General features: G+C 41.3%; 1 protein-coding gene across 1 annotated transcript; it reads right to left on the bottom strand.

Annotated features, from left to right (window-relative positions):
* Window positions 1-129,909: 129,909 nt before the first annotated feature.
* On the bottom strand, window positions 129,910-239,864 carry LOC124623016. Its single transcript, XM_047148807.1, has 10 exons — window positions 239,843-239,864; window positions 239,519-239,719; window positions 218,555-218,746; window positions 203,728-203,862; window positions 166,974-167,108; window positions 162,684-162,818; window positions 161,479-161,604; window positions 131,470-131,658; window positions 130,423-130,608; window positions 129,910-130,329 (listed from the first exon to the last, which is right to left on the bottom strand). Exons 1-10 carry the CDS (start codon window positions 239,862-239,864, stop codon window positions 129,992-129,994), a joined length of 1,659 nt encoding a protein of 552 aa, XP_047004763.1. The 3' UTR covers window positions 129,910-129,991.
* Window positions 239,865-288,358: the final 48,494 nt, after the last annotated feature.

Genomic DNA, 288,358 nt, shown 5'->3' with positions numbered 1-288,358 from the left:
GATCGGCAAAGCCTCAAGAAGACAACAAGTGTCAGGCGCAGTTGTTAGAACAGTTACTGCTGCTAGAATGGCAGGTTATCAAGATTTAAATGAACGTGGTGTTATAGTCGGTGAACGAACGATGGAACACAGCATCTCCAAGGTAGCGATGAAGTGGAGATTTTCCTGTACGACCATTTCACGAGTGTACCGTGAATATCAGCAATCCGGTAAAACGTTAAATCCCTGACATCGTTGCGGCCGCAAAAAGTTCCTGCAAGAATGAGACAAATGACGACTTGAGAGAATCCTTCAACGTGACAGAATTGCAACCCTTCAGCAAATTGCTGCAGATCTCAGTGCTGGGCCATCACTTAGTGACAGCGTGCGAACCATTCGACATCATCCATGTTGGTTTTTGGAGTTGAGGGTCCACTCATGTACCCTAGATGACTGCACGACATACAGCATTAAGCCTCGCTTGGGCCCATTAACACCGACGTTGCCCGCATCTCGTGGTCGTGCGGTAGCGTTCTCGCTTCCCACGCCCGGGTTCCCGGGTTCGATTCCCGGCGGAGTCAGGGATTTTCTCTGCCTCGTGATGGCTGGGTGTTGTGTGCTGTCCTTAGGTTAGTTAGGTTTAAGTAGTTCTAAGTTCTAGGGGACTTATGACCACAGCAGTTGAGTCCCATAGTGCTCAGAGCCATTTGAACCATTTGAACACCGACGTTGGAGTGTTGATGTTTGGAATCATGTTGCCTGGTCGGTCTGGTCTCGTTTCAAATTGTAACGAGCGGATGGACGTGTACGGGTGCGGAGACAACCTCTTGAATACATGGACCCTGCATGGTGTCAGCAGGAGACTGTTTAAGCTGGTGCAGGTCCTGTAATGGTACGGGACGTGTGCAGTTGGAGTGATATGGGAGCCGTAATACGTCTACATACGACTCTGAGAGGTGACAAATACGTTAGCATACGGTCTGATCACCTGCATCCATCGACGTCCATTGGGCTTTCCGACGGGCTTGGGCAGTTAAAGCAGGATAAGGCGACACTGCACACGTGCAGAATTGCTACAGAGTGGCTCCAGGAACACTCTTCTAAGTTTGAACACTTCCACCGACCACCAAACTTCCCAGACATGAACATTATTAAGCGTATCTCGGATGCCTTGTAACGTGCTGTTCAAAAGAGATCTCCATTCCCTCGCATTCTTATGGATTTATTGATAGCGCTGCACGATTCATAGAGTCAGTTGCCTCCATCACTACTTCAGGTATTAGTCAAGCCCATGCCAGGTTGTGTCCAGGCACTTCTGTGGGGTCGCGGGGGCCCTACACGATGTGAGGCAGGTGTGCCAATGTCTTTGGCAGTAACGAAAGAGCTCATTTATCTACAATAGAAACTAGCGACCACTGTAAAAATTTGATTTATTCCTATAAAGTTTATATTTTAAATCTTCCAACAATGATAAATATATGAGCATTTAGAAAATATACAGGGGATAGTAATTGTAAAATATAATCTTCTCAGAGAAGGGCGAATAGAAATTAAAGCGTATTCATGAACATGCCCCGTGACTGAACCAACCGTTAATGGTTAAAGAAAGGAAATGTAAAGATAAGTATGAACACCAGCTGAACCGCCAAAGTAGTCACTGGAAGTATTGAATATTGTCAGCAGTTAAGATGTAGCGCAAAAGGATCGATTACATTGACCGTGCCGTTGTGCATATAACACAGTCTTTACTTCATACAAGGTTGTGAGGTAATGGGAGACATGTGGCGCCCTGAAAATTTCTAAGTTCCGAGTTGGCGGCCACCGCTCGGGACGCTCGGCAAGGCGCGGCTCGTTAGCAAGCGCGTGGTGCAGCACAACGGCTGGAGCACGTGGTCCATCGAGCGCGTGGCTGGGAATTCCATGGTGACGCTGTGTCACTGAAGGAGACACGCTGGGGGTACAAAATATGGCGGACTTCGTGGAACCATCATAGCAGACATTTCACAGTTCGTATCGAAATTAATAGTAGCCAGAAGGATTATACCTCAAAAAGAATCATGTACATTACTATTATTTGCACGACGATTCTGATGGTGTAATCAGATTTTCAATATCAATTATCAGTTTAAAGTTTAGTATCTGACGCTAAATTATACAAGTAACACCCAGCAACGAATTTCCAAGATATAAACGCTTCATCCGATTCTGTCGATTGCCGTGTCTGTAGAAAGCTATTAGTGTAAACCTAAAATGGTGTGAATTAGAGGGATGTAACTCAAATAGTACATGAGTTATTGGAAGTCAAAGTGGCCGATTACTGTCGATCGCGACAGGCCGTTAGTATTCCACAGTTACACAAGAAAACGGCAGCAGCATGCTTTTAAATATATTTATTCATCTATGTCTTTATTTATATCCGATATATGCTATTCATCAAAATATTGGTCAATTATTTACTGTGTTTTAGAAAGCCTAGAGCCATTAGGCTACTGACCCACCTATTGCTGCTATTCGTTTGATGTAGTTGTTGTGGTCTTCCGTCCAGAGACTGGTTTGATGCAGCTGTCCATGCTACTCTATCCTGTGCAAGCTCCTTCATCTCCCAGTACCTACTGCAACCTACATCCACCTGTATCTGTTTAGTGTATTCATCTCTTCGTTTCCCTCTATGATTTTCACCCTCCACGCTGCCCTCCAATAGTAAATTGATGATCCATGGATGCCTCAGAAGGTGTCCTACCAACCGATCCCTTCTTCTAGTCAAGTTGTGCCGCAAACTCCTCTTCTCCACAATCCTATTGAGTACCTCCTCATTAGTTATGTGATATACCCATCTAATCTTCAGCATTCTTCTGTAGCACCACATTTCGAAAACTTCTATTCTCTTCTTGTCCAAACTAGTTCTCCTCAATGTTTCACATCCATACATGGCTACACTCCATACAAATACTTTCAGAAACGACTTCCTCACACTTAAATCTATACTCGATGTTAACAAATATCTCTTCTTCAGAAACGCTTTCCTTGCCATTGCCAGTCTACATTTTATATCCTCTCTACTTCGACCATCATCAGTTATTTTGCTCCCCAAATAGCAAAACTCCGTTAATACTTTAAGTGTCTCATTTCCTAATTTGATTCCCTCAGCATCACCCGGCTTAATTCGACTATATTCCATTATCCTCGTTTTGCTTTTGTTGATGTTCATCTTATATCCTCCTTTCAAGACACTATAAATTCCGTTCAACTGCTCTTCTAAGTCCTTTGCTGTCTCTGACAGAATTACAATGTAATCGACGAACCTCAAAATTTTTATTTCCTCTACATGGATTTTAAAACCTACTCCGAATTTTTCTCTTGTTTCCTTCACTGCTTTCTCAATATACAGATTGAATAACATCGGGGGTAGGCTACAACCCAGTCTCACTCCCTTCCGAACCACTGCTTCCCTTTCATGTCCCACGACTCTTATAACTGACATCTGGTATCTGTAGATAGCCTTTCGCTCCCTGTATTTAACCCAGACACCTTCAGAATTTGAAAGAGAGTATTCCAGTCAACATTGTCAAAAGCTTTCTCTAAGTCTACAAATGCTAGAAACGTAGGTTTGCCTTTCCTTAATCATTCCTCTAAGATAAGTCGTAAGGTCAGTATTGCCTCACGTGTTCCAATATTTCTACGGAATCCTAACTGATCTTCCTTGAGGTCGGCTTCTACTAGTTTTTCCATTCGTCTGTAAAGAATTCGTGTTAGTATTTTGCAGCTGCGACTTATTAAACTGATAGTTCAGTTATTTACCCATCTGTCAACATCTGCTTTTTTTGGGATTGGAATTATTATATTCTTCTTGAAGTCTGAGGGTATTTCGCCTGTCTCATACATCTTGCTCACCAGATAGTAGAGGTAGCCAGATGAATTATGATACCTCAAAAACAGACATGTACATTACTCTTATTCGCACGACGATTCTGATGGTGTAATCAGATTTTCAATATCAATTATCAGTTTAAAGTTTAGTATCAGACGGTAAATTATACAAGTAACACCCAGCAACGAATTTACAAAATATAAACGCTTCATCCGATTCTGTCGATTGCCGTGTCTGTAGAAAGCTATTAGTGTAAACCAAAATTGGTGTGACTTACAGGCAATTAAACAGTACATGTGTTACTGGAAGTCAGAGTGGCCCATTACTATCGATCGCGTCAGGCCATAAGTACTCCATAGTTACACGAAAAAACGGCAGCAGCATGCTTATAAATATATTTATTCATCTATGTCTTTATTTATATCCGGTATATGCTACTCATGAAGAAATTGGCCAATTATTTACTGTGCCTTAGAAAGCATAGGCTATTGGCCTACCTATTGTTGCTATTCCTTTGATATATGTTTATTTAATTTGTTTATGTATTTAATAATAGGTGTTAGAGCGTGTATATGGTCCAGCTGTAGTAATATTTATTTAATTTCATGTTATTTAAATGTAAATCCAGTATTAGGTATTTGTTCCAATATGATTGTGAGTGCACGTTGGCTTGGAGACACGGAGGGAGCGCTCTAGCCAATCACAGCCCTCGTTACTAAGAGAGATGTATGGAGATTGAGGAGGAGCATCGTTTCCAGAGAGGACACGAGGGAGTTCTGGACAGTACGGGACAGGACACGGGAAGGTGCTGGACGCAGAGTCGCGGAGAGACTTGGAGTGTGTGTAGCGGTTTGCGCGTGGTCGTGAGAGATAGAAATACTTCTGAGTGCGGACTTGTGAACGTGTGAGCTTTCCGAGGTTTCTACAGTGAAGACGTTGTGTGCGTTTAGAAGTGAATATCTCGCGAGCTGTGTTGTTGTTCATAACTAATTACGTGCAGTAGAAATCTATTGTTTCCCTGTTATTCAACTTACATTTTATTAATTGCTGGTCCATCGATACCAATAAGTGTTTTGCAGAAATAGCAGAAATATACCACATTCTCAAAAGTACTTCTACTATCGTACCCATCATTTAAAGTCGTTAAGGTAATAACTGCATATTTTATTTAATTGCAATCTTTCATTTATAAATTTATAATTCATCAGCCTTTCCCGGCGATCTAATGACATCTTGGGTTGTCGGGTGTTCTGCAGGATATCAGCGTCGTACTTGCAAGTACGACGCTGATATCCGGCAGAACACCAGACAACCAATGATGTTATAAATTTATACGTTACATTCATAATTCGCAATTGCTGAGTCACTGAAACCTTACTATACACATTATGGTATTACAATGACCCCATACTTCTCCCAGTATAAAGATCTACATCATTTTTTTCTCTTAAATGATTGTTCTTTTTTGTTTTTTCATGTCTGAGCCTTTTAACACAAAACTGATGGTACTTCTATGTTCGACCTTCAGATGCACTCCTACAGTTACGATTGCAGAAACAATTTGCACTCTAAATTGTCACTTTGCTGAGACCTTTATTCTAAGAAATATTTTTGACTCGGTCTACTTGAACCTTAGAAGGCAGCCTTGTTGCTGCCTTCGTAACATAGATAATATGTACTACACATTTTGTGGTAATCGGGTACATACTCCTATTTATGTGACAATTACTCTGTCATGCATACCTATACAGTGTTCTATGCTGTAGTAGAACTTAGTTCACAACTCTGCACTCACAGCCCAACATAGCATAGTATGACTTGCACCAATGCGTAGCGTGCTTTATGAGGTAAGACTCGGTCCATCTAAGGAACAGCACTTTACTTGTCAGGCTTGAACAGCAGTTGTGTCTCAAGAAGCTCACTATAGAATATTCGCATTCTACAGTACATATCAGCTTATGAATAATTATTCCTCAAAGAATGCTTTGTAGTTTTCTAGTGTCGGAATCTATGAACTACAAGTTCTACATTGTAATTTTCCAGGTTACACATTCCCAGTCACTCCCTACCGACCCCTCGTCCTAATCCTACTCCTATTTATCTTCATCCATGCTGCAGTGGGCCTGTGCACTTGAGCACCTGTCACAATTGCAGCATGCACAAGTCACAATGTGCAGAGTAAATACCTTAACTTTTCTATCATGCATGTGGTAATAAGATTGTGTGAAGGGGATTATGAGAATTAGAAACGTGTTTCAGATGTAAATAAAGCACAGCTTTGTAATCATTACTATTCTTAAAGGCCACTCACTAAAGCAGTCAATTTTAAACTTGAGACTTATTTACCTTCTATTACTCGGTAACGATGTAGGAGCTATAACACGCCCTAAAAGTGCTATTTTTTCTTTGCAATGCTACCAGTGAGTCGTACCTTGTACATAATTTAAAGTGGAATTTCAGTGTTTAGAATACGTCCAACGTGCTTTTGCCAGTGGCCTGTGCAATGTCCCAGGTATCTCATTGTGTCCACTGGGTGTCTTCCTGTGAGAGTTTTTCAGCCTATATGGGAGGGGCATTGCCATCATAAAATTCTGGTTCCCTCAGAACCGTGTCTCGTAGCTTGGGCCTGGGAAATTACTTGGGTGCAGTTGCTAGTGTGAGTGTTTGTGGTTTATATTCATGAAGTGCTGGCATGTTTATTTGCTTTGTCTATTAATAATTCGTACATTTTCACGTAACTATGTCGTGTGACGTACCGATTTAACCAGAATTGTTTCAGGAATTCAATGTGGGGTGTGTTATTTGTTTGACCATTTACAATATATATATATGGTCATGACCATTTGCACAATGTGCTTTCTGTTTTGAAATATTTTAGTTACAACAAACCTTTTACAATATGCTGGTTTATATCCGCATGAAAACTTGGCATGAGATCCAACTTTAAATGAACATGTTTAATGACAAAAGGATGTATTAACAGTTTCATACATGTTTTTTATAACGCCAAAAACCAAAACTTTCATCTCATATATTACACCTTATCTCTTGTTATGAGACTCAATTCATTTATATGCTCTCTGTTAGAGACCAGAATATGATAGTAAACTCTGTTGAAACCAGTTGTTTAAAATAAAGAAAAATTAATGCGAGCTTGACTGCTGATTATAATTTTAGCAAATACAGGTATCTCATTCATTGCTGCTGCAACTCTATGTCAATGTTCAGCGACCACTGTGGATAGCTGTTGGTGGTATACCAGTCTGCTGACAACTAATGAGCTGTTGTTTCCAATGGGAGAGTGATCAGAAGAACGGGCTGCACAGAGCAACATGTGATGTCCCTGTGAATGGAAGTAGCTCACGACAACACACACATCATGTGGTCTTCTATTTGTGTTGAAAGTTAGTATCACATGAAGTGTGAAGATAAATCATGGCCACCAGCCCTAACATGTCAGAAAGGTAACAACTATTGTTCAAATTAGTGGCCATCAGTATGTCATCGTGTTATGGACTCAAATGCTCCCTACAAGGTCATGCCAGATGCTGGACCAGTATGATTATTACAGGGCCAATCTGGCAACGTTCGTTCTCTTCTGACACTCTGTACATGGAGTCGTCCATCATCGTGCCGTACGCAATACCTCACGTGGAAAACCCATGTGGTGATAGTCCAGCACACACAGGGTCAGATGTACACATCAAGGAAACTTCCACTGCCTAGTCATTGGATTAAATGAACTCTTTCGGACGTGGAGTGCCCCCACGCGTCTGTGAATCACAGTGTCGGACTATCACAGCAGGTAGCATTGAAGCGCCACTACGGAACGTGTCTTCTAACAGCGGTCTTCACACACCACCGGTGGTGCTGCTAATAGACCTACGAGCGATTGACGCCGCATTTGGACAGCCGGCAGTCTCGTTTTGGGATCGCTATTCATTATTTCGTAGTATAGTCGTTTCGTTTTCAGCAGTCGCAGGAGGGCGCAGCCATCGCCTCAGCCTGACTGAGGAGCAGAAAGTGAAAATATGTCGACAGCATTGCGCCACCTGGAACGGAATCACCATGAAGAACATCGATTCCTGTCCTGTACTGTCGCGGGAGGTCAGCAATGTTGACAGATGGAATCAATCTGTGGCAGTATAATACCTCCCCACATGCTGTGTAGATAACGCTGCAGAAGTTTCACTGGGACACCCTTACACATCATCCACACAGTCCTCAACCATGGCCATGGGATTTCCATATACTTAAAACCCATAAGGAATATAACTGCGAGAAGACGAAGGGGCAGGATGATAGGATTTCTGCTAGGACATCAAGGAACAAAAACTGATAATAATGGTGTGGTGTAACGCTCAGAATATACTGCAAAGTCGCTTAAACAAAAATGACGAAAGTCGTGGGATCGTGAAATGATGGCGGTTCGTACACAAGGTAAAAAGGGCAGTCCATTGACGATGCTGTCATTTGTAATCAGGTGATTCGTGTGAAAAGTTTTCCGCACACACTTAGAACGCGGAATGGTAGTTGCAGCTAGATGCATGGGACATTAAAGAATTCAATGTTCTGAGACACACCGTACCAAGAGTGTAGTGAGAACACAAGGCGTTACCTCTCACCACAGACAACACAGTGGTCGACGGCCTTCACTTAACGACCGAGAGCATCAGAAAATTCCTAGAGTTGTCAGTTCTAACAGAAAGGAGCACTGCTTGAAATAACCGCAAAAATCAATGTGGGACGTACAATGAACGTATCCGTTAGGACAGCGTGGCGAAATTTGGCATCACTGGGTTATGACAGACGACGACCTATGCAAGTCTCTTTGTTTGATGCACGACATCTCCTGCTGCGCCTCTCTTGGGCTCGTGACCATATCGGTTGCACCCAAGACAACATGGGAAACCGTGGCCTGAGTCCCGATTTCAGTTGGTAAGAGCTGATGGTAAGGTTCGAGTGTGAGTCAGACCCCACGAAGCCATTGACCCAAGTTGTCCACAAGTTACTCTGCAATCTGATGGTGTTCCATAATGGTGCGGCCTGTGTTAACATGGAGTGGACTGGACCTTCAGGTCCAGCTGAATCGATCACTGACTGGAAATGGTTGTGGTCGATTTCTTGGACACCACTTGCAGCCATTCATTGACTTTGTGTTCCAAAACAACAATGGAATTTCTATGAATGACAATGGGCAAAGTCACCTGGCCACCACTGTTCGTGATTGGTTTGTAAAATGTTCTGGACAATGCGAGCGAATTGTTGGGCCATCTAGATCGTCCGACATGAATCCCATTCAAAATTCGTGGAACAAAATCGAGAAGTCAGCCCGTGCACAAATACTGCACTGGCAACACTTTCGCAGTTATGGATGGATATAGACTCAACATTGCCCAGCATAGCTGCAGGGGAATCCCACCGTTGTTGTGTCCGGGAAAAAGGAGGTTCCACACTATATTAGGACGTAGCACATGACGTTTGTCACATTACTGTATTGGTGAAGCAATATTTGGGGTGTGCTTGATGCAACTAGATGACAGTAAACTATATTTACTTATTGCTTGTTTAGTCTGACTAGATCGCGCCAGGAACAACAAAAATCCTTCCCAATAATAATAATAATAATAATAATAATAATAATAATAATAATGATAATGTAATAATAATTGTGAATCAAATAATAATAATAATAATAATAATAATTGTATACGGCATGTACACTGGTCTAGATTAGCTTAGAACATTTGAAGCTATGTTTAGTATTATGAGAAGCAGATTGGATAAAGAAGATTAGAAGACTGAAATAAAACTTACAGGCGGCCGGAGTGGCCGTGCGGTTCTAGGCGCTACAGTCTGGAGCCGAGCGACCGCTGCCGTCGCAGGTTCGAATCCTGCCTCGGGCATGGATTTGTGTGATGTCCTTAGGTTAGTTAGGTTTAAGTAGTTTCTAAGTCTAGGGGACTGATGACCCCAGAAGTTAAGTCGCATAGTGCTCAGAGCCATTGGAACCATAAAACTTACAGTGGCCGCTAGGACAGTACAGAATATAAACAGAGAACTTTGGGCACAAGGTGTAGATAAACGTTGTGGCGGAGGGCGACTGACGAGAGTGAGACTTACAGAATATTGGAGGGATTCGTATTGTGACAGGAGGAGGACCGTTAGCTGTTTTTTGAAGTTTGGAAGACATTGCATTTCTCCGATTTTTTTTGCGAAAGATTGTTTCAAGCTCGGATTACTGATAGAGAACGATTTAGCTGACAGGGTAGTGTTTGCGATGGTACAGACAGAATTCTGCATTGATAAGAACGATTATTTCTGCTGTGCTACTCAAATAAGAGGATTAGAGTTGAAGACAAATGTGAGGGAGTCCTGTGATTGAGAAGATGATAGAACAGACGTGGAGTATGATAGTCTCTGGGCTTATCGTGTTTAGCGATGATAAATAATTGTTCGTAGACTGGTATGATATCGTCGAAAAATCGTACGCCACAAATGTATCGTACTGAAGTATTCATCGCCCTTTGTAGATATGTAATGTTTCGTAAGAAAGCCCTTGAATAATGGAATTACCATAGTCAAGTGTGGGGAGTATTAACGTCTCCACAGGCTTCTTTTTAAGGAGATATTTTTTTGTATTTGTGTGGTGAATTAAGTGACCCTGACACCTTTTTACAGACTGCAGTTGTGTGTTCAGTCCAGAATTATCCCCAAGTTCTTTGCAGAAGGAGAACTGTTTATTTCTATGGTGTATAGGTTCAAATGGCTCTGAGCACTATGGGACTTAAATTCTGAGGTCATCAGTCCCCTAAGAACCTAGAACTACTTAAACCTAACTAACATAAGGACATCACACACATCCATGCCCGAGGCAGGATTCAAACCTGCGACCGTAGCGGTCGCGCGGTTCCAGACTGTAGCGCCTAGAAACGCTCGGCCACTCCGGCCGGCTGGTGTTAGGGGTTTATGACGGAAGATATTCTCTGAAGACGGGGGGGGGGGGGGTTTAATGTATTTACTGTGTATGAACAAGACAGCTTACATTTTAGGTGGATCAAGTTGGAAACCTATGCTCTGCGCCGAAACTGATAGGGTAAATAAATCGGCACTTACATGCTCGATTCCTGTGCATAGGTTTTTTGGACTTGCTCTTAGATACAACTGAATACTGTCAGAGTATTGGTGATATCTACAGTGAGAAAGAAGAGTTGACACATCATTTAACATAGAGTGGCCCAATACTGATTCTTGAGGTACCCGTGATGCTACAGTGAGAGATAACAGTTGACACATCATTTAACATAGAGTGGCCCAATACTGATTCTTGAGGTACCCCTGATGCTACATCCTTCCACTGCAACGTTTTGTGCCAGTCACTACACGATTTTGACGAGGTGTAAGATATGAATGAAACCACTGTACTGTACGGGAAGGTTAAGTCTTGGTGCCTCTCGAGAATCTCTACTGAAAGGTAAAACATAAAAATGTAAATATGAACGTGTTATGGAATAAGTATGGAAGGACAGATTTCTACAAATTTTACTGATGTAACGATCCCTAACGTTGTTCACGATATAACATTCTGTATCAGAGATATTTTATAGATGTAGGCCAGTGTACAGAACATTCTGATGTAGTAATAAGTCTAATATCAGGTAGCTAAAAAGGAATAGGCACACTGCATCATTGTGAATGATAACTGATTGTATTAAAACCTACAGGGCCTCACACGTTTATTCATGTCACTCTCCTCCCTATAATAATATTCTGGAGAAAGTTGCAACTGTTAATGTCCTAGTGTTTCTTGTATTCAGAACACATAATTCTGTGTATGAGGGACACTGGGTACATGTCTCTCATCTTACGAGCAGGGTGGAAGTGCATAATTCGCACCTAGAGTGTATCAAAGTGTAAAACGAATCAGTTATGGAAGTTTAATTCACCAGTGTTGCGTTTGCGCTTACCTCCAGTCCGTAAACGGTGGACACCACATGGAAGGAATCTTCCTGGCCTCTGAAGAGATAGTTGAAAAATGTATTTACTTCAATTGCAAGATAAACCAAATTGATCCATCGAATCCAAAGGCCATTGTGCAAACGTGTCGCGTTTTGATCCACGTCCTTCCAATCCAAGAAGGCCGACGTCTGTGGGTCACTGGAATTCCGGTAGTACCCAGCAGCTTTTGGTAATTTTTTTCTTGTAGAGTTTTCTTCGAAAAGGGCTGCATGTACCATCTCTGAAATAATTTGCATTGGCTCAATCTTCATTCACAATTTCTTCACAATCGACATTATTAATTTGAAATGCGTAACAATTCTTATAGCAAGCTGGCTGTGGGCACCACACTTGTCAGCGTTGTAAAAAACCTGGTATGTCACGTAACTCCCAGAAATTGTTTTATCGGGGTTTATTTCTGCGCTTGTAGTAGATGTCCATAGGCCTCTGTGGCGTGTGTGTTAGTGGAACTCTGCGAATGACACAGTTGGGAAGTGCTGTAAAGTTTCCAGCTTTCAACTGTGTTTCTTGCAGAGACCGCTCCTTCAAATTATCCTTTAGCAGTGATTTCATTTCAGACATTGACTGCAGTAATGACTTCCAGAGAGACCAGTGGTAAGACGAGCCCACTGTAGAAGCATCTCTGTTAAGCTCATTAAAATATGACGCCTCGCTGAAGGCAGACCGATCATTACGTCCTTACGCTGTGTGCCCTGCGTCAGGAGTTTCAAACATCTCGGTGTCAACTTAATGGTTGATATTCTTCAGGGGAATAGTATAATAATTCTCGATTATTTTCTGCCGTTTGTCTACTTCTAACAGCTTGGATGCATTGACAATCTTAAGGGGGCTGTAAGCTGACTGTAAATGGTTGTTGAACGGGCAGACCGGCGTACTACTTCGTTCGCGGGATATAGAGTGCAGTGCGATGTTATACCTGTTGCTAGCAGTCGACGCCTGGAGAGCGCCTTCCGTAGCATGAATGCCAACGACAATGACGTATGCCAATATAGTGATCACGGTATCCAGCCGAAAAATAACAGAACATGAATTAACTTGCTTTGTTTTGAACGCAGATGGATACGAAGACTGAAGTAACTGCAAGTTGTTTCATGCTATTAAGACTCATCTGACATGAATTTTCGTTTGAATTCACCTGGAGCGAAGCAAAATGGGAAACAAAATATGCATGACAGAAATTTGCAATAGTTAAAGTGGGTTTACCGGAAGTAACTCATACGGAAGAATAATACAGCCTAGAAGGAATGTTGAAATTGCTCTCTGTCTAAAATTTGTACTATTTCATTCAACTTTTTATTATGTGCTCAATCCAATATTGCGTATCTTCCTGGAAAATGATTATATGTAAAGGAGTATCTGAATCAGAATGGCTTCAGTAGCCTTTGATACACACTGAATGTCACTTTTTCAAAATACTGGCTTGAAGAAGTGTAGTAAACTCTTCAGTGTTACTGTTACCTGTAACTAGACTTATAGATGCAGTTTGTGTAGTTCGAACAACTCTTAAGGAGACCCTGCCCAGAGCCAATGACGCACAGTTCCCTTTTCAGCCTAAGTTAAGGGTTATATACGTGCTGTAGGGACACAGCTTATTCCAGAACTAGAGCTTAAATTTTCTTCTAATGTTGACTGATAGTCCGTTTGGTCACTTTCTTCTGACAACTGAACAATGATGCGAATTCCTATAACAGTGCAAGATAAACATATCTTCCCGAAATTACAGAAACATATTTCTAGTAAAATATGCTAGATCCAGCTGTGCGGTTTGTTGCAAATGGTAGCTTAACTCATTTAATTTTTATGAACACACTTCAGTATGTGGTATGACAGCATCCGGTTTTCTTCGCTCTCTGTTGTTTCGGAGTGCTGGTGTCACGTTGGCGTCTATGCAGGAGAAAAGGGCGAAATCCGCCAGATGTGAAGGGCATCAGAAGATTGTATAAAAAGTTTATACAGATTAATAGTGTTGGTAAAAAGAGAAGAAACGGTAGACCTGAAGTGAGTGAGAACACTGTTGATACAATATGTACAGTGTGTCCAGAGAAACGAACACACCTCAAAGGTTTGTGGTGAAGCCATTACTAGAATTTTGACCAATTTCCACACATAGAAAGAGCAACTCCTTGCCAACTTTGCAGCTAAGTAATAACCCAAGAAATGCGATGTTTGCTAGGAACACACCTGAAAGAATCGATGCCGACAATGACTTCCTTAATATAGTTAGTATTTTGCGACTTCTCCTGTCTCCAAGAGAGTAAACAGGCATAATTTCAGGATCTGGATGTCGGAGAGCCCGCATATCGTGGTACGGAATAGGAGCGTCAACCCGAAAGTGAACTTATGATGTGGATTAAAGACTACACATTCTTTTTGTAGTTCCTTTTCACTAAGCCTAACATTACGGCAGCAGTTTACTTGGAAGTGCTGGAACTCAGTGATGCACACCGCTTACCGAAATTTCAAGCATACATAGTGTCTCGACAAGACGGTGCAACGCCACACTGTGGTTTATCTGTTGGCCTATTCTTGGAAGGAGCCTTGCCGGACACATATATAATCAGGGAAATATTTTATGCTCGGCCGTATATCCTCTTTCAGACCTTCATTATATTGCATGTAAAACCCCTGCCTTGCTATCAGTGTTTTCTCCCAGGGTATGACAGTGCCTGTTATTTGTTAGACAAATATGTATCCCGTTGAAGAAATTTTGGAATTTACTGATGTGACTGTAGTACAGAATACCCTGTCTGCTACTAAAAATTAGTGACATATATCTGAGCCCCACGAACACGTGTGTAACCTTCAAATGTTAATGTGATGCTACCGTAAGCAGATTTGGCTGTGATAAATACTATACCAAAACATTAAAGGAAATCAACATCTGCCGTTATTATGACCAACATTTACTCTTGGAGAATCATCTAGTTAATGTTTGTTTCCTTATCAGTGTTGTGTTGCAAGATGAAATATAGGTGTCCGAATAGTGCCGTAAAACAGTGATTTTTACAAACGAGCGTAAGTTCATTATTCGTTCCTAACGTACGCCCAACTTCAGTATTACAGCATTGCAGTACTGAGGACTCATAAGAGACTGGTTTATCTAACACATTTTTTCCATTTCTAACAACTAGTAAGTAGATGGATAAAAGTGAAAAAGGTTCCTTCAATAAAAAAAGATATACTGTTATGGAATATTAATATCAGACCGAAAAATGTAGTACCTGAGAGTGCGTATGTGGAGCACAGTATTATGTGGAAGTTAATTACACGCCGTCGGAAATCCAGAGAAGGGAAATACAGGCTCTAAGGGAAGTTTTAAAAATTGAATGGGAAATAACATCCGAAATTAAGACATAGCGAACAGCATGGGAAAGGCCTTTGCCAACAGAACAGATGCTACAGGACTGGGTGCTCTACAATTCATCTGTGATTTGTACAGGGGAGTGAGTAGACAAATTTTTAATTGGGGCCCAAGTCCGGAAACGTACCGTTTTTTTGCTACAGTCGTTCGAAAACATATTTACTAGGGAGGTACGCTTCAGTGTAGTCATGGTGCGGTGTGCTTACGTAGTATCGGCTGTTGTCATTTGCCGTCCATCGTACTTCTCTGACCTGGTTCGATCCACATTAACGTGTCTGTGAATGTTAGAGCAACATAGTTGAATACAAATTTGCAGAATGCAGCTACATGACGGTGTAACTCTAACTGTCAACAATAGTGTTTATGAAAGCTGATTAAGACTTCTTTTTGTTTCTTTGGTTATTAGTGACTGGAATGTATAAAAAATGGCTCTGAGCACTATGGGACTCAACATCTTAGGTCATAAGTCCCCTAGAACTTAGAACTACACTCCTGGAAATTGAAAGAAGAACACCGTGAATTCATTGTCCCAGGAAGGGGAAACTTTATTGACACATTTCTGGGGTCAGATACATCACATGACCACACTGACAGAACCACAGGCACATAGACACAGGCAACAGAGCATGCACAATGTCGGCACTAGTACAGTGTATATCCACCTTTCGCAGCAATGCAGGCTGCTATTCTCCCATGGAGACGATCGTAGAGATGCTGGATGTAGTCCTGTGGAACGGCTTGCCATGCCATTTCCACCTGGCGCCACAGTTGGACCAGCGTTCGTGCTGGACGTGCAGACCGCGTGAGACGACGCTTCATCCAGTCCCAAACATGCTCAATGGGGGACAGATCCGGAGATCTTGCTGGCCAGGGTAGTTGACTTACACCTTCTAGAGCACGTTGGGTGGCACGGGATACATGCGGACGTGCATTGTCCTGTTGGAACAGCAAGTTCCCTTGCCGGTCTAGGAATGGTGGAACGATGGGTTCGATGACGGTTTGGATGTACCGTGCACTGTTCAGTGTCCCCTCGACGATCACCAGTGGTGTACGGCCAGTGTAGGAGATCGCTCCCCACACCACGATGCCGGGTGTTGGCCCTGTGTGCCTAGGTCGTATGCAGTCCTGATTGTGGCGCTCACCTGCACGGCGCCAAACACGCATACGACCATCATTGGCACCAAGGCAGAAGCGACTCTCATCGCTGAAGACGACACGTCTCCATTCGTCCCTCCATTCACGCCTGTCGCGACACCACTGGAGACGGGCTGCACGATGTTGGGGCGTGAGCGGAAGACGGCCTAACGGTGTGCGGGACCGTAGCCCAGCTTCATGGAGACGGTTGCGAATGGTCCTCGCCAATACCCCAGAAGCAACAGTGTCCCTGATTTGCTGGGAAGTGGCGGTGCGGTCCCCTACGGCACTGCGTAGGATCCTACGGTCTTGGCGTGCATCCGTGCGTCGCTGTGGTCCGGTCCCAGGTCGACGGGCACGTGCACCTTCCGCCGACCACTGGCGACAACATCGATGTACTATGGAGACCTCACGCCCCACGTGTTGAGCAATTCGGCGGTACGTCCACCCGGCCTCCCGCATGCCCACTATACGCCCTCGCTCAAAGTCCGTCAACTGCACATACGGTTCACGTCCACGCTGTCGCGGCATGCTACCAGTGTTAAAGACTGCGCTGGAGCTCCGTATGCCACGGCAAACTGGCTGACACTGACGGCGGCGGTGCACAAATGCTGCGCAGCTAGCGCCATTCGACGGCCAACACCGCGGTTCCTGGTGTGTCCGCTGTGCCGTGCGTGTGATCATTGCTTGTACAGCCCTCTCGCAGTGTCCGGAGCAAGTATGGTGGGTCTGACACACCGGTGTCAATGTGTTCTTTTTTCCATTTCCAGGAGTGTACTTAAATCTAACTAACCTAAGGACATCACACACACCCATGCCCGAGGCAGGATTCGAACCTGCGACCGTAGCAGTCCCGTGGTTCCGGACTGCAGCGCCAGAACCGCACGGCTATCGCGGCAGGCTGGAGTGTAAAATAAGTGATGTACTTGGTCACACCTAATAAGGTACTAGTAAAAATGGTTACATCACCAACTTGTTTTCAAAGGGTTGTAGCACGAAAACGGTGCGTTGCCGAGATTGGTTTCCAGTTCTGAATATTGTCATTGAAGTTTGTTAGGGGAATTTTAGAACACACTGTACAGTTAGGCTTAACTCGTTCTTGAGCTTCGAGCAGTAGAGGACATAGTAATAAAAAGACACGAGTGTGTATAACATAATACACAGGATTTTGTGTGTACTATTTATATAGAGGCGATGACGTTGTCATGGAATAGAGAAGTACTGAACACAATATGAAACCAGACAGCAGACGTATGGTTACAGAAAAAATGCACCCGAGGATGAGGGTCAGCTTCTACACGATCCGTGGTGGAAAATGAAGCTATAAGACAGAATAGGATTCCTCTTATACTTTGTTAATAGAAAGGTAAATACTTAACATCCCTGGGACTACGTCGAAAGGTAGGTTCGTTGCAGATAAAACTACTATTGGACATTGTTGTACAGTAGATTCAAGTAAATCTCATTCATGTTACACAATATTTTCCTGCACATAAGAACAGTGACATCTACTTATACATCTACATGTACTCGACGACTCTAGTTCACACTCAAGTGTGAGGTCCATCGACACTTAATTGTTTTCGTGCGAGCTCTGATTTTTCTTATTTAAGTAAAATGATCATATCTCCCTATGTTTGTGGACGTCAACAAAATATTTTGCTTGGAGGAGAACGTTGGTGGTGACTGTAATTTTGTAAAAAGATTTCGCAGCAATGTAAAACACCTTTATTTTAAAGACTGACACCCCAACTTGCGTATCTTACCCGTGGCTCCCTATACCCTGTTTCGCGCTAATACGAAACGAGCTGCCCTTCTTCGAAATCTTTTGATGTCCTCCGTAATTCCTATCTGAAGTGTACCCTATTCCGCGCCGCAGTATTCCAGAAGAGGACAGACAAGCGTTGTGTAGGCAGCATCTTTAGTAGATATGTTGTGGTTTAGAAGCATTCTGCCAATAAAACGCAAATTGTGATTCGCGCTCCACAGAACATTTGCCATGAAATGGTTCCATTTTAAGTTTTCCGTAATAGTGATCCTTAGGTATTTAGTTGAATCGGTTGGCTTTGGATTTGTGTGATTAATCGTGTAACTGAAATTTTGCGGGATCCTTGCACTACTCGTATTGATGACGGCTCACTTTGCATTACTAGGCCCCAAGTAGCACATTTTGCACCAGCAGATATCTTGTCTAAATGATTTTGCTATTTGTTTTCATCTTCTGGTGACCTTACTAGACTATAAACGACAGCCAAATGATTGCTTTATCTCAGAATAACCTAAGAGATCTGCTAAGACGGCCTCCTAAATAGATTTTATTGGGAACCGGAGAGGGCCTACGTCACTTTGCTGGGGAATGAGAGATATCACTTCATTTTTACTTGATGACTTGTCGTCAGTTACAACGAACTTGGAGCCTATTGAACGGAAATCACGATTCGGAGTCGCACAACTGAAACGATACTTCGTAAGCGCGCATTTTGTTTGAAAGCATCTTATTAGGAACGGTATCGAGGAGTTCTGGAAATCTAGAAACGTGGAACCAGTTTTAGGTTCCTTGTCGTTAACACTTATAATTTGGTATGAATTACTAGCTAGTTGTCATTGTTTAGAAACCAGTTGCAAATTATTCTGACAAAAATTTGATGCAAAAAAGGGTATTTTCTGTACGCGTGATGACAATGTTTCAATAGATCGTTTTCTTCGACCTTATTCATAATATTCGAACACAGAATACGTATAGAATCAAACCGCAAACTGACGTCAGTGATTTGGGGCTGTAATTCAACGAATTACTTTTCTTACTTTCTTATGTATTGATGTCACCTGTGCAACTTTCGAATCTTTCGGGACGGGGCGAGCTGTTGTGTATGGAGCTATTGCATCATATTCTGAAAGAAACCTAATTGGTTTAGAAACTGTACTGGGAGACTTAAATTTATTAAATGATTTAATTTGCTTCACTATAAGTGGCGTGTCGACTTCTAAATTACTCATGTTTTCAGCTGATTTTGATACGAATTGTGGAATATCTACTTCGTACTCTTCGGTGACAGTGTCATCCCTTAAACCACCATTGCAATTGGGCAGTGAGGGTAGGGACTGTGTTTTTCCGCAGCTGTAGTTTCCATGAGACCAGAGTCTCTTTGGATTATCTGCCATATTTGAGACGTTGTTTCATTATGGAAGCGCTTAAAAGCATCTCACACAGAAGTGCCCGCTTAATTTCAAGATTCCTCAAAACATTGATAATTTTGGAGATTTTGCATTCTTTTAAATCTGACATGCTCCTTTTCTGACCTCTACCGCAAACCATAGAGGATTAATTTCATCTCTTCTTAATTTGTTTGGTACTGATCTCTCAGTTGCCATCGATAGTATTTCTTTGAATTTGAACCGTATCCGTCTAACCCTACATGTGTAGATGAGGATACTGTGTTATATGAATATGTCAAGCGAATTTATATCAGATTTTTTAAAGACATATACGTTTTGTTTATTTCTGATGGATTTGAATGTCACCTCATGCAGTTTCGTTGCTTGCAACGACGTTGTAGTAACTAATCCATATATTCATCATGATACACGCTGCTTGCTCAGTATTATTTTTGCTAAGAGATCAAGAATGTTTTCGCAGTTATTTATACTTAGAGTGGGCTACTGAACTAATTGCTGAATATAATTTCTGGGAAAAGCATTTAATACGATTTCGGGCGATGTTTTGCGCCTACACCGACTTTAAACGTGTGTGAGCAACGTAACTCGAACACCACAGCCACTAAAGTGGTGACTATGCTTTCGCAATATACAGTGCACCTAGTTATTGTATGGGTTCTATGATACATGAGCCAATGACCGGAAGCACGCATTTGATTAATATTAGGAACTGAAGATGTCGCAAATGTAGTGTTGAAAATAGTCTTCTGAATAATAAATAATTGGAAAATACGACTGTGGTCTACCAGTTTTATTACTTGCATTGTGATGAACCGTCCTATGTCCGCAAGAAGGATGGACTTTCACAAGTTAAACATGTGTTGTCGCCAACATGTCCAGGGTAGATAAAGTCACCACCAACTGTAATTGTATGAGATGTTCATCTATTTAAAATGAGATTCGGGGTTTCTTTGAACTGTTCAGCAAAATTATCATCTGGGTCGAGGACGGGGTGGGAGGGCGCTAAAAGGGACCATTCATTAATTATTCCGGTTGTGGACTTCTACATATACTAACTCGAAGGAACTACCTGCTTCAATTTCAATAAAGGATAAGCTGCTACTGACAGAAACTAACTTTCCATCACCAACTGTATTTAATCTATGTTTTCAGAACTCTATTAGGTCCTTCGTAAAACTTTCGGCTCCGATTTGAGCACCAGTGATTTTACTTACCGCTTCGTGCTGTGGTTCTTTCCCCAAAAGAGCTATGGAAGTTTATGACTAAAGAACCGATTGTTCCTAGGTTTGCTATAGCCCTGTGTTCGTCTTGCACCTTTTGAAGTTGATGCTCTTTCTGCATTTTCCCAAGACCCTGTAACCTAAAACCCATCCAGTCAACTCTACACAGACCCCGTGATTTCTTGTAGCCACCTCGTGTATGTAATGGACCATTGGTCTATTAAGTAGAATCAGTTGGCCTACACGCTATGTCAAAAAATCTGTAGCCTACACGGTCGCAGAACCGCCTGTGCCTGTGATTCACACACTCCATTCGGCTCTATACCAAAGGTCGCAGTCGGTCCTTACGAAGATGCTACAGCTCTGCCTACATTTCGCAAGCAATACTGGCCATCTGTAGCACTTCAGACAACCACAAGAAACCAAAGGGAACCTCTTTCGTTCCAAAGCCATCCATCATGTGCAGCTAGCTGCACAATGTTTTTTCCACGGCATCCGGAAGGAGCCCACCATATGGACACGGATACACATAGAACTTCTGCCTCCCTTTGGTAGCCATGTCCATAAAGCGCCTTATTACGCAACTAAAATTGAAGCTCCCATTTGCCAATAATCCCACACTGTGTGATTGCTCGGATCTTGCAGGCTGAGAGATTTCAAATGAAAACCGAAGGTGATTGCAACTGGTACGGGATCTCTACCAGCCACATATTGTGCCTGAGCCCTGTTCGTCAGACGAACCGGAAGAGGTTTCGATCAGCCTCCCGAAGAATCTTACGCAGTCTGCCACTTATAAAAGGACTTCCCACCCGATCTCGGGTCACGGGTACACGTCGACGAGGCCAGTTACTGAGTCCACCAATGTTCTGGGGCATGCTGGGTGTTCCTTGAAACTCCTTGACGTATTCTCCTCCCTCTACACACATTGACGCTGATTGTCAACAACCTCTAGCAGTGTGATCGAAGTCAACACCGCCTGTACATGTGCGCGCAGCGTCGTCAACTCACTATATATCCAAGCACAGCAATTACATTTCCTGTCCATAACAAAGACGACGGAACCCTACATCACACAGTGTGGAAGTGTTCCTAGTAAATACTCAAACATGCAAGAAATTTAAGAATTTGTCTCCAAAGAACAGAATAAAATCAAAATAAGCAGCTTCTAGTTATAGTCTCGTAAAGTAATACGCATATGAACGCTCTGAACTTCTCTGATCCAGCTACAGTGGAAGTTGGCACTTAACTAAACTATCTTGTACAAACAGAACAACCGACTGTGGTGATACACTCCATTTGTATTAAAACATGGCACTGTCCTTAGTAAATCCGCAAACACTAAATACCTTAAATTTGAACTACAAAGTGCACAGATAAATCAAAATGAGTCACTACAAGTTAGAAACTTCTGAAGTCTCCTTTGGTGCTGCTGCGATGGCAGCTGGCATGTAACTGAAACCGATGAACCAGAGGATCTTAGGTTGAGATAAATACTCACTATAGGAATTACAAGTACTTAGAAGTTTAGTATGGTGAGTTTAGTGAGTGAAAAGAACAGGTAGGATGGATAGTGACATTTGGGATAATTGTAAGGCTTCAATATTCCAAAAAGCTGGCACTTATGCTTTTAAACCGTGAAGTCAGCTAATTTACATTTTCATTGCCTCATACGAAAACCGTAGGACTTCTTGCATTTTAAACCTGAAGTATATTTTACTGATTAAGTTTAAGTCTCTTTATCAGACAAAGCGGGAAGAACCTCCGAACAGCCCACTTTAAATGAAAGAAAAAGCCGGAATGCAGATCAAATTGTAGCTGGCAGTGAAAGACAGGCAATCGCTGCACGGCCCTATTGGTTGCTGCTCACGAAGATTTTTTTGTAGGAAACGTACTGCACACACAGGTTTGTACATTGTTATGTCACTATTATTGTTCAACTACAAAATCCACTCTTAGTGTCACCGGAAGTCTGCGAATGAGTATGTCTTCTTGGTTTTGGGACGAAAGGTTCCGGCCTGGTGAATCTCAATCCAGTCGTTACTGCAGCCATCGCACAAAAACTAGAAGTTAGCTCGGATACACTCTGAATCAGTTTATATACCAAATGTGGCAGTTATCCTATGTTTTATCTGAATATTCTAGTATAGGAGGTACATGCCTTAACAGAATGAGAGACAGCGTTTGCCACAGTATAACAGTGACTGGAACAACGATAAGGAGCCACAAGGAAGTGCAGAAAATTTTTACGGACAAAATGTGACAATGGTAAAAGCAAAGAGTAATGCTGAACCAACTGTAGCAGTAATAATTTTCTATGTTCCATTAATAAAATATTCCTACTTGCAACTTAAATTACTTTGTTTCTCTTTTACTCGGCATTACTCCATGTTATTTCACATCTTTCCACTTCTAACAGCGCTATTTTTTTCCACGCTGCGATCAGTCGCAAAATTAAATTCAAAATGTTTTACTTGCAACATTCAGCTACACCTTCTAGTTACTTCCTCTATTCAGTTGGACCAGAGTACCGAATCTACTCCACGTAAAGGGAGCCTACACCATTTTGGTGCTTTGTTGACACCTTGGGTCCATGGCTTCGCGAGGTCAGCCCCACAGTCGAAACCTAGCGTCACCTCTATACAACTGAAGTAGAGACTCATCTAACAAGGCCACAGTTCAAGCGATGTTGTGCTGTTAGCAAACGCACTCGTAACTGTCTTTCGCTGCCGTATCCTTTTTTTCTTTTTTTTTGTTATCTTCTGTCTGGTGTCTGGTGATGCGGCACTCGATGAATTCCTCTCCTGTGCAACCTCATCATCCCAGAGTATCACTTGCATCCTACGTCCTCAGTTATTTGTTGGATGTATTCCAACCTCTGTCTTTCTCTACAGTTTTGTCCTCTACAGCTCCCTCTAGTGCCATGGAAGTCAGTCCCTGATGTTTTAACAGATGTCCTGTCATCATGTGCCTTCTCCTTAGCAGTGTTTTCCACATATTCCTCTCGTTTCCGATACTGCGCAGAACCTTATCATTTCTTACCTTATTAGTCCACCTACTTTTCAACATTCGCACCACATCTCAAATGCTTCGATTCTCTTCTGTTCCTGGTTTCACGCAGTCCATGTTTCACTACCATTCAATGCTGTGCACCAAACGTACATTCCCAGAAATTTCTTCCTCAAATTAAGGCCTATGTTTGATACAAGCAGACTTCTCTTAGCCAGGAAAGCCCTTTTTTCCAGAGCTAGTGTGCTTTTGGTATCCTCCTTGCTCCGTCCGTCATTGGTTATTTTGCTGCCTAGGTGGTAGACTTTCTTAACTTCATGAAAGGCGTGACTGTAAATCCTGATGTTAACTTTCTCGCTGTTCGCATTTCTGCTACTTCTCATTACTTTCGTCTTTCTACGATTTACTCAGAATCCATATTATTTACTCATTCCATTCAGCAGATCATGTAGTTCTCGTTCACTTTCACTATGAACAGCAATGTCATGAGCGAATCGTATCATTAATACCCTTTCACCTTGAATTTAAATTCCACTCCTGAAACTTACGTTTATTTACATAATTGCTTCTTCGATGTACAGATTGGTCAGTAGGGGCGAAAGACAACATCCCTGTCTTACAACCTTTTTAATGCCAGCAGTTTGTTCTTGATCTTCCACTCTTAATATTATCATCTCTTGATCCTTGCACGTATTGGATATTATTTGTCTCTCCCTGTAGCTTACTCCTATTCTTATCACAGTTTTGATTGCCTTGCAAATTTTACTTTGTCAAACACTTCTTCTACGTCGGCAAATCCAGTCAACGTGCCTTGATTATCTTTAGTCTTGCTTTCATTGTCAGTCGCAACATCAGAATTGTCTCTCTCGTGCCATTACCTTTCCTGAAGCCCAATCGAACATCATCTAACACATCTTCAATTTTCTTTTCCATTTTTCTGTACATTATTCTTGACAGAAACTTGGATGCATGAGCCGTTAAGCTGATTATGGGGTAATTCTCGCGCTTGTCAGCTCTTGTAGTCTTCTTAAGTGTCGATGATTTTTTTCCGAAAGTCTCCAGTCTCATGCATTCTACACACCAACGTGAATAGCCGGTTTGCTGCCACTTCCCCCAATGATTTCAAATATTATGATGGAATGTTATCTATGCCTTCTGCCATATTTGACATTAAGTCTCCCAAAGCTCTCCTAAATTCTGATTCTAATACTGGTTTCCATATCTCTTCCAAATCAACTCCAGCTTCTTCTTCTGTCGCATCAGACAAATCTTCCTCCTCAAAGAGGCCTACTCTTGGCACCTATCCACTATCTCATTTGCATTTATCAATGGAAATCCGGTTGCACTCTTAATGTTACCGCCCTTGGTATTAATTTCACTAAAGGTTAATTTGACTTTCCTATGTATTGAGTCACTCCTTCCGACTATCATTTCATTTTTGGTTGCTTCACATTTTTCATGCCTGCACTTCCTATATATTTCATTCCTCAGCGACTTGTATTTCTGCATTCCTGAATTTCCCTTTGCATTTGTGTACCTCCTCCCTTCCTCGATTAGCTGAAGTATTTCTTCTGTTACCCATGGTTTCTTTGCAGTTACCGTCTTTGGACCTATGTTTTTTTTCAGCTTCTGTGATTGCCCTTTTTAGAAATGTCCATTCGTCTTCAGCTGTACTGTATATTAGATTATTTCTTATTGGTGTATCTACAGCAACTTCAAGTGTCTCTCTTCATTCCTTAGTACTTCAACATCCAACTTCTTTGCATATTCGTCCTTCTTGATTAGTCTCTTAAACTTCAGCCCACTCTTCATCACTACTATATTGTGATCTGACTCTATATCTGCTCCTGCCTACACCTTGCAATCCAGAATCTGATTCAGAAATCTCTGTCTCACCATCATAAAATCTAACTGAAATCATCCGGCCTTTACCGAGTATACCTCCTCATCTTGCTATTCTTGAGCAGAGTATTCCCTAATACTAGCTAAAATTTGTTACGGAACTCAATTAGTCTTTCTCCTCTCTCATTCTCTGTCCGAAACCCATGTTACCCTGTAACAGTTCCTTCTACTCTTTCCCCCACAACTGCATTCCAGTCCCCCATGACTATTAGATTTTATCTCCCATTGCGTATTGTATTATCCTTTCAATATCCTTATATACTTTTGCTATCTCTTCATCTTTAACTTCCGACATCGGCATGTATACGTGAACTATCGTTGTCGGTGTTAGTTTTCAGTCGATTCTACTAAGAATAACACTATCACTGAGGTGTTCAAAGTAACACACGCGCCGCCCTACCTTCCTATTCATGACGAATCTTACTCCCATTATACCATTTTCTGTTGCTGTTGATATTACCATACACACATGTGACCAGAAATCCTTGTCTTCTTTCCATTTCACATCACTGACCCCTGCTATATCTAGATTGAACTTTTGCAGTTCCTTTTCAGATTTTCTGGCTTCCCCACCACATTGAAGCTTCTGACATGCCGCGCCCCGACTCGTAGAACGTTTTCTTTTCATTGATTATTCCATCTTTTTTTCATGTCACCTCTCCCTTGACTGTCCCGTCCCGGAGATCCGAAAGGCAGATTATTCCTGAATCTTTGCCAATGGAGGGATCCCCATGACACTTTTGAATTAAAAACCACGTGTTCTTTGGATACACGTCATGTCTCCTTATTGCAGTGGTCTCCATTGCCTTCTGTATCCTTATGTCGTTGATCATTGCTGATGGTAGTTTCCTACTCCAAGGGAAAGAGAGGCCCTGAATCTCTGTCAACTCCTCCGCCGTCTTTGACAACGCTGTTGCCATAATGAGGGTGACTTCTTATGATGGAAGTCTTCGCCCGCAAATGCTCATTATTAACGAAAATTTAAGCGATGATATGTTTCGAACCGAGGTCGTTTTGAGTGTAAATCAAACACGCTACTCTTACGCCACGGGTGCCTAGACTCTATTTCGCCGGCCGGTGTGGCCGTGCGGTTAAAGGCGCTTCAGTCTGGAACCGCGTGGCCGCTACGGTCGCAGGTTCGAATCCTGCCTCGGGCATGGATGTGTGTGATGTCCTTAGGTTAGTTAGGTTTAATTAGTTCTAAGTTCTAGGCGACTGATGACCTCAGAAGTTAAGTCGCATAGTGCTCAGAGCCATTTGAGCCAGACTCTATTTCGTTAGGTATATTTTGTGAATAAGCTTCTAGTTTAGGCTGTTAAAAAGATAAGAAGGAAAACTTCGCGGTGTCCAGGGAATTATTTGTAATACTGAATTCTATCTGAATGATTTATTTTCAACATGATCATCAAGAACAACTCCTGTTTTATAGTTTTGTCAGATCCACGCAGTGCATGTGCTTATCATACAACAGTTCGTAAAAATCTTTCCCATCTGTCACGTAAATACTTGCAACAAAAAGCTATGAACTGAATAAGACAGCTGCAGTGTCGATGTGAGAGAGGGCTTCTGAAGCCACGGTCAATGAATCACTTGTAAATGCCAGGTATCTGATCTTGGCGTGACAATTGAGACCGGTGTAGACTATTTGAAACTATATTCCTATACACTACTCTGCAAAACGTAAGGACGACGTATACTAACATATCAACAACTCGATGAATAAATGTACGGGAGCAATTGCCAGTGCTCTCTCAGTCTTATGTGAAGTCTGAGTGACCATAGCGTCAAATGTATGGCAGTTGAAGAAACAGGTAAAAATAGTGTGCTGGAGTCAACGAGCGCTTATTATGCACAGTGATGTTGTTTATTACACAATGGCCAGCATATATCATTTGGATGACTACACATGGAAAGAATGATTGGGAAACAGGAAGAGGGAAAAAGTATGACGGGTGTAGCCTGTGAGTTTGATATTGCTCACAGTATTGCTTCGCTTGCACGGGGAGAGTTCCGAAGCGTAGGCACTGCTGTCTGAATGAAGGTATGTGGTCGAACATTGACAAATACAATATTATATGACCGCTACATTGTGCAACAGGTGACGAGGAACCCATTTCAAACAACGGGTGCAATTGCAACCAAATTTGACAGTACTGAAAGCAAGCAGTTTCACACCTCGAGTGGCATCCTGTCTGCATGCGGCGGTGGCTTTGCCCGACGGCCAGTAGGTTGTATTCCGTTGACAACCCAGCGGAGGTAACGTTTGTGACGGTTCGAAGAGCGTAGAACTGGACCAACGAGAAGTGGGGTTGTGTGCAGTAGCCTGAGTAGCGGAAGTGAATGTACCCTCTCATCCTTACATGGTGAGAGGCGGAAACACTTAGTGCATCCACGATCATTGCTTAACCTGATCGTTCTGGTGGTCCAGGTGTTCCAGTGTGGGAAGACGTAATGGTGCATAGCCGTACCGATCTTCAAATCTTTGAATATGGAGGTATGACAATGCACAGCCTCATCGAACAGCGCCTGTGGAGGATCTCTTGGAACTAGAGGACATTAGGCTAATGAACTGGCCCGCCCCTAGACTTAAATCCCGTTGATCACTTGCCGGGTACTTCTGGGGGACGTCTTGCATCTCGTCCACAACGACTATGCAGCTGTAGTCAACTGCGGTGGTGTAGCACAGGAACTCCCTACCGCAACGACATCTTACCGACCTAAGGGTCAGCATGGGAGCACGTTTAAGAGCAGTAAAAACCGTCTGGGGCTTTCACATTCCTTATTGAGACGCACGTCCTGCGTTTTGTAACGTTCGGAGTACCATCAAACAACAATGTGAAGTTCGTTGCAATTATTGTCTCTGAATAAAAGGATGATTTCCATTCGTATCATTGTCTGTTTCTTTCAGTTAAATTCTGAACTATACCGTAGCAGTTCTTTGTATGTATGCTTCAAGATCCATTAAGCTGTGTTACTCGGCAGTGACACTAGTTTTGCGCATCAGTCTATATCATTTCACTTGTTACGCAAAGCAGGTTGACTACGCATGCGCTCCTGTGCTATGAGATTTCTTATGCAGCAACACTGGGTATGACTATTTTCATCTATCCTTGGACGCTTTTCTTTATTTTTTACATATATGCCGTTTGGATGGATGTGGATTTCAGCCGAAGCCTGTAATGTATAAGCAACGCCACTAATTGTCGCCTTGTTAAATAAAAGATCAATAAAAGCACAAAAGTGATCATAATATAAACTGTCCTTGGCTTGAGATTGATAACTTATAGGAAGTAAATAGAATTAAAATATATTTAACCAGAATTACCTCAGCTGGTACATGTAAAGCTTTTTATATATAGCAAAGCAACATGCCGCACTCTAATGCAGGTACGAGGAACTGACTAGTTAATACCGACATAAATCAATATTGTCATTACCCAGAAATCTACTCAGTCAGTACGTAATTATGTCCACATCGGGATGTTTGATATCCTAACAAAGAATTCACCGCAACATCTTACCAGATCCAATTGCTTATGTCTGCGGCAGTCAATGCCACAACCATTTGGCGCGCGGTATATTATAGAGATCTCATCATAATGCTCCAACTGTGTTCTGAAGAGATAGAGCCACGAGTAGCGATTGTTCCATTGTCATTAACGCTGGTAAACTATGCCAGGAAAAGAAGTAAGAGATATCTATAATTAATTACTGCCGCAACAGGACCTTTCGTAATGAAGAATCCTCCAGTGTACTCAATCCTTGATATCAATTCTATTTCGAGTTCTTTTAGTTTTCAGTTGCGGTTAGACCTATTAAAAAACATGTCAAGAGAAAAGAGACGTTCTTCTAATTATTTCTAAAGCACATAAGAAACAAAATCTGGAAAGAGATTTCGGCTGCGGCCATTCTGAGAGAAGTTGTTAATTCACTCAGAATCGCGGTAACCGTTGAAACCTCTTCAACTTTTATACGATCCCTTTGTCTTCCTCTTTTCAGACGGCTGAGGCGGTCTAGTTGTGAAACTTCTGTCGGCACGGACGCGGTTAGTTCTCTTTGACGCAAGAGGTGTGCTTTTGCCCTTACTACTTCACGTAAGCTGGGAACGGTCCTATTTTTGGGGTCGCAAGTTCACCAGAGAGAGGCGGCTCTGTAGTCATAAAGAGTTCGGGCCGCCGCCGCACCAGACCCACTGAGTCTCATCCTCTAGGCAGATCAACAGATGCAGTTCCGTCTCTGTCGCGTACTCGTTGGGCATTGCATTTAATAATAGTTCGTCTTGGACAGAACTCGGCTCCATCATTCGTGCATGATGCGACTTTGTTTGTACGGCCAGTGCATTATCTAGCGCTAAAACCAGAAACTGTTGCCGCCATACTGAGAAAATTTTGTCACGACTGTCTCTTTCGTCACTTGAATCGGTATCTTATGGTTCAGTACTCTCTCTCTCTCTCTCTCTCTCTCTCTCTCTCTCTCTCTCTCTCTCTCTCTCTCTTTCTCTCTCTGTCTGTCCTGGTCACTCTCCCTCTCTGTCTCTGGTTTAATCGAATTCTGTCAGTTGGATCGAACACATCAACGTCCTTTCTACAGCTGAGGTAAGATTGCGTCGAGTTTTGTATTTTCGATTCTTTTTTTATCTAAGTTTCACTTTCATGTGACCTTTAAAATTGCTTAACGTTAGTGAGACTGCCCTCGGCTGAACAATGGGCACCGAAAATCTACGAACACATCCATTCTTTGCTCGTTGAATTTGCATTTGATTTTCTTTCGAATTGTAACTTTCGACCTCCCACCACCCAAACTTTTTCAATCTCAACACACTCAAGTAGGACCATTTCCTACACTTTCCACGATTGGAGACTGTATGGCTAAGCTTTATGAGCATCACGGTACCTTTTAATCTTTACCACTCCTGTCTGCAACTAGTAGTTGTGTGGTTAGCGTTGCGGACTCTCGACCAGTGGGTCACGGATTTGATTCCCGAACGGCTCGGGGATTTTCTCCAAACGCGACGGGGTCTGTGTCCTTATTATCGTCGGCGCACAAGTCAACCAAGTGCATCAAATAAAAAGACTTGCACCAGGCGGACAAACATCTCAGGTGGGATCTTCCGAGCAGCAATGCACCACGCATATTTTATTTTACTGCTCCTGCAAACTGGGGCAAGTTTCCTTCGTATTAACGGCCTCGTCTGGAAGCTCTGTTAACAGATAACGATGGTGAACACCACAGGGTGAAACATTGTCTGCGACTACTGGAATGTTATTAGATTACGCACAAGCTGTTATCGGCGTATCATAGGTCAATCGAATCATTCAACAGAAGTAATTTAGGGACATCTTAGAAAACGAGAATTGCAATTCAGGAATTGAGTCGTATTTCTTTAGTTTCTGATTCACCTAGTACAATATCAGCTTTCTTTAGCGGCCCTCAGGGCCCATTCAGTTTCCTTTCGTGTGCTTATGGTTTAGTTAGCCAGCCGCTGTAACCGACTTCTCTAATAGATGACGCCTTTCTCAGACGAAAGCTGTTCGTATTCTAATGTGAAGGTACTTTTCGTGATCTCTATTTGAACGGCAAGTGAGGTGATGGAGCAGAGTTTCTGATAGACTATGGCATAACGTATTCAAGTTAAATCACAAACTATTTCTAAATTTGTCACGGATAATGCCACGAGACATTTCTGATAGTAATATGTGTGACATTTGAAAAGTTACAGTATGCATGTTATTTGAGGCTGTTCGAGAAAAATAGATTATATTTCTTCACACAGATTAATTGTTAGCGCTTTCCTTACTTTGCATAATTTATTATAAAAAAAGGATGAAAAATAGTCCGCTGAAAGAAAAAGAATATTAAGCTCCCACTAGCATCTTTTGAAATGAACAGTGTTGACTGTTCCACATTGTGACCTTATCCAATAGTGAGTGGAAGAAGTGCTTAATGGTAAAGATGATCATCGACTTATACAAAAGGGATAAGGTACTTTGTGTGTTATGGAACCTTAATCGACAACGGAAAAGCAAACAGAAAACAAAGCCAATCAGAGGTCGCAGAGCTCGGTCAACTGCAGCTTTTATTGATCGCCACACAAGCCGACTGTCATAAGAACACTTTCCTGCGTCGTTACTTTTTGAATATCCTTACCGCATCCGTCTTACATGGTCCGCATACATTCTGAAATGCTTCATTTGATGGAAACTGTGCTATAAAGCGACGTCCTGTTAATTCAGATTGAACGTGCAGCGAGTTTTATCTCTGGTGGTAGAGATAGCTAAAGGCTTCTAGAGTTAAAAATAGTTTCCACCCGTGTTTGGGAGGAATTCGTTAACTTCCCGCTCATCGTAAACTAGCTTCTCTTTTAGTCAAAATAAGTTCAGTAATAATTTGGACAGTCTTTTCAGTTTTCTTATTCTAACTAATCTGTCAAACCAGTTAATTTATTTGAGAGTAGTTGAAGCTTAGGACAATCTTTTGAGTGTCGAATCAGTTTACTTGTTCCAACTAATCTTCCTAAATAATTAATTTATTCGGAGCACGAGAGAAATGTTCAGCATATAAGAATTTGCCAATTCCGCTTGTTTATATATACCGGCTCATTTTGCTATTGTAGTTACAGCCAGCAAAAGAAGTCGCTAGCTGAAGTTACGAATCAATGAATGAAGCATGAATTCTTCACTTTCTTGTCTGGTCAGCGCTCTAGTAAGGCAGGCACACAACTGCTCCCTGTTTCAACTTGTTGCCTAGAACCCGCACAAGTAGACGCTTTAAAGCGGCTGCTGAGGAGTGCTGAGGCGGATCACTGATGTAATGTCACTGATGTTCTACATCCATATGTGTTACACATTTTATCATAAAATTTGGTATCACTGCGAAGTGAAGGAAGACTTTTTTATTCCGTGAGAGAAGACAAAGTGGTGAGTGACCAAAACTGAACTGTATCCCTGGTATACAGAAGAAGATGCAGATCCTTAGAGGTAGAGCGTTTTGCATGTAGGTCGAATTTAAAACGACTAATGGGAGTTTTTCGAAGAGAAGAGTAACAGAGAATCGGTTTCCTACCTGAGATACCAGTCAGTCAAACACAAGTTTCTGAATAAGTACTACTTCCTCACCATGTGAGTTCGTACTATTGATTAATTTTGCAGTTTCAGTAAACGAGTGGTACGGCAAGTAACAAACAATTTTTCAAATTCTACTGATTTGATATTTTTGTTAATTCATTCAGCTCTTACTGTTGCAGTTACGGCCTGCAGACTAGCTTATGTAACACTCCACGCTAGTCTACTTTCTGAAAGTATTATCTGTCTAACTACTTCCCTCCTTTACCCTAATTAGCTATGTTTTGATGACAAACAATATTTCTAATTTATTCCTTCTTCTATTAAAACTCTTGTCTCCCAAGTTAGTGTAATTTTCTTTTCATTAGTTACTCCGTGTATCCGTAGCTGAGCAAGTTGAGACAAAAGTTGTAGATCAAGTTCAGCATTCGGAATGACAGTTTTAAACGAAATGAAATTGACAGAGACACTCTGTTTACCGCGTAAGAGTAAACAGAAAAGGAAATTAAGTTTTTAATATGAGTATTTGGAGGACAAAAATGCAGTAAATGAGTAGTTAATTGTTTTGAACAGGCTCAATAAAGGAAAACGTTGATGTCATCTTCATGCGCTAACACACTATAACCAGCGGGAAAGATAGCCTTAAAGCAAGTGATTAAAAGTTGTCTGCATATTGATTTAGATGCAATATGAATCGAAATTTAAAAAAAAAAATAATAAATAAATTTTGCATACACTAAGATATAGAAGCATGTGAATGTAAGCTGTATTGTACAAAATGATCTTTTTTGTTGTTATAGTAAACATGTCCGCTCAGGTAATTGGAAAATTTCATGAAAATGTTTGACTCGTTTTGGTGCTGTGAGAGAGATAAAAGCGTTTATGAACTTCTGTTAATTTCACTGTAATTTCTTGAAGAAATATGTCATTAACCACATACGGCTCATTGTTGGTTATAAGTTTTTCCTCGATGAACGCACAATAGTAGTATACTGACAAATTATACAGGGTGTCTGTCCATAATTAAAGTGCCAGTTTCGAAACTTTGTATAAAGAGAACCACTGTTCAGAATGACGTCAAATTTCAACAGTGTATTATTGACACAGGGGGAAACATCATGGAAAAAAGAAAAAAAAACTAACGAAAACTTTACCAATAGATGGCTCTGTAACCGTTTTAACGTAAATGGATCGACTACAAATGATAGATGATTCCCAGCACGACGGCTATGGTCTGAGTTGCACATTGCACCATCCGTACTCTTCAATGTGCGTGACTGCACAAGTTCAGCTTTGAACAATTGTGGTACCGTTAGGTTACGCACCCTCCATGGGAAGGTTCTTCTAAATCGGATGGGAAAAATTTGTTCTCAAGCCGCAAACTGTTCAAAAAGAAAAATGACATCGGTTTTTAACTGTCCTGGGGCCAAAAACCACTTAAAAATCAAAATTAAATTGGTTTGTAATTTTCGTGAGAGTGGCGCATAGCCTGTTGAATATGCTGTCCATCGTTTGCTGTCACTGGGTAAAATCGCGAAACAACACGTTCCGCAACAGGCCATAGTATCTCGGGGGTCACGTTCAATGTGTGTTGCGCGATGCGTGCTTTTAATTCAGCTTTGTTCGTAATACAGCATCGAACACATCTTTTAGATTAACCCACATACAGAAGTCACCAGGATTAAGATAAGGTAATTTAAACAGCCAGCTTGCAGGAAAGTAATTGCTGATAATAGTAACATTTCCGAAATGCCTCTACAGGAGCCGCTTCACTTACTGTGCATTATGGGAAGGATAATGATCGTAAAAATGATCCTACTAACACATCCACGTTGTTGAAGAGTTGGCATGACGTTGGTGCGCAAAATACAATGGTAGCGTTTACCAGTGAGAGTACAGGCAACAGGACTTGGAGGACTCACTTCCTCGAAAAAATACGGCCCTACAATAAACGGTGTAGTCAATGCGCACCACACAACCACCTTGGCGGAATGGAGTGGTTACCCGTTGCCCATATTGTACAAACAAATTTGTAAATTTTTTGTAAGATCTTATGGGACCAAACTGCTTAGGTCATCAGTCCCTAAGCTTACACACTACTTAATCTAACTTAAACTAACTTACGCTATGGACAACACACACACCCATGTCCGAAGGAGGACTCGAACCTCCGACGGGGAGAGCCGCGCGGTTCGTGACAAGACGCCTGGGACCGCGCGGCTATCCCGCGCGGTCCATATTATGCAGTTCTGGGAATTGACAAGTCCTTAGAGGTGAAAACTGGCTTCGTCTGTCCACAGAATGTTCTGTGGGTATACCTTGTCCACTTCCACGCGAGCATGAAATTTCGGAGCAAATATCTGTCTTGCTGGTAGGTCAGTAGGAAGCAATTCTTGAACTTGGGTGGTTTTGTATGAGTAGTAATGTAGTTTGTTTCGTAAGACTTTATGTGCCGCGCTCGTAGTCATGTCCAACATTCAGGCAATTCCCCACGCACTGCATGTTTGCGCACCACCGCTCGATCCCTCTAGCAGTGCTGTGACCATATGTTCGACAGACGTCGGATCAATTGGTTTCCTCCACTTGCCACAATTTGCTTCAACAGAATCTATTATTTTAATTTCGTAATCATGTTCTCCAGACCCACAGGGACATCGGACCATTGCCATATTTCGAATTCTTGAGTGTCCATAACTTCTGCAGGGATTCTGTGTAAAGTAAAAGAGTTTTACCAGCAGTGTGCGATCCTTTATGCAGACAGCCATGTTGGAAGTCTCGGTCGCAAACTGAGGAACAGCTGTCTGCAGCGAGTCTGTGAGTGGTGTTCTTCTGACGCTTACAGCGTTGTCCGTTACTCAAATGTTCGGTTCTTTTTGTTTCATAATGTTCCCCTCTGCGTCAGTAATATGCTGTTCAAATGTGACATTATTCTGAGCAGTGGTTTTCTTTCTACAGCCTGTAGACAAAGCAAAGACTTGCTTATCTTGTGGTCTAAGAAATGCCAGATCAAGTTGTACAGTCACATTACATAGCTTAGCTATATGCACCGTCCAAAAACACTCGACGAAAGCAATGAAGATGATTAATGACAAAACAGAGGAAGGTTCCAAGGATAGTCTGAAAGATGTTTGCTAAAGTCACTCTTCCAGTGCAACAGTAGTTCTAAGTTGGACGTGTATCTAAATAGGTTTGTAAACATTATGGCAGCTCTTAAATGTAGCACTAGAAAGTCTCCGTAGAAACTTTGGATCACGGCAGGTATTACACTAAATTCTTAAAGATAAAGGGAAATCTGTAAAACTGCCAAAACAAGTAATGATGCCGAAGTACTTTCATCTTGTAATCAGTAACAGTTTAATAAAAACTGGGCTATGTTCTTCTTGTCAGAAACTGGCAAACCAGGAAATAAAAACACTCAGTATGGAATACCGGTACTGATAAAGATAGGGAAAACACACTTAGTAGATAACTTCTTCTATTAAGGAAAACAGAGATACAATAATAGTCGTTTCATGTCAAGCAGACATTTTTAACGACTGCCTTTTAACAGTAGCTGTAAACATCAATTTATGGTTTTCATAAGCGAAAGAAAAACAGGTCACTGAACAGTCCACACACATGAGTTTTAATGAAATGAAAATTTGTCATACAGCCCCATATGATATAAGATCATCATCATGACCCTTAGAGGCAAAGGTACGTGTGCTGTTGGTGAGTTTCATAATGAGGCACTAAAAATCTCTGGTGATCTAATTTATTATGTTCAGATTCACATGCATAATGTATCCATAGTTCCGAGTATTTTCTCAAAACAGATAAAAATATTCCTTTGTTTTAGTGTTCGACCTTACTATAGGAAAAATGACTCCAGTAAATACCGTCCATCTCCAGTTATTACATTCGTATCCAAAAATTTCGAGTAGGTAATATACTCGAGGGCTTTCAGTTGCCTGAGTAGCAAGAGGATAACCAGTCAGCCCCAATTTGGGTTTGAAAAGGCCTGCTCTAGTAAGGAAAATGTTTATATCTTTACTAGCCACCTAATAAAATTATCAAATTATAGAGCATAATCAGGTGTGACATTTTTTGTAAGTAATCAAAGCCATTCGATCGTGCCAATAGTTACGTTGTATTAGAGTAATTTTTTATGTGAAACGTGACTGAGCACTAGCCAAGTTCCTATTTAAGAAACATGATGTGGATAGTTGCACTGGGGTGTTTCAGTAATACAAACAGTTAGGTTACTATCTTCATGGAGAGAAATCACAACGTCCATGCAACGGGTTTTGATCAGGGGCCCATTGCAGTTCTCATTCTGTGTGAATTAACTAATATACCCTTGAAATAAAACCGTAAAACGTTTTACTTTTGTGTATATGACACTATCATTGGTGTCAAGCTGCCCACACAAGCATGCAGAAGAATAAAAATGAAACTTACGATTATGATATAGCCATGAATTACGTTTGCACTGATAGACTAGTTTCAAACTTCAGTAAAACGCATCTCCTCAGTTCCGTCGCGAAAATAGTACTGCAAGAAAAAGTACTGTCAACGAAACCAGTAAGGAGGCTAGATAGTTATGTACTCTAGCATTACTTTAATGATGACAAATTAAATTTGAAAAAAAGAAATTTATAGTAGAGCAGCTAAAAAGTTTAGCTGTAGCTCTTTTTACCACATGACTAACAGCCAACATTGTCATTCACTGGTGTCGTACATTGTAATATCTGGGATAACTTCTCACTTAGACTGAACGTATACTATACACAAACAGAAATAATTAGAATTATATGTGGAGACCATATACATACATCGTATTGTCACCTATTCAAACAATCACGGATATTAACCAGAGCCTCATAATGCATTTATTTATTGAAATTAGTTGTAAATGCCCGTTTCAGTTTGAGATTAATAGAGGTATTCAGTAATACAATTCTAGAAGGAAAATAATGTCTGCGTTTGAAACTTCTTGGCAGGTAAAAACTTTGTGCTGGACAGGGACTCGAATGTGGGACCTTCTCCTTTCGCGGAAAGTGCACTGACATCTTTGGCATAGGAAAAAGTGCAGTAGTAACTATAAAATTTCTTCCCACTGAAAGAAAATATCTGACAAAACGCGGGAGTGATTTCATATGGAGGTTCAAGTTGTTTCTTCCCTTTAGTTTCTTCAGCTCCATGGCGGAAAGTTGAACACTTGTAACCATACAGAGTGAGTCATGTTACGATTTAACGCTGCTCGTACTTCGTGAATCATTGCACATATCGAAATGCGGTTTTCGGCTAATCTTAGGGTATCAAGCGGCACGTATGTTTTTGAGTGGTTAATGTTTTTAGTAAATAATTTTTTGAAATGGAGCCGTATACTTTTTATAACTGAATTCGGTAGCTCTTCAGAAGACAATTACCGTGATAATAGCGTTTATTAATGATGACTTTGAAACTTTGTGTAAAAAAAAAATATCTGAGCAAAGTCCAAAAATGTGAGAGCACTTTGGCCAGAAACGGCATTTGGGGTGCAGACACTGTGAAGTAGGCGTCTCGGACCAGGTTGCGTAACTGTATACCGTAAGGTAGGACTGGGCTACGAGAATTAAACTTTATTTTCCCTTGAAGCAACATACGACGTAGATGCTGGTTCATAAACGAAGGTTGTATGTGCAAATATGACATAGGCTAGAATATTGCGTATCAGAAGGGGTTTAGGAAAAGTAGTTCACATTTGTGTGTCCTCCCAGATTTACGTGAGTTGAAACAGAGAATCAGCTGTTCATTCTTGAAAAATAAAGAGTTCTTGTACGCTACAAAAACCCACTACCGTATTAAATATCTAAATATTAGAATGAAGATTTGACTGTTTTCCTGTTGTGGCTATGTGCTTCTTAGAGATGGTGGTGGTGGTGTTAAGTTCCTATGGGACCAAACTGCTGAGGTCATCGGTCCTAGGGTTACACACTACTTAATCTAACTTAAAGCAATTGACGCTAAGGTCAACAAACACACCCAAGTACGAGGGAGGACTCGAACCTCCGGTGGGAGGGACCGTAATGTGGTGTAGTGATGTGTATCTTCCATACAGTAAATTATAACCTTCATTCATTTCATTTGTGGTAATTTCCTATGGGACCAAACTGCTGTCATCGGTCCGTAGGCTTACAAACAACATAATCTAAGTTAAACTAACGGACGCTTAGGACAAGACATATACACCCATGCCCAGGGAAGAATCCTCCGACGGGGGATCCACGCGAGCCGTGGTAAGGCGCTTTAGACTGCTCGGCTACCCCACGCGGTTCTTACAGGTAAAAATTTGCTGTCGGACAACTGTTTCTGCCAGCACTTCTGTAAATTATATCGTACTGGATACTTTCGTTGAACTAAAAATTTTATTAGAAATACGTTGGTGATCACCTGTACGTCGCAAATATTCTCCTTAACGGAACATCGTTTCATACTGACCGTAGGCGCGTAATGACATGACAGTGTTACCAGCTACGTACAATACACGATGTGCAATATAGTAAAATGTAAAAGAAATAAACAATTTACCAGTAATAATTTCGCAATCATTCCAACCACATAGCATAAATATTATCTTTCAAATAAAAAATTCTTATTTATTTAAGGATGTGTTGAAACTGTTGACCATGGACTGAAAGGTACATCTGCAACAGCCGTTCGAAAGAACGATGTACGGATGCACATACAGTGGATGATATCGTAGAGCATGCACTGGCGATTCGACAACACATATTGTCCGGCGTAGTTGGGGCTTCGTCATAGACTGCATCTATGAGTGATCCCCAAAGAAATAAATCGAGAGGACTCAAATCGGGAGACCACGCAGGCCATTTGACAACTGAATTTCGACCTATCCAACGTCCAGGAAAGCTCACATTCATTATTTGCGTTACAACACGGGACGAGTGAGATGGACAACCGTCGTGGTGCAGCCACATACACTGTCGAACATCCAGTGGTACCTCTTCTAGAAGAACCAGCAGAAGGTTCGTCAGGAAGTGTGCGTACGAATGTCCATTTAGAATGCTTGAGATGAAATAAGTTTCCACAGTGTAATTTCCTATGATGCTGCACCAACGTTTACGCACCACAGCCGTTGTTGTTGCACCTGACGAAGGCAGTGCGGATTTTAGGCTGCTCAGTAGTGCATCTTGTGCAAATATATGTTAGCGTGGTTAGTAACGCGCTTGTTCGGCAGAGAACAAATTTTGGGAAAAAGTAGGATCGTCTCTCTGTTGTTGAGTGGCAAACCGAAAAGATTCTGTACGATGTTCTAAATCACGGCCGTAGAGTTCCTGATGGAGTGACAGACGATAAGGATGTAATATATGTCGATGTAGGATGCGAGTGACCATTGTCTGGCTGATTCCATATTCCTTGGCAGTATGTCTCGTACCACAGGGCGTATTCATTAACCTCGCAGCCACGACAGCTTCTCTGTGTTCTCTGTCAGTTAGTCTTCGTTCCTGTCCCTCTTTTTGACGTTCAAGCAGTCCATACGCACTAGCGTCTTAAAAATTCGTGCAATTTCCTAGTGCGTCGGATATTGGCGATCCTGATACATAGCCCTATACCGCTGTACTGTTTTCATGGCATTTGTTTGTTACATTCACCACATAAAAGTAGCATATCGAGCATCTCCTCACTGGTGTAAATGTCTGCACGCAACGAATGTTGAAGCAGAAGTGAGAAGCCTGCAATGCAAGAAGGTAAACAGGCAATTGTGTTGACATTCTGACACAGCGTAACACGAGAGCTTTGCTTGGTGCTGTTTGCACAGCTAATATCGATTCCGGCAGCTGTTATCTCAATTGCTAGGACATTTTTCGAAATTTTTACGACAGGTTTCAACGTCAAAATTAGTAACCGCTGTGTCAATATTAATGTCTTCTCAATAGCTATGAACTAGTTATACAAAGTGTACGGTTCCATTAAAAAAAAGTACTTACTTCAACACCTTGATATAAGCGCTGAAAACATTAACCAAATTTAAAAAAAAAAACGCTTATCACTCGGCGCTCTGGTCTTTGCCGACAACCGCGTTGCGATGTGAGTAGCCGTTCAGGAGATGAGAGGGTTGTTACATTTTAACTGACTCACCCTATATGTATGTACGTATTGCGTAAGCAACCTTTCTTTGTTCAGCATACACTCTCCGTCGTATCATAATGTTCACATTGCGAAACCTTACAATCGCTTCGTCTCTGTACTTACGACATGCGTCCCTAATTGCTATAAAAGGCTAAATTTCTAACAAATCCTATCACAATCCACTACCTGCGACTTAAATTAATATTATAAATTAAAATAGTTACCTATTACATCATCAATTTTATTGCTATTGGCAGTCCACATTTTGTATCTTATTCAGCCGTTATTTTTCTAATTCGTCCCACATCAAATTATTACAGCTTTCCATTTCTCTCAATGATATTCATTTTTAAACCTCTTACCATGGCACTTCCTATTTAGTTGGACCGATCTTCCAAGTCCTCGGCCAAGTCTTAGAGAATGACAATGTCATGGCAAACCGTATATTTATTCATTCTTAGAACGTTAATCCTCTTCCTAAACAATATAGGCACCAGTCATTTCGTTCATTTGACCTTCCAAGTCCATAACTGATCCTTACAAAATAAATCTGTGGTGTCAAATCTTTTACGTATTTTGTTTGTTTGTTTATATGACGTTAACAGGTTAGGGTCTTCTGGTCCCTTCTGAGTTTGGATCAGGGATTCGCACATAAAGAATTTTTTTGCTATACGGTTATCTAGGGAATACCGATAATTTTTACAAGACGAATGCTAACAGAATAATGTTAGTATAATCAAAACAAATCTGAGTGTGTATAGACGCAATGTGAATAATTCGTAAGAAACTAATACTAGGTCACAGCTACTACAACTAGTGCAGCTGCGGCCGCCGCTGATAATAACAATAACAACAGTGACAATAATAATAACAATAAAGATAGCGGTAGGTAAAAATGTGTTTATAAGTGTAAAAAAGTGGTATATTAAAAAACTAAAAACCCGCCTCGATCGCGAAAAAAGCACCTACTGTTAACCCAGGTTTCGGCGTAGATAACTGCACCTTCTTCAGAACAACAATAAAACCTACAAGTGCTTGTCGGTTTTATTATTGTTCTGAAGAAGGTGTAGTTTTGGGACGAAAAATTTAGGTGAACTGCAACTGCTAGAAGCACTGTTAAATGAACGAGATCCGGTTCGAAAGGCGATAAAGGATAAAGAGCACGTTACAGGGAGAAAGGTAGACAGCATTATTGCTTCAGAAGACAAGTCAACAACTATTGTTTTCAAATTGTGGGTATTATTCTATTCTGCTTCGGCTAAGTGATGTAGTTGGTCAGATAGGATTTTGCTCTGATGGGATGGATGTTTCTGTCACCTTGTTCAGCCAAGAGCATTAAGGCCAAGGGGAGGTATCTGGGAGCGTGTACGTTGGTAAGACAGTAGGGGAGACAGACTGTATGGAACTCTCTCCAATATTCTTTAGACACCCAGGATAGCTGTATACTAGGTGATGAAATACAAAGATTCTGTAGTGGGTCAGTGTGGGTGACACGAACAGCTTATGGAGTGACACACGATTGGTTAGCCAACCACGTCACTATTTACATCGTGACTATTATATTAAGTGAGACACGTATGTACTGTATGTCAAACCTAGATGATGTGAAATCAAAACAAAGATTGTTCGCTCGAATATAAAAGGACTCTTATACAAAGTCACAAAATCCTGGTAGAAAACACACCCACTTATGTACAAGGCTCATTATCAGAACTAGTGGTTTAAAGGTTAAAGTAACAAAATATCACTTGACAGTCCAAAACAGATTAGATACAATATACAGGCCGAATTACCCAGATTAGCATGAATTAATGACAGCAATCATCGTTCACTTAACCTTTGTTCTGGATTTTACTAGACGTCAGTGTGGCTTATGTAGGTTAGAATTCTACCTCCTCTCAAGTATACAGGGGCAGGTGGATGTTATGGACATGCATGCACTGATATATCACCAGTAATATTGAATGTCAGTCGTCGATTAAACTAGATGCCTAACTGGCAACGGATATAAAATAAATTTTCGTGCCCTGTAAAACTGTTAAACGTAATCCGATCACGAAGAGTCAATTGCTACTAAGGAGGCAGGGTTTCAATATCGTACTGAAGTTTCACAGTAATTAGTCGTTTGAGAAATACCCCTCATTACTGTTGCTTAGGACTGTTCTTTATGGAAGTACTATATACCTTTAAGATACGTCAAACTGATCAATGCGTGCAAGATCTATGATTCAGTCTATTACACCAATACTAATTAATCACATAGGGGCTTCCATATAACCTTTTACTAAGTTTGCCGCAAGTGGTATTACACTTAATAAATTACAATAATTTTTTGTATTTCACTGAACCAAAATCTGAGCTTAACACTCGAGAGTAGTTTCCTATATCGCTCAGAAATAATTCAAAGAAGAATGAACCTATCTTACTCTAAGCCCATGCTAACGAGTCCGATTCCACCATATTTCGTCAGTCAGGTATCAGTGGACGTTACATAAATGTTTATTCATTACCTGTTATCGAGTTCTTTACAGATTTTCCACAACGAAAGCTTTGTGCTAGTGTCTCAGTTATAAAGTTACGTTTAATCAAAGTTTCAAATGGTTCAAATGGCTCTGAGCACTATGGAACTTAACTTCTGAGGTCATCAGTCCCCTAGAACTTAGAACTACTTAAACCTAACTAACCTAAGGACATCACACACATCCATGCCCGAGGCAGGATTCGAACCTGCCACCGTAGCGGTCGCGCGGTTCCAGACTGACGCGCCTAGAACCACTCGGCCACACTGGCCGGCTTTAATCAAAGACCATTACTAACAACCGTCAGCGATATTATACCACTTGTCGAGTTAATGTCAATATCTATACGTCAGTGTTTACAGGCAAACGACATCTCTCGGTAATAAGGTAATGTATATATATATGGGTTTTCCATAACAAATGGTCATTTATAAGACTCTCGTTCATCTATACTGATAAAACTATTTCTTTTATTTGAACTCAAATTTTAATAATGTCCAACCTATTTTCTTCGTTACTGTAACTTTCTGCTCTATTCAAATCACTCGAAGTTCATAAATACAGGGTGTCCCACTCAAACCTCGCTGATTTCAAAGACCCAGGAAAAAAACCACAGTAGATACGACAGTGAAAAATGCATCACATTGTAGAGCATCGAAAGAATTTTCTTATTTAACATCAATACACCTCTATATGTGAACCATTTGTAGCTCGAAGAATATCGAGTCTGTATCCAATTTCCTGCCAAGTTCTTTCTAACAATTTCTCTTTTATTGTTGCAATCGCATGAGTGATACAATGTCGCAACATAAGTTGTCGCATACAAGCGGTCCTTCACGAATCCCTACATGAAGAAACCAAGTGGCGTAATGTAGGGTGAACATGTTGGTCAGGCAAGGTACACAGCGTCCGATCCAACGACCGGGATATTTCCTATCCAGGAACTTGTGAACAGCCGTTGACCAAGGCGGGGGAGCTCTGTCTTGTTGAAAAATTATGTTGGGTTGCAAGTTGTGTATCTGAGGGAACACGAACTGCTCCCACATTTCCAGATACACTGTTTGTTCCGCAAAGAAGAACAGTCCAACAACCTTGTTGTTCATTAGGCCGCATCAGACGTTGATTTTAGGGCTGTCACGAATATATTCAATGAAATTTTGCCGATTTTGCGAAACCAAATCCGAACATTATGCCTATTAACCCTTCCTGATAGATGAAATATAGCCTCATCTAAAAATAAACATCTTTCCATGAAGTTGGCATCCATATCAATACGCTGCAGCATATCCGCAGCAAATTGTTGTCGACGTGGTTTGTCGTTCGATGTCAGATGTCGCAGAATTTGCACTTTTTAATCTCACACACGAAGACGCTGGTGAGCTACACGATGCAATGTTGATCGAGGTACATCAAGGTGCCTAGATTGTTGACGAACTGACTTACATAGGCTTCTGAGAAACGTATATCTGATGTAATTCACTGTCTCTACTGAAACTCTGTAACGCGCACCTCCAGAATGTTTCAGAACACTTCCTGTAACCAGAAACTTCCTATACCATTTCTTAATTTTTTTCACATCAGATGGATCACGTTCATACACAAGACGCTAAATTCTTTGCACAGTAAACGGCGATTTTGTTTCTGCAAACCACACTACTGCTTGCGCACAATGCTGTGGGGTCGCAATTTTTTCTTCATGCGACCATGCTGCACTCTGGCGGCGATACTTGGCATTTGTGGGGCGGGAATATAAATTCTTGAAGATGCTCTAGAATGCGGTGCATTTTTCACTGTCGTATCTACTGTGGTTTATCTGTCCTCGGTCATTGAAATACGGGTTTGCGTGGGACAGCCTGTACTTATTGGTGATCCTTGTCTTCTGCATTTCTGCCTTTCCTAACTAGCTAAATCATCTTTATTTATACTCAACATACCCTCATATTGTCTTCACTTGTACTTTCTCTGACAGTAACACTTTCGCTGTTACGTCATACCTTTACTTACTAGGCAAACTACCGAACGAACCTCTCAGCAAGAGGTATTAACATATCCGCCATGCCAGTGGTTACTTGATTCTTGAGGACCGGAGTCAATGGCATGCAGCTTACAACGAGTGACTCATACCCCAGAAAAAAAGCTACACGGAACTCTCGCCTAATACAGTTAAAAAATAATGGAAAATAAATCATTAAGTCACTACCGCCACTTCGTGCTTAAAGCTGTGCCTCTTCGGTCGTTGACTTCAGACTACGATGACTCTTTCCCCAAATTAATCCAAGTGGTCATTGGTTGAACGTTTATTTTAAGTGTTAGTTAAGTAGGTAGGAAATGATATCATCGTTAAAAGGATCTGTGTTACATTTCGGATAATTATGAAAAAATTAGAAGCCCAGTATCAAACACCTTAATTGTATTGTACTGAATAGTAATCTCTCAGACTAACTTCGTACTCCAGACAATCTCTCATCACAACTCTAATACCAACCGACACCTCTATCCTCATGAGTGTGTCAAATATTATTCAACCTCGACCATGGACCATCAACGGCCTTGGAGCGTTGCTAACACCGGTTGCTGTCAGATCATCGAAGTTAAACGCTGTCGGGCTTGGTTAGTACTTGGATGGGTCACTTTCTGGGTCTGCCGAGTGCTGTTGCAAGCGGGATGCACTCAGTCCTTGTCAGGCCAATTGAGGAGCCACTTAACTGAGACGTAGACGTAGCAGCACCAGTCACGAAAACTGACAGCAGCCGGGAGAACGGTGTGCTGCCCACATGCCCATCCTAATCCGCATCCGGTGGCGCCTAAGTGCTAAGGATGACACGGTGGCCGGTCGGTACCGTTGGCCCTTCAAGTCTTGTTGGAATGGTGTTTGCTTATTTTGCTTGTAAAACGGGACCAGTCGATTTCTTATCGACAATACTTACATAAACCCATCCAATACGCTTCACTTGAAGGAATTCGCAATCGCCCATTTTTCTTAGACAAGCACTTTTCTGTTTCTGCCGATAAAACACGAGTTCTGTTCTTCTATATGCTTAATGAGATCAGCTACTCAATAGTTTGCAACCAGTGCTAAGCAACTTCCATTACAGTCGCCTTTCCTACTAGTTAAGTCACTAACCCAGACTCCCAAAATCAGTGAAAAAAAAAAACAAATTATCAGAAATGAACGTTGACTACTTCTCCTGGTAAACCGACACGAAATAGGCCATGTAAGGATTTCATATCGCACCTGTAACCTTACTCATTTTACCAATGACACCCATTCGTACAGTAGTTAAAACTAGACTACAATGTAACCCGTATAACGTCGTCTGGAACCATTCAGGCTTGTAAATGAACCGGCGTTAACCATATTTTTAGCAGTTAATGTATTTTTCCATCGTAGTCGCCTCGTCGTCGGATAGCGGCCAGCTCGTCGGCAACCCCTTCAATATCTTTCCCATACGGCAGCGCCGCATATGATCGTCATTGACCTCGCTCATTGTCATGAAGTAAATTCTCACAACTGATTGTTTCTACATCATAAGTACAAGAAACACATAATGTCTTCACACTAAGAATTACCATTCCGGTTAGTACTAAAACATTATAGACGCTACTTTGACACACTATAATGAGTTTAATCGAAATTCAATCGGTAATGTAGATTACATTTCAAACTGGCACATTTCAAGTTGAAAGTCCCAGGTATATTGAACTCAGGCGTTCAACACCACTTCCAGGCCCAATGAGATTTCCTGAGATAGACCTTGCGGATTAACGTAGATATAGTCAACAATTCGAACTATAAGTGAAGGTGTTAAAAGAGAACAGTATTTTATATTTTCGGGAGGCATCACTGACATACAATGAAACGAGCCTATGATGTTTGAACAGTATTGTCCTATTGTAAATACTACCAGTTCTGATGATTTCCAGTTGTATCTAAAAGCGAAACATAGACTCTAGGTTGTATCTAACTGCGAAACCTGTAATTTGAGGAAAACTGTCAAGAATTTCGGTAGTGACCTGTGACCACTATCAAAACGGGTTTACTCTCTGTCATTGCCTACTTCTCTCCTTCATCTCTTAGAACTACAGTCTATTATCCATACAAGCAATGCATAACGTATTCCTCACTGTATTTCATCATTCTTAAAATCAGAATGAAAGTGAGGTTAGTCGTCAGTTGACCGGTCAATAATAATAATACCAGTCCCAGTACCTTTCAGAGCAAAAATCATTCCCCCTTCCAATAACTTTGCTGGCATGCAGACAGATCCCGTAGACATTCTGCCTCGATATTTCGGCCCAGAGACTTCAGGGGAGTAGACAACTACTGAAGAGTCCAGGTGCATACACGGTATTTATTCCAAATTTCGCACTAGCGAAATGTGTGCGTCTTTCGTCGTATGCGTGAGGTGGTGACATGCGCCGGACAACCGAGTTGTGTGTGGTGTCCTCGGAGATTGAAGTGAGAGATGATCTAATCATTGAATATCGAATGACCCCTTCGATTTCTCTGTTCAAATGGTTCAAATGGCTCTGAGCACTATGGGACTTAACTTCTGAGGTCATCAGTCCCCTAAAACTTAAATCTACTTAAACCTAACTAACCTTAGGAAATCACACACATCAATGCTCAAGGCAGGATTCGAACCCGCAACCGTAGCGGTCACGCGGTTCCCGACTAAAGCGCCTAGAACCGCCAGGCCACTTCGGCCGGCCGATTTCACTGTGACTGGATAATTTTGATTATAGGATTCCAATTTTCATCCAGCTGACTGCTATTGTCGCGATTTATAACATTATCTGCAAGCCGTAATTCCACCGATTCTTTGGTTACTGAATCCTAAAAACGGGAAAGTGGAGCTAAAAATCTTTGTACTGTTTTATTCCATTGAGTGTCCCATGGAAAAACAATGTTCAGCTTCTGCTCATTTTAACGGTTCCCAAATAAGGGTGTATCTTTCGTGTTCAGTACAACGCTTCTGGACAGTTTGTGTCGTTTGTCCTTTGCATACAGCACACACCCACAGGGAGTTTTGTAAACGCCAGATTTTTTGATTTGTAAGTCATCTTCAACAGATCCAACAATGATCGAGCTCTACTCTAGCAATCTGCCTATTTGAGAAGACACATTCGGGGCAAATGGAATAACCGTAGTTGATATATATTCATCATCAGTGGCCTCAGTGCGTTGCTTCTTATTATTATGGCTGTGCATGGCCTTCCATTATTTGACATGAAGTGTAGCCATTCTCTTTAAGAAAGTTCTCCAACTACTCTAATACTACTTGAAGGTTTTCGTCATCCTATGTCACGTGCGCTCGAAATATTAAGGCACTAAAAATACCGGCGGTTTGTGAGGGGTGATGGTCGGACGTGTCTGGACACAAATATTGCAGCAGAATGTTGATGGGGTCCGAAAAATTATTAGAAGAATATTTCAGAAGTTACGCCACACCCCGTGTTTACACAATCTAAGATCAGAGCAACTGAGGCAACTACGATGCCGGGGAACATATTCGTATAAGGGAAGGCACGTTCTTAAAGTTGCAAATGTAAACAAGTAATTCCTATGCAGATGACAGTTTGATACCGACAGGGTGGTTATCAGTATGAGTGACGCCCAAGTGGAGAACAACCAGCAAGTCCCATCACCACCAGCTTTTCACAAAGATGCACTCTCAATGGCCATCTGTAAATGGTGCAGAGAAAGCTGTATACAGATCTTTATAATACAACTTGTTGAAACAATAAAGGTACAAGACTCGCTTCGCCCCTCCACCCTCTCCTTCCTCCATACCTCCTTTATAGGAAATTCAACAGCAATGATATATATGAAATATAGGATCAATGGCACTACCTTCAACGACAGATAAAACTTCTGCAAACTGCATAAGTATCATGATTTACAGATAACTTTAAAACTGGGGCAAACACAACTAAAATAGTTATACATGATTGTTTGACACTTCATACAGTGAACAGTTTTTAACATCGGCCGACAGAAGCATATTTCATTCGCAATGTGTCACTTAACGCAGACATGACTATCATCATTGACGATGGTCTTTTTATCATTTGATGATGGTTTTTTGTCAATGGAGGAACACTGAAATCCTTACCTAGCCACACTAATTCTTAACCTATGGTATTCTTTGACCTATGACATAGTATTTATATTTACACCAGAAGATGCAACTCATAAGTTGCGAAACGAGATGTATTGGTTTATAAGTGAGCTGCATAAATACAGCTACAGTAGACCACTAGACATTTCATTCAGTTGCATTTCAATAGTTGTAACATCCATATTTTTAAAAAGCTCTTCACTCTATGAAGTGTCAAGCAATCATGTATATCATGCACTATTTGCATCCCGTATACGCTAAAGGGAAAAATAAGATACCAAAATACGAAGAGATACAAAAGTTGGGGCACAATTTTAATAGTAACCGAATAGAGTTATCAGATGCACAGTGGATTAAATGAAGAATTGTCAAAGAAGATTATGTAACTGAATAATTATATCATTTACTTATTTTCCTATAAGACCCACAGAAGCGCTTCAAAAGCATATGTGAGGTGAAATAGAAAAGCCAGGCTTACGTTTCGGTTGCAGCATGTGCATTTCAGACTGCCTGATAATGCCCACAGGCTGGTTGAGAGAGGTTACATGATTTAGAAATACGATAAAGTAAATGAAGAATTACAGGAGGAAAATGGAGCAGCAAGAAAGAAAATTATAAGCATTAATATAGTTACGAAGCCTTCGACGGAGTTCAGGTAAAATAAAAGATTTTTATCATGATGCCGCAACATATAGTAACTATACCTGGTTAGGGTCACGGCTGCAATTGGCTTTTTCTGAGTCTCCTGCAGAGCGTAGAGGTCACTGTAGCCTTGTGCGATACATTGGCTTTATCCATCAATGGTTATTTTGGGATCTGACGTAGGATCACATACAAAAGGCTTTTATGTTGATATGAACTTGCAAATAGAATGAGAGTTCTCTTGAACAACAAAGCTAACACAACAGACAAGGGATTAGCAACTCTACGTTAATTCTAATCCTCAACAACATACGTGTTCAAGGGGTGGGAAACTTATCCGGAGAAGAAGAGTTTTTGAAACTTCCTGGCAGATTAAAACTGTGTGCCCGACCGAGACTCGATCTCGGACCTTTGTCTTTCGCGGGCAAGTGCTCTACCATCTGAGCTACCGAAGCACAACTCACGCCCGGTTCTCACAGCTTTACTTCTGCCAGTATCTCGTCTCCTAAAGCTGCGAGGACCGGGCGCGAGCCGTGCTTCGGTAACTCAGATGGTAGAGCACTTGACCGCGAAAGGCAAAGGTCTCCAGTTCGAGTCTCGGTCGGGTACACAGTTTTAATCTGCCAGGAAGATTTATATCAGCGTACACTCCGCTGCAGAGTGAAAATCTCATTCAAGAAAAGTCTTTATTTGCTGAAAGACCATTCTGTCTCTTGGCGTTAATTTAAGGGCAGATGTAGAGCAAAATTGTGAAAAAATCAGAATTATTTTTACTATGTAATTTATTAGATTGATTCCTTAAGAATAACCTCAGAAAGTTTCATAATCGAATTCCGAGTAGAAATACGTTTTAAAAAGTTTTTTTTGGCGACTGCGCCTACCACGCCTCTTCTTTCTATGCTGTCATCTACACCATCACTACGCTACAAATATTTTTGCGCGTTAATTTTTCGTTCACACAATCGAAATCAACTACAGATGAATCTAGAGGGAGATTATCTTTGCTTGTTCCTTTGTTTACAAAGTGGTCGTTTCTTAATAGTATGTACTACATACTTATTTCTGTTTTTATTTTTCATATATCAACCTGTTTTGCTCAAAATGGGTCGTAACTAAGAATTTATATTCAGAAATTGAGAAAATGTCGAATTTTATGTGTAAAAGGTGCACCAAGTCATTTAGTTCATTTAGGATGAGAATTAGTGAAGGACTTGATGATGCTGTTTACTAGTTTTCCACTGGATTTAGGTTAGTTGACCTACAAAAACTTGACCATATGATTAATGTTTATGTGCATGTGGTAATTGTGGGTCAAAGGGTCTTAGACGTACGACGACGATGACAAAAATGGTTCAAACGACTCTGAGCAATATGGGATTTAACATCTGAGGTCATTAGTCCTCTAAAACTTAGAACTATTTTAACCTAACTAACCTAAGGACATCACACACATCCATGCCTGAGGCAGGATTCGAACCTGCGACCATACTGGTCTCGCGGTTCCACACTGAAACGCCTAGAACCGCTCGGCCAAAACGGCCAGCCACGACAGTGACAGAATCGGCATAGTAAATAATATAAATATTTTGTGTAAAGTTTGTAAATATGATGTCCAGTTGAAGACTTTGCTCTCCTTGTAGAGATGTATGAGGCGAAGACAAGATTGTGTTACGCCATGAGAGTAGTAAGACTAAGTATGTGTCAGGGCATGCTGCATTGTTGCCTAACTTATTCAAGGTGGGTGCGATGACGTCATCCAAGATGGCGGCATGTAGACTTGGCAACAGCACATGGCGTCATCCAAGATTGCTGCTTTTGGTGGTAAAAGAGGTCAATTGTGCTAAGTCCAAAAAGCTAACCTCAGGAAAAAATGGCAGGAATTCTGAATTTTGGCGGCAAAGTAGACCAATTGTGCTACATCCACCAACCTAACATCAAGAGAAAATAGCGGGAAGTGTGAATACCAACACGATAATCCACACAAAAACCGTACTTGTCTTTATTATTATTGATTATCATTTATTAACATTCATTATCATTTATGATTATTTATTATCATTTATTATTATTTATTGTCATTTATTATTATTTATTATTATTGACCTGCCTCCACTAAAAAATTCCCTCCAAATTCAAATTCCAACACGATAATGGCTACAAAACGTTACTTTTGTTTATTATTATTATTTATCACTTATTAACATTCATTATCATCCATAGTCATTTATTATCATTCATTGTCATTTATTATCATTTATTATTATTATTATTATTATTTATGATTATAGGCCTACCTCCACTAGAAAATTGCGAAAATTCAAATTCCAACACGAAAATGTGTCGATAACTGTACTTCTATTTATTATTATCATTTATTATTTATTCAAGAAGTCCGAATAAATTTCTCGGCGAGAAAGCCATATACCTTACATCCATAACAAAAAATCTATCACAAGTTTAAATCCCAACACCATAATTGATCACACGTACGAACTTTCTCCATCACTTATCTTTTTTCTCTGGTAGCCTATCATAATCGCATCAAATAATAAACTGCACTTATAGTAACGTAAGTCACGTGCTTTGATTTTGCAAGGGGGAAGGGACTGAAGACTTTATTTCAAGCAGTTCGGTCATCACTTGTTCTCCAACACAGCACACACATCTTTGATATTGCTGTGCAGTGGCTACGACGTCCGCGCTCCAACTGAATGAGTTCAAATCCTCACCACCCCCTGGCCAGCACGCAGAGACACTGCCGACGCCTGTCACGTCAGTCAGCTGGTCATTCACCCTGGACTGCCGGTATGCTACCACGTCGTAAACATGTTTTCGCCGGACACGCTGGAACTCTCCGAGTTTGACGTCACAGCGGCCCTTGTCCGCTCACCACGTGTATTCGTCGCCTCCGCACGTTTCCCACCAAAATTGTTTGCCTCGGAGCTGAATCACACAATGGTCGGCCATTCCCTGCCACATTTTTGGCGCAAAAGTTGTTTTCCTGGGCACGTTCAAACATGTCGATGCCGACCGCTCACCGTCCACCACGTGTCCTTGTGTGAGCGAGAACGCAGTGCTACACTTTTGGCGGCAAAGTTGGCTCGACAGTGGAATACGTCATGAATATATAACAGCACGTTTGGTCTGCACTAGAACGCTCGCTAATTGACTCACTCTCGCACGCGCGCAATAACTGTACAATCGCTGCACCGCCGCCTCGCTTACGTCACACACCCTCCATGAACACGACGGACATTGTCTTCTGTAAATACCTAAGTACTTATTTCCATTTCTATTTTAATCATATTAAATAATTCAATTTACAATTTCATATAGGTTTGCAAAGGTGTTCAGCTACCTAATTTCAACTACTTTTCGATGACCAGACAGCCACCTCTCCCTAGGACCCAGCGCCGACTTTGAATTCTGGCAGTAAAGAAAGGTAACTTCTGCTTTCTCTACCAACCTAACAAAATTGTCAGAAAGAAAGAGCACGTGTACTAACCTCAGCCACGCGACAGCCACTTGATCCTAGGAACCAGCGCCAAGTTTGAAATCTGTCATTAAACAAAGCTCACTGTCGCTTCCGCCACTAACCTAAGAAAATTGTTGCAAACCAAGCTCATCACCGCTAAACTAATCCACCAGCACTCAACCTCCTCGTATGTGTTTCGGGTAAAAGGACTCACCTTGCCCTAGGCCCATGTATGGAGGAGCCAATTTACTTTACTTTGGAATGGAGTATATGTATCACACCGACATGTTCCACACCATACAGACTAGCAAAACACTCCTATATAACTCAATTATAACGCTCTAGACACACGCTGGCTAATTGTAAACAGTTAAAAACAACTCATAGCTCAGCCTACAGACATGCGAACCGCTCGTAAATAATGCAAAACATTTACGTCCAAATAGCCGAACAACTGCTAATTTTCGGAAATAATTTCAGTGCATAGGCTGATGGAAGGAGGAACGAGCGTACTTTATTTATTTGCGACATATATTTTTGAAACTGTTGCTTCTCATGGGTTTCGATATGTAAGGCTAACCTAAGGCATGCTCCGAACTCCTGTAGTGCACTACACTTGGCAACACACCCATCAAGATATTCACTCCAATCCACACCTGTAACTCCTCTACAGATAAATGTGTCCAGTTATTTGTCGACTCACTCCCAGTCTGACAAAATTGCCATTATTGCGCAAAAACAGTTCAAACCACGCTGTGTTGATCGGGGAAGTAAGGAAGGACTGCACTCTATTTATTTCAAGCCCTTTTATTTAGTAGTGGAGTGAGTATATTTGTCACAAAACACCCGCACTGACCCGACTGTGGTCACCTGACACAGGCCACTAACACATAAAAAGCTCCTAATTTCACCACACAATAGGAAACAGCTCTTAAATAATGCAGTACACAATACCAGCAGACGAGCTCTGTACTCTTAAACTCTCCAAATAAAGCACAGCACAGTGTACAGACATGCTCGCAAAATAGTGCAACAGACGCGCTTAAACACCCACAGCTGCCAAACCGACCAAAAGTCTCAGCTCGTCCTCCCCCCAAACATGACTGCAACACAGTCGCATTCGCGCCTAACACCGGAGAAACTGATATCGCCAATTCGCCTTAGATTACGCTCCAAGGCAGGTCCAGGCCGCGCGCGCTCTGCGGTCGGCTGGGGGAGGGCGTTCCAGAGCCTTCACTCAAGTTCAGCTTCTGAGCGCTCGTGACAGCCGACCAGACAGGGTACTCTCCTCTGACACATGTCAAAGCTGCATTGTTCTTCTCAAGTATACCGCCAGCGTCTCAGGTCTGGACCTGCCTTCATGTCTATCGTCAGAATAGCTCACAGCTCGTTGACACACGATTAATGTGGCCGGGAAAACATTTACTGCTCACATCCAACCGAGATGGTGACGTAAAACCACTCACTCTGATCTATTCTGCAGGCGCGTGTAATCAATGAGAACACTCTATTTATTTTTTCGAACAACTTATTTAACCATACAGTATATCTATCACGCTATCACAAAACACCAACCCAGATGTGCCCTGGGCCATGTTGCACAGCCCACAGACACGCACCCAATCATAATTTCAGTACACACTGTAGCAAACGGTTACTAAATAATACCTCTCACAGATGTGTAGACACGCTCAGTACTCGTAAACGGTCCTAATAACGCATAGCAGAGCCTGCAGATCCACTCGCAAAATCACTCAGCAGACGTGCGCAGGTACCCCCCACTCCGCACCCTGCCTACAGGATCGTGAAGTCACCCATCCGTCTGATTTCAGACCTCGCACAGCCCCTGCTCGGCTTCCACAAGCGTGACTTGGCGCGATCAACGCGCTCGTCAGTGGTCAAAGCACACACATACGTCCGTCCAGGGCCGCGATCCGGCACAACCCCAAGCCGCTACCACTGAACACGGGTGAAAGTCAACTCTATATCAACATAGCATAATTCCAAAGCGCAGCCTCCATACGCTAGACCCATCATAGCAGTATGTCTTTACCACCTATGACAATGCAGCACACTTCGCATTGCTCCTCACACGACATTACACCGCCCTTTAACTAAACATAACTACACATCCCTGTTCTCGCCTCGTCGCGTTACCAGCCACCTAAAACCTTATCAATATTATTCTTACTTAAAAAAAAAAAATCCAATTTACACCTCCCACCACACCTAACCTCACACCCTTCCCACCATCAACATACGCAAACGTCCTCAACCCTATCTTGCCACTCATATATGAGCCCACAAACCACGCCCATCAATCAATTTACCATTCTCATCCCCTCTTTTCGAATTACAAACGTAGCCTCTATCTAATCACCAATCAACTCATCTTTCTCGCACTTTCAACAGTAAAATTAATTTTACACAGACCCAGAAATACCAAACTCTATTAAAGATTGAGACTTTTATACAAAGCATCAAGCACATACGACACTCACACCAATATTCAAACCCTGGTCCATATTTATCACCTACACCTTGAATTAAATATTATTACCATCGCTGCAACATTCTGACAGCGCTCGACTTGTATCGATTTTTCCGCTCTTAACTGTTGTCACTAGCGGTTCCTCCTTCCATCAGCCTATGCACTGAAATTATTTCCGAAAATTAGCAGTTGTCTGGCTGTTTGGACGTAAATGTTTTGCATTATTTACGAGCGGTTCGCATATCTGTAGGCTGTGCTACGAGTTATTTTTAACTGTTTACAATTAGCAAGCGTCTGTCTAGAACAATATAAATGAGTTATGTAGGACTGTTTTGCAGGTCTGTATGGTGTGGAACATGTCGGTGAGATAAATAAAGTAAATTGGTTCATCCATCCATGTGCCTAGTGCAAGGTGAGTCCTTTTACCCGAAACGTGTACGAAGAGGCTGAGTGCTGGTGGCTTAGTTTAGCGGTGATGAGCTTGGTTTGCAACAATTTTCTTAGGTTAGTGGCGGAAGCGACAGTGAGCTTTGTTTAATGGCAGATTTCAAACTTGGCGCTGGTTCCTAGGATCAAGTGGCGGTCAGGTGGCTGAGGTTAGTACACGTGCCCTTTCTTTCTGACAATTTTGTTAGGTTGATAGAGAAAGCAGAAGTGACCTTTCTTTACTGCCAGAATTCAATGTAGGCGCTGGTTCCTAGGGAGAGGTGGCTGTCTGGTCTTCGAAAAGTAGTTGAAATTAGGTGGCTGAAAACCTTTGCATACCTATATGAAATTGTAAATTGAATTATTTAATATGATTGAAATCGAAATGGAATTAAATACTTAGGTATTTACAGAGGGCTATGTCCGTCGTGTGTATGGCGGGTGTGTGATGTAAGCGGGGCGGCGGTGCAGCGATTGTAGAGTTATAGCGCGCGCATGAGAGAGAGTCAATTAGCGAGCGTTCTAGTGCAGACCAAACGTGCTGTTATACATTCATGACGGATTCCACTGTCGAGCCAACTTTGCCGCCAAAAGTGTAGCACTGCGTTCTCGCTCACACAAGGACACGTAGTGGACGGTGAGCGGTCGGCATCGACGTGTTTGAACGTGCCCAGCAAAACAACTTTGGTGCCAAAAGTGTGGCAGGGAATGGCCGACCATTGTGTGATTCAGCTCCGAGGCAAACAATTTTGGCGGGAAACGTGCGGAGGCGACGAATACACGTGGTGAGCGGACAAGGGACCGCTGTGACGTCAAACTCGGCGAGTTCCAGCGAGTCCAGCGAAAACATGTTTACGACATGGGCACGATCGCTGGGCTCGCGCCCATCGTACCGTCAGTCCAGCGCGAGTTGCCAGCCGACTCACGTGACAGGCGGCAGCGTGTCTCTGCGTGCTGGCCACGGGGTGGCGAGGATTTGAACTAATTCAGTAGTAACGCGGACGTCGTGGCGACTGCACTGCAATATCAAAGATGTGTGTGCTGATTGTGTTGGAGAACAAGTGATGACAGTATTCCTTGAAATAAAGTCTTCAGTCCCTTCCCCCCTTGCAAAATCAAAGGGCGTGACTTACGTTACTATAAGTGCAGTTTATTATTTGACGCGAATATGATAGGGTACCAGTGACAAAATGCAAAATGTTTCAAATGGCTGTGAGCATTATGGGACTCAACTACTGTGGTCATCAGTCCCCTAGAACTTAGAACTACTTAAACCTAACTAACCTGCCCGAGGCAGGATTCGAACCTGCGACCGTAGCAGTCGCACGGTCCCAGACTGCGCGCCTAGAACCGCGAGACCACCGCGGCCGGCGACAAAATGTAAGTGACGGAGAAAGTTCGTACGTGTGATCAATTATAGTGTTGGGATTTCAATTTGTGATAGATTTTTTGTTATGGATGTAAGGAAAATGGCTTTATCACCCAGAAAATTTGACAACTTGAATAAATAATAAATGATAATAATAAATAGAAGTACAGTTTTCGACACATTTTCGTGTTGGAATTTGAATTTTGCGCAATTTTCTAGTGGAGGTAGGCCTATAATAATAAATAATAATAATAATAATAATAATAATAATAATAAATGATAATGAATGACAATATATGATAACGAATGATAGCAAATGACAATGAATGATAATAAATGTTAATAAGTAATAATGAATAACAATAAACAAAAGTAAGGTTTTGCAACCATTATTGTGTTGGAATTTGAAATTGGAGGGGATTTTCTCGTCTAGGCAGGTCAATAATAATAAATAATAATAAATGATAATAAATAATAATAAATGATAATGAATGTTAATAAATTATAATCAATAATAATAACGACAAGTACGGTTTTTGCATGCATTATCGTGTTGGAATTCAAACTTCCGGCTGTTTTTTATTGAGGTTAGGTTAGTGGACATATCACAATTGATCTATTTTTCCGCCAAAAGCCGCCATCTTGGAAGACGTCATGTGCTGTTTCCAAGTCTACATGCTGTCATCTTGTATGATGTCATCGCCGCCACCTTGAATAAATTTGGCAACAATGCAGCTTGCGCTGACACATACTTAGTCCTACTACTCATGAGAGGCTTAGGTATAGACAGATAAGGCACAAATTTGTTTGTGGCTTGATGAACATGCCAGCATGGGTGATTACAACAGAACACTCCTCAGTGCTCTTGAAGTTGAGTGCTAGGAGAACATGAATGCAACTGTTGAGTAAGATCCAGATATCAACAATAAAGGGAATGAAGGACACTGTGTAGTGTATGGTCATTAGTGCTGATATAGGGAAAACCTTATTCGTCCAAGTAATGAGGAAATATTGCTGTCAGTGTGACATAAGAGACAACAATGATGGCAGTGGAGATGAAAGGTGGTAGCATGAACACAAGAAAATGTGAATCAAGAATTACCAGGAGTCATGGAGTGGGATGGATGTAGGTGGCATGTAACTAATATGCCAAAGATCCATTGAACGATAGGGCATTAGTTATGTGAAGCTACTAGGTGATGGAGATTCCTTTGTTTTTAAGACTGTTTCAGAGAGCTATCCTTTTGGCTCACAATCTAAAAATTAAAAACTGGAATGTGTTGTGCAGGTTCAAGCTCGGGTGGGTGGTAGATTTCTCAGACTAAAGAAAGTCGTGAACGGTAAGAAACTGGTAGATGGCAAGCTACTGGGAGGTATTAGCAGACTGACAGATAAGGAAATTCACACTTTACAAATCTATCATAGATAACTTACATATTGTGCAAACAATGCAACAAGCCATATGGGCAGTATTCTTTCAGAAACCTCCAGCAAATGGTAATCCTTAACATTCCCTTTGTATGATATCATGGCGTAAATACCGTCAGGCAAAAGGCAGTGGAAAGGCATACACCCACAAAACGTGGTTTGCCACTCGCTGTTTCAGATCTTACAAAATCAACTTTCAGCTACCTAGCCAATCCTGAACTACTGAGAAAATCTGGACATGGGAAAATTTGTTAGTCACTAGAGGTGTAGCAATATTGTCAAAAATTTAAATAAGAACTTTAAATGCGAATTGCCGTAAACTGTGCTGTAATGTACCTTTCCTCGAAACTACAAAAGATAGCATCCTGAAATTCAGCATAGACCATAAGAATTAGTTATTGAAAAATCATTTACAGCACTTTTCTGTTTTCTTTTCATTGGGAAAAATTCTTCTTTGAAATTTGAGTAAAATAGAGTGGTTCCGGGTAACACAAAACTGAAAAATGAATTTCATAGCAACTTTGAACTCAAACAAAAATCAGTTTCACTAGCTTTATTATCCTCTTATGAAGATGCAAGCTGAGCTATTCCAGTACTATTTCTTGATAAGTTTACAATAAAAGGTACATCACAGAAACAACGGTAATTCAAAATTAAAATCCTTTTAAAATGTATATTCATACGCATTCTCAAACAAAAATTGTACAGAATATCAAGCGTTACGTTGTACATAATATTCTCAAGTTTTCCTATTTTTTACTGTAATAATTACAGAGATATATTTACATGTTGAGGTACAAGAATACATTTTGCCCTAGGTCTGTCCATAAGGAAAGAACATTTCAAATGCCATTCTTTGAATGTAATGAATGCTTGCTTGTACTAGAAACTTTTTTGTGTTATGTGTTACAGCAGCCCAGTTTCCTTCGTCAATGGTGATTTTAAATTTCTATGGGTAATTATTTTGTGTACTATTATTGTTGTTGAAAATAAACTCCTATATCTTGGAAACGATTATTTCCCGTAAAGCAGACTGCCAAATTTCAGCGGAGGCTACTGCATTTGACTAATACAGAAGTGTAAAACTTTTTATCGAGGGTACGCTGATTGGCATTCACTTCTGCTTTTATCCTACATATCGTTTTGTATCGATTCGGTAATGGATGATACGTTCGTCCGTTATGATTCCCGCCCCACATACGTCATCGATCTTGTGGACCAGAATGTACTCGTAGTTGCTGGTTCCTTATCTACTGTGCCAGCTTTCATTGTAGCTGTTCAAATAAATTTTGGCATCGGTATAGGAACCACAGATTACGAAATATCTTTATTTGTTTATAATTGCAGAGAAGCAAATGGAATTTGTAATGCGGTAGAAGAAACGACGATTTCATTGAAGATAGGCTATGCACCGAAAACAAGACTGTGTAGGGTAAATTGCACATAAGTGATATTCTGATGGCTTTTCCTGTTTTGTCACATTGATTTCAGGATTTCTTGAGTAAAAAAGACCTTAACTTTTGCTCTCAAACACTACAGGCGGAATGCTTATTGATATACGGGATAACCGTAGGTGGTAGAGCTCTGAAGATGTTTCGTTAAGCATTTCCTTTCTCGGCAAAATGACGTAACTAATGTGCTTAGGTAACAACGGTGGTTGATGAGAGACGCTGGGCAATGATTTATCTTACTGTAAAACTTACCCTTCGTGGAAAGATCATGTTGAGAGGGGTCGTAGATGCTGGATACATTACGTGCTGCGTCTGGGTATCGCGCCAATTCAGGGAACGCTTGGAGGCCTTAATCCCGTATCACATGGAGATAGAAGTTGCTATAAATTCATTTGCGGGATCGCGCGACGACTCCTAAGCAAAGTAGTCTTTTTACCGGCAGAGATTTTCTCATGTCTCGGAAGATAGCTCCAATGCTATTTTCCTTGAATGATTGTTCCAAAGCTGCCGATTCTGGCCAATCATGATTCCTGTCCGCGTCTGACGTCACAGAGTACTAGGCGGGGCCCGACGTAAACGTAGGTACCCTAGAGATGTCTTTAGATGGAACCGAACGTCACAGAGGTTGTTTAATAACCGTAATTGGGTCCACGTTGGAGCTATTACTGTTTTATGTTATGGGTTGGTGCATAAGTTCATAGCGTTTCCCGTAAGTTTATTAAACACCACATATACACATTAAAGTGCCTTTTGCAAATAGTAATATTTTGTCCTTTAATATTTACAACAATCTGCCATTACTGACGTAACTTCGATTCAGCGTCTGTAGAACTCACATGGTTTTGAGGCTAAGTGCTCGTCGAGACACGTTTGGAATGCATTTTCATCTGGAACGTAAGTTCCTTGAAGGTTGTTCGATACAGATCGAGAATGGTTATAACCTAAAGGCGCAAGATCTGGAGAATTAGGTGACTGCGGAATAAATTCCCAACCCAGCTCCTGTGTACTCGTTTTTGTCAGTCTAGCAGGAAGCAGGCGGGCAGTATCGTGCAGTACCATCACCTTACACGGTCTTCATGGTTGTTCTTGGACTGCGCCTGCAAGACGTATCACTTGTTACCAGTGATGGTTACGTCTCAGGGAAGCAGTCCGTGACACATCACACTGTCGCTGTTCCAACAGACGCATAACATTATCTTTTGTGGATGAGCACAGATCTTTGTACAGGAAGTTGCTGTTTTGTTTGGGCTCCACATTTCTTTCTTTTCCTTATGCTAGTATAAAGACACTACTTCTAGTCACAAGTAACAATACAGATAGGAGTGATCGGTGTTGTTCACGAGCCAATAAAATGACGAGCAAGCAGAGATACACAAATCGGCGCATACTGATTTTTGTGATTTTGTCTTTAGCATGCGGTACCCATACACTCCGTTTTCCAACCTTCCCCATTGCATGAAAATGCTACACGATGGTGGAATGATCACAGTTCATCACATTTCCCAGTTCTAAAGTACACTGACGTGGATCATTGTGGTTTAATGCATTTAAAGGAACTTCATCAAGGTCTTCCTGAACAAGGCTCTGCTGTGGTCACTGCTCTATTGAACTTAACTAACGTCATGTCGTAATTGTTCCGATTTCTCCACCTCGCACTCTATTTTCTGGCATCCACTGTTCCACTCACTATCTCGAAAAGAAAAAATTACAGCATTTGAACTCAAATAGCAACAGTGAATTGAAAACAAATGTATCAGTCGCAAAATAAACCCATTGCAACCTGAATACCAGGAATCAAAAGAAAAACGCTAAGAACTTAGGCACCAACCATATATATAGGGAAGAGTCGTTTAGCTTTGATAAAAAAACCTCTTAATTTGTTCAACAAACATCTGCTCTTGAAATCTGCCATTCACATTTACATATTGTCACTAAGCGACTTTCTGCCGACGCTTCAATGTGTGACTGGTTCGACAGGGGAGCTGCCAATCGGCGTTCCCTTTTAGCCAATAGCTACGCTCACCGTCGAGCAAACATGTAGGAAACTTGCTTCGTGTGTGCCAAAAAACACCTTCAGGAAAGACTATATAACTACAAAACTGATATTCAATGTTTCTTCTTCAGAAACTATTTGCTACTGCCACTATACATTTCTTACTCCCTCTACCTCTAATGCCATCAGTTATTTCCCTACGCAAATAGCAACAGTATCCCTTCGCTTGATTTAATTCCTTTAATTTCATTTTGTTTGTATTTACCTTACATCCTCATTTCAAGACACTATCCGTTCCGTTCAACTTCCCTTTCAAGACATCATACTGTCGCTAGCAAACGTCGAAGTTTTAATTTCATCTCCCTGCACTTAAATTCAGTTTAGTTTTTGCTCAGTATACGGCTTGTATTACGTGGAAGATAGGCTACAACCCTGTCTTACTTCATTTTCCAAGTGTGCATCCGTTTTCCTATCCTCCAAAATTACTACAGTAGTGTGGATCCTATCTCGTTTGTAGATGATGTTTTGTTCCCTTCATTTTTCTGCTACTTCCTTCAGAATTCAGAAGGTGTGTTCCAGTGTGTATTGGTAAATCAAGTCTTTAAATATACGAATGTTATTTAGGTTAGTCTTATTTCAGTTTGCGAAGTAGTCTTTAACGATTATACCTATTTTTTGTAGGTGAATCGTGTTCGTATTTATCGGCCAAGAGTAATTACACTGATGTTTCAGTAATATTCATTCACTTAATAACTTACCTTTCCTCAAAATGAGGTATTAAATTTTCCTTGAAATATGTCTTGTACAGAACGCCACTGGTCTGTTATCCCAATGATATCAATAATTATCACAAAATATCGTCTGGTAATGGTGCCTAGCGTTGATTTGGGTCCTTTAACCTTCTGTCAAATTCTCGCAGCAAGCACGTGCCCCACTTCGTTTTTGCTCCTCCCTTACCCTTACCACTTTTCATATCAGGCCTGTTGTCTTCATGTCTGTGTCCTTTGTACATCATCTCCACTTTTTGAATTTCTTCTCTGTAAGTACTGTCTTTCCAAGTGATTTCTCGGTATCTCTCACAGCCACACATTCCTCTTCTACTGTGGTATTTTTCCTCTGCTTCAGTCGATAGTTGCCTAATACCATATATGAAACTCTCAACACTGTATGGATTTTTCAACCACTCAGTTCGATTCCTCTTAATTTAGAATAGTTCTACAATTCCTTCGGTTTAATCTGCAGTCATTCATCACCAAATTTTAGAGAATGTCCACAACTGCAACTAGAAACGTTTCACAGTGTTAATTCTTGTTTCATAGTATCTGTCTTAGCAATCCACATCGTTAAGCTACTACAGCGGATCCCCGAACCCAGTACTAGTTGCAGGTTGCGTATCTATTGCTTTAAGGGACTAAATAAATTTGATTTTAAGTGTTTCGTGTACTTATTGACTTAATTTACAAAATTTAAATTTTATTTAGAATCTACGCATTAAGAGGCATAACCTTAAAGGTGAACACAATTAGACAAACACTGCAGACAGAAATACCCGGAGTGTACTTAACCTGCTAAACATTACACATAATTTCAAACATTATCGACACTTTAGAAAAGAGTTTGGAGGCAATATACACATATACCACTGAATTCACATGCAAAATTATATCATAGCACAAGGAACAGTTCAGGAGATGTGACCTTATTAACAATGAGATGCGTGTAAAACTAACTTTCTTTTAAAATTGAGCTTAAATTACCCAGACTATATTCATTCAGTGTTTGATAATGATAGCACTTAGAGCCGGCCGAAGTGGCCGCGCGGATCTGGCGCTGCAGTCTGGAACCGCGAGACCGCTACGGTCGCAGGTTCGAATCCTGCCTCGGGCATGGATGTGTGTGATGTCCTTAGGTTAGTTAGGTTTAACTAGTTCTAAGTTCTAGGGGACTAATGACCTCAGCAGTGGAGTCCCATAGTGTTCAGAGTTATTTTAACCATTTTTGATAGCACTTAGTGGCTTCTAATAAGCTTAAAGTACAATTTCCAATCTTACCTAATCTTCTTCTCGCTTTGACCTGAAGTCAAATATGTGACAGATTAATTTATTTGCGAAACAGTCAAGCATTTGAAGCTGTTTTATATAAGTAATTTCGATTCTTTAAAGAATCGGGGTGTTCTGGAATATAATAATCTCAGATCTTTCGGTGTCCCCTGGTCTGTTCCATTACACACAACCTTCTTTCATAGTTCATAAATAATGTGTTAGCTATGATTGAATTGATGACTGAATTGCACTTTGCACTTTGCACATAATCCTACCAATCAGTTTGTGCTTTAATTCCTTTTTCTGATTCTGTTACCCTTCATCTTCTCTCTATACTCAGTCGCTCATCAAAATTAAATTTTCGACGTCCTTAACGGTCTGAATACTTTCTTTTACCCCATCATACAGTCTTTCAATATCTTCGCCGTCTACAGTGCTAGAACGCACATAAACTTGTAATACTGTTGTGGGTGTTGGTCTTGTGCCTATGTTGACAACGCTAATGCTTTCAGTATTCTTTTCACCCGAGTTACTATTATCTTATTCATAGTTAGACCTACAACAAAATTGCCAGTTTGATTTTGACAAGGTTGTACTCACCCGACTGGAAGCCCTGCACATGAGTTGTAGCTATCCATCTAGGGACACGTATATGTGACAATGAAGGTAAGCTAGATATCCTAGTGCGCCATCGTGCCCCTAATTCCCACGGCATAAGTTCATCCCAGCCAATTCCTCGGCACCATGTGTCCTGGAATAGAAATATCCCAACGAGAGAAACTGGGGAAAACAGTCCGAGTGGGTCATAGAATTTAGCCGCACATTGTAAAAGGAGTCGTTTGGTGGCTGGCTCTTCTGATGATTTCGCTAGGATCGATACAGAAGTAGTCACCTGCAGTGTTCCAGTCTACGCCTAAAACTTGAGTCTGGGTGTGGAGTTCTCGCCCTTCTGCTCTCCAGATAGTGTGGAGTTGTTCACAGTTGGTAGTCCATTTTGATAAGGGGAGACTGATCAAATTCATTAGGGTTACAAGTTCATAGTATATAGTTATAACCAAATTATCACCTTCTACTGAGATCACTAAGTCGTCCATGTACGCAGTCTTGTTTATAAGTGGCGCTACGGTGGGAAATGCTGTCATACACTTGTCGGCAAGTTCTCTAAGTGTTGCAGAAAGTAAAAATGGGCTGCAGGTCAGGCCGAATGGGAGTCTGTTAAAACGGTATTATCTTAGTTCGTCCGTCGTTTAAAGATTTCCTGTTTGATCCTGGCTAATCTTGAACCAGAAGAATCTGGTGAAGTTTTTGTCCTTTTCGTTCAAGGTTAATTGAAGAAAAGCTTGTGTGATGTCCGCGACGATAGCCGTAGAATATAGTCTGAAACGCAGTAAAATTTCCAGAATCTCTGGTAATAGGTTCGGTCCTACTTCTAATACCTCATTCACAGAAGGTACATTGTTTTCGTGAGATGAGGCGTCAAAGACTATACTCCACTTAGTGGTTCCGTATTTCTCCTTCCTCACTGCATGGTGAGGGAGATAAAATAGCTCCTTTCCTGAGAGTGGGGTGGGAGCGACCTCTACTTGCCCCTTCGTAATGTAGTCTAGCATTAGATCGAAATACATTTGCTTAAATGTCTCTTGACGTTGAAATCTTTCCCTAAGGTGCTTGAATCGTTTTTCCGCGATCGGTCTGTTACTCGAAAGCACTGTATGTTGCCTTTTGGGAAGTGTAACCACTACTCGATGATCCTTTATAGAGAAAGATGCTCTAAACTCTTCAAGAAGTCTCGTATCCTTGTTGTTCACTGGTAGATCCTGATCGGCAGTAATCTCTATAGTTTCCAAGTCCCAAAAGCGTCGGAAACCATTGTCCGAGTGCAGAGGAGATCGGTCAGTCTGAGCAAAATTTACCACGGTTGCATGCACACAGGCTTGTGACTTGTTACCACTAAGTATCCAGCCAAACAGAGAAGGAACTAACACTAAGGTTTCAGAGATGCGTATGGGCGAATTGTGCTTCACTATCTTCCAATAAAAATCGCCTCCTACAAGAATCTCCACGAGAAGATCTTCTGTTGAATCGGTTCTCGTATCTGCTAGCGTAATCTTACGGGCATCTGGTAAACTCTTTATATGTTGTGGAACTGGAGGCTGGTGAGAAATAACGATACTCCAACGATGGTACGACTTCCTCCCGCAGAAAAGAGGAAGAAAACGCAGAGCCAAGTTTTGTCGATATCTACGCCAACCAGCCTTTTGAACTTACTTAAATTCAGCTCATACTGGAAGCTCATTCGTATCACAGCATGGACTCTCCGCTTCCTACACAACATTCGTCAGAAGAATAAATCTTCAGTAGAACTTACAGCCACCGAATTATCAGCTGCCAGATTCGAGTGGGCCAGAGAGATTCCTTCCCCAGCGAATTACATGAACTTCAGAATAACTTACCACTGCCAAGAGAGTAAAAAATCGCACGATACAATCCTTTCCTAGAAGATCTAGGAGGTCGACTGCAGTGCACTAGCCTAAATAGGGGACAAAACCATCCTGTACTCCATGACGGTTTCCACCACTTCACACAATTGATTATTCGAGAGACACACATCCGCCTTCATCACTTTGGTGTTCGTTCTGTACTATCCAAATCGCGAACCGAATTTTGGACCCTTAGAGCTCGTCAGGCCATGAAAAGAATCCTATACTCATGCCTCGCGTGCAAGATCTTGAAGAATCCACGAGGGCAACAGATCGAAGCACCGCTACCACCTGAACGAGTTTCATCTGCCATACCATTTGCTATAACAGGAATAGACTTTGGTGGCCCACTATTCATCAAAGTGGGGAAGGAGACGCACAAGTCATATATCACTCTTTTCACATGTGCTACCACACGAGCTGTACACCTCGAACTCTGTACATACTTGTCAACGGACAAGTTTCTTATGGCACTTCAGCGATTCGCCGGAAGACGCGGACTACCCCACACGATATATACAGGTAACGCGAACACATTCCACGCCACGAATATGGAACTAGCCCAACTTTGGAAGGCATTAACCACCACAAAAACGTATCAGTTCCTCGCCCACCACGGTATTACTTGGAAATTTATTGTCTCTCGGGCGTCTTGGTGGGGAGGATGGTGGGAAAGAATGGTGGGCACTATAAAGCGTTGCCTACGGAAGGTATTGGGACTCGCAAAGCTCACTGAGGAACAACTGAACACCACCTTGATCAGTATTGAAGCCGCGGTGAACTACAGGCCCATCACACCAGGAGATGATTGCGATGCACTCACACCATAACCTCGAAGCTGGAGGCAGGTTGTGAAATACCGTGAGTACTTTCGAAGGCAGTAAGTGGCACTGAAGAATTCTGCCGAAGCCCCTTCATATTAAACTGAACAAGCCTGCGGTGGCGTGGGCGTGTAGGGTTTGATTCAAAGGAACAAACGGTTAGTGCTTGTCGGTCTATCGTTTGCAGTTTGAGATCATCAATCAGCGAATTTGCTATGAAGCTGGACTGACTACCTGCGTCCAGTAAACATCGCGTTGTCCTGCTCAATCCTGTAGGTCCTGAGATGCATACTTGAGCTGTCTGAAGGTATGTATATCCGTGGGAAGCAACTGGTGCCTTTCCCACGGAAGTAACGTTTGTCTGACCCGCAGGACCCCTAATATCCTTTCATTCCTCACAAATGCACTTATGATGCAGTCTTTCACAGTTAACACACCGAGCCTTTTCTTTCTTTTTGCAATTTGACACTTTGTGGCCACGTTGAAGGCAAAGAAAGCATGTGTTTGCTAGTTTCAATTTATCTATTCGATCATTAACGCGTACGATCTTCTTACAGTCTTGCGACCTTTGACCGCCAGATTCGCAAAAGATGCAGAATGGTTCCTTTACGCTGGTATCCTTCGGAGTCGATGCTTTAGATTTCGCGTGTACGTGAAGTGTGGACGCTGTGGGAAGGTTACCAGAAGAGCTGGAAAATCCACCGCGTATCTTCTGCGTGGTAAGCGCCCCGTCGACTTCCTCGTTCAGAAACTCCATCAGTTGCAAAATGTCCCCTTCGGATATTCCCGTACGCTTGGCGTGAATTATCCAGCGGCGGCATATGTCATCCGGAAAAGCGCGTAAAATTATCGGCGCGAGGACTCGACCGTATCCGTTCACGTCTTCCCCAAGTGCCCGGAGAGCTTGAATACGTCGCTGGCATTCAATGAATGTTGAAATAAGTTCCTCTGGGGTGGACAGCTTAATCGGTTTTATGGCTTCGAGATAATCTAAGTGGGCTTGAATTATTCGATCCTTGTTGCCATAACGCGCTCGGAGAATCCTCTTCGTTTCTGCGTACGTCTCGGCCGTCACCGCAATACCGTCCACTAAATGCTTTGGTTCTCCCGAGAGATAGCCGCGAAGAAAGATGAGTTTATTAATTGTAGTTACCGTCGGATCGTTGTCAACCGACTGCTCAAACTGCTCCCAGAATTGCGCCCAAGTCTCGATATCACCTGAAAAAGGCTCAAGTTCGATCGGCGGAAGTTTTACTGAAGATGTGGGAACACTCATTGTTACAGATTGTACCGGCGGATTGTCGGGAATCTTTATGTCTGCTACCGATTTCGCAAGCTGCTTCTCTAATTCGTGAGACAATCGAGAAATTGTGAGTTTCACGGTGTCTATATAATCTTCGCATTTAAGAACATCTTCTTCGTATTCGTCATCGTCTAACAACTCGTGAATATCCTCATCTAATTTAATGAGGCGGTTCAGAACGCTTCCCAATCTGTCATTGTAATATTTATAATCCGCGATTTCCGACGTGTCTGACAACCTTGCAACTTCCGCTACGAGTCGCGTAATGTTTGCTCTTTCTCTCATACGTTTTCTCTTTCGAGAGTGTAATTGCGCTTCTGGTTTGTGGTCTGTCATGTCCACTCCGTCCGATTACTCGAAAGTTTAAAGCAGTGTCGGCTAGCGATCAGCTGGTCCTAGTAGGGCGTTATCTTTGGATCGCTAGTCGAAGTAGTTCAATTGATGGTCGCTAGATGGCAGCCCTAGTCATAAACAATCTATAGGCGTAGCGTAGAATATGATAATTCGTTAAAGCGCTAATCGAACACCTACAATAGCAGTAAACAGCGGCAATAATGTAATCAGTTGCCTTTACAAATGGCACTACAAAACATGTTGCGTGATAATTCAATTGAACTTAGCTGTGTATGCAGGCGGTTGTCGTCGAAGAGCTTGTTGCGTGGTGTAACAAATCGCTGCAGTAAGCCCACTCGTAGTATTGCCGCGTGACGTGCGTCCAGAATTCGTGGCTCACAGCGGCAATCGTGGAAATTGTCTCAGGCAAAGTCTAAAGCTCCCGGGTTTCGGCACCAAATTCTTATGTCGTGAATCATAGTAGCGGAGCGATTAGCACTCTAACCACACCTTATTACATAGTCACAGAACATACAATACAAGAAGTCAAAGATACATTGTCCTAAGAGTAAACAAACAGTCGCCCGAAGTACATCACTCTGTGACAACTTTCTTTTACCCCACCATACAGTCTTTCAATATCTTCGCCGTCTACAGTGCTAGAACGCACATGAACTTGTAGTACTGTTGTGGGTGTTGGTTTTGTGCCTATGTCGACAGCGCTAATGCTTTCACTGTTCTACTCACCCGAGTTACTTTTATCTTATTCATAGTTAGACCTACAACAAAATTGCCAGTTTGATTTTGACAAGGTTGTGCTCACCCGACTGGAAGCCCTGCACATCGTGTGCCGCACTTAACTGATTCCTTAGCTGCAACGACAGAAGCCGCAGTACGAGTAGTTACTGCCGTAACACATTGTGTATTTTTTATTCATTTCGTTGCTCTATGAAAGCTTATGTTGTTAAATGCTGTTGTTAAAGTTGTGGTCTTCAGTCCATAGTTTAATTCAATCCTTCACGCTAGTTTATGCTTTGTAAAGCTTTTAATCCTCATGTATGTACTTGTATATGCGCGACTACTGCAGCCTGCATGCATTTGAAGTTGTTTACTGTATTCCAGCCTTGGTCTCCGGCTACAAATTTTACTCGCATAACTCTCTCCATTACAAAATGAAGCTTTTCTTGATTGCACTGACTGACTGTTCCGTCGGTTCTTGGTAGGATATTTTATGTATTACGAATGAAAATACACACAACACTTGCGAAATATTCAACGAACTTTGTACGTTCCTCCGCATGTGATCTTTCATTCGATATCATTTTTTTAATCAAGTTGGGCCATAAATGTCTTATATCTGGAACTCTTTTCTGTACCAGTCATTTAGTTACTCCATTTGCCCATCGTATCTTAATTATTTTGCAGCAGCATGCCTTCCCTTTACAGACTCTTTATCGTCTACATTACACTTACGTAGAAGACTATACTGCAAACAAACAACAGCACGAATTACCTCCCAGTATTTAAATTTATATTCGTTACACACAGATTCCTAATTTGCAAAAATTCTATTTTCGTTACTGCCATTCTGAAATTTTTATGTCCTCACTACATCTACTGCCATCAGCATTTTTCTGCCTATACAGCAAACCCCGGCTACTTCTTCTTCAGTGTCATTTAGTTATCTAATTTCCTAAGCACAGCTGATTTAATTCGACTAAATTTGAGTATGAAACTTCCTGGCACACGGAAACTATATGCAGGGCCGAGACTCGAACTCGGGACTTTTGCCTTTCGCAGGCAAATGCTCTTCCTACTGAGCTGCGCACGCACGGCTCACTACTTGTCCTCACAGTCTTAATTCCGCCAGTACCTTGCCTCCTATCTTCGAAACTTTACAGAAGCCGTCCTGGGAAACTTGCAGAACTAGCACTCCTGGAAGAAAGGCTACTGCGGTAACATGGCTTTGTCATAGCCTGGGGAATGTTTCCAGAACGAAATAATTCTGGATACATTCGAGTATCTTTGTTTCCTGTTTGCTGATGTTTAATTTCTAACCTCATTTCACGATACTATTACTATCTACTCCACTTAACTGTCATTCAAGTCGTATGCCATATTCGACCGAATTGTACTGGTATCAACAAAAATTAATTTATCATGATCTCTCCTTACGGTTTACTCAGTGAACTACTTTGGATGTATGGTACAACCTGGTCTCACTTCCTCCTTAGCTGCTGCTTTCCTCTCGTGTTCTTCGACTATAGTCTGGTATCTGACCAGATAGCATATAGCCTTACAGTCCATAATACATCAATATGGTCGATCCAATTTGAAATAGTGCAGACGTTGGTAACCCAATCTCGGTTTCCTGATTCTTTCTGTTAATCATTCCTCACTCTCTCTAGGGATATGACCTATATTCGTTTAGGTTTATAATCGGGTTTTATGTGTTTTTCATTTTCATTCCTTGTTCTACAACAAAGCGGCATCTCGCCAAGTCATCCGAATTCGTGGATGATATTAAACATCCCCCATGAACCATAGACCTTGCCGTAGGTGGGGAGGCTTGTGTGCCTCAACGATACAGATAGCCGGACCGTAGGTGCAACCACGACGAAGGGGTATCTGTTGAGAGGCCAGACAAACGTGTGGTTCCTGAAGAGGGGCAGCAGTCTTTTCAGTAGTTGCAGGGGCAACAGTCTGGATGATTGACTGATCTGGCCTTGTAATACTAACCAAAACAGCCTTGCTGTGCTGGTACTGCGAACGGCTGAAAGCCAGGGGAAACTACGGCCGTAATTTTTCCCGAGGGCATGCAGCTTTACTGTATGGATAGATGATGATGGCGTCCTCTTGGGTAAATTATTCCGGGGGTAAAATAGTCCCCCCATTCGGATCTCCGGGCGGGGACTACTCAGAAGGATGTCGTTATCAGGAGAAAGAAAATTGGCGTTCTACGGATCGGAGCGTGGAATGTCAGATCCCTTAATCGGGCAGGTAGATTAGAAAATTTAAAAAGGGAAATGGATAGGTTAAAGTTGAATGTAGTGGGAATTAGTGAAGTTCGGTGGCAGGAGGAACAAGACTTTTGGTCAGGTGAATACAGTGTTATAAATACAAAATCAAATAGGGGTAATGCAGGAGTAGGTTTAATAATGAATAAAAAAAAATAGGAATGCTGGTAAGCTACTACAAATAGCACAGCGAACGCATTGTTGTGGCCAAGATAGACACAAAGCCAACGCGTACGACAGTAGTGCAAGTCTATATGCCAACTAACCCTGCAGATGACGAAGAAATTGAAGTAATGCATGATGAAATAGAAGAAATTTTTCAGATAGTGAAGGGAGACGAAAATTTAATAGTCATGGGTGACTGGAATTCGATAGTAGGAAAAGGGAGAGAAGGAAACGCAGTAGGTGATTGTGGGTTGGGGGTAAGAAATGAAAGGGGAAGCCGCCTGGTGGAATTTTGCACAGAGCACAACTTAATCATAGCTAACACTTGGTTCGAGAATCATAAAAGAAGGTTGTATACATGGAAGAAGCCTGGAGATACTGACAGGTTTGAGATTATATAATGGTAAGACAGAGATTTAGGAACCAAGTTTTAAATTGTAAGACATTTACAGGGGCAGGTGTGGACTCTGACCCCAATCTATTGGTTATGAACTGCAGATTAAAATTGAAGAAATTGCAGAAAGGTGGGAATTTAAGGAGATGGGACCTGGATAAACTGAAAGAACCAGAGGTTGTACAGAGTTTCAGGGAGAGCATAAGGGAGCAATTGACAGGAATGGGGGAAAGAAATACAGTAGAAGTAGTATGGGTAGCTTTGAGGAATAAAATAGTGATGGCAGCAGAGGTTCAAGTAGGTAAAAAGGCAAGGGCTAGCAGAAATCCGTGGGTAACAGAAGAAATATTGAATTTATTTGATGAAAGGAGAAAATATAAAAACTCAGTAAATGAAGCAGGCAAAAATGAATACAAATGTCTCGAAAATGAGATCGACAGGAAGTGCAAAATGGCTGAGCAGGGATGGCTAGAGGACAAATGTAAGGATGTAGAGGCTTACCTCACTAGGGGTAAGATAGATACTGCCTACAGGAAAATTAAAGAGACCCTTGGAGAAAAGAGAACCACTTGTATGAATATCAAGAGCTCAGATGGAAACCCAGTTCTAACCAAAGAAGGGAAAGCAGAAAGATGGAAGGAGTATATAGAGGGTCTATACAAGGGCGATGTACTTGAGGACAATATTATAGTAATGGAAGAGAATGCAGATGAAGATGAAATGGGAGATACGATACTACGTGAAGAGTTTGACAGCGCACTGAAAGACCTGAGTCGAAACAAGGCCCCAGGAGTAGACAACATTCCATTAGAACTACTGACAGCCTTGGGAGAGCCAGTCCCGACATAACTCTACCATCTGGTGAGCAAAATGTATGAGACAGGCGAAATACCCTCAGACTTCAAGAAGAATATAATAATTCCAATCCCAGAGAAAACAGGTGTTGACAGATGTGAAAATTACCGAACTATCAGTTTAATAAGTCACAGCTGCAAAATACTAACACGAAATCTTTACAGACGAATGGAAAAACTGGTACATGCCGACATCGGCGAAGACCAGTTTGGATTCCGAAGAAATATTGGAACACGTAGGGCAATACTAACCTTACGACTTATCTTAGAAGAAAGATTAAGGAAAGGCAAGCCTAGGTTTCTAGCATTTGTAGACTTAGAGAAAGCTTTTGACACTGTTGACTGGAATACACTCTTCCTAATTCTAAAGGTGCCAGGGGTAAAATACACTGAGCGAAAGGCTACTTACAATTTGTAAAGAAACCAGGTGTCAGTTATAAGAGTCGAGGGGTACGAAAGGGAAGCAGTTGGTTGGGAAGGGAGTGAGACAGGGTTGTAGCCTCTCCCCGATGTTGTTCAATCAGTATACTGAGCAAGCAGTAAAGGAAACAAAAGAAAAATTTGGAGTAGGTATTAAAATCCATGGAGAAGAAATAAAAACTTTGAGGTTCGCAGATGACATTGTAATTCTGTCAGAGACAGCAAAGACTTGGAAGAGCAGTTGAACGGAATGGACAGTGTCTTGAAAGGAGGATATAAGATAAACATCAAGAAAAGCAAAACGAGGATAATGGAATGTAGTCGAATTAAGTCGGGTGATGCTAAGGGAATTAGATTAGGGAATGAGACCCTTAAAGTAGTAAAGGAGTTTTGCTATTTGGGGAGCAAAATAACAGATGATGGTCGAAGTAGAGAGGATATAAAACGTAAACTGGCAATGGCAAGGAAAGCGTTCTGAAGAGGAGAAATTTGTTAACATCGAGTATAGATTTAACTGTCAGGAAGTCGTTTCTGAAAGTATATGTATAGAGTGTAGCCATGTATGGAACTGAAACATGGACGATAAATAGTTTGGACAAGAAGAGAATAGAAGTTTTCGAAATGTGGTGCTACAGAAGAATGCTGAAGATTAGATGGGTAGATCTCATAACTAATGAGGAGGTACTCAATAGGATAGTGGAGAAGAGGAGTTTGTGGCACAACTTGTTTAGAAGAAGGGATCGGTTGGTAGGACATGTTCTGAGGCATCAAGGGATTACAAATTTAGTATTGGAGGGCAGCGTGGAGGGTAAATATCATAGAGTGAGACCAAGAGTTGAATACACTACGCAGATTCAGAGGGATGTAGGCTACACTACGTACTGGGAGATGAAGAAGCTTGCACAGGATGGAGTAGCGTGGAGAGCTGCATCAAACCAGTCTCAGGACTGAAGACCACAACAACAACAACATTAAACACTGTGGCTGGCCACACCGCGTTTTTGTGCCTTCCAGCAACACACAAACTCTAGAGGTTGACCGATGGAGGATACCAAACAAAAAAGGTCTAATGAACTTATGTCCGGAAATGCGCGGTTTCCGTGCTGGAGACCGTTTATTCAATGATACATGACTACAGATCGTGCTGTCTAATACGGGCTGTATCATTTAGCCACAGTTACGGTATACATGGTTTCCTCCTAGAGGGTGGTACTGTCCCTCATACATCATGTCCTAGCGCCCTCTCCTGCCATACTAATTGGTAATGTCGTGTTCGATTCACTTCTCCTGCTGACTTACATTGTAGTGGATGTGTTACAGCTTTCTATACAACGGTTCCGCACTCAAATCGAGAGCTTGCTGATGTGGTGTCACCGCCAGACACCAAACTTGCTAGGTGGTAGCCTTTAAATCGGCCGCGGTCCGTTAGTATACGTCGGAAGTATACCCGCGTGTCGCCACTATCAGTGATTGCAGACCGAGCGCCGCCACACGGCAGTTCTATTCTAGAGAGACTTCCTAGCACTCGCCCGAGTTGTACAGCCAACTTTGCTAGCGATGGTTCACTGTCTACATTCGCTCTCATTTGCCGAGACGACAGTTTAGCACAGACATCAGCTACGTCATTTGCTACGACCTAGCAAGGCGCCATATGCAGCTACTATTCTGAACAGATAATATTGTGAATCATGTACCGTGAAGAGCGACGTTCATCATTAATGGATTTAAGTTAAGTATCAAACCAGCTACGTCCGCTTTCTGAATTCTAATTCATTGTCATGTTCCAGACCTCACGTCAGTATAGTTCTTCCCTCCTCACGCCAGCCTGCGTGAGCTAAAGCGCGTGCATTTTGGCCTCCTCTTGTAGCACGGTGTTGGCTCTTCAGCCAACTACAACAGCTGATATGGTGTTTACTTACTGAAAGACTAATGGCAACGGATGGCGTGCAGAAAGGTTGTATCAGGAGACTTCTCACCGCCGACAAAAACCTCATCATTCAATGTTTGCAACATTTTCTCCGTTTGTCTGAGACAGTGTTGTTTCTCTATTTTTTGTCGGCAAAGACTTTTGTCCCCATTATGTTGAAATCAGTTGTAGCAGAGCATACTCCTCAGTCAGGAAACCACGAAGTGAAGTTTTCTGAAACAGAAATTTTATGTACAACGTAAAATTGTTATCCACGACTATGTAGAGATGCCATTGAAATTTATAAGCATCAGGATAATTTTAATAGGAAAGAGGAGGCAATGAAACTTAGCGACATATGGACAGTACATTTGCAGAATCGCTAGACAATTTTATCTTTGACAAGACAACAATCGATAGTTAAGTTTTATCTTTGACAAGAATTATCTCTACTCACCACATGTTACTTTGACCACGCCTCCTTTTCTACAGTATATATGTCGCTCTCGGACATCCGACCGGTCCCCCCCCCCCCCCCCTCTCGAGTCCTTTTGTACTCCCCTCCGCTGCCTTCCCGACTCCCTGGCACGTCTGCTCAGCACCCCCCACCCCTCTTATGGATCCTCATCTTCCATTGGCTCCTTTCCCCCCTCTCCATTCACTTTTCCTCTCCTTCCCCCCCTTTTTTCCCGTCATCTGACTAGTTTTCCCCCACCTCCTCTCGAGTGTGGTATGTCATATTTGTGCCAACTTTTTAGCGCAGTGTTTAAGTGAGTGTTCAGTTTTGTGCGTCTTTCCACAGTGTTGCGAACAGAAATCATGCTGTCGCTGGGTGTGCATTCTATATCTCTTGCGAACAGAACCCAGACTGTCGCCGTGTTTTTTTTAATTGTCTGTCTATTAATTTTCTGCTTCCTGTGTATTTTATTAGCATCATCAACCCTGTGTTTCATGTTTTACGCTCCAGAATTTTCTGCCATTTTACCTTTAAGTCACCGATTTTATCGCAAACTGTTATTATTTTTTATTATCTTCATCTTTTTAAAACAAATTCTGTAGGCTGAAGAGCGGCGTAATAAGCTGCTGCCAGCCCGCCCCCTTTAGGGGGAATCGAAACTCAATAAAGGAAAAAAAAATCCGACCGGTGAGTCGGCAAGATTCAGTAGAGGAGCGCCTCCGAGGATGTTCAGCGCTGTCCTGGACGAAAAGTCAGGAACAGAAGAGTTTCTTGGACCATGCCCCCACATCCAGAAAGGTTTACCAGCCACTATGTCATCCGGTAGTGAAAGCCTTCATTCTAATATCGTGTATGCAGTCCTGATTCCACACGTGGAGACACTGTAGAAGCGTACCCATGCTGTTGTGACACTGTTTGGATACAGCCCGGCCGAAGTGAACGTGTGATATAGAACAAGCTGTGGCACGTACGCTCATGCGTTAAGGCACTTGGAGAACACTTTCAGAACATACTGCAGCTGTGATTGCGTCGTACAGCGCACATTAGACCGCAGTCTCTTTGACAATGTATGACTGAGTAAATGGTCTCTAGCATAGAAACCATGCATTTCCGGACATAAGTTCATTGGACCTGCTGTGTTCCGTACCCTCTCATCGATCAATCCCTGGAGTTTGTACACAGTGGAAAAAAATCGCCCTATTTATTCAGACTAACCGCATTTACTGGCCACCGGTTTTCTATAGCTTCCCCACAGTCTGTTTTTCATTAAATAAGCAATCAATTAGGTGATGAGTCTCCTACCAAGAGAAAAAAAAACAATGTCTTCACGATCCAGGGACAGGAGATTAAGTGGTAAGTGCTATATCTCTATTACATGGATACGGTGACAGTAATTTCCCCAGTTTTATTCATATCAATCACTGGGTTCGGATCATATGCTACAGTTGGGATGGTACGAACCGTAAGATTATAACCGGAAATGGTACTTTGGTTCTCGGTATTTTTAAATATTAGTCAGGTCTCCGTTGCAATCTTATTTTCCAATTTTTTACCAATATCGGGTACAAAAATCACTAAGTCTCCCTATCGCTGCAGCAGTGCCAAAATTTTAGCTTATTAAATAAAGCTGTTCTTACATCGCGTAATTTTTGTTCTTAAAACATTCATTGCTTACAAAATTACGTTATTATAGAAAACGGGAAAAGTGATCTGAGCCATTTTAATTACAGCACTGAACGTATGAAACTAGCAACAATACGGGACATAAGAATCGGTACAGCACTGCTGGGAGAGTGAAGTACAATGCTTGCTTCATTTGATATGAAAGCTTGAAAGTTTCGACAATATCCTTTGAAAGAGAAGGTAAATTTAATTGACATACCCATAACTTTATTGACGTGGTGTGAACTTGGGATAATAACTCAACCCTTCATTTTGTGGTTTATTCAGGCCCATTAATTGATATCTTGCAAAAGCGACGATGCAGGGAAGTCATTGGTTTTTCGCTATTGCTGCCGCTGTGTCCCCTCTTTCATCTTCGCCATCTTTTCTGGAGACATAGGGACCGATTTTTCCACATCCTCAACCACGCATCGATAAAGATCTTGTACTCCTTCATCATTGTTAGTGGGTGGAAATAATAGCAACAAAAATAATCGAACTTAGGTTACTTCAAAAACTAGTTATCTTGAGCGGTATTAACAGCCATGTTAATCAGGAAACGAAATTATTCTATATAACTGAAGACTGCTTGTTTCAGCCGTAACAGCCATCCCTAAGCTACAAATCTATCTTACCTTTTCTAGATGGACCATGTACGAGGACATGTTGAAAAGTAACGACTCCGAAGTTTTATCTGAAAACTCTTTCAGGTTTGTAAATAGCACGATCTTTAATAACGTTCTACTTATATATTCTTTGTGTCTACGTATTTGTAGCCCTCTCCCACTAAAAGGCTCCGAATTGTAAAGTGCAACGTGCACTCCGTCTTCAGGCCACAAGTGGCCCATCGGGACCATCAGACCGCCGTGTCATCCTCAGGTGAGGATGGGGATGGGAGGGACGTGTGGTCAGCGCACCGCTCTCGCGGTCGTTATGATGGTTTTCTTTGACCGGAGCCGCTACTATTCGGTCAAGTAGCTCCTCAATTGGCATCAAGTGGCTGAGTGCACCCCGAAAAATGGCAACAGCGCATGGCGGCTGGATGGTCACCCATCCAAGCGTCGGCGACGCCCGACAGTGCTTAACTTCCGGTGATCTCACGGGAACCGGTGTATCCACTGCGGCAAGGCCGTTGCAAAAGAGCATCGTGACAATATGTAATGCAACTACGTCGATGAGTGAGAAACAGTGTGCTGTAATACAGTTTTGAAATTGAAGGGGTCATCCACACATGGAGCACAGTCCCTTCAGTATGACAATGGAGACTAGACACGAGCACTGTGACATTTGTAACAATCTGACGACTGGCGTGTCACTGCCATCGATCATCCGTGCAATATTCGTCTGTTTCCAAAAAGCAAAGAACATTTTCGATGAACAAGACATGCAGGCAGCGGTAAGGAAGGTTGTGGCTCGGTCAACAAGGTGAAACACTCTTTAGTAAAGGTTTTAACAAACTGATCTCCCCTCGGAAATAACGTTTTCATTGCCAGGGTGACTGTGTTGAGAAATAAACGTCTGTAGCTTAGTCCAAACATGTGGGAAGGCCCACATTTTTACAAGATTGTTTCGACTACACTGGAGAAGTGTCGATCAGAAGGCGGTACACATGGTCCATACGGTTCCGGTCTCTGCTAATGCGATTTCCACAATTTTTGGAGGCATCGAGCTGCTTTGATGAAGAGGTGCGCGCCTCCGTACTGTTAAGGCTCTGTCGGGAACCACAAACATTTTATCATGAAGGCACTGACCATCTTACGTAATAGTGGGAGAACTGTATTAACGGTTACGGCTTTGATTTCTGAAGTAATAAACGATTTACTTAAATTACTTCTTTCTATTCGTTTCGTTTTCATTTGACTGCCTTCTAAACATACAAACATACTGTAGCGGCAGAGAATAGTATCAAAGGTGATCACTAAAAATCTGTTGATGTTCTTCACTGACAACATCGAAAGTCACGCCGCCTGAGTCAGTGACCGACAGGCTGGCAGGTCGGTGGATGAGCTAACCTTTTCCTGGTGAATAGAGAAGCTACTGCGACAGGCAGGACCGGCCTGCTCTCCAAGTCCACAACCGAATCAGAGTGTCAAACTAACAATAGAAAGATGTCGTCATACTGGTGACAGAGCAGAGTATCAAGCGAAGCCCCATCTCCAACGCAACAGTAGCTGTTCAGCCACTAATGCAACGGAAATAGAGTCTGAAAGACAAAGTTACGAAAGTATGAAGTCTCTACGACAGCTAACAAATGACGTAATTCCTACCCCCACGACAGCAGAGTACACGGAAAGCGCCAGCATAGATCCTACGCCTTTATCAATAAATGATATCAGTTGCTACTGTCCTGTGGAGAGCGGAGGCTCCGTCAGAGGACGATCCGCGCACCTAATGATGTACGATCAATTATGGAATCCAAAGTATTGCTGGAGAGATTCTGGCACTGCACGCCTCCGAGCCAGCTTCGCTGTAAGATCAACGGAGACATTTGGCAGTTTTCTACGATACTTTGTGATAAGTGACAGATATTTGTTGACCGTCTATTGTGGTGACCATGTTGAGCTATAAGGACCCCCACAGTACATTAAAAGTGTCTTTTGATAGCCCACAGGAACCAGTGGATACTTCTGTGTTCCGTGGGAGTATTAGGAAGAATATCTTGTAATTTTCTGGACAAGACTCTCCATGTCTTCAGATCCTGTTAGCTACATTCAGCACGTGTAAACGTTTTCGTAATGGGTCCCAGAGTTGCCGATGGCCTTGCTGCGTGGCACCGTCACCCACAAATCATGATCACGATACACAGTACTGCCCAGAGTCCTGCTGGGCCATGATATACTGTGAGGATTAAGTGCAGTTCCGTTCAAGTTTGTGTATCGGTAGTACTGTTTCCTTATTTTACATGTATGTCGGCAGGTACAGGTTACATAAAGCCAGACACATGGGCAGCGTCTTTCAATGAAACACTAGAACCATGAATAGACTAATGGCAATTTTGTTGGAGACAACAGCTCCACACAATCAGGACAACAAGGCATTGCTTAGGAGGGTAAAGGAACGGGAAGCCGCTGGTGGGCAAGTTTATTCTAAATCAGGAGGGACCAAAACTGTGTTGACTGGACTCACCCCTTCCACTGATGCCGCAGCGGCTAACCTTACGGTGTCATTTTCGGTAAAGTCAACAGAGAATGTATCTGCTTTTATTGCTGACTTGAAGTCTGCCACTGAATTCGGTGTATGGTCGGAGGAAACGGCTTCGAATATGGATAAACTGCAGTTAGTACGTGACAAGTAAACTTACAATGAATATGTACCGAGTGACAATCGTAAGGTGAACAGCTATAGATGTGAGCGTATGGGCAACACTAGGAAGTAATGTCTTCAACCGGAATACTATGAGTGTTGTGAGGTAGGTTACAAAGGCGCGAGTTTGTCAGAAGGAAACATGGGGCAAACAACGCCCGAATAATCGATCATTAGATCGTAACGGGGTTGCCTCATAGCCGGACAGCTTCCCCAGTGGAACATGTGACTGCTGCTTGCTAGGCAAGATGGTCAGTGAAGAACCGAAATTCCTAGTGGGACTCTTGTTGGTCGTCAGTCTGGATCTCTTGGGTAAAAAGAAAAGGTTGATTCTCAGTATTGATGAAATTCTCCAACAATCGCGTAATTGAGATACCATTTTTTTTATTTTGAAGGATACCGGTTTCGGTGTTCCACTATGCCATCTTGAGGCCCCATATGCATCTCTCCAAATAAATGATAATCCCATGTAGTGCCATAAATCCCTCGGTATCTCGAATTCAGTAGTTTCACTAGCGCTTGGTTTCGATGAATAGTCAAAATTCGGTTGCGTTTCGAGCTGAAATTCCCAAATCTTTATTAAACCACGTACGTTGTGACAGTTTATAAAGTCATCATCATTTCAAAAGTATTGCAGAAACTTAGTTCCTCTTAATGGAAAGTACCATACCTTAGTTCCTTTTTGAAACAAGTTTCTCGTGCACAGTCTTGATGGTAACAGCTCTGAAACTCTGCAGCACATCACACTGAAAAGTGTCGTCTCCGACAGCGTAATGTGCGTAAATTAACGTCCTGTGCGAAGGGGTGATTTCATTGACGCTCTTTATGGCATATGCTGAGGCCATTTCGTGTCCATTCTGAGCAGCGATGTGCCGGAAAGTAGAAAACCAGGTGATTTTGACGGCAGTCGTCGTGGTTCTGAGCTCCATTGCTGACGCGTCAAGAGGTGAGATTCGGAAAAAAGGGAATGTGCGACGACCTCCTAATCGCTGGACAAGTTGACGGTGGCGTTTTACAGAATTATAGTGAAATTTGGTGCCAATGTGACACCATTAACCCACTTTGTTCCTCAAATAAACTGCTGAGCTCTAGCTCTTTTTCGCATTTGTTAACACCTTACTTTTTGAAGTGTCGCCGAAGCCTAGGGTGAATTTCTAGAGCCACAGCGGAAGGTTTTTGGTATATTTGAACCGCATTTCAAACATCTGCGTCACGATGAAAGACGGTCACCGAATTTCGAACAAGTGTTCTTTAATTGTGTTTTGAAGTAAATACAGGGTGTTCAGAAACAGTCTTAAAAGCTAGTAAACTTTTTCAGGATAATTGGCGCTGGAAAATAACCGTTAAGAAAAAAAATTCGATACGCTAAGACGTTTCCTATTGAAGTAGCATCGAACTTAAGAATCAGACCACTGCAAAGGCAAATTGAGTCTCTCCCCTAGAGACGATGTCACCAAAAGTGCTCTTCGTTTTGTTTCCTGAAACCACCCAAGAGGGTGAGACAAAGAGCGGACGTAGGGCTGTAGTAAGGATGAAACCAAGCCAGAGACTGAGCAGTCTCGCTATCATCTACGTTGTGAGGACAACTGACACTAATTGTATCTATCGGGCTGCTTAAATTGCGCGCGCAACGGCCAGATTGGCTAACTTCAGACGTACTTAACTCGGAAGCTTCGCAATGTATCAATTTTTTCTTAACAACCATTTCTCAGAAAGAACTACCCTGAAACACGCTTTAAGCTTTTCAGACTGTTTTTGACCACCCTGAATATAGAAAGAGAACAGAAAGTAAATGAGGTGAGATGGGAAATATGGTAGAGTGAGAAGAAAATGGTAAACAACTGAACTGAAAGACTTAGTTTGAAATAATGCTACAGGAGTACGCTGCATTCCATCAGATATGTTGTGACTTTTGGATGGACCGGCCATGCCACTACAACTCCTCCTTGAAAACAAATCGTGTGAGAGTGGTGAAAACGCAGTAATTCCTATTACAATAAAAACAAATGGTGATAGGAGTGATACGTTTAATGACATATTGCTGAAAAACACTGACGCCCTATTAACAAAAGAGTATATAAAATTTTGAATCCGACCTCGGGGAACAATCATAACAACACAGAAGAATGAAAAATAAAATTTAAGGTCAATTACAGGATGATAAGTTTGGCTTTAGTACAGGTAAATATAGTAGAGATGCTGTTCTCATGTTGCGTTTGTAAATGAAAGCAAAGCTGGAGACAAATTAAAATATAGGATTCGACGACCAAGAAAAAGCGATCGACGGAGTAAAATAGTTCTAGATCGTCGAAGTTCTGAGAAAACAATTTATAAAATGTCCAAAAACTGGGAGAGGATTTTAAGATTGGGTGACATGCGAGTATATGAGTGTAGAAATTCGATGATGACATTGATATCCTCCATGAATCTGTAGAAAAGTTTGAGAATGTGCTGGATTAAATGAACAGTCTAATGAAAATAGAATATGTACTGACAGTAAACCGAGAAAGACGATGGTAATGAGATATAGCAGAAACAGAGCTAGCGTGTAACGTAACATCACAAACGTTGATGATGTTAAGGAGGTCTGCTACTCTGGAAGCTTAATAACCCACGACGGACGAATCAACGAGGACACAAAAAGCAAACAGGGCACACCAGGCAAAGGGAAGTGTGTTGATACCATACATTGGCTTTACTTACTATGAATTTCTTGAGTACGAGGTCGTAAGTTCAATCTTTAGTAAGGCTCATTTGGGTGTGTTGTGATAACAAAAATGACATTAAAGGGTTAGCTGTTAATGACACACCATGTGCATCAGAAGGGCGGAAGGAAATGAGTGTCTAGGAGATGCAGAGGTCAATCTTCTTAGGGTCAATCTATTACACTTCACAAAATAGGCATCGTCGACTTTCAAGAATGTTCCAAACATTCCATCAACTAGCAGCATTAACACAGAATGAAAAATAGTGCGCCACAGTGATCACAAGGGTTCGCACCACCAAGAACGAAGGTGAACTCCTTGGCTGTTACAAAGCATGCAAGACTTCAGGTAGATATCTACTCTTAAAGAATGCATATAGAATCAGACTGGTATAGCGGGTTGATGAGAACTGAGGGAATGTGACGGCATGCATCCGAATACTAAACAGTCTGTTGTGGAGCATACAGTGCAACAGGCTCTTTTTCAAGGCGTAGCTGTAGATAGTGCGATAATGTGTTTTGTAGTCAAAGAAAAACAAACATCCGTAAGTTGAATTTGTTTAGTGGTTCCAGCTGGCATGAACTGCAACGTGAAAAAATCTTTAGGATGGGTGGTTTGCTTTAAAAGAGTCTGATTTTATACGCAGACCAGGAATCAAGCAAAAGCAAGATATTTTTAACTGCTATTGGCAAAAAGCAGTACACATACTTTTGCTTACTCTGACGTTAATATTCCCTGCTCCCCTGACAGCATCACGCAGATGAGAAAGAATCGTAGGGGCCAGAGAACCTCTCGTAATGCATTAAATAACTTTCCGGCCAATTTACCATCCACATTAAAAGTCTGCTAAACTATTTACGAACGCGTTAAGGCATTGATGTTAGTGCTATTGATACGACTCCTATGGTATCTCTATTTTCCAAAGAGGACTCCATGTGTACTTCCTCTACAAATCCCGATTGATCGGAGCTGAAAAAAATCCTTAATGAGCGATGGGGACAGTTTACTTACCTCATCTACAAATCTTCTGGCTAGTACTACAGTCTGCTGTGCATCGTGAAGTGACTCTTTGTTTGAAATCTCGTTATCTTACATCTTCCAGTTCCGTAACAATGAAGTTATAAAGCCATCCACTACTTTCCTGGAACAAGCTTTTCGTAACAAGTGCTCCTTGTCTTCCCTTCAATATCCGTAGTTTTTCTTATGCACTACACGGCCGTATTTCTTATGCACTAAACGGCCATATTGCTGCGGGTGTATTTGAAAGCTGTTCATGACTTTTTTACTATACTGAGGATGATCTTCTAAATGATGATATATGAAAATGGTTTTCAAATAAAAGTTGGTCTATAATTAATGTCTTTGAAAATTGTATAGTCATCTTTTGTAATAATTCTGAAATTTTGCGACGTAGCCTCCCACCATTACGCATTAAATGTAATCGCTATTGCAAATAAAGACAACCATCAGCTGTTGAATGGAATGACGACAGTGAAAATTAGTACCAATCTGGACTCGAACCCGGATTTGCCCCGTGTCACGAGAGCTCGCCTTACCATTTGGCCATCCATGCACGACTCACGGCCAGACCCAAACTTCGATACGTCGCCAGCCACGCGCCTGCGACCTGTACCCGTACATCCATTATGTATATTCCTGTACAGGTCAGACGTCGTACTTGAAAGTCGCTTGCCGCTATCGACAGATAAATACGATATTGCAATGCCTGTGTTATTCTGATTACGATGCAAAGTTCCTTTGGAAATGAATGCATGTCCAAAGAGTGGCAACTACAGCCGTCATGAAACGAATTACATGTATTCGCAACTTCCAATAAGTACAACAGTCAGCTGTAGAATGGAATGACGACGATATAGTATACTCTCACCCTTAAATACCTTTGAAAACTGAAAACTTTTGTCACAACGTAAATAAAAAACCTTTTCAAAATACATACCACTATGAGCACTAAAGCTGGTTTCTGAATTGTCATTTTTGGAAAATAAGCTGTACACAACACCCTGTCAGAATATTTTCAGCATACCTAATTAAAATATCCAGTTACTTGTTTTCTTTTTAGATTGTTTCTTTACATTTCATATTCATTGTTTTTGTTTTGTTTTTTAGTTGAACGTTTAATATACAACAAAATTCAGCAGGATTTCAAACTGTCAAGGAGATCCTCTAAAGATCATGAATTGTATCGTGTATATTTAAGTACATTGGTGAGGCTAGGTGAATAGAATTGATTATGTAGTAAGAACTGTCGCTTGATTGTACTGTTTCTCAAGCGGAGATTGACGTCTTAATTATTCAACAGAACTAGATCTGGAAGTCTTCTCACAAAGTTCTCCCAACATTGGAAATTTTTACCTACCACTTCTGCAACTGTGCCAACGAGCTCTCAGGGATCGCTAGATGCCTCTTGTTCTCGAATACGACGCTCAGAGCGGTTTTTCTCAGACTGGCCACCCGCTTTTTCATCATTTTAAAAGATTCTTATAGTGAGTTTGGATCGAAAATCCTAGAAGCTCTCCTTAAATGCCCAAATGTCCTTGTAACACCATAGAAATCTGCTAAACAAACGGCTGACTTTGTCTATTAAAGAAACGTCTTACCAGGTCAAGAGATATTTCCCACAGCCAGAGAAATACCTGTATTATTGTTAGATTCATGTGGTGTCCAATGTGAAATAACCGTTTACAACATTGATAATGTGTGTGAATTGACAAAAATTCCGCAAAAACTCATAACATCTCTGGAATAAAATTTAGACCCTCTGTCATGCCTCTAGATATGTTTCTTTAGCGCTGTACTGATTCTTATTCACACAGTATCTTTGATGGACAGCATCAGAACTTGGTTTTCATTACATTTCTATATCCGGTAACACAATTTATGATATCACTCAATGGAGTAATTTAGTGGTGGCTTGGTAAGGGTTTATCGATCAATTGTCATGTGGTAATGCTTATACAAACAGTTTCTCTGGCTGGAGATGGGCAAAACTGCGGTGTTTAAAAAATTTCCTATGATTTCATTATTTCTACAAATAGGGGAAAGCCATTCATTTCTAACACATACACCATGATGTCACAGACAGACATACACACTGGTAATGAAGTAGTGGCCTCGCAGTGATTAATATGTCGCACACATGCTGCACTGTGGTTGGCAGAGAGTATCATGACGTCGAGACGACGTGACGTGACATTTCCATGATATAGCTGCAAGGCAAAGTTGACATGATATCGAGAGAAGTCGAATGGAAGTTATATAACTGGATAAAAATTTGGTAAAAGTAAGATAAATACGTAAAAGCACATAAAATTGTGAAAAGCACGGAAGAATACGAGAAATGTGGAGAAATGCGTATAACTTTGAATAATACGGAAAAAAACGGGAAAATACGAAAAAATGGTTGAAAAACACGTTCAAATGGGAGATATATGTATGAATGAGAGTAATTACATATCTTCGAGGTGTGCTATACCTGTATTTCTAATAACGAAAACTGTTCTAAAGAAATAGTCCTAGAGTGACATGCATTAACGCAATAACATTTATTATTTATATACAAACAGACACTATCTCATCCTCTTCCAATGCTGTCCAGCGCCAGATTGAGCCGCACCGACTCAGGTGTGACAGTTACAACGGATGAACGCAGAGAGAGAGTGTGGTTCATTCACATCAATCCACAGGGAAAAGGAGCGGGGAAGGGTTGAGAGGGAGGTGATCTTCATCAATTAACAGGGTTCCCCAAGGAGAGGGGAGGGCGGTAGCCAGAAAAATAAGTGGCCAAACTTTGTAAAAAGCGAAGCAAGTGCTTATACTGTCCTTGAGGTCCTTAAACAGGCATTAATAATGTACTGCAAATTTGCTTTCAGGAAAGAATATCTTGAAAGTTATATGTCATGAGACATGGCAGTTTTGTTTGAAATCTTCGCCATTTTGAGCTCATTTTGATGCCTGAACACATGAATGGTATGCTGCTCTTTGGATATCAGAGATTGTATGAGGAGTAGACGACAGAGATGGTGACCCAGTTGCGAGAGAGTGTGATGTCTGTGAGTCAGGAGCTTAGAAGGCGGACTTACTGAATCGAGAATGAATTTTATCTGAGATGCTCCCAGATGTGACTGAAGTTAAACAACGATTTTGAGATGATTTCATAGAGAGACGGCACATTGGAAAAAAAGGTTACGTAATAAGAGTCCTTCTTTGCTACAAATGCTAGCTGAGTAATTACTGCAATGTAAATATTCAATTTAATTCAACAGTATCTAAGTTGTGACATCCAAGGTGAATTATGGGTCATATGTTCAGGATCCTAATCATTATTCACAATCCTCCACTTTTAGCTAACATGATTTAGTAGAGAAACCAAAGAGAAAATTTGTAATTTAAATACTGTCTGCCTCTAACAGTGATCATTGTGTATGACAATGCAAGATACAATCATTGTTTCATGTCAGTATGAGACGGTTCTGTCCTATTAAAAGTATCTCTCTTTAATTTTATTGTGCCTTTCTAATTAATATGCTAATATTTCACTAAATTTTTTCCTCACAGACTGATAGCAAGTCATAACGTTACTGCACTGTCTCATCTCCAACTATTTCAAGGAAAGTTATTAGATTTTTTGTAAAGGCAGCACAATTCTCATTTGGCAACGCAGCCAAATGTAAATGGCAACGTAGTTTGTTGTGTAGTCACTTATTTAAGCTGTATGCAGTTTAACATTTTACATTACGCAGTTAAACAGACAGAGCACAGCTGAGTTGTCTGTTGCTGGTAAGAAACAAACACTGGCGGCTGCTGTATAAGAGCACAAGAGCACACCAGCACCATAAGTTTCGGAACCTTGTTGATTTGTTGATTGTTTTTCTTTGAATGCTGTTAAACGAAACGTAGATGAAGTATTCTAAAATATACGGCTCTTAAATCTAACATGCTACTGCTTCTCTGGACTCAGTGAAACTTGGCATCAGTGTCACGAGCACATCTTCAGTCCTACACGTTTTAAGGAGCTTCTGCGCAATTTCAGCTTGCATGATGTAATTGCCTTATGCGTCAAATACATGCGGATTTGGTGAACAACGTGCAGTAAACAACGTGCACGGTTCACAATGTGCAGAGCCAGCTCTTGCTACTCAATTACTAGTTTATGCCAGTGCCACCAGGTGGTAGCACACTGTGGCATACTTTTATCCCCATTCGCTCGCCATAAATCCTGCTAGATGACAGCACACTCCTCAAATATGTTAATTTACTCACTACACAGTTTTATAAAATTAGATCGGTCGTCTGTATATGTTAAACATAAAAGATATTTTCTGGGTTTCTGAATGAGTTATAGTATATTAAGTTATGAAAATGGAAATGCCGTGTGGCTAGGGCCTCCCGTCGGCTAGACCGTTCGCCTGGTGCAGGTCTTTCGAGTTGACGCCATTTCGGTAACTTGCATGTCGATGGGGATGAAATGATGATGATAAGGACAACACGGCACCCAGTCCCTGAGCGGAGAAGGTCTCTGACTCAGCCGAGAATCAAACCCGGGCCGTTGGGTATGACATTCCGTCGTGCTGAACACTCAGATTCCAGGAACTTATGAATCTTATCGTACTGTAATCCATTTGAGGTGCAGAGAAACATAAGGCCGGAAGCACATCACCGTCGATAGTGAGATTACTGCATTTATTCGTGCTTTTGAACTCTGTTAATCCCATGGAGAGCCAGGTTTATCTGTGCTCTAGGCACGCATTGTATGTAGGAACACTCACTAAAGCTGTGTCACTGGCTTCTCTGATATTCACTTAAATGTGGGATCGACGGCAGTGTGCTTGACGTCCTTATGGAACTCAGCGCCTCGTTTATATTCTGGTCAAGTGACTTTATCTGTAGACATGACTACTTGAATGTAATCATTTACGAAAACGCCACTTTGTGTTTGGAGCTATATGCTGGGTGATCAAAACGTCAGTATAATTTTGAAAACTGAATAAATCACGCAATAATGTAGATAGAGAGGTACAAATTGACACACATGCATGGAATGTCATGGGGTTTTATTAGAACCAAAAAATAAAAAAGTTCAAAATGTATCTGACAGATGGCACTTCATCTGATCAGAATAGCAATAATTAGCATAACAAAGTAAGACAAAGCAAAGATGATGTTCTTTACAGGAAATGCTCAATATGTCCACCATCATTCCTCAACAATAGCTGTAGCCGAGGAATAATGTTGTGAACAGCACTGTAAGGCATGTCCGGAGTTATGGTGAGGTATTGGCATCGGATGTTGTCTTTCGCATACCTAGAGATGTCGGTCGATCACGATACACTTGCGACTTCAGGTAACCCCAAAGTCAATAATTGCATGTACTGAGGTCTGGGGACCTGGGAGGCCAAGCATGACGAAAGTGGCGGCTAAGCACACGATCATCAACAAACGACGCGCGCAAGAGATCTTTCACGTGTCTAGCAATATGGGGTAGAGCGCCATACTGCACAAACATCGTACGTTCCAGCAGGTGTTTATCAGCCAGGCTGGGGATGATGCGATTCTGTAACATATCGGCGTACCACTCACCCGTCACGGTAGCAGTTACAAAACCGGAATACGCATTTCCTCGAAGGAAAAAGTCCCGATAACGGTAGATGTGGTAAATCCAACCCATACCGTGACTTTCTCGTCGTGCAATGGAGTTTCCATGACAGTTATAGGATTTCGGTAGCCCAAATTATGCAGTTGTGGGCGTTGACAGACCCTCGGAGCGTGAAATGAGCTTCGTCGTTCCACAACACGTTACTCAACCAATCGTCATCTTCCGCCATCTTTTGAAACGCCCACACCGAAAATGCCATCCGCCTCACTAAATCGCCAGGTAACAGTTAATGATGCCGATGGATTTTGTACGGATAGCATCGGAGGGTACGCCTCAGTGCCAATCAAACAGTAGTGTATGGAATGCCGGTGCGACGTGCGAGTGCTCAAGCGCTGACTTCCCCGTGCATAGACGAATCCGCTACATTTCTTCCTAAACTGTCTTAGCAGCATTACGCCTTGTGCTCGGTCGGCCACTACGGGATCTATCGTCTAAACAAACCGTGGCTTCGAACTTCGGAATCTTTCTCGCCACAGCTGCATTTGTCAACGGACCTTTACCCGTTCGAATACCCTTCCAATGACGATAGAATAGTAACGCTGAACTAGCACATTCCCCATTCTGATAAAACAGCCTCACTAAGAGCACCTTTTCAGGTAACGTCAACATGCTGCGACTGCTGGCGCATCTGATTCTCTCTCCCACTACAACTCCTTTTATACACGATAGTCATGCGCAGTCACTGATGTTTTGCTGTCCAGCTCCATCAGTCGGACATTTTGTGAACTTTGTGTTTTTTTTTGTTCTAATAAATCCCCATGTCATTCCAAGCATGTGTGTCAATTTTTACCTCTGTATCTACATTATTCCGTGGTTTATTAAGTTTTCAAATTTAACTGACTTTTTGATCACCCGGTATATTATTTTTCTGTGCGGGAATCGGCTTTCTTATGCAGTGCAAACTTCAACGATGTTGAATCTCTTTTAAATGGCAACATAGAAGTAAAGCTATGAGGACGGCTCATGAGCCCTGCTTGGGTAGCTCAGTCAGTAGAGCACTCGTCCATGAAAGACAAAGCCCACGAGTTTGAGTCTCGGTCCAGCCCACAGCTTTTGCCAGGAAGTTTCATATCAGCGCACCCTCCGCTGCAGAGAGAAAATCTCATTCTGGGAACAGAAAATTAAATTACCGGTAAAGTTTTCTGCAAAGCAACTAGGGCCTCCGACAACAGATCCTTGGATTGAGAGAGTGACGAAATCAAATAAGTGTGAATATAAGCAAACATTTAACAGTGACGTGTACAGTTAGCACAAGCTGTTGTGTCGGTGAAGCGTAAGAATAGCTAATTTTCATCTCTGAAGTAAATTCGTAAACCAATACATCTCTTAGGGATCTCGTTAATTTGTCCAAAAAAGTGGAGTACCACGAAAATTCTCACTTACACAAAAATGCGAAATGGAGAGCAGCGAAGTCTCGCACATTATTTTGCTATTGCCCTAAACTATACTTAATTACAAACAAAACAACAAAATTCTACAAAAACTATTCTTTCTGTCAGATAAGTTATGCATCTTATTATTATTTTCATTTTCATTATTATTACTATTATTATTATTATTATTATTATTACTGTTTTTATTTTCGTTGGTAGTGACTGTAGCTGAATAAACTTGTTGATAAGTATAACTGTCATACAGCAGATGCTATTAATTTCACACTCTCAAATTCATCTGAATCTAAGAATTTGTGAACACCTACAAGGAACATTCCGAGCCTGCACTGGAGAGATGTGCCTAAACGAATCTTATGAGATAGAATTTGGCAAATAAAAACATTTGTAATATTTTCACGTAACTCAGTAGGTGCACTTCTCTAAGAGGGCTCAGTTTCCAATACACGACAATTAGCCGGTGCACTGTTGTTGTTTGATGAGAAACCCATTCTGTGAAATGTTGACAGACATTCTCAGTATTTGATTTCGTCAAAGGGTAGGCAGATTCAGTTTAGAGTTACTGACGTCACACATATCGAAAAGTAATTTAAACTGTTAATGTTCATATCAGGATGTTGTAGTTGTTGTGCTCTTCAGTACAGAGACTGAATGCAGCTCTCCATGCTACTCTATCCTGTGCAAGGTTCTTCATCTCCCAGTATCTACTGCAACCTACATCCTTCTGAATCTGTTTAGTGTATTCATCTCTTGGTCTATGTATACGGATTTTACCCTCGATGCTTCCCTCGAATACTAAATTGGTGATCCCTTGAAGCCTCAGAATATGCCCTACCATCCGATCCCTTCTTCTAGTCAAGTTGTGCCACAAATTTCTCTTCTCTCCAATTCTATTCAATACATCCTCATTAGTTACGTGATCTACCCTTCTAATCTTCAGCATTCTTCTGTAGCACCACATTTCGATAGCTTCTCGTCTAAACTCTTTACCGTCCACGTTTCACTTCCATACATGGCTACACTCCATACAAATACTTTCAGAAACGACTACCTGACACTTAAATCTATACTCGATGTTAACAAATTTCTCTTTTTCAGAAACGCTTTCCTAGCCATTGCCAGTCTACATTTTATATCCTCTCTACTTCGACCATCATCAGTTATTTTGCTCCCCAAATAGCAAAACTCCTTTACTACTTTAAGTGTCTCATTTCCTAATCTAATTCTCTCAGCATTACCCGACATAATTCGACTGCACTCTACTATCCTGAAGAGCTGCGTAGTATTGTAACTAAAAAAGATAGTTTTATAGGACAGTATGATACAAATGTTTTCTAGCTTAACTGATGTTTATGAGAAGGAGTTGTGTTTTAAGATTTTTTTCACTGAACATTACTGTTGGTTTGTAGCAATACATAGACAATTACTTATTGTGGATGTTATAGTGAATACTTCTTGTTTTTATATTGCCATTTAATAGAACACATTAGCATTTTACTGGAGGTTTATGTTTCTGACAGCTGTAAAGTTAACATGTTTTTGTGCTCTTACTCATTATTGGTTTTGTTGTGAATTTATGTGAAGTTATCTTGGGTAAAGTTTTCGTTTCTGTGTTCATTAGTATATCACTTATTTGCTTTTTGGTAGATGTGTGAAACTCATGAGTCTCAAATGGAAGGACTAAGTTTGTGCATATTTTGTGTAATGAACTGTACTACAGAAATTTGGAAGGGAAAGAGTATACAAAAGCCTGGGTTGATAATTACAGCTGAAGAGTTACTAATATGGTGGAAACCAGAGCATGAGTCATATGTCAAATAAAAGATTTTCATTGATAACTGGAGACAGAGCCTTAGCGTATGGAACTGGAGTATCTGTCAGATAGTGAGATTCATACTGAAACAAAACAGATACGATATTATAGTTATCAGGTAGTAAACATAGACAAATTAAAAATCAATCCAGGAGGGCACGACAATGTTGAAATTAATGATGGACATATAGCATAAGTATCTAATGAGAACACTGACCAGAATTATAAGCTAATGAACACAAACAAATTAGAAACTTTTTCTGTAGAAAGTGAAGAGTTTGACATGGCAATAGTTCAAAAGTTTGTACCCAATGCGAATACTAAGAATAGTTGTCAAGTAATCATGCTAAATCAGTTTGTAGCATATATCGTATATCAGTGATTTCGTGCATTTGTTTCAGATACAAACAGAGTGGTGAAAGGATGAGTTGTTTCGGCGTTTGCAATTGAGGTGATTGTATATATATATATATATATATATATATATATATATATATATATATATATATATACTATTGAAGCTTTCAAAACAGCTACTCTTTCTCTATTCTTTTGTCACACGGATAATTTGAAAAATCTGTTTAAAATGAGAATGTTCCTTGGCATGTCATATTGTCTTTATTTAATTAAGCACTTTAGAAGGTATGATTTAAACTGCCATTGAGTCAAAGGTCACACTGCAGTCACACAATTAGGACATAGACAGTAAAGCCTCTTTTGTGCTATTATAACATGGTACCATATTTGAGCAATATGATAAACAATTTGCACTTGACTGATGACTGACCTGCTTCTCATTGCAGTTATGATGTATGTACTAGTAGTGTGGGCACACAGAAGCTAGCAAAGCCATGGTGACTACCTTTTCATTCCAATAACATTATGTAACATATGTGGTAGTTTGATATTATAGTTTAGTATCTCTACATAGGTAGATGTACTGAACAGAGGGGTACGCTTTAGATTGCCTCTTTTCCCCTCTTGGGATTATTTACGAATTTAGATCCTAGTATAATACAAGTAGCAGATTAGCGCATGTTTTGTTATACATACTCAGTGTTCATGACATTTAAACCCATACTCTACAACTTAACTATTGACTAAAGATTTTATTGTACCAAGTACATTTTATTAAACACAGATAGAATTTTCATGTTATTTCGTATTTACATAATAAGTACAAAACTTGGGATATCATGGAATAAATACGACAAGGTAGTAGGAACATATTTTGTATCCTGAAGCTTCTTATTCCCTGTATATCTAACTCAATACATTTATCCGATCAATCTCCTATTCCAGCTTGGAATGCTGTGTATCTAACTTAATGTCTGATTTCTTTTCACTCGTGTTCCATGTATTCTGGACAAGCAAGTATAACATCCATGATGTATATATTTTTTTTATTGCGAGTGGAATGTGAACGTGTGGATAATATTCATTCAATTATGTAATTATTTCTTAAACAGATGATAATTATGTAAAATAGAGACAATATTTGTCTCACATTCTTTGTTAATCTATGTCATTCTTTTCTTTTCTTTCGTACCCTTTTGTCATCTTCCTGTGATGTACATCGCCGACGCAAGGCGCGAATCGATTTGAGCTCTGTTAAATGAAAAACATTTAATGTAAAATTACTGTACTTTTATGTTCATTTACTGTTAAAAACAAATAGAGGCAAATGCGTTAAGACTATTTATGATTAATTATTGAAAATTCCTTTAATTATAATTTTGTATTAACTGTTTTATCATAGCTGCTAGAAACACAACCATTGTTAGTTGCGATTAACTTCGTCTGTAATTCTAGTTCAAAATAGCATGGGTTTGTGTTAAACTAACTTTCAAAACAATTTAATAATTTTTTATTGGTGGGATCAATTTAAATGACTTATAGGGAAAAGGAAAATCATAATTAAAACAGAAATCCTCTATCTGTTGTTGGCCGCCATCTTAACTTTTATCAGAGCGGCAAATTTAAATTACTTGAAACTGCAAACTTTCAATATTCCGATGTGTAAGAAATAAATGTGCACCGGTGGTACTGAACTCGATTTATACAAGAAAAAATTAATCGAATGAGACTGCATTTTCTAAGAACCGGCTGATGGTATTTATTGTTGAACAAGATTTCATTGCTGATGTATGAGGCCAAAATACTACTACGCACGAATCACGGAGAAAAATAATTCTGGTAGTATACGTCAGTGTTGTGTGCAGGTGGTATTCTGTGGTTCCTTTTCATGATCAATTTGTTAAGAATAATTAAATCAATCGAAGAATAAAAAATTGTAATAGCTCTGATGTACGATCTGTAAGTTTAGTGATATGAACTCAGCTTACAGTCAACATTTTTACACTACGTCAGGTGGAATTCTTGTGTAATTTGAACATAATAATTATGTTGGACCAGATGTAGTTTGAATAATGCATTATACATGTGTATAATATTGTCAGTTGTAGTGTAACGACGTAAGTTTTGTACAAATGGTTTTCTTTTGATATATGACCTTGTGCAGACTTCGTCACCTACGTCAGTTACAACACACTTCAAAATTATTTAAGTTCTTTTTAAATTGTCTCTAAATGGTTCTTGAACGAAACTGTAACTAAAGCATCATCTTTTGAATCGTATGCGCAGAATTGCGTCACTCAGTCCAATTGGTTTGCGTAAACTTTTTCAATTTAGATGTCGTTTGTTTCTCCTCAGAAATTATATTGATGCAGGTTATCTGCTTTAATAGATATTAGAGCCACATTGAATAAACTTCCAAGACTCAAACTCGCGATGAACGGTGTCAAAAATTAATAATCTTGTCAAATGAATTACTTAACATAACTCTTCATAAATAAATTCTCGGAACACGTATTTAAACTTTTGTAGCATCCACTAGTTTATCATCATCCTACATATAGACGTGAACCTGAGCCTTGACAAGACAGAACAGAACGTTTACAACAAGATTAAACTTTGTATGACGTCATTGTTGTACAAAACATTACAAATTCCTATTTTGTCGATTTTTAGAAGCACGACGCAACGACTCGGTTTCAGGATCTTCCGTTGCTCTTTGGCTGTCGACCCGCGACGTATCGTGGCCAGCAATTTTCTCTCTGGTCCCGGCAGCGAAGATGCTGTCTCCGTTCGTTTTGCCGCCCTCTCCGTACATGAAACATAAAAAGTAAATACACTCCTGGAAATTGAAATAAGAACACCGTGAATTCATAGTCCCAGGAAGGGGAAACTTTATTGACACATTCCAGGGGTCAGATACATCACATGATCACACTGACAAAACCACAGGCACATAGACACAGGCAACAGAGCATGCACAATGTCGGCACTAGTACAGTGTATATCCACCTTTCGCAGCAATGCAGGCTGCTATTCTCCCATGGAGACGTCGTAGAGATGCTGGATGTAGTCCTGTGGAACGGCTTGCCATGCCATTTCCACCTGGCGCCTCAGTTGGACCAGCGTTCGTGCTGGACGTGCAGACCGCGTGAGACGACGCTTCATCCAGTCCCAAACATACTCCATGGGGGACAGATCCGGAGATCTTGCTGGCCAGGATAGTTGACTTACACCTTCTAGAGCACGTTGGGTGGCACGGGATACATGCGGACGTGCATTGTCCTGTTGGAACAGCAAATTCCCTTGCCGGTCTAGGAATGGTAGAACGATGGGTTCGATGACGGTTTGGATGTACCGTGCACTATTCAGTGTCCCCTCGACGATCACCAGTGGTGTACGGCCAGTGTAGGAGATCGCTCCCCACACCATGATGCCGGGTGTTGGCCCTGTGTGCCTCGGTCGTATGCAGTCCTGATTGTGGCGCTCACCTGCACGGCGCCAAACACGCATACGACCATCATTGGCACCAAGGCAGAAGCGACTCTCATCGCTGAAGACGACACGTCTCCATTCGTCCCTCCATTCACGCCTGTCGCGACACCACTGGAGGCGGGCTGCACGATGTTGGGGCGTGAGCGGAAGACGGCCTAACGGTGTGCGGGACCGTAGCCCAGCTTCATGGAGACGGTTGCGAATGGTCCACGCCGATACCCCAGGAGCAACAGTGTCCCTAATTTGCTGGGAAGTGGCGGTGCGGTCCCCTACGGCACTGCGTAGGATCCTACGGTCTTGGCGTGCATCCGTGCGTCGCTGCGGTCCGGTCCCAGGTCGACGGGCACGTGCACCTTCCGCCGACCACTGGCGACAACATCGATGTACTGTGGAGACCTCACGCCCCACGTGTTGAGCAATTCGGCGGTACGTCCACCCGGCCTCCCGCATGCCCACTATACACCCTCGCTCAAAGTCCGTCAACTGCACATACGGTTCACGTCCACGCTGTTGCGGCATGCTACCAGTGTTAAAGACTGCGATGGAGCTCCGTATGCCACGGCAAACTGGCTGACACTGACGGCGGCGGTGCACAAATGCTGCGCAGCTAGCGCCATTCGACGGCCAACACCGCGGTTCCTGGTGTGTCCGCTGTGCCGTGCGTGTGATCATTGCTTGTACAGCCCTCTCGCAGTGTTCGGAGCAAGTATCGTGGGTCTTACACACCGGTGTCAATGTGTTCTTTTTTCCATTTCCAGGAGTGTACAAACTTTAGTCAATTCACAACCATTACAAATACTACAAAAATACATCAACAAAAACTAAATTAAACTTATATTCACCAGCAAACCGGCCTGACACTGGTGGATGGGTGACGCTTCAATTTCACGTCCCACTGACAAGCTCAGTTTGTCAGGTTGGAACCGAAAATAAAACTTCTTCTATATACAATATTTAACTGTTAATATTTTACAATTTTTCTCACATTTTCAGTAATCGAAGGTCCTTGCTCTTAGATAGATTCAATCCTTTTATGACAATATTGTTGTGACTATTTGTCTTTACTTTTAACTGTGCTATTATGGTAATTCACAACCGAATATATGGAGATTACTCCTTTTCGTTTAATAGTTGTTAGTAAATAATAATTTAGTACGTTCTTTAACGTTGTTACATTAAGACAGAGCGTTCAAATTGTGATAGATTAGTTTCAGTTTTTTCATTTACTAGAGTTATTCTTTCCAAAAATGTATATTACTAATAAGTTTCTACAATAACTAGTAGTACTATTTACTTTACGTCGTTCTTTTCCCTAATGCTTTATTTATGCCTGAGGTCAAGAAGAAATTAAGCAAAACTTTCTTTAGAATCTCGGCACGGCTTTCTTTACCTTTGGACACTTTGTTGGGTAATGGCAATTTATTTAGGAGAAACAAGCGAGAGAGCCTCGTTTGGTGTGTTCTTTATTAACGCTATTACAAATCTCTGTTAAAGGCACTCTGCTATGTTCTCGTGAGCCATTCAGCTCTGGACGCCCATGGTCCCTAAAATTATTAACCATCCCCTTTGGTTCCTACTATCCGAGTAAATATAAAATGTACAAAATTCCTTCTTACCTAACAACAAAATCTCTTCCATATAAATCCGCTTTTAGTTATCTTTCTCCTTTTGAAGTACCTGTAGATTATTGTAGAACACTGGTTTAAACTTTGTTGTTTCTTTAAAATAGCATGTAACTATCACGAAAAACTTCACATGAATAAACTACGAACGCTCTTCCGTATGTAACATATACTAAATATTAACTTATTTAGGAATGAAGGGTTTCATTTGATCAACACTATATAATCCTTTAATTATACGTGATGAAAGTTCCATAAGAAGTAACGCTTTGGGATGTGCAATCTTATGTACAACATATGGACCTTCAAAGGTAAAGAAGAATTTTCTTCATTCGTTATTGATCTACGAACTTCTAGGATGAGATCGTACTAATACAAGATCTCCTACCTGAAATGAGGGTTCTATAGCATGATGATTATAACTTATAATTCTCCATTCAGCATTTTTAACAATCTGTTCGCAAACTTTTTCGTCTGGGATGCATTGTTGGATCTCATTTACTGGTGGCCAAGGTGGAGCAGCTAGTAAAGGCTCACCTATAATTCGTTTGCTTAAAATTTCTGTAGGTGATAATCCCGTCATTAGATGAGGCAATTCATTTAATATCTTTTCGAATTCAGGCATTAGTTTGGCCCACAGACTATGTTTATGTGCACAATAAGTTCTAAATAATCGTCCTAATTCTTTCATGACTCTTTCTGCTAAATTACTTTGAGGGTGATATTTCGAAATTAAGATATGTTTGATTCCATATTGTTTTGAAACTTTTGACTAATAAAGGCACTACCGTTGTCAGACATAAGTCTTTTAGGAATGCCCCAGTTAACAAAGTAATTTCGGGTAGGACAGCGTATAACACTTGTGGTATTCGCTCGTTTCAAAATATATAGCTTGACATGTTTGGACCAACATTCCATTACAACAAACACATAAGTAAATCCTCCTGAACTACGAGGCAAAGGGCCGAAAAAATCTAATGATAGTAGATCCCACAGACCTCGAGGATTTACAGCATATAATTTATAACGCTTAGATTTGTTATTAACTTTAACCTTTTGACAGGTTTCATAAGTCCTAATAATTCTTCTCACAATACGGGACATATTTTTGAAATAATAACACTTCATTAGGTGTTTAATACATTTATGAATTCCAAAATGCCCGTAACCTTCATAAATATAAGTAATTAATTCGTACACAGTTTTCGGAATGCAGATTTTCCATGTCTGGTGTTCCCTCTGTGATTTCCAATACAACAAGTCGTTGAAATATAACCACACACCCCGGGTGTTAACTGTTTCATCCCCATTATTAAGGTTTTGTATAAGTTCCCTATGTTCATCGTCATTTCTTTGATTGCATCTAATAGCAGTTACTATCCGTTTAACCTTACGTTCGTTCTCCTGAGTTAAAAGGAAATAAACATGGTAATTTGTTCCTGGTTCTTCTGCAATGTTAATATTCTCCATTCCTACTTGAAGTCTCGACAAAGCATCCGAAACTACATTTTGAGATCCTCTTATGTACCTAATATCGTACTGAAATTCATGTAAGCATAATACCCAACGTAATAATCTACGGTGAAGTAACCGACAATTGTTCTAAAAGGTTAAAGCCTGATGATCAGTATATACAATTGTTTTTCTTCCAATTAATAATCCTCTAAATCTTTGAAAACCCCATACCACTGAGAGAGCTTCCTTCTCGGTTACAAAATAATTTCTTTCATGTTTATTTAAAGTTCTACTAGCGAATCAAATAGGCTGATATAATCCCTTTTCATGAGTCAGATCACCTTGGAATATTACGCAAGACATACCATAATCAGAGGCATCCGTACACATACAAAAGTCCTGATTGAAATCTGGATGGTATAACATTTTGGCTGCTGTTGACGCTCCCTTTATCTTATTAAGAACTTCCTCTTCCTCTTTTCCCCAGAGCCATACTGACTTCTCTTTTAATAAATCCAGTAATTTAGGATTAACAATATCCTGCCCTGAAAGAAATCTTCTAAGAAATCCTACCATTCCTAAGAATGATTTCAGTTGTTTCCGATTTCTAGGACTCGGGCATCGAGCAATAGCTTCAATACGTGCTGGGTCTGGCCTAATACCTTTACTGTCCACTATATGCTCCAAAAATCTCACTTCCTCTTTTCCGAAGTAAGACTTAGATAATTTTAAAGTAAATCCTCTGACAATTTAACAGTTAAACAATTCCCGTAATATCGTTACGTGTTCTTCCAACGTTTTGGTGGCTACCAAAATATCATCTACATATAAAATAATCTTTTGTTATAATTGCTGACCCAAAGCAGAATCTAATGCCCTAATGAAAGTTGACACTGATACATTAAGTTCGAAAGGTAAAACTTGGAATAGATATGATCTGCCTTCAAAAAGAAAAGCCGTATATTGCCGTGAATCCGGGTGCAATATTACTTGATGGTAGCCAGCAGTTAAATCCATTGTACTCATATAACGAGAACCCGCAATCTTAAGAAGTACGTCCTCCATAGGAATAGGTCTGTCTCTTTCCATCTTTATAATTTTCTTTAATTCATGAGCATCCAGAACCAGTCGTACCCCACCAGTAGCTTTCTTAACTACCCACAAAGGACTGTTAGAAGCACTACATGATCGTTCGATAATATTTTGTTCTGGCATCTTACTTATTTCTCTACTAGCCAGGTCTTTGAATTGTACTGGAATAGGATAAGGTTTCTTAATGAATGGTTTTTGATCTTTCATCTTAAGTTTACAAACGTAATCTTTGATTCTCCCCGGTTCATCTGAGAAGACAGCTCTAAATTCTAACAATAAAGATTCCAGTTCTTCCTTTTCTCGTTCGGATAGAATAACATTCGTAGAATGACATTTTTCTTTCACTTCGGTTTCTATACTATTACTAGCCTCACATTGGTATACTTCATATTCAAGATCACTAAAACCTGTTAATAGGTTTATGGTCTGTGTGTACTCAATCTGTAAGGATTCGTAGCAATTTTTGGGTATTTGATTATTAGAAAACCTCATTTTAAAAGCACATGACTCCTTGTGGATGGTTGAGGAAGAGTCTTTAAAATCTAGTAAAGCTTTATATTTACATAGCCAATCTATACCTAAAATTATGGCCACATTTATGTTGGCTACGACAAGTACAGAGTGAGCAATTAATTGTTTAGCAATTTCAAAAGTTAAATAAACTTCCTCAGTAATATTTTGACTTCTTTTACCAGTAACTCCTATAATTTTCACCCCAGTTACAGGTAAGGTCGGGAAATTCCAATATTTTCTTTTAAGCTGAAATAATTCTTTAGATAAAATTCTTACTTTGCTACCCGAATCGATTATAATATTTACTTCGGTATCTTTAATATAACCTTTAATAACGGGTTTATACGTTATATTCCTCCTTATTTGATTGTCTTCCTGAAGTAAATCTTGTTGCCAATCACCTTCCTTTTGGCAGCTTAATGATGAATTACAATTGGGTCTCGTATAATCTTGAATAACAGTTCCCTTTAGTTGACCCGTACTAAAGGACTTTACTGGTTTTCCGAACTTTCTATGATAACGTCACCTACAACTTGACCTTCATTAATTACTTGAGGATGAGTTATCTCATTATCGTTATTGTGTAATTTCCGCATTTTAGAGTTATTACCACGATTCTGTTGGCTCTCTTTATCTTTAGATTGACGTTTTATATAACAAAACTGGCTATGATTGTTGTTGTTAAATTTTCGTGGTTCTGAATTATTATCATTTCGAGTATTGTCATTTCTACCAAATCTAAATTTCTCGTCTTCCCTTTCTCTATTAAGTATATCTAACTGTTCTAAATATCCTAATAATTCACAAGGTTGTGACCATTCCCTTTCTATGATTCTTTCCTTTACATAATACGGTAACCTACTAATTAGGACTCGTATTAGATGACTTTCAATAATTGGTTCTTCAATTAATTTAGCACGGTTCGAATGCCATTCGAAATAATTCCTATAACCTCCCCACCCTTTAGAATATGGAGGAGGGTCTAACAACTCTAAAGTTAAGTGTTGTTGTTTTCCTCTTGACCGGTAATTTTGATTAAACTGCTTAACAAAATCATCCCTGTCCCTAAATTCAGTTCAATGCAGTACTGCCCATTCCGCAGCTTCTGCTTCTAAATGTCCTATTACAAATTGAATCCGTTTTTCATTACTCCATTTAGGAGATAATGAAGTTTCAAAAGCTTTTATAAAGATTATAGGGTGAAGTTCACCTCCTGGTTTGAATATAGGAAATCGACTTGGTATATTTGAATTTGTCGTTATATCATCCCAACATTCTGTGAGACACATAGTTGGATTTTGTTTAGATTGCAGAGACGGAGTTGCATCGGATTGGGTTGCCGTGATTTCTTTATTTGTATTGTTGTCGTCCGAGCTAGCAAACACGATGCGACTGTTGTCTCTGAATACGTTCTTACTTCTACTACTTGAAATGTTTTCATTATTATCTAATTCCGATGACCGTTTAGTAATTTCCTGTATTTGCATTTCTGTATTGGATACACAGTTTGCTAATATCGATTCTTCACTGTGTTCACGACGTGAACGCCCTGTACCTTCGTCAATGTTATTATCGTGGGGAATCTCAAGGTTACTGCATATTTCAGTAATTAAAAATTTCATGTTTTCTATTTCAGTATGATATTTTTCTACTTGATGAGTTAATATCTCTAATTCTACATTATCTATTGAAGAAATCTCTACTGGTTTGGTAGAAACCTCTTTAATAGATTCTAATAATTCTCTACGAACAGTTTCTGTTTGCATAGAAAATTCATCTCGGAACTTATCGTTATTTTTCTCTATTTCATTTACAACTAAGACATTGACATTATCTAGTCTCTTGGTTAAGTCAGTAATATCATTTCGCATGCGAGCTTTTTCCTCACGCGATTCCTGGATATGTTCTTCTAACCTTTTACAATTATCAGCAATCTTATTACTAAGTCCTACTAGTTTTTCCTGCATTTCAACTTTAGAAGCCTCTATTTTATCGCTTAATTCTCGACTGGTTTCATTAAGATGTTCCTGTAACCTGTCTGTAGATTTTGTTAGCTCCCCTTTTAATCTAGCATTATACTGTTTTAATTCCTCTTTCAATCTAGCAGTAGCTTCTTCATTAGATTGTTTTAATTCCTCTTTTAATCTAGCAGTAGATTCTTGGTTAGACTGTTTTAATTCCTCTTTTAATCTCGCAGTAGATTCTTCGTTAGACTGTTTTAATCTAGCAGTAGATTCTTCGTTAGACTGTTTTAATTCCTGTTTTAGTTCCTCTTTTAATCTAGCAGTGGATTCTTCGTTAGATGGTTTTAGTTTAGCGATCGCCCTAAAAAGGGATCTCATGCCCCTATCGGACATAAATTGCTGTTCGTCTGACATTTCACTTCCCGACATTATTGTAAGATATTAACTAGTTACACACGCAGACTTGTAACGAACAATCCTGTAAAAGCACACTCTCTATGTACAACTCTCCACTTCCAACTTGAAACAAACTCACCGGACACTAATATTGTAGTTTGTAGTTCTCGGTGATCAGTGTGCTGCTATGGGCTGCAGAAGTAACAGCCGTCGATGCAGCCGCTGAGATGCTGCGACACCGCTTCCGCAATCGCAGGACGCTGAGTCGAACACCGGAGACGTCACTGGCTGCAACCACGCCCGGCCCACCATTGACAGGCGAAGCCCTCAGCAACACCTCTAATACCAGCCGGAGGAACGCCCCCCAGCTGACGTACTGGGCCTGTTAGTTTAGGAGAAAAAGGTTGTCGGGGTTTGAAGCATTCAGCTGCTGCCCAACAGATGCGCCTTCTCGTAGAATAACTGCGTGACCGTACTGCTTGGCTGCGCTCCATCAGTTGCCCACACCCGCGAAGTCGCCGCTGGCTGGTAAAGGCTCCACGAAGACTCTCGTTGACTTCCGAAGGACTCTTGATGTTTTAATTGTTTCGTACCCGTGTGTCTTACTTGCACACAAGTCCTGTTGTTAAGGTCGCCACGGTGTAGTGTAACGACATAAGTTTTGTACAAATGGTTTTCTTTTAATATATGACCTCGTGCAGACTTCGTCACCTACGTCAGTTACAACACACTTCAAAATTATTTAAGTTCTTTTTAAATTGTCTCTAAATGGTTCTAGAACGAACTGTAATTAAAACATCATCATTTGAGTCATATGCGCTGAATTACGTCACTCAGTCCAATTGGTTTGCGTATACTTTTTCAGTTTAGATGTCGTTTGTTTCTCCTCAGAAATTATATTAATGCAGGTTATCTGCTTTAATAGATATTAGAGCCACATTGAATAAACTTTCAAGACTCAAACTCGCGATGAACGCTGTCAAAAATTAATAATCTTGTCAAATGAATTACTTAACATAACTCTTCATAAATAAATTCTCGGAACACGTATTTAAACTTTTGTAGCATCCACTAGTTTATTATCTTCCTACACATAGACGTGAACCTGAGCCTTGACAAGACAGAACTGAACGTTTACAACAATATTAAACGTTTTATGACGTCATTGTTGTACAAAACATTACAAATTCCTATTTTGTCGGTTTTTAGAAGCACGACGCAACGACTCGGTTTCAGGATCTTCTGTTGCTCTTTGGCTGTCGACCCGCGACGTATCGTGGCCAGCAATTTTCTCTCTGGTCCCGGCAGCGATGATGCTGGCTCCGTTCGGTGCGCCGCCCTCTGCGTACATGAAACATAAAAAGTAATTACAAACTTTAGTCAATTCACAACCATTACAAATATTACAAAAATACATCAACAAAAACTTAATTAAACTTATATTCACCTGCAAATTGGGCTGACACTGGTGGATGGGTGACGCTTCAATTTCACGTCCCACTACACAGTATCATTTACAAAATCAAATCAATACAACTGCTTAAAAAAAAAAAAAAAAAAAAAAAAAAAAAAAAAAAAACCAGAGTGAATTCAAACCGCAGAATACCATAGAATATCGTATCATCCATATTCATTGCACTTGTCGATACACAAAAACCGCCACACAAGGCAGGCACTCAGTACTATTACGGTATGCAAGTACACATTACCTTGACAGGAGCTCATACATGAATGAATGGTTTGACCATTGAAGCTTCATGACTAATTGTCATTCATTTAACAGAGATGTTTGGCTAGGCGCTACATCTGGTGTCCTCTTATACAGGCATTACCACAATACTGGTTCACCATTCTACCACAGTGCTTCGTCTTCTCACCGAAAATTGACTTTATGCTACTGCTGACAGTAAATAACGGAAGTGAGTACTATACTGTTATTCTAATTACAATAAACCAGAACAAAATTCACCATTTATCCTCCTTGAGTCTGACCTCAGCTGTGTAACTGTTGTTTCGTCAGGATCTTTAGGTTATTAGTGGAGAAACTTGAATGACGGCGGGTCCTGATGGCTTATCTTCTTTCGTTTTTAATTAAAACAAAAGATGAGTTTGAGCACATTTAATGCACTATTTCCTAAATAGGGAAGCACCAGGTCAGTTATGACGTTTCATAAAATGGATTGGCCGTGACTGCATACTACCTGGCTAAGTATCTAGTTACACTCGGTAATTAGAGGTGACTGGCCATTCTTTGTACTGATTAAAATCTTGTGATCTGTTTGTGTTAACGCTGTGTGGGCATAGACACACTCGTTCGGAGAATTTGCTCAGGATCACCTTAGTGGGTCGCATTTGTAGAAAGGCACAATCACCCGCCTGCAGATGGAATAGCACGTATTGTATGGGGGCCGATCCCCGGTTTCACGTCGTAGGAGTGGACCTGGAGGATCGCCCAACAACAGGGTGTGTCCCGCTGTGAACACACTGCAGTGAATCGTTGTCAGTCTTTGCAGTACGGTTTTATAGCATTATGGGTCGACCGAGCGAGGTGGCGCAGTGGTTCGACACTGGACTCGCATACGGGAGGACGACGGTTCAATCCCGCGTCCGGCCATCCTGATTTGGGTTTTCCGTGATTTCCCTAAATCGATCCAGGCAAATGCCGGGATGGTTCCTCTGAAAGGGCACGGCCGACGTCCTTCCCCATCCTTCCCTAATCCGATGAGACCGATGACCACGCTGTCTGGTCTCCTTCCCCAAACAACCAACCAACCATTATGGGTCGGCGCCCTGGAAATCGTTCCCTGTGTCTGGAGGGAAATTTTCTTGCAATCTGCAGGTATTTGCGTGCTGGCTGTCAAAGGATTCTTTTTTAAATTTTTTTTAAAGATAATCACATTTGTTAGGATCGCGAAATGTTTCTTTGCCATGTGGTCCTGGTCGAGAGTGTTTGTGAAATCCTGTCACATACCGCGCGGAAGGCATTGCTGTCGAAATGACGTCCTCTGGCGACATTTTTCACGGCCTGAGGATTACAGCTGCCAGAGACTAGGTCTTCTCCTGAGTGACCTGTAGTAGTTGCTGTAACGTCTCCTGGCAAAACACATATTATATGTGGTAAGAAAAAAGTAAAAAAAAATTGAAGTGGATGATTGTAATTTTATTTCAGCATGGACAATGATTGTTAGAACTTTATGTAATAAACAGAAACCATTATGTGTCATGTTTTATACTTGTATACAATTATGATCGACTTTTTTTTAAAGACTCGTAAATATCAAACAAAGATGTAAATGTATTAAAGCGAGTATAAATAGTAGTGACCGAACATTAATTTCTCTGTCGTCTTTTTGGAGTTACGTGAGTAGGAAGAGCCTATGACGTTGTGCTGTATGCCTGTGTAGCATGTTTTTGTCTAGATTGAGAGAAGGGCGCCATTAGGGATTGATTTGTAAAGGTGTGTAAGAACTTAATCTGTGTAGATGTTTTGAATAGAGTTACATAGTGAAATCTTGCATTATGATTTGTAATAAGCTTCCCTGGTATTTTATCCCACCATTTTAAGACTTTTCAGCAACTTAAATATTATTCGTGGTGCAGAGCTGCGCTACGAACGAAGGAGCCGCTGCCGCGGCGCATTCAAACTGCATTAAAGGAAACCAATCACACCGCAAAGAAGCGGGCAGGTAATATTGAACTAAAATTATTTCTTTCAGCTTTGGATTGCAGGACAGAGCTGCAGATTTTATGTTGTTTACAGGTGGACGCGGGCTGCGGATGATGTTATATTATTAATAGTGCCAAACGATAATTTACCTTCATGACATAAAAGAAATCTTGCTGTGCGTAGTTCTGGTCTGGCAAACATTATAGTACAAACATTTTTTCTCTGATAATAGTCTCATGTTCTCGTGTTAATCGTGGTACTTATTGATGTTTCGGTGTTAACAAACGTCCACTGCCAAATTTTGATGCTGAACAAACAATGCGTACTGTAACACCAGTAATGACAACGAAATAATTTTCAGTAACCTTTTCAATAACTGTAAAGCAAGAAAGATGTGTTGAACTTTATAGCGAGTTACAGTAACGAAACAATGTTCCTTCTATAGAAAGCCAGATCCAGAATAATAAGAACATAATATATTTTGTTTTGTTGAAAATTAATGACCCAAAGGAAGTCACAACACAGCATCCCTAAAAGTATTTTAGGGCTCTTTTGGTAGCAACATATTTTATTTCATCCATTTATCAATATATTAGTTGTTACGCGAGCGATAACAAAAAGAGTAAAATTGCAAACTAGCTACCAGTATGGGTCGATCTTCCGTTTGTGGTAATTGTTCTTCCTCATTGAGTCGATGAGGCGGGAAGTTATGTATTTAGGGGTTGTTGTGAGTGCCTTTCTGTTACGCCGTCATAGCCAGTACCGTGGAGTTGCATACTGTTTAGCATTTTTCCGTGTGGCTGAAGTGGTTTTGTCCTCTTCTTTGGTCATCTTTAAGTTGGCATCCTCATAGCTTTCGGTGAATGTAGTGTGGGTTTGTGTGTCTAATCTATCATGAATTACTTTTTAGGAAATACATTGGCTCGACTGTGAGCAGTTTAGCAAATAACGAATGGTTAGTTTAACGAATACGTGTTACGTTTGGTAGGTGTGTGAACCACGTGTAAGAATGATTTTTAATTTGGTCTCGGTCTCGTGTTTTGCACTAGTGAGCTAGTGTGTTTCCAGCAGGGTTTGGCACCACATCTAGTGAAATCGTTTTGATCGCTTGACGAAGTCCCGAGCGTAACATGCCGTCTCTAATGGGGTATTTCAGTTTGACATGTATGCGAAAGTTTCGGAGGTTTAGTTGCAGAAAGTTTATTCTCGAAGACCAGTACAGTACAGTTCTACATTGAGATCAGTGTTGTGCAGTCCAGTGAAGTCATATGTTCGAGTTCTGTAATTTTGATTGTAGCATTCGTCTAGTGCAATGGAATCGGAATAATGTTAGATTCTACAGTATGCGCCTGGAACTGGGAGTGTTTCTGAATGGTTTTACTCCGCTGTCACAATGCTTGTTAACGTATTTAGAATGTGAAAGTACTGACGAGCTTTGGTCATTTTCTGTGAGCGCCAGGTCGGCGGGCCCAGACAAGCTGTTGTCAGAGTTGGTTTATAGTTAGATTCGTTGCCGTCTGTGTTCCTGGTATGTCATACATTATGCATTCGGTAATTGGTTATAGCCACGATGTGAGTAGCTCTACTATGATGCGAGATCGCCGAGTAGGCACACGTGTGTCATTTTTGGTTTGGTAGTCCAAATACACGATGTGATTAAAAGTATCCGGACACACCCAAAACATACGTTTTTCACATTAGGTGCATTTTTCTGCCACCTATTGCCTGGTACTCCATACCAGCGACCTCAGTAGTAATTAGACGTCGTGAGAGAGCGAAATGGGGCGATCCGCAGAACTCACGGACTTGGAAGGTGCTCAGGTGACTGGGATTCACTTAGTCACTTATGTCATACGTTTGTACGCGAGATTTCCACACTCTTAAACATCCCTAGTTACGTACAGAACAAAGGCGCACAGGCCGACCTCTTCTGTTGACTGACAGAGACCGCCGACAGTTGAAGAGGATAGTAATGTGTTATATTCAAACATCTATCTAGACCATCACACAGAAAATCCAAAGTGCATCAGGATCTACTGCAAGTACTATGACATTCAGGCGCGAGGTGAGAAAACTAGGATTGCTGCTCATAAGACACACATAACGCCAGTAAATGCCAAACGACGCCTCGTTTGGTGTAAGGAATGCAAACATTGGACGACTGAACAGTGGAAAAATGTTGTGTGGAGTGAGGAATCACGGTACACAATGTGGCGATCCGATGGCAGGGTGTGAGTATGGTGAACGCCCGGTGAACGTCATCTGCCAGCGCGTGCAGTGGTAACAGTAAAATTCGAAGGCGTTGGTGTTACGGTCTGGTCGTGTTTTTCATGCACCCCTCATTGTTTTGCGTGGCACTATCACAGCATAGGCATACATTGATGTTTTAAGCACCTTCTTGCTTCTCGCTGTTGAAGAGCAATTCGGGGCTGGCGATTGCATCTTTCAACACAGTCGAGCATCTGTTCATAATTCACCCATTGCGGCGGAGTGGTTAAACGCCAATAACATCGCTGTAATGGGCTGGCCTGCACAGAGTCCTGACCTGAAACCTATAGAACACCTTTGGGATGTTTTGGAACACTGACTTCGTGCCAGGCCTCACCGACCGACATGGATAACTCTCGTCAGGGCAGCACTCCATTTGGAATGGTCTGCTATTCCCCAAGAATTCTTGCAGCACCTGGTTGAACGTATGCCTTCAAGAGTGGAAGCTGTCTTCTAGGCTAAGGATTGGCCAACATCATATAGAATTCCAGCGTTATCGATGGAGGGCGCTACGTACTTGTAAGTCATTTTCAGCCAGGTGTCCGGATGCTTTTGATCACATAGTGTACGTCAAAGAGTTGATCTGTCTGGTGTCCTGTGTTAGCTGAAGTGTTTTGAGATCCTTGTGGCAACTGCTAGTAAGCTGGTTCAGTATGTAATTGGTGCGATATGAGTAACGAATTTGTTGAGAGAAATTCATTCGAGAGGAACAAGCAGAAAACCTCACATGTGTACTGTGAGGGATCTTGAGCAACTAAATTAAGGCTGTAGACGTTACTGTTGGTTGGATGGTAGCTCTGTAGCGTTGTTCGATGACACGTGGTTTGCGACAGCTGTGTCCCACAAGATATTAAACAACCTGCGTTTTGAAACTTCCTGGCAGATTAAAACTATGTGCCGGACCAAGAGTCGAACTCGATTCTCATTCTGAAAAACTGCGTTTTATTACGTAATTTGTCATCATGGTGTTCACTGTTCAGTTAATGGAAAAACTTGCTTATACTTAGGTACATCATCATCTTGTATGTGATTTTGATATTACTTGTGTGATTAGCACCTGTGCGCTCCTTTATCTTTAGACGATGATGTGTACTTATCAAGCTGTAGCACGAGAACTGCCTTGGTCTATTTTATCTTGTTCTAAGGAACGAAGTCCTTGTTGGCTGTGATGCTTATTTTGCAAATGTGTGTGTATTTATTCAGTCGTACCCTTGCACTGGGTTAGGAACCACAGTCGTGTGCTCGCTAACACGGTCGTTTGCTCATCTTGGTGACTCACTTAAACTCTCATCTGGAAAGTTGTATAGCGGAAACTGTTCTAATTCGTTAGTGATAAACTAATCTAGAGCGCTGGTTACCACTAAAGCTACTGCCGTACGCTGGCATTTATTGTTAGCGTTAATCAGGCTGGTTCATGTTTACTTAGTTAAGCTCAGTGACGTAATTAAGTGAGCGCTCCAGTTTATATACCTGTGGGTGTGGTTTGGAGAGTGGCCACTAGTCTGTCCATATGAAATGAGTTTTGTAACTAATTGGACACGTGAAACAATCTCAAGTAAGTAACTTCTTGATTGTGAATGCCGATTTTTGAACCATTGTACATATTTCTGTCATAGCTAAGGTTTATTGAATGCCATCGTGATTATGCTTTGGGACAATATACAAAACATTCTCGGACATGCCCAACTGAATCTTTTGGTGTGATTTTAAGTGTCGTCAGCCAGTGGTGTGTTGTTTGAAGTGAGATCAAGTTGCTTACTCAGATCTCTCTTTCAGAATAAGAATGCTTTTGTTTTCCATTCAGCCTATACTCGCTGCAGTTGTGAGGTGCTCGTCGTTGTTTCTGCTGGCACCATGCTGGTCGGGATGGGCTGGTTCTCACATATGGTGCCCATCTCATTCCAAGGATCTCGGCCGCGCTGTTTGAGGCGCCACGTCACGGATTGCGCTGCCCCTCCCGCCGGAGTTTCGAGTCCTCCCTCGCTCATGGGTGTGCGTGTGGTTCTTAGCCTAAGTTAGGTTAAGTTACTTTAAGCACTGTGTAAGTCTAAGGACCAATTACCTCAGCACTTTGCTCCCTTAGCAGTTCACACACACATCTTAACATTTGAACAAGGACATCGGGGCTGTAACTTGGCGTTGGATGTGAAACTGTTGTTTTCAATGACATTTTAGATGGATAAATTAAGTAAAGGATGAAACATAAATGTTGTAGCGTAGAAAGTTATTACGAGATAGCATTCAATGCAGTATGGCACGCAGCCGTGTAGCGCGGTGGCTTCAGGATGGCTGTGTTTCTTCTTCGCTCTCATTCACAGCGCAGCTGACGCTACCGGATATGAGAAAGATATCTTCCGATTTTTTTCAAACTTTGCACACAATCTTTTGTTATTAAGGAAAGAATCCTGTTGAACATTCAGATTTTTGTCTTTTATAGTTGCGGAGCTTGAGAAAATTACCTAAATGTCCTAAAACTGACACTTATGTTTCAGAACTCAGTTAGGAATAATAACCAAATGTCTCTTACTATCGTCGGAAGTCATAACAAAACTCGCAGTATATAAAATCACTTAACTGGCATTATCTATTCAAAACTTTAATTACTCTACGTTATGCAGTATGAAAAAACAAACAAAATTATTATTGGTTATTATTCTTTGTGTGAATACATGGGAATGAATGAGAGAATCTGTGCAGGACATGTTATTTTATGTAAAACCGTATAAAATTGAACTGTGGGAAAATTGTGTTGCAATCACGATGCTGACGACGTATGTCGATGTGAGCTTGCGTTTGTAAGAGAGCAGCCAGAATGAAAGTCTGAAGGAGAAAAATTTTCTATATTAATTTATAGAATATTTTGCATTTAGTTCTATTTTATTAAACAGTATATTAGAAACTGAAATTGTAATGACGTAAATGACTATCTGGTTAGTGGTTGGCTAAGGCAAGTTTGCCGTGAGAACGATTTGGAAGGATGATTGACTGGTCATTAAGATCAATAGCCAATCAAAATTAAGTGGTTCCCGTGCAAAGATAGTGAGATAGGTAGAGAGGAGAGGAACATCGAGAGAGTCGCTCGCTAACGTGCTTCAGGCTAGCACCATGCTAGATGTCTCCGTGAATATAGTATGTAAAATGTAGAACTCGGGAGTTCATTGCTTTTAGAACGTTTCGTGATTAAAGCGGTTTAAGTTATGAACATTTGAGGAAAGTGTGATGTTTCACAACTAATTAGTTGAAGTTTTACAAGAGTGTGATGTTTTGGTTGTAGAGACAATTCCAAGGCGCATATTCTGTGTTCTTGATGGAATACTTTGGTGAGCACTTCTGACATAGAAGACCACTGAAACGACCGAATGTTCAACTCGCTAATAGTGGTGGGCAGTGACTGTTAGATCACTAATTTAACCAGTTCAGACTTGCAGGAATTGTGGTTGCTTGTACGTGTGAAATATGTTGGATAAACAGTGAACCTGGAATGATAGGCCACTAGCATTTTTAAATATTGACTTGATAGCTATATTATTAACATATCGATAGTTACTGTAGACATAAGTATTCTATTGTGACTGTAGTACATCATCAAACCTGATGGGAAGATTCTTTAGTCCCAGGGAACTGGATTTAATGCATTCTGCGGAGAAGCAGTCGGATGGTGTCGAAATCTTGCCATAGTATTTCGGCTGACAATCATACAGTCATCTTCATGCCAGAGTTCTAGACTGGAGACTGCTAGTGCTCGTATCTAACTTTATACAATAAATTCAAGGGGACTCATCTGAGTAAGCAGCCACCTAATGAGCTCTCTCTACAGAGTTTAGCGTCCTCTTCGGTTATAGCTCCATCGATGGCACGCGGGCGCCTGAGTAGTGCAGATACAACACCCACGACATCTGCCGGGAAGTCGCTAGACGTGTCACTAGCGATAAAATATTTTTTTTCTGAAGATCTTATAGGGATTGCTAGGTTCCACGCCTTAAGCAGTCGAGAGCTGCCACCACGATTAATAAGATCTTCGGCCAAACGTATTTCCATAGATTCCATAATAACTGAATCCTTGTAGTATCTCGATGGGGCTGACATGTACATGGCAAAGTAATCAATAAAATGTGCTGTGGAGAAACGATGCTCAGCGTTGAGTTACTTACGGCACTGTGAAAGGCGACTCTGACCATCATGTTTATCGCATCTTTCATGTACTGCTTGTGTGGTCTGATCAATGTCGGCAATACGTAGTCGAAACTAGACAAAATCTTAAGGGAAACGTAAGGCAAGTGGGCTTCAAAAATTCGATTTTTAGATTTTACGATATTTAAAATGCCCTATGTTTCCTGGGTGAAACAGTTTTTGTTTTACATAAATACGAAAATATTTTCGTGCGATATGACGGCGTTCCTGACGCTCTGTGCAATCTGGCATTTAAATACCACGCCGTCCTTTTTGCGCCATGCAGAGATAATGCACAGCTTTCTTTAACTACTTCTATATTATTTCATACTTCTATTGTTTTATCGCTTCAGTGTTTCTTACGCTCTATCTACTATCGATACTCATTTCTCCCAGCGTGTTTGTTATTCTTTTCGAGTGTTACTGGTTGTATTTAGAGAAGTTTGTTGTTAGTGAAGTACGTGTTGATTTGTATTTTCTTTGGTTCTGCCTGTTTTCATAAAAATGCCGCGAATAAAGAAATTCTCGACTAAGTTCAAATTCAGAGAAAATAAATACATGCGGTTAGTGGGTCAAAAGACCCAAGAATGTTAGACATAAAGAAAATCAGCACATCAAAAACATAAACTGCACTGTCTTCAAGGCATTTCCTCCTAGTCAGCTTGTGCAGATGAACGTTCGTTTGGAAATATTATGGTGAACCTGAGCATGTTCTGGGATTTCATTTCCAAAAATACTGTGTGCAAAATATGTGGTGGTGACGTATTTCTGGGTGAGAATCAGCGCCTCCGTAAAGAGATTGTGTAAAACCTGACATTGAGTTGTACAAAATGTGGTGCAGTTGCTACAACAATTACATCAAAAATAGCAAATAATAATTTATATGAGAACAACATAAGGCTAGTTTATGATCTCAGATCTATTGGTAAAGGGGTGGAGTCAGGCAAACTCTTATTTGTATTACTTGACGTTCCTAATCCTCCTATAAATTTATGACTTACAGTAATGTTATTGGTACTGCTGTTGCTGAAGTTTGTAACATCTCAATGAACGAAACAGCTGAAGAATCACTGAAGGAAAGTGATGACAGTGAAAGTGGTGATATTTGTCCATGTTTTGATGGCAGCTAGCCGATACGTGGACACACTTCACTAACTTGTGTCGTGGTTCCTACATCATTTGACACCGGCAAGGTAATTGATGTACAGATTCTAAGCAAGTACTGTAAAACTTGAGGCAGTGGAACTGAGAAAGAGCATGAACATAACTGTCAGATGAATTATACTGGTCCAACTGGTGGTATGGAAGTAGCAGGAGTTCTCAGGATTTTTAATCGTTCAGTGGCAAACAGAGGAGTCAGATACACACAGTGGTTATGGGATGGTGACAGCAAGGCTTATGACCGGGTATGTATAGAACTACCCTATGGTACTGATGTCACAATTTCTAAATTAGAGTGCATTGGGTATGTGCAGAATGGAAAGCGGTTCAGGTTGAGAAGATTATTGAAAGTAAAGTACAAAATAGTATTGGAAGATGGTAAGAAGATAGGTGGTAAAGGTGGCCTGACAAATGTTGAAATAGATAGATTACAGAATTATTATCGCTTGGCCATAAGAAGAAATGTAGAGAATCTAGAATAAATAAAAAAAAGCGGTATGGGCTATCTTTTTCCATAAGCTTTCCACAAATGAAAATCCAGAGCATGATCTTTGCCCGAATGATTCTGACACTTGGTGCAAATACAAGGGAAGTGCCAGATATGACCACAAACATTCTTTACCTGCATCAGTTACGAATGAAATTAAACCCATGTTTGGAGATCTTTGTAAAGATACTTTGTTGAGGAAATGTTTCCATGGGAGAACCAGAAATTTAAACAAATTTATGAATTCTGTTATTTGGAATGGGTTACTGAAAACTGTATTTGTTCTGCTTAAAATCCCTCATATTTGGTGTTTATGATGCTAGTTTATGCTTCAATGGTGGTGTGATTAGAGAACCGAATATTTTGGAATATTGCATATAAGATCTAGTGAAATTAGTGCAAAATTCTTGGTGCAAATAGATAAAGAGAGAATCCGCAAAGTGCATATTGTAAATTTAAATGCACAAAAGAAGCCAGACAGAAAAGAAGAGGGACCACGAGAAAAGAAGATCAGTATGATTCAGATGATGCTCAGTATGGCGCAGGAGAATACTAGTGGTAAGTAATTCTCATCAATAACTATACTAGAATTGCAATATTAAACTTTATACGGATTTATCTCAAAACTAAATGTTTTCACGTTCAGGTACCATTATTTGATAAACTAATGGGGTTAGAAATATGAAATTTGGTCAATTTGTACTGCAGATGATAGTAAGTTGTTATAAGTAAATTGAGAACCACCAAACAATCAGAAACTGTTTTACAATAATTAATGTCGAAAAATAGTTAAATTTTGCAAGTGAAAGAATAAAAATTTTTTTCTTCGAAACCATTATAGGTATTATGTTCATTTTTTTTAAATCGAGGCACTTATATGGTATATATACACAGTCAAAATTTCGTTGTTTAGTCAATTACAGTTCTTTTGAAAGGCGTACCTATTCAAAGAGTAAAATAGCATTGGCAGAATAGGGATAAAAATTGAGTTCCATCTCCCCTTGTTGTTGTTGTGGTCTTCAGTCCTGAGACTGGTTTGATGCAGCTCTCCACGCTACTCCATCCTGTGCAAGCTTCATCTCCCAGTAAGTGCTGTAGCCTACATCCCTCTGAATCTGCTTAGTGTATTCAACTCTTAGTCTCCTTCTATGATTTTTACGCTCCACGCTGCCCTCCAATACCAAATTTGTGATCCCTTGATGACTTAGAACGTGTCCTACCAACTGATCCCTTATTCTAGTCAAGTTGTGCCACAAAATTCTCTTCTCCCCAATCCTATTCAGTACTCCCTCATTAGTTATGTGAACTACCCATCTAATCTTCAGCATTCTTCTGTAGCACCACATTTCGAAAGCTTCTATTCTCTTCTTGTCCAAACTATTTACCGTCCATGTTTCACTTCTATACATGGCTACACTCCATACAAATACTTTCAGAAACGACTTCCTGACACTTAAATCTATACTCGATGTTAACGAATTTCTCTTCTTCAGAAATTCTTTCCTTGTCATTGCCAGTCTACATTTTATATCCTCTCTACTTCGACCTCCCCAAATAGCAAAACTCCTTTACCACTTTAAGTGTCTCATTTCCTAATCTAATTCCTTCAGCATCACCCGACTTAAATCGACTACATTCCATTATCCTCGTTTTGCTTTTGTTGATGTTCATCTTGTACCCTCCTTTCAAGACACTGTCCATTCCGTTCAGCTGCTCTTCCAAGTCCTTTTCTGTCTCTGACAGAATTACAATGACATCGGCGAACCTCAAAGTTTTTATTTCTTCTCCGTGGATTTTAATACCTACTCCGAACTTTTCTTGCGATTCCTTCACTACTTGCTCAATATAGTGATTGAATAACATCGGGGAGGGGCTACAACCCTGTCTCACTCCCTTCCCAACCACTGCTTCCCTTTCATGTCCCTCGACTCTTATAAATGCCAACAGAACTGTATTTTACCCGTGCCACCTTCAGAATTTTGAAAGAGAGTATTCCAGTCAACATTGTCAAAAGCTTTCTCTAAGTCTACAAATGCTAGAAACGTAGGTTTGCCTTTCCTTAATCTAGCTTCTAAGATAAGTCGTAGGGTCAGTATTGCCTCAGGTGTTCCGATATTTTTACGGAATCCAAACTGATCTTCCCCGAGGTCGGCTTCCAATAGTTTTTCCATTCGTCTGTAAAGAATTCGCGTTAATATTTTGCAGACGTGACTTAATAAACTGATAGTTCGGTAATTTTCACATCTTTCAACACCTGCTTTCTTTGCAATTGGAATTATTATATTCTTCTTGAAGTCTAAGGGTATTTCGCCTGTCTTATACATCTTGCTCACCAGATGGTACAGTTTTGTGAGGACTGGCTCTCCCAAGGCTGTCAGTAGTTCTAATGGAATTTTCTCTACTCCTGGGGCCTTGTTTAGACTGATGTCTTTCAGTGCTCTGTCAAACTCTTCACGCAGTATCATATCTCCCATTTCATCTTCATCTACATCCTCTTCCACTTCCATAATATTGTCCTCAAGTACATCGCCCTTGTATAGACCCTATATGTACTCCTTCCACCTTTCTGCTTGCGCTTCTTTGCTTAGAACTGGGTTTCCATCCGAGCTCTTGATATTCAGACAAGTGGTTCCGTTTTCTCCAAAAGTTTCTATAATTTTCCTGTAGGCAGTATCTATCTTACCCCTAGTGAGATAAGCCTCAACATCCTTACGTTTGTCCTCTAGCCACCCCTGCTTAGCCATTTTGCACTTACTGTCGATCTCATTTTTGAGACGTTTGAATTCCTTTTGGCCTGCTTCATTTACTGCATTTTTATATTTCCTCCTTTCATCAAATAAATTCAATATGTCTTCTGTTACCCAATGATTTGTACTAGCCCTCATCTTTTTACCTACTTGATCCTCTGCTGCCTTCACAACTTCATCCCTGAAAGCTACCCATTCTTCTTCTACTGTATTTCTTTCCCCCATACCTGTCAATTGTCCCCTTATGCTCTCCCTGAAACTGTGTACAACGTCTGGTTTAGTCAGTTTATCCAGGTCCCATCTCCTTAAATTACCACCTTAAGCAAACATTATGTTAAAGCAATCTTCCGGAGACCCAGAAGTGCTTGTGCTCATCACGATTCGGTAAAGGGTGAGTGGGATCACGGAACACTTGAATCTACGGAATTTCCTTTTCAATGTGGCAAAGTCGCATAAATTCTGGTGCCTGATTCCACTCGTCGTATCTAAAGCAAAGCCGATACATATAAGCAATCTATGAAAGCAAAGAGCGTACTTGTAAACAAAAGAACGTAGCATGCGATAAAATTACAATCGCGTTTCACGCAGTTATTTACTTAGTAATGAATTATATCCAAACTAATTGACGATAGGGAAAATAAATAAGAACGTGGATTAGAAATAAATTCTCGGGTCTGATAGCACTTGTTCTCGTAATTTATGCGAGTAGAAAAGCATAGAGGACCTTTAAATTACATTACAGCAAAGCCCATGGTGAAGTCATACTATTATAAAATAACGTTAATTTTAGTAATAATTATTGAATCTAGTGGAAGAGGCCTTTTGGGCAGGAATAAACTACACTATAACAGAAAAAGGGGAATTGGAATGAATGACGACAAACACCAAACAGCCGCAAGAAATGCGGAGAAACCGACACACTAAATTCTAAAGGAAAAGTCAGATCACAACTAACGAAAATGTAGAAAAAAACGAATATTGGAATCAATAACTAGAGTCAACCTATGTAGGTACATTCTAGTTATAGATTCCAACCGTTCCATGATTCGTGTGTAAATTATTTTTACAGGAGTTTTATGCACTGAAACGTAGTAGTATTTCTACACTAGTAATTTCACTTTAAAACTACTGCCGTGAAATAACAGAGACTGGAATCTGTAACTAGAACTGACGGGCTATATAGGTTAATTCAAGTTACCCATTCCAATATTAGTAACTATTTCGTAGTAGTTAAGAGTCCGCAGCTCGTGGTCTCGCGGTAGCGTTCTCGCTTCCCGAGCACAGGGTCCCGGGTTTGATTCTCGGCGGGGTCAGGGATTTTCACCTTCCTCGAGATGACTGGGTGTAGTTGTGTCGTCTTCATTATCATCATTCATCCCCATTACAGTCGGAGGAAGGCAATGACAAACCACCTCCGCTAGGCCCTTACCTAGTACAGCACTGTAGGTCTCCGGCAGCGTCCCCTACGCTTTGTCAAGGAGTATGGGACTTCATATGTTCCAGTAGTTAAGAGAGCAATTGCAAGGGCAGAAATCCTTAGAGCCTACATTTTACTGCATACACCTGCTGAAAAAACTAGCTAATTAATGAACAATCGAATGGTTGGAATCGGTAAGTAGAGTTGACCTGTGTAGGAGGTCAATTCTAGATACCAATTCAAACTAATCGGTGGCTTGTAAGTTTGGACACTTTTGCAGTAAATCTCTGTACTATGTTCTTGTAGACTTTCTAGACTTCTTATTGATCTCAGAACTAATAAAAAAAATGGTATTACAGATTTGAAATTTTTCTCTTCTTCATAGCAGTAAAGAGAGTATTACGAAATGTAGAAATCCTGTAACACCTTAGTGCACACTCTTGTTGATAAAACGGCCAAAATAACGAACCGTGGAAGGGTTGGAAACGGTAATTAGAATTAACCTATTTATGTCGTTCTAGTCACCGATTCTAATATTAGTAATTTCTACGCACGATTTCGGAGAGCAATTAAAAATGCAGAAATCTTACTACGCTTCAGTGCACATAGGGTGCTGAAAAACGAACTAAGTAATGTACCGCGGAAAGGTTGGAAACGCTAACGAGAATTTATATATGTAGCTTAATTATAGTAAACAATTCCAATATTTGTAAGACCTTTCTTTTTGTGAATTTTCGTTACTTTTGTACTAGTCCCTTTAGATTCAATAACTATCATTAAAAATTAACGTTATTTCACAATACATGCGCTACACTGTGATGGATTTCGAGGTTCTCTCTGTCTTTCTTACTCGCATAAATTACGATAATTTACTCCATACTTGCATACTTCTCTTTTTCTCTTCTTATTTACGTTCATTACCTTCATTTCTTTTCTATATAATTCATGGCTAAGTAACTAATATTCGAACTGTGAATGTAATTTTACCGTATGATACATTCGTTTGTTTACGAGTATGATCAGTCGCCAACGAGCGGAATCGGAGAGTAGAATTGACCCGTAAAGCGTACGTTCGTGAGACCACATGCTCAGTACGTAAGGTCTGGCCAGTCTCTTCTGCCCTCTGTTAAACCGTTCCAATTCCCTGTGAAATACTACGTTATCAGTTTACATCTCAGCTGCTGAATCAGAAACTGAATCGCTCCCCTGGTTGGCACGTTTTCACTAACAGACATTATGCTTGTCTGTTATCACCAGAAGCATATGGTATGCCCTCGCGGAAATTAAAGGAAAGGTAGAAAGCAGCCGTACAGACTCATAAAGTTTAGCATCAACACTTACTTGGTTTCCTCTAGTGAATACTGGTGCTGGTAAATCACTGCCGTTTGAGACGCCCCCTTATAAGCCACTTAATATTTTAACATAGTATTTCGTTTTTTAAAAGTAATTCTGCATTTATATCATGAAGATGAATCTAGCCTAGAGTGATATAATTTTTGTACAGTTGCATTTTCGTCGAAGGGTAACAACACAGGAAGGAGCCAGCGCTCCTGCTTTTTTTCGTTCTTCATTCTATGTATTTAGTTACGGCAATGAATCATTCATCGGTGCTTTTTTCTGATCGAGATTACATATGAATACACTTCTTTATTAATGAATTCAAGTTTATTTTTCTTCCGTGCATAATAATAATCAGAAGAGCTTTATTTAACCCTTTAACTGTCTTAAAGAATTAAAGTTAAATGGGGCCACTGTAATTTTACTAGTGGAAGCTGACGTGGATTCGCGTATTACAGTTAAACTTTTTTTTTTTCATTGATAGCAATTTCTTGTATCTACCGTTTTGCCGAACCTGCACATATTTTTGTCTCTGTGAAGTACTATGTTTTTATTACGTCACGAGATCTAAATTAACTTCCAGTAAGTATATTTTTCAGACGCAACCACACGAGCCGGAGTTTCTCAGTAAGTTCGTACTGAGCGGAAAAACAGTGCGTTTTGAAAAAGAAAGATATTAAATCAGTATAAGAGTGAAAAAGAGACTCTTACCTGTAATATTTGCTGATAATTCAGTGATTACGTCTGAAATTTCGTTTAGTTAAAATCATTTTCTCACTTGCGACGAATTTTTAGCAGAACCTCACGAAATATTACGACAACCAATTAAAATAAGGTTTTCTTTACTTTCTTGTAAGATAAGTCAGATATCAAAAGAGGTCAGTTACAAAGTGACGACAGTTCGAATACACGAAAAACGGACAGATGTTTCGAGGACAGGAAAAACGGACAGACACAAATATAAGACATATGCGTGAACTGTGTACTCTTTTATAAAATAATTTATTTCTGTTTCTTGTAATACAGCACACGAGAATGGGACTGAAAATGAGTGTAATAGTCAGTTAAGACTGGAAGCAAGAATACGATTTTGGAATTGTCCTATGATTTCACTATTTCCACGAAACTGCGACTACGCATACGGTTTCTGATACAGTTAAAGATATCATTGATTGGCCCTCTATGTTTTCGAACAGCCATTGTGAGGATACAATAACAGAAAATCCGTGGTGCATAGTGCTTTTCTCACAATTTTTTTTCTTTTTACAGTTCTGAACTTCGGATTCGACGCAAACACAAGATGGCTGTTTTCTGTTTTTGTTTCACAAAGCGGAAAGGACAGTGAACGTCGATCATTGAACTGTTACGATCTATTTTTCGTAACATTAGCACATCTATTATGTCTCAGTAAGCATTTTCAACAGTGTGCAATAAGGTATATTGCTTGTGAGTATTTAAATAGATTATTGCAAAAGTGGTTCGGTTCAGAATCATGGACCCATCAACTGAGGGAACGGATGAACATTTTCTAGGAAAGGAAACTAAAGAAACGGAAACGTAAGCAGGCAATTCTGAAATGATTAATGTAAAGCAACCTGTGTTAGATCTATTTGAAAATTTTCTGCTTAAATTCTAGAAACGCCATAGGAAGTTGTTATGACAGCTGGACAAAAGTACAAAAGAAACCTCACAGAACATTGCTAGACATGAAAAGGAACATTCCGAGCAGCGGATAAGCGTAGAGATACAATTTTAACAACCTTCGCTAAATAGCAAAAGGAAAGTTTAGAAGAATTAGTCAAAAAACGGTAGGAACTCATCTCAAACAACCTGAAAAGTAGTTCATCTGGACACTGTGCTGCATAATGTGCAATCAACACAAGAGAAACCATTGTTATGGACTTAACTGAAGAGAGACAGACTTCATCATTAGAAAATATCCAACAAAATCAAAAGCCGTTTGAAGAAAATGAACAGAAAGTAGTAATAGAATTCGATCAATGGGTAGCACATCAGGACCCACGGATACCTGAAAAATCATATAATGTGTTATCTCTGGTCATACAAGTCAGTTCACAGATAGTTCCAAGTATAACAGAGAACTCAGAAAGCATAAAACCAAATTACATTAAGTTAGCAGTAAAGCAAAAGAATTACAAAAGGACGTGTTGGAAGTTAAGAAAATAGGACACGGATATGCGCCCATACTTCAAAGTAGAAATGTACATTACGGTAGTGATCATTTTCAACAACCAAGTAGTGAAGCTGCAGAAAATCAAAACATGTCGAGTAGCCCTTCGTGTGGTGCTGTAAGTGATATGCCCGTAGTAGCCAGCGCCCTGGCGGAGAAACGTTTGCCAAAACACAGCAGTTTCGGCTATTTACCCCAGATCGAAAAGGTCCACATCCTGTTCATTGAAGCATTTCGAGGTTTCTCACCAAATATACTCCGTGCAGCAAATATTTCATTCGCTGCAGCATACATGCAGTAGTGTCGGACATTGTAGTACTGATGCAGTAGTGTCGGACGTTGTAGCACTAATTAATATCCAGGAGAGACCGTGGATCATGTTTTCCTAACCACCAAAGAGTGTCAGGGACTTAGACACGTTGCACGTAGGACTGAGAGGACTAGGTATATTAATAAGTTCTGGAGGGTCGATAGTGAAATAAAGATGGTCTCTTGAGATCCTAAAACGACACGTTCACTAAGAATTAGGCGAGCTCATTGTTTTGGTTATTGGTGTAGGGCCACATTAAGCATGACTGTCGAGGGTAACGCGGCAAAGGTGAATCACGGAAACGGCACTGTAAGGGCACAGTTCGGCTGAGTGGGTCAGTAGTGGAGTTGGGTGAAGGCAAAGGTATGATATTCCAGTGGAAGTGTTAGACACCGTTGAGTGCTGTGAAGTTATTAACGAGCCACTTCGTGCCCTTTTGTATACAGGTACATCTGTTACTGCCTTGGGAGGGAACTGCATCCATCACATCAGTCTGTGTGCGGATGACTGGAGGTACAGTCGGATTTGGTCTTATACATTGCTGCTAGGTGAACTTCATTGCTTGTTTTTGGATAGGAAAAGGCCAAACTACGAATCAATGATTTTAACCGGGTGGTTAAAGCATGAGAAGCACGGGAATTGTCTCCAGATTCCATTCTAGATCCGAATGTTATCCTTAGCACAGAGTCAGTCCTGAGTCGGGGGAAGCGTACTTTACATTTAAATTTCGTAGAGACCGCACCCTTTTCGTTCTGCAAACATGTAGAATCCCTATTAGTATCTTCCCAGGTAAGGAAAGAGGACTCAGAAGGAAAGGTTGAGCGTATTATATAATGATTTTACTGACGTGTTGAGCAACAAATGGTTGTTATCGAAACTGATTCAGCACAGGATTAAGTTCACGGGTGCGGTTCCCGTGAGTACAACACCGTATCAGTTATTTCCTCTGGGAATGAAGGAAGTGAAGATCCACATACAGGAACTGATACAACAGATCGTCATCTGCTCGTCCAGATCTCCTTATTTGGCACCGATGTTTTACATGCTGAAGCCGTCTGGTCAAACTCGACTGATATTGGGTTACAGTGTGCCGAATAAGGAGGTGGTTTTAGATTTATGAATTTTAAGATTTGCTCAGCTTCTTTGGTTGGCTGATGGATGTGCAAATTTTTACGACATTGTAACTCAGCAAAGTTTACTATCACATACTGCTTAATGAGTCGCGGTCGCGACTGGTTGGAATCTGTTCAAGTTCAAAGGAATACCGTTCGGCAAAGCGACCGGATCCACCGTTCTGCTCCAGTCACTGAACTTAATATTTCCGGATATCAGATTTAAGTATGTGTACAATTACCTCGATATTTTGGTTCTTTTTAGCAACAAATTGGTGGAGTGTGCATATCACCCGATGGAAGTATTCATTCGTTTAAGGAGAGCAGGTTTATCAGTGACACCTAACGGACTTAAACTTGTGTTCTCAGAAATAGTCTTTCTAGGATATGTCGATGTAATTAGGGTTGACCCAAGTCGAACGCAGACGGCTGGGGAATGTCCATCATCAAGAAAGCTAAAATATTTGGAGAAGATTACAGATACTTTTTTAGAATTCAGTCTCAGTTTTGCGCAGCAGGCCACGCCCTGAACGATTTGAGAAAAACAGACCCAAATTACATAGGGGGGTGGGGGTGGGGAGGGGGGGGGGGTGGTTGTCAACGAGCTGCTTTTCAAGGAATTTCGGAAGCTCTGGCTTATGCTCCGTTGTTGACAGTCTCTGATTTTGATAAATAAATTATTGTTCAGACTGATGCTTCACTGACACGCGTGGCATTTGGTCTGCTGGAAGAAGTGTAAGATGGAACGCAGCCTGTGGCTCTCGAGGGTATAATAGCAAGACTGGCTGCTGGAATATCTGCCTTCTAGTGTGAACACAAGCATGTGAGACACACGGACAACGCTATCACCAACGGATTAAGCTTAATGTTTCAGGGTTGAACTCAGGGCGATGGGTGTGGCGGAATATTCGAATGGCTCACCAATTCTCAAGAAGCTAACGGCATTTTGGGACACGTTCCTGTTCATTTCAAGGATGTCAGCAGGTGCCAGACATTAATCCCTGAGGCACACAGGGAACGGCTAGTGAATGGGCTAGGTCTTCTACAGTACTGGCTGAAACATGTTTTGCAGGGTCAGAAGCGATCATCCCCTAGTATCATGGTTTTCGCCAAACGTATCTTGATACTTTGTGTCTACTGTCATGAGTTGCTGGTGGCCAGACGGCGGATATATATCGAACTCAAGCCAGTTTGCGTGAGGAGTTTACTTTCAAGGACATGGACTGCAGCTTTTCGACAACAGTACAGCCTTGCGAAATGTTTTCCACTAGCAAAATGCCACAGAACACTAAACAATGTGTGTTAGCCACGCATCCTACGAAGAAACAATTGGAAAATATTTATACGGATTTTGTTGGGCCATTTTTTTCTGTAGTATGTGGGAATCAACTACGCATTTGTTTACACGAATGCATTTCCGAGGTTTTCTTGGCTGTTTCCCACCTGTGCAATCATGGTCAGGGGGTGTCGGCGGTTTGAAACGCTTGTCTGGGACTTTTAGTCCTCTCAGGTTCTGCAATCAGATGACGCTACGGCGTTCATTTCTAGGTTTTTCAAACAGTGCTGATATTATTTTGAATTAGGGGTGAGTTAGTATATCACGACTTGGTATTATCTAAACCCGTTATTTCTTGAGAGTGCCAGTCGATAACTTTGCACTGTATTAGTTACATTCTGTTCGAGATACCTCATGACGTTAGAGCTCAATATGTTCTAAGATTCTACGAAAATGGATGTTATGGATAATGGACGCTAGTTCTGCAGATCAGTAATACTACAATTTTGTAGACGTGTATGATCTGTGCTTTCTTCCAAACTACTGGGCTATGCTTTTTTCCGAGAGATCTAAGGTAGATTATTAATAATAAGGGCTTTTTTAGACGAAAATTGTGTATGGAATCTGACAGGTTTCAATTGGGTACTGGAGCTTTATTCGGCTTTAACGATTTCCGCTGTTTCTCAACACCATTAGCGCTAGTGTCTATTTCACTCATCTTTTCATTGGTACTAGGGTTAAAGTGGATCATTTCTCTTGGGTTTTCCTTTCTGAAGCAACATCTGAAAACGGAGTTAAGCATTCCAACTTTCACATTGCTACCCAGTATTTCAGTCCCTTTATCGTCCGTAAGTCACTGGACACTAACTTTTGTACCATGTACAGCCTTTATATGTGACTAGAATTTATTTGAGTTTTGTGAAAGAAAATTGCCGCCTGCTTCGTTTAAACTTATTATGCAGTAGTCTTGGTTTCCTTAGGGGTTTATTTACAGTGAGTGTATACCAAGGAGGGTCACTAATTGTTCTACATGTACATACCTTCCCATTGAATGGTCAACTATTCTTTTAAACTGGAGCGATAGTTCCTCTACGTGCTTCTGCCCTGAGTTAACAGTTACAGGTTGCTCAGTGACACGCGACACTACTGGTTTATTGTATGTTTTATTGAACATACAAATCTTTCTAATTGTATTCGTTGAGCTTTGCAGTTTAGCGGTCACTGTTACTACAGCTGCCTCGTGGTCACTGATACCACTTTCGATGTCGACATCTTCTAAAATATCGTGTATAGTGGTTGCTATTAGATCTAATATGTCTCAGTCTTGAGTGGGCTTCCAAACCATATACTAGTTGACATTAGATTTTATACATTTCAATCATGAGTGGGTTTACGAACTATCTGTTCTAGGTATGTTTTAGATAAGCTATTTAGTAATGTTTCACAGGTTGTCTTGACACGCCCACAACCAACAAGAGTGTTGTCACGCCTCTTGATAGTTGGATGATTAAAGCCTCGTCCGAAAACCTGTGTTTGACTGGGGAACATATGCTATAATAAAATAAGATTTTCTCTAAAGTTTTCGAATACATCAGGAGGTGAGTGCGGTGATCGAGAAAAGGATGCAGTTACAATGTTATTGGCTTGTCACATTCTTTTGACCTGACGTTATTCATATTTTCAGGTAACATGGGTGTACGAAAGGGACAATTTTAATCAGTCTAGCATTTTGATTTAAGTCAGATGTGCAGTGTGAATGGTTGATTACTCCGTTGTTAAACTGTTACATTAACATTGTAATTTTAACATTATTCTACGCTTCTTACGTTAAGATTTTAGTGTTACTTTCTTGATAACTCTCTGACTGAGAGTTTCGGATAGTATTGCGTTAGAACTCATTACGAATTATGAGACTGTGACGTATGTACTGATATTTTAGTTTCCATGGCTAGTGAACTACTGGTAATACTATTTCGCCCAATGAACATTATTTTTATTATTGTTTTGGGAATTCTTTTTACTTATTTTAAACCAGTAAGATATTGCTTCTGTTATTGTGATCTTTTAAAGTAATTGTTTCTAAAAAATCTTATGTACTCGGAGAGTGACTGTGATCAATAGTAATGTCTGAATAAACGGTAACACTGCGAAACCGTAATTATATCTTCACAACCTCCAGCTTCCCCCAATCCATTGACATTGTTGCTGCTGATGCCAATTCCTCGGCATCAACCGAGATATTTCATTATTGTACTTACGATTGAAACAGTGGTCAAGGAACTCAAATACCAATATAGATAAATAGGTAAAATGAGAGTAATTAGTGAGGATTTGTACTCTAACGTTTCACATCGCAGGTAAATGAAAAGAAGTCGCAGAATGCTAAAACATTTTTATTTTGTATAACTTTTTGAAAACTGTGTGTTATCAGCAACAGTCGTCGTTGAATGAAAAATTGCTCAGTGTGGGAGAGTCTCTATGTAATTTTGTAAGCCGTCTGCAAACTGTCTTATTAACATCTCCACTTCGCCGCCCACCAATGAGCTGAAGCTACCCAGGCCTGTGTACGAAAGTTTTTCAGTGACCCAGCTATTCACATGTGACCCGTAGTTCTTCAATATCTCGTTCACCATCTTCGCAGTCAATTTCACTCCTTGTCGCACCATGAAGTCTTGCGTCCTCGGTGACATGTTCAGATATTTGTCGATGACGGACCTCACAAGCTGGTACCTTGCTATGAGATCCTCGACACTCCTCCGACTTCGCGGATGCGGGTCATCCAAGTGTTGTAGGCCCTCTAGTTCAAACGGTCGTGTTATTAGTGACTACGGTAACGGTTAAAGTGTAAAGTTCTCGTCAGTGAAATACCTATAACAACGCATTTACTCACCAGGTGAAGGGAAATTCACATCTTCAGTGAGAGGTTCGGTGTTATCTTCCGTGTGGAAGCTTCTACCAGAACCGAATAGATACTTCGGTTTGTATTGTAATTTATTCAGCAATAAAGCGCTGATGGGTGCGAGGTACTGGTCCGTAGGAATGCCCGGTGGTAAATGTGACAACGTTTGAATAAGATCTGTAACAAATAACAACACCGCTTTAGCATCTCCTGATGGCGCTATGGGGCGAAATGAAATTAGAAAAAAAGGATCTAGATGAATATCCTGTACTGTGTAACATTTGCGAGTTGACGATCACAGAAGCCGATTTGGAGAGACATGACAGAAATGAGAAATCAATAACGTTCGAGGCGACATATGGCGATAATCTTCTACGTAGGTGCTCAGCAGCTTGTAACAACTGACAATATGTGCAGGTTTTATTTCAGCAGTAAATGCGAATTTCACGACCGCATTAATGAGATCCAAGACAGAGGGAAGAGCATCATAAACAGTAAATTATTAACGTGCTTAATGAAGATCGATTTCAGTTATTCTATAGCTATTTTCACTGCAGTCATATCCAAGTCATGACGACTGACCGTAAATAAAATCGCACGTGGCTCCACATTGCCATTACCGATAACGAACTCGATGAGTTTAACTGTTTGTTATCTATAACGGCAATGTAGTGTCACGTGCGATTTTTCTTTTAAGACGAGTCATGTTGACTTAGATGTAATTGCACTGAAGGTAGCTACGGACAGCTGAAATCTATCTGCATTAAAATGATGCCCTTCCTCCGGCCTTGGCTCTGATTGAAAATATGCAAGTTTACGTAAGCTGCCCAGTTGACAGAATTTTTTCTATTAGTTGTTCAGCTAGTATAGGGGGCAAATGTCCAACATCAGTGACAAGTCATACATTGACTGACAAAAAAAGTGAAGTAACCAGAAGACATGGTCGGATTTCAATGAAGCTTCGTATACATGCACACCATCGGCAGCAATGCAAATTATTTTAGAGTTCTAAACACATATAACAATCCATTTACTCACCAAGTGAAGGGTAATCCATATCTTTAGTGAGAGGTTCAGTATTTCTTTCCTTGTCAAAGCGTCTTCCGGAATTGAATCGATACTGTGGTTTATTTTGAAATCCATTCAGTAATAAAGAACTGGTGGCGGGTGTGAGGTACTTAGTCTCAGGAACGCTTGGTAGGAAACGTGGTAATATAGGAACAAAATCTGTAAAGAACAGAACCGCTTTAGCATCTCCTAATGTCGCTATGGGATGAAATAAAATTAGAAACAAAGATTATGGTTTAATATCCCATACTGCGTAACATTTGAGAATTAAGATCACAGAAGCCAGTTTGGAGAGACACGAAAGTAATGAGAAATGAATGACGTTCGAGGCGAAATGTGGTGACAGTCTTCTACATAGGTGCTCAACAGCTTTGCAACAACTGAAAATATCTTCAAGTTTGATTGCATCAGTAACTGCGTACTCCACTACCGTATTAATGGTATTCAAGATAGGAGGAAAGACATTATGACTAGCAAATTAATTTTCTGTTTAATGGAGATCGATTACAGTTACTGTGTAGCTATCTTCAGAGCTGTCATATCCAAGTCATGATGACTGATCGTAAATAAAATCGCACATGGTACCACTTTGCCGTTACGGGCAATAAACAGTTAATCTCAATGAGTTTAATTGTTTGTTATCTATAATGGGAATGTGGTACCACGAGTGATTTTTATTTTTAAGATGAGTGGCCTCGACTTGGATGTAATTGCACTGAAGATAGCTACACATAGCTGAAATCAATCTGCGTTAACGTTTATGACAAACGGTGCCCTTCCTCCTGTCTTGGCTCTAATTGAAAGTATGTAATTTTACCTAAGCTGCGTAGTTGACAGAATTTCTTTCTATTAGTTGTTAAGCTAGTATCGGGTGCACTTGTCCATCATTAGCGAAAAGTTATACATTCACTGACAAAAAAAGTGAAGCATCCAGAAGATATGGTCGGATTTCAATGAAACTCCGAATACGCACACACCATGGGCAGTTGTGTAAATTATTACAGAGTTGTTATCCTTTATTAGATGTGTATTTATTAAATGAACACTACGAGGTATCAGTCGGCCGCAACCGTAAACAAACCCCGCCTCCCTTCTGAAGGGAGCGGTGATTCGTTTTGTTGTGGCGAGAGTCACATTCGAATCCCTTTATGCTCCAGAATTAGTCTCTTCACTCATTTCAAAATAAGAAAAAAAGCAGTATGCAGTTCAAATCAAATCTAACAACGTATTTGTTAGCAGCTATAGTGAAACTGTCTGGTGTGGTTGGCATTGGCAGTTTAGGACCGACCTGTACCTTTATCTTACGCAACCGTAGTTCAAAACACCTAAAACTGCCACGGTGTCCGTATAGCAGTCTTGTTCGCGTTTGCTGTTGGTACTATGCCTGGTAGGGTGTATACAGGGCGTGATTCGCGTCAGATATTGAGTGTTCATTGTGAAGAATGAGTACGAGCTGCGCACTCGTTTGAGGCTGTACTATCAACAACTAACAATGTTTGAAAGAGGCCTGGTTGGGAATCTCCAATTGGCCAGCTGGACCAGTAGTACAGTATGTGGCGTTCGGATGTGACAGTGGACCGATTTTCGACTGCGTGGGAACGTGAATCAATGTTGCGGGCTACCGATCGTGGTGGCCCAGTGCTTGGCACACTGGATTCCCATTCGGAAGGAGGATGATTGAAATCCGCGTCTGGCCATTATGATTTAGTGTTTCCTTGATTTGCCTAAACTGCACAACCAAATGCTGCGATGGTTCTTTTGAAAGGACACGGCCGATTCCCATCTTCATCATTCCCTAATCCGATGGGACCGATGACCTAGCTGTTTGATCAGTTCCCCAAATCAGCAAAGGAAGCAACCAAGGCTCCAGTGGAACACATATGATCACGACAAAGGAGGGTAGCCTTACTGTGCACGAGCATATCGTAAGCCATTCACACTGGCGTTTTCATACGGGAACAGATGAAGGCCTTTGAACAGTTATGCTCAAAAGTATCCGAACGACTTGAATTGCTTTTCACCTGATTCGTATGCAACCCACATAACGCAGCTGTTTAGCAGGTCCTCTAATCACACCTCGGTACAGTCGTTGGACTATTGAAAATGCTTCCAACAAGTCACCACTAGAAAACACTGCTCTGCATCGAAATATCTCAAGATGTAAAGATATACCACGATACTACAAATATCAGGGAACACCTTATCACAGATAAGACTGTCCTTAAAGTTTGTAAGCTCACACTTACTGCAATAAATGACATAACTGAAATGTTACCACTCTCATTATTACGTCAGATAGGTAATGCACGTAGTAAGTGCGTCATATTCACTATTTGCTCTACAAAGTAACGTACCGTACTTATTATTTAACACAAAATGACATTAAAAATTTTAATTATTCACGAGCAGCTAATTCAGAATATGTATGAACTTCAAATGACACGAAGAACCGTGTCGTTCTGCATATGGATTCAAACCCAGGTCATGCAGACTAAGCAAATATTTCGTGACTGACGGAAACTAAAAGTCTTTCCTGATTATGCATTCAGAGAGTGTTATACCTCTATTTTAGACAGTATCAGTTAGCAAATATCAATTTTAAATTACATAATGTTAACATTTTTAATGGGCAGGAATTCCTACCAAGCATCTGTTGTCCCTGTTTACGAACTACGGGAGATGTTAAATATTGTTTCTTCACAAGTAACTTACTTGAAATGGCTTGAGGTAAAGCTTTGTGTTGGACAGGGATTCGAACCCAGAACCCAATCAGATTGTTATCGAAGCACAATCAACTGTGCATATCGGATTAACTCGGCAGCAGCTAGATGTTTGAACTGAAATGACGAAACGAAACATTAATTTTTTCCTTCCCAGGACTCCAACCCGACACCTATCCCTGTTATATTCTATAGAAAACGAACGTTAAATATGGGTTTGTTACACCAGCAGCGACATGTGAGCAAGTTTGAACTAGAAATAATATGACGAAGAGTTCAGTGCTGACTGGGAATCGAACCCCACACATATCGTTGTTGACTACACACAAAGAGTCGGGCCGGCCGGAGTGGCCAAGCGGTTCTAGGCGCTACAGTCTGGAACCGCGCGATCGCTACGGTCGCAGGTTCGAATCCTGCCTCGGGCATGGATGTGTGTGATGTCCTTAGGTTATTTAGGTTTAAGTAGCTCTAAGTTCTAGGGGACTGATGACCACAACAGTTAAGTCCCATAGTGCTCAGAGCTATTTGAACCATTTGAACAATGAGTCGGCAGCTACCGAATTTTTCTCCACCAGCATCCCTGAACTTAGAGTTATCTCGCAAATTGTCCTGTGTATCACTGGGAGTCAAAATCGTCAGATATCGTTAGTGTTGACAACGAATGAAAATACACTAAAAATGAAAATTATTATCCACCAGCAGACAGGTGTTCTCATGCTACAGCTTGATAATATATAATGAAAACTTTAGTGCTGGGCCAAGATTCAGACCCATTCACGCGCAATATGTGTAGATGTTGAAGAATCTGCAGTTCTGAACAAACAACAATTTGTAGTCGAGCTGTATTGTCACGAAGGGATCAAATTCCGCGTTAAGAGCGGTCTCAGTTGCATTCCCAGTTCAGAACCAGTTTTATCGACATACGGACGCTCAAATAGAAGATGTAAGAAGCGTCCTGTGACCCTACATAGCGTATGTTTCGTCACTATAAATAAATAACTAGTACAATACAGATTACTGGTGACAGAGTTTCTACAGGTCGCCACTTCTGACTTTATTGTGGTTCAACCTAACGCCGGCCGAAGTGGCCGTGCGGTTAAAGGCGCTGCAGTCTGGAACCGCAAGACCGCTACGGTCACAGGTTCGAATCCTGCCTCGGGCATGGATGTTTGTGATGTCCTTAGGTTAGTTAGGTTTAACTAGTTCTAAGTTCTAGGGGAATAATGACCTCAGAAGTTGAGTCCCACAGTGCTCAGAGCAATTTCTTTTCAACCTAACGTCTACTTGGTAGAGAAGGAATATCATGATTAATGTGAATTTCAGACCACAATGGCTTTATACCTTCTTCACTTGGCGTAGCCAGAAGAGAATAGAATCTGTCTCCCCCTATCAAAAGTCATCAGCAGAAGCTGGTATCGATCCCAGCCTAGAAGTATATGAAATCATTATCAATACAACAGACCACCGAATTATTTGTGCAGAACGGCACACTGGATGAGAATTCTGCTACACAGGCTCCCTGTAGTGGCTTGCAGCATGTTCAGTACATTCATTTACTTGATTGACCGAATCGCCATGCCACCTCTGGAGGTGTTAGAGTTACGTGTCAGTCAGTCTGCATTCGCCCAGTGAGCGGCGAGGACGTCTTGTTTACGTCCCGTCCGCAGAGTCGCGACGCGCGTGTTTTGTTTACTTCCTCGCCGCAGCTAATACTCGCGTTCGTTAACCTTGGGTCGCCATGGCTCATTCGTATAGAAAATCTACCATCAAGATCAGCTTCCAGCCCGACTACGCATGGCCACGAGCCTTAGAAGTCGAACGATTCATCCGTGACGAAGTTCAAATATCAACACCACACATCATCGGTATCCACCTATCCACCACAAGTAGCGTCGTTTACGTCGAGATGGTAGATGACGACTTATGTCACGCAGTTGCGAACAGATGAGTGAACACTCTCGAGTTCAAACGCTCCGATGGTCGCATCAGAGAGGTTACTGATGACCATGCTGGACTAGGATTATGCACACTAAGAGTCTTCGAACTCCTTTCGAAGTGCCACCTGACGTCGTTACCTTGGCTTTCCGCCCTTATGGGACGGTAAGTAGTCACGTGGCCGAAAAATGGAACACCTTCGAGACGCACCAGGTCGTCCAAGGCGTCCTACAAGTGAAAATTGAATTAAAGAAACATGTGGCATCCTGCTTAGTCATAGGTGGCTGTGGAGCAATAGTAATGTACGACGGACAACCTCGTACTTCTTATGCTTGCGGCTAGGAGGGTCATTTGCGCTCGGCGTGTATTCAACGTCGAGTTACACAACTTCTATTACATGACACGACACCACCTCTTACGCTCACAGCCCTCCCCCTGAATTACGCAGAGGTGACACGATCGACCGTCATGACAGACGACAAACGCCTTGGACAACAGGAAGCGTTAGAATGCACACCTGTCGCCAGTCCTGGATTGACCAACACCATTACGGTGTCCGCAGAGATTGATGAACGCCGCCCATCGACTCCACATGAAGTTTAGGACGAGAGAATGGAACTCGACGCTAGGGTTGTACCGACCTCTGCCTTTCTACCTGAGGGGGATGCGATACGGGAACCACAAACTCTCTCGGACACAGAAACCCACGTCCGCAAACAAAGGTCACCCAGAAAACATAAAAAGCGACGACGCACACCATCAGACGTTTGCCTCCAGCGGACGTCTTCTCCAGTTGACGACCGGACGGCCGACGAAACGACGAGGAAAATGGATGACACGAGATCGCCCTCACCTGTCACTTTGATTTTGACAAACCCGATTCCGCTCTCTCGGACAAACGGATGGCCAGCACAGCGCCCGCCGTTGCTACACAACCGGAAACAACTGCGGATTCACCCTTAGTCACTCAGCCCACAAGTGTTTTACCGCAGCCACCGTTAACTTACGGACCTTGGGCGGATGACATTGAAGACGATTCTACGGCCGCTGTGGTGGATGAGGAGAGGCGTCTCTCCTCCCACGCCTCGGCGCCTCCCGAGTAGCATTAGATGACGGCGCGGACGTGGCCAGCAGATCACAGGCCCCACCTTTTACGGCGACACTTACGGTGGCCCCCACCGCAGGAGACGATCTACAGACCTGTCGCTTAACGACCATCAACATTAACAGCATTCGGACACGTACGAAGTTGTCGCAGCTCCAAGACATGCTGAATGCAACAGACGTTGACATGGTCTTTCTCCAAGAAGTCTTCGTCGCCGATTTCCTGGGTATGTATGGTTTTACGGCTTATGTGTCCCACGCCTCGCCAACTAACAGTGGAGTCGCCATTCTCCTCAGAGAGGGCCTCGAGGCGGACGAAGTCCGATATCTCCCCGACGCCAGAGTAATTGCCGTAACGGTGCAAGGCGTCCGGTTTATCAATGTGTACGCCCCTTCCGGAACAAATCACCGTCGTGACCGATCGCTCTTCTTCGCAGAAGGAATAGCACCGCTTTTTAAGGCAGACACGATGACTTGATATTAGGGGGCGATTTGAATTGCACCCAAGCACCTAAAGATCAGCTGCCACGCCATTCACCGTGCCCCGAACATGGGACAATCATCGGCGATCTCCAGCTGGTAGACACTTGGGAACATGTCCGAGGAAATAGACCGGGATACCATTTCACGAGTCACTCGCCTAGTCGCATCGATAGGATTTACGTCTCCCGTTCTCTCGCAGCAACGGTGAGTGACGTGCAGGTGCGGCCAGTAGCCTTTTCTGATCACGAGGCGTATATATGTGCCGTCACACTTCGTCGCCAACGGGTGTGGCGCAGCTGACATCCGTGGAAATTAAACCTTGTTCATCTTGCTTCTCCGGATTGTCGACGCGCCATCGAAGACACGTGGAATTTCTGCGTTCGCCGCCTCCCAACGTACCCTACGTCGATTAGTTGGTGGTTAACCTGCGCCAAGCCTGCCCTACGGAGAACCTTTATTACGTATGGTCTAGAGACAGCTGCTTGGAGGCTGCAGACCCTCGATTTTTATTTCACCGTCCTTCGCGATTGTGCCTCCTTGCCACCCACACCGGAACGACAGTTGACAGTTCAGCGTGCGAAAGCACAGATCGTAGCCCATATGCACGAACACAAGACAGACTCGCAACGGAACGACCCACCATGTACCACGTTATCCGAGAACGTACACTGCGAAGACGGGCGCTGATACATGCCATCACCACTGAGGACAGCCGTCATCACATCACACAACGCGATATTGCTGCAGCCTTCTTCGACCATTACGTACGACTTTATTCTGCTCAATGCTCCGACCCGACGACGGTGTCAGCAGTCTCTCAACTGGTTTACGGCACTGTCCCACAGGATTTACAAACTGAATTATTGAACGACATTACGCAAGACGAAGTTATCGACGCCATCGGTAAAGGACCGGCGAATAAGTCTCCTGGCCCCCACGGGCTCCCTGTGGAGTTTTGTAGAACTTTCCAGTATTTACTGGCTCCCGAGTTAACAGATATCTGTCGGGAGCTTATGTCCCCCGCGGTGCAGCTCCCTGCGACCTTCGTAGAAGGAATAATTATACCGGTTCACAAACCAAAAGTTGGGGCTCGAATACAAGATTACCGCCCGCTAACACTCGTTCACTGCGACATGAAGATATTCACCAGACTATTAGCAAACCGTCTACGACCGACCCTGCCTTAATCATCTCACCAGATCAGACTTCCGTAGGGGGTATCAACAACATCCACGCAGCACTATGTCGATACCGTGACTTACTAGCCAGGGCACGCCGCATCCCGGGAGCACTGGCATCGCTAGATTTTAGCGAAGCTTTTGATCGAGTGGATGACGCGTACCTAACGTCCGTTCTCCAGCACATGCAGTACCCACAGCAATTGACAGACGTCGTAATGCGTCTCCTCCGAGGGGCGACTTCCAAAGTGCTCGTTAACGGGCGTCCCTCGCAGTCCCTCCCGATTTTCCGCTCCGTGCGTCAAGGCTGCCCCTTGTCGACGATACTATATGCTCTGGCACTGGAACCGCTCCTCTGTGGCCTCCGTCAACGCCTCACCGGTCTTCCGAAACCGCCCGGCTGCTACGGTCGCAGGTTCGAATCCTGCCTCGGGCAAGGTTGTGTGTGATGTCCTTAGGTTAGTTAGGTTTAAGTAGTTCTAGGTTCTAGGGGACTGATGACCACAGCTGTTAAGTCCTGTAGTGCTCAGAGCCATTTTTGAACTCACCGGTCTTACCCTGCGTGACGTCACATTTCGCTGAACAGCATATGCAGACGACCTGGTTCTCGTGTTCCGCAATCGCGACGATGTCAACAGAGCACTAGAATGGATCACCACGTATGGTGTGGCTTCCGGCAGCTGTCTCAACGTCGCCAAATCGGTCGCCATGGCCATGAGAGACGGGTTGACCCCTGCGTGTCTCGAACCCCTACAGCTTCGTGGCACTATCAAATGTCTCGGAATAGAGTTTCACGACGACATACGGCGCACTGCGGCTCTTAACTACCGCCGCCTATTACAACAAATTCGGGTCCAGATCTTCAACCTTCGTCTGCGTACCCTCGACATTCTCCAAAGGACACACTTCGTCAATGTTTACCTCGCATCGCGCCTTCCACACATAGCGCGTGTTCTTCCAATACCTTTACTGATGGCTCGACGTCTATGAGCGGCATTCGGAGCCTACGTCAGTACAGGCATGCTCTTCAAAGTCAGTTATGAGTCGTCGACCCTTCCCCTAGAAAGGGGAGGTCTTGGCCTAGTCCATGTCGACAGAGCTGTCGCCCTGTATGTCAGCTCACACATCAAGTTGTGGCGCCACCACCCGGAACGTTTGACAGGTTTGCTGTTGGAGTCCTTAGCTCCACCCTCCCTTATGCCCCCGCTGACGACGCAAGACATACCCCCACCCTTCTACTACTTCGGGAACATTTACATTGAACACAGCTATGTCCGTATCGCAGTACCACTGACGAAACAGGCGTCGGCGCGGGATATATATCATGTCCTACATCAGAGGCGCCCGCCAAACATCGTGGAGACCAAAAGCCCTCAGGTTAATTGTAAGGTTGTGTGGAAGACGATTCACGCGGTTACACTGAACACAGCCGTCCGATCCACATGACTGTGAAGTCAATGGTAAACAGATAACCCGATCACACATCCACAAGATAAACATGGCGGAATCGCCTCTTTGCGTAGACTGCGGGAGGCCGGACACGGACGAACACCGTCTCACATGTGGCGCGGCAGAAGACGAATGGCAGTTGGTGTGACAAATTTTGTCGTATTTTGTACGAGTGACTCCGGAACACATTACACTTCGTTTTCTACTTTTTCCGGATCAACAGTATTTCCGGCGCGCCAAGACCAACGATGTCACCAGGAAGTAATTCGTCGATCACAGAGTTGCCAAACATACCCTGCCGTGTTGCCAAATCTCAGTTACAGTACCAGCAGGAAGAAGACGAACCGATGTGATCCTATAGCGGGCTGGGAAGTGACCATAGCTGGCGTCTCAAAGACGCAGCTGCTATGGCTTGGAATACGTAATGCGTCTGATGCGCATTTCAGTAACCAGGTTTAGGGACTGGAGCGCAGTTACCAATAATGCTCAGAACTGACTGCAAACTAAACGTCATAAATCAGTAACTCTCATAGTTGTTTTTATATTTCTTTCGTAAGTGTACTCAAAACTAAGAAACTCATTCACGGACAGTTTCGATCCTCACCAACAGTCGAGCACAACAAACAAACAAACAAAAAATAATGTGTGTGCGTGTGTGCGCGTGCTTGTGTGTGTGTGTGTGTGTGTGTGTGTGTGTGTGTGTGTGTGTGTGTGTGTGAGAGAGAGAGAGAGAGAGAGAGAGAGAGAGAGATAAAAATAAAAAAGAATGAGAGAGAGAGCAAAAAACTTTTCTAAAGAAATTCAATCTTGGTATGTAAAGAAATCTTTCAAGAAAATGAAACGTTCCACATCATTTCAAAATGTCGCATTCCCGATCTATGTAAGAAGTATTAATGCAATGTAATCTAATCGAATCTAATCTTATCACATTGCTAAGCCATGAAATGTCTTGAATTACCGAAATTTTTGCCAATATCTCTAACCAAATCTAAACATAAAAATAAAAGACAACAGTTTTTGTAATAAACGAGGACTCCTATCAAGACCCTTTCGTCCCTGTTAGCTAACCACGAAAGATGTCTGATATACCTCCATTCAGAAGAACAAAGTGAGCACACATTTAAATATGAAGTGCATGATGTGAAGTTCTGTGATGGAGATACGAACCAAACACATAATTGTATTGTTAACTAAGTAAAATCAGATGTAACTTATCGGTTTTTATTACCAGCTGCTAGGTGTTTGAATCTAAAATAAGGATACAAATATTTGTGCTTGAGTGACAATTGAACCAGCACACTTATCGTGCGCATGCGGTACACTACTTGTTTCACGATGGACCTAAAGATATATTCGACTTTTGGAACTACCTACAATAATGTCATTGCAAGATCGTACGGAACCCAAAATACAGACAGTATTTTTCTAATTACTTAGGGAGTGCCCTACGCCACCCTCCACGCAGCTGGATCATCAACAGGTAGGAGAGGACACCCATTGAGTGAGCTGACAAGACTATGTTCGATTCTCGGTGGAATAACATGACATACGTGAAGACGTACGTGGATGATGAAGCGTAAGGAGAGTGGCGACACAACTTTCTGCATCATGTATGCAGTACTTTTTTTTTTCGTTTTCCCCATGTACATTACCTCGGTGTAGGAACGTGCGAAGATATTGTTTCCTTTACTCAGAGCACGATGCGGTGCTAGAGACATTTATTTTTGCTGTGGTATAAAGTAAAACCAAATTAAGAATGTATTAAAAACAGTGAATAAGAAAAAGTTGCGTAATGGTAAGCGTCGAGCGCCATAGATAAAACGTCGCGAGTTCGAGTACATTCACTGCCACATTTTTTAAACGCAATTCTGCTGTCTGCTGAAGTTATCAATCTAATAGAACTTTGAACATAATTCCCTTCACTTCTCAACCCAAAATAGTCGCATGTGGAAAACGGGCTAACTTCTGCGACAGTTTGTTCTGTTCAGGAATAATAGACGACCAGACAGCAGATGCATCTCGAAACTTTTGTATTATGTATGGGGAGAGCGCATCGTGCCAAAATACGTCAGAAAAGTATTTTCTACATTAGCTGTCGTGTGGTAGTGGCATTTTATTCTTCTTCAATCCATGTTTGACAGTTTTAACTCAGAACAAGTTTTCTACATGCATCTAATCAATAAACTGCATGTGCGTTGTCACACTGTTATAAAGAACATCAGAGAATTCGCATGTATCACGGATGATTAATTTCTCTCTCGTGTTTACTATTGTTTTAACAACCGTAAAAGAAACCTTCCGAAAATTGTGCACTGTATTATAAGAAATGAAATTAAACTACCCACGATAATCTTACGACAAAAGTCTGTTTTAATAAAACTGAGTATCTGTACACAAGCGTGCCCCTATCGGTACGAATTAGAAAAACACTACTCACTTAGATTTCAATTGGGACTGTGTTTAGTTAGTAGGCTGTGTCACACTCAAGACGTAGGCAAACGTGGAATTTCATAAATAAAGTTATGTATTCCTAGAAGCCCAAAATCAGTTTACCAGCAGCGGAAAGAGGCATTACCTGTAGTGCAGCATTGTAAGTTTTTCACCATTGCAGTATGAGCTCAAAGTATTTTTATATGATTTCCTTATCAATATTTAATCTGACTGCTCGTAACTCTTCACAGAAGGGATAAAAACGATATTGCTAGCGAGACTGAAACCGCGAACCATAACAAACTTTTTCAGAGGTCAGCGTGTAACCACAGAGCCAACGAAGACGTATGTTCAAAAATGGTTCAAATGGCTCTGAGCACTATGGGACTTAACTTCTAAGTTCATCAGTCCCCTATAACTTAGAACTATTTAAACCTAACTAACCTAAGGACATCACAGACATCCATGCCCGAGGCAGGATTCGAACCTGCGACTGTAGCGCCTTTAACCGCTTGGCCACACCGGCCGGCGAAGACGTATGTGTTTTGTGTTCCTTCACGAGGCCAATAATGCCTGGAACTCGTAAACAGCTATTTAAAGGACGTGATTCGTTGCGATTTCCACGTGCAACGACTTTCCAGGGCTGAAGACCGTAAATTTACAATCTTTTGTTACACCTCAAGCGATAATATCTCAGATTATTCAATGGAAATGACAGGAAAATTCAAGTGAACTTTGAGTCTTAATTCCGTGCACACCAGGAAGTAATTTGTCGATCACAGAGTTGCCAAACATACCCTGGCGTGTTGCCAAATCTCAGTTACAGTACCAGCAGGAAGAAGACGAACCGATGTGATCCTATAGCGGGCTGGGAAGTGACCATAGCTGGTGTCTCAAAGACGTAGCTGCTATGGCTTGGAATGCGTGTGATGCGCATTTCAGTAACCAGGTTTAGGGACTGGAGTGCAGTTACCAATAATGCTAAGAACTGACTGCAAACTAAACATCATTAATCAGTAACTCTCATAGTTGTTTTTATGTTTCTTTCGTAAGTGTACTGTGTGCGCATGCATGTGTGTGTTTGTGTGTGTGTGTGCGCATGCATGTGTGTGTTTGGGTGTGTGTGTGTGTGTGTGTGTGTGTGTGTGTGTGTGTGTGTGTGTGTGGGTGGGTGGGTTTGAGAGAGTGACAGAGAGAGAGAGAGAGAGAGAGATAAAAATAAAAAAGAATGAGAGAGAGAGCAAAAAACTTTTCTAAAGTAATTCAATCTTGGTATGTAAAGAAATCTTTCAAGAAAATGAAACGTTCCACATCATTTCAAAATGCCGCATTCCCTATCTATGGAAGAAGTATTAATGTAATGTAATCTAATCGAATCTAATCAAATCACATTGCTAACTAGCCATGAAAAGTCTTGAATTACCGAAATTTTTGCCAATATCACTAACCAAATCTAAACATGAAAATAAAAGACCACAGTTTTTGTAATAAACGAGGACTCCTATCAAGACCCTTTCGTCCCTGTTAGCTAACCACGAAATATGTCTGATATACCTCCATTCAGAAGAACAAAGTGAGCATGCATTTAAATACGAAGCGCATGATGTGAAGTTCTGTGATGGAGATACGAACCAAACACATAATCGTATTGTTAACTAAGTAAAATCAGATGTTACTTATCGGTTTTTATTACCAGCTGCTAGGTGTTTGAATCTAATATAAGGATACAAATATTTTTGCTTGAGCGACAATCGAACAGCACACTTATCGTCCTTCATTATCACTCACGAATATGTGCGTGATTGACCAGAAATAACGAAACCTATTGCGATTGTTGGCAACACATGAACAGACATTAAGAATGCATGTTAATTTTCACTAGCAGGCCGGTTTGCACGTGATAGGGCTTGAAATGAAATGACGAATATTTTTATACCGGATCAGGATTCGGACCCACATAGTTATCTTTGGAGGAGACCTAGAGAAGATTGCAGTCTTGGGAAAAGGAACGAAATGATTGAACTATACTGTTCCAAGAGATTGAAATGGCTCTGAGCACTATGGGACTTAACTTCTGAGATCATCAGTCCCCTAGAACTTATAAATACTTAAGCCTAACTAACCTAAGGACATCACACACATCCATGCCTGAGGCAGGATTCGAATCTGCGACCGTAGCGGTCGCGCGGTTCCATATTGGAGCGCATAGAACCGCTGGCCACCCCGGCCGGCCGGGAGATTGAGATCCCTGAAAGAGAATATACGAATTCGAATCCCAGTCCAGCACCATATTTTTCTACGACTCTAGTTCAGTCAATTACAAGTAAATAAGAGCTCTCTTCCTTTAAATGTCTATCACTTCATCAAATAAAATAAAATTTTCTAATGTAACTAAGTTTACTGGTGACAGTATTTTTGTTTACCATGACTTCCACCTATGTCACTGACCTGCGTAAACCGGCTCTACGTAGTTGGTAACGAAGGAACGTGATGTTTAATGCGGATTATGGATTATAACGTGTTTCTCTCGAGGTTCTCAGAGGTAGAGTAAACAAGTTTGTGCCTCTTAAAAGTAAATGTCTGCACCCACGCATTTAACCTGTGATAGCTCGTTCCACCAGAACATTGTGGCCACATTTCCCAGCCCCTGGAGTGTGCCGTAACGGATGATGTGCTTAGCATACAATATTAGTCACGGTGGAAAAAATGCGAGTCTATTAAATGGTTAACTAGAAGGAAGCTTCTGACGCGGAGATTATGCTATTCTCATGTCAGGACTATGGAAAGACTCTTGTGAAGCCAATTTGAAATTTTCCCTAATCCAGTAAATTTCTTAGTTCCATAAAATCCACTGTGAAGTGTGAAGTTACCGGATAACTCGATAGTACAGACATTATTACTATCGTTTTCTTCATACCGCTGCTGGAACACATCTGCTTGAAGATCGTTTATAGCGTTTTGGTCATTATAGAAGTAGTTGCGCAACAACAGGTTCTTTTCCTGTCTACGGAATCCTTTGGATGTTAATATGAAACATCAGCAATTACTCGTAGATTACATTAAAACTAAAGTAATTGATGAACACATTATCTCATAACAAAAACTGGCTGCCTTTCTTCATTTACTTGCGACGAGAAATGGCCGTCGAATACTGCTAAACCAAAAGCCAAGGAAACTTGCTGCCTTCCGCTATACGTCGCTGTCAGTTCTTCCATATGATTTGGTCGACGTGACTTGTTTCAAGTTGTGAATGACCGACAATGTTTTTGAAAATCAATTGTTTTCCTTTGCAATAAACAGAAAGATTAACATTCTAAGCTATCCAAGTTCAACATTTGCGCAATAGTTCAAATTTAATATTCGGTTCTATAATGAAGGAAAGTATTTCACAGTTGCAAAACCCACATCCGACTCATTTACCTTACACTTAGTAGCTGACCATAAAGTCTAGCTCATAGTGACACTAGTTTAAGTAACCTAATGTAACGTAGACTGTCTGTCCGTGCTCTTTCTCACCGGAAAATAAGCAATTCACTCATTGGGTTCCGAAAGTACACTGTAACAGTAATTTCTGTGTGTATGCAATGCATGCAAACTGTAGTCAAGACATCCTCCAGGAAATACTGCAGTCTACAAAGTTGCCAGATCGAGCATGTTGCCGGACATAGAATTCTGAGCGGAGCACGACTGTATTTCCACTTTACGTGATCGACTCAACGGACAATTTATTTGTGTAAGACTGTTTTTACAACTCATATTGCACGCCGACGGCCCAGCAGAATTAAAAAAAATAGTTTATGACAGCAACGTTAACTATAGCGTTCGAAGTATTTATAGTATTGTATACGTGTGTGTAAACGCTCTCCAATGACCACTCAAGGAAGACAAGGATACACAGTCCAGCTTCAATATTATAAATACGCCTCAGTTTGTGGGTGAACTCAGACTTAGCTAATAATCATTTTCAATAGTTTACAGTACTGTACCCATTGGTGTTAAACTAGTTTTCAACCAGTGATTCCCACAGTTACAGTAACATTACTTGTGATGCCTCTTAGACAAAATACTTACGGAGTGCTATCAGACGAAAAGATCAACCTGACCCAAACTGTGTGAAGATTGTTTTACAACCTTCGTACCTGGATAAAGGGCTTTTCCTATTTGAGATATCTGTGAACGTTGCTGCATAAGACGATTTAAGAAGAAACTAAATTTCTTCAGCTACGTAAATGTTTAAGGAAATTGTCTCAACGGCACTAAATCGTGGTTTGTGAATCGTTTACCGGCAGTACTCTGCCGAATTTCGCAGTTTGGAAGACAAAAAAGCTTAGTGACAAATTTCACAGAAGGATAAGGGGGACGAAGTGCCTTTCACTGGAAGGTCATGTTGTTTTATTTAAATGGTTACAAAATCAGCTAAAACGGTGAGGTTGTCAGTATAAGCATATGAATATTATCAGTATGATGTAGCACTGCCAGGGGCCTGTAATGATAAAGGGGCCATTTAGGTCAGTCATATTGTATACAGAAGTGGAAGAGAGAGCACCACTAAATTCTACAATCCGCATGCATTGCATACACACAGAAATTACTGTTACAGTGTACTTATGGAGCCCAGTGAGTCAACTACATGACATAACTCGTCATCCACCATCTTGACGTAAACGACGCTACTTGTGATGGATAGGTGGATACCGATGATGTGCAGTGTTCGACTTCAAAGGCTCGTGGTTGTGTGTAGTCGGGCTGGAAGCTGATCATGATGGTAGCTTTTCTGTACGAATGAGCCATGACGACCCAATGTTAACGGACGCGAGTATTAGCTGTGGCGAGGAAGTAAACAAACTACGCGTGCTCGCGACTCTGCGGATGGGACGTGAACAAGACGTCCTCGCCGCTCACCGGCCGAAAGCAGACTGACTGACACGTAACTCTATCACCTCCAGAGCTCAATAACAATTCTTCCAGAACTTCCGCATTCCACAGTGCTGTTACATAATGCATATGAACGGATCTAGACTTCGGAGAGACACACAGTTACAGCTTTTCTTTTGCACCCCATGATATTATCAACAAACAGATAGCACAATAGAGTAGCTCAAGTGGAAAGGAAAACCTCCTATTTAAATTTCTGCATCCTGCACTGTTGGCAGTTCTGTGTAGGTGGCAGTTACGTGATCTTATTTCGGTGATTACAAAACAGAGTCGAATGTATGCACTGGGTAGCTGTTGCAGCTAGAGCATGGCGATTCGGCCAATCAAGTAAATGAATGTACTGAACATGCTGCAAACCACTACACGGAGCCTGTGTAGCAGAATTCTGATCCAGTGTGGCGTTCTGCACAGAGAATTCGGTGGTCTGTTGGATTGATAATAATTTCATATACTTCTGGACTAGGATCGATACCAGCTTCTGCTGATGATTTTTGATAGGGGGAGACAGACTCTATTCTCTTCTGGCTACGCCAAGTGAAGACGGTATAACGCCATTGTGGTCTGAAATTCGCATTAATCATGATATCCCTTCACTACCAACTAAACGTTAGGTTGAACCACGATAAAGTCAGGAGTGGGGACTTGTAGAGACTCTGTCACCAGTAACCTTTATTATACTAGTTATTTATTTATAGTGATGAAACATAAGCTATGTAGGGTCACAGGACGCTTCTTACATCTTCTACTTGAGCTTCTGTATGTCGATAAAACTGGTTCTGAACTGGGAATGCAACTCAGACCGCTCTTAACGAGGAATTTGATCCCTTCGTGACAATACAGCTCGACTACAAATTGTTGTTAGTTCAGAACTGCAGATTTTTCAACATCTCCACATATTGCGCGTGAATGGGTTCCAATCCTGGCCCATCACTAAAGTTTTCATTATGTATTATCAAGCTGTAGCATGAGAACACCTATCTACTAGTGGATAATAATTTTCATTTTTAATGTATTTTCATTCGTTGTCAACACTAACGGTATCTGACGTTTTTGACTCCCAGTGATACACAGGACAATTTGCGAGATCACTGTAAGTTCAGGCATGCTGGTGGAGAAAAATTCGGTAGCTGACGACTCTTTGTGTGTAGTCAACCATGATATGTGTGGGGTTTGATTCCCAGTCAGCACTGAATTCTTCGTCATATTATTTCTAGTTCAAACTTGCTCACTTGTCGCTGCTGGTGTAACAAACCCATATTTAACGTTTGTTTTCTCTAGAATATAACAGCGATAGGTGTCGGGTTGGAGTCCTGGGGAGGAAAAAATTAATGTTTCGTCTCGTCATTTCAGTTCAAACATCCAGCTACTGCCGAGAAAATCCGATATGCACAGTTGATTGTGCTTCGATAACAATCTGATTAGGTTCTGGGTTCGAATCCCTGTCCAACACAAAGCTTTACCTCAAGCCATTTCAAGTAAGTTACTTGTGAAGAAACAACATTTAACATCTCCCATCTTCGTTAACACGGACAACAGATGCTTGGTACTAATTCCTATCCATTAAAAACGTTTACATTATGTAATTTAAAGTTGATATTTGCTAACTTATACTGTCTAAATTCGAGGTATATCACTCTCTGTATGCATAGTCAGGAAAGACTGATAGTTTCCGTCAGTCACGAAATCTTTGCTTTGTCTGCATGGCCTGGGTTTGAATCCATATGCAGAACGAGACGGTTCTTCGTGTCATTTGAAGTTCATACATATTCTGAACTAGGTGCTCGTGAATAATTAAAATTTTTTATGTCTTTTGCGTTAAATAATAAATACGGTACGTTACTTTGTAGAACAAATCATGAATATGACGAACTTACTACATGCATTACCTATCTGACGTAATAGTGAGAGTGGTAACATTTCAGTTATGTCATTTATTGTAATAAATGCGAGCTTACAAGCCTTAAGGACGGTCTTATCTGTGATAAGGTGTTCCCTGATATTTGTAGTATCGTGGTATATCTTTACATCTTGAGATATTGCGATACAGAGTAGTGTTTTCTAGTGGTGACTTGTTGGAAGCATTTTCAATAGTCAAACGACTGTACCGAGGAGTGATTAGAGGACCTGCTAGACAGCTGCGTTATGTGGGTTGCATACGAACCAGGCGAAATGGAATTCAAGTCGTTCGGATACTTTTGAGCATGACTGTACAATACTCTGTACCGTCCCACATTGTTGGTGGGAGACCGGCTGCAGATAGGCAACGGAATTATCGTCATACGCGTAGTCTGCTGACAACGCCATAAAGCAGACGACTGCATTGCGAGTGATGCTGTGACCAAGAAAAATGGATTACTAATTGTGTTCAACGATTAATCGCTATTCTGAACTGTCTCAGATGACTAGAGTCGACGTGTATAGTGGCGATCTTTGGAGAGATCCCAGTATCACAACGATTTATAATGACACAGGCGTGTTACTTCTTGCAGTGTGAGCAACTATGAATTCAGGTTGCGGCTTGCAGGGGTTGAGACAAATCACACATCACAATGGTACGTCTCGGACATCCTGGAACTCCTTGAATTACCTCTCATGAGAGAGTATTGTGGTGCCATTTTTCAATTCGACGGTGGTTGTCTTCTCATGGCATGTTTCCATATGAACACTCTCCTGATGTTTCATGACCAGATCCTCACACCTGTCCCAGATAGAATACTTGTGCAAACAAGTGTGGACGTCTCCACAACTCCATCACCAGTAACCAGGATATTACAGACTTGTTACAACAGTTTCAAGCCAGCGTACCTCACAAGACGTAAACCCAACCATTCGAAACAGCGAATCAGTACATGCATCCCGTATAATGGTTTCTTCCTTATATTGTACGATCTATGTTATTGTATGTTGGCGGATAGCAACTCTGTCTTTCTGTTCACGGCCGGCCGTGGTGGCCGAGCGGTTCTAGACACTTCAGTTTGGAACTGCGCGACCGGTACGGTCGCAGGTTCGAATCCTGCCCTGGGCATGGATGTGTGTGATGTCCTTAGGTTAGTTAGGTTTAAGTAGTTCTAAGTTCTAGGGGACTGATGGCGTCCGATGTTGAGTCCCATAGTGCCCAGAGCCATTGGAACCATATTTTTATCTGTTCGAATGCGAAACTATACCAAAGATGTTCATCAAAGATAGTCCAGTCCCCTGCATTTAACAAGAAACAACTCCTAGTCATGGTTTCCTGCCACATATACGTTCTTAAGATTTTTGCACAATTGTAAGAAATATGCCTCTGATCTTCTCTTCTGTACTACTCTGTTTACACATGTTACTAGTGTATTTGCCTTTGAAAGTCTCATGTTGTACACTGGAATCCATGATGTGCTCTACATATGAGACGTGCCCATTATTAATGTAAAGGACGATGTGATGTTGTGGCTTACACTGTTTTAACCTGATAAATATGCATGTATATTGTGCACTTCCTTGGAAAATAATTTGTAACATTTCCTGTATGCTACATGTATATTTTTATATGTTCGGATAGAAGTTATGGAGATGGTCTGTGACTGAAGCCGGTCTATAATTGGGTTTTAATTAAAAAAAAACAGCTGATGGTCCAATATGATAGGTTGGTTTAAAAAAAAAAAAAAAAAAGTTGGAGGGGACCAAACTGATATGTCACGGCTCCCAGTCAAATATGCATATGTGTGTGTGTGTGTGTGTGTGTTTGTGTGTGTGTAGTAAAAATTCTGTCACAGATGGGCGTAGTTGACCATCATCTGCTTTTTTATGTAAATTATGGACTGTTTTCTGTCACATGATGATGAAGATGATGTTTGCTTTGTGGGGCGCTCAACTGCGAGGTTATCAGCTCCCGTACAAATTCCGAACCTTTGCTCAGCCCAATCTCGCCACTTCCATGATGATGATGAAATGATGAGGATAACACACACACCCAGTCATCTGGAGGCAGGTGAAAATCCCCGACTCCGTCGGGAATCGAACCCGCGGCCCCGTGGTCGGGGAGCGAGAACGCGACCGCGAGACCACGACCTGCGGACTGTTTTCTGTCACAGACCATATCCACAGATTCTACCAACAACAACAACAACAACAAAAAAAGAAGTACATGTGCATACAGGAAATGTTACAAATTATTTTCGAAGGAAGTGCAATACATACATGCATACAGAGCCGCAACATCACATCTTCCATAACTTAAGTAATGGCCAAGTGTCATATGTAGAGCACAGCTTGAATTGCAGTATATCACATGGGACATGCAAAGACGAACATATTAGTAACACGTGTAAACAGAGTAGCACAAAAGAGAAGATAAGAGGTACAATTTTTACAATTGTACAAATATCTTTAGAAAGTATTTTCCTCATATGGCAGAAAAACATCTAGATGCCTCCTTTCTTGCTAAATTCAGGCGATTGGACTATCTTTGGTAAACTTCTTTCATATAGTTTCACATGCAAACAGAAAAACAAAGATTCTTTGTGCTAACACACAATAACATATATCTTACAATATAAGGTAGAAACTATTACAAAGTTCTAATGTTATCAGCAGAATAATCATTGCATATACTCGATGAAATGTATGCAAACAAAAGTCGATTATATCTTAATCGAGTACTGGCAATGATCAAACTACTGTTTAACATTGGGGTTTTATAACGGTTTCTGCCTTACATTGTAATATCGGTGCCGTTCTATGTTTGTGGAAAGAAACTTCGTTTTTCTGTTTACATGTGAAACTATATGAAAGAAGTTTACCAAAGATAGTCCAGTTTCCTACATTTAGTAAGAAACTTCTCATCGAGATATTTTTGTGTCACACGACGAAAATACTTTCTAAAGATCTTTGGCCAACTCCTCGATATTTTGTACAATTGTAACACTTATACCTCTGATCTGGTCTTCGGTACTAGTCTGTTTACTAATGTTATTAGTATGTTTACCTTTAAAACTCCTGTTTTGTACACTGGGACTGGCGCCATGCTGGACATATGAGACGTGGCCATTATTTAAGTAATGACTGATGTGATGTTGTAGTTTAAACTACTTTAACCCTGTAAGTATCCATGTATATTTTGCATTTCCTTAGAAAAGAATTTGTAACATTTCCTGTACACTACATGTATTTTTTGTATCTGTGGATAGAACCGTTGAAGAAGGTCCGTAACTGAAACGAGTCGACATTTTGGTTTTAAATAAACAAGTAGCTGATGGTCAAACATGCATTTTGTATACAAAACAACACATTTTTCGCTACTCACTGCTTTATTTTCCTGCCTACAGTACGATTAGTGACAAAAATGTAAATAAAAGTGGGTGCATCTTATTGTGGAATATATATATATATATATATATATATATATATATATATATATATATATATATATACCACAAACTGGTAATCGTTAGACTGATGATGCTTTCATTAATGGCGAAATCTTTCTGATACAGGACTGACACAGGACAAGAACCGCTACTGGTACTATCCCGAAATACTTCACGGAAAAATGCTTTCAAGGAAAATGAACTTGCGCGTGCGTTGCGACAGGGTGAAGAATTGTCTAAAGAAGTGTTGCAACATTTGATGATTTTGCCTACAACTTAGTTACTTGAGGTGACCTTTTCTGCCCTTTTCAGTATTAAAACATTAAACTGAAATCGTCTTGATGTGGAATCAAGCCTAATATTGATTGTGAAATAACTTATTCCAAATTTCAATGGAATCGTGGAAAATCGAAAAGAATTTTGTTCCTGACACGAGTGAGCCCACAAATCAGAACATTGTTTATCAAGTAAATTTCTTTAAAAAAAAAATAGATCGATTTCCAGTTACTGTACTTACTGTGTTGCATTACTGTATTTCATGTGTTAGTACACTGTTACTCTGTTACTGTAAGTTACTATATTTTCAATTGAAATATCATTCTGTAGGCAACAATCATGTAACTTCTGTATAAATTACTTATCGCGTTATTTTTCTTGATGCTGTTGTCACTGGTGATTCTAATAAGCACATTTTCAATGCCACGTGAAATTTTGGATAGCGTTGCAAGGAGGTCCGGAGATCACTTTCCGAATAAACAGGTGGACCATGTTACCACGTTATCCATTTTCTCTGTAGCTCACTTATATTATGCTCAGAGTTTCAAACTTGTTGCACTACTTTACACTATCGAGAGCTTCTTCTAAGTCAGAAACTTCGATTTTGCTCCAGTCTTGTTTCCATTATCAAGCACAACATCGGGACTGCCTCTGTAGTGCCTCTTCATTTTCTAATCCAAAACTGATCGTTATCTAGCAGATCCTTAATTTTCATTTTCATTCTTCTGTATATTTTTCTTTTCAGGAACTGGATAACTTAGTTGTTAAGCTGATTGTGCGATAGTCCAAAGACGTAGGCTTCATTAAGCATAATTCATTATTGCTCAATGCTAACGTAGTACCTACGACGATTCGTGGTACCTTGGAGAAGACACCTAATTTTTACTCCGTAGTACCATCATGTTAACCGCGCGGGGTAGCCACGTGGTTCAGGGCGTCCTATCACGATTCGCGAGGCTCTCCCGTCGGAAGTTCGAGTCCTCCCTCGGGCGTGGGTGGATGTGTTGTCCTTATCGTACATTAGATTAAGTAGTGTGATAGCTTAGGGACCGATGACCTCAGCAGTTTGGTGCTATCAGGTCTTACCACAACCAACCATCATGTTACGCACAGTGAGCTTGTACGCGAATTGTTTCCGAGACCTATTTTCCCCGTTATCCTATTTATAGTTGCCCTTGGTATTTCCATTGGTTTATCCTATATTTGTCACCATTTCACAAGTGTAATGCCACATCTGACACATCCAGCACTATGGCTGTACTTGTGCGTGACCCTAAACCAGGGTCGGCCACGGCGCGCCAAACTTAACGCGTGCAGCGTGTGTTGGCCGTGGGTGTCTCCGTTTTGTTCGACTCATGCGGAAGTATTGCGGTGTAGCATTCTCGCGTCGCCACAACTCTCTGCAGCACGGCAGAATGGTAGTATGAACGATGTTTACCCTTCGATATTTCTTCGTGATATGGAGGACCACCACAGGTCCACTTTACAAAAAACAGGCATTGTAGCAATCTGTCGGGACAAGCCTTAAAAATTTATAGCAATGACAGAAAAGAGAGATGAGATTCTCAATGAACAGGGCGATTTTTCGACCGTGTACAATCTCTAAAAATTGATCGATGAGAGGATACACAACAAAAAAGGTCAATGAAGTTATGTCCCCAAATGCATTATTTCCATGCTAGAGACCATTTGTCCAAGCATACTTTGTTACAGAGACTACGGATTAACGCGCGCTGTACTACGCAGCCACAGTTACAGTACGCGTGATTTACTCCTGGAGGGTTGTACTACTTCTCATGCGTTATGCCTATCGTACTCTCGTGCCATGGTAATTGGCAATGTTGTGTCCGTTTCACTTCTCTGGCTAACTCACCCTGTAGTGGATGTGATGCAGCGTTGTACACAATAATTTGGTTCCGTATTCGAATAGAGAGCTTGCTGCCATGGTATTCACATGCGGAAAGGCAAATGGCAATGGACGGTATGTAACAAGATTGTATCAGGTGACCTATCGCAGCCGATATCAGCTGCAGCATTCCACGTTAGCTATATTGTTTCGCCGTTTGTCAGAGTCAGGGTCGTTTCAGGAAGCAGGAAATCATGAAGGGCATACCCGAAATGGTCGGACACCAGATCTGGAGGAGAACGTGATAAACTCTGTGGAAGGCGACCATCGCGTCAGTACCAGGCAGTTGGTCCACCAGTACAAAGTAAATCAGGCGACCGTGTGGAACATTCTCCGTGTCAATTGTTACTACCCTTATCACTTTCAGCGTGATGGCTTACTAGCGACAGACTTTCCACATCGGAAGTAGTTTTGTCAGTGGTCTCTTCAACAGGCGACTACGATTGGGTGTCGGTGCCACCCATCGTATTCACAGATTCACGGAGTGGTATCTTCAACATTCATAACAGTCATCTGTCTTATAGTATGCAGATCCCCCACGGTAAGGTGACAACATCGGTGCAGTCGGACTGTGTGGACCGGGATAATTGGTGACCGTATTTTGGGACCAGCTACGTTGCATATCAGGCCGAAACTATCGGCGTTCCTTGTGGGTGACTTTGCGTCCCCTGCTGGAAGAAGTGCCATTGATGATTCGAACTCGTGATGACTGGGTGTTGTGTGCTGTCCTTAGGTTAGTTAGGTTTAAGAAGTTCTAAGTTCTAGGGGAGTGATGACCATAGATGTTAGGTTCCATAGTGCTCAGAGCCATTTGAACCATTTGATGATTCTAAAGGTTGTGGGGCTGCCGCCTGACGGTGCTCCTGTCCACTTCGCCGTTAATGCCCGGACGCATGTAAATCGTGTCTTCCCTGGTCGATGAATCGGACGAGTGGATCCAGTTGAAAGGCATGCTCGTTCACTGGATCTCAACCAGTGTGATTTCTGATTAGGAGGCCATCTCAAAAGTTTCGGGTATGCAGAGCGCATTCCAGATGTGGAGACACTAAATCAGCGTATTCATGCTGCCTTTGACACTGTTCGGATGCAGCCAGGCCGATGTGAACGTGTGAAATAGAACGTGCCATGGCGGATACAGACATGCGTTGAGGCATATGCAAACCATTTTGGACACATATTGTAACTGTGCCTGCATGGTACAGCGCGTATTAGGCCACGGTCTCTGTAACAATATATGATTGAGTAAATGGTCTCTAGCATGCAAACCATGTAATTCCAGACGTAAGTTCATTAGACCTTTCTTGTTCCGTACTCTCTTATCGATCAATCGTTTGTACACGGTGGAAAAAATCACTCTTTATGTTATGTAGTCGCATAAGTGACGGATATTCCAGATTTGCTATAAAATGACATTACAATCCCATGTACACAGAATTTAAAGATTTATTTGCCAGTGAGAGAGCAAAAATTTACAGAGGTTGACAGACGGAAATAATTGTTCTATGCATCAAGAAGCAATATGTGCTAAATCCGCAGGCATGGAGGACGTGAACAAATTAGTGTTACAAATAGTTAAATGAAGAGGCACTACAGAGGCAGTCCCGATGTTGTGCTTGATAATGGAAACAAAACAAAGGGTATGGACACCATATACTGCTGCAAAGTATGTTTATTAAGTCAAGCGGCAGACCTGGAGTGATTTTTCAAGTTAAAAAAAGCTATTGTTCATTTTATTAAGGGAAAAGGAGTGCAGGAACGGAAATGAGAACATCCGAAATCGATTGCCAACCTCGCCCTAAAGTGGACTTGACCACACCGCACCCAGGTAACTCACTGCAAGGAGAGAAACAAAAAACAAATAACTTCTGATTTGATGGAGATCGTGATGTGGAAGAAACACATTGTGACACAAAGTCCAGTTCCCTAAGTTCACTGGCGTTAAAGGAAATACAAGATTTGAATAATTCATTGTGGCCTCAAATTATTACAAGGATAGTTTAGTAAACGTTTTGAGGACACTGCCAGTCTTATATCATTTTCCTAGTTGTTTTTGAGACATTTTTGCGGCTTCGGTTGAAAGCACCCCTGTACATGCGCAGATGTAATTGAACGGTCTGCAAGGCACACGTCATTACTTATCTTTAACAAAGACAAATCCCTTCAAAGATAAAACTGTCAAGGTTGTCTACGTGGCTTTCCTCAAATACACTTTCCACGTCATAATAATGAGGTTGCAAAGGTGCTACATAATTTCGAGCGATATATGTGTGTGGTAGAGGTTTCAGCGATTATGAAACTAAATAAGAAACAATTATGTGGCAACCTGAGGGAGAAAATATGTGATATTTCCTGTGTCTGTCCGTGTGCCTACAATTCGCACCAGATCGAAATTATGTGTCTGCAGGGCACCAAAAGAAATGAAATAATACTGAAAACTAGTTTTGTTTGTGTTCCATGCTTTTGATAAGCTTGAAATATAAAATCAAGTCTTATACAATGCATTGCCATTTAAACGCGGCGCGTTCGGAGTTCCCCCCCCCCCCCCCCCCCCCTCGTTCACCGTCATCATGCTCAGACAGACTGGGGTGACAGTGGGACAAATGTGCCAAGCTGGCTGAGTGCTATGAATCTCACTCTCGTGCCAGGATAGAGCCTGCGAGTGAAGTTCTTGGCCACACCTGCTCTAAAACTTTCTTCACGTATTTCTCCATTTCACCCGCAGGTCTCTGAAACAAGATTCCCAGAAACTTGCATCAGTTCCAAAATCACCTATCTTCCTTTAGCTTAGTAAATATCAGCACTCTGTGATCATTATTGGTATAGGGCTTGATCATACGCAGAAGAGTCAAAGAAATTAGTACACCTGCCTAATATTGTGCAGGGCCTAAGCGAGTACACAGATATGCCGCAACTCGACGTGGCATGGACTCGACTAACGTCTGCAGTAGTGCTGCAGGGCTGTCCATAAATCCCTAAGAGAACGAGGGATTGGAGATCTCTTCTGAACAGCACGTTGCTAGGCATCCCAGGTATTCTCAATAATGTTGAGTCTGGGGAGTTTGGTGGCGAGCGGAAGTGTTTAAACTCAGAAGAGTGCTCCTGGAGCCACTCTGTAGCAACGTTGGACGTGTGGGGTGTCGCACTGTTCTGCTGAAAATGCCCAAGTCCATTTGAATGCACAACGGACATGAATGGATGCAGGTGATGTCTCAGGATTCTTGCGTACATGTCACCGGTCAGAGTAGTATCTAGACGTATCGTGGGTCCCATACCGCTCCAATTACACACGCCCCACACCATTACAAAGCCTCCACCTACTTGAAAAGTCCCCTGCTAACATGCAGGGTCCATGGATTCATGAGGCTGTCTCCATACCAGTACACGTCCAACCGCTCGATAGAATTTGATAGAAGACTCGTCCGACCAGGCAATACGTTTCCAGTCATCAACAGTACAATGTGGGTGTTGGCGGACCCAGGCGAGGCGTAAAGATTCGTGTCGTGCAGTCATCAATGGTACACGAGTGGGCCTTTGGCTCCGAAAGCCCATGTCCATGATGTTTCGTTGGACAGTTGCACGCTGATACTTTCTGATGGGCAATCATTGAAGCATGCAGCAGTTTGCGAAAGAGCTGCGTTTTTGTCACGTTGAACGATTCTCTTCAGTCGTCTTTGGTCCCGTTCTTGCCGGATCTTTTTCAGGCTGCAGCGATGTCGGAGATTGGATATTTTACCAGATTCATAATATTCACGGCACCCTCGTGAAATGGTCGTACGGGAAAATCCCTACTTCATCGCTACCTCTAAATGCCGTGTGCCATCGCTTGTGCAAGTTAAAACGCACTTCAGTCCTGATTACCTGCTATAGTAGCAGCAGTAACCGATCTAACAACTGCGCCAGACACATTTTGTCTTACATAGGCGTTGCCGACTGCAGCGCCGTATTCTGCCTGTTCACTTATCTCTGTATTTGAATGCATATATCTGTACTAGTTTCTTTGGCGCTACAGTTTATATCTGTCTTTGTACGCTAAGCTACAGAGTATATATTCCTTTACCTAATGATGATGTAATGGAGGCGCGATCTTATCGGAACTCGTACTATTCTTCATCACGAGTAATATCAATAGATGATTCGCACAACCAGATGGAATTTGTCACAGACCTCGAGAAGCGTGTCATCTCATTTATTTCCCTGAAGCCTGCCTATATTCATTAAACATTGTGCCATTAACTCTCTTGTTTGTTACGAGTTCCATCATTTTTGTCGCATTATTGTTATTCAGTTTTCTCTGTTCTCTCATGGGTACTGGAGGAAGAGAGGAGGACAACTATGTCATTAGAGACGGATCACAAGCTCGGATTAGGGAAGAGTGGAGACGGTAAGCGGCCGTGCCATTCCGGAGGATTCACCCTAGCATTTGACTTAAGCGATTTAGGGAAATGACGGGAAACATAAATTAAGATGGCCAACTGCATGTTTGAACCACCGTCTTCCCGAATGCGTGTCCAATGAGCTAAGCACTGCGCTAACCTCCTCTATCTCGTGTATACTGTACAAATCAACAAAGATTTTGCATTCGCATTATGTCGGGTATTTGTGTTGCTATTGTGAATTCCTGTACTGATCGGATGGGCCACCTGACGTACGTAGTTTCGAAACACACATACCGTTTCCTTAAAGGCCTAGTTCGCGTAGAACGCTGCCCCCGAATGGATTGCAGTACGTCAGTTGACCGTAAAGCACCAAGGGGAACGCATTATAGACACCTGTGGAACAATATAATGAACATCAATAATGCCCCGAAGGACAGTCCCGAACAATGACGGCGTTCACATCATCAAGTAATGCGTAGTACGCTTGTCAACAGCAGAAGTTGATCGAGGTATGCACGGGAATCAAAGTGATGCATTGCAGCCATGGAATGGTAGCAATTGATAGGTGTTGTTGAACACTGAAACGTCACAGTTCGTTCTAGTTCGTCCACATTCGACTGGTGCACAAAATGATCGATATCTACAACTTTTGATTCACGGTAAGCCTGGGCTGATCGCTCAAGAACGGCTTTCGGCATTCTGTGAGACTACAGGACGTCATACATCATATCAAAGTGTTAGACGATACGACGGTGCGGCTCTCCATTCCTCACGACTATGGAGAGTACCACGTCGTGTACTACACCACCATGGACTCAGAGATGGACACGAAATCATGCAGAATATACGCCCCAATACTGGCGTACTGTTTCGTTCACGTCTGACACTCGGAAGTTTTGTACCCTGATTATGACAGACAATGTGTTTGGAGACAACCAGGTAATTTCTGACACCTACAGTTATATGTTTTACATGTGCTACAAGCTGGTACTGGACTGATGTTCGGGGTTGGCATTATCTGAGGCAACCGTACATCTTTCTTCGTTGTTGAGGGAAATTTTACTGCTCGAGAATACAGGGACGAGTCTGTGTATCCAATAGTGCCATCGAAGAACCAACATTTTGCTGACAACTTTACCTTAATGGATAGTAACTTGCTTCGTCTTCATCATGTTCTCGTAAAACTTACCTAGGATTACAAGAACGGAGTGCTTGCGTATTCTCCAGACAAGACCCCAATCAACCACGTGTGGGATCGATTGAGACGAGATGTTTTTGGGTGTCAACAGCGACCATGTACACTGCGCTACTCATGCAGAATAGACAATGAAGAGTGGACGATTTGTCGCAGGGCTCTAACTTGACGATCTCAAGGACGATATACCACGAGAGATTCAAGTCAACATCCGAGAAAGGGGACGTTCTACCGCGTAATGACGTTTCTTAGGAGTGCTGTGAAACTCCTGTCCTGCCCCCATGATTCTTCAATTTCACACATATCAAATGAATATATACGCAAGCCTCACTGCCAGTTTTAGTTTTCTGTGCCATGAATATCGAAATATAGGAAGGATGCTAAACTTTTGTTGCTGTGTTTGTGATGTGGGTATCATGCCATGGCGTATCATTGTCACCAAGAAGAGGAAAGTGAGTGCTACGCTGTAGAATGTACATAAAACTAATTAAAATCTGAGTTTGTATCCTTCGCCATTGGTAGTGGGAGGTAAGAGACGAAGCTGATGTAGAGCTTACTATAAGATTCATACGTAATGACATTAATCATTGCAAGGAATGATACTTATTGTGGTCAGTGAGTGAGCCTTTAACTATTTCATGTGGTACCTGGTTCACGCCCCTGTGGCCGTAGTGGAAGTCCTAATGTGGCACCTTCAGCTGACACTAGCGATGATGGCCTCGCAACTCCAGCAGACAATACAGGCCGATTATGAGAAGTGTGTGTGGCTTTACCTGTAACTAAGAACATAAAAATTAGTTACTGAATCCTTCACATATTGCTGAGTCTACACCTTTCTCAGTTTGCAGACGAGACGAAGTTCAACCACAGTAAGATTAACAACACTACTATACAAAGCTTAAGGTCGAAACAGCTCAAGTAACGTAAGTTACGAACTACTAGCCGGAAATTAATGACACTGCGGCAGAACGTTGCCAGAGGTCTCCCACTCGTGCACAGAAAACTGGATGATTCATGGCGTGAGGTCATACGTAAAATAGCGCCAAACGGGGCTGTACCCACAACACAAGGCAGTAGAAGGAACAGGGAAAGACAGTGACATCAGCGAGTAGATGCGGTGTACTGTAATGGTGTTCATTACAAAAAGGCCCGGAGACAGCATTTGGTTGACTTAAAGTAGGTAAGAATCATCAAGAAGCTAGAGGAAGGACCAGTTAACTGGTATTGCTCAAATTATTATTGTTTCACGTGTGTGAGCAGCGTTCCAAACTGAAGGCACTGCTGCCCGAAGCAGACGAGGTGGTCGGCTGCTGTTAATTACAGCGGTGCGTGATCGCTAATTGAGCAGCGGGGATAGAGGAACCCACGCCAGACCGCGGGTGCAGCTGCAATCACAACAGAACCACAAAGCACTCTGTCATTTGCACGGTTACCGCGGCGGTCGGTCTCTCTACCCGACGACGTGTAGTTTGTGCTCCGGTGACACCGGGTGTGACGGAGCGAAGTGCTTGGGGACTGGACCAAAAAGGACTGGAGTGGCATGGGGAGCACGTCCTTCTGCCGCGTACAGGGGACCACCATTAATACCGGTGACTTCAGTATAATTAAAGTCTCCGAATAAAAATATCATTCGTGTTCGTCTCGTTCTTCTCTACTATAATGTAGTTGGTCTCTCTCTGTATGATACAAAGTCCATCGAGTATGTCACTTGGCAGTGACACAACAAGTGAGAATTACTTTCATCCCTGACTTCCGCTATCCATCGTATTTACTGGTGATTACATTAATCCTGGGATGAAGTGTCACATTATTACAGGATGGTGGACGAATATAAGACTATTCAGTATCGTACCTGGACGTGGTTTTTGTGTGCGTTTTCCTTGCTTTGATGGACCCAGTATAATGTCTGCACTCGTCAGTGGTGATGGCTTTGCCATAAATCCTGGAATAATTTCAGGGATTTTCGCAGATGTCGGGATGGTGATATCTGAAATAATGCATATCACATATTAAAAATGAATACTTGAATACGGGATTAAACACACCGAAAATCTGCAGCATGCTATATTATAACGTAGTCACCGCTTCTCCAACATTCTACGACCGATAAAATGTTAGGAAAAAGGATTATTTCGACATTTTCTCATTTTCGACAGTAGTCCTTCTAAATGTATTTAATCCATGAATTGTCACAATGATAATCCTGTTTTTACTTTCAGTGTCCTTTTAGAAAATATAATTACGTTGCCAGCATTTGTTGAAAACGAGAACAATGAGGTTTTCGTTATTAGGTAGAATGCAGCTCTTCTGATCTAATCTCATAAAGAATGACATGAAATCATGGGAAACTTGGCCTTTGACCATTACTAGAAACAGCTTATTGAAGTAACCCACCTATATCAGTCCATGCAGAACTTAGTGGTTACACAATGTACCACCTAGTTTCCTACAAATAACGATGCTTTAATTAACAGGAATTCGAATTGTAGAAAGCATTCTTTCACTGGAGAATGTGCAGCGGTCGGTGTAAAATATTTTTAGAATTTAGTGAAACTGTTTTCATTGCCACCGATGTTTATTTTGGTTGACATAAGGCTTGAGTCTATAATTTAGACCATGATGGCGGATGGTGGCGGAAGATAGAGCAAGATCCGTAAGAACATGGATCAAAAAATCATTCTTTTTGGACAAGACTGTTTCACTAAATTAATAAAATTAATTAATTAACAGACTATATAGAAGTACTGATTAATTTTCTTATGCGTTGAATTGACGAAATATAATAGCCGATCCTATTTTCTTAGTGCACTGCTTCGTTAGATATGTGTGGTATCGTCCAGAGATGGCAGTGCTAAGCCAAACTTGGCAAAGGAAATTGATACCGCAGACTATTAGCGGGGGCGCCCCACGTTTCACAACAACCAACAGGAGGCACTTCAGAAGACACCCCCTACCTCAGCACCCTATGCCTGAGATCAATATACTGTCGAGCATTCAAGAGAATTGAATCAACATTGTAGTATAGTACCAACGAGATGTTAAAGTTTCTGTTGAACTTACGCTTTATTAATGTTGAACAATGTACCTCAAGAGAACAGTTTGTTACTTTTTGCATCAAGTGATGCTTTGCTAGCCAATAACAGTTGTAAGCTACCCAGTGTTCCTGCGGACAAGATGTGCGTGAAAGTTAAGTACATTTTTTATTCATTATTGCAATAAAATGAACTAATGTTTCATGAGTTATTCTGGTCTACCACAGCGGATGTCGTGAAAAACATTAGAGTCCAAGCTTCTAGTTCTCCCAAGATGTACGGAATATCTAAAGTCCACTGAGGAAATATTCCATTAAGATCAACTGTTTGCGCTATTGATTGTCCTACCTACAGGCTAGCCAAATATTTAACTACGTTGATGACTCCGATAGTTTGCCGCTGCGAACTTTACATGAAAAACTCTCAGGCATTCATTAAGAAAATTGAACAGATGAAAGTTGGCCCAAACGACTTATAGCCAGCCTGGATGTGGACTCACTATTTACAAACGTTCCTGTGGCAGACACGTTGAAACTATTAGCACAGCATTTTTCTCTTGAAACGATAAAGTTGATCCGAAATATGATGACGACCACGTGTTTCTTGTATAGCGGTGACTTTTATAAAACGACGGGTATAATGGCTATGGGTTCTCCGTAGTCATCATAAATGGTCAGCATTTTTATTGAACATTTTGAGGAGCATGGATTAAATTTGGCTTCCCTTCGTCCATCTTCACTTTATAGCTACGTTGACCACAGGTTTATTGTCAGACCACACGGCGTAGCAGCCCTTGAGCACTTCCAGGAACATATGAACACCATGCATCTAAGTACCCAAGTCACAGAGGATACAAACGTATAAATCTCAAAATATCACGTATGATCTGGGAAGCTCGTTTACCTACCTGCACAAGAGTGGAAATAATACGTTGATACGCTCGTTGCTTAGGAACGCTGACCCTAACAACAACCATTGTCGCTTATCTCTTTTGCCAGTCATATAAATTCTTATTTCTAAAGTTTATAATGGGTTTTAAACACAGACTGAGAACTTGATTGCTGACAGGCACGATTCATGTACAGTCAGTCATACGTAGTGTGGTATCACGTAATCGATACCATCCTTCAGTGCATGAAGGTTGGTAGCAGAATGGCAAGTTTCCGTCTGATGCCCATAGTAGTCGCTTTGGTGCTGATGGATCCAGTGGTGCGCGTCTACTGAGCCATACTGCCACCATCTCTGTACTGTGAGCGCCCTTTGCGTATAGAATGGCCGGCGGTACCTGATCAGCCCACTTGCGCTAGTAGTCACTACACTAAGACCCCTTCATTCATGCTTCATCCTTGTTGACAATGAGGTAGCTGCACTTCATGTCTTGTTGCCATGTTTAAATTAGCCTTCTTACACTTGGAAAAATATAAGTTAAGTATATCTTCTATTTGTTATTTTAACTTTTTCATTAATCGTTTCTGCTCATGACAAGCATTTCTACGGCAGTTGCCGTACCACTCTGTAGCCAACATATCCTTACCATTGTGTATGGAGTCATACATAACACACAGAGATGGAACCAGAAGGCGATGTTAACGATCAATGGGTGTACCGGCAGGATTTCCACCTTCAAGAATCCCTCTGAGTGTATTGATCGACAGACCGATTTTGACACAACGTACTGCTGAAATGCCACAGGAAGACTGGGGAACTAATGCCAGTCAGTTACACTTACGACTGTGGGCGCTTATGGATAGCGAAAATCTTTCCAGTTAGGCGACTCTACCGCATTTCGGAGTCTACCTGCAATTCATGCCATACGAATTTATTTATTTATACGTCTAGATAATATGAAAATGTACAGTAGTGAATAAGGTTTGCGTATTGACGTTCATGAATATTTATAAGAGATAAGTCGGAATTTCACCTAACTGAAGCCTTCTCAAATAATGGTCAACGGTTCGACCAGGGATACGCATAAAGGAAATTTTCGTTTAGAATAAAGTGATTAATTTCTGTAAGTTATAGAAAGTGAAAGGTAATTTCAGTGCAAACCGAGCACCACTGAATGACTGAATTTACTTTATTCTGCCACTGTATATTTTAATATTATCATCGTAAATATGAGGACACATTATTTCGCACATCTGTAGTTGACTCGAATAAAGCGGGCCGACTTAAGTGTTTCATAGTTGATCACACACTTATGGTCACATACGTTACTTTTTCTCTTTTAAAACCATTTTCTGTAACAGACAGGCATTATGATCGAAGACTACTAAGTAACTCAAAATGGGTCGATCGCGCGCATAACAGATATGGAACTTAAAGAAGACATTAACACTCCGCTTACGACTTCGTCAACCTGTCCGCGGTTTCCAACATTCTAGAAGCGAGCCTGGAGAGAAAGACCAGACAACTAATATGTTATACACTTGTAAACACCATTTATTGCAGAATCTCTAAGCCTTTTTGCATGTATGGGAGTGTTAGACACGTGGAGTATTTCTTCCACCCTCGAATTTTTCTTCCAGTGCTCTCATGTAGTAGATACGTACAAGTTTTGGAATCAGGGTCTCTGATATGTCAAGGATGCGCTCACCCCCAAAATTTTTACACAACAATGGGCAACCAATGTTCTTTAGAAGCACCCAGCAGATGCATGTGAACATTTCGAAAGCTAGTGCAACACTCTGGACTTTCAACTTCGTGTTAGAATCGGTTGAGAATCATTTCTTGTATACGAGGTTCGTTTTAGAGCATTCCTCGTCGCCTGGCTTAAATCCTACTGAAAAATTGGAATGCCACCATGTGGAACGCCATTGTTCAATAGCCAAGCCAGTTTTGTGAATTGGAATGGATGTTTATTTGACTGCGATTAAGTGTCTGGCGGCATAAAGTGTGTGCTATATACTGCAGTGTAAAGATATTTAACGTAAATACTCAACTGCATAGAATTCGTGGTGGTCATTAGGCGCTGGTGTGCAACAACCATGAGACGCAGCTCGTACAGAAACTAATGCTATGTATATAAGTATGTCATCACATTAACATTTGACCAAAATAAAGTTTACTCATAGATCTGCAAATGAGTCCCAAACTATTACACGCCGTACCCAATGCTGGTTTTTGTCCCAGTGTTTCTTGTTGTGAAGCCCCTGCATTAAGGTTTTCAGTCAGAACCTGCGGTTCTGCTACCCGAACTACAGGATTTAAGACAGGGATATCGGCAGATAAGAGTCCAGTTGCACCTGAAATAAGAAAAATTAAATATTAATTTTAATTTTATCAAAAATGATAACATACTTTTCCTAATGTTCAGAAAATCTCACGAACCGGCTTTCGGCTTCTCAGGCCACTTTCAGGTGACAACTGAATGTCGCAAACATCGATAAATATGATGTGCGACGTAACACAGATATTATTAGTACAGGAGATACAAAAATGTCAGGTTGTTTACATTGGAAAACGTTACAGTCTCTGTCACATAAAATTAAAGACATCAAAAAAATGTAGGTAAATAAAGTAATCATGTATAGGTAAATCTATAACTGACAAGCAATTAGTTGAATCCACTATCCGTAATGAAAAATTAATTGAACAATGGGAAAAATACAGATTGCCGCTGATCATTTAATACTGTATTCCTTGACTTGTATTTCCAACAGTGCAATGATGTGTAATATGAATTTTTACATTCTATCAAGAAAAACAGAGAGATGAACCTAGAGGATATACTGAAAATAAACAAACACGTGGCGCACAATGCCACATGTTGTCACCTGAAGGTGGTTTGAAAGAAAAAATGCATTTCCTGTCCAAATGAGTATAATGTAATAGAACGTTAGAAATATTCTTCACTAATTTTGATTTGTTATCATGTTCTGCCAAGCACTGAGAGATATTTAAGTTATTAAATATTAATTGCTGAATCCTTTGAATCAAGAGACAATGTGCAAGCAGCGCTAAGCATTTTGATAAATTCTCAGAAATTTGCTGCATTTAACATTGGGAAGTCGACAGCAAGTTTCTGTTCGATGTCTGGTAGATAGGTTCTTATGACAGCCTCTCTGATACTCTATTCTGCCTTTAAAATTAGGTTCTCATACTATTTAAGTAGTTCTTTCCACATCAAAAAAGATTACATGGACTTGAAAGAAACGTACATGTATAAATGACTATCAGAGAAATTTATGAGCGAATCTTGATTTTATAGCGATACGCAAAAGAAAATTATAACGGCCATAGAAGATTTATTAAACTATACACTCGAACTAATCTGCTAAGCTGTTATAAACACATCAGGAGTAATGTTCCTTGGTGATGTTACACTAAAGACGTTGGACAATTATCCAGTATAACCATTCAGTTACCAGCTACTCAACAACATAGTTGTTTCAACTGAAGCACTACATGCGTCACAGTCCACATAGTTGCTGGAGGGCAGTATAAAATTACAGGCATTGGAGAAAAGGAAAGAAACTTGGAAAAAAAGGTAGGAAACATTGTTTGGGAAATAGAATTTTTGTGATGAGGAGTGGAGTTCACCACTGAAAGTAAATTTATAACTTCTGCTCAAAATTGGCTGGTTAGTAAAAGCTAAGAAAGAGTTATTAGACTTGAACTTAACATAAGGAAACATAATACATCTCACACCCAATGGAACACTAATACCGATGAGCAGATTCATGGACACGGCTGCAAAAAGAGAGGCGAAAAGTAACTAGAAGAACGGTAAGAAAATCTTGATGAGATTTCGGGAGGAATAGAAGGCTGCTACCGTCAAGCTGAATGGCAACAAGAACTCTCGTTATTCGAAGAAAATAAGTAAATAAATAGAAATAAAATATCAGACTATTCTGACACGTAGATTCCCAGAAAAATGACACCATATTAAATGTGAATTAATTTAAACCCTAGCACCGCTAGCCGGATCATGCAGGTCACCACATGATGACAGCATAACCTCTGCAATCACTGCAAGTAGATGTTTCAACATTACTCCACTTATCAGCACACAGAACGTTTGTACAATCACCATTGGACAACCAGCGGATATTTGGGCTGCCACTTCAGTATTACGACAGAGTGATAACGTGAATGCTGAGATGGTCTACAAAAGAATACTCCTCATAGGTTTAGCGTCTTTGATCCATAATCAAAATTTTGTCGGTCCCGGGTTCGAATTCCGCCGCTACTTAATTGTGTATTAATAACCAGCATTGTCGGCCAAAGACTTCCGGCATGAGAAGTCACCCTCGTTCTGCCAACGTCCTTGTCAAAGAGGGTGGAGGAGCAGACAGAGGATCAGGGCACTCTCTTGTCTTAGGGGTGGGAAACTGCACGTAAAGGTGGAAGAATGAGTAGTAATCAACGGGATGAGGATGCAGATGGCAATGGAAACCACTACATTAAAGAAACGTAACGTGTATCCACAGGACATGAGTCTTGTAACTGAAAAATATCGTTATGATCTCTCCACTGGAAGAAGATACCAGAATAGTCCCCCATTCGGATCGCTGGTTGGGGACTGCCAAGGAGGAGAAGACCATGAGAAAAAGATTGAATAATCAACGGAAGGATAACGTTCTACAAGCCGGGGCGTGGAATGTCAGAAGCTTGAACGTGGTAGGGAAACTAAAAAATCGGAAAATGGAAATGCATAGGCTCAATCTAGATATAGTATGGGTCAGTGAAGTGGAATGAAGACAAGGATTTCTGGACAGATGGATATAGAGTGATATCAACAGCAGCAGAAAATGGCATACCAGAAGCAGGATTTGTTATGAAAAGGAACGTAGGGAAAAGAGTGTGTTAATGTGAACAGTTCAGAGACAGGGTCGTTCTTATCAGAATCGACAGCAAACCAACACCGACAACGATAGTCCAGGTATACATGACTAAGTTGCAAGCTAGAGATGAAAAGATAGCGAAAGTGTATGAGGATATTGAAAGGGTAATACAGTATGTACAGGGGATGGAAATCTAACAGTAATGGGGGACTGTAATGTAGTTGTAGGGGAAGGTGTAGAAGAAAAGGTTACAGGAGAATATGGGAATGGGACCAGGAACGAGAGAGGAGAAAGTGTAATTGAGTTCTGTAACGAGTTTCAACTAGTAATAGCGAATACCCTGTTCAAGAATCAAAAGAGGAAGAGATATTCTTGGAAAAGGCCATGTGATACTTGAAGATTCAAGTTAGATTACATCATGGTCAAACAGAGATACCTAAATCAGGTACTAGATTGTAAGGCGTACCCAGGAGCAGATATTGACTCAAATCACAATATAGTAGTGATGAAGAGAAGGCTGAAGTTTACGACATTAGTCAGGAAGAATCAATACACAGAGAAGTGGTACATCTACTACATCTACATCTATACTCCGCGAGCCACCTTACAGTGTGTGGCGGAGGGTACTTATTGTACCACTATCTGATCCCCCCTTCCCTGTTCCATTCACGAATTGTGCGTGGGAAGAACGACTGCTTGTAAGTCTCCGTATTTGCTCTAATTTCTCGGATCTTTTCGTTGTGATCATTACGCGAGATATATGTGGGCGGTAGTAATATGTTGCCCATCTCTTCCCGGAATGTGCTCTCTCGTAATTTCGATAATAAACCTCTCCGTATTGCGTAACGCCTTTCTTGAAGTGTCCGCCACTGGAGCTTGTTCAGCATCTCCGTAACGCTCTCGCGCTGACTAAATGTCCCCATGACGAATCGCGCTGCTTTTCGCTGGATCATGTCTATCTCTTCTATTAATCCAACTTGGTAAGGGTCCCATACTGATGAGCAATACTCAAGAATCGGACGAACAAGCGTTTTGTAAGCTACTTCTTTCGTCGAAGAGTCACATTTTCTTAGAATTCTTCCTATGAATCTCAACCTGGCGCCTGCTTTTCCCACTATTTGTTTTATGTGATCATTCCACTTCAGATCGCTCCGGATAGTAACTCCTAAGTATTTTACGGTCGTTACCGCTTCCAATGATTTACCACCTATGGCATAATCGTACTGGAATGGATTTCTGCCCCTATGTATGCGCATTATATTACATTTATCTACGTTTAGGGAAAGCTGCCAGCTGTCGCACCATGCATGAATCCTCTGCAGGTCCTCCTGGAGTACGTACGAGTCTTCTGATGTTGCTACTTTCTTGTAGACAACCGTGTCATCTGCAAATAGCCTCACGGAGCTACCGATGTTGTCAACTAAGTCATTTATGTATATTGTAAACAATAAAGGTCCTATCACGCTTCCCTGCGGTACTCCCGAAATTACCTCTACATCTGCAGATTTTTAACCGTTAAGAATGACATGTTGTGTTCTTTCTTCTAGGAAATCCTGAATCCAATCACAAACCTGGTCCGATATTCCGTAAGCTCGTATTTTTTTCACTAAACGTAAGTGCGGAACCGTATCAAATGCCTTCCTGAAGTCCAGGAATACGGCATCAATCTGCTCGCCAGTGTCTACGGCACTGTGAATTTCTTGGGCAAATAGGGCGAGCTGAGTTTCACATGATCTCTGTTTGCGGAATCCATGTTGGTTATGATGAAGGAGATTTGTATTATCTAAGAACGTCATAATACGAGAACACAAAACATGTTCCATTATTCTACAACAGATTGACGTAAGCGAAATAGGCCTATAATTATTCGCATCTGATTTATGACCCTTCTTGAAAATGGGAACGACCTGCGCTTTCTTCCAGTCGCTAGGTACTTTACGTTCTTCCAGCGATCTACGATAAATTGCTGATAGAAAGGGGGCAAGTTCTTTAGCATAATCACTGTAGAATCTTAAGGGTATCTCGTCTGGTCCGGATGCTTTTCCGCTACTAAGTGATAGCAGTTGTTTTTCAATTCCGATATCGTTTATTTCAATATTTTCCATTTTGGCGTCCGTGCGACGGCTGAAGTCAGGGACCGTGTTACGATTTTCCGCAGTGAAACAGTTTCGGAACACTCAATTCAGTATTTCTGCCTTTCTTCGGTCGTCCTCTGTTTCGGTGCCATCGTGGTCAACGAGTGACTGAATAGGGGATTTAGATCCGCTTACCGATTTTACATATGGAAGTCTAAGGAATCACGAGATACGCTTGAAGTTCTCTAATGATAAAGATACAGCTATAAGGAATAATTTTCAGAAGAATGGAAAAGAAAATTGAGGATGTGCTAGGTGACGATCAGTTTGGCTTTAGGAAAAGTAAAGACACGAGAGAGGCAATTCAGACTTTGCGGTTAGTAATGGGAGCAAGCCTGAAGAATAATCAACACACGTTCGTAGGATTTGTCAACCTGGAAAAAGCGTTCGACAATGTTAAATGGTGCAAGATGTTTGAAATTCTGAAAAAAGTATGGGAAAGCTATAGCGAGATATGGGTCATTCATAAAATGTATAACAGTCAAGAGAGAATAATAAGAGTGGACGACCAAGAACGAAGTGCTACGATTAAAGGCGGTATAAGACAGGGATGTAGCCTTTCGCCATTTCTGTTCAATCAGTACATCGAGGAACCAGTGATGGAAATAAAAGAAATGTTCAGGAGTGGAATTAAAATTCAAAGTGGAAGGATATCAGTGATACGATTCGCTGATGACATTGCTGACCTGAGTAAAAGTAAAGAAGAATTACACGATCTGCTGAACGGAATGAACAGTCTAATGAGTACACAGTATGGAGTGAGAGTAAATCGAAGAAAGACGAAGGCAATGAGAAGTAATAGAAATGGAAACAGCCAGAAATTTAATATCAGAATTGATGGTCACGAAGCAAACGAATGTAAGGTATTCTGCTACCTAGGCCGTAAAATAACCAATGATGGACGGAGCAAGGAGAGCATCAAAAGCAGGCGAGCAATGGAAAAAAAGGCATTCCTGGCCAAGAGAAGTCAATTGATATCAAACATCGGCCTTAACTTGAGGAAGAAATTTTTCAGAATGTACATCTGGAATATAGCATTCTATGGACTGCGTGAAAACTGGAACAGAAAGAATCTAAGCATTTGAGATGTGGAGCTACAGACGTCTGTTGGAAATTAGGTGGACTGATAAGTTAAGGAATTACGAGGTTCTACACAGAATCGGAGGGGAAAGGTATATGTGAAAAACACTAATAAAGAGAAGGGACGGGATGACAGGACATCTATTAAGCCATGAGGGAATGACTTCCATGGTACTAGAGGGAGCTGTAGAAGGCAAAAATGGTAGAGGCAGACAGAGATTGGAATACATACAGCAAATAATGGAGGACGTAGGTTGCAAGATGAAGAGGTTAGCACAGGAGAGGAATTCGTGGCGGGCCACATCAAACCAGTGAGAAGACTGATGACAAAAAAATGGGGTACGTATAAACAATAAACAAAGCCGGCCTACCTGGAAACCGACTGACCCTCGCAATGGTCCAGAGAAGCATCGCCTCTCGATCACAATCCGATAGCGCAGCGTTTAGGCTGCTGCCGAGGCTGCCTGCTCGGCAAGCGCATTGCGCTCCTAGCCACAGTGTGTTGTTTACAAGCGTAACCGGGACTGCTTCAACATACCATCACGAATGACCATATGTTCGACGCCCTTTCTGCCTCCTCGGTGCGAGTCCGGAGCAACTCTGTACTCACTTGGAATCTAATGAATGGGCAGCGTGTCTCACAAAGGGTTTTACACTGTTTTAACTTTAATAACTCGAAAAAAAAATAAAAAAACTGACAAGTTTTTGTCCCGTTGGGGTCACGATATTACTAATGCTGTTTTACTACTGAAGATGTTCGAAATGTTCTCCTTCGGCAGCAAAACATCTTCTGAAAAACTGCGGAGTAGGTTGACGCGTATGTGTGATAGTTGCCATTTGCAGGCAGTCACAATCGCCCGTCTCCTATCACTCGTAGTAAATGGCCTCATGGCGTAGATGATGTCCGCGCAGAAGGAAACCTGACGGTGGTTAGGCAAGGACGCTTCCTCGTCGGCCTGTCCTCCTCTCAACAAATATTTTATCCAGAAATTGACGCACGTTTGGATGATAATGCGACGGTGCACCATCTTGATGGTACAAATCATTATCATCTTGGTAAAGTTGGTGATGAACTGGTATCATTCGTTCCTGCAACATGGTAAGGTACTTCACACCTGCCAGTGCTCCTTGAAAACAGAATTATCTCTTTCCCAGTACACACAGTTATGACGATTGGTAGTTCCATTCAATTTGAATGTCGTCTCATCGGACCAAACAGTGCATTACCACAAATCCATTCATAACGTTGGAGGTGACTATCCAGATCAACATCGTTCGTAGCCTGAGGCAACCTGAGGATTTCGATTTTCCACGCTGCTTGGTTTAAAACGCGATGAATACTCGACTACAGTGTACTGATTAGGACACCGACACCGACATCTGCCACATGCGACAATGTCCAGTCAATCAAGGAACCGATTCATGGCCACAGCAGATCATTCTTTGATCAAAAGTTTCACGAGGGGATTCTCTAATGGCTCCAATATCAAGGTGCGGATTTGTAATGTCGAGAAACTGAACAAATTGCAGAATGTTCCAACTGTTTTTTTACAGAGACCTCGCGAGTGTATTGATAATTTAGTGTCATGTGTCCATGTTAGAAGCGTAGTGCTGAATCCGATTAAACTTATCTGGCCTACCAAAATGATAAGTAACTTCCTTTCCGAAATCACCTTCAATGAAATATTTTGTGACTGAATATCGGTATCGCAATTAAAATAAAATTTCGTGGTGCCTACATAAATATATTAATTTGTTTCAGGTATCAGCTCATAAATAAAATCCAGCAAAGTAATCCCTGAAAACAAGTCATTAGTAGGACTGAAAACCGGTTAGGGTTCAAATGTGGCATGGGTGCTATTAGCCCAAAATTTAGTCAATCGCTGCAATTTTAAATATGGTATTTTAGTCTTAGTTAGTTCCAGAAGTTCGCACTGGATACCAATATAAATTTTTCATTCAAAAAGTGTAACCTCAGGACTGAGAAGGATAAGAAATCATCAAGCATAAACTTTACAGTTCCTTTTCCAATTCAGCTTTGCTCTCTATCAGACGTTTTATATCACAGAGTGATATAACATTTTGGTCTCAGTGTTCTGCACCTATTTATGTGCTAAAGACAACCACAATATGGAATAATGAATTTTTTTTTTCTTCTGGTGTTGTGATCATGTACATCACTGATGCGTTTCAACTGAAGTGGTATATTTGGAATACTAAAGATTATGAGGAAAAAATATAGTGTGCAGCAATATCCAAAATGCCTAAAGCCTAGAACAATAGTAGCAATGAAAATTTCCTTTTTTTAAGATGAGTTATCACAGAGCATTATTCCATAAGATATTGCTGAATGAAAATGCAGAAAATATGTTAACTTTGATATTTGTCTCTCTCTAAGTTTTGCAGTGAATCTAAGTGAATTTATCGCTGAAGTGTTTCATCTTAGGAGCAGAAAATTGTAATATTTTAAGTTAAAGTCTCATCATTATGAATGCCTAAAACTTTTGAAATGTGCACCATCATAATTTAACCATGTGTAAAATTTATCTTTGGTGTAGTTCCTCTTTATGTGTAGTACTGAACATGTTATGTTCTTTCCGAAGTTAGAGGGAGACCATTTGCAGAAAAATACTCAACATAATTTAAAGAACATTATTTGCCATTCCTTCTGCATGTTAAAGTTGATTACAATATTTGTTTCCTCTTATAAAATAACAAATTATGGTTGTTGAATATTATTTTGAGGATTGTTTACATATTTAAATAAAAGAATGGACCCAAAATTGAGGTTTGTGCAAACCCGTTGGTGGTAACTCTTCAAAAAGGAGAATCTCTCCTGTTTTCGTTGGTTGAATTATTAAGCAAAATTTTCTACTTTCTTGTTTCCTTTTTGTTCCTTAATTCCTGTAAAACCCCTCTGAAATCCAGAGAGAGTTGGTGTGAGGCTAGTGTCCAATTTTTTTATTCTGCTATATTTACTGACAAATATAATTATGCCCAACTGAAATGATGTAAAGAAAGCAATAACAGGTAATATTAAAATATGCTTAGGGAAAAAGTGAAGCTAAAAGAAAATTGAATCGGTCTGTGGAGAAAGGAACTAAGTCATTTTTCACCTAAATGTATTAAACGTCCAGGACACACTTTACTGTTAGGAAACAAACTATATTTGGCTTATTCCTATGAGAATAACACGAGCTCAATTTGTTACGCGCTGAAGAGAAACGAATGAACTCAGTGACTTAGTTCCTTTCTCCACCGCACGTCGCGTCCTGCCAACAGACTGTATTATCGGTGAGCCTGTACTACGCCACATTCGAACTAGATGGCGTTGGCTTGTATCGTGCAGGCGCAGAAGTCGTCACCAAACACAAAGTTGGCGCCAACTTCGTGATTTGTCACGGTTATTGTTCATTGTTGTTGTAACTTATTGAACGCTATCTTTCGAAATGTCTCCCAAACGAAAGCGAAATAAACGTGAGTACTAGAAGAAGAGAATCAAGGAGGCTAGAGTTCGCGGGTTGTCATATAATGACTAAAGTGGGAAAGCAGCTCCTGGAAAATTTATCGCTGCTGATTGCAGGTACGATATCATTACTGACATTTACCCATTCAAGAAGTTCAGTGATACACAAATTTCATAGCATGTGCTACATGCTTTGCGATTACTTAATAAGTTACAGATGACGAATGGAATGTTTCCAGGGTATCAGTGAGGATAATCGCATCGATATACTTGCAAACTTTTTATACATGGAAGAAAAATTGTGAGGATATTCATCTACAATGGTTAATTGTGGCGGGTGACATTAAGAAAAGAAGCCCAAGAAAAGTTGTGAGTGACATCTATAGCATCAAGGAACAACTTTCCTCTATTTACCAATCCATTGTTCATGGTAGAAGAGGTCAAGTCTACAAACGTTCTCTTCTCAGTCTTCGTGCTGTATCACAGAAACGTGTTTTTCGTATTTGCTAATTACCAGTTAAAGGTAAAACTCCAAAGGACATGCGTGAAACAAATCCAAGCACAATTAAAATTTCGGAAAATGTAATAAATATAATAAAGACTCACATTACATCCTACCCACTCAAAGAAAATCATTATGCCGGTCAGGAAATGAAACACCTTGATGCACCCTTGGATCAGAAAACTACGCATGAAATATTCCTTACAAAGTATCCAGAAGTAAATGTGAAATACGACTTCTATGGCAATCATATTCGTGACAATTATAAATTCCCTTTCGGTTGTTCCCAAACTGATGTACGTGGCAAATGTGAGGAACTTCAGGCTAAGTTAAAATGTCCGTATATCTTCGACAGTAGTAAAAGAGCTGCACAACTTGAGTTGAATATTCACAAGTGGCGCAGCAGGGCATTTTACAAATTCGTTAAAATAACTGAGCAAGAATGTATGATCAGGGATGACACTGTTGGACTAGCTTTCGACTTCATGCAAAACTTGCCTCTTCTATACATACCAATGCAGGAAACATCCCAGTTACGTTAGCTGTGAGTTCACTACTTCTGCATTTGTGATATAAACTCCTGGCGTTCCACGGTGTGCCTGCATCATGAAGGTGAAGCGAAAAAAGCGAAAAAAATGAAGTCTCTTCATACCTGTACCACTACATTGAAAACTATGTATCGTAGAATGTCACAGAAGTACACCTGTTCTCAGACTGAGCAACTGGTTAAAATAAGAATAATACCGTAGTAAGGATGTGCCTTGCATTGACAAACACTGAAAAATTTTAAAAATCACTCACAAACTTCCGGAAAATGGTCACTCTTTTCTCCCTTGTGACCGTGTATTTGGAGCACTGAAGAGACAAATACGGAAATGTGACGGAGTTTTCACTCCGAAAGAATAGGTGGAAATCATAGCAAACAGTATTTATGAAGTTGCAGTCGTTATGGTGGCAAGTGAAGACATAATGGTCTTTGACACGTGGTGGTCTCGTCATTACAACAACAAAAAAACGCAGTCTACGGAAATTGCACATCTCAAGACGCCTCGTCAAGTGAAACAAAATTTTCCTGTGGCAATGTTCAAAGAATATCGTTATGAAATAACGAAACTGAGTCGTGACTGCCAACTCTCTCATAAACCGTTGCGTCAGTAACTCCTTTAATCTGGCAACAACTAAACTTGCTTCGTTTCAAATTGGGTTGCAAAGCATATGTGAAGTGAAAGGTTACAATGAATAAAAAAAACTGAAGAGATTCAGAAACTGGTTAAGTACATCCATGAAGACGGTGAGATTTTTATATGAGGAGATATTGCAATGACCGATTACGATTTATAACTCACTATGATAAATTATGAACTATGCAGAACTTTGAATTCTATGTAGTTGTTTTCATGTCCAGTAGAAGATCTAGTTAATCAATAAATTTGAGGTGTAGGCCAGAAATATGTAATTTTCAGTATGTTATACTCACGAAAAGTGCTAAATTCCGTTGTGAACTGGAGAAAAGAACTGTCATAAATTTTCAATTTTTTTTCTGAAGACACTTTTTAGAATACTTGGAAACTATTTTCATTCACAGCATGTATGGTTAGCGTGCAACAAACGTCGAAAATTTCACTATTATCTGTCAATTAGTTTAACAATAAGACAATTTCTTGTCTCTCCTGAAATGTAAGGAAAAGTGATATAGTTCCTTTCTTCATCGACCGATTCAATTCTAATGGTATCCAAATGATATATTCCATCGCTACTGACGCCAGAGATTAGCCATTAGATGAAAGATGCGAAATTTAAAAGAGGATGCACGAAATGAGTGGCAAAACTGTTAATATATCAATGCATTGTAACTATTTTTAAAAGTTAGTAGGAGGATCTTAAATAATATCTGTAGAAAATAATATTATCAGTCGTTTTTTTAAGATATTCTGCCTCGTTTGAGACTTATATCGGTGGTCAGGACATAATGTTTTAGTCCGTTGTATTTAGTGATAAATACAACAGCCCCTGTGAGACCCAGAAGAAGACCGAAACGTTGATTTTTCTCCAACAGCAGTAATTTTATACGTTATGACGCGGTACTATACACAGAAAACTTTTACGTCGACTGACTCCGATCGCGAAAGCCTACGCAGTCTTAATACAATTATGTCCTAGCTAACGGTCTTGCCGCAGTGGTGTCACTGTTTCCCGTCAGATCAGCGAAATGAAGCACTGTCGGGCTTGGCTAAAACTTGGATTAGTGACCGTCTGGGTCTATCGAGCGCTGTTAGCAAGTGGGGTGCACTCAGGCCTTAGTGAGACTAACTGAGGACCTAACTGACTGAGAAATAGCGGCTCTGGTTACGAAAATTGACAACGGCCCAGAGAGCGTTGTTCTCACCGTAGTCCCCTCCGTACCTGCATCCAGTCACGCCTGTAGGCTGAGGGTAACACGGCGGTCGGTCGGTGTCGTTGAAGATGGAAGGAAAGCAGTAACAGGTAATGTTTACATACCGCAAATTGTTTTACGAACAATCTGTAAACTCCGAACATCTACATGTTGTCTTTCATTACTTCTTTATTGCGGTGAGAAATTTTTAAATATATCACTTAAGACATCTCTATTTAATAGGAAGAACTTACTAAATTTTTTATTGATATACGAAAGATAGATTAACTGGTATTACAGCATTTTTCCTACATTTTGTATGATAACTGAAGAATTCAGATCCATTCCTTTCCTTTTATAGTTGTCTAAGAAGGTTCTTGATAGGAAAGTTAAATTCCATTCTTAAATTACTAAACTGGTATTAAGTTTTAAAAATTTCAGTACCTTTACTACCAAAGTAATTTCAGATTTTTATCTTTAGCTCACCCAGTATTTTCGTAAAGAGCGGAACACAAAGTAATTGAGGATTAGCAAAAATATTTTCAGTTTGTTACAATAATTTGAAATTACTGAATTTACCAAGAGAGTTGACTGCAATAATTTGTGGAAGACACACCAAAAGACGCGAAAATCGCTGACTACTTGCTCAGAATCTGACTCACATAAAATTATTCACTGAATTGAATGCAGAGAGTGCTCAAGACTGTGAAGCGTTCTTCTTGATAAACAGTGATTCCAGATCCACCGACCGAAATCCATGTCACTTGTGTGGACACTTGAAAGCTCGTGTTATCAAGGGACTGTTACTAGTATAAAGTATATCATACGACGATATATCGCTCTGATTACTCCGGATATGCAGTCGAACATGCCGTCTTAGTGATGTAGCAATCTTCTAAGTCGGTAGACCATATTGTACACATGTTGTCACTTGTCACCATATCCTAATAAACTTGCTAGAATTACCTTTATCATATGCTTGATTGTTCCTCCTCTTTTCCTGTACAGACATTACATCCTAACTGCTGATTTCGCCATTTTTATCTGGTGGCAATAATGGGAACTATTTATTTTTCGGGATACTTCCCGATCGGACTAACTCATGAACGTACGTACGTTGTTTCAGCTTCTTGGGATGCATACAGCCCGCACGTCAGCACTCGCTACCATCAGTTTAATTAGAATCACCAGGTTTCTGTTTGAGATTAAAAATTTCGACATCATTGGCCGATCACAATACAAGTTAGCAAGTGAATGAATTTTTTTTTTCTTTTTTGGAGATCAGAAATTTCGACATCGTTTGACTGATCACAATAAAAGTTGGTAAATGTGTGAATTATTTTACAGGATTTATGCTGTCTGTTGTGGACTGGCAAGATAGCCAATCCACAGTGACGGGTAGCCGAAAGACACGCGTTTAAGCTCACGCAGGCTGGCGTGAGGTCTGCAAGAGTTAAAGGAGTTATACTAGCAAGAAAAGCACGTAGCTGCTGGAATACTTAACTTTAATCCATAATTGGCGAACATCGGTCTGACGGTACATGCATCACAAGATAAATAGCAAATGATAATGGCGCCTTTCTAGGTCGTAGCAAATGACGTAGCTGAAGACTATGCTAACTATCGTCTCGGCAAATGAGAGCGGAATTTGTCAGTGAACCATCGCTAGCAAAGTCGGCTGTACAACTGGGGCGAGTGCTAGGAAGTCTCTCTAGACCTGCCGTGTGGCGGCGCTCGGTCTGCAATCACTGACAGTGGCGACACGCGGGTCCGACGTATGCTAACGGACCGCGGCCGATTTAAAGGCTACCACCTAGCAAATGTGATGTCTGGCGGTGACACCACACTGTCCTCCTTTCTTCAACTAGCTACTAGATGTCGCTGCAGCACATCAACATATACATCGTTCAATCGATTGCAAAAATCATATCGATCCCTCAGTCCTCCATAATAACAAATAGTGATTGTGAGGAATGTGGTTCATACTTTGTCACTGAGTTTGAAATGAAATACGATTTTAATTTTGTTGAGTGCTGGACGTCGATATGAATAACAATTCTACTTTTGTTTGTAGGCGAATGACATTCCATTCTTCTTAGTTTACAAGGGAAAGAAATTGGTATCACACACAACTTAACTACCTTTGGACTACTCAGTTGTCAACAAGCATGTAGTAACAGAAATTACTTGAAATGACACCCAAAAATTCTATTTATACCTATGCAAATATTTTAAATTCATCAATTTGAACTATTATTCATTTTTCGAAATTTTTCTGCAACGAATTGTAGGTTGTAGAATACACAGAGATTATCTTTTTTACACACTGAGAAGAAAAAAGTCATTGGATAGCGATATCCACTTACGCAAATACCGGTATTATTTCGTACACAAGAATCAACCATGATCAACGGCATGAGGATGCAGAGGTCAATGCAAACCACTGCATGAAAGACACATATCGTGTATCCGTAGAACATCTCGTCAGTAATTGAAAAAAGTGCTATGGCGATGCCGGCCGGAGTGGCCGAGCGGTTAAAGGCGCTACAGTCTGGAACCGCACAACCGCTACGGTTGCAGGTTCGAATCCTGCCTCGGGCATGGATGTGAGTGATGTCCTTAGGTTAGTTAGATTTAGTAGTTCTAAGTTCTAGGGGACTTATGACCACAGCAGTTGAGTCCCATAGTGCTCAGAGCCATTTGCTATGGCGATCTCTCTCTTGGAAAAAGATTCCGTAATATTCCCCATTCAGATATCCAGAAGCGGACTACGAAGGTGGACGTGACAGTGAGGAAAACACTGAATAACCATCGAAAGAATAACGCTCCACTAGTCGGGGCGTGGAATAATGTAAGGTTGAACAGGGTAGGGGTCCTAGAACTTTTTAAAATGTTATAACTAGATACAGTAGGGGTCAGTGAAGTGAAATGGAAAGATGGCAAGAATTTCTGTTCAGATGAGTACATGGTAATATCAACAGCAGCGGTAAATGGTGTAACGAGAGTAGGATTCGTTATGAACAGGAAGATAGGCGACGTAGTATGTTACTCTGAACATTTCAGTGACAGTATTGTTCTTATCAGAATTGACAGCGAAACCAACACCAACAACGATAGTTCAGATATACATACAGACGTCACAAGCTGAAGACGAAGAGATATAGGAAGGATATTGAAAGGGTAATACAGTACGAAAAGGGACAAGAAAATCTAATAGTCATGTGCGAGTGGAACGCAGTTCTAGGGTAAGGAGTGGGAGTAAAGGTTGCAGGAGGATATGAGTCTGAGACAAGGGATGAGAGAGGAGAAAGAGTAACTGCGTTCTGTAACAAATTCCAAATAGTTATAGCGAAAAGTAGGTCAAGAATTACAGTTATAGCCAAAGTCGGTCAATGATTACAAGAGAAGGATGTGTGTTTGAAAAAGACCGAGTGTTACGGGAAGATTTCAGTTTGGTTACATCGTTGTCACACAGGGTTCTGAAAGTGAATACTAGGTTGTAAGGCGTACCCAGGAGCAGATGTACCCTCAGATCACAATGTAGTAGTGATGAAGAGTACAATAAAGGTCAAGATATTATACAGGAAGAATCAATACGCAAGGGAGTGGGATACGCAAGTACTAATGACTGACGAGATACACTTGAAGATCTCTAATGCTGTACATACAGCAATAATGAATAGCTCAGTAGGCAGCGCGGTTGAAGACGTGTGGACATCTCTAAAAAGGGCAATCCTAGAACTTGTAAAGAAAAACATAGGTACAAAGAAGGTAACGGCGAAGAAAGACTGGCTAGCAGAAGAAATGCTTCAAGTGATAGATGAAGGAGGCAGGGAAATTCGGAAATGTAGAAATATAAGTCGCGGAGGATTGAAACAAATAGGATGTGCAGTGAAGTAAGATGAGATGGCTGCATGAAAACTCTGCGGAAATCGAAAACGAAATGGTTGTTGGAGGAACTGATTCAGTATATAAGAAAATCAAAACAACCTTCGGTGAAATTAAATGCAAGGGTGGCAACATTAAGAGTGGAACGATAATTCCACAACTAAACGCAGAGGAGAGAACGGTTAGGTGGAAAGAGTACATTGAAAGCCTGCGTGAGGGGGAATATTTGTATGATGTGATAGAAGATGCAAAAGGAGTCGATGTAGAAGAGATAGGAGATCCCGTATTAAAATCAATATTTATAAGAGCTTTGGAGGACTTAGGTTGTAATAAGACAGAAGGGATACATAACATTCCATTGGAATTTCTAAAATAATTGGAGGTTGTGGCAAAAAACGACTGTTCACGTTGGTGTGGCGAAAGTATGAACCGGGTGATACACAATATAACTTTCAGAAAAATGTCATCCACGTAATTCCGAAGGCTACAAGAGCTGACAAGTGTGATAATTATAGCACAATCACCTTAGCGACTCACGCATTGAAGTTGTTCACAAGAAAAATTCACAGAAGAATGAAACCGAAAATTGAGGATGCGTTAGATCATGATCAGTTTGACTTCAGGAAAAGAAAAGGCACCAGAGAGCCAACTGTGCAAAAATGGTTCAAAAGGTTCTGAGCACTGTGGGACTTAACGTCAGAGGTCATCAGTCCCCTAGAACTTAGAACTACTTAAACCTAACTAACCTAAGGACACCACACACATTCATGCCCGAGGCAGGATTCGAACCTGCGACCGCAGCGGTCTCGCAGTTCCAGACTGTAGCGCCTAGAACCGCACGGCCACTCCGGCCGGCGAGCCAATTGTGACGTTGAGGTTGATAATGGAAGCAAGACTAAAGAAAAATCAAGACATGTTGTTAGGATTTGTCGAACTGGTAAAAGCGAATGACCGGGTAAAATGGTGAATGAAGCGCTAGGATTAAAAAGGGTGTAAGACATTTATATAGTCTTTTGCCTCTATTGTTCAATCAGTACATCGAGGAAGCAACGATGGAAATAGGAATAGTGCATGACTGGAACTAAAAATTAAGGTGGAAGGATATCTTTGATATGGCTCGCTGACGACATTGTTATCCTGAGTGAAAATGAAGCAGAATTACACGACGTGCTGAATGGAATTAACAGTCTAAGGAGTACAGAATACGGATTGATGGTAAATCGCAGAAAGAAGAAAGGAATGAGAAGTAGCGGAAATGCCAACAGAGAGAAACTTAACATCAGTATTGATTGCCATCAAGTAAATGGAGTTTAAGAATTCTATAACCTAGGTAGCCAAATAACCAGCTATGGACAGAGCAAGAACATCAAAAGCAGATTAGCACTGGCAAAGAGAAGTACTAGTACCAAACATACACCTTAATTTGAGGAAGATATTTCAGAGGCTGTGCGTTTGGAGCACAGCATTGTATGGTAGTAAGATATGGACTTTGAGAAAACAGAAATGGAAGAGAATGGAAGCGTTTGAGATTTAGTGCTATAGCCGAATGTTGAAAGTAGGTGGACCAATAACATGACGAATGAGGAGGTTCTGAGCAGAATTGGAGAGGGAAGAATATGTGTAAAACACTGACAAGGGGAAGGCACAGGATGATGAGACATCTATTAAGACAAGGACTGCCTTCCATGGTACTAGAGAGGGCTACAGATGGAAAATGCTATAGAGATAGACAGATATTGCAATACATCCAGCAAACAATTGAGGACTTTGACTTTTGCTACTCTGGGGTGAGAGGTTGGCACAGAAGAGGAATTCGTGGCAATTTGCTTGAAACCATTCAGAACACTGATGACTGAAAACAAAAGAAAAACGATAAGGCAGCAGATGACAGGCACGAGTACCTGTGCTAACAAACAGCACGACAACACTTGATGCGCATCTCCTGGCTACGAACCAATCGCTTGCAGCCTGGAAGATTGGAAAGCAGTGTCCTGGTCAGATGAGCCCAGATTTCAGTTGGTAAGAGGTGATGCTAGGTTCCGAGTTTGAGCACACCTCACGAAGCCGTGTGCCCAAGTAGTCAACAGAGCACCATGCAATTTGGTGGTTCAGATGTGTGTAAATTACTATGGGACCAAACTGATGAGGTCATCGGTCCCTAGACCTACACACTACTGACACTAACTTAACTAAGAGCAGCACACACCCATGCCCGAGAGAGGACTCGAACGTCCGGCGGGAGTGGCCGCGTAGTCCGTGACATGGCGCCTCAAACCTCGCGGAATTTGGTGGTGGTTCCATAACGGAGTGAGCTGTGTTTACGTGGAGTAGACTCGGTTCTCTAGTTCAACTGAACCGATCACTGACTGGAAACGTTTATTTTGGGGTACTTGGAGACCACTTGCAACCATTCATGGATTTCACGCTGTTAAACAATAATGGAATTTTGTGGGATGCTAATGTGCCATTTCACCGGGACACAATTGTTCGCAATTGGTTTGAACAACATTTTGGGCAATTTGAGCTAGTGATACAACCATCCAGAATATCTGACATGAGTCCCATCGAGCATTAGAGGACACAATTGGGGTTCAGTTCCTGTAGAATATGCTGCACCGCCAAAATTTTCACAATTGTGGAAAAAATACAGAGGTAGTATGGCTCATTATTTGCGTAGGGTACCTCTAGCGACTTGTTGAGTGACTGATGACCTTAGCAGTTAAGTCCCATAAGATTTCACACACATTTGAACATTTTGAACTTGTTGAGTCCATGTCACATCGACTTGCTGCAGTATACCGGGCAAAAGGAGTCACGCGCTGTATTAAGAATATTCGACGTCTTTTGTCTATTCAGCGTATATGCAGAAGTAAACAACGAAACAAGGGTACAACAATGTCCACCGGGTTTTGCTAGCAGTCATTATCTTATGAAAATAATTTACATGTGCAAAAATAGCTTCTCTTCCCTCTCATTTTATTTCCTCACAATCCATATACTCACTTACTGAAATAATGTTCATACGTTTGAACTATTTCTTCATTTAATCTCGTTGCTTATTACCAGATCCGGATTTTGGCAGCTGAACTTGTTAAATGGTCCTCAGTGTTATCTGACTTTTAGTTGTCAAATTAATAATTTGATCTCTATTTACCTCATAGTAACTCATACTGTTAACAAAATTGCTGGTCATGAAAATTTACCATTCATTCATACTGTAAGTATTACCCTATTAATATCTGAGCAGTTACTTATGTTCAATAGCTTTCCTTCCCAGTCATCCGTTCTGGTACCAATTCCTCGTTTTTTCTGATAAGCTCCAAATTTCCCACAAGAGCCATTTTCCCACTTTACTTGGTCGGTTTCGTGAGAAATTTGCGTATTTTGTTGTTATTTGACATCGTTAAATATGGAAACAATCGATAGGTAATTTAAAAAGCAGGGATTAAAAATCCTTGGTCAAGATCGCTAAAATATCTATATCGATAATTAGTTCCATCTCAATGACGAACCATCTTGAAATCCAAAAAACATAAGAGATTACCAGTAATAAAATTCATTTGATAATTTCACTTGTATTGGACAATACACAGGGTGAGTCACCCAACATTACCGCTGGATATATTTCGTAAACCACATTAAATACTGACGAATCGATTCCATAGACCGAACGTGAGGAGAGGGGCTAGTGTAATTGGTTAATACAAACCATAAAAAAATGCACGGAAGTATGTTTTTTAACACAAACCTACGTTTTTTAAATGGAACTCCGTTAGTTTTGTTAGTAAATCTGAACATATAAACAAATACGTAATCAGAGCCGTTTGTTGCATTGTAAAATGTTAATTACATCCGGAGATATTGTAACCTAAAGTTGATGCTTGAGTACCACTCCTCCGCTGTTCGATCGTGTGTATCGGACAGCACCGAATTAGGTAGTGATCCAAAGGGAACGGTGATGGACCTTAGGTACAGAAGAGACTGGAACAGCACATTACGTCCACATGCTAAAACCGTTTTATTGGTCTTTTTCACTGACGCACATGTACATTACCATGAGGGGTGAGGTACACGTACACACGTGGTTTCCGTTTTCAATTACGGAGTGGAATAGAGTGTGTCCCGACGTGTCAGGCCAATAGATGTTCAATGTGGTGGCCATCATTTGCTGCACACAATTGCAATCTCTGGCGTAATGAATGTCGTACACGCCGCAGTGCATCTGGTGTAATGTCGCCGCAGGCTGCCACAATACGTTGTTTCATATCCTCTGGGGTTGTAGGCACATCACGGTACACATTCTCCTTTAACGTACCCCACTAAAAGAAGTCCAGAGGTGTAAGATCAGGAGAACGGGCTGGCCAATTTATGCGTCCTCCACATGCTATGAAACACCCGTCGAACATCCTGTCAAGGGCCAGCCTAGTGTTAATTGCGGAATGTGCAGGTGCACCATCATGCTGATACCACATACGTCGACGCGTTTCCAGTGGGACATTTTCGAGCAACGTTGGCTGATCATTCCGTAGAAACGCGATGTATGTTACAGCTGTTTGGGCCCCTGCAATGAAGTGAGGACCAATGAGGTGGTCGCCAATGATTCCGCATCATACATTTACAGTCCACTGTCGCTGTCGCTCTATCTGTCAGAGCCAGCGAGAATTGTCCACGGACCAGTAATACATGATCCGTAGATTCACTGCCCCGTGGTTTGTGAAACCCGCTTCATCGGTAAATAGGTAGAACTGCAACGCATTCTCTGTTAATGCCCATTGACAGAATTGCACTCGATGATTAAAGTCATCAGCATGTAATTGCTGATGTAGCGACACATGAAACGGGTGAAAGCGGTGATGAAGCAGTATGCGCATGACACTACTTTGACTCAGTCCACCGGCTCTCGCAATGTCCCGTGTACTCATGTGTGGGTTCGTGGCAACAGCAGCTAACACACCAACTGCACTCGCTTCTCCTGTGACGGGCCTGTTACGGACCCGTTTGCGTGCTGCGACCGTACCTGTTGCATACAGTTGGCGGTAGATGTTTTGCAATGTGCGGCACGTTGGATGCTCTCTGTCCGGGTACCGTTCTGCATACACCCTGCAGGCTTCATCTGCATTTTGTCGACACTCGCCATTGATGAGTATCATCTCCGCCTTTTCAGAGTTCGAATACACCATGGTCACAGTTCCTACAACACTGCACTATCACAGACGTCTGGTAACACGGTGTACTACAGTTGGTCTGCGTGCGGAGACGAATGCAGAATAACAATAGCAGCAAGCGCTACATGCGGTCATTGCGACAGCTAGACCAAACCACAACAGTGCACTACAGCCACACTCGTAAACACGGTCGTCATCGAAACATGTCCCTGCAGATGCTGCTCGCCGACCGTGGCCCGTGTTTGTTACAAGACGCAACTGAATGTTGGAGGTTTCAAGCGTCAACTTTAGGTTACAATATCTCCGGATGTAATTAACATTTTACAATGCAACAAACAACACTGATTACGTATTTGTTTATATGTTCAGATGTGCTAACATAACTAACGTGGTCCCAATTAAAAAAACGTAGGTTTGTGTTAAAAAACATACTTACGTGCATTTTTGTATGGTTTGTATTAAACAGTTACACTAACCCCTTTCCTGACGTTCGTTCTGTGGAATCGGTTCGTCAGTATGTGGTGTGGTTTACGAAATGTATCCAGCGGTAACGTTAGGTGACTCACCCTGTGTATGAATATGAAATTATTATTTTGTTCGGTGTGCGTATTAGCCAGAAGGCATTACATATCCTCATAATCTGTTGAGCTAGATCATTCTTATTGAACTGAAAGCCGTATGGGTTTTTACATACAGAAAAATATATTAAATCGTAACAAAAGTGAAGAAATACAAACTTATATTAGGTCAATTGTGAGAAACTATTTTCTTATCTATTGTAAAAGGTTGTCATTGGTTTTCTATGACGTTTGCCATTTGTCTTATATAGATCCATAGCTCTTATTGCCACACATGTTCGTTAACACACGGTTACTGACAGCGGTAACAGTTACATATCCCGTATGGGGCTGTAAAGAAGACGTATCATTCGCAGTGTTAACTACAACAAGTACTAAAACTTTCCTGTAGCTGGCGTTGCGAGAGAAATGTCTCTTTTACGGCCCTATTGGAGTACGTGACGGTTAGCGGTATCAGACACTGTGTATTAACACGTAAGTGTGGTAATATGGACACTGGATGTATACATGAGAAATGGCTAACATCGTACATTTTCTCTCTCACATTATTATTATTTAATATTTTACACAGTGAAAACTTTTCACTTTAAGTAAGTAACAGCTTGCTGCTATTTGTTATAATAGTATAATGCAGTATGTCTTAGTTTTTGTCTCGATGTAATATATTATTCACTATCTTCATAAGAGACGTCAGTTTAGTAAGAGAAACTGGCAGTGGCAACAGATTATGACTTCGTGTAATGCATGCTTGCTAATACACAAAGCATAAAACAATAATTTCATTTCGTATTTTTCATATGGTACACTTTCATACAATAAACATGTGTTGTTATTATTGCATTCTTATATGAAAGTTCCGGAATTTTAGATCTGAAGATGGCTTGTCAGTGACCTGAAACAAATTATAAATATACTTTTGCGAACTTTACATAGGATATGTAGTCCACATATTTTTCCCCGAAATTGTTGAGTCTCTTAACAAATCACATCGTGGACTACGCTTACAAAAAGATTTCAGCGAGACACTAGCTTACTTCAGGAAGGTTTTGTGAAGGAACTGGTCCTTATACGAATGACGCAGAGAACATAAAACTTTTTATTATTGGCATACTGTTTGTTTCCTCGATACGGTTTAGTCTTCCATGAAAGACAAGTACCTGCTTGTGAATTTGATAGCCTAATTTTCCTCTCATAATACTGGATTCCAGCGCCCTAGATCATTGACGCACCGTCCTCATTTAGGAACAGTATTCGTTACATAAAAACTATTTAACGGCCACAAAAGCGTTTAATTAGAATTGGTTATAATGGAGCACGCTGTCTCCTGATTGCCACTCATATACGCTAACTCAAAAGGTACTACCCCAGATTCTATGACTAATTAATTTTAGAATGTTAAGCACTTGCGAAGCATTGTTTTTGTCTTCACTGCAGAATACACGTATTCTAAAGCAGAGACAAGTTCGTTATTTACATTCCTTCTTCAATGGGGAATGACTTTCTGTATCAAAGCCTCATTTTTGGCCGTAACCAGTTGTATTAGCGATGCTCGACCGAGAAATCAGTAATGTAAACGGGATATCCTGAGGTTTATAATTTGAGTCCGAAAGAAGATCGAGCACATATCACCCAAGAGGCCCGAAACCTACCCAGTTCAAGAATGAATCACATTCCTGTAGACTGCGCGCTGTTTTCTGAACTTTCTGACAGATTAAAACTGCGTGCCCGACTGCAACTCAAATAAATAATCTTGCCATTCGTTGGGAGTGCTATAACCGAACGATCCATCCACACACGCTTCACCATCCGTTGTCACAGCTTTACTTCCATCCAAACCTCTCCCATATTCTCCAAAATTCATTTAAGTTCTCTTACACCCCTTGCTGTTCTATCACGTACTCGTGGATCCGTATTGGCAGATTGTGAGTCTGGTCTAGTGGGTGAGAATTTAGCTGGACTACAGTATGGCCCGAGGTTACAATTCCGGTCCGACAGAGAGTTTCAGTCTGCGAGGAAGTTTAATCCGTCCACTTGATTCTGCATGCCCAACAACGGCGTAACTCCATTTGAGGAATTCCTATGGTACTGGGGTTTCTACGTTCTACTCCATCAAATGGGTCATGAGTACCTCCGTTCGAGGAAAAGTGTTGCTGTTTGAGTGACGTGCCGTGATATATAATTTTAGTTTATAGTGGCCGCCGACAGCTGTTTTAGGTAATTATTGTAGACGGACGGTCCACATTGTTCCTAATCACTCATTACTTCAGCATATGAGCAATCGTTACATCATGTACCCATAAATATATAGAGGGTTCAGACCATCCCGCACATACCGCGAAGATAACATGGGTCTACAAACACTACCATAGGACGCTGGAAGATTAGACAAAGTCCAATGAGCTTCCCATTGGTGCAGTGTTCAGAGATGGTACAAGATGATGGCACGTTACGAGCACCTAGGAAACCTTATGGCACGCAAATCGCACACTGCACTCTGAAACGCAGGCGTTTACGGATTCCCGTAAAATTGCCTACATGCAAGCACTGGATGGAGAGGTTGTCCTCCAGATGGACCCTATTGCGCTCATTGTGTGCATGTGATAGCCACTTGATCTGCCACGTCCCTGTCACCGTTTCATAGGCTATGGCCACGCTGTGGGATTTCTAGGGTCTCAGTTGTCTTCCCATCCCCGCCCATAGCAGGGCACAGAAAGTGTAAAAGCGAGTCTTATGACATGATCCAACGCCATTTGCCGAAAGGTGGAGGATGTCACATTAATGCGGTCACCTGTCAGAAAGCTAGATTGTTCACCTTTTGGAGCTCGGACGAACAGGAAAAGAATCCACGAGTTCCGAAGGTACCGACAGGGATGTGGAGCCATTGTGGCTCCAGTGCTGCTGCCAGCTGTACTATGCTTCTTGGTTGAGGATCCGTTTTGCGAAGAACCCGATCGAGGTGGTCCAAGAGATTCTCAATTGGGTTTAAATCCGAGGAGTTTGGTAGGCAGAGGAGTACGCTACACTGAACCTTGCACTCTTGAATCCACGGTCGAACATTGAGAGGTGTGTTCGTTCTGAACTCATGGGGCTGCGTAGCTGAGACATGCAGTGATACCCGGCTGCTTCAAGCTCCTTTATGATAATGTCTCATTTATGGTCCAGACAGAACTATTGTTACCCCGTCATTGGTATAAGATGGCTCCATATTGCTATCCGCGGTGTACTTCAACCACAGCAGCATGCGAACAATTTACTAACACAGCCATTTTGGAAATGGTTCCACCCTTGTGCAGAAAGCCAGTGTTCATGATGTTTTTGTCGTCAGACAGATCGTTGTGTTTCCTCATTGCAAAAACGCCTGCGCCGTATTCCCTCCCACACTGCTAGTGCTACCACCAGTCGTCTGTGAGTGGCTAATGCACATTGACACAGAACATTTACGGCAGTGACATTAATGTGACTACACCATGTATTATGTGCATGCTATGAAATAGGCCTTCTGTTACCTTTTCCGTTGAATGTCACCACAGAACAGTAAGGGCATTCGATGAGGAGCAAGTTTTCGTCCTCAGCAGTACCCTGCCGTGAGCTGTATCTACAGAGAGATAACCGCAGTAATTACGTAGAAACGTATACGAAACACTGACATAACGTTTCGTCTTCTCCTCACTAGGAACGCAACGTCATTTACATTGACATATTTGTAAGTCATCGAGTGATAGATAGGCCGAGATCCTATTGCCGATCAGACTTTTCCTATATTAGCAGATATTGAGATATCATGGATTAGAATATCTATACGTTGGCTGTAGGTGTTTCATATCATGTTACGTCGCCATTGCCATCGGAACAAAAGTGAGTGTTTCAAAGTAAATGTAGATTTGTATAATTCCAACGGTCATAAATACATACAACTCGAGATTAAGTATGTGAGTCATTGTGAAATATTTTCACATTCAGAACCGATACAGATACTGAAAAGCGAACCAAACGCAATGATATTAGTCCTTGAGAAAGCTAGGGTTGCTCATTGCTGCTGAATGAGTCTCAAACTATACTACGAGGTACCAGATCCTGGTTCTAGTCGCAGTGTGCCTGGTTGTGCAAGTCCTGGTGTAGTGTCTCCAGTCAGCACGGGGGACGGTGCTGCCACAGCTCCAGGAGCAGATTCAGGCACATTAGCGGGTGATGGTGCAGCTGCATCTGAAATAAAGACTATTATCATTAACTTTAATAAGTACATGGACCTAGAGTTATGTGTGTCGACAAGGCGAAGTACTGTGACAAATCTTTCCGATTTCCGCGTGCCATTACTTGCTCGATTGCTTCAAGTTTCTTTAGTTCTTACACCTAAATTGATTAATGTCTGCAAGTGTACCACGGGGTGTTAATTTAGGTACATTTGCAGATTCCGGCATGATTGTATCTGATACACGCAATAATAAATCTTAATAACTGAATCGATGAACTCAGGATGAGGAACTTTGACGGGATGGAGTATTGTGATAAATTCGCTTGATATCACAGCTGCTAACATTCGATGTCCAGAAACATGCACTCGATCAACATCTGTACAGCTTCTATTAACCGCTGTAATTCTTTTCTCTGAGTTAAAATTTCATACTTTATTCTGTGGTTCCAGTGCTATGTACGTAGAATAGACACTTTCGATTATAAAATGGGATGTCGTAATATGTTTTGTTTCTGTCAATGAGCAAATTAAGACTACATTTATTAAATCAATTGTCGTTATATGATTCAAATATTTATTTTAATTTCTATTGTAGCTTGTACCAAACGTTTTTAACCTTCATTGAGAAGCATAACAATATTTTATTCGTCGTAGGATAATACACATGGGGAAGAATAGTGCCCAGTTGTATCCCCTTGAAACTGGAAACACAGTGAAACTCGAAAAAAATGCGTTCAGACAAATTTTACATATTATTGACTTATTTACATAAACTAGTCGAAGTTTCTTAGCATTCCTGCACTCTGGGATTTTGTTGTGGTATGACGACACATGTCAATAATGACAACGAATCTTTACCATTTCTGCTTCAATAACTTTTTATTGAATACAGCATTTTATATCCCAAATAAATCTAGTGTTGATAACGTCGCGGCAGTTGCGGTACCAGTTCCAGATAAAACTGTGCTCAAGTTTGCGCCGTCCACTGCTGTTTCAGCCGTTCCAGATAAAAGCGGTGTAATTTCGTCTGTATCTACATTTATTGCAGTGTGACCTTCCTCGCCGTACTGATATGTATGACGCCGGCGCAGTCCAGTATTGACTTCTTCTGATGGCATTGGCTCCAACTCAAATTCGACGACTTCTTCGTCTAAATCATCATATGCTGGATTTTCTCCGTACCTAATTTCATCTGCGGCATCTTGTGGAAACATTGTGTGTATACTATTATCTCTATTAACATTAAAGGTGTTTCCATGTTCCGCCATTTCAATATGGTCCACTGGTTCTGGATATAAAGTTCCTCTGTCGTACCGAATTGAACTATGTGATCCTGTGCTTAAATACTGATTCAACCACGACATTGTGCTGACTGAATAAAATATAGAACATTCTGCATTTATATACATATTGCATGACGCTCGAAAACGAAAACTTATACACGTGCCAACCTTTTGCTGGCGTGGGTGCTTGCTCAGATAATTGTCCTAAAAGGACAAATTATCTCAGCGGGAGAGGGGCCGCCGCCATGCTGACCCTGGGGTCCCCGGTGGGTAAATGACCTTGGGCGCTCACGAAACGAAGACATGACGACTCGTCTTGTTGAGAGGAGAAGCTCAAAGAATGTTCAAATTGCAATTAAATTTCTCGACAGACTTAAACATCAAAGAAAAACTGGGAATGAACTCTATAGATGTAGGAATCAGGGCGAACAGGCTTAGATGGTGGGGTCATGTTACACGCATGGGGGAAGCAAGGTTACCCAAGAGACTCATGGGTTCAGCAGCAGAGGGAAGGAGGAGTCGGGGCATACCAAGGAGAAGGTACCTGGATTCGGTTAAGAATGATTTCGATGTAATAGGTTTAACATCAGAAGAGGCACCAATGTTAGCACTGAATAGGGGATCGTGGAGGAATTTTATAAGAGGTCTATGCTCCAGACTGAACGCTGAAAGGCATAATCAGTCATAAATGATGATGATAATGATGACTTATACATCAGATGAAGCTGACACTGTACAAGCCAGTTTTGTAAGATTTACATGCGATAGTCGAAAGTAATATAGCTGAACCATCCTCCCTGAGAAATTGTAATTGATAATCCAAAGGTTCTTTAATAAGTATCATCTTTTCATATGTGAGATCAATTTCTGAAAATACATTAAAGCATATTCGTTACTGATATTCAAATTGTGCCTAGAAAACGGCTACTTTATGAATGTTAATTTTTTATGAATCACTGAAACTTGAAATGAGTGAAGTATAGGTACTTTTATTCTGGAGAAAGCACTGCAATAACTGAAGCAAGTTATCATTTCTCTATCATAGAATTCGTATTTTTATCAGAAAGGTTCTCTGCCTTTTGCTAATTGTTTGGGACTGCAGCTAGCCTTGAGAAAAGAGAAGAGTCTTGTTTCTACTTTCTGTTTGAGAGTGCCGGCATTTTTGCTGAATCTTAACATTATGTAGGTTGCTAGATGCCTGATCAGTTATAATTGATTGTGATTCTCCACTGCTAGCGCAGGCTCGCCAATCTTTCGGATGTAGTGAATAAGCATAGAAGTTTAACTGCCCCCACACAGCAACTTTCTTAGGACATGTGCATCATGATATGTTGCCGTCGGCGCCAAGATTCTACTTAAGTGAACCCCTCCATCTTGTTCAGACCAGCATCTAACCACAGGCTGTTGGCTGCGTTCAGTCTTCTTACAAAAGCAAGTGAGATTTCAGTTCACCATGGAATGGTACGTTCAAGGTAATTAAAATTTATTCAAGTGATTCACTGCTCGCAGAATATTAGAGGTCATGGGGTGTGATTTCAAAACAGTAACAAGTGGTCTATTTTTTACGTTTGTGAGTTGAGTGTTTGCATATCCGTTTTTAACGTAGTTTTGTGGTGAATAAGTTAGCTGCTGTATTTCTCAGACGCTGATGTGCTCCCACATGTCCAATAAAGTTTGTGTAACCATCAACAGTGGCGTCAGACAATTAGATCACAACATTTCAGTGTTAGTGTCGTATCATCAACTTTCGTTGTCAGAGGGAACACATTTGAGTGTGTAAATACGAATTACAGGAATTTCTATGGCAGACTACTTTCAACCTTGTTCCCTTCCAATATAAAGTTACCATGCCTTTGATTACTAATTTTCAAACTAATTTCACTATCAGTGCACAGAGGAACCTAAAAGAAATAACTGTTGTTACCATGGTATCTTTATCCACGATATTTTCGCGTACTGGGGAGCTTGGGAGACTAGGACTTTGTTCAATCCGATTTTCACCTCAGAATATTAGAGGTCATGGGGTGTGATTTCAAAACAGTAACAAGTGGTCTATTTTTTACGTTTGTGAGTTGAGTGTTTGCATATCCGTTTTTAACGTAGTTTTGTGGTGAATAAGTTAGCTGCTGTATTTCTCAGACGCTGATGTGCTCCCACATGTCCAATAAAGTTTGTGTAACCATCAACAGTGGCGTCAGACAATTAGATCACAACATTTTGAACATATCTAATACCTGCATTCCTGACATTTTTATTGATTTCTGACATACGAAATTAAGACTGGTTTCACCCAGTTTTGCTCAAATTCTCGCACATGTCCATACAAGCTCATGTAGCCAACAACAGTGTTGCTAAATGAATATATCTCAACTTACTCAATATATCTAATATGTATATCTAAGGCCAATTTCATTCGTTTCGTGATTTTTTAATTAATTAATCCTTTGCATCATGACACTTGTCAGGGAACACAGGTCAGTTTACTGGCGAATGTACTTTAGAGTTCTCCTACTCCGATCTGAAGAAGGGAAAATGTCCTTGCAGTTGAGTATCTTGAACATATGTTTGTATGACTGCTACTTTTCGACGTCAATATACTCGTATGTTACCACACGGCTATCCTAGAACACACGATGCAATGTGGTACGCTGAACGAATACATTTAATTTAGAGGCACATTCCACAAATTTTAGTGACTTCTTGATTATTTATGCCCACGTTGGGAACAGAATGGATTACATGACTAACTACTGCTTTTTGTTTGACAGTACCGACTTATTAATTGTATAATAAATATTTTGTGAAATTTCTTGTAAGTCTAGATATCCTACTCTCATGTTCCTGCACATGTTGCCCCTTCTTTTAACTTACTGGTTCTAACCGGATAGAGACGTACAGCAAATTTATCAGGACTACCTCTTGCCTACATGCGGTCAGTGTGTAAGTCGTTATCCTTTGCCTCTTTTAGATTCATTACACTGTATTCTCACTATCTGAATTAGCGAGTCCTATTACGGTAGTTGTGCATTTGAATTTCGGTCGTAACAGTCAAGCTGTTTCGAAAACATCTTTTCTCTTTTATGAGATCCCGCAAATAAGTCAACCATAGTTGTTGGTTACGTTTTATTTGTAAATGTCTCTTTGGCTAGACTTTTTTCGTACAGTCTACCAATTGATTACTATCTTTGACTTTGCCTACCCTGTAACATTTCGTATAGTTTATGTGGCAGCAATTTGCGTGTCCTGCCAGGATCTTCCGTAAGCTAGACGGTCCTCATCGTTAGGAAGCAGGTATCTTTTACTCTTCATGTGATGGCTATCTTAAATTTGTCGAGACGTGCCAAGACGTGTTATACCTATCAAAATGAAATCACTAGTTATGTTTTCTTGGACACTCAGTCAGGAATATACGGTTATATCATTCAGTTCTTCTGATAAGCAGCCAGACACAGACGTATCCATCTGTGAACAATGTATGGCTAATAGATTCCATTTCAGATGTATATTAGCGTTGTTTATTTTTTCCAATGTTTTGGTGTGGTTTTATGTGTCTTGGCGTATATGTGGCTACAATTTGGTGGATTTTGTGTAACTGAGGGGGACATTATATGTGTGATGAATTTCGGAAGTGAGAAAAATGTGGTTAGGATAATTCTGAGCAAAAGGCTTCGACAGCTTATTCTCTTAGAGAAATAGTTGAGGTTTTACATTTTTTTTTCTTTTTCTGTGACTAAATTGTTGGCCTTTCATCATAGGTTAAAGAGCAGCTGTACGAGAGTAAGAGATGAGGATGTGGAAGAGATTGTAGGCATTGAAGTAGGGGTTGAGTAAACCCCATGGTACGTATGAGTAGAGCTGTCCCAGTTAACAGACAAATAACACTACGTGAAACAACCGGAGAAATCAATGTCGGTCATATAATTAACGTATCCGTTATGAGAGGGCGGCGAAATTTGACGTTAACAAGCCAGCGAATGGTCTAGGGGTGGCGTCTTTGATTAGTATTCAAAACGTCCTCAGTTCCAGAATCGTAATCCACCATTGCTTAATTTTTGATTAATAATCAGCTTTCGCGGCGCATCTGTAAGACCAAGAACTCCGGCACAGAAGTTACCATCTTTCTGCCAACGGCCTCGTCAATGAGGTCGAAGGAACGGTCAGAGTTTCTGGGCACTCATTCCTCCTTGGGCTGGAATACTGCCCCTACACGCGGAAGAATCAACAATGATCAACGGCAAGTCGATTCAGAAGGCTACGGAAACCACAGCTATACAGATACGTGGATTTATCCTCCAAGCGTAGCATTTGCAACCAACGTCCTCAGTTATTTGCGGGATGTATTCCAGTCTTTTCCTTCTTCTACTCCGAGGACACTTACTTCTACGTTACTCCTGTTGGCAGCTGTTCTCTATCCGAATTCTGGAATATTCACTTCGTCTTCTTTCGTGAAGCCATTTCAGAAGGCTGTGTTTAGTAACTCTGCTTTGGCAGCACTGTCTTCGATAGTACCTCCATTGCTATCGCGCAGAGAAGACATTCATTGTTTCTTGCCGCTGACATACGTCATATAGACCAGAATCTCTTTGGATTTCCTCCCAGGTTTCGAGAAAAAGTTTCGTTGTGGAAACTGTTATAAGCATCTCGCATTGAAGTCCGCGCTAAATTTTGAGCTTCAGTAAAAAAAAAAACTCCAATTTTGGGGATTTTGCGTCTGTTTAAATTTGGCATGTTTGTTTCCTTGTTTCTGCAACAGTGTTCTAGCTTGTTTTGTGTACCAAGGAGAATCAGCTCCGTTTTTTGGTATAAATGTCTCAACTACTGCCGATACTATTTCTTTGAATTCAATCCATATCTGGTCTACACTGATACTATTAGTTTGGAATGAGTGGAGATTGTCTCTCAGAAAGGCGTCAAGTGAATTATTATCTACTTTTTGAACAGGTATATTTTTCGCTTATTTATGTAGGATTTGGGGATTACAATATTCGACTTCGCTACGACAGCCCTGTGTTTACTAATCTTTGTATCGGTTTTGATGTTCGTTATTAACTCAGGATTATTTGTTACTAAGAGGTCAACTGTGTTTCCACAACCGTTTACAATTGCGTGGGTTCCTGAACTGATCGCTCGAAATAATTTTCAGAGAATGCGTTTAACACAATTTCGGATGATAATTTATGCGTACCTCCGGAATGAAACATGTATTTTCGCCAACATATCGAGGGTAAAAGTTAGTCACCATCAACTATTATCGTATGATTCGGGTACGCGTTTGAAATCAAACTCAAGTTTTCTTTGTACCTTTCAGCAACTGTACCATCTGAATTGGGAGGTCGGTAAAAGGATCCAATTATTATTTTATTCCGGTTGCCAACAATGACCTATGCCTATACTAACTCACAGGAAGTATCTACTTCAATTTCGCGACAAGTTAAACTACTTCTAACAAACACGCCACCACCAACCGTGTTTAGCCGATCCTTTTTGAACACCGTTAGGTTCATCCCAAAATTTTCGGCTGAGCTTATAACCGGCTTGAGCCAGCTTTCAGTGCCTATGACGATTTAAGCAGCAGTGCTTTCCATTACCTCTTGGAGCTCTGGTACTTTCCCAACACAGCTACGACAATTTACAACTGTTATACCAATGGTTCCTGTATCTACGTTCTTCCGGTGTTCAGCCTGAACCCTTTGTGACTGAGACCACTCTTGTGTTTTCCCGAGATCCTCTAACCTAAAAAAACGCCCAGCCCACGCCACACAGCCCATGCTACTGATAAACTGAAGGTGACCAAGAGAAAAAGATTGAATCACCCACGTAAGGATAACGTTCTATGAGACGGGGCGTGGAATGTCAGAAGCTTGAAAGTGGTAGCGAAGCTAGAAAATTTGAAAAGAGAGATGCAAAGGCTCGATCTGGATATAACAGAGGTCGGTGAACTGAAATGGAATGAAGACCAGGATTTCTGGTCAGATGAGTGTAAATTATTATCAACAGCAGCAGAATGTGGTATAACTGCAGTGGAATTCGTTATGAATGGGAAGGTAGAGCAGAGAGTGTGTTACTGTTAAGAGCTTAGAGACAGGGTCGTTCTCATCACAATCGACAGCAAACCAACACCGACAACAATAGTTCAGCTATACATCCCGACGTCGCAAGCTGAAGATGAAGAGGTAGTGATAGTATATGAAGTTACTAAAAGGCTAATACAGTACGTGAGGGGAGATGTAAATCTAATAGTTATAGGGGGCTGGAGTGCAGACGTAGAGGAAGGAGTAGAAGAAAACAGGTTACCGAAGAATATGGGTTTGGGACAAGGAATAAGAGAGGGGAAACACTAATTGAGTTCTGCAATAAATTTCAGCTAGTAATAGCGAATACTCTGTTCAAGAATCGCAAGAGGAGGTGGCATACTTTGGAAAGACCGGGTTGTACGGGAAGATTTCATATACGTTACGGCATGGCCAGACAGAGATTCCGAAATCAGGTACTGGATTGTAAGACGTAACCAGGAGCAGTCATTATGAAGCTTTTATGAAGAGGAGGCTGAAGTTTGAGAAATTAGTGAGGAGGAATCAATACGCAGAAAAGTGGGATAAGAAAGTACTAAGGAATGACGAAACACGCTTGAAATTCTGTATGGCTACAGATACAGCTGTAAGGAATAGCTCAGTAGGCAGTATAGTTAAAGAGGAAAGGACACCTCCACAAAGGGTATTACAAAAGTCTGAGATGGAAACACAGGTACAAACAAGGTAACTGCGAAGAAATAATGGACAACAGAAGAAATATCTCAGTTGATCGATGAAAGAAGTGAGCATAAAAAATGTTTAGTGAATTGAAGAATACATAACTGTGATTGACGTAGGAAGCAAATGCGAAATTGTTGTGTGAAAAGTGAAGAAATGATTGTCGGACGGACTCCCTCTGCATAAGAAAAAATTAAAACAACCTTCGAAAGAAATTAAAATCAAGGATGGTTAACATTAAGGCTGAAATACCTCTCTTAAATCCAGAGGAGAGAGGAGAGGTGAGGAGATTACACTGAAGTCCTCTGTGAGGGGGAACACTTGTCTGATGACGTGATAGGAGAAGAAACAGGAGTCGGTATAGAAGAGATAGGGGATCCAGAATTAGAATTAGAATGTAAAACAACTTTGGAAGACTTATGGTCAAGTAAAGCAGAAAGGATAGATAACATTCCATCATAATTTCTAAAATCGTCGGAGAAGTGACAACAAACTGAATATTCACGTTGCTGTGTAGAATGTATGAGTCCGGCGACGTACCATCTGACTTTCGGAAAAATATCATCCACACAATTCCGAAGACTGCCAAAGTAGACAACTGCGAGAATTATGGCACAATTAGCTTCACAGCTCACGCATCCAAGTTGCTTACGAGAATAGTATACATAAGAATGGGAAAGAAAACTGAGAGTGTGTTAGATGATGATCAGTTTGCCTTTAGGAAAGGCAAAGGCACAAGAGAGGGAATTCAGACGCTGGGGTTGATAATGGAAGCAAGACTAAGGATATGTCAAGACACGTTTATAGCATTTGCCGACTGGAAAAAACGTTCGACAATGTAACATGGCGCGAGATGTTCGAAATTATGAAAAGAAATGGGGGTAAGCTATAGGGAGAGACGTATGATATACAATATGTACAAGAGCCAAGAGAGAATAATCAGACTGGATGAACAAGAATGAAGTGCACGGATTAAAAAGGGTGTAAGAGATGGATGTAGTCTGTACATCGAAAAAGCAATCATGGGATTAAAAGAAAGGTACAGTACTGGAATTTAAATTCAAAATGAAAGGAAATCAGTGATTCGATTCGCTGGTGATAAGGAAAGTGGAGATGAATTACATGATCTCCTGAATGGAATGAACAGTCAAATGAGTATAGAACACGGATTGAGAGTAAATCGAAGAAAGTCGAAATTAATGATAAGTAGCAGAAACGAGAAGATCGAGAAAGTTAACATTTGTATTGATGGTCACGAAGTAGACGAACTGAAGGGATTGTACTGCCTAGGCAGAAAAATAACCAATGACGGACGGAGCAAGGAGGACATCGAAGGCAGACTAGCACTGTTAAACAGGGAATTCCTGGCCAAGAAAAGTCAACCAGCATGAAACCTAGGGCTTAATTTTAAGGAAGAAATTTCTGAGAGTCTGCGTTTGGAGCATAGCCTGGTACGGTAGTGAAACATTGACTGTTGGAGAACCGGAACGGAAGAGAATGGTAGCGTCTGAAATGAGGTGCCATAGGCGGATGCAGAAAGTTAGGTGCACTGGTTAGGGGGCGGATGTGGAGGTTCTGCGCAGAATCGGAGAGGAAAGGGATATATGGAAAACACTGACAAGGAGAAGGCACAGGATGATGTGGCAGCTGTTATGAGTATGACATCATTGATACTAGATGGAAATGCAACAGGAAAAAACAGTAGAAGAAGAAAGAGACTGGAATACATCCAGCAAATAACTGAGGACGTAGGTTGCAGATGCTACTCTGGGAGGAGGTGGTTGGCACAAGAGAGGAACTGGTTTCGTGAACCATCAAACCAGTTAGAATACTGACGACTCAAGTTACAAAAAAAGAAATGGATTAATGTGAGTAGGCCATGCACTATGCGGAATATAAAATGTGCATGCTGTGAATTCGGCCTTCTGATATGTTTTCCAATGAATGTCACCACACAACAATAAGGGCCGTCGATGAGGAGTAATCTTCCGTCTTCAGCAGCACTCTGCCGTGAACTATACCTACAGAGAACTAACGCAGTAGTTTGGTAGAAACGTATACGAAACACTGAACATAACGTTTCTGCTTATCCTCAGTAGGTACGCAACGTCATTTACGTTCAGATATTGGTATGGCAAAGAGTGATAGGCGCAGATCCTATCGGCGATAACTGCTCCAGTATTAGCAGATACAGAAATATCCTGTATGAGAATATGTGCATTTTCGCTCATCCTCACTGTAATTGGGTCGAAAGTGACTCTTTCAACAACGATCTAGATCTGTATAAATCCAGTGGTTCAAATGGTTCAAATGGCTCTGAGCACTATGGGACTCAACTGCTGAGGTCATTAGTCCCCGAGAACTTAGAACTAGTTAAACCTAACTAACCTAAGGACATCACAAACATCCATGCCCGAGGCAGGATTCGAACCTACGACCGTAGCGGTCTTGCGGTTCCAGACTGCAGCGCCTTTATCCGCACGGCCACTTCGGCCGGCAAGTCCAGTGGTCATAAATAAATACATAAGTGAGTCATTGTGATACATTATCACAGGCAGAACGGATACAGATACTGAAAAGCGAGCCAAACGCAATGATATTAATCCTGGAGAAAGCGGGGGTTTCTCGTTGCTGGTGAGTGTGTTTTAAACTGTACTGTAAGGTACCTGATCCTGGTTCTAGTCCCTGTATGCCTTGTTGTGCAAGTCCTGGTGTAGTGTCTCCAGCCAGCACTGGTGAAGGTGTTGCCACAACTCCAGGAGTAGATTCAGGCAGATTAGCGGCTGACGGTGTAGCTGCATCTGGAATAAGAACTACAATCATTAACTTTACTGAATCCATGGACCTAGAATTATGCGTATCGACAAGGCGAAGTACTGCGATAAATACTTCCGATTTGCCCGCACCTATTACTCTCCCAATAACTGCAAGATAGTTTACTTCTATCATCTAAATTAATTAATGTCTGCACGTGGAATACTGTTCCATAATTCAGGGTGTTAATTTAGGTACATTTGCAGATTCCGGCACAATTGCATCTGATACACGCAATAATAAATCTTAATAACTGAATCCAAGAACTCAGGATTAAGCATGTTAACAGGATGGAGCATTTTGATAAATTCGCTTGATATCATAGCTGCCAAGATTCGAGGTCCAGATGCAAGCACTCAATCAATACCTGCACAGCTGCTGTTAACTGATCTAATTTTATTTCTCTAAACTAAGTTTTTGTATGTTACTATTTGGTTCCAATGCTATATACGTTGAACAGACACGTTCGATTATAAAATGGGATACCTGAAAGTTTTTTTTTCTTTCAATGTCTAAAATTTGACTACACTTACTCAGTCAATTGTCGTTGTAAGATCCAAATATTTATTTTGATTTCTATTGAAATTTGTTCAAAATGTTGGTAAACTTTATTGAGAAGCGTTGTAGGATTATAGACATGGTGACGGATAGTACCTAATTCTATATGACTGAAACAGGAAGAACATGGGTTCAGATAATATTTATATATTACTGAGTAATTTAAATAAACCAATAGAACAAAACTGTTGAGGCTTTCGTGGCCACTTCTTGACAAACTGCATATTGGCTTCTGTCTCGGGTTCTTCGGCCGAAGTTCATCTAATGATTTTACTGACGTTTCGCCAGCACGAGTGGCTGGCATTGTCGAGCTTCACCCTCCATTGCCGGTGGTGAACTGGAGCCGAGCTCGCGGCCGCAGACTATATGTACCTGGCGCGACAACGTCCGACGGCTTCTCCGCGGTCATTTACAGTGCGTTTCTCCTCTTGCTACCTGCTACGGTCGTTCGCTGCAGTACGGGAAGCCATGATCCGTTTACCTTAAGGCTTTCCTCTTTCCTGTTGAAGCTGTTCGCGCGTTTTTGTATTTCTACAGCTTCTCTGAAGAAGCGCGTGTGATAGTGCTTCTTTATAGTCAGAACTTCCGTGTCGGCGAATTTTGTTACGTGGTCCGTCTCACTCAGTGTGTGCTCCGCCACGGCCGATTTCTCCACCTGCCCTAACCTGCAATGTCGCTTATATTCTTTGATCCTGGTGTTGACTGACCGTCCTGTCATTCCGACATCAACTTTTCCGCATGTGCATGGTATACGTTACATTCCCGACATTGCAAGTGTGTCACTTTTCTCCTTTGCCGTTCTAAGTCACTCGTAGATCTTCCTTGCCGGTTTGAAAATCGTCTTTACGCCATGTTCGCGCAATATACGGCCGATTCTGTCCGTCACTAAGGGAATGTATGGCAGAAAGGCCGTACCCGAGATTTCTTTTTCTGATTCCTTACTTCGCCAAGTGTTTGGGTCTGTTCCACTTCTAATATAATTTGTGGAGTACCCATTGCTCCTCAGAACACTGTCCAGGTGTTTCATTTCGCGTCTTTGGTGCTGCGATTCACATATTCGTCCTGCTCGCCTTTCGAGCGTATTAATCATGCCTCTTTTCTGGCTCGGGGGGTTTGATAGTTTGTGCAGGTATCGGTCCGTGTGTGCCGGTTTTCTATACACGCTGTGTCCTAGGTTTTCACCATTCCTTGTGACCAGCACTTCTAGAAATGACCGTTTTTAGTCCTTTTCTACTTCCACGGTAAATTTTATGTTTATATGGAGGCTGTTCAGGTGTCTTAGGAAGTCAGCGAGGTGTTCTTCAACATGGCTCCAAAAGTTTCATCGACATATCTGTACCACACCTTAGGTTTGCAAGTCGCCCATTCCAGTGCCTGTGCTTCGAATTGTTCCATGAAGAAGTTGGCCACCACTGGACTATGAGGACCACCCATGGCGACGCCTTCCTGCTGCTCGTAGAAATCACCATTCCACGTGAAATAGCTCGTGGTGAGACATGCATGGAAGAGCTTTGTGACGTCTTGCGAGAAACTGGAACCGATATGTTCCAGTGCGTCACTGAGTGGCACTTTCGTAAACAAAGAAACAACATGAAAGCTGACCAGGATGTCGTTTGGTGCAAGTTTCTTAAGCTTGTCAATGAAATGTCCTGAGTCCTTTAGGTATGCGTCAGTCTTCGCCACGTATGGCTCGAGTAGAGAGGCAAAGTGTTTTGCCAGTTTATTTGTCGGCGAGCCAGGAGCGCTAACAACTGATCTTAGTGGAACGTTGTTTTATGGATCTCGGGTAATCCATACAGTCGAGGTGGTAGGGCTTCTGTGTTGCGCAGGTTTCTCTGTATGTCAGCCGGTAGAGAAGACGCCTTGATTAATAGATTCGTATTCCGTGTGATACGCTGCGCTTAGTTTTCGGTACGTCGTCGGATCTAATAGGGCTCGGATCGCCAGTTTCGTAAGATTTTCATGCAATAGTTGAAACTAATATAGTTGAACCATCATTGCTGATCTCTAGTAGCAGATAATCTCTACAGAGTGAAAATCTCATTCTGGAAACATCCCTCAGGCTGTGGCTCAGCCATGTCTGCGCAATATCCTTTCTTTCAGGAGTGCTAGCTAGTCCTGCAAGGTTCGCAGGAGAGCTTCTGTAAAGTTTGGAAGGTAGGAGACAAGGTATAGGCTGAATTAAAGCTGTGAGGACGGGCCGTGAGTCGTACTTGGGTAGCTCAGTTGGTAGAGCATATGCCCGTGAAAGGCAAGGGTCCCGAGTTCGAGTCTCAGTTTTAATATGCCAGGAAGTTTCATAGTCTTTAATGATTTTCAAATGGTGCCAACAAAATTGCTTAATGATGAAGACTAATTCCTGCAATATCACTGAAACTTGGACGTAATGAGTGAACTTCAATTACTCTTATTCTGGAGAAAGCATTGAAATATTTTAAATACATCTGTCAGATTTCTTTCATAGAATTCGTCCAGTTTTCGGAGAATTTCTCTGCATTTTGCTAACTGTTTGAGACAGTAGCTAGTCTTGAGGAAATAAAATGAATCTTTTTTTTTCACTTATACCTTCTGCTTGAGAGTTCCAGCATGTTTGCTGATTCCTAACCTGATGTGGGTTGCCAGAGGCCTGATAAATTGTAGTTGAATGCGACTCTCTCATTGCTTGAGCAGGATTGCCAATTTTTTGTGATGTAGTGAATAGGCATAGAAGCTTAACTGCACCCACAGGGCAATTTTCTTTGGTCTTGTGTATTGTGTTAAGTTGCCGACGGTGCGAAGATTCTCCTTAAGTGAACCCATCCATCTTCTTCAGATCAGCATCTAACGGAAGGCTGTTGACCGGGTCAAGTCTTCTTACGAAAGGGAAGTAAAGCAAGTGAGGTTGCAGTTCATCATGTAGTGATACGACGAAGGAAATGAAATGTTATTTAAGAGATTCATTACTCTGATTAACGATTGCAGTTCAGCGTTAGTATCGTAGCATCAACTTTATTTGTCAGCTGGAGCACATTTGAGTGTGTAGATACTAATTATAGGAATTTCTGAGGGACACTACTTTCAACTACGTTCCCTTTTAGAATTAAGTTACCTTGCCTTTGAGTAATGATTTTCAAAATAACTTCACAGTGATTGTACGAAGGAATATAGAAGAAATTACTGCTCTTAACATGGTACCTTAATCCATGATATTTCCGGGTATTGGGGAACTTGGAAGACAAGGACTTGGTGCCAATCCTTTTTTCACTTCAGAATATTAGAGGTCATGGGGCTTGATCTTAAAATCAGTAACAAGTGGCCGTATTTTTGGCGTTTGTGAGTTGAGTGTGTGCCAATCCGGTTTTAACGTAGTTTTGCGGTGAACATGTCCACCGAAGTACGTTTAAGCACCTACAATGGTGCAGAACATTAGATCATAATTTTCTGAGCATAACTAATACCTGTACTCCTGACAATTTTTTATTGATTTCCGATATACGAAATTAAGACTGTTTTCATTAAGGTTTGCTCAAATTCTCACACATGTGCACCCACCAAATGTAGCTATCAATATTGTTGCTAAATGAATACATCACGCCCAATTTCACCGGTTTCGTGATTTTTACATTAAATTAATGAAATCTTCTGCATCCTGCCACTTGTCAGGAAACATAAACAAGCTTACTGCCGATGGCACTGTAGCGTTCTTATTCTGGTCTGAAAAACGGAAAACTCCTTTGCAGGTCAGTTTGTATGTATGACTGTTTACTACTTTTCGATGGTAATACACTTTACCACATGGTTATCTTAGAAGACACGATGCAGTCTGGTACTGTGAATGATAATGCGTAACTTGGAGATACATTCCCCGAATTTTACTGCGTAGCTGACTGTTTATTTCCATGTTGAGAACAGACTGAATTATATGTCAAACTACTGCTTTTTTATGCTGTAAACTCGTTTATTGTTTAATACATCTTGTTTGAAATTTCTTGTAAATCGAGATCTCCTATTTTCATGTTCCTGAGCATGTTGCTCCTCTTTTTTTAACTTACTGGTTTCTACCGCTTTGTGTAGTTTGAAAAGAATGTCAATTCAGAGACTACTGGCTGCTCTAGAAGAAAAGCAAACGTTTCAGGACTACCTTTTGCCTCCATGAAGTCAGTATGTAAGTCATTATCCTTTCTCTCCTTCAGATTCATTAAGCTGTAGTAACTGAACTGGCGAGTTCGAATGGCAGTCAGTTCTCACCTTTTGGACGCAGGTATTTTTACTCTTCATGGGATTGCTCTCTTACATCTGTCGAGACGTGCCAAGACATATTATACCTACAAAAATGAAAGTAATAGTTCTCAAAATATCCACGGGTGTACTGCCTGTCTACAGTGTCCAACGGGCACAATATTTCGGCGATCATACATGTCGCCATCATCAGCTGAACTGACGGACCGAGCTCCTGTGAACGTGCCGGCACGGAGATCCGTACGCTACGGCTGCTCTGAGGGAACTGGGTTCGGTCGCGGCGGCGGCCAATTTAAATACTCTCTGCCCGCGGCTCGCTCCCTCCGCTGTCCGCGCCCCACGCCACGGTCGCGCGGTGGAACAGATTGCGACGGCGTCTGAGATGACGTCGGTGTGATGGCTCTGTCCCCCGTGGTTTTATGTGTATTGGTGTAAATGTTTCGAAAATTTTGTCGATTTTGTGCATTTGTGTAACTGAGGGGATAATGATATGTGTGACGAATTTTGGAAGGGAGAAAACTGTAGTTAGAATAATTCTGAGGAAATGGCTTCTACAGCTTTTTCTTTTAAAGACCTGACTGTGGTTTTGCCTTTTGTTTTCTTTCTCTGTGACTAAGTTATTTGGGACGAATTTGCATGTCAGATAAGTCGCCGGAGACTACTAACAGGACAATGTGGTTCCGACTACCTGACTATAATCCATAACCAACACCCAAAGTAAAGAATATCTTATGGACTGCGTTACCTTAGAACTGAATGGTACGCAATTTGCTTTCGAAAGTCAGCAAATAGTGTAAGTAACATATCTGGGTTTCCCGTCCTGACTACCTACTCCCAGACTATACAAATGGGTATGCAAGAGGTCGCAGCTAATGGGTTTACTAGTCACGAATCCTTAATTTGATGTTTCAGGAGATTTGCTGTTAATATTTTCATTTCAGTCATCAGTGCTCTGACTGACTTGATATTTTCCGCAGGAATTCCTCGCCTGCGCCAGTCTCTTTATCTCAACGTGCATCTTGCGTCCTCAGTTATTTGTTGTATGTATTCACTCTTTATCTTCCTCCATAGTTCTCGCTCTCTAAGACTCCTTGTAGTACCATAGATGTTACTCCCTGATGCCTTACCACACATTCTACAACACTCCCACGTTCTCGTCAGTGTTTTTTGTATGTTCATCCTTGAGGTTAAAGGCGCTTCAGTCTGGAACCGCGTGACCGCTACGGTCGCAGGTTCGAATCCTGCCTCGGGCATGGATGTGTGTGATGTCCTTAGGTTAGTTAGGTTTAATCAGTTCTAAGTTCTAGGCAACTGACGACCTCAGAAGTTGAGTCGCATAGTGCTCAGAGCCATTTGAAGCTTGTCATCGTTATGATTTTCAGTTTTCTTCTGTAGCACTACATCTCAAATTTTTCGAAACTCTTTTGTTTCCATTGTCCATGACTGATTACCATACAATGCTATGTTTCAAACGTACGTACATCGCAGAAAAGTCTTCCAGAATTTCAGACCCATGTTTGATATCGATAGACACCTATACGTTGCTAGTTTACTCTTTTCACATGCTAGTCTGGTTCCTTTGACGTTATTCCTCCGTCCGTCATAGGACTTTTGATTCCAAGGTAGCAGAAGCAGTTTTACTTCGTCTTCTTTGTGGCCACCAGTTTTGATCTTAAGATTATCGTTATTTTCATTTCTCCAATTTTTAGTTACTCTGGTCTTTCCCCGTCTACTCTCAGTCCATAATCGGCACCCATTAGATTATGCATTTCATACTTTTTCGCTTTCACTGAAGGTAGCAACGTGAGCAGAGAATTTTATCTCTGATGCCTTTCAAAAAGAATTTTCATCTCACTCTCGAACGTTTCTTTCATTTCCGTCATTACTTCTCGATGTATTGCTTATTAGTTTTTCAGAAGGTTTCAGTAAAAATATTTAGAAACAAGGAGAAATATTTAGGGAATTAAATATAAGGCTCTCGGTTACAACTGATAAGAAGCGAAGCAAATTCTTTCTACACAGGTGTGGAAGGAACTGAAATAAGAACAGGGGTTGCAGCGGTATATATGAGCTTTAAAAAAAGCAGCGGAAAGGTAAACAGAAAAATGGTAGTTCATGGTAATATTGAAAGCGCAGGGAACACTGGGAGCCTTAGGGAGCCAGTTACAGAACAAGATTCTCTGACGCCATATTTCGAAGGTAAATTCGACGTTTTAACGTTAGTACCGACGGATGCAACTTTAAATTTGAGAATTGGACTGTGTAAAATTACAAGATGCTTGAGTAACTGAAACTTCAAGACAAGTCAGAACTGTGTGGTGGATCGGGACTCGGGCCCAGGAACTTTGCCCTTCGCTGTGATGTGCTCTACCGACTGAGCTACCCCAGCTGAATTCACAACCGTTCCTCATTGCTTTACTTCCTGCAGAATCCTATCTCCTGCCTTCTGAACTTCTTTAATTGCATTGAAAAGTTACCTATGAAACGCAGAGAACACCAGTGATGAGGTATTATCTGTTTCGGTAGCGGAATCTGAAGAGGTAAAAGCTATGCTAAAATTCAAGTAAGGACAATACGAATTTAACATGTGTGAGTGTGGAGGAACACATGCTTTACATGAGCGTCTCGCACAGGTAGAGCAGAGGACAGGACATACGGCCAATGGTGTTGGTAAATGAAGTAATGATCAGTGTAATGACGATGGTGATAACTCAAGACACGAAGACGATTATAAATGTGGTCCAGAGGATTGTAAACTTGTGCCCGGCTTGAATAATATTCTTGAGGTGGTATCTTAGCTGTATTTTCCCTTGGATGATGTGTAACCGATAGAAAGTGAGATTCAAAAACCAGGTTCTTCAAACTGAAGCAGATGGTAGTGTTTAGAACCCTATAGCTTTCAGCCATCACCGTCAAATGGGATATCCATTTTTTTTCTAATTAATTTCTTGCAAGAAACAAGGCAGGTCTTCATTTTTGTTAGTGTGAATTGTATCTTGTGTTAGGACTTTCTGGAATAGTGAAACATCAGCCCTGCATTTGACGTGAATTTTTTACAGTGGATAGCAGACATGTTTAGGTACTATCATGCTCAAATGTATCCGAACTAGACGAGTTTCAGTGTACCGGTTTGTATCCAACCCACATAACGTAACTTCTTGTAGGTTCTCCCCTCTTTTTCCGGTACAGTCGTTTGACTATACAAAACAGTTACAAGAGGCACTAGAGACAACAGCTCTGTATGGTTATCAGTCCCTATGCAAATCAGTAAGAACACTCTGCAGCTATCAGGAAACACATTGTTAGAGATAACACAGCCTCCGGCACTTGTTAACTATAATTTAGTACAATAAAATGTAACATTTCAAAAACCATGTTAGAACTTGAAAATTACATGACGAAAATCTAACAATCACTGTCGTTGTTAAATAACTGCAAAAGATTGTAAATACGTTTTGAAATGAAAGTAACAAGGTGTGTTTACAATTTAACTTATTAGGGCTGCAATGTTCCTGATGGATTTGTTACTCAGGTGACACAGAATGACTAGCCGTCCACGTTCCAGGTCACTGAGTTTTCCTGACTGAACGACTCTACAACTCTGGTGTTACCGGTTCTCTACTGACAACACAGCACACACCACTTCCATTTCTACTGGCTCTATCTCGTGCTAGATTTTCCATCTCCATAGAACTATTGCTGCTTGCAACTATCTGAAGTTGCCCTCAAAGCCTTCTTCTCTCTTTCCGATTGTTATCAGTTCACTCATTTTACGTAACTGGCTACTTCTTGACGTTTCATGACTAACTGAACTCTTATTGTAATTGAACTATGACCAACATTTGCTTTACCCCCACTCTCACTCAGTTCCAGCTCATTTATTTTCCGATGCACCTATGTCATCTTCAGAATTCCTCTGCTGCACAAGGTTTGAAAAGATTAGAATTCTCATCTTGTTTGAAGAGTCTGCCGTACACATTTCGCTTTCTCAGGCAGTTACATGCCAGGCAAATACGTTCAGAAAAGACTTACTAACATATTCGTTCGTAATATCTGTTCAGAGAGATTTGTACCAAATGAGTTAATAAAAATTGTACTGATCCTCACGGAACTCAGAGCAAAGCACAACAATGAAACAAGCCTGCCAAATTTAAAAGAACACAAATTCTCCGAGACTGGCGATGTTTTACTGAGACTCGAAAGTTAACGCGAACTTCTACGCGCAATGCTTTCACTACAACAAAATCTGACAGAAAATTCCAAGAGGATTCGGTCCTATGTAAAGTACACCACTGGCAAGACACAGTCAGTACCTTCACTTCATGATACCAATTGTAATATAACCGATGACAGCGTCACTAAAGCCGAGTTATTGAACAAAGTTTTCCGGAATATCTTCACCACAGCAGATAAAGAAATTTTCCACAATTCTAATAAAAAAAAGCTGTCAATGAGCAACTTAGAGGCAGATGTCCTCGGTGTAGAGAAGCAGCTTAACTCAGTCAATAATGGCAAGTCTTCTGGTCCAAACAGAAGGTTCCAGTCATAGTGTGCTGACACAATAGCCCATACTTAGCAATCTTGTACAATCGCTCAGTCCACGAAAAATCCGTACCAAAGGAAAGAAACTTGCACATATCACAGCAATGCTGAACAAAGGAAATAATAACAATCCGCAGAATTCCAGACCCATATCCGAGACGTCGAATTGCTGTAGAGTTCCGGAACAAATACTGTATTCGAAGATAAAGAATTACCTCGGTCTGTTGACACGTAGACAAGACAGATTCATAAAGTATCGTTCTTGTGAGAGACAGCTACCTCTTAATTCACGTTATATAATGAATGCTATAGATAGGAGACCTCATATCGATTCCACATTTATAGATTTCTAGAAGGATTTTAACACCGTTCGTGTCGGAACACGTGTAATCAAATAGCCTGCCTACTTCGTGCTGCTAAGTTCTGCCACTGGATTCGTGATTTATCATCGTAAAGGTAGCTGTACGCAGTAAACGACTGAAAATCATACAGTAAAGCACAAATGATAACTTGGCATCTCCATGGAAGCGCTATAGGCCCCTCTTCTATTCCTAATCTACGTAAATGATTTAGGAGATAATCTGAGAAGCCCTCTTCGAATTTTTGCCAATGATACTGTCATTCATGCTGATGAGTCTCCAAGTCAAGTGTCTGTGAATCAAACCTTACTGACGGTGGTGAGTCTCTCGCTGAGGTAGGACCTGGACATAAAAACGAAGCAACGTAATTAAAATCTAAAGAAAACCTTGACATCAAAACATAAGAATCTGCAGGTAGTTATCTTATAACGTTTTCAGTAGATCAGTAGGTGCTGTACACTCATGACTTTCTTGGCGCTTAAGCTGTCGGAAAATAGGACGTGTTAGCTAACATGGACGAGTCAATCTACAAGTTTCGTCAAGTCACTTCCTGCTATATCACGGTGAGGAGCCTTTTCGTGACGTGAAACACAAAAGAAGTTCTACGATATTTCGGTGACATGTCACGTAAAGTAGAACCAGTAGGTATCAATAACGTTCCCTAGGTCTCAAGAAAGAAGCTTGAGGCACGCTGAAAGCAAGAAGCCGTACTATAATTGTCGCGTTTGGAAGAAGCCCGTATTCGATAGGTTTTATGTTATACCCCATGAACATATGTTGTGTGTATGCACAGCACGTTGAAAGTGAGAACGTATCCCTATAGGTTTGATCTTTTGTAACAAAAAGATGGCGTACTAATGATTTAAGAATTTTCGTATTTGCCTATTACTGCGTAATTACTCGCGTCTCATTAGAATAAGCCGTTTTAACGAAACGGCACATTGAAGATCCGCAAAAAAAGTGTGTCGTTCTTTTTAGGATTTTGTATAACTAAATATAAATTTATAATATTTCGGCCATTAAGTCCTGTAGAACACAAAAAGCTAAAATAAAAGTCGCCTGTAACGAAGATACAGCATAGCATAGTGAGCAAAGTCACCAACTTTCAGAGCAGAAGTTAGATGGATACAGCACCCTAGGCGTGTTATACGCAATTTTTTAAAAACTTCACGTTCTCCAAAACGTTGTTAGACTGTCTTATGAAGCTAACAGAAAGGATTTCTGCGATACTTGACGTTACGTAAATATAACTGCGTTCTCTGTGAGGAGTGTGTTGGTTTGATCTGGTGAACGTCTATAAACTGATATCTTTGGTGGCTGGACTCGTATCTATCCTTTCTGTCTGATTACTTGTCCATGAATACTGAAGTTCATACTTATGTATACCACAGACAGAAAAACATGAATTGCACTTGGACAAGGGAGGAAATGTGCTTGTTAGTGGAGCTAATGTAGGAATTTTACGTGCGTTCGTTTTCGTAAACAAACTTTACCATTTGCGAGTCAAATGAAATGAACAACTGCCGCCGGAGAGAGCTGGGAGCGTAAAATCATGTTAACGAGATCGTCCCGTGTGGCAATGGCGCTGTTTCTTGTGACTCGGTACACCACTCTCTTCAAACTTTCAAAAGACCAAATACTGCAATTTCAAAACCAGTAAGAGTTTTCATTCCAGCAAGTGTATAACATATGAAGACCAGCAGGTCGAAGAGGTTAACAGTTAACATATCTGGGATTATAACTCGATAACAATTTCAGGTGGGTAGGGCATACAACCGAATTGCTGTAGCTCCTAAACCAATCTGTATTTGCAATGAGATTGATGTGAGATTCAGGTCATATAAAAAACTGGCATACTTTACTTACTTTCATTCTGTTACATAATACAGGATCAGATTATGGGGTAACGTATGAAACCGAGCAAAAGTTTTGGAGGTGAGAAAGTATGTAGTAAGAATTAATTGTGATGTAAATTAAAGAACATCATATAGAAACCTTTTCATGGAACTTTTTATCCAACCCCTGGTTCTTAATGACATTTGTTGCAAGTAATATTACTCTATTTTCAAACAGTAGCTCAATACATAGTATCAATACTATGGACAAGAACAATCGCCGGCCGGCGTGGCCGAGCGGTTCTAGGCGCTACAGTCTGGAACCGCGCGACCGCTGCGGTCGCAGGTTCGAATCCTGCCTCGCGCATGGGTGTCTGTGATGTCCTTAGGTTAGTTAGGATTAAGTAGTTCTAAGTTCTAAGGGACTGATGACCACAGCAGTTAAGTCCCATAGTCCTCAGAGCTATGTGAACCATTTGAGCCGATAACAATCTACATAAAGGCTTAAAATCACTTTCCTTGATCCAAAATAGGGTTCAATATCCAGGAACACACATTTTAAATAAACTGGCAGCAACCATTAAAAACTTGTTTTCATGTAAAACACGTCATAAACAGAGTATGAAAGGCTTTTTCATAGGCAAATCCTTCTATTCCATAGATCAAAATCTTTACTGAGACTGTGGTACAAGCTTATGTAAAAATGGCTGTTACGTTTCAGTTTCGACCGAACTTCGTCACAACACTTAAGATTAACTATTTTTTTGTATGATAGATTTATTAAAAGTGCATACCAATGTTCCCTCCTGACAGTGTATTATTTCTGTAAATATTATCAGTTCCAGTTTAGTGTAATATATTCACCAATTATCACAATTTCCTGGAAAATGATCTGGGTGATATCCATTATATTCAAGTGTTTTCTGTTTTTTACGTTATACTTTCTGACATGTTGCACAACGACGAGAATCATCCCATTTTTGGGTCTATGGAACGAAAAGTGAATCTACTCTAACGTAATCTAAACCATTCCGCTTGCACGTCAGAGTTAGCTGCTTTGTCCCAATTACTGTTGGCTTTAGTTATAAATGCCCTCAGTGGGTCTCTGGAGCATTGCTCGGAAACTGGAGTATGCTGGCCCTGTTCCATTTATTGGTGTTTTATGCTTCTTTAGATTAGTGTTTAATGCTGCTTGTGTGAGTGTGTGTTTTACTGGACAGTTGTTATTTAATACATTGGTTATTGAAATCAAGAGTCTATCTGAGAACTGTCTTCGCCGAATGCATTAGTTGGTCTTGCCGCTTTCATCGGATCATTTTTGGTAACATAATTTCCTCATACATATAAGGAAAAGAGATCTACTTTAGGTTTTAGTAAGAAATCTGGCCAGCTGATTCTACTGAATCTGCATCACTCGTTAATAGCTGTTCACTATACTAGCGACCTGTGTGATAATGCTATTGTTATTTACTTTTCTACCATTTTTGCCTTCCAGGCTTAACTAACTCATTCTCTACTTGTCACTGGCTATTGCTACTGTTTCCTTCCATGTAACCCCTTGACATTAAAGTGTCGACCTACCTTTTTTGTTCTATATTTCAAATATATGATACTGTTCATGTGGCCTCTATATTTATAATTAGTTTACCTTATGATTTAAAGTCTCACAAATTTCACAACTTGTACTTTGTTTGTTTGTTCGACCATTGGTGCGTAATGGTGATTGTGCTTATCAGTCACATAGACAGCCTGTCGCCTGAGGTGGGTTTGGACATAACCTGAAGATCCATTACAATAATTACAATGGTTATCTTGTACTCTTAACCAAACTTTGTGTCAGTCCTAAAGCAGCTTCTCCCATTGTAAAACTTGTTTGCATGGTCACTGGCCATTTATTCTGGTTTCCTGTACCTGTTTCAAATGTTCTTAAATTTTTATTTCTAATATTTGTATTCAATGATGTTGTGAACCTTGGGTATAATGTCTTATTCAGTATTCATCGTTACTCCAACTGTTAAATTGTGGATCTTAGTAATTTTAAGGCATTCATTTGCTTTTATTACTGAACTACTGTTTATGTATATATAATTTCACTCCATAACCAGCTCCCTCCCACCTAAGTGGTACTGGAGTGTAGTTAGATATTAGTGGCAGATTACTGATGCCGTTTAGTTTTAGGATATGTTAATTTTATTGCTTGCTTTGTGTTTTGGTTTTTATGTTCCAGATTATGATCAAGAGCTGAACAGTCATTGATCACAGATGTGTATGGCCAAACCCCATCTTACAAAAGCGCAGCTACAAGAACTAAATGCGAACTGTATATGGGGGAGGGTTGTGGGGGAGGGGGCGAGAGAAAACGGAAGAAGGCCGTGCACAGGTGGGACAATGCTTGCGAGGCGACCTGGGAGGTGGTCTTATCATTACAGCTAACATCATGGGTGAGATTAGTGACAGCTTCCTTTCAGGTCTGGAGCCCATCGCTTACATGCAGCAGCGGAGTGTACCCATCCACACTCCACTGTTCAGATTCCAGGTTCATCTCGGTCAACTAGGTTATCTAGTGCCAGACTTCACAATTATAAATACAGGCCCTAAACATTGATTAGATGCCGGTTCAACAGCCAGTTACCATTTACCAACACCAAACATGAGGTAATTAAGAAAATCTGTTGATCAGCTCTTGGATGATGGTATACATAGGCCACAGGTTTCGCCCTACGTATCACCAACAGTTTTGGTACCAGCCAGAAGAGGATTATGAGGTATTCAGTCAGAAAGTGAGTCAGGAATTCGAACCACTGTGCAACACTGTATTCTTTTCATGGTCTCATAAATGCAGAGTGATTTCTGTGCTAGTTGAGAAAAAGTTCTCGTGACCTGTATTTTATCCTCAAGCTATAGATGTAAGGTTTTCTTCAAAGAATCGTTTAATACAAATCATGAATTCACTGATATCCTCATGTTTTGCTACAACTCTCCGAAAACTAAATTGATCTTCACCGAGTTCAACTTCTGTTACCGTTGTCATTCTTCCAGAGATAATTTATGTTGGTATTTCACAACCATTCCTTTTAAAAGATGCTTTGGTAGCATTCAAACGTTCCAGAAACCCTGGAATGAAATCTCTAGTGCAGTTGCATGATCCGAATGGCAGAAAGACTTACCTGACTCTAGTGCCGCTCCTGCCACTGAGGTATTTCCTTCAACTGGAAGTACCTGCTGGGGAGCAGGCGATACATCATTTTCCTCCATTATTAGTTTGAGGTTTACTTGTGGAACACGCTGAAGAGCCTCCAAGTGAGCTATCAGTGAATCATGGGTTTCAGACGACAGCGAGTCACGTGCTGAAGTTTGACCTGGACATAAAAGCGGAACATAATTGTAATCTAAAGAAAACTTTAGCATTAAAACATTAGACCCGGCCGGCAGACTTTTATAACGTTTAAAATAGATCAGAATGTGCTGTGCACTGGTGACTTTCTTGGCTCTTAAGCCGTCGGCAAACCGGAAGAGTTAGCTAACGTGTTTCGTGACGTCACTTCCTGCTATACCACGCTGAGGAGCCTTTTCGTGAATTGAAACACAAAGTAAGTTCTGCGGTATTTCGGTGACGTGTCATGTGAAGTAGAACCAGTAGGTATCAAGAAAGTTCCCTACGTTACAAGCAGGAAGCTTGAGGCCCGCATAAAGCAAGACGCCGCATTATAATTGTCGTGTTTGGAAGAAGCCCGTATTCGATAGGTTTTTTGTTACGCCCCATGAATATACATTGTTTCTAAGTACAGAACACTGAAAGTGAGAATGAATCTCTATTGGTACGATCTTGTGTAACAAGAAGAAGGTAACATCGTACTAATAGTATAAGAATTTTCGTACTTATCTATTACCGACTTTTTACTCGCGTCTCATTACAACAAGCCATTTTAATTCAAAGGCACATTGAAAATCCGCAAAAAAAAGAAACACTTGTCGTTCTCTCTAGGATTTGATTTAATTAAGTGTAACGTTCTCCAAAACGTTGTTACTTTCTTGTGAAATTAATAGAAATTATTTCTGTAATACTTGATCTTATGTAAATATAATTGCGTTTTCTGGCTGGAGTGTGTTTGATTGGTGAACGTTTATAAGCTGTTGTCTTTACTGACTGGACTCGTATCTTTCCTTTCTGTCTTATTACATGTCCACGAATACGGGAGTTTACATTTATGTATATCACAAACAGAAAAACGTGACTCGCACATGTACAAGTGAGGAAATGTGCTTGTTAATGGAGCTATTGTAGGAACTACACTTTCGTCCGGTTTCGTAAACTAACTGTATCGTTGGCAAGTCAAATGAAATGGACAACTGCCATCGGAGAGAGCTGACACCGTAAAATCACGTTAACGAGATCGTCCCGTGTGGCGATGGATCTGTTTCTCGTGAGCCTAGATACCATTCTCAATAAACTTTGAAAAGACCCACCACAGGTATTTCAGAACCTGTAAGCGTTTACCTTCCGCCATTTGTGTGACATATGAAAACATGAAAGAAGGTTGTATACATGGAAGAACCCTGGAGATACTAAAAGGTATCAGATAGATTATATAATGGTAAGACAGAGATTTAGGAACCAGGTTTTAAATTGTAAGACATTTCCAGGGGCAGATGTGGACACGGACCACAATCTATTGGTTATGACCTGTAGATTAAAACTGAAGAAACTGCAAAAAGGTGGGAATTTAAGGAGATGGGACCTGGAAAAACTGACTAAACCAGAGGTTGTACAGAGTTTCAGGGAGAGCATAAGGGAGCAATTGACAGGAATGGGGGAAAGAATTACTGAAGAAGAAGAATGGGTAGCTTTGAGGGAAGAAGTAGTGAAGGCAGCAGAGGATCAAGTAGGTAAAAAGACGAGGGTTAGTATAAATCCTTGGGTAACAGAAGAAATATTGAATTTAATTGATGAAAGGAGAAAATATAAAAATGCAGTAAATAAAGCAGGCAAAAAGGAATACAAACGTCTCAAAATTGAGATCGAAAGGAAGTGCAAAATGGCTAAGCAGGGATGGCTAGAGGACAAATGTAAGGATGTAGAGGCTTATCTCACTAGGGGTAAGATAGATACTGCCTACAGGAAAATTAAAGAGACCTTTGGAGATAAGAGAACGACTTGTATGAATATCAAGAGCTCAGATGGAAACCCAGTTCTAAGCAAAGAAGGGAAAGCAGAAAGGTGGAAGGAATATATAGAGGGTCTATACAAGGGCGATGTGCTTGAGGACAATATTATGAAAATGGAAGAGGATGTAGATGAAGATGAAATGGGAGATACGATACTGCGTGAAGAGTTTGACAGAGCACTGAAAGACCTGAGTCGAAACAAGGCCCCCGGAGTAGACAACATTCCATTGGAACTACTGACGGCCTTGGGAGAGCCAGTCCTGACAAAACTCTACCATCTGGTGAGCAAGATATATGAAAAAGGCGATATACCCTCAGACTTCAAGAAGTATATAATAATTCCAATCCCAAAGAAAGCAGGTGTTGACAGATGTGAAAATTACCGAACTATCAGTTTAATAAGTCACAGCTGCAAAATACTAACACGAATTCTTTACAGACGAATGGAAAAACTAGTAGAAGCCAACCTCGGGGAAGATCAGTTTGGATTCTGTAGAAACACTGGAACACGTGAGGCAATACTGACCTTACGACTTATCTTAGAAGAAAGATTAGGGAAAGGCAAACCTACGTTTCTAGCATTTGTAGACTTAGAGAAAGCTTTTGACAATGTTGACTGGAATACTCTCTTTCAAATTCTACAGATGGCAGGGGTAAAATACAGGGAGCGAAAAGCTATTTACAATTTGTACAGAAACCAGATGGCAGTTATAAGAGTCGTGGGGTATGAAAGGGAAGCAGTGGTTGGGAAGGGAGTAAGACAGGGTTGTAGCCTCTCCCCGATGTTGTTCAATCTGTATATTGAGCAAGCAGTAAAGGAAACAAAAGAAAAATTCGGAGTAGGTATTAAAATCCATGGAGAAGAAATAAAATCTTTGAGGTTCGCTGATGACATTGCAATTCTGTCAGACACAGCATAGGGCTTGGAAGAGCAGTTGAATGGAATGGACAGTGTCTTGAAAGGAGGATATAAGATGAACATCAACAAAAGCAAAACGAAGATAATGGAATGTAGTCGATTTAAGTCGGGTGATGCTGAGGGAATTAGATTAGGAAATGAGACACTTAAAATAGTAAAGGAGTTTTACTATTTGGGGAGCAAAATAACTGATGATGGTTGAAGTAGAGAGGATATAAAATGTAGACTGGCAATGGCAAGGAAAGCTTTTCAGAAGAAGAAAAATTTGTTAACATCGAGTATAGATTTAAGTGTCAGGAAGTCATTTCTGAAAGCATTTGTATGGAGTGTAGCCATGTACGGAAGTGAAACATGGACGATAAATAGTTTGGACAAGAAGAGAATAGAAGCATTCGAAATGTTGTGCAACAGAAGAATGCTGAGGATTAGATGGGTAGATCACATAACTAATGAGGAAGTATTGAATAGGATTGTGGCACAACTTGACCAGAAGGCGGGATCGGTTGGTAGGACATGTTCTGAGGCATCAAGGGATCACCAATTCAGTATTGGAGGGCAGCATGGAGGGTAAAAATCGTAGAGGGAGACCAAGAGATGAATACACTAAGCAGATTCAGAAGGATGTAGATTGCAGTAGGTCCTGGGAGATGAAGAAGCTTGCACAGGATAGAGTAGGATGCAGAGCTGCATCAAACCAGTCTCAGGACTGAAGACCACAACAATAACAATGAAAACATGCATGTTGATAATGTTAAATTTCTGGGATTACAACTCGATAATAAATTCAGTTTGGAAGGGGATACAACAGAATTACTGAAGCTGCTAAACAAATCTGTATTTGCAATGAGAATGATGTCAGATTTAGAACACATAGGAAACTTGCCTACTTTACTTACTTTCATTCTATTACATCATGCAGGATCAAATTATGGGGTAACCAATGATATCAAGAAAAAGTTTTTAACGTGTGAAAGCGAGTAATGAGAATCATTTGTGGTGTAAATTAATGAACATCATTTTGAAACCTATTTGTGGAACCTTTTATTCCAACTACTGCTCCTCAATGAAATTTGTTGCAAGCAATATAACTCTATTTCCAAACAATAGCTCAAAACATAGTATCATTACTGGGAGCAAAGACCAATGTACATAAAGACCTAAAATCACTTTACATCTTCCAAAATGGGGTCCAATATTCAGGAAAACACATTTTCAAGAAATTGCCAGCAATCATTAAAAACCAGGTGTGGAAGACTTTTTGAGAGATAATTCCTTCCGCTCTATAGATGAAAATCTTAATTGAGACTGTTGTACAAGCTTACTTAAAAAGTCTGTTACCCTCAGTTTCCACAGAACATCGTCACAACAGTTAAGATTAGCAATTTTCTATGACATATTTATTAAAAATGCATAGAATGTTTCATCCTGACAGTGTATTATATCTGTAAATATTACCAGTTCCAGTTTAGTGTAATGTATTTCCATTTACCACAATCTCCTGTCAAATGATCTGGGTAGTAACTACCGTATTCAAATGTTTTCTGTTTTTTACGTTATACATTCTCACATGTTGCACACCCAAGAGGATCAACTCATTTTTGGGTCTATGGAACGAAAACTGAATATACTCTAATGTAATCTAATCACTTCCACGTGCACGTCAGAATTAACTGCGTTGTCCCGAATGCTGATGGCTTTAGTTATAAATGCCCTGAGTGAGTCTCTGGCCCGTTGGTGGAAACTTGTTTCATTTATTGGTGTTTACTGCTTTTTTAGAATTGTGTTTAATGCTGCTTTTGTGTGTGTGTGTGTGTGTGTGTGTGTGTGTGTGTGTGTGTGTTTTATAGGGCAGTCGTTATTAAAACATTGTTTATTGAAATCAAGAGTGACCCTGAGAGGGGGCCTCACGATATCCATTATTAGTCTTGTTGCTCTCATCAGATCAGTTTTGATAACATGAATTCCTCATACACCTTTGGAAAAGATATCTATTTTAGGTTTTTGTAAGACATCTGGCCAGCTGATTCTACTGAATCTGCATTAATTGTTATTAGATGTTCACTATACTAGTGACCTGTGTAATAGTTTTATTGTTATTTACTTTTTTACCTTTTTGCCTTCCACACTTAACTGACTCATTCTCTACTTCTTACTGGGTATTGCCACTGTTTGCTTCCATGTAACTGCTTGACATTTAAGTGTAGACCTACATTTTGTGTTCTGTATTTCATATATGTGACATTACATATGTGGTCTATACATGTATAATTCGTTACCCACATGATTTAAAGTCTCACAAACTTCATAGCTTGTACCTGGTGTGTTTGTTCAACCATTGCGCCATACGGTTCATTGTGCTTATTAGTCACACGGCTATCTTGCTGCAAAGGTTGGTTTGGACGCAACCTTTAAGTCCATTACAATAATTACTAATAGGCATCTTATATTCTTAATCAAACTTCGTGTGAATTCTAAAGCACCTTCACCCAGTGTAAAACTTGTTTGCACTGCCACTACCACTGGCCTTTGATTCTTCTATCCTGTACCTGTTTCAAATATTTTTAAATTTTTTATTTCTAAGATTTGTGTTTATTCATGTTTATTGATTCACTATTCATCATTGCTCCCAAAGTCAAATTGTGCCATAATTATAATAACCGCCTCATTGGTACCAGAGTGTGGTTGCATATTAGTAGCAGACTTCTGAAGCTGTGTAGTGGTAGGATATGTAAGTTTTGTTGCATGCTGTGAGTTTTGGTTCCAGATTATGATCAAAAAGTGAACAGTCATGGATCACAGAAGTGTATGGCCCAACCCTATCTTACAAAAGTGCAGTTACAAGAAGTACATGCAACCTGGATATGGGGGAAGGAAAGGGAGGACGTCAGTACAAAGCTTTGTCTATACTTGTGAGTTGTGCTGGAGTGTTGCCTTATCATTATGGCTAACACTATGAACGAGGTTGTTGATGATTGTTCAGTTTGTGACAGCCGCCTTTCTGGTATGAATTCCAACACTGGAAAGTAGCAGACGAGTGTACCCATCCACACTCCAGTGTTTAGAGTACAGATTCATCTCGGACATCTAGGTTATCTAGTGCCAGACCTCACAATACAAAATAGAAGCCCTAAACAGGAGGTAGCAATTGAAGAATTTGATGGAATTCGAGACTAGCTTGCTCTCTTGGCCTACTGCATTCACCATTATTGATTCATGGGCAGGCCAATCAACACTGAATGATCGAGTCAACTGGGTAAGGCTATAAAGAGTTGTGAAAATTATTTAACAAATTACTGAAACCACCATGGTTTTATGGTGAAGGGGATGTCGAACATACAAACAGACACTAATAAACAAGTGGAAGACGTTTTAAGCTTAACAGCGCATTTGAAAGATCTGGCGACCATCGACTACTACTGATTCAGTATTTTTATCAGGTTATCTATCAGCTGACTTGTGGGAGGCTAAGTAGAACACTTCCTGAAGCTTTTGGTGTGGCTGATCCATTAAATGCGCTCTGACGAAGGCTGTTAGAGTTGTCTAGTCTGATTCGCAATGACCTAACGAGTGAATAATTTTTTTCAGGTTAGGGGACTTGAGGCAATTTTTGTGTTGTTTGTCGATGATGTGTACATTGTGATGAAAGCTTTGAGGCATGACTTTACTGAATCAGTAGCTCATTCGAAGAGATGCGGCCAGAGAACATGTGGGGGCTATTATTTTTTAGTTGGTCCAAAGACTTCTGTGAATTTAATGGGTTGGTTTTTCGGGATTGGAAATTCTGTCCTCAATGATGAGAATCATGTTTTGGCACCATTTATTCCTAGAATATAAAAGCGAAGTCAGCGGCCCTATATGGGCTGCTCAATGGTCAACCAAAGATCAGGGCTATTGCAGAGACTGACTCACCATTCATGTCTGTAAACATGGATCATGAACCAATTTTTGAGCTGTTAGATTCTGATAGAAATGTGTCACTGGCGAACTGCCCATGGTACATTAAACATTCTGTTATTAGTTGAGTTAAGTGATATTCAGAAACTGAGTTTAGTATATTACACTCTGAATGGGAGGCAATTACCGATTGTTGGCAAGGTGAGATTTAACTTAAGTCCGCCCATCCTAGCTGTACCAGATGTCGACAGAGAGTTTATCTCGAAGATTGATGTTTGCTAATCAGGTGTTTTGGCTACCCTCCTCCAAGAGAAGATAGGAGAGAGGAGGACTATCAGTCACATCTCCAGGTCATTATCTGTATCTTTGGAACCCAGAAACTTTCAGTTAGCGTCTGTACGGCATCTAATGCGTCCTGTGAATTTAAAGGAATTTGCTCTAACTGCGCTATTTTTCACTTAATCATCACTTGTTTCCACCCATTACGCTTCTTTGAGGTGTGTGAACCGCAGTCCTAAGTCATCCTTGACCATTTAGCACGGGAAGTTGCAGACAGTGTGGGACTCACGAACTGGGCAGCTTAATTTGTTTTCAACGGGGCTGTGGTGAATCTCTTCTGAACGCTCTCTACAACGCTTTGTACGCATTCTATTTGAAGTCACCACTTTCCAGTCTGTGGTCGATCAATGACCTCCTTTATAAAGACAACGATTCTAAGGTCTTCAAGGTGATCTGGGAATATGCAAGAAATATCATCAGGCCTGCACTCCACCGGAAGGTTGCCTGTTAAAACAAGGGTAGGCATCCGACCTCGCTATGGCGCGGGGGACTGAGTCTACTTGAAGAACTTTTGGACGAAAAGAAAAGAGGGACAGATGGTCACTTATTTTTCCATGGTTTGTGGGAGTCTACAAAATGGTCCAAATCACTTGCCCAATGAGCTTCCTAGCCCAGAACCTACCAGTGACAAATTAACCAAGGTCGTATCAGCTTAGTGAAGGTCGTAAACTGGGGGGTGTCTACTCATATATTGCGGCAGCTTGCCCCATCGTTTCCAAATTAACAGCTGCGGGAGGCGATTATGCCGTGTGCTCGCGACATCTTTGGTGCCCAGTTGTTGCCCTGCGTGTGTGTCTACGTCCCGTTACTGGTTGACCCCCGATCACTCGAGCACGCAAGAAGGTGATTGCGCTATTGCTTTTGATAATCAACTACAGTTTAAGTACATACAGTTTGTAAATTCGCCACTGTAATACCCCCTAACCAGCCACCTAGCGACTCAAAATAGTCATAGTACACAGCCTTCTGATCATCGGATGGTAGATATTATTGCTTACTTGGTACATCATATTTAGCTAGACACTGGGGATGCGTTAATTGATTGTAGGCTCTGTATGAGAAAACGGCTTCCTAAGAATTTTATCTTTTGGTTGATGAAAACTGATACTAGTACAGTGCGTTTCTTATCAGGTCCTAGGACGTCATTTAAATGGAATAACGATCCTGCTAGCAGCTGTTATCATTTATGCATAAATACCATGTGATTATGATGTTGGAGTAGAGCGGAAGGTGACTAAAGGATAATAAAGTATATGAAAACTTTGAATACTCCTGGTTGCAGAGAAATGTCAACATGGTTCTTTTGGAGGAAAACCAGAGCATCGCAGGTATTCACAGACGCTTGTAGAATGTGTATAGAGAACTGGTAGTCAATAAAAGCACTGCGAATCCAGCAGCACTCATCAAAGCCACTCGAATACAGCTACATGAAGAACTGTTCCACTCCATAGTAGTTACAGAAGTAACCTGGGAGCTCCAAACAGGCATTAAAATTGTGCTACAGTGGCATTGCCAATCAAAGCGTCTGCAGAAAGACGTGAACAATACAGGAGCCTCAGTTTGGTAACACATTCGTACAAGACCTTCACCTGTGTCACTTTATGGCGGATCGAAGGCAGGACAGATGCAGTGATCATGGACGAGCAATTTGGCTTCGTAGGAGGAGCACCCAGTGATAAACAGTACTCGGCTTACGATGAATTTTTGAGATAAAGCTAAGGAAAGCTCAAGACACGTATATTGCTTCGGTAGACATAGAAAAAGCATTTGACAGGGTTGGCGGTCGACAGATTTTTGAGATTTTCAGAGTTCCACAAAGTAAATGGACAGTAGCTTAGAGCAGAAACTGTATCAAAAAGAAGTGGCTGAGATATGATATGGAGAACATGAACATGAAGCTACTATTAAGGAGGGGGTACGACAGACTATCTTCGTCTCTCATGTCTTGTTCCAAGGATACACTGAGAGGGCGTTAGAAGCAGTTATGGAGCTATAGGAGGAATTACAATTCAAGGTAAGAGTCTAGAAATCTTCAGATTTGCTGACGATATGGCAGTGTTGACTGAGAATGGGGATGAACTGTAGGCGATGTTGGCCAAGATGAAATCTCAGGCATGAAGTACAGAAAATGTATTCGCATTTGCAGGTAAAGACAACCATCAACTGTATAATGGAATGGCGAAAACGAAAATTTGTGCCGGACCGGGACTAGAATCTGGATTTCCCGCCTAGTGCGCTACGTCGCCTTTGCATTTGGCTATCTGAGCACGTCTCACGGGCAGACCCAACGTTCCATATTTCATCATCCACGTGTCTGCAAACTGTTCTCGTATATATGGGAAACTATGAAGACAAGAGAAGAGGCGCTGCCATCTCAGGAGATGGTTAGGTAATGGGGAAGGCCTTTAGAGAAAAAAAAATGTGTGTGAAATCTTATGGGACTTAACTGCTAAGGTCATCAGTCTGTAAACTTACACACTACTTAACCTAAATTATTCTAAGTACAAACAAACACACCCACGCCCGAGGGAGGACTCGAACCTCCTCCGGGACCAGCCGCACAGTCCATGACTGCAGCGCCTGAGACCGCTCGGCTAATCCCACGCGTCGCCTTTAGAGACCTGGTAAGGTGGACACGGTCAAGTAAATAAATACAATGCTTTAAAAACGAAAAAAAATACAAAAGTATATAGCTTCTAAAAATTTTACTCAACCACATAAAAGAAAGTATCGTAAGACCAGTAATATGGAAAAGTAAAGAGAGTAGACGACGCTACAAGAACCTTAGGCAAAGCAGTGTCGGACTTGGAAACTGCAAGCGCTTCTCTGTACGCAAATAAGATGTTTCCATGATATGAAGTACTAAGGGAGGCCTATTTTTCACATTACGTGAGGTACAAATACTGTGTAACGATGAATGACGGCTATAGATTCATTTACATTGCAACATATCCAAACATTTTGAAGAACATGAAGAAAACCAATGTTTTTTAAGTCTTCTCTTCATTAAGATATTTGTTCCTGTAGTGGAGCTCAAGTTATAAATTTATCTCTCTTTCAGGACGACCATAGGGATACCTTTCTCTATATTAAGCTAAATCGTGACATTATTTTCAACATTAGGAGCAATGCATCCTTAAGTGATTAAGATGGATGTAGAAGTGAATTTATCTCTAGCGCTTTTCCAATCCTGTTTGTCCCTTGCATTTGGTTTTGATGGTTTTGCCTGTTTGATAGATATAGAAATCTTCAGAATCAGCACAGGGGGTTTTCTTCTTGTTGCTTGTATATATTTACTCTCTAAATCGTCGTATGTTTTTTTGTCTGTCTCAATATGCTAATCTCACATACTACTAGACAAATTTTCGTCGGGTTTCCAAGGGTAATTTGAGAGTAGCTCTGGGCAACGTATAAGGTTTAATTCGTCAAATTCTGATCCAGAAAAGGAAAAGATAACGTGGTATAACTTTTTATCTAAGACCATCGTCTCTGTTAGCCTCTTTGAACACGCTGGTCTCCGGAACTACAAGCCGAATTTTCACAGGTACCTAGGGCTAAGCTTTGGGCCACACATAGGCCTACCATTTATTTCATCAAAATGGATGACGGAAAAAAAGTATAGCGATTTAAAATTTTATCGAAATGCAACCTGTCTGTATTACAGGTTGAACACGCTAATCTCCAAAACTACAACACGAATTTTCATGATATGTGATCTGAGGCTTTCCCGGCGAATGTGCTGTATCCAAGGTTCTCGGATGTCGAGCCGGATCCGATCGTCGAATCCGATCGTCGGATCCGGCTGGACACCCGAGAACCTTGGATACAGGACATTCGCCGGGAAAGCCTCAAATCACATATTACCAACCTCTGCGGGGAGGATATATACCAACTGGTGAAGAAACTGGAAAAGCTTCGGAACCAGAAAGGACGTCTGCTGAGTTCTCTCGCCTTTTCACTAAGGTGTAGGGATAAAAACATCATACCAACTTTCGCCAAAATGATGCATCACATATGCACGCCTGCAGCGAATCGTATTAAGCGACGAGCCAGTCTGGCCCTGGTCAGGGAGAGGATTCGCTACACCCGTTACAACTCGACAAGAACGCCAAGGAGCTGCTGCTTCTTCACCTACGATTATCCTCCGTACTCCAAGAAGATCACTCCTGGGAATGGGTGAACTGTGTAACTAGGGCCCAGGCAGACTGGACCCACCGGAAATCCACGGAAAAGCAGATCACCAAGTTTGCACGACTACCTGGCAAGCCGAAAAATGAGATAGTGCCCACTAGGCGGGCCGTGGTTAACCTCACGGGTAAACCAGTCGACGACACAGCTACAGCTGTACTTGAAAAAGGACTCACTTTCGCACATATACCTGCATCTCTGCCGTTCAATGAAATAATCTTTTCAGTAGAACAGGCAGTCCGTTGCTTACCAGCTGACGAAGCAGAAGAAATCAGAAGCGAAACTTCCAAGATTGTTTCAAGGCCAACACCGACCAGAAGCAACATCTCGGGAGCAGAAAGAGCAGCACTGCGAGCCCTCAGAGACAATAAGGAGATAGTCGTTCTACCTGCCGACAAAGGAAATGCCACAGTCATCCTTGAGAGACGCGACTACGAACAGAAGATGCTGCAATTGCTAGACGATCCAGCATATCGGAAAATCAACATAGACTCGACCAGGAAGATACAACAAAGCACCGCCACCTAGCTGGAAAATGGCATGCTCGAGGACAAGGACATCAAAAGACTTCACCAACGCTCGGCGGTAGCTCCGAGGATATATGGTCTCCCAAAAACGCACAAAGAAGGGATGCGACCCATACTCAGCAACATAGGGGCACCGACGTATCTTTTGGCGCAGCACTTAGCGGGCATGCTAAGACCTTATGTGGGGAAATGTGCGCACCATAACCGGAACTCGATGGACTTCATTGGCCGCCTGGAGATGACAATACAAGAATCCGACATCACGGTCAGCTTCCATGTCGTCTCATTATTCGCACGTGTCCCGCTCGAAGATTCTCTCCACTTAATCAGTGAGAAATTCGGGCCTGAACTGACACAACTGTTTAGGCACGTACTAACATCTACGTACTTTGTCTTCAATAGTCAATATACGAGCAGACCGACGGAGTAGCCATGGGGAGGCCGCTTTCCCCAGTGGTGGCCAACCTGGACCTGGAGAGTTTCGAAAAGGAAGCACTGGAAGCCGCCGAACTGAAACCTGTATGCTTCTTTCACTACGTGGACGACACGTTTGTCATCTGGTCACATGGACAGGAACAGATACAGATTTTTCTACAACATCTAACTTTGGTCCACAGTAACATTCGGTTCACCATGGAGACTGAGAAAGATGGAAAACTACCCTTTCTTGATGTCCTAGTGGAACGTAGGTCTGATGGCTCACTGGTTGACAGTGTGTACCGCAAGCCCACACACACTGACCTGTACCTACATGCCTCCAGCTGCCACCATCCGGCGCAGCTTAATGGAATGCTCTACGCCTTGGTACATAGAGCACACTCGATCTCTGATGAACAGAACTTTCCAACGGAACTCAAACACCTGGAGACCGTGTTCCGCAAAAATGAGTATGGCAACCGCCAAATCCAAAGGGCCTTCAGACAACAGAAGTAGAGCAATAACCGAGATGAAGAACAGCCCCAAGAATAGAAGCAAGCTGTGGCCTTTCTGCCGTTTGCTGGCAACGTGTCGTCAAAAATAGGGAGACTGTTAAGGCGAAATAAGATTGACACAGTGTCAGAGTGCCGCATATGCCTTCATTCAGACAATCACGGTGCTTCAATCCGGAACCGCGCTGTTGCTACGGTCGCAGGTTCGAATCCTGCCCTGGGGCATGGATGTGTGTGATGTCCTAGGTTATTTAGGTTTAAGTAGTTCTATGTCTAGGGGACTGATGACCTCAGATGCTAAGTCCCATAGTGCTTAGAGCCATTTGAAGCATTTTGAACAATAAAATCGTCGGAGACGTGTATGGAGGCAAACCGGTTAGGCTGAAAGCCTTAGACACACTGTCCAGCTAGTGCAGCAAATGTGGAGGTTCTCTGCTGTTTTGGGGTGGCATTATGTGGGGCTGACGTACGCCGCTGGTGGCCATGGAAGGCACCGTAACAGCTGTACGATACGTGAATGCCATCCTCCGACCGACAATGCAAACATGTCAGCAGCATACTGGCGAGACTTTTCGTCTTCATGGAGCACAATTCGCGCCCCCATCGTTCGCACCTAGTGAATGACTTCGTTCAGAATAACGACATCGCTCGAATAGAGTGGCTAGAATGTTCTTCATACATGAACCCTACCGAACATCCCTAGAATAGATTGAAAAGGGCTTTTATGGACGACGTGCCCCACCAACCACTCTGAGGGATCTATTCCGAATCGCCGTTGAGGAGTGGGACAATCTGGACCAACAATGCCTTGATGAACTTGTGGATAGTATACCACGACAAATAAGGCCTGCATCAATGCAAGACGTGCTATTGTGTTTTAGAGGAACCGGTGTGTACAGCAATCTGGACCCCACCTCTAAAGGTCTCGTTGTATGGTGGTAAAACATGCAAAGTGTGGTTTTCATGAGGAATGAAAAGGGAAGGAATATTGTTTATGTTGATCTCTATTCCATTTTCTTTTGAGGTTCCGGAACTCTCGGAACCTAGGTGTTGCCAAATTTTTTTTGATGTGTGAAAATGAATTAAAATCATCATAACTCCTGAAAGGGTTGCATTAGAACGTTCAAACTTCTCGGTTGGCCGCGGGGCGTGATGGGAACTAGTACCCTCTGCACGGTTTCGCTTAGCGACGAAACCCGCTTTTATTTGGATGGGTTCGTCAGAAATCAAAATTGTGCCATCTGAGGGACTGAGAATGCTCATTTCGCAATCGAGAGGTCTCTTCACCCTCAACAGGTGACAGTGTGGTGTGCATTGTGCAGACACGCAATAATCGGTGCCATATTCCTTGATGGTACGGTGACTACCGAACGGTACGTGGAGGATTTCCAAGATGATTTGATCCACATTATCCAAAGTGAGCCTGACTTCGGCAATATGTGGTTCATGCAAGACTGACTCGATCCCTTCGAAGCAGGAAAGTGTTGATGTCCCGGAGGAGCACTTTGGGGATCTCATTCTGTCTCTGTGGTACCAAGAGACCATTGGTATGGGCCGCTATTAGCCGACATATGCTTCAGATCTGAATGCGACTCCTTTCTGTGGGGCTGTATTAGAGACAAGGTGTACAGCAATAAACCCAAAACCATCGATGAAATGAAAGCAGCCGTTCAGGAGGTCATCGATAGCATCCATGTTCCGACACTTTAGTGGGCCATGCAGAATTTCGCTATTCGTCTGTGCCACATCGTCGCCAATGACGGCAGGCATTTCGAATATTCATAACCTAAATCCGAATATATGTAGGGACGTTTATATGTTGAATAAAATGTGTGCACGCCGTAGTTTGCAACTACTTTACGTTTTTTTCATATAGTTCAATAACAGTCACCTTGCATGTTAACCAGGCCGTCGGTAGTGATACCACGCATGAGGCTTTATAAAAGGTGAAAAATCGTTTATGGCTCCAGTCTCATATCCTGTCGCCATCATCATCTCAATTAAATATGAAAATATTCACTGGACTGAATGGTTAAGCAGGACCAACAGACTAAAGTTTATCCTTATAATGGATCCTTATAACAAGTACGAATCGATTCAGTTCAAAATTATGACTAACGCCCGCATCTCGTGGTCGTGCGGTAGCGTTCTCGCTTCCCACGCCCGGGTTCCCGGGTTCGATTCCCGGCGGGGTCAGGGATTTTCTCTGCCTCGTGATGGCTGGGTGTTGCGTGCTGTCCTTAGGTTAGTTAGGTTTAAGTAGTTCTAAGTTCTAGGGGACTTATGACCACAGCAGTTGAGTCCCATAGTGCTCAGAGCCATTTGAACCATTTATGACTAACATGAATGAACAGTTCCTCTCTACCAAAATTACAGTACCTTTAAACAGACTTGATTTGAGTGACATTTTCCCTCACATTCTTCACATTGACATGGAAATGCCGTGTGGTTAGGGCCTCCCTTCGGGCAGACCGTTCGCCTGGTGGAAGGCTTTCGAGTTGACGCCACTTCGGCAACTTTCGTGTCGATGATTATAAAATGATGATGATAACACAGCGCCCAGTCCCTGAGCGGAGAAAATCCGCAAACCAGCCGGGAATCGAACCCGGGCCGTTAGGTATGACACTCCGTCGCGCTGACCACTCAGCTACCAGGGCCGGACTTCATAGTGACATGGAAATGAAGATGTCATGAACGTTCTACATCTAATTACTAAATTGAGGGTTATAGATTATCCGGCTCAGCTGGACGCCAAGCTCATGGAACACAATAATAAAAGAATAAAAAATAATCATGTCCTTATTTTTCCCTGCATCTAGCAGCTGTCACGCGTACAACTATTGGGCTATGCTAGAAAGACACTTGAGTTTCTTTAGGTGTGTAAGTCTTAAACAACCAGTGATATTGCGAAAGGTCTCGTTAAATGTCACATCTATGTTGCTGGCGTGGCTGGATTTGTACCATGACGAACATGAACATTCAGCAATGGAGTAACACGTCACTCGCGCGCTGTAGTTCAAAGGGCATGGATGCGCTCCGCCTTTGGTACCTGTATATTTCCGCCCTGTGTTGATTATGACAGACGCTTTCTGATTCATATTTAGACAGTGTGTGTCATATAGAAGCGTACAGTCCAGAGAAACTCCCAGTTGGACAGCGTTCAAGAGCAATTCCTTCTGAGACAATCTGATGGGTTTTAGCTACTCAAACATTTTTATGATGTTTTAGTTACTGATACATTTTTAAAATTGAAACTAAACCTCTACAACAGAAACACAACTGTATTGTACATCCAAACAAGAAATAATAATTTACAGTCGTGCTGACTACTTATTAAGAAGGTGTACGAAGGTTATAACTGTTTTATAACCTGGAAATAAAACTTTTCTGAACATGTTTCCGCCACCTACCCATGGTCAAGAGATAGCGTCTTTGATTTAATAAGCAAAACGTCCTCGGTCCCGGGTTTGAATCCAGCCAGCATTGGCTGCCGAAGACTTCCGGCATAAGAAGTCACGCTCGTTCTGCCAACGGCTTTGTCTAAGAAGGCGGAGGAGCGCACGGATGATCTGGGCACTCTCTTGTCCTAGGGAAAGTAGTGATCAACGGCATGAGGATGCAGAAGGCAATGGAAACCACGGCATTAGAGACAAGTAACGTGTATCCACAGGACATGTGGCCTGTAACTGAAGTACCATGATGAACTCTCCATGGCAAAAGCTTTCGGAATAGTCCGCCATTCCATTCTCCGTGGAGACTGCCAAGGGGGGGGGGGGGGGGGGGATAACCATGAGAAAAAGATTCAATAATCAATGGAACGGTAACGTTCTACGAGACGGGGCGTGGAATGTCAGATGCTTCAACGTGGTAGGGAAGCTAAAAAATCTAAAATGGGATATGCAAAGGCTCCACCTAGATATAGTATGGGTCAGTGAAGTGAAATGGAAAGAAGACAAGGATTTCTGGTCAGATGAGAATAGGGTAATATCAACAGTAGCAGAAAATGGTGTAAAGTAAGTAGGATTCTTTATGAATATGAAGGCAGGCCAGAGAGTGTGTTACTGTCTACGGTTATGTAACATGGTTGTTCTGATCAGAATCGACAGCAGACCATCACCAACAAAGATAGTTTAGGTATACGTGCCGATGTCGCAAGCAGAAGATGAAGAGATAGAGAAAGTATACGAGGATTTTGAAAGAGTAATATTGTACGTAAGGGAATTAAAAATCTAATAGTCTTTGGAGACTGGAATGTAGTTGTAGGAGAAGGAGGAGAAGGAAAGGTTGCAGGAGGATATGGACTTAGGTCGTGGATGAGGGAAGAGAAAAGCAAGTTGAGTTCCGTAACAAACTGCATAAATGAGGATATTGTCAGAGAGAGTTTTGGCCGTTAACGAAGGAGTTTGCGCTTGTTTTATAGACTGGCAGAAGGCCTTCGACAGAGTCAATTGGAATATATTGATGAACATCCTTAAGGAAATAGGAATCAACTGGAAACATCGGAGACTTATCAGGAATTTGTACCTGGGACAAAGGGTAAAGGTACGACTGAACTATGGAGACACGAACAGTGTGGAAATAGGAAGGGGGAGTGAGACAAGGATGCTGTCTGCTGCCCAAGTCTCTTCAACCTGTATGGAGAAATGCTGGCGACAGAAGCGCTGAAAGGATGCGGAAGCTTCAAAGTAATCAAGTATGCAGACGACCTGGTAGTGCTTGCCAAAGATCAGAGACAGCTGCAACACATGATGAACAATTTGGTGGAAACGGGAAGAAAATACGGCATGGAAACCAACATTGAAAAATCAAAAGTGGTGCGCATATCAAAACTTAAAGATAACTGTTGACAATCAGGAACTGGAAAATGTGAATCAGTTCAAGTACCTGGGAAGTTTTATCACAAAGGATGCCCACTGCACCAACGAAATTCGAGCAAGAATCGCCGTGGCCAAAGCTGCTTTCAACAAGAAGAGAGCTCTGCTGACCAGCAAGTTGAGTTTGGCATTGAGGAAAAAACTGATATTTTGAGCATTGCACTGTATGGAGCAGAGACATGGACCATGAGAAAGAAGGAGAAAAAAAACTTAGAGAGCTTTGAAATGTGGTGCTGGAGGAGAATGGGAAAGACCAAGTGGACAGATCGCATAAAAAATGACGATGTACTGCGAAGAGTAGGAGAGAAGTATTCTGCGTACAATTCTTCAGAGAAAGGCCAACTGGATTGGATATCTACTTAGACACGAGGGACTCATACATGATGTCATCGAAGGGAAACTCAGAGGAAACGCAGGACGAGGATGAAGAAGAATTCTACATGTGGACGACATGAAAGATGGAAGGAGATACAACAGACTGAAGGAAAGGCTGAAGACAGGGAACAGTGGAATCAGAAATTTTCCGTACGAAGGCATGGACCTGCCACTAGGCAGAATACCACATAATAATAATAATTTTCAGCTGGTAATAGTGAATACTCTGTTCAAGAATCACAAGAGGAGGAGAAATACTTGGAAAACGCCGATAACGCCTGTTGGCCTGTTTATACGGGAAGATTTCAGTTAGATTACATCATGGTCTGACAGAGATTCCGAAATCAGATATTGAATTGTAAGCCGTACCCTGGAGCAGGTATTGACTCAGATCACAATGTAATAGTAAATAAGAATAGGACGAGGTTTCAGACATTCGTCAGGAAGAATCAATATGTAAAGAAGTGCGATATGGAAGTACTAGGGAATGACGAGATACGCTTGAAGTTCTCTAAGGCTACAGATACAGCAATATGGAATAACTCAGTAGGCAGTACAGTTGAACAGGAATAGACATCTCTAAAAAGGGCCATCACCGAAGTTGCAAAGAAACAAATAGGTAGAAAGAAGGTAAATGCGAAGAAACCATGGGTAGCAGAAGAAATATTTCAGTTGATCGATCAAAGGAGCAAATATAAAAATGTTACGGCAAACTTAGGAATACAGAAATTCAAGTCGCTTAGGAATGAAATAAATAGTGCAGGGAAGCTGAGACTACATGGCTGTATGAAAAATGTGAAGAAATCGAAAAGGAAATGATTGTCATCAAGACAGACTAAAGCATACCGCACAGTCAAAACAGCCTGCGGTGACATTAAAAGCTAGGGTTGTAACATTAAGAGTGATGTTGGAATCCCAGCGCTAAATGCAGAGGAGAGAGCGGGAAGGAGGAAATAATATATTGAAAGCCTCTATGAGAGGGAATATTTGTATGATATTATATAAGAGGAAACAGTAGTGGATTTAGAAGGGATAGGAGATCCAGAATTAGAATCAGAATTTAAAAGAGCTTAGAAGGACTTAATGTCAAATAAGGCGAAAGGGACAGATAACATCCCATCATAATTTCTGAAATCAGTAGGGAAGTGGAAACCTAACGACTTTTCATGTTGGTGTGTAGAATGTATGAGTCTGGCGACGTACCATCTGACTTTCTGAAAATCGTCATCCACACAATTCCGAAGACAGCAAGAGCTGACAAGTGCGAGAAATACCACTTGAACAACCTCACAATTATTACATCCAAGTTGCTTACAATAATAATATAAAGAAGAACAAAAAAATTGAATATGCGCTAGATGACGATCAGTTTGCCTTTAGGTAAAAAAAGGGCACGAGAAAGTCAATTCGGACGTTGTGACTAATAATGGAAGCAAGATTAAAGCAAAATCAAGACACGTTCATAGAATTTGTCGACCTGGAAAAAGCGTTCGACAATGTTCAGCTGTACATCGAGGAAGTAATGATGGAAATAAAAGAAAGCGTAAGGAGCGGGATTAAAATTCAAAGTGAAAGGATATCAATGTTACGATTCCCTGATGACGTTACTAACTTGAGTGAAAGTGAAGAAGATTTACATGATCTGCTGAGCAGAATGAACGGTGTAATGAGTACACAGAATGGATTGAGAGTGAAACGAAGAAAGACGAAGGTAATGAGAAGTAGCAGAAATGAGAACAGCGAAAAACTTATCAAGATTGATGGTCACGAAGTAGAGGAAGTTAAGGAATTCAGCTACCTAGGCAGTAATATAACCTTGACCGACGGAGCGAGAAGTATACTAGTATCAAACATAGACCTTAAGTTGAGGAAGAACATTCTGAGAACATATGTCTGGAGTACAGTGTTGTAAGGTAGTGTAACATGTTCTGCGGGAAAACCGAAAAAAAAGAGAATCGAAGCATTTGAGATGTGGTTTTACAGACGAATGTTGAAAATTAGGTGGACTGATAAGGTAAGGAAAGATAAGGGTCTGCGCAGAATCGGAGAGGAAAGGAATATGTGGAAAACAATGGTTAGGAGAAGAGACAGGATGATAGAACATCTGTTAAGACATGGAGGAATGACTTACACGGTACTAGTGGGAGATGTAGAGGGCCAAAACTGTAGAGGAAGACAGAGATTAGAATACATCCAGCAAATAAAAAAAGTTTCCAATAATTCACTTTCAATGTCGTTTTCTGTTATTAGAAAATAGGTAAAGGGCTTGCTTAGTTGGCTAGTGGGTAGGAATTTGTTGAATGTCAGATATACTGTGATAGAATGAACAATATGAGAAATGTTGTTGTTGTGGTGTCACCGCCAGACACCACACTTGCTAGGTGGTAGCTTAAATCGGCCGCGGTCCATTTAGTACATGTCGGACCCGCGTGTCGCCACTGTGTGATCGCAGACCTAGCGCCACCACAAGGCAGGTCTCGAGATACGATATAGCACTCGCCCCAGTTGTACGACGACATTGCTAGCGACAATACGGACGAAGCCTTCCTTTCATTTACCGAGAGCCAGTTAGAATAGCCTTCTGCTAAGTCCATGGCTACGACCTAGCAAGGCGCCATTAGCCTTACATAGTTAGAGAGTTATAGTACAAATGTCTCATGAAGAACGCTGTAGTCATCAACTAATAAAGTTAAGTATAAAGCAGCTACGTACTTTTCTTGATACCATTCAATAGTTATCCTGTTCCAGAATTCACGCCCGTCGGCGTGTGTGTACGCGTGCCTTTCTTTCGGCTACTTCAGTGTGGCGTAACAGTCGTGTTACGTCACAACAGTTGTCATCACGCAAATATGAACAACTGTTGCGAAAATCTAGTTTCTGTGCTATTTGCTTCGTTTGATGAAATGGTTTCTATACATACCTCGTTGTTTTAACAGCAGTTTGAGGACTCCAGCAATAGCTGCTTCAAGAAGACCATGCGGATATGGTGTTACCGGCTTTGGTGGCGGCGGTTTTGTGACAGATGATGGCGGAATTTCTTGCACATTGTCCGGTACTGGCGCCAGTGTCAGTGACGATACAACTGGTGATTCGGTTTCTGGTAACAGTTCTGGCGTTGAATCTGAAATTTTAATAATTAGTATACGTGCTGAAAATTTATAGGATACAACGCAAATTATAAAATGAAAACGAGGAATTTTAGCAGGAGCTTCATAATTTACGTTAATTATTTATCATCATTTACGTAAAAAGTCACTTAAAGTCATGTAGGTAAAGTACAAACAGTAGTTATGAAACAAGGTACAACATTTGTAGAAGACATAAAATGATATAAGTGACAAACGTCACGAATGAATAAGCAGTTTTCGTAAACTATTTGGTTGCATATACGACTTCATAGTGTTGCATAGTTTTTTTTTGTGTAAGGTTGGCAGCACCAGCAGAGGAAGGTACATATGATGTGTCTGAGGGGGTGGGGGTGGGGGTAGGGGGATGCGGAAAGCATTGCAGCCGTCGTTGTAGTACGGAAATTGAGCGATTAATCTGACGTCACAAAGGGCATAATCATTGGTCTCAGGGCTAAAGTTGGAAGCATTTCCGAAACAGTTGAGTTTGTAAACTGTTCACGGCTCGCTATGGTGAAAGTATGCCGTAAACGGCAAAGTGGCACTGGCGTCGACGCAACGTTGGTGCATCATAGGAAATAGATAACAGCGGTGAAAGACTGCTGCCGAGATGTATAAAAGTTAATAGACGTGCAGCTGTTGAGAAATGTACCCCTCAGAGAACGTTACAACGTATGGGCCTCTGCAGATGGCGCCCAGTTCTTGCACCCATCCTGACTGCCGTTCATCGTCGACGAAGACAGGAATTTGAACGCCAGTACCGGAAATGGTCGTCCACTGAGTGGCAACAGCTCCTATTTTAATTTTTTTTCAGAAGAATCACATTTTCTCCTCCATCGGGGTGCAACGTCTGAAAGAGAACCCTACAACAATTGTCGGAAGCATCCGAGTCGGAGGAGGGAGCATTATGGTCTGAGGAACGGTTCAAATGGCTCTGAGCACTATGGGACTTATCATCTGAGTTCATCAGTCGCCTACACATACAACTACTTAAACCTAACTAACCTACGGACATCACACACTTCCATGCCCGAGGCAGGATTCGAACCTGCAACTGTAGGTGCAGCGCGGTTCCGGACTGAAGCGCCTAGAACTGCTCGGCCACAGTGGCAGGCTCTGAGGAATGTTTCCGCGCCATCGACAGGGTGATGTCATTATTTTCGAAGGCACATTGGATCAACAGAAGGATGCATCTTTCCTTGCGGACCATGGACGTCCCTAAATGCAGTTTATTTTCCTCACCACGATGGCATCTACCAGCAGGACAATGTAACGTATAACACGCCTCGCAGTGTGCAGGCGTGTTTCTAAGAGCACCAGGTTGAGTTTGGTGTACTGACCTGACCACCACACTCCCCGTATTTATACCTAGTCAAGAATCTGTGGATCACCACAATCGGCTGTTCGTGCCACAGATCCTCAGTCGAGAACCCTAGCGCTGCTGGTCTCAGCAATCGAGTCGCCAACGCTCCGCATCCCTGCTGATACTTTTCAGAACGTCAGTGGCTGTCTTCCTGCACACCTAGCAGCAGTCAGCACCGCAAAATGGGACAATTCAGGTTTTTGCAAGGTGGTCACGTTAATGTGACTGGACAGTGTAAAATTATCTTGAAGCAGTTTCTTGGAGTTGTAGTAAAGAGTGGCTCTGCAGCGTACTGTCCGTTTCGAAAAATGCAAAAGTTTTTCACTAATAATCAAAGGATTACTTTGAAAATAACGGGTGATCAAAAAGTCAGTATAAATTTGAAAACTTAATAAACCACGGAATAATGTAGATAGAGAGGTAAAAGTTGACACACAGTGCTGCGAATGATATAGGATATTATTACAACAAAAAAAAAAACACCCCATATTGCTAGACGCCTGAAAGATCTCTTGCCTCTTGCACGCGTCGTTTGGTGATGATCGTGTGCTCACCCACCACTTTCGTCATGCTTGGCTTCCCAGGTCCCCAGACCTCACTCCGTGCGATTATTGGCTTTGGGGTTACCTGAAGTCGCAAGTGTATCGTGATCGACCGACATCTCTAGGGATGCTGAAAGACAACATCCGACGCCAATGCCTCACCATAACTCCGAATATGCTTCACAGTGCTGTTCACAGCATTATTCCTCGACTACAGCTATTGTTGAGGAATGATGTTGGACATATTGAGCATTTCCTGTAAAGAACATCATATTTACTTTGCCTTACTTTGTTATGCTAATTATTGCTATTCTGATCAGATGAAGCGCCGTCTGTGGGACATTTTTTGAACGTTTGTATTTTTTTGGTTCTAATAAAACCCCATGTCATTGCAAGCATGTGTGTCAATTTGTACCTCTCTACCTACATTATTCCGCGATTTATTCAGTTTTCAAATTTATACAGGCTTTTTAATCACCCGGCAAATTAAATGTAATTGAAGAAATTGCTTAGAGCAATTATAATAGGTCTACGCTTTATTGGTAACGTACTAGAAAAGAGAGACAGAGGACAACAGCAATCCGGTATTCTCCGCAGAAGACACTAAATCAAATAGACGATAAACAAGGCTCAAACACTGTACCTAGATTGGACATCATAGTTATTTGCTAGCAAACTAAAATCCAGGAAATATACACCATCTTTCTACACTAGGTGCAGACTTACCCATATTCCGTTCAACAGTAAAAATAATACCCCCCTTTAGAATAGAGTGAAATTTATAGGATTTTCTGGATTTGTGTAGCAAATTATATGTAGATCAATCAGGCAGGGCTGCAACTAGTAGGCTGATTGAACATGAAAGAAGTGGGAGGCCGGAAATGAAAAATTCCACTGAACGTGCTGTGAGCGAATCTCTTTCTTACGATATCAAATGTTGTGGTCTCCATAGAGAAAATAAAGGCAAAAAACTCACATTACTTGAAATTGTGGCTATCAATAATCATTACTCCCTAATCCTGACTTAATCCGCAGTCATCAGATACAATCTTTTATTGATCTTTGCAGCTGTAGCAGCAGCCAATTGACAATTCCCTCTAAAGCGCTGCATTCGTGGACTGTGCAGCTGGTCCCGGCGGAGGTTCGAGTCCTCCCTCGGGCATGGGTGCGTGTGTTTATCCTTAGGATAATTTAGGTTAAGTAGTGTGTAAGCTTAGGGACTAATGACCTTAGCAGTTAGGTCGCATAAGATTTCACACACATTTGAACATTTTTAACATTTTCCTGATCATAAGATAATGCGCTTGTCGTAAACAGCACCGAGCGCGGTGGCGCAGTGGTTAGCACACTGGACTCGCATTCGGGAGAAACGCAGTTCAATCCCGCGTCGGGCCTTCTTGATTTAGGTTTTCCGTGATTTCCCTACATCGCTCCAGGAAAATGCCGGGATGGTTCCTTTGAAAGGGCACGGCCGACTTCCTTCCTGTCCTTCCCTAATCCGATGAGACCCATGACTTCGCTGTTTGGTCCCTTCTCCAAAACAATCCAATCCAGTCGTAAACAGTATAACATTTCGACACGTCTCCTGCCGTCTTCCACTACCCCATTTGCTCGTCCATCACATTTACCAGTTATTTTGTCAGTATAACATAGCAGTATGTGTCAGTATACACTTGCGTTTTGGTTTGGATTGCACATTCTTATGTACCTTCAATCTTTATGTAAAATGTAGCAGTGTGATAATTATATGTTTATAGCATCTCTGTGCACTTCATAATGATTGTTTCCGTATAGTTTTATAGTCGTTAAAAGTCATACATCTTTAGGACACCAAGCTTTGTACAAACACAAACTATCGTTAATGTTGTGTGCGCTGTCTGCTTGGTCTTGAGTTGTCTAAGGATGGCCTAAAAACTCGTGAAGAAGCAAATGAATTGTAATTTAATTATATTCTGGGGCGTTTACATTGCGTATTAAAATTTTAATATGTGTATGTTCCTCAAAGTTGCGACAGAATAGTACGTAAATATGCCACCCTTGCACTTTACTTTATTTCCTCCACCGTATTAGGATTGAATGAATACAGGTGACTTTCAGGAGCCAACAGGCATAGGAAGACATTTTAGTTTCAAGTACTATCCGCTTGGTACGTTTCAGTTATACTTTCACTTGTTCCGTCGTCGTCATCACGATTCTGTTATGTTAGCAGGCCGGTGTCTCCATTTCAGCCTTTCCACCACTTTCTTCTCAGGGATGCAGTATGTGCTGCTATCAAGCACGTTGTCCATGACCTCAAATCTCTTCATCCCTCTGTTCATCTCCCTTCCCATACACAACCTTAGGACTTTTTGTCCGCACCTTCTTTGTTGCTTTACGTCTTATCCGGTTCATTTCACTTCTCTTTACAACGCTGAGGAGTTCTTTCTCACGTTTAACTCTTCATAGCATTTGTTCTGTTTTCACCGAATACATCCAGCTTATACATTCTGTTCCCCAGAAAGTACACAACTCAAAAGTCTACAGACTTGCTCCGTCTTTCTTCCTCGTTGTGTTCGCTACAGCAACAACCAGGAGGGCACTCCGTACAAAACAATGTTTTCCTCATATATTCGACCTTGTTTACTTGAACATTATTGAGCCACAATGGGCCACTGTATTCGGCAGCAGACTGCACCTCACTCATAGGAGGTATTCGTAGTGAAAAATGGTCTCTTTATTGTTCTACAAGGTATTTTACACAACTATGCACCGCAACCGAAGTTTCGGAGCGATATGTGTTGTATGTTGTCTGTAGTTTAAAGTTATGCCCATGTGCACACGGTCATAGTATGGAAATACCGTGTTCTGAAAACGTAATCCGTGTTTGTGTTCAACTATTATGTTACGTGCGAACATATGGCCTGTGTCTTGGTAGGGCTAGAGTAATGTATCCACTCACGAAAGCATGTGCAACAGTCAGCGTTATCACTTGTCTTGAGTGATTATTCATTCAGTTGATGTCAGCAACGCTGTTGTGGTTACTTTACCGTCACATATGTACACTGCCCGAGGCTTGTGTAAACACAGCATTACACTGACTTTGGTGCCCTGTTCTACGAGTAATTAAATGACCACAAAATATTAATCAAGATTTCTTCCACTGTTCGTGAATGTACATGCAAATAGTTGCTTTCAGCAGGACAACGCTTCACTACTCCTGCCTCCTGCTACTTCCTCGGTTCTAACAATACTACGGAATGGGAAGACATACCGTCTGAAGTATACTCAGTCAATAGCAATAGTGTTACCTTCTGCCTTATTATCAATGCACATCTGAAAATTCGTGGTAAATGTCAGCGAAAATTTGACCTACGAGTTTGGATAATCAAGGGTGGACATCGACGTCCCGACGTCTATAGCTTTGGTTTTGTTGATATGGCGCCGCAGCCTCTTAGCGGAAACCAGTACGTTCGTGTTTGGCGTAGAAAATGTAGCTCCGGTAAACGCCAAATTTATTTGTAGTCCCAGCTGCTATTCCCCTCTAACATTTTCACGAAGAATTTCCTGTGGAGTTTACTAGTCTACTGATACTCGTTACATAGGAGGAAGTAGCACATCAAAATTCAGAATTTTTTAATACCTGTTTCCTCATTTCCTAGAAATTCAGTTGCTTCGATGTTATCCGTTTGCGTTGGCACTTCAGTTGGCACTTCGGTTTGAGATGGTGGAAACTGTGAAGTCGTTGTTGACAACTCTGACACTGTTGTACTTTGCGTCGGAGTTACTGTCGTTGCGTCTGCAAAAGAAACCAGTATCTTTTTGAATGGAGATACATATACATATAATTATAACGTAACAAATAGACATAAATAATGTTGCCCCTGGTCATTTATAGAGTTAAATTTGGATTTTTTACTGTCTAGAGGTCCTATACTTCAACTCAAGTCGAGTGGAAGTTTATCTGAAGAACTATTTAGTGTTTCCGACATTTTAAAGTGATCGTATTGCGCGTGCGAATTGATGGTCTGAAATATCGTGCAATCATAGTATCTTTTGTTCTCCTTGGTTCCTGGAAATCCGTTGATAAATAAGGTGAACGGTTTACACAGTTTCAACAGTAAAGGAATGGTAGATGAGCTGAAAAGTGATGGAGTTTCGTCCTGCGATGGTCCTCGTGAAAAGTACCTTATATTTGCAACCACATACGAAAACATCAATAAAGTGCGCGGCACAGTGTTGGATGATTGGTGATTAAATGTATCTTAAGCTATATCATTTTCTAGAGTTATAACGCAATTAAGATGAATGATCAGATATGAGGGAGTTTTGTGTTAGTTTGGTGCCACATTTATTGACTGATGATGAACAGTACGATGTATGATCAATCTGAAAATTTATATATCTGACTATATATTAAATTCATTCCGGTAGATACATCGTCGGGCAATATTTCGTGTCAGAAACGAAGAAAGCAATAGAAGCAGGCTTGGAAAGCTGGTGAAGCAGAACAAAAATTATCAAAGTAGTTGTTATTCGTCGTGGAGTTTATTTATTACATTATAGACGGTTAACCAGTAACTTGTGAATACCAAGAGTGTTTTCTGGATCAACAACATTAAGAAGTATGTGACTGGACGCCAGTATTGTTAACAAAGAACGTCATCGTTTATCAAGGCAGTGAACACGTCTAGAAAGGTTGATTAGGAATGAGAAAATTGAACTACATGGTCAAGGAAGCCGCTGTACCATAATACAGTTCATGAGATTTCACTACTTCCGACTTCCAACTAATTCAACAATTAAATTAACTCGTGCGGAGAGCATAGTGTGACACCAATGAAGTCGATATGTTAATCGCAGAAGTTTGTTGTGCATACTCTCCAGAATCATGCTTTGGGGATGTAAACTACTCTTTGGAGAAAGGATGAAATTTATGTACTTCAAAGGAAGAGTACGTAGAAAACTGGGTCCACATGGGACACAGAACAACGTTCCATCGTCACAATGAGAACTTTTCTCGTTGCTGTCGTACATAGCTCACACAAAGTTAAATGTGAAGTACTCAGGAGATGCATTAGCTCACTGGAGCGTGGATGTTTAGTCTTTTTCTTTTTAATTCATTCCCTGTAATTTAATTACATGTGTTTCTGCACGATCTGGCATAACCGTGGGAAAATCGTTGACCAATGAGTCCCAGTACTGTTGTTGGTTAATGATTTATCGACAAAGTAATGAGAGTGATTAGATAATAATTCGACTTTAATGACACAAATTTGAAAACAATAATTTCTATAATTTAAGCTGTGATCCTGTTGATGACAGACTTCTACGACCTGACAGTAGAAAATTCTAGGGCCCCTACCCGAACCTCGTGGTCCAGGTCGGAATGTTAGAAGTTGCTACAAATGTCAGGAATCCATCAGATTTAAAAAATATGCTACAATTAAGTGTTGACATACCTGCTCCGATGTCTCCTAGCTTGACGACAGGTGCAGTGGTTTGTATTTCCATCAAGGCACATAATGCTGGGTCAGATAGCGGGGGTTGTGCCGGGATGGCCGAGCTATGAAGGCTGACGGTGGTTGAAATTTATTTGAAATTGTACTGATGTTTAAGTTAAATTTAGACGATTTCAGGTGTCAGAAAAGAGAAAAATGCTGCTCATGCTTCAAATTCTGTGCAGAATCTAATAAATGTTAATTTTTTCGTATCAGTAACAGATCTTAATTCGTATTCATTTGCTTACGCTGTTTTATAGAAATGTGTGCATTACAAAGCAGTAACCTAATATGAGTTGCCTTTGAACGGTGAGTTGATTTTGAATGTTTAAATTCATTGTTGCCCTCTTGTGTAAGATAGCAAATTACCTGTATAAGCTTTCCAATCAACGAGTATACATTCTTTCAAATTATGTGGTTGTCAAAATGATATTATCCTGTCTACCAAAATTCCCGAACCATAGTTATTTGGAACACAGCAGACATCTGCATAATATGAAGCATTGAGGTTCAAAAATCGTATATTAGCATTTTCAGACAATGTACATGTCTAAATCTAAATGTACTGAAAGCCTAAGAAATTTAGAGTGTTCGTTGTTGTAGTAATTAAATGGGACTGAAAGGTCCGCTTTCCTGAGGCGATTTTGAACATTGGTATCCTGCCAGTATCTGTTCTCTCTTACAGATCAACTGATCAGTTATGGAAGATTATTACATGTTGTATGCGGTGTTGTCCCAATCTTGTTATTTGAACAGGTTGGTTTAACAACACTATGTACTTTTTTATCGATTTGTATATAATTATGGCATATTTTAGTAACTAATAATAGGTTAGTTTTATTGTCTCATTTTTGTAGATATTGTGAAAGAGTAGGTGAGTAAGCTAGTTCTCTACCTTATAAAAACTGATCGACAAGCAACCCTGAAGTCGCCCCAAAATTAATTCGTGAAGAAGACGTGTCACTAACAAAGGTCTCACAAACTTTTAAATTACGAAAAGGATTACTGCGTAACATAATTATAAATAAACTTTTGAAAAAATACCTGGTAGACGAATAGTTATTACTGTTAATGAAGAGTAAATGTTGTTTCTATAATATCAGAATTTTGTTGTAAAGATGAGAACTAATTTTAGGTCTCTAAAGAGGTAAGAAACAATGGTAAGTTAAACATGTTCATATAATCCTGTAAAAACTGCTTCAATGCACAAAAAGTATGTTATTGCTCGTGAGAGGGTTGTCGTTGATAAAGAGGACCTCAACTTTCAGCAAGTGAAGCAACAATTCCATGTTCGAAGTGATGTCGACCATTGTTTGATTTTGAAGGCAGACAATATGAACAAAAGTAGAAAAGAGTAGAAGATACAAAAATATTTAATATGTTTTCCATAGTCTGTGATATCCTGAGTAGTCTTGAGAAGAGTTTGTTATCCGATACGTATGTAGTGTTGGTGTACTTCTGCAATTTTCTTTAATGTTGAAAGTAACTTCATTTTACGGTATTCTGTAAGTGACAATGAGCAGTATGACTGTATCCATTCTGTCACTGTATCTGTTTATTACATTCAGGGGTTTCCCCACATTTAATCACAGACGATATAATTAATCAAAATATATTTCATTCCTTTAAAGAAATTTTCAGCACGAGAAACCATTCAAGGCATCAGTGTATTGGGTTTTTAAATCGATTCCCCATTCCATTATATGGAGTAACGTAGACTGTACAATTTGTTCAATGCCGAACTGGGATTTTCTCTGGAAGATGCTTTTGATTCCAGCTGGTAAAAGTGATTAGAACGTTAGGATAGGCGTTATTAGGATCATATTTTGAAAAGTTCGTTTCCAATGTTACCGAACTCTGCTGAAAAATTTCACTAAGAAAATGGTTATCACACCTGGAAACTAAAGTTGGAGAGCTACTTGCCACCTTTGTTGAGGTTTCAGTACTATGTCTTGCTACGACAGTTACCAATAACAGAAAATTACTGATTCGTGGGCGATATGGTTGACACTAACCATGATCCATGTGAACTAACTGATTTGTGTATCCAGCCATCCTCTCAAGGTTCGATCTGTGTGCTGAAGTTGAGAATATAGCTAAAAGATCTGAGACTCGTGATTAGAGCCACTCTCTCCGAATAGGATGTGCAGCTTTTAATGGCGTGAAGATCATTATCTCGGCGCACTGCTTCTAAAGCAGCAAAATGGTTGCGGGGAGCAGGTTTTGAAAGGCGTTTAAGTCAACATACACTGAAGCGCCACCGAAACCGGTATAGGTATGCGTATTCAAATACAGAGATATTTAAAGAGACAGAATACGGCGCTGTGGTCCCTAACTCCTATATAAGACAAGCGTCCGGCGCAGATATTCGTTCGGTTACTGCTGCTACAATGGCAGATTATAAAGATGTAAATCAGTTTAAACGTTGTTCTATAGTCGGCGCACGAGCGATGGGACACAGCATCTCCGTGGTAGTGATGAAGTGGGAATTTTCCAGTACGACTATTTCCCCTGTGTACTGTGAATATCAGGAATTCGGTAAAATATGAAATCTCTGACATCGCTGCTGCCGGGAGAAGATCCCGCAAGAACGGCTCCAACGCCGACTGAAGAGAATCGTTCAACGTTCAACGTGGGGCCCTACACGATATTTTTCAGGTGTACCAATTCCTTTGGCTCTTCAGTGTATACCCGACTGATCCACGAAATGTTAGAGCTGTGTTGCTCTATTGAAAGTTTCAATACCAGTCTGCCACAGCCGCCGTTCAATATGTTCCAGGTATCATAGGAGTGTAACAAACTGATATGTGAAATGGCAGGCAGTACATGGATAGACGGTGACTCTTGTTGCTGCTTTGCAAGTTTCCAGACAAGTTGGTCAGAGTCGCTGTTACCAGTTATAACCGAAGCATTTTTTAAAAACACGGTATCATCTTGAGATAGTTTATTTGTCGTCGAGATGTCCTGAAATGTACCAATTTTGACGTTTTACTCCAGTGTTATTAGGCGACTAAAATGTTCATAAGCCTTGTAACACCCTTATATGTAGAAAATTCGTCGTCTCTTGTGCAGGTCTTCTGACCCCTAAATTTATCTGTTGAAAGGTTTGTAATAAATTAGTTGAAGAAATTCAGCCTTTGTTGGTCGGAGCAGTGTTTCTTCATGTAACCTACGAACGATGTTCTGGGTGTACTGTTGTCTGTGGAAAAGCACGCACCTAGAGGGGGAAATATTGTCTTACTAATCTGTAGATGGGAATCGAAACCAGGTAATATCGAACTCCTCAGTCAATCCCGCAAGGACGTGTGTCGTTTGATTTCCTTCGTTTCGTCACTGTTCATTTGCCTTTTTGTATTAGCTGAAGCTGGTAAACCACAGAGTTTTAAGAAAAACACAATCAATAACTTTAAATGCTTGTGTGTTGTACACTGAAAACGATATATGCAACAATAAAATATTTAATATTTCTAAGAATTAAACTTAAGGTGGAGGTTAGATAAAATTAAATAAATAGAAATATGAATGATACAATTTGGTACATATGAGGAAATAATCTAGATGATTGTAGATTTTTAGGTTACAAACCTATAAATTTTTTATGTGATTTTTAGAGAGTGGGGAAAGCTACAAGTCTTAGTCTTCAGCGTTTTACAAGGGACCGAGCTACATAATCAGCATGTGTAATAAGAATTGAAAACGTGTCGTGAATCAGAGTACTGTGACACGTCGTTCCGAGTAGACAAGATGGGTTCCTGAAGCACATGCTTAAATCTGAAGATGATACTGAGCGATCGGAATATGGAATCTAATTAAACATGTTCAACTGAGACGGAACAATAAATGAGGATTATCTTAGGTATTACATTGTATTTTCTTGAAAAACTGTTTTTGGAATTGCGACAGGTCCTAAGAGGGAGAGTAAGGCTGAAATTGGAAGCTGAACGGCCACTATGTTTTCAGTCAATTATAGAAAATGTCTTTCTCGTAATTTGGTAGTAGACAGGTATTAACTGCGCTGGTTTTGAGGGGTCTGTGGTCAACCCTCGAGCTGAGAGGTCACAGAGTCCTAAACACTTTTGTACACCTTGTGTAGTTAATGTTTTATGAAGAACTAGATTAACAAGCTAAATGTTTCTTTACAGACGTGAATAAAGTCCACGGATATCTCGAGTTTTTGAATGAGAAATGAACCTTTATTTCGGAGGGTAATACATTCCTCGTCTATTACTATGTAGCTGTAACTATCACCTTTCCGAGTAATAAACGTGATGAGGAATCGCAACCATTAAACATCATGGGTCTCCTTAGAAACTCGTTGTTAACTGATAACAAGGGCGATTCTTTCAGGTTGCGAGTTCAAAACTTCGGATGGCTTCTAAAGAGAGAGCGCGTGCATGAAGGGTTAAAAGATTAGTAGAAAGTGAACTTGTTGCCGAACTTCCATTTCTGGAACTTCGTGGTAATGTGATCTAGATATCAACAATTGATTGCTCAGACTGACAAAACAGAACATATATTTAATGGAAGAATATTTCTTCATTTGGTAGTTACTCTCCGACCTAATAAATTAGGTCTAGTAGTAACTATACGAGCCGGCCGCGGTGGCCGAGCGGTTCTAGGAGCGTAGTCCGGAACCGCGTGACTGCTACGGTCACAGGTTCGAATCTCTCCTTGGGCTCTGATGTGTGTCATGTCCTTAGTTAGGTTTAAGTAGTTCTAAGTTCTAGGGGACTGATGACCTCCGATGTTAAGTCCCAAAGTGCTCAGAGCCATTTGAAGCATTTGAAGTAACTATACGCAACTTGTTTACACGTGCTTCGCTGATAGTTTTTACAGCTTTCACTGTAAGTATCACTGTAAACTATTTCTGAAAGGCTCTCAAAGGTGAGTAACTGTCGATGTCACCAGGAAGACGAAAGAGGATGCGTCGCCTCGCTTTGTACTTTGGCAAACGCTACGAGTAGATAGGATAGGCCGGAAGGAACGAAAGCCAAATGTTGTTATTCCTGTTGTTGTCATACTAGTAAACTGCTTTAAAGTAGGTAAAATAAGTAATCCGGCCACTAGGCATTTTCAGCGATGTTGGTACGACGCATTGTTGAAAAGCAATGCCTCTGCATTTTTTATGTGAAAACTCTTAAACCCGTCGTAAATAAAATAAATCTGTTAACACTTTCCATCTTTCTTCTTCATTTCTACAAATTTATTTTTCAAAATAGCCACCCTGGCGACGATGACATTTCTCCGAATGAGAGACCAATTTGTTTACACCATGAGCGTAGGAAGTTTTACTTTGCTGACGGAGCCACAGTCTCACCTCTGCTTGTGCCGGTTGATTATGATCAAAGTGAAGTCCTCGAAGGTATTCCTTAACTTTTGTAGACATATAAAAATAAGTTGGTGCCATGTCGGTATTATCTGGTGGATCACCTATAGCAGTGAAAGCTATACGTCCGATTATTGCAGCAATCGTGTCTGACCTGGCACTGCCAAGCTGAAGGAGCAATTATAGCGCTCCATTTTTGGTGCACCGACATAACCATGTTACATACTGTCATGTTACGCTCTACAGTTCGCAGCCCAATAGAGGAAGAGGGCTGCAGATGAAGAATTATAACGTAGAATGTTAGTAAAGTTGTTTTATTTAAAAATAATTAAAAGTTTCCTCACAAAAAATAGCCCTTGTGTGTAGTATACCTTTGTTCGTGATATTAATACTACTGCATTGAGATGTGTTAGAGATGTAGTAGTTTAGACTGTGACGCACTAATTCCAGCCATGTCGAGCTGTAAAACTACTAGAGGATTAGATAAACTTCAAAGGCAATGCACCTATTGGCTCGATTGAGGCCGTTGGGACTAAGTTCTACTCCGAAATGAAGACTCCCAAAGAGGACTCCTTTAATCTAATTGAATGCAATCCTCTTCAGGAATCGTCCGCAGCCGTCCGACAGCGGCAGCTTTGATAACTGTAGAAGACATTTCTTGGTGTCTTAAAACATATCCTTTCATCCTCTCACCTCTTGTTGTCACTGTTTTCCACATGTTTCACATTTCGACACTTCAGCGAACCTCCTCATTTCCTATCTTATCAGACTATCTGATTTTCAACATCCTTATGCAGCACAAATTTGTTCATCGTTTTTCCCACAGTTAATGACCCACTTCCGTACAATGCTGTGCTCGAAAATTACGTTCTCAGAAACATCTTCCTCAAATTAAGACTGATGTTTGATACTAGTTGACATTTCTTGGTAAGCAATGCACTATATGCCACTGCTAGTCTCCTTTTCATGTCCTCCTTGTATCGTTCGTCAGGTGCTATTTTGATTCCAAGAGAGAAGAATACCTTCATTTAATGTACTTCGTGGTCCTCAGTTCTGATGGTAAGATTCTCACTACTCTCATTTCTGCTTCTCATTACCTTCGACTTTCTTCGGCTTACTCTTGGTCCAGCCGGCCGGTGTGGCCGAGCGGTTCTATTCGCTTCAGTCTGAAACCGCGCTACCGCTACGGTCGCAGGTTCGAATCCTGCCTCGGGCACGGATGTGTGTGACTGATGACATCAGAAGTTAAGTCCCATAGTACTCAGAGCCATTTGCACCATGTTTTTTTTTTTTTTTTTTTTTTTTTATTCCTGGTCCAGAGCTTGTTCTCATTAGGCTGTTCATTACATTTAAGAGGTCTTTCCTTTTTCCTCAGTTCCACTGAGGACAGCCATTTCAACAGCGTATCAAATCATCATACCCTTTCACCTTGAATTTTAACCCCACTACTTAAACTTTCGTCATTTTATTCCTTGCTTCTTCGATATTTAGATAGAACAGGTGAGGAAAGGCTACCTCCTGGAAACTTAGTTCTTGGGGTCCCATCCGTCTTCTGCATTCTTTATACTTGCACGTATTGTATATTACCCTCTTAACCTGTAGTTTTTAACTACTCGTAGTTGCGTGAGAATTTCGAACACCTTGTGTATCGTAGCAAGTTATTACGAGATAGCATTCGATGCAGGAAGGCAGGCAGCCAAGTAGCACGGTGGCTTCAGGATGGCTACGTTTTTCTTCACTCTCACAGTGCAGCTGACGCTACCAGCCGTGAGAACGTTCTCAAGTAACATTCAGTCGGTACGCAAATTCATATCTCTTACGAATCTAACTAAACCATAGTAATTATCATCCCATTTTGTTCAAACTTGGTACGCATGTCTCTGCAGTATCCTTTCGTCTAGGAGTGCTAGTTCTGCAGCATTGCAGGCGGGCTTCTGTGAAGTTTGGAAGGTAGGAGACGAGGTACTGGCGGAATTAAAACTGTGAGGAGGGGGCGTGAGTCGTGCTTGGGTAGCTCAGACGGGACAGCGCTTGCCCGCGAAAGGCAAAGGTCCCGAGTTCGAGTCTCGGTCCAGCACACAGTTTTAGTCTCCAGGAAGTTTCATATCAGCGCTCACTCCGCTGCAGAGTGAAAATCTCATTCTGAATACGCAATCTTTTGTTATCAAGGAGGGGATCCTGTCAAAGCTTAAGGTTTTTATCTATTATAGTTACAGATATTGAGAAAATTACTTAAATCTCCTAAAACCCACACTTATGTACAAAACTTAGTTCTGAACAATAGCCAAATGTCTTTTATTATCATCTGAAGTCATAACAAAGCTCACAGTATATAAAATCACTTAAGTGGAATTTTCTTTTGAAACCTTTAATTACTCTAAGTTATGTAGTATAAAAAATCATTCTACACTACTGGAAATTGAAATAAGAACACCGTGAATTCACTGTCCCAGGAAGGGGAAACTTTATTGACACATTCCTGGGGTCAGATACATCACATGATCACACTGACAGAACCGCAGGCACATAGACACAGGCAACAGAGCATGCACAATGTCGGCACTAGTACAGTGTATATCCACCTTTCACAGCAATGCAGGCTGCTATTCCCCCATGGAGACGATCATACAGATGATGGATGTAGTCCTGTGGAACGGCTTGCCATGCCATTTCCACCTGGCGCCTCAGTTGGACCAGCGTTCGTGCTGGACGTGCAGACCGCCTGAGACGACGCTTCATCCAGTCCCAAACATGCTCAATGGGGGACAGATCCGGAGATCTTGCTGGCCAGGGTAGTTGACTTACACCTTCTAGAGCACGTTGGGTGGCACGGGATACATGCGGACGTGCATTGTCCTGTTGGAACAGCAAGTTCCCTTGCCGGTCTAGGAATGGTAGAACGATGGGTTCGATGACGGTTTGGATGTACCGTGCACTATTCAGTGTCCCCTCGATGATCACCAGTGGTGTACGGCCAGTGTAGGAGATCGCTCCTCACACCATGATGCCGGGTGTTGGCCCTGTGTGCCTCGGTCGTATGCAGTCCTGATTGTGGCGCTCACCTGCACGGCGCCAAACACGCATACGACCATCATTGGCACCAAGGCAGAAGCGACTCTCATCGCTGAAGACGACACGTCTCCATTCGTCCCTCCATTCACGCCTGTCACGACACCACTGGAGGCGGGCTGCACGATGTTGGGGCGTGAGCGGAAGACGGCCCAACGGTGTGCGGGACCGTAGCCCAGCTTCATGGAGACGGTTGCGAATGGTCCTCGCCGATACCCCCGGAGCAACAGTGTCCCTAATTTGCTGGGAAGTGGCGGTGCGGTCCCCTATGGCACTGCGTAGGATCCCACGGTCTTGGCGTGCATCCGTGCGTCGCTGCGGTCCGGTCCCAGGTCGACGGGCACGTGCACCTACCGCCGACCACTGGCGACAACATCGATGTACTGTGGAGATCTCACGCCCCACGTGTTGAGCAATTCGGCGGTACGTCCACCCGGCCTCCCGCATGCCCACTATACGCCCTCGCTCAAAGTCCGTCAACTGCACATACGGTTCACGTCCACGCTGTCGCGGCATGCTACCAGTGTTAAAGACTGCGATGGAGCGCCGTATGCCACGGCAAACTGGCTGACACTGACGGCGGCGGTGCTCAAATGCTGCGCAGCTAGCGCCATTCGACGGCCAACACCGCGGTTCCTGGTGTGTCCGCTGTGCCGTGCGTGTGATCATTGCTTGTACAGCCCTCTCGCAGTGTCCGGAGCAAGTATGGTGGGTCTGACACACCGGTGTCAATGTGTTGTTTTTTCCATTTCCAGGAGTGTAAGTTATTATTTGCTTATATAATATTTTTTTTGTGTGTGAATACATGGGAATGAATGAGAGAGCACATGCGGGACATACGTTAAAACTTAACGTCATTTTATGTAAAACCTTAAAAAATAGAACCGTGGGAAAATTGTATTGGAACCACGACGCTGATGACGTTTGTCGATGTGTGCTTGCTTTTGTAAGAGAGCAGCCAGAACAAAAGTCTGAAGCGGAAAAATACTCCGTATTGATTTAAAGAATATTTTACATTTAGTTCTATTTTATTAAACAATATATTAGAAACTGAAATTGTAATGACGTCAATGAGTATCTGATTAGTTGTTGGCTATGCCGAGTTTTGCCGCGAGAATGATCTGAATCGATCATTCTGATTGGTCATTCAGATCAATATCCAATCACAGTTAAGTGGTTCCAGCGTGCAGATAGTTAGATAGGCAGTGAGGAGCATCGAGATAGTCGCTCGCTAACCTGCTTCCGAGTATCACCATGCTAGATGCCTCAGCGAAAATAGTGTGTACAATGAAGAGCTAGTGAGATCATTTCAGATAAAACGTGTCGTGACTAAAGCGGTTTAAGTTACGAACATTTTGAGGAAAGTGTGATGTTTCGGAATTAATTAGTTGAAGTTTTATAAGCGTGAGATCGTTTGGTCGTAGAGAAAATTCCGCGTGGCATATTCTATATTCTTTATGAAATACTTTGGCGAGCACTTCTGACATAGAAGACCACTGAAACGACCGAATGTTCTACTCACTAATAGTGGTGGGTCAGTGACTGTTAGATCGCAAAATTAATCGGGTCGGATTCGCCGAAATTTTGGCTGTTTTTTCGTGTGAAATATGTTCTACAGAAAGTGAATATGGAATGATAGAGTAGTTATCATATTAATTACGAACTTGATAGCCATATCCTTGGATTCTTAATTAATAAAAAGCCGTTTTTATAGAATTTTCAAATGGTTACTGCAATTAAACTGCATTTTCCTATCGCCCGAAATTTGTGAAAATGAACTTACAGGAACTGGTTTGGAACTTGAGTAACGCGGCCTCTGTGCGGTAGGAATTAGGTAGTGGTTTCATCAACGCTGCTTTACACTGTCTAGCGTGTGTCTACTACTGCAGAGTGAAGGGACATCGGAAGAAAGAAATGTAGAGGTAGGTGAACTGTTCAATGAAAGTGACTGAGAGAGAGTAAGGAGACGAAAGAACAACCGACCGAACCTGGCCCGCCGCACTTGCAGCACCATCTTACATTGTCGAACGCTTTTTCTAATTTAACAAATCTTATGAACGTGTCTTGTTTTTGTTAAACCTCGCCTCCAGCATCAAGCGCGAATCAGAACTGACGCCCTAGTGCTTGTACCTTTCCTCTCGCCAACTCATTGTCATCTAGTAGATCCTCAACTCCTTATAGAGTCTTCTCATTATTATTCCTGTCAAAACATGAATGAAGGAGATGTTAAGCACACTGCGTGATAGTTGTCGTACTTACTACCCTTTTTTCCTTCGAGATGATATTTTTCCGAATGTTTGGTGGTATGTCCGCACGACAGTTCTCTCTTCCTCCAACGATTTTAGAAATCCAGGAGGAACGTTACCTATGGATACTGCTTTATTTCATCGCAATGTTTCCTGTGATTTGTCACTCTTTGACGCTAATACCGGATCTTCCGTGCTTCGCATATCGACTCCAGTTTCTTCTTGTGTCTAGTCATGAGACACTTTTATGGCCTTCACTGTACAATTTCCACCTATCCGCTATCTCCTCTGCGTTTAACAGTACTATTATTGTTAATGTCCTCGATTTCTAAATTCACCGAGGGCGGTTTTATTTTTCCTATATGCCGAATCGGTCCATTCATCGAGATTTTCTTTTACGCTTTGGCTTCCACAAAACTTCCTGTGTATTCCATTCCTAAGTGACTAATTATGCTATATTCCTGTCTGTTCGTATATATATTTGTATTACCTTCTTCCGTAGGTTGCTCGAAGTATTTATTCTATTACTCGAAGTTGCCACGCTGTTCTGTTTGTCCACTTCGGAGATTGCCTTTTTCAACTGGTCTGCCTATTCAGGTATTCACTATCATAGTACCCACATTCTTAGAGAATTTAAGCTCTTCCGTATCCTAGTTCATTCCACATTGATTCTTCCAGATTACTCTCTTAAACTTCAGTCTACTCTCAATGAATATTCACTTGCGATATGAGATAGTACACTGTGTGATCAAAAGTATCCGGACATCACAAGAAATATCCTTTTTTCATATTAGATGCATTGTGCTGCCACCTACTGCCACGTACTCCATATCAGCGACCTCAGCGGTCATTTGACATTGTGAGAGAGCAAAATGGAACGCTCCGCGGAAATCACAAACTTGAGGCGTGGTCATATGATTCGGTGTCAGTCATTTGTGTCATACACATGCACGCGAGATTTCCACACACCTAAACATTCTTATGTCCACATTTTCCGATGTGATAGTAAAGTGGAAACGTGAAGGGACACATATAGCACAAAAGTGTACAGGCCGATCTCGTCTGTTGACTGACACAGACCATCGACAGTTGAAGAGGGTCGTAATGTGTAATAGGCAGACACAGGAATTCCAAACTGCATCAGGATCCACTTCAAGTACTATGACAGTTAGGCGGAGGTGAGAAAATTTGGATTTCATGGTCGAGCGGCTGCTCATAAGCCATACATCACGCCAGTAAATGCCAAACGATGCCTCGCTTGGTGTAAGGAGCGCAGACGTTGGACGACTGAACATTGGAAAAACGTTGTGTGGAGTGACGAAACATAGTACACAATGTGGCGATCGGGTGTCGGGGTGTGTGTATGCCGAATGCCCAGTGAACGTCATCTGCCAGCATGTGTAATGCCGACAGTGCAATTTGGAGGTGGTGGTGTTATGGTGTGGTCGTGATTTGCGCCTGTTGTTGTTGTGCGTGGCACTATCACAGCTCAGGCCTTCGATGATGTTTTAAGCACCTTCTTGGTTCCCACTGACGATGAGCAATTCGGGGATGGCGAGTGCATTTTTGAACACCATCGAGCACCTGTTCATAATGCAAGGCCTGTGGCGGCGTGGTTACACGACAATAACATCCATTTAAAGGACTGGCCTGCACAGAGCCCTGACTGGAATCCTATAGAACACCTTTGGCATTTTTTGGAACGCCGACTTCGTGCCAGGTGTCACCGACCGACATCGGTACCTCTGCTTACTGTAGCACTCCGTGAAGAATTGGCTGCCATTCCCCAAGAAATCTTCCAGCTCCTGGTTGAACGTATGCCTGCGAGAGTGGAAGCTGTCATCAAGGCTAAGGGTGGGCCAACACCATATTTAATTCCAGAATTACCGATGGGGGGTACCACGAGCTTTTAAGTTATTTTCAGTCAGGTGTCTGATTACTTTTCATCACATATAGTATCTGCTCATAAAAGAGCCTTAAATCCAAAATCCGATTTCGCAATTTATGTCGTACCATCGTCCCCTGTCTTCACGTCTATTCCAAGTAATCTCACCGGACAAAATAATTAGTCACCCTAGTGCACGCAGACATAAGAATCGTCAAGCCATTACAGATGGCGCAGCGGTCGAGTCATGTGCTGAACCGCGTGCCCGCTGCCTCTGCGTCAGCATAAGGAAGTAGTGACCAGTGACACACTGCGATCTGTAAGTCATTTGTGTTTCTAGTGGACATTGTACGTAAACACAGATAAATGTAATGGCATGACAATCTGGCAATAAGGCGTCATGACCGTGGACATGCCCGTGACCATAAAGTGAGCGAAGTTGCTGAATTGTTGGTGTTTCGCGGCAGACTGTTTAATGTGTCTTCAAGCAATGGTGTAACTCACGTGGCTACGAAACACGACGTGGGAATTGTGTACGGAAGAAGATCCTTGCTGGGAATAGCCGGAGATGAGTTTCACGACTTGTGAATTACAATCGCTTCCAAATCTGACAGGAGTTGCTGTAGGCAGTGACAGTAGGTCGACCCAAACCTGTTAGCATTGCGACAGGGAGTGCACGCAGTGGCCATTTGATGTCAGTCACCTCGTAAGAGTCCATTGCTCAAAGAGGCACGTAAAGACGACAAGAGATAAGTTTATCGGGATCAAAGAATATGTGACTGTCTTTCTGTATTACCACTCGACTAGTTTACAAAATTACCTAACTTGAAAACCGCAGAAAAACTGTGGACATATTGGAACGGCGGGTAAAACGTCGTCATCAGCATACCTGCAATTTTGTCGAACTGCCCAATCGAATCCTCAGAGAGTAGCTTAAACTGAATGTGGCTTACCTGCATAAGCTTTTGGAATCACTTCCGACCCGAATACCTGCAGTTATCAAGCACAGGGCGGAATGAGGCGGTATTAAATCATGCTTGTAATGATTACCTTAGGGGTGACTAATTTTGTCTGATGAGCTTGTGTCGTCTTCTGAAAACGGGTTCCAGATAGCCTATCTTAAGGGGGGAAAATGGAAATGATCGTGTTGCATCGTTGGGCGGGAGGCCCCGTTGGGGGGAGTTCGGCCGCCGTATTGCAAGTCCTTTTTAAATGACGCCACATTGGGGACTTACGAGTCAATGATGATGAAGGACACACAACACCCAGTCCCCTGCCAGGAATCGAACCCGGACCCCCTGCGTGGTAGGCGATAACGGTGCCGCTACGCTGCGGAGGCGGACATCTTAGAGAGTGACAGAGGTTCAGAGTCGCAGGCGCAGCACTGCGACCATATCCTCTACAGCAGAGCCATCAGCATGTGAGCGGGGTCCAGCAGAGCTGTCCAGGAGTAATTATGGTGAGCTTAATTCGCAGTACTAGTGTGATAGAGCATTGCCCGTCCTGTCAGTTTCACATATACTGTACAAAGTGCATGAGCAGCCCTCCCGACTAGCCGAGCAGTCTAACACGCTGCTACCCGAACCGGAAGGCGTGTTGGTTCCCGGCACAAATCCGCCCAGCCAGTGGATGGTTTTAAGGTGGTTCTCCATCTGCTTCAGCGCATGTGGGCTAGTTCCCAATATTCCGCCCCAGGTACAATATGTCGGCGATTGCTGTGAAAACACTGTCCGACGTCTGGGGGAGGGGGCAAGGGAGTCCACTGGGACCGAACTGTACAGTAACACCCTGGGTTCAGTTTGAGGCGGCGGAGATGTGGGAGGACTGCTGTGATCTGTTGGGGGGTTGTGAACCACTGAGGACTACGGTGGAATGAAGCCTCTCCATCGTTGCTGGGCCCACAGGTCAATACACAAGCACATGAGCCTGTTTACTATCGAACAGGAGTCCAATCACTGTTTCTTTGGTGTTTACGAACTTTTAGACCAAATTTCTGTTAAGTATTTTGCGTTTGAAAGCCGTAGTCATCTCAGTGTAGTTATCTCACTAGAGTAAAAAATCTAACAGTTAACGTTATATGCACTGAGTTTGTAAATCATATACTACTAATCTTCGATAATATATCCATTTTAATGCCTGTTATTGAATAAATTACTGTGTTTAATGATATTTCGTGTTAGAAAACTTCCAATGATATTAACATAAAGTGTTAAATAAATCTAATCCATAGGTTCTATGGGTACGGCCTTAGAAATCGGATTATTCATTAAAAATGGTTAACTTCGATATTAAAGGCGTGCCGAGCTCATAAATAGTTTTCTGGGACCAGACAGCTTTTTGCACCAAGGGGTTTCGCAACACCTTTTCGATTTCAGGCTCTTTGTCCTGTGGAAAGTTTTGGTAATTTCAATTTTTCTTAGGTGCATCTGCCTTCCCCTGCCGGTTTTCCCCATTTCACTTCCCTGTAGTACCATGGAGGCAACTCTGTCATAGCTTAGCACACGCCCTATCATCTGTCCTTTTTTCTTGTCCTTTGTTTGTAGAGAACCTACTCATTCCTTACCTTATCAGCCCATCCAATTTTCAACATTCTCCTGTGGTAGAAGCGTCAAAAGCTTCGATTCCCTTCGGTTCCAGTTTTCCCACTGTCAATTACACACTAATGTATACAGCTGTGCTCAAAATGCATATTTTCAGAAATTTCTTCCTACAATTAAGACGTTTTATAACTGCAGACATCTCTTAGCCAGATTTCACTTTGCCTGTAGTACTCCTACTCTATAAGTCGTCCTTGTTTCGTCCGTCATGAGTTATCTTGCTGCCGAGGCAGCAGAATTCTTGACTTCCTTTACATAGTGATCAACAATATTGGTATTTTCTCGCTATTCTCATTTTTGCTACTTCTCATTACTTTTGACTTTTTCCGGTTTAATCTCAATCAATCCTCTGTAATTATTAGACTGTTCATTCAATTCAGTAGTCTGTAATTCTTCTAGAACTTCACTGGGGAGAGCAATCACATTACACCGCCGAACCTTATCAATGATATCCTTTCATATTGAATGTTAATCGCTTTCTAGAACTTTTACTTTGCTTTCGTTATTGTTTCTTTCCTCCCCCGTTAACCATGGACCTTGGCGTTGGTGGAGAGGCTTGTCTGCCTCAGCGATACAGATAGCTGTACCGTAGGTAGTATCTGTTGAGAGGACAGACAACCGTGTGGTTCCTGAAGAGGGGCAACAGCCTTTTAAGTAGTTGCAGGGGCAACAGTCTGGATGATTGACTGATCTGGCCTTGTAACATTAACAAAACGCTCTTGCTGTGCTGGTACTGCGAACGGCTGAATGCAAGGGGAAACTACAACCATAATTTTTCCCGAGGGCATGCAGGTTTACTGTATGGTTAAGTGATGATGACGTCCTCTTAGGTAAAATATTGCGCAGGTGAAATAGTCCCCCATTCGGATTTCCTGGCGGGGACAACTCAGGAATACAATGTAATCAGGAGAAAGGAAACTGGCGTTCTACGGATCGGAGCGTGGAATGCCAGATCCCTTGATCGGACAGGTAGGTTAGAATATTTAAAAAGGGAAATGGATAGGTTAAAGTTAGATATAGTAGGAATTAGTGAAGTTCGGTCCCAGGAGGAATAAGACTTCTGGTCAGGTGAATATGGGATTAAAAATTCAAAACCAAATAGGTGTAATGCAGGTGCAGGTTTAACAATGAATAGTAAAATAAGAACGCGGGTAAGCTAATACAAACAGCATAGTGAACGCATTATTGTGAACCAGATAGATACGGAGCCAACGCCTACCACAGTAGTACTATTTTATATGCCTACTAGGTCAACAGATGACGAAGAGATGGATGAAATATATGATGAGTCAAAATATATTATTCAGATAGTGAAGGGAGACGATAATTTAATTGTCATGGGTGACTGGAACTCGATATTAGGAAAAGGAAGACAAGGAAACGTAGTAGGTGAATATGGAATGGGATAAAGGAATGAAAGAGGAAGCTGCCTGGTAGAATTTTGCACACAGCATAACTTAATCATAGCTAGCACTTGGTTCAAGAATCATAAAAGAAGGTTGTATACATGGAAGAAGGCTGGAGATACTCGAAGGTCTCAGATAGTATATTTAACGATAAGACAGAGATTCAGGAACCAGGTTTTAAATTATAAGACATTTCCGGGGTCGGATGTGGACTCTGACCACAATCCATTGGTTATGAACTGTAGATTAAAACTGTAGGAACTGCAAAAAGGTCGGAATTTGAGGAGATGGATAAACTGAAAGAACCAGAGATTGTAGAAAGCTTCAGGGAGAGCATTAGGGAACTATTGACAAGAATTGAGGGAAGAAATACAGTAGAAGAAGAATGGGTAGCTTTGAGAGATGAAATAGTGAAGGTAGCAGAGGATCAAGGAGGTTAAAAGACGAGGGCTAGTAGAAATCTATGGGTAACAGAAAAGATATTGAATGTAATTGATGAAAGGAGAAAATATAAAAATGCAGTAAATGAAGCAGGCAAAAAGGAATCCGTCTGAAAAATGAGATCGACAGGAAGTGCAAAATGGCTAAGCAGGGATGGCTAGAGGACAAATGTAAGGAAGTAGAGGCGCAAATTACTAGAGGTAAGATAGATCCTGCCTACAGGAAAATTAGAGAGATCTTTGGAGAAAAGAGAATCACTTGCATGAATATCAAGAGCTCAGATGGAAATCCAGTTCTAGGCAATGATGGGAAAGCAGAAAGGTAGAAGGAGTATATAGAGGGTCTATACAAGGGCGATATTCTTGAGGACAATATTACAGAAATGCAAGATAATGTAGATGAAGATGAAATAGGAGATATGATACTGCGTGAAGAGTTTGACAGAGTATTGAAAGACCTAAGTCGAAACAAGGCTCCAGGAGTAGACAACATTCCATTAGAACTACTCACAGACTTCGGAGAGCCAGGCCTAACAAAACTCTACCATCTAGACAGCAAGATGTATGAGACAGGCGAAATACCCTCAGACTTCAAGAAGATTATAATAATTCCAATCCCAAAGAAAGCAGGTGTTGATAGATGTGAAAATTACCGAACTATCAGTTTAATAAGCCACTTCTGCAAAATGAAACACGAATTCTTTACAGTCAAATGAAAAAACTTGTAGAAGCCGACCTCGGAGAAGATCTGTTTGGATTCCATAGAAATGTGGAACACATGAGGCAGTACTGACACTACGACTTATCTTAGAAAATAGATTAAGGAAAGGCAAACCTACGTTTCTAGCATTTGTAGCCTTAGGGAAAGCATTAGACAATGTTGACTGGAATACTCTCTTTCAAATTCTGAAGGTGGCTCGGGTAAGATACAGGGAACCAAAGACGATTTGCAATTTGTACAGAAACCAGATGGCAGTTATAAGTGTCGAGGGGCATGAAAGGGAAGCAGTGGTTGATAAGAGAGTGAGACAGGGTTGTAGCCTATCCCAGACGTTGCTCAATCTGTATATTGAGCAAGTAGTAAAGGAAACAAAAGAAAAATTCGTGGTAGGAATTAAAATCCGTAGAGAGGAATTAAAAACTTTGAAGTTCGCCGATTATATTGTAATTCTGTCAGAGACGGCAGAGGACCTGGAAGAGCAGTTGAAGGGGATGGACTTGAAAGGAGGCTATAATAACAACATCAACAAAAGCAAAACGAGGATAGTGGAATTTAGTCGAATGCTATCGGGTGAGGCTGCGGGATTTAGATTAGGAAATGGGACGCTTAAAATAGTAGATTAGTTTTGCTATTTGGGGAGCAAAATAACAGATGATGGTCAAAGTAAAGAGGATATAAAATGTACACTAGCAATGGGAAGGAAAGCGTTTCTGAAGAAGAGAAATTTGTTAACATCGAGTATAGAATTAAGTGTCAGGTAGTCGTTTCAGAAAGTATTTATGTGGAGTGTAGCCATGTACGGAAGTGAAACGTGGACGATAAATAGTTTAGACAAGAAGAGATTAGAGACTTTCGAAATGTGGTGCTACAGAAGAATACTGAAGATTAGATGGGTAGATCACATAACTAATGAGGAGATATTGAACAGAATTGGGGAGAAGAGAAGTTTGTGGCACAACTTGACTAGAAAAAGGGGTCGGTTGGTAGGGCATATTCTGAGGCATCAAGGGATCACTAGCTTAGTATTGGAGGGCAGCGTGGATGGTAAAAATCGTAGATGGAGACCAAGAGATGAATACACTAAACAGATTCAGAAGGATGTAGGTTGCATTAGGTACTGGGAGATGAAGAGGTTTGCATTGGATAGAGTAGCATGGAGAGCTGCATCAAACCAGTGTCTGGACTGAAGACCACAACAACAACATTGTTTCTTTGACGTATAGACTGAACAGTAGAAGGGAAATCTGCATCCATGTTTTACATCCCCATTAATCCGAGCTCTTCGTTTTTGAGCTTCCCATCTCGTTGTTCCATTTGATGTATTTACCGTCCCCGGTAGCTCAGTTGACAGCGTGACAGAATGTCAATCCTACGGGCCCGGTTTCAATTCCCGGCTGGGTCGGAGATTTTCTCCGCTTAGGGACCGTGTTGTGTTGTCCTAATCATCTTCATTTCGACCCCATCGACGCGCAATAAGCCGAAGTAGCGTCAAATCGAAAGACTTGCACCAGGCGATCGGTCTGCCCTCGCAATTTAGACCATCTTACACTATCTTAGGTTGGCGAAAGCCTTTACTAGGTCGAAAAACCCTATAACCCTATAATTTATCATATTCCTTCGCTCCATTATCGAGTCAGAATTGTTGCTCTCGTTCATTTACCTACATCAGAGACCAATGATCTTAATCTGATTACTAGTCCGAGACATACTATGTGTCTAACGTCGTTATTCCCACTGTTAATTTGCTGTTTAGAAGTCTCGGGGACGGTATGATGAGTGATTTCTACTGCACGTAGACTTAAATCTGATGTTACTTCTGTGGTATAACTATATTAACGTTGTTTAACTGAAGAATCACCAATTACTCGTATGCTATGTTTACAATGACGGCTCCAAGTGCACTACTGGCCATTAAAATTGCTGCACCACGAAGATGGCGTGCTACAGACGCGAAATTTAACCGACAAGACGAAGATGCTGTGATATACTAATGGTTAGCTTTTCAGAACATTCTCACAAGGTTGGCGCCGGTGGCAGCACCTACAACGTGCTGACATGAGGAAAGTTTCAAACCGATTTCTCTTACACAAACAGCTGTTGACCGGCGTTGCCTGTTGAAACGTTGTTGTGATGCCTCGTGTAAGGAGGAGAAATGCGTACCATCACATATCCGAATTTGATAAAGGTAGGATTGTAGCATATCGCGATTGCGGTTCATCGTATCGCGACATTGCTGCTCGCGTTGGTCGAGTTCCAATGACTGTTAGCAGAATATGGGATGGGTGGGTTCAGGAGGGTAATACGGTACGCCGTGCTGGATCCCAGCGGCCTCGTATCACTAGCAGTCGGGATGACAGGCATCTTATCCGCATGGGTATAACGGATCGTACAGCCACGTCTCGATCCCTGAGTCAACAGATGGGGACGTTTGCAAGACAACAACCATCTGCACGAACAGTTCGACGACGTTTGCAGTAGCATGGACTATCAGCTTGGAGACCACGGCTGCGGTTACGCTTGACGCTGCATCACAGACAGGAGAGCCTGGGATGGTGTACTCAACGACGAACCTGGGTGCACGAATGGCAAAACGTCATTTTTTCGAATGAATCCAGGTTCTCTTTGCAGCATCATGATGGTCGCATCCGTGTTTGGCGACATCGTGGTGAACGCACATTGGAAGCACCTATTCGTCATCGCCATACTGGCGTATGACCCGGCGTGATGGTATGGGGTGCCATTGGTTACACGTCTCGGTTACCTCTTGTCCTCATTGACGGCAGTTTGAACAGTGAACGTTACATTTCAGATGTGTTACGACCCATGGCTCTACCCTTCATTCGATCCCTGCGAAACCCTACGTTTCAGCAGGATAATGCACGACCGCACATTGCTGGTCCTGAACGGGCCTTTCTGGATACAGAAAATGTTGGACTCCTGCCCTCGCCAGAGCATTCTCCAGATCTCTCACCAACTGAAAACGTCTGGTCAATGGTGGCCGAGCAACTGGCTCGTCACAATACGGCGGTCACTACTCTTGATGAACTGTGGTATCGTGTTGAAGCTGCATGGGCAGCTGTACCTGTACACGCCAGCCAAGCTCTGTTTGACTCAATGGCCAAGCGTATCATGGCCGTTATTACGGCCAGAGGTTGTCGTTCTGGGTACTGATTTCTCAGGATCTATGCACCCAAATAGCGTGTAAATGTAGTCACACGTCAGTTCTTGTGTTTTGTCAAATGAATAGCCATTTATCATCCGCATTTCTTCTTGGTGTAGCAATTGTAATGGCCTGTAGTGTACCAGTGAACACACATCGGTCTTTTTAGTACCTCATCAAGTCAGGGGGACACACATCAGTCTTTTTAGTACCTCATCAAATCATCCTTGAGTCATATCGCTGGTAAGTTCATTATATTGTGAAAAGTACCTGGAACTGACTAGTAGGTGCCACGAGTTTGCGGGCGGGGGGTGACTTAGCAGTGAAAAATGGAGGGGGGGGGGGGGGGGGGGAGTACTGCATTGCCTGCCCTGAAGCAGTAACAACAGAGTGGGCCAATCAAGAGGACTCAGTGGTTTAACTTGAGAAATAAATCCATTAGGGACATCTGAACGCTTCTACATCCACCCTTAGATCGACTGTTTTTGACGTGACAATGAAGGGGAAACACGAAATATCGTCCACAACCAAGATCAGGCAGACATCATATAGTGATGAACAAACACCGTCAAGCCTTGCGGAAAATGATTTCAACAAACGGCTTGATATCAGCTAAGGGAACCACCCGTGAGTGACAAAGTGCTACAACATGCCCAGCTAACATAACAACTACATGAAGTGAACTGCTAATAATGGGTATAATAATCGAGGAGCTCCTCATAACCGACAAATATGTGTAGTCAGTGTTAAGCGACGCTTGAGGTTGTGGAAAGAGCAAAGCTATTGGACAGTTGGTGACTGGCAACAGGGTATTTGGTATGTTGAGTCACGTTATACTCAGTAGCAATCCGATGGAAGAGTCTGTGTATGACGGATGGTTCCCTTCGCTGATTTCAAGCCGGTTGTTGACATAATTTTCCGCAAAGCTTGACGGTCTTTGTTCATCACTATATGAGGTCTGCCATCATGTGAAGCGCCAACATTGTTTTTCGTGTTTAGGATGTGGCCCCTTTATCGCACCTAACAACACGCAAAATGCCATCGGACATGAACCCATACTAAACTGCTGTATACTATGTACTGTGGAAGAACAGGTAGGAGACGATGGTTGTTCGAAACAGCGTGGCATTGTTCCCTGTCTTAAAGCAGCATCAGGGAGCCAATAGTTTGTGGTTAAGAACATTCCTGAAATGGACTGGTCCACCCAGAGTCCCAAACCGAAGTGAATGGAACATGTATTATTTCAGTTTGAAAGTCAATTTCGCTCCATACCCTGGAGTCCAACATCAGTACCTTCTGTGATTTCGGCTCTTGATGAAGACAATAAGACACCTCACTGAAAGTGTCCCCGCCATAGTTCAAGTCGTCATAAATGGAAAAGTAGGACACCACTCATTCTGATGTCCGTTAATAGGTGTCCAAATACAATTCCACACTTCACGTAGTTCGTATAGAAAATCAGCGTCTTGTCTTTTAAGATACCTGTATTTCGCGTTACATCTGAAACCGCACTTTACAATCCATAACGTTCTCAGCTCTGCAGAATGAGTACTGGATATGGTCTACTGTGTTCAGTTTTATATCTGGATGTTGTCGTTATTTGTGTAATCATGAAGAATTTGAATGAGAGAATGGTTCAAATGGCTCTGAGCACTATGGCACTTAACTTCTCAGGTCATCAGTTCCCTAGGACTTAGAACTACTTAAACCTAACTAATCTAAGGACATCACACACACCCATGCCCGAGGCAGAATTCGAACCTGCGACCGTAGCGGTCACGCGGTTCCAGACCGTAGTGCCTAGAACCGCTCGGCCACTCAGGCCGACTTCAATGAGAGAGTTTGGGCCATGTAATACTGATATGGCTCCGGTGAGAATCATTTTTGTTGTTTGGAAAGTCCATGTGAAAGTTCATCGTAATCGTTAGGATGAATTCTGTAGCCTATTCTTTTTATATATGCGTGCAGTAGTAAAAAGGATTTATTTTTAAGTAAAATGTCACTAAAGTTGTTTTCACGGACGTTACTCTATCACTGACCTGTGGTTGCTAGTAGTAATAGTGAAAGGTATTAACAACACAATTGCTGGAAACTGGGGAAATATGTATTGTACTCCTGGGGGGTGCTATTGGAACCGTCATCGTGCATGTTATACATCGATGGCATAGGAACAGTAACAATCTCATGCATATCGCAATGATGAAAATGTAGCATCGAATTGAAATTCAAATGGTTCAAATGGCTCTGAGCAGTATGGGTCTTAACATCTGAGGTCGTCAGTCCCCTAGAGCTGAGAACTACTTAAACCTAACTAACCTAAGGACATCACACACATCCATGCCCGAGGCAGGATTCGAACCTGCGACCGTAGTGGTCACGCGGTTCCAGACCGTAGTGCCTAGAACCACTCGGTCACAACGGCCGGGAATTTGAAGTTTTAAGTTATTTTTATAATTATTACTGCAATTAATTAATTATTCGTATTTTTAAAACATGTAATTATATCGCATTTAAGTAAGAAGTATAGCGTTGACTTTCTCTGCCTGAGACGCCACTCGACGCGATCCATATACTGCTGCTAATGCAATATGGTGTATAGTTATCAACGAGGAAGCTCTGTCTGACAAAAACTGAAGAAATATTCAGGTGTAGACACTATATCATCGTGCTGTAATGACTGACAACCTGTTCTTAATGTAGAGAGAGTCCAAGTTATTCACTTAAAAAATGAAAAATAATGGTACATTTTAACCGCAGACTTCAGTAGTGAGATATCTGGCCAAACAAATATGTAGAAATGTTCTTGCGGTCTTCAGTTCTGAGACTGGTTTGACGTAGAAATCCCTACTACTGTATCCTGTGCTAGCTTCTTCATCTCCGAGTAACTCCTGCAATCTACACAATTCTGAATATGTGTAGTGGATTCATCTCTTGGTCCCCTTTAGGATTTTTACCCTCCACGCTTCCCTCCAATACTAAATTGGTGATCCCTTGTTACCTCAGGACGTGTCCTACAAACCGATTCCTTTTTCTGCTCGCGTTGTACCACAAATTCCTCTTGCCCTCAATTCCGTTCAGTACCTCCTCATTAGTTACGTGGTCTAAACATATAATCTTCAGCATTCTTCTGTAGCACCACATTTCGAAAGCTTCTATTTTCTACTTGTCTAAACGGTTTATCGTCCACGTTTCACTTCCATACAGGGCTACACTCCATACAATACTTTTAGAAAAGACATCCTAACAAACCTATTCTCGATGTTAACAAATTTCTCTCATTCATAAATGCATTCGTTGTCATAGCCAACCTAGATTTTATATTCTCTCTACTTCGACCATAGTCAGTAAATTTGCTCCCCAAATAGCAAAACTCATCTACTACTTTAAGTGTCTCATATCCTAATCTAATTCCCTCAGCATCACTTGATTTAATTCGACTACATTCCAATATCCTCGTTTCGCTTTTGTTGATGTTCATCATATATCTTCCTTTCAACACGCTGCCCTATCCGTTCAGCTGCTCTTCCAGGTCCTTTGCTCTCTCCGACAGAATTACAATGTCGTCAGCAAACCTTAATGTTTTATTTCTTCTCCATTGGTTTCAATTCCTTCTCCAAACTTTTCTTTTCTTTCGTTTATTGCTTGCTCAATATACAGATTGAATAACATCTGCCGTAGGCTGCAATTCTGTCTCACTCAGTTCTCAATCACTGCTTCTCTTTTTGCCCCTCGTCTTTTACAACTGCCATCTGGTTTCTGTAAAAATTGTAAATAGCCTTTCTCTCCCTGTATTTGACCCCTACCGCCTTCAGAATTTGAAAGAGAATATTCCACTCAACATTGTTAAAAGTTTTATCTAAGTCTATCAATGCAAAATGCTAGAAACGTAGGTTTGCCTTTCCTTAATCTATCTCCTAAGATAGCTCGTAGGGTCAGTATAGCTTCTCGTGTTCCATCATTTTTCCGGAATCCAAACTGATCTTCGCCGTGATCGTCTTATACCACTTTTCCCAATCGTCGGTAAAGAATTGGTGTTAGTATTTTGCAGCCATGACCTATTAAAGTGACAGTTGTGTAATTTTCAGACCTGTCAACACTTGCATTCTTCGGAATGGGAATTACTATATTCTTCTTGAAGTCTGAGGGTATTTAGCCTGTTTCGTATATGTTGATCACCAGCTGGTACAGTTTTGTCATGGCTGGCACTCCCAAGGCTATCAGCAGTTGGAATGGAATGTTGTCTAGTCCAGGGGCTTTCTTTCGACTTATGTCTTTCGTAGCTCTTTCAAATTATTCACGCAATATCATACTTCCCATTTCATCGTCATCTACGTCCTCTTCCATTTCCACAATATTGTCCTGAATTACATCGCCCATGTATTAGATCCTCTATATACTCCTTCCAACTTTCTGCTTTACCTTCTTTGGTTAAAACTAGTTTTCCACCGGAGCTCTTGATATTCATACAGTTGGTTCTCTTTCGTCCGATGGTCACTTTAATTTTCCTGTAGGCAGTATCTATCTTACCCTAGTGATATATGCCTCTACCTCCTTACATTTATCCTCTAGCCATCCCTGCTTAGCCATTTTGCGCTTCCCGTCGATCTCATTTTTGAGGCATTTATACATTATTGAGACGTATAACTAAATTCAATATCTCTTCTGTTACCCAAGGATTTCTATTAGCCCTCGTCTTTTTACCTACTTGATCCTCTCCTGCTTTCACCATTTCACTTCTCAAACATACCCATTCTTCGTGTACTGTATTTCTATTCCCTACTCTTGTCAATCGTTCCCTACTGCTCTCTCTGAAGCTCTTTACAACCTCTGGTTCTTTCAGTTCATCCAGGTCCCACCTCCTTAAATTGCTACCATTTTGCAGTTTCTTCAGGTTTAACTGCAGTTTAGAACCAACAAATTGGGGCCAGAGTCCACATCTGACCCTTGAAACGTCTTAAAATTTAATAACTGGTTCTTAAATCTCTGTCTTACCATCTTATAATCAGTCTGAAAGCTTAGTGTGTCTCCAGGCCTGTTCCACGTATACAACCGTCTTTCATGATTCTTAAACCAGGTTTTAGCCGTGATTAGGTTATTCTCTGCGCAAAATTCTACCAGGCTGCTTCCTGTTTCATTGAATACCACCAGTCCATATTCAACTACCACTTTTCTTTCTCTTCCTTTCCCCAATAAATATTGAATTATCATCTCTTTTAAGTAGCCGAATAATTTCTTTTATCGCATCATACATATCATCAATCTCTTCCTCATCTGCGGAGCTAGTAGGCATATAAACTTGTACTATTATGGTAGGCGTGGGTTGCACATCTATTTTGGCTACAACAATGCGTTCATTATGCTGGTCTTAGTAGTTTATCAGCGCTTCTATTTTTTTATTCATTATGAAACTTATTCCTGCATTTCGCCTATTTGATTTTTTATTTATAACCCCGTATTCACCTGACCAGAAGTCTTGATATTCCGGCCACCGAACTTCAAAAATTCCCACTAAATCTAACTTTAACCTATCCACTTCCCTTTTTAAATTTTCTACCCTACCTGCCGGATTAAGTGATCTGAAATTCCACGTTCCGCTCTGTTAAAATGCCTGTTTCCTTCCTCCTGATGACAACGTCCTCCTGAGTAGTTCCCTTCCAGAGATCCGAATGGGGGACTATTTTACCTCCGGAATAATTTACCCAAGAGAACGTCATCATCATTTAACCCTACTGTAAAGGTGCATGCCCTTGAGATAATTATGGCTTAGTTTCCACTTATTTTCAGCCATTCGCAGTACCAGTACAGCAAGGCCGTTGTGGTTAGTGTTACAAAGCAAGATCCGTCCATCACCCTGACTGTTGCCCCTGAAACTACTGAAAAGGCTGCGGCCCCTCTTCAGGAACCAGACGTTTGTCTGGCCTCTCAACAGACACCCCTACATTGTGGCTACACCTACAGTACGGCTATCTGTATCCCTGAGGCACGCTAGTCTCCTCACCTACCTAAGGTCCGTGATTCATGGGGCAGGGGATGTAGAAATATGAAATGGAATTGAATTACCCTGTGTCAGTAGGCAAACCACGCGTGGCTCTACGATTCATTAGTAGAAAGCGAGGAAAGTGAAGACTATTTACAAACGGACTCCCGAACAGAATTCTTATAGGTTCCACGCTTAGATACTGCTCAGTTGTACAGAATCTATACCATACTGTAGGTTAGTAGGCAAACTATGCGTCACTCAACGATTCATTAAAAAAATGGGGGAAGTGCAGACTGTTTACAAACAGAAACCCGAACAGAATTGTTAAAGGGTCCACACATCAGCCCTGCTCAAGTGCACAGCACCCATATCAGCTTCCACTCAAAGATGCATCGAGCGTGTGTGCAAAGATGGTGTGAGTTAACGAGCACTTCATTCTCATTTAAATATATGGCCGCAAAATTCAGCCTTCAGGAATTGTGAAACGAACACTGCCGCCCAGGACCGTGTGCCACAAAGAGCGCAGATTCGCCATGAGATGGGGAAATTCACAGGCGTCTATTGTGCTGAATGAGACATAAGCGCTGTACTTTAGCGAGTGAGAGATACGAGAACATACGTCATAGGTAACTCCCCGTAGAAACCGTTTGTAGCGAGGGAGATGTAACACTGTTAAATATGGTGGATCTAAGATTGGTCATAAAGGGAAACATTTATAAAAACTATTTAATTCTGTAATAATTCGGGGAATGAAGCCACAGTAATTTAAATCTACCATCCTTCATAAATTGTCATGGTGATCCCAATAAAATTTGAATATTGGTCATATCTATTAAAGTTTACAATTTACTGTTAAAGTGAAATTAACGAGTTTTGTAACAGAGACCTGAATGCTAAAATTTGAACGTTTTGGTCGATATTAACTATCGTCATTTCATATAGAACCGCATCATTAAGATGAGAAATGTTGTAAATATCAGCTCTGTATTTTTATTTGCTTAAAAGATATAGTAAATTTAAGTTATCAGTTTTTTTCAGTTATCAGTATTGTGACGAGCCAGTTGCTCCACACAAAACTCATTGAACGATGACAGCATGACGCCTTATTGAATCGTTAGGTAATAGAATATTTGTTGTAAAGTTCAGTGCATAATAGTTACTTTTGTTCTTTACTTATTTATCAGAAAGCACGTGGGTGCAAGGCTACTGGTGGTGGCATTCAAAGCTAAAAAGGAAATTATATTGGTTTTATGTAAAAGAATTTAGCTTTTATTATGTAATGGATATTATTGTTACTTTATTTAGAACGTGAAGGCGGTCAAGCTTTGATTATTTAAATATGTTAAAATGTAAAATAGTGTAGAATAAGCTGTAGTCAGTTAGATGGACGGCTTCAGGAAAGGGAACTGCCGTAGTAAGTTGAGCGAAGATGTTCGGTGCGGGGGAAACGCGGCCGGGGACGGTCAGAGGGACAGTGCTGGATGAGACCCGAGAGCGGACGGTCGGTCTTTAGGTAGCTACGAAGTGAAACGACTTATAAAATTTCGCGTTGTGTGGTCTCGTGAGACTTAGTCTCTGAGCGGTGAGCGGAGGCGCGCCTGGTGTCGCGTAGCTAACAAGGTGGAGTATTGGACTTGTAATTCGCGATGAGACTGTGAATGGTTGAACTGTTTCAAATGGATATGAACTCCAGTGTAATAGTAATTCTAAATACGACCACTTTCGCTATTATTTGGCTTTTTAAATAAACATTATTGCAATCAGATTGCAACTGTGTGGTCTGCATCATTTATGGGCTCCCGATACTATACTGTTGTTATATGTTAATATGTTATATTAACGTTGGATGTTTGAACAATTTCGCAAATTTTCCTTCAGCCAAACAATTTAAGCAAGAAGTTACAAGTGTCTAGTTTAGAGCGTGTAATGCGACACGTGCGGTTCAACCCCAAGGCGAATTTGAGCCAAGACACTTTGACGAAGAGGAAGCGAATGTGACCCCGAAAATCTTTGGGATGTTAGCTCGCAGTGGGTAATGAGATTTATCACAGAGTTATTTAGCGAAGGAATCTAACTGATGTCATAAAATTTGAACTGATTTCGTTCTAACATTTTGTCAGAAAGCTTTTCTACGCGAATAGGTTCCTAAATGGAGAAAATAGCTGAATAGTTAGCGTCAGTGGGGTGTTGAACGATTTTGGTGTGCTCAAGTATGTTGCAGTGAATTATCTTCATTTCTGTGGTCGTCGTTGGTTGTTTTGAATGGAAGCACGAGTCTTTTGGAGCTGCTTGCTTTGTGCCCTTGTGAATAGTTTACGTCTTACGGGGAAAAGTAGTATCCTCCGATCCAGCGATTTCAACGAGCTTTACTATTTCTGTCACAGACCGCTGCGGAACAGTACCCATGACAGGTTTCACCAAAACAACTGAGATGAATGCATATGACAAAGAATCGTGTAGGACCAAGTGAAAGTATTATAGGAGTTAAAAATTGTAACAAAAAAATATTTGCACATATCAGGACCGTGGGCTAACATTTACCAAGAGATCAAATAATTAGTGATCTCGATCTGTTCTAGACATAATTATAACATAAAGCCTGCGTCAGTTGGTTCGGAGTTTAAGTGACATAATGGCTGTATTCCGACTAGTGTCACCTACTGCACGCAAGAGCTACAATCACATTTCTAGCAATAACTACGGCTCTTTAGCAAGGGAATATATTATGGATAATGAAAAAGTGTCTAAAAGTGACACGCAGTTGTTACCGGCATCTCTTTCTCTTTCTTTATTTTTATTTATGAAAGAGTACTTAATTTTACTCCTATTGCGGGGAACCTACTCAGGGCTATAGATAATCAGGAAAACAGAGAAAAGTTCATTTGAAGAAAACGTTTTTCCATCGCTGACACATAACCCTTCGAATATTCGATGGAAAGCAGTCATTGATAAAGACACATAGTTAAAGCGGTAGAAACGTACAGGTATATCGTTTTACATTTTCAATCGAAAACTGAGAATTTTTAAGTGATAACATTGCATTATGTGCGGTTCGAACCCGTGTACAAGACAGTACGCTGTGCTGCGACGCAGTCCTAATACCACTTGCCCACAACCCCGTTTCGTAAGGATTTTCCTCCTGATGTACTACTAATTCTTCGCTTCCTTGGAAGTTGATGCTTGAGTAGCTTGATGTACTTAAATAAGATTTTCTTATTTTTCTAGTGCTCTAGCGTTTTCAACTGGTCCGAAACGATTTCTTCGTCACGATTTGTGTCTAGAAATTTTTTATCATCTAAGCATTCTAAGCTTTGCGACCTAAAACCTTTCACACGTGTGTCTTTCTAGCGGATTCCTGAGTAGCATGCCGGAACTGGGTGAAAGGGATGTGTCACAGTGGCTGACGTCGTTAACTGATTAGACATATTATTCCACACGTACCTTTTTCAGGTAAGTGTTCATCTCGCCCGGTGCCTTGAATTGGTTCGTTCGGTGTTTCTGTTGCACTGTCCGCCGATTCTGTTGATGCTGGAGGTGGCGAGAGACTTGTTGCTTCAGTGTGTACCTCCACTACATCCGTATCTACTGTTGGTTCCCCAGGAGTTGTTTCTGAAACTGTTTTATAAATTAAATTAGTACTTCATTCATCATAATAAAAACCAAATAGAGATATCAGTTGAACATAAGGCGATAGGCGATAGGAGTATATATATAGGGACCTTACGTAATCATACTGGAACAAACTAAACTACTGATAATTTTGTGGTAACATAATAAATAGAACACGTATGGAAATAGGTAAAAGTATAGCAACATTATGTTGGCGGTTGAACGACTGCCAGTATGTCCTTCATAGCGGACAGGAGTTCCAGTTTTCGCAGGTAGTGGCACACGCAAGATTCTAGACTCTCTGGATCGTCTGTTGTTTGATAGCATCTCTCTGTGAGAGGATAGCAGTCAGCATGGATGCTCAAGACTGTCAATCTCGTTATCAACATAATTTCTTTGTGAGTAGACGTTAAATTTCGTTTGGACGTAGCTTGTAGTCGCCACTGGCATTATAGTCTTACAGTGAATAATAGAGTATCGGGTTACGCCTTTCTTCTTTGAACTTCGAGAGGTTATACGTTTACTCTCTCCCTTAAACCGTCCTCGCACTGGACGTGTTTCTCACAGAGAAGAGGGCCATACGTAGTGTCCATGGTTGCTGTATGCTCTGAAACGACCTGCCACATCCTACGAAACGTGCTGCACAAAGTGATTTGCGACCTCAGCGTTCTCTAGCGGCAGTCTGTGTCATTTGGTACGAAATGGACGCATGTAAATTAGGTTCTCTGCCTTAACTCTGATGAAGCTATTCATTAAGTTAGATTAATCTTCAACTCCTTTTCGGTTTTAAATTGGTTGTATAGTGTATAGCGTCAGTCTGCTCCTCCCAAGTATCCATGTTCTCGATGCTGCATTGACTACAACCACTCCTTAATAACGTAGCTCATCACATATGAGAGCTATTCTGAAAGTAAGATCCCATCGGTCGCGAAATGGAAAAAGTCACCGCTTGGTGCAACCAGTGGTTCCTCCGTATCAAACCCTCGAAGACCCGGACGATCATCATAGGCCGCACCACAAGCTCCTTCCGCCTTCATGATTTCTACCTCGCCATTTGTGGCCGTCCTATACAACTCATTCTTACCCTCAAATACTTTGGCCTCAGTCTCAACCGCCACCTCATCTGGGCTCCCCATCTGCTTACCATCCACTAACCGAGATAGTCTGCTGCAATGCATTCTCTTTAAAAAAGACCAAGCCTGCTTGGTTCCTAACAAATTTGAGTAAGTAAACATGATTACTCATACTCTGACAAGGAGTTTGGATGTGGACAAGAACTTGGAATAAATTATGACATCAAATGTGATTAGGTTTCTATACTGAAACATCAATACACAAAAAAGTGTAGTTCATTAATGGACGAACGTAAGTAGTCTTTAACATCAAATGAGATCTTTTAACAAAAAAGCGACTCGTGAAATGACGTTAAAAATTCATCAGTTATTCCTTCTTACAAATTCAAATCGGACACAATGCATGGCTGTTAATCTTCCCCCATACCGAAGTGTCTGAATGTCTAAACAAGGAATGTGTAACTAAAATCTGCCGGACTAAAGTACAAAAGACATTAGTTACAGCAAAATAAAAGCTCTTCTATTACTCATGGAACTAATCTTGATAAAATATTCTTCTCAAACTGCTTAAATCGCTTCCTTATCTCAAATAATTAATCAATAAATCAACAAGTTTCCTTCTCCTGGATATAATCGTAACCGTACCACTCCGACCTATGCCGCACTAACGCTCATGACACACCACTGACGACTTCTGTGTCGCCCCATCTCACGATTAACAGAGCTCACTATCTCCCACACATCTTGCATAGATGGTCCTAGTTGACGTCATTAGCGGAGGATGACAATTGTTTTGTACTGCACGGTATATTTTTTACCCTAGCATTGTGTCTCTATAATATCTGTCTGGCTCTGAAAGTAGCTGAAAGTGGGTAGTTGAAAGCACTGCGACTGTACCAAATCATAGGGCCACTACAGTGTGTTGGGGACTTTGGGAAGTAGCTGGTAGTCGTTAGTTGAAACCATGCCAACGCTCGTTCTTTCTTACATGAATGTGTATCAAGTCCAGACATAAAAATTGCTTGTTGAGTATCCTGTTTGACTTAAGCGTCATATAGCTGTCTGTGTGACACAGTGTAAGTCCTTTTGCACCAAATGAACCTTATCTTGTAAATCAGATCAGCAGTGATATTTTTGTTTGTACTATTATAGACAGAATTCCGATAAATTTTACACAACATTTTTGGGTTCTTTAAAGTGTGGCACACTGATAGAACTTTGTTCATCGACAAGTACTACTTCACCTGTAGGTTATATCAGAAGAGCCATGCGTGTTTTGTAATGCTACAGAAAATAACTTTTATACATTGTCATAACTAATAACATAACTTTGATTTCTTTAAACTGTCAGCAGTTGTAGGTTAACCTGAAAGTTAGATCAGCAATAGTACACATATTTGAGCTATGTGTATTATTGCTGTTACACAACAGCTAAGTTACACCAAAGGCTGTTATGTGTTCAGACCTTGTCCTTGAGCAATACCAAATAATAGAGAATTCTCCATGAAATTATCTACAGCCCCCCCCCCCCCCCCCCTCCAAATAAATCATGAAATTATCTGCAGACCCCTATTGTTGCATTTTGGGTATGTTTTTATGTTTTTTATGAGTTAAACGGTATATTTTCGTAATACAGAAGCATGTGTATTAGAAGAAAATTTATTTTGAGGCAACTGATGTCAACTTAAGTACTTTATTACGGCAGCTGGTAGTTACACTTTCTTGGTTTAGACATTTTGAGACTTGAGAATTGGGGAAGATTAACAGCCACGCATAATGTTCGATTTAAATTTGGGTGAAGGAATGGTTGTTGAAGTTTTAACGTCATTTCACGAGCCGCTGTTTTGAAAAGATCTTATGTGATCTTTTAAAGAGTACTTACGTTCGTCCACTCATGGACTGTAGTTTTTTGTGTATTACTGTTTATGAAGCAAAGAAAGACATAATTTTCCAGTGTAGAAAAACTAATCAAATTTCATGTTATAATTTATCTCAAGTACTTGCCCACATCCAAAGTCCATGCCAAAGTATGAGTTATCATGTTTACTTACTCAGATCTGTTAGGAGCCAAGCAGGCTTTGTCTTTTCATTTAAGAGAGCGCTTTCACTATAAGAGCAGTGTCACGGTGTTTCCATTGCGCAACAAGTAAGCCAAAATTGAAAAATAATAAAAAAAGGGAACATTCACTTTTTCCAGGGCCATTATATCAGTTTAAAAATTTCATCATTCACAGTGTTGGATTCAGACAGCATTCTTGTCATTACGAATTTTTAAACAGACGGGGAACCAGATAGACCCTTAAAAGGTACCTTCTGGCAGTCAGGTTTTGCAACACATTCTCGCAGTCGAATTCCAATGCTCAAAGTTGAATTCCTGTACTTAAAGTTCACGTATGCTTACAGACAGCTTACACTGCCAGCAAGCAAAACTTCTGATGTATAAATTAAAATAGCGTTCAGCATCACTTTCAGTGAGGTTTACTATTATGCAGTGTCGGAAAATAAAACGTCAGTGGGTAATAAATATTGAGACGCCGTGTGCTACAACCTATGTGTTTCTTTCACAGACTTTTAGAGGTGGAAATAACATTTTGACGCCAAGGGTGCATCAGTAGTGCCAACAACCGAATTACGTATACTTTGTTCCGATATAGAACAATTGAGACACGACAAAAGACAGTGATTCTATGCCTGAGGATCCACTGTGCCTTACACAAGTGTGGTACAATGACCGAACTTTGTTTATAGATAATATAAATTGGTGGGATGCGGATTTATTGAATTGTGCCTGCACCTAGTGTGGCAGAAGTACAAAAATTTGCTCTTTGTCAGGTGGAAGGTACAGATAACAAAGAAGTGAACTGGCTATTTGTTTAAAATGGCTAACTAATTACTGGGATGGAACTGGCTGTTTCAATGTAATGGCTGGTAAAATTCTTTTCAGTAAGTGCGAGAGCAAAATACATGTTAGCGGGCTCTCTGACTGGCTACGTGGCGTAGCTTAAAATAGATTTGAAAAGAATATGATTGACTCCTAAACTGCTGGCCTGTGATTGGGAGCTCTAAATATGTGTCTTCCGTTTCCCTTAAAAGCTCTCTGATTCGTCATTTTCTAGAAACGGATATAGATTAGGAGAGGGGAGTTATATGATGACGTAATAGAAATTGGTGTGACTCATGACGTCATCTGTAAGTTACAAAGCGCAATACAGTACTTACACTGAGTGATTCCGTGATGATGTTACCAACTCTCAGGTGTGATGGAGAAGGGTGAAACTACCTATTTGAGGTAAGGGAGTCTGGTCAGGAAACAAACAGCTCAAAAGCTACAAGCGATAATCATTGCTACCTGTGGCTGTGGAAAACGAGTACTGGTACTGTTGTGGCTACAATTTTAGGATAGATAGCTTATAAAGATGTTAGTATAGATCCAAAACAAAAAAAAAGTGTGGTAAACGTGAGTTCTGAATGCCTACATGAAGAAGTTTGAGCACTTGTCCATCTTCAGTACTCTTGAGTACATGTGCAACAATGTCTTCGCTCTCCGTATTTTGTGAGAATGTAGTATAGACAAAACAAAAAAGAATTATCTACTAACCATGAACTCTAAAATGTAAACCTCAAGGGTGCTGAACACTTGTTCAATACACAAGATGTGTTCCACAGTAGCGAAGATGAGTAAGTGGTGATTGGTATCAAAGTATGCATTTTAAAACCCAAGTTCAGAGGACCTTTTCTGTAGCCTTGGTCCGTACTGTCGTCTCTGAAAGTTGTCTACGCTACAATCTTATCGAAAACAGTACCAATACGTCTTGGACTCCACTGTCAGAGGTTTCAGAACAATTATCGCCCTTGATTTTATCCATACTGGATGAGAGGTCGTGGTTGTGAATGTCAATGTTAAAAAATATATCGGCTCAACCACTTGTTTATAGCGTAAAACACCAAGACTGACGCATTTCGGAAGTCAAGCTTCCATCATCAGAATAATAAAAAGTAAAAGAACGTGTTAAAATTCGCAAAAATGGAACATGCACCAGGCACAATAAAATTGATAATAAAATTAAAACATCGTGGCTACGTCCCTTGTGGCACCCGTGTCTTCCAAGGTACATCTCCACGTAGTCGTCAAAATATAAAAAAACTCTAAAGTGGTGTCGCCTATAGTGCTCAACATCTAAGCACACGGCTCTCTCCTCTATCGTCGTAAACCGGCCGTGCGTCTTCGTTGATACCACACACCACGTAGCCAAACATGACACTGAAACGCGAGTGAGATCACGCTCAAGTAAACAAGGAAGTCACAGAGGTGTCTATAGAAACAGATAACGTATACATGTTTCAAGGACCTCATGAAATGATGGTATCCGGCCAATCGCTAAAAATGTAGTTACTAAAAGAAACCAGTGAAATGTTTGAAAAAGTTATTTGTATCACCCGTTAGCTGTTCATTCAGTGTGTTCTGATTATCCACGCTATGTATCGTAATTTCCAGTTGCCAGGCGAAGCACTGAGGTGTATTTATAAGTACAAGAACCTGAAGCAAAAGTGGTTAAAAACAACAGCTAATTTAAATTTTAACAAAGCGTGCTTGACATGTAAATGTATCCCCAATTACATCAAAGTCAAATTATGTAATTCCAAGACCAATGTACGTAAAATAATGATCGAGAAAGCACAGAAAGTTTGGCTGGCAGCGGAAATAAAATTCCTCCATAAGAAAAAAGATGTAATTAACGAATAGCTACTTAGGGCCCACTTAGAAGCGGCGAATGCAGTATCCAGTGCGTCATTGGACCTTGTTATAGCCGAAATAGACGAGAGGCTACAGAACGAATTCTTAAAAATTAAAAGCAGGCAAGATACTAAATTAGAGAGTTTACGACAACGGTACAGTAATGGTAGAATAGAGAGAACGCAACAAGTAGATAGGTTCCAGTTTACCCCAGGGTTGTAAACGAAACCGATATCGTTTTCAACAATGACGAGCTAAATTTACGTAAGGGGCTAAAATTTAATGTACAACCGGCTTTAAATAAAAAAGTAATAAAAGATTTGGTTGTGGCAACAAAAATCGCAGCTGATGTTGCTAAACTAAATACAAATGAAAAAGGGCATGTGGGGCATAAATTAGAAAAAGCAATTAAAGCTGAACAAAATAAAATTTCGAATAAAGCATACAGTCACAGTAAAAATTACAGACTGTTACTTCTATTAACGGAAAGCTTGAGTCAAATAACGCAATCGTTACCAAAGCGGACAAATCAAATTCTATTGTTATTGTTAGTGAAGAGCAGGACATTAATATAACATTGCAGTTCTTTTCGGAAAACAATATTACAGAAATCTGCATGGATTTAAGAAACAAAGATACAAGCCGAGTTAAAAAAGCTATTGAAGAGGACTTTCTTCCTCTTCACAGAAAAAGAAAAAATACGCTGCTCCGTCATGAATCCGAAAGCTCCACGACTTAGATCCCAGTTTAAGGTACACAAGGAAAATTGTCCTGCTAGAGTAATTGTGAATTCTAGAAACAGGCATTTATGCAAAATTACTAAAATACTCTATAAAATTTTAAAAGAATCTTTCGTGTTCGAGGATAAGTTTTCAATCAGTAATAATTCAGCTTTGATAAATGACATCAAGGATAAGCCTATCGCTGACACGGCCCGCCTAGTATCTCTAGACATTAAAAACCTTTATGCGAATGTGCCGGTAAATGAGGCCGTTTAGGCGATCAAAGAAAATTTGCATAAGTACAAAACACTGTCTCAGCAAGAAATAGTCGAATTCATCGAACTGTTGGATTTCGTTCTGAAATATAATTATTTTTCTTTTAACAATAAATTTTATTTGCAAAAAGAATGACTGGCTATGGGTTCCAGTATATCTGGGACCATATCAGACATCTTTATAAATCATTTGGAAAGAAGACTCCTCGTTAACCCGCAACATCCCGTGGATAAAGTAGTATCTTACAAACGCTATGTAAATGATAGGCTGCTTCTTATTGATGGGCAAGAAAAACAAGTTGCAGAAATAGTAAATAAATTTAACAAGTTACACCGTAAAATTGAATTCACTGTGGAAGAAGAAAAAAAAATGGTGAGCTGCAATTTCTCGACCTAAGTATTAGGAAACAAAATTTTAGGCATGTTTCTAAAATATTTTGGAAACCAACCACAACTGATGTGTTGAAACAAAATAATTCCGGCCATTCTAATAGCCAGAAACTTTCTGCTTTCAGAGCTTTGATAGATAGAGCCTTTAGAGTCCTTATGAATGAACAAGATAGAATGACTGAGATGAACATCGTGAAACAACTAGCCAGAGCTAACGGATATCATCAAAACGTTGTCAATAAAAATAATACGACAGAAACAGCGCGTGAATGCAAGGAAGAATACCGCAAATAATATTACGGGAGTCACACTACCATACTTCGGTGATATTTCGCAAAAAGTTGGTAACATTTTGAAACCTTTTAAAGTTGATACCGCTTTTCAGGCGAATAATACGCTGTGGTTTAAACTAAGAAATAATTTACAGCAGGAAGGCGATAAATATGAGAGAGCTGGGATCTATAACATTCAGTGTAACACGTACAAGGCAAGCTATGTGGGCCACACTGGTAGGTCCTTTAAAGTACGTTACAAAGAACATAGGGATGCTTTACGGCTTAATAATTTCGAAAAGTCAGATGTAGCCACGCATATTTGGGAACGGGACACCCCATGTTGAGAATAGATCAGGATCTCGTTATTTTACATAGACGGGACAAAGGCAAAAAGGTGGATCTACTACAACAGCTGGATATTGCGATGCATGGCGTGCATAATCAGAACACACTGAATGAACAGCTAACGGGTGATACAAATAACTTTTTCAAACATTTCACTGGTTTCTTTTAGTAATTACATTTTTAGCGATTGGCAGGATACCACCATCATTTAATGAGATCTTTGAAACATGTATACGTTATCTGCTTCTATAGACATCTCTGTGACTTCCTTGTTTACTTGAGCGTGATCTCACTCGCGTTTCAGTGTCGTGTTTGGCTACGTGGTGTGTGGTATCAACGAAGACGCACGGCCGGTTTACGACGATAGAGGAGAGAGCCATGTGGTTAGATGTTGAACACCGTAGGCGACACCACTTTAGAGTTTTTTTATATTTTGACGACTACGTGGAGATGCACCTTGGAAGGCACAGCTGTAACAAGGGAAGTAGCCACGATGTTTTAATTTTATTATCAATTTTATTGTGCCTGGTACATGTTCCATTTTAGCGAATTTTAACACGTTCATTTACTTTTTATTATTCTGATGATGGAAGCTTGACTTCCGAAACGCGTCAATCTTAGTGTTTCACACTATAAGCAAGTGGTTGAGCCGATATATTTTTTAACAATTATCACCTATAATTTTCGACTCGGTCGTTACTGGACGGCGATCTCATACCCTAAACTGATACATCTACCCCTCTCCATCACCCAAGAAAGATTGTAACATCATCACGGAATCACCCGCTATACGCACCGAAAAGTGTTCGACAATGCCAATTACTTGGAATGAAAATGGCTATCGATTATCCACCCTAATGTATAATCAATGACAGTAGCTTCTTCAGGATACGCTGTGTTCCCCAGGACACAAACCACTGTCAATGGGACTACTGACATCGAACTCGATGTTAACTAACGGGTTACCTGCTCAAGCACAGATTACTGTAAAATCGCATGAGGTAGCTTGGAACCGCACAAAATACAACCCACAAATAGGTGCAGCGATTTTATCAATTTCTACCCTGATTAAACCATTAGGGACAGAAATGTAGTTGCAGGATACCTTCAAACGGTTTTGTAATTGACTATTTAAAACGCTGTGTCACAGTCACAGAAGATTCATAATTTAATGCTATCACTGATGTGATATTTGCATAATAATGTTAACTATGTTAGTAAATGTTTAACTTTTAATGTTACACAAGACAACAACTGACGTCTTGTTATTTTCCTGACTGGATATCATCTGTTGAGATATACAAGGCACGTAATTCGGAGCTGTTACTGCATCAGTAAAAGTGACGAAGAAAACAAAATGGGTACCTTGTGCGGGAGTTGTCGGTGCTACTGCAGCTGTCGTTAGTTCAGGTGCAGAAGGTTTCAATTCAGACCCATCAATAGATGAAACTGTGGTAAGTACTGTTGGCGTTGGCGTTATCGGTTCTGCAACAGAGGATAAAGAGAGCAATTAGCAAACGAAAGATAATGAACTGTGTTGGAACTGCAAGGTAACTTAAAATAACTTTTTCAAAATCAAGCCACTCGAAGGATATCTTGCATAAATTAATTTTAATCCAGGAAAACGGTGCTCAGTTACGGCTTCCATAATCAGAAGGTTCCAGGAAGTGACTACTGCCAGTACCAGTTTCTTTTAACGTATCGTGTGCTACATATATTCTGAAACACAGAAGCATTCCATACCGCACAAATGAAATTCGATTATACTAAGGATTTCTTGATAGGGATGGCGCTGAACTTTATTTCGATGGAGAATAATGGATACTAACTGATGCAAGCCTTGGAGAAGAGCCTTGCTCCACCTGTTCAAGCTTGTTATTAATGATATAGCAAATATTACTAACAGCATCATCGGACTATTTTCAGATTATACAATTATGTGTGCTGAAGTAGTTTCTAGAAACGTCCAATAAGAGCTTGTAAAGATCTGAAAGGGGTGCAGATTGGCAACTAGCTTTTTATGTTCTGAAGGGTAAAATTATGCAACTCGCGAATCCGAAAATCGTTTTGCTAGCAATGAGCGCAATGTCAACTCATACAAATACCTGCGACTACAAGTGTGTGGACACAAGGAATGTAATGATCACGTTAGTCTAGTGACAGGGCTGGTGTAGCAAGTGTTATACTCCGCTTCATTGATATGGTTCAAATGGCTCTAAGCACTATGGGACTCAACATCTGAGGTCATCAGTCCCATAGACTTAGTGCTACTTAAACCTAACTAACCTAAGAACATCACACACATCCTTGGCCGAGGTAGGATTCGAACCTGCGACCGTAGCAGGCTGGCGGTTCCGGACTGGAGCGCCTAGAACTGCTCGGTCAAAGGGGCCGGCCATTGATATGATAATGGAAATATACAATAAGCTTAAAAAGGGCATCACTTTGAAACTCTCCGGTGACTCAGTCTAGAATATTACTTAAGTGTATGGACCTCACACGCAACAGGGCTAAAAGTTGGCATAGAACTTACACAAAAAAATGCAGCACGAACTGTCATACAGTACCAGAAGAAAATGCAGCACCTTCAAGGGCAAGGACATTTTATTGACAAGCGATGTGGCTGTAATACACTATTGTAGAAACATGTGCTAACGAATTCAAACTAAATGAAGCAGACATGTCACAGTAAAGGATGCTCAAACCGTCCCATGAATGCACAGTGGTTCCCCCTGTGCCTAACACACAGGCGGGTATTACAGCATGCGAACGGTCACAAGGGTGCCAAATGTCATCTTACGGTTGACCATCTCAGGCTTCTTGCACCTTTTGTTGCATTTCACCAATTTTTCAAGCTAAGGAGAACGAATAAGTTCCTGCTTCATTAGGTCCCATACCTGTTCAATTGGCAGGAAGAGCACGTGGCGTCGCTACAGCAGTTATGTGGACGTGCATTGTCCTGCTGAAGAAGCATATCACCTCGCTGTCGAAGAAAGAGC

The sequence above is a fragment of the Schistocerca americana genome, chromosome 7 (assembly GCF_021461395.2).
Source record: "Schistocerca americana isolate TAMUIC-IGC-003095 chromosome 7, iqSchAmer2.1, whole genome shotgun sequence".
Taxonomy (NCBI): Eukaryota; Metazoa; Arthropoda; class Insecta; order Orthoptera; family Acrididae; genus Schistocerca; species Schistocerca americana.
Note: the sequence above shows the minus strand (reverse complement) of the source record. Positions and strands in the feature narration are given on the sequence as shown.

Bases quoted from the DNA above. Each gene is read 5' to 3' on its own strand.
- LOC124623016 (XM_047148807.1), bottom strand. From the start codon at position 239,864: ATGACTTTAAGTGACTTTTTAC. The intron at 162,819-166,973 runs GTACGGCGTGTA...GCATTATTTCAG, and splicing joins GGGACAAAAACCAGCATTGG to ATATCACCATCCCGACATCT. The intron at 131,659-161,478 runs GTACCACATGAA...TGTTCTTTACAG, and splicing joins GCCACAGGGGCGTGAACCAG to ATTTTGTTCCTATATTACCA.